Below are 287,740 nucleotides of genomic sequence, written 5' to 3'. Positions count from 1 at the left end.
TAGCCATGGGGATGCTGCAACGGCTGTGTGAAAAACGGTCATAAATCACTTTTATCAGTGACATTGTAACTGCGAACCGATCACAAAATGAACGGTTATTAGTCAAGAACTACCTGTATATGTTTTCTGGCCCCTAAAATTTCCTGAACTCAAGAGCTGTAGCCCCGGATTATGCCGAAGCAGTTTGCATTCTGAATTCTGCACGTGTCCTTCAGCAATCAGCCACATCATCAGCCCTTTTTCTTCTCTCTTCAGCTTCCTGGGCTTATTACAATCTACGTAACGTTAAACCAGGCTCAGAGGACTGGACTGAGCATTCTGAACCAGTTGTTGCTTAATGGTGTGCTCTTTCTGCAGAGTTGCTGTGAAGATGAAACGGAACAAAAGTGAATGGATTGTTAAAGAGGCTTATAGCTCTGCAGCATCCCCTGAGTAGGAGAGGTAGACTTTGTGTGGGATGCAAAAGTGCCACACCTAGATTTCTTGTTAAGCAGACACCAGCATCATTTGCTTTCTGGGGCCAGATAAAGACTTGGGTTTTTTTTTTCTTACTGGCAGAGGCAGGATATCCTAGAAAAGGTAGAGGTAGTCCTCGACTTATTGCCACAGTTGAACCCAACGTTTCCGTTGCTGAGCAAGACAGTTAAATGAATTTTGTCCCATTTTAAGACATTTCTTGCCACAGTTGTCAAGGGCATCTCTGCAATTTTTAAATTAGTAGCACGGTTGTTAAGGGAATCTGGCTTCCCCCATTGACTTCACTTGTCAGAAGGTCGCAAAAGGGGATCACAGGACCCCGGGACACTGCAGCCGTCATAAATACGAGCCAGTTCCTAATTTTGATCACGTGACCGCGGGGATACTGCAATGGCCGTAAATGTGAAAAATGGTCACAAGACACTTTTTTAATGCCACTGTAACTTTGAACAGTCATTAGATGAACTGTTGTAAGTCGAGGACTACCTGTACTTCCCATAACCAAACTCAGAGCAACATCTCAGAAGAAAGATGCTCTGGCTTTGTTGTATGTACAACAAAGAGGATACTCACTTAACATTTCATAGCCTTTCTGTTCAACCTGTTAGCTTTTAGAGTGTTGATGGAAATGGTGCTGCTGACCAATTCTAGAGAATACAATGTACAGGTCCATCAGAATAAAGATGGAAGGGACTTTGGAGGTCTTCTAGTCCAACTCCCTGCAGGAACCTCAAGTTCAAGCAGGAAACCCTATACCAGTGGTTCTCAACCTGTGGGTCGGGACCTCATTTGGGGTCGAACGACCATTTCACGGGGGTCGCCAAACAACGCAGTCCGCCATTTTTCCCCCCCTTTTCCTTATCTGTGCTACTCCCTTTTATTCTATTGGCTTTTGAAAGCCAATAGAATAGACTCTTTTGAATAGAGTCTAATTCTATTGGCTTTCAAAGCCAATAGGAATTGTCCAGGCTGTCTCTGCCCTGCTGAGCCCGCCAAAAGTCCCATTCTGCCAACGGTGTTGCACCAGTTGAGTAGTCCTCGACTTACGACCGGTTGAGTAGTCCTCAACTTACAACCGGTTGGGGGTCGCGGCATTAAAAAGGTTGAGAACCACTGCCCTATACCTATATACCCTATATATTCTTCTCGAAAACCTCCAGTGATGGAGCACCCACAACTTCTGAAGGCAGTTAATTGTCCCAACTGTCAGGAACTTTCTCTTTAGTGCCAGGTTGCTTCTCTCTTTGAGTAGTTTCCATTCATTGTTTCTTCTTCTGCCTTCTGATGCTTTGGAAGATAAGTTGATCCCCTCTTTTTTACAACCATTCGTTTAGTGACCGCTCAAAGTCACCACGACAATGAAAAAAGTGGCTTATGACCGTTTTCACAATTATAACCATTGCAACATCCCCAACGGTAAATAAGACACCCTCATTTCCTTCCAGATATTTGAAACATGTATTTCCGTTTGGATGTAGAACATCCCAAATTAGTTTTTCTCTATGCAGAACATCCTTACTTTAGTGCAGTATACCCAAAGGAGGTGGTATCTAATTCGTTCTGAAAATCAATGACCTAGCTCTGTGTCTTTTCCATTCCTGGCAAATTGGAGATTCTGAGAAATTAAAAACAAATGACTCAGAAAGATGACTGGCTTTTTTTGAGAGACAGGGATTGTGTTAGCATGCTTGCTGGTGAAATTGACTTTTATCCTATAAAAAAAAATTTTCTTTTACAAGATTCCAAGGATCTCCACCAATTAAGCTATCCAGGGTTCTTACATTGTTTATATTTCAGTGGAAAAAGCATCCTACCTTATGCATTGCTCTGAATATTCTTTTAAGATACACACAATTAGCTAGTTTGCCATAAAACTGCTATCACTGCTATGCATAAAGACATGTCATGCCACCCCAACTCAGCTCTGTAATGTTTTTTTTAGCATAAAGAGAATTCTGCTTTTCTTCAGGAAAAAAAGAGAACTGGATTTATGCTGGCTATCTCATGTGACAGCGGTCTTCAAAGGAATTATTGCCATATTGTGATCCTGGGAGAAGTGTGTGAAAATCTCGTGTGTGGCCTTTAACCTATTACTGCATGCAAAGTTCAGGACCAAAGGAAGTTCTTATTTCTATTCTTGTCTGGCTTCAAAAACCAAGAAAGACACATTATGCTCCTTCCAAGCAGATTTTTTTATTGTTCCTCACCTGTAGGCAGACTCTTGCCAAACTAAAGCATGCTAACAACCCCATAAGGCAGACATGTCAAACACAAGGCCTGGGGCCGGATGTGGCCCGCGAAGTGGTTTCATGTGGCCCGTGAAGCCATCCTGGAAACAGTGAGGGAAACGGCCCCCGCTGCCTTGGCCCTGGCCCAGGCCGGCCAGGAGTCAATATAAAATTTTGTAGTGGCCATCTAAGCTGAAACGCATTCCATCTTAGCTCCACAAGGCTGTCTGGAAACAGCGAGGAACCAGCCGCTGCCGTATCGGCCCCGCCCCCTGGGTGCATGCTGGGGAGGTGTCACCCTTTGTGAAGAATGAAGAATTGGACCATGCCTTGGTGCTTGCCCCAGTCCCACCCCCTTCTGCCAAAGACCCTCAGATCTGCCCCACTCCTGCCCAGGCCCCCACAGGCCCTCTTGACGCGAACGATGTAGAGCTGGCCATGCCCACCCAGTAGGCCACACCCACTCCATCCACGCCCACCCAGTAGGTCGCACCCACCTTGGCCACACACCCCCCCCCCAGGGCAACCACAATGCTGATGCGGCCCTCAATGAAATTGAGTTTGACACCCCTGCCATGAGGCATATACAGATAGTCCTCAATTTACAACTGTTTGTTTAGTGACTGTTTGAAGTTACAACGGCTTTGAGAAAAGTGAATTAGGACCATTTTTCATACTTAACAACGATTGCAGCTTCCCCATGGTCACACGATCAAAATTTGACCGCTTGGCAGCTGGGTTCATATTTATATGACGGTTGCAATGTCCTAGGATCACATGATCCCCTTTTACGACCTTCTGACAAGCAAAGTCAATGAGGAAGCCAGATTCACTTAACAACTGTATTACTATCTTAACCAGTGCAATGATTCACTTAACGAATGTGGCAAGGAAAGCATAAAATGGGGCAAAACTCGCATAACAAACAGAAAATTTGGACTCAATCGCAATCGTAAGTCGAGGACTACCTGTACTCTGGGAACTATTAGGGAGAAGCCATCTTCACTCTCTTTCTCTCGCTCAAACTGCATTGTCTCTTGCTCCTCTGCAGTGCATCCTCCTGGCAGTTGGGACCAGATTCCATCACAATTCTCCATTCACCTAGAACTGGGGTAGGCAACCTTGGCTCTTTTATTCCAGCTGGCTCAAGAATTCTGGGAATTGAAGTCCACAAGTCATAAAAGAGCCAAGGTTGCCTACCCCTGACCTAGAATAAGCTTATATTGCCCCATTCTCCAGCAGGATGGCTGTAGAGTCCAATGGATGGGTTCTATGACGGCCTTCCTGCCTGGCAGACTGGGTAAAAACTTCGGCCACACCCCTTCCTCTGTGTGTGACCCCAGTTTTGACTCAGTCTCGAAGCCTGGTAGAAGTGCGAGAAGCAGCTCTCAGGACAAAAGGAATTTATCCCAAAAAAGAGAGAAAGGAATCCCCTCTTCCTTCCATTTGAAAGAAAAGCTCTCTGGCAGCTGATAGGACTTAAAAGGCACAGCCAGGATCGGCGGAGTTGTGAGTGGGGCGTCAGGGCGGCTAGCAGGGGAGGCTTGGAACGGGGCCGGATCGCTCGTCGATATCCGGCCCGCCGAGCAGCTGTTCGGCGCGGGGACCTCCCACCGGGTTGCTCGTCGCCCTCCGATCCGCCAAACAGCTGAGTGGCCGACTCGGCTTGGCCGACGGAACCGAGGCGCCGCTCAGCGCGAAACAGCGGAGCCGCGCGGGAAGCGGCAAACCGCGGCGCCGCTCGGCATCGATCAGCTGAGCGGCGCGAAAAGCAGCCCCGACAAGAGCAGAGCCCTAGCGCTGTTTTCCTTCCCCTCAGAGGAGAGGCGCAGCCCCCTTAAGACCAAAGGAGTCTTTCTTACTGCTGAATTCAAAGATCCGCCATTGCTTAAACCTCGTGGCTTCCCGGGCTACCTTTGGGAAGCGTGGCTTCCTCCCATTCGCCATTTTGAACGAGCGGATCTACCCGCCGTTTCCCTTGGGGGTGGGGCTACCACCCGAACTCCATTTCCCTGCAGACAAAGAAGGGATCCTTTTAGGCAAGGCTCTGGGATTACCTCAAGAAATTGAGGCAAGAGGAAGGAAGAGGGAAAAGGAAGAGAACCGTTCTGATCGTGGTCTGCTGCTACAGCCACAGACTGGGGGAGAGAGAGATACAAACTGCACTTTTGTATGGACTAGGTGAGGAGGTGAGGAGGAATATTTTTCCCTGACTGTTCCTATAGTGACCTTTAGTCACTGCCTTGCAGGATCTTCTGTCCAAAGAATCCTGTCTGTCCGGCCATTGTTTGTATAGGCAGAAGAGGGCACAGCCCCAAGCATCTGCATCTGATCTGCGTACCTCATTCCCCCATTCCAGGCATTGCCTACTCGGGGTGTCTGGCACAATGGCAGACAATGTCTCGTATTCAGTCACACAGGTCCCTCAATTGTCCCCCCCACAGCAGCAACAAAAACGCAGATCTTCTGAATCAGAGGTGGGGGGGAAGAAGAAGGCTAAAACAAAGCACCTTACTCAGAAGGGACAGTCTAAAACGGCTGAGCGAGAGGCTTTGAGGAGACATTTGGCTTTAGAAAGACAAATTAGCAGGGCACAGAGAACCAATGCCAATGGGACAAATCTGGTTTCCCCTGTCCCAGTGGTGGCACCCAGCACAGAACCTACTGCCGAGGAAGTGCTCAAGACTTGGTCTCCTCCTGGGGAAACTGAACAGTTAGATTCCTCCAATCCCTCCTCACCAGATTCTTCACCTGACCACACTCCAGCGCCTCACCCCAGCGACAAAGCGCAGGAGAACATATGGTCGGCACAATTTCAGGCATTCATGCAGGATGCATTCTCCCAGTTCATGGCTTCTAAGGGCAAGTGGCCTTTCACACACCCCGTAAGGGACGAGCTAGGCCACCCCCTACCAACATCTCTGAGACTTCCTCTCAACTTGGAGAGGGTGACTCAGTAGACCTTGACATGTCAGACATGCCCCTCTCGGAGGATGAGGAGACCGCACCTGAGCAGGCGACGAGCTCTGGCCTCTTTAACCCAGCGCTCCTAAAATCACTCCTGATAAAGGCAGTTTCCACGGTCAGTCTAACATCAGTACAGGATGAGAAGCCCTCCACAAGCAGGGAGGCCAACCCTCTATTTGCCAAAAAGGTTCCACAGGATAAGTACATTCCATGTCCGGAGGTCTTTATGACCACGCTGGAGGAACAATGGTCCTCACTTGCAAGCCCACCGGCACCTAATAGCGCGGAAAGAAAGCTCTTCAACCTATCTCCCTCCTTCTCGAACATGTTAGAGGTTCCTACTGTAGATAACCCCTTGATCTCATTATTTTCTACCTCCGCGATTCCAGGAGACATGGCGGAGGTCTTGAAACCTGAGGAGAAGAAATTTGAACACTCCCTCCGGCGTTCCCATATGGCTGCAGCCTGGGCGGCCAGAGCAGCCACTTCATCATCATTCTTCGCGAGGGCCTGTATCATGTGGCTGAGGGAACTGCAAGGCACGGTGCCTCCAGACCAGGTCAGAGTACACCAAACATTGGCCAAGCTCCTCGCGGCCTCTCAATTCGTGTCTGACGCTTCACTGTACGCAACAAAGTATGCGGCAAGATCCATTGTGGCCACAGTGGCCTCGCGTAGGCTACTGTGGCTCAAAAATTGGAAGACAGACCTGAGGTCCAAATGGCGTCTCTCGACGTCCAAATACAGTGGAGAAGCCCTATTTGGGTCCATACTGGACCCACATGTCAGCGAAGGCAGAGACAAGAAAAAAATCCTAGTACATCCATCAAAGAAGTTAGACAGGAGAGGCAGTCAGGATTTCCGGAGACAGGGCTTCCGCCCAAGAAGCCCCTGGGAATGGAGACAGCCCTTTCGATCAGGGCAATCCTGGGACTGGCCCAGAGGCTCACGATCCTTCTACCCGAGACAGGATCGAACCCAGGATCGCCAAAGCCCGGGAGCCAGAGGCCAGTTCCAGTCCAGACGCCCATATAGGGGAGCGGGAGGCAGATCCTTTAAGCGTACCAAGTGACGCCAAACAGGACACTCCCATCGGGGGTCGGTTAGGAAATTTCATCGAGGACTGGGAGCAGACCACCACCGACGCTTGGGTCCTGGAAACGATCAGGCATGGCCTGACCTTAGACTTTTGTTCTCCCCCACCAAGCCGGTTCATCAGATGCCCCATCTCCAGAAAGGTACACAAGACGAGGCTGATAACTTCGGCCATAGCTCACCTCCTGTCAATTCAGGCCATAGAGAGGGTACCAAAGGAAGAGGAGGGAAGAGGATTTTATTCTATCCTCTTCGTTATCCCAAAGACATCAGGAGGGTGGAGAGCAATATTGGACCTGAAGGGCCTGAATTATTTCATCAAGTACAGGAGGTTCAAGATGCACTCCTTGAAATCCATCCTAGCCAGCGTCAGGGAAGACGATCTATTATCCTCAATAGATCTCACAGAGGCGTACCTACACATTCCCATCCATTCCAGCTACTGGAAATTCCTCAGATTCACCTACGCGGGCCGGCATTACCAATACAGGGCCTTACCCTTCGGACTATCCTCAGCACCAAGGGTATTTACCAAGATCCTAACTGTAATAGCGGCCCATCTCAGGTTGATGCCGGTTCGCGTACAGTTTTATCTGGACGACATCTTGATTCAGTCCAGATCTCAGGAACAAGCAAGGGCAGATCTCAAGACCACAATCCGAACCCTACAGGGGCATGGATTCTCGGTCAATTTAAACAAGAGCCACCTCATCCCCTCAAGGAGGCTGCAACACCTAGGAGCGGTGATAGACACGTCACAGTGCAGAGTATACCTTTCCCAGGAGCGACTGATCAGCATATCCAAGCTAATTCACCAAATTCAAAAGATCAGGAGAGTGCCCTTGATACAGCTCTCGAAGCTCCTGGGAAAGATGATATCCTGCATGGGCATCATCCCATGGGCAAGGCTCCACTCGAGGGAGTTGCAGTGGTTCCTCCTACCCTACCAGAGGAGGAACCTCAGCACTTCCAACAGGAGAGTGCTGGTACCAGCACAGGTGATAAGATCACTAAAATGGTGGCTATTCCCCCACGACACTCAAGGGGAGCATATTCAGGGAACCGAACAGGGTCACACTCACGACAGACGCGAGCCTGTTCGGATGGGGAGCGCACCTGGGAACCCAGATAGCACAGGGCCAGTGGGGACAGAAGGACCTGTCACACAGCATCAACTGGCTAGAGCTCCGGGCCATCCACCTGGCCCTTCGTCATTTCTCACACCTAGTAACAAGGAGGCACGTCCTCGTACTAACAGACAACGTAGCAGCCAAGGCACATGTAAACAAGGAGGGAGGAACGCGATCAGTGGAACTAATGAAGGAGGCATTGGCTCTGGCTCGGTGGGCAGAAACCAATGTGAGTTCCATCAGAGCGGAACACATCTCAGGGGAGACAAATACCCAGGCAGACTCCCTGAGCAGAGCCAGGGTGGACCAGTCGGAATGGCGTCTGGATCCGGCTCTGTTCGACGAGATCTCCCGGAGATTCGGACAACCACATCTAGATCTATTTGCCAATCACAAGAACACACAACTCCCCAGGTTCTTTTCCAGATTCCCGTCCCCGGGATCGGAGGGAACGGATGCTCTCAGGTGTCGGTGGCCGGTGCAACTCCTGTACGCCTTTCCACCGCTGCCCTTAATACCGGCGACCATACGCAAGCTGATTCTGGAAGGCGCAGAGATAGTCTGCATTGCCCCTCACTGGCCACGGCGCCCGTGGTTTGCCGACCTCGTAGACCTCTCGATATCACCTCCGTGGAGGATCCCCCCGGACAGGGTAAAACTCAGTCAGGGCAAGCTTGTGCATCCAGAACCCCAGTGGCTACAACTAGCCGCTTGGCATTTGAGCGGCAAAGCTTAACCAAACAATCTTATTCGGCAGGGGTGATATCGATCATACAGGCATCACGAAGAGCGTCCACTAACAGGATTTACGACGCTACATGGAAAGGGTTTTGTAGGTGGTGCGCTTCTCTTCGCCTAGACCCGACCGCAGTATCTATCCCTAATATCCTAGATTACCTATTGGAGGGTCTTAATAAGGGCCTATCAGTCAACACTATCCGCAGACAGATATCGGCCCTCTCAACTGTACTCTCCTGCGACAACTTAACCTCCCTAGCGCAACATCCAGCGGTTAATGCCTTTTTAAAAGGGGCAACTAACACAAAACCCCCCGTCATACACAGGTACCTGTCTTGGAACCTGCCTAAGGTCCTTCTAGCCTTGACATCAGCACCCTTCGAACCTCTTGAATCATGTTCCCTCCATCACCTATCAATGAAGGTAGCTTTCCTTGTGGCAATTACTTCAGCAAGGAGAATCTCAGAACTAGCAGCACTGTCAGTAAGGAAGGATCTGTGTACCTTCTTCAAAGACAGGGTCGTTCTTAGACCAGACCCGGCCTTCATTCCGAAGGTAAATAGCATCTTTCACAGATCTCAGGAACTGACACTTCCTGATTTCTGTCCAAGACCCAAACATAGGCTAGAACACAGGTGGCACAAGCTGGACGTGCGGAGAGCGCTGTGTTTCTACGTGAAACGCACCTCGGCTTTCCGAAAGACTGAAGCATTATTTGTGTCTTTTCAACCATCAACTATGGGAAAGAAGGTGTCTTCTTCCACCATAGGCAGGTGGATCAGAGCCTGCATAGCGCAAGCCTACGTATCGCAGGATTTGACAGCACCCACTCATGTGACTGCCCACTCAACTCGGAGCGCAGCCACATCTGCGGCGTGGCTAATGCAAGCACCGGTAGAAGAGATTTGCAAGGCCGCAACCTGGTCTTCACCTTCGGTTTTCATTCGGCATTACCGTTTAGACTCCCTAGCAGCAGCAGACGCGGCTTTTGGCAGAAGAGTTCTTCAACAAGTCGTATCTGCTCAGAGTTCGGTAGCCTAGACATTCCCTCCCAGGGGGACATGAGGGCTTTGGTATGTCCCATCCATTGGACTCTACAGCCATCCTGCTGGAGAAGGGGCGTTGTCTTACCTGAACGCCTTTTCTCAGCAGGATGATGTAGAGTCCAAGCCCACCCAGGGGTTAGGTCTAGGCAGGGATATAATAAATATATAATAAAGAGCTGCAATGTTAATTCCAACAAAGTTTCTCGCCTAAGTCAAAACTGGGGTCACACCCAGAGGAAGGGGTGTGGCCGAAGTTTTTACCCAGTCTGCCAGGCAGGAAGGCCGTCATAGAACCCATCCATTGGACTCTACATCATCCTGCTGAGAAAAGGCGTTCAGGTAAGACAACGCCCCATTCCTCTAAATTTCCTATTACTTGCATAAAACTAAAAGAACCATTTATTTCAGGCTCATACCAGTAATTGACTAAGAAAAGGAAGTCGTAGATAGAATTTCTGGAAAGATGGCTTACTCATTGCCATCAAACGTCTCCTATAATGGTCAGCAGGAGAATGTTTGACGTGTTCCCGACAGTACATTTCATTTTTCTGAATGATAATATTGATAGAATTAGGTCAAAGATTGTGGTTAGTCCAGTGGGAATTGACTTAAGCTCATTAGCCCTTTTCATTGATTTCACCAAAGAAGTCGACAGGGTTTACTAAATCACTGATAATGAATTTTACAGATGCATCCAATTTTTCACTGTACAGTAGTCCTTAACTCACAACAGTTCATTTAGTGACCGTTCGAAGTTAACACCGGCGCTGAAAAATACTGACCTTTTTCACATTTACAACCATTGCAGCATCCCCATGCTCATGTGATCAGAGTTCAGATCCTTGGCAACCGACTCATACTTATGACGGTCGCAACGTCCCAGGGTCACGTGATCCCCTTTTGCGACCTTCTGGCAAGCAAAGTCAATGGGGGAAGCCAGATTCACTTAACAACCAGGTTACTAACTCAATAACTGCAGGGATTCCCTTAACAACTGTGGCAAGCAGGATCATAAAATGGGGCAAAACTCACTTAACAAATGAAATTTGGGGCTCAGTTGTGGTCATAAGTCGGGGACTTCCTGTACTATCTTTGAGCCATATGTTGAAGAGCGATTTGTGTCTCAGGTTGCTAATGCTATCCTTCCCTAATATGTCTGCTGTTAAACACATTTGTAAAACGTTTTGGGGAAACTTTAAGGCAGTGATGGCGAACTTTTTAGAGACCAAGTGCCCAAACTGCAACCCAAAACCCACTTATGCATCGTCGGGTGCTGGGTGGGTGTGGCCCATTGGGTGGGTGTGGCCCATTGGGTCGGTGTGGCCCATTGGGTGGGCGTGGCTACGGTGGTAACAGCACACTGGGTGGGACTAAAAAATTCAATCAATCAATTCCAACTTTGCAAGATCTTTTTTTCCCCCGGAAGAAGTTGGAATTGACTGATTGATTGAACTTTTTTTTTTTTTTTTGCACATGGCGGCGGAGGCCTAAAGCGAAAAGATTTTATAAAACCCAGCTGAAGGCCTAGGACTGGGACGACGGCATGCATGCCCACAGAGAGGGCTCTGAGTGCCACCTCTGGCACCCGTGCCATAGGTTCGCCACCACTGCTTTAAGGTATCAAATGTTCTTTTGATCAAGTACCTAAGTAAACTCATGCCCCCCCAAATTAATTAATAGTTCTGCTCATACTCTACTAAGCCAAATTAAATTGAAAAAAAAAAGTATTTGTGGTGAAGCAAATATGACCAAGTAGAGGAAGTCCTCAATTTACGACCACAAGTGAGCCCAAAATTTATGTTGCTAAGTGATAAATTTGCCAGGTGAATTTTGCCCCATTTTTTTATCTTTCTTGCCCCAGTTGTTAAGTGGATCACCTAAGTTGTAACATGGTTGTTAAGTGAATCTGGCTTCCCCCTTGACTTTGCTTATCAGTTAAAAAATGTATGTAGGAAGCATACCACAGTAGTAATGGGAGACTTCAACTATCCAGATATCAACTGGGAGACAAGCTCTGCAACCAGAGAGAGATCAAACAGATTCCTAACCAACCTAGCCAACAACTTTGTCACCCAAAAGGTGGAGGAGGGAACTAAGCGTAAAGCCATCCTGGACTTAATTCTGACTCATAGAGAAGAAGTGATAGAGGGAGTTGAAGTTGCCAGAACCTTGGGCGAAAGTGAACACGTCATACTGGAATTTAATATAATGCAAACACTAGCAACAGAAAACAATCCAACCAGTGTCTTGAACTTCAAAAGAGCTGACTTTAAAAATTCAGAGAAAACCTAGGAAAGATCTCATGGATGAAAATCCTAAAGAGGAAAACAACCCAAGAAGTGTGGGAAACTCTGAAAAATGCGATCATAAAAGCCTAAACTAGTACAATACTAGTGAAAAAGAAAAACAAGAAATTCAAGAAGAAACCAGCATGGCTGCACAAAGGTCTCTCTGACAAACTGAAAGACAAAAAAGGACAAATACAAAAAATGGAAAGAGGGACACATAACTAAGGCCGATTATCAGCAGACAGCGAGAACATGCAAAGATCAAGTCAGGAAAGCAAAGACTCAGAACGAACAAGACTTGCAACAGAAATCATAGATAATAAAAAAAGTTTCTTCCAACATATTAACAACAAGAAAAACGTCAAGGATGAGCCGAGGTGGCGCAGCAGTTAGAGTGCAGTACTGCAGGCCACTTTAGCTGACTGTGTTCAGCAGGTCAGCGGTTCAAATCTCACCTGCTCAAGGTTGACTCAGCCTTCCATCCTTCCGGGGTAGGTAAAATGAGGACCCAGATTGTTGGGGGCAATGTAAATATATATATACATTGCTTACTGGTGTACACCGCTTAGAGAGTGCTTGCACTTAAAGCGGTATATAAGTCTCATAAATAAATAAATAAATAAAGATCCTAGAAAAGATAATCAAAAAACAGATCTGTGAACAACTAGAAACAAAGTTATAATCAGTAGCCAGCACGGATTTGTTAAAAACAGATCGTGCCAAACCAATCTTATTTCATTCTTTGACAAAGTGACTAAACTAATAGACCAGCGAAGAAGAGGGGGTCACGTTATTTACCAAAGCACCAGAGGGAAGGACGAGAAACAATGGTTGGAAACTGATCAAAGAGAATCAACCTGGAATTAAGGAGAAAATTCCTGACAGTGAGGACAATTAACCAGTGGAACAGCTTACCTCCAGAAATCGTGGGCGCTCCATCACTGGAGATTTTTAAGAGGCTGGACAGTCACTTGTCTGAGATGGTATAGGTTCTCCTGCTTGAGCAGGGGGGCTGGACTGGAAGACCTCCAAGGTCCCTTCCAGCTCTATTCTATTCTAAGAAGCCTTTACAGTATTAATAAAATTATTCAGCAATTTAGCAAACCTGAGTAGATAGCATTGTTTAGCACTTTGATAAATAGGCTCAGAGAGGGTGATTCTTCTTCCAATGTGACAACCAATGGAGTTTTGATTTTATAGGTAATCTTTGACTTACAAATACAATTTGGCCCAAAATTCCCGTTGCTAAGCAAGACAGTTGTTAAGTGAGCTTTGCCCCATTTTACGGGCTTTCTTGCCACGGTTGTTCAGTGAATCACACCAGTTGTTAGGGTGAATCTAGCTTCCCTGTTGTTTTTGCTTGTCATATCTTCAGATGTGACAGATTTTTGCTGTCATCTCTTAAGGTGTCATTGAATAAACGGCCATTAAGTGAGGAGCATCTATACTTCACACAGGAGGGGGTGCCTCTTTAGCAAGGCTTCTCTTGTTTGGATCAGATGAGAAGACTCATGCTTGGGAAGACAGTCTCTGATATGTGCTACACTATATAGGGGTGTGTGTGTGTGATGTGTGTTGGTTTATAGGTGATAGCCAGCATTTTCATATTTCATATTTACCAATATTCAGAAATGACAGCTCTGCCATCTCTTTCCTTTCTGCTGAGTAAGCTCTGTGGATTCTTTTGACATTCTTTGAGATGTAAATTAAGCACACACAGGTGATGTTAAAAAAAAACCCAGCTGTCTAAAGAATCCACCGCTTTTTATCTTTTATGCCATTATTTTCATTGTCTTTTGATTTTTTGATGTAATTATTTTAATTGTGCAGGAAGACAAACCATTAGTTATGCAGAATTTGGTGGCTTCTCAATACCAGCCTTCCCTGCCTCTTAGAAAACCACATCCTGTACAAAATTCTCCCTCCCACATTCCACACTCTCCAGAAACTTTAAATATTATTTTGGAAGTCATTTTAATCATTCAAGCGCCTTCCTTCCTTCCTTCCTTCCTTCCTTCCTTCCTTCCTTCCTTCCCTTCCCTTCCCTTCCCTTCCCTTCCCTTTCCTTCCCTCCCTCCCTCCCTCTCACACAATGTGATTTTAAGCAACCAACATTGCCTTAAAACAACAATCAAGAAGTATTCCCCCCCCCCAACAAAAATAAAACACAGCTTATCAAGGCCAATCTTCAATCCAATAACCCTAAAGATGGGCTTACATAAGACCCTGGCCCAGGACACAAGGCAAATGGCACATTTTCAAAATGTTACAAAACACCAACAGGGTTGGGGCCTTCACAGTTCAGGTGGGGACAGGCTGCTTCACAGAGCAGGCTTTGTGACAAATGAGGCACATCTCCTCGGTCCTATCTGGTGACATTGTTTAATAAGAGAGACTTGGAACATTCCCGGACCTTAAAGGATGGGTAGAAATAGTCAGAGATTGATGGTACGAGAAATACGGTAGTCCTCAAATTACAACTATTCGTTTAGTGATTGAAGTTACAACAGCACTTGAAAAAAAGTGACTTATAACCATTTTTCACACTTAGGACCATTGCAGCATCCCTTAAGGTCACATGATCAAAATCCAGACGCTTGGCAACTGACTCGTATTTATGACGGTCGCAGTGTCCCGGGGTCATGTGATTTCCGCCTTCTGCGACCTTCTGACGAGCAAAATCAGTGGGCGAGCCAGCTTCACCTAACAACCCATGTTACTAACTTGACAGCTGCAGTGATTCACTTAACAGCTGTGGCAAGCAAGGTCGTAAAATGGGGCTTAACTGACTTAACAACGGTCTGGCTTAGCAATGGAAATTTTGAGCTCAATTGTGATTGTCAGTCGAGGACAGCCTGTATCTTTCTACGAAGTGCTTTATGGGGTGGTAGGTGGCTCTTTTGAGTTGTACCCAGAAGCTGACTGGGAACTGGTGAATTTCTAGTTCCGTCCCTTCATTTAGAGAAAAAAAAAAGGGTGGGTGGGCTGCTCATGGTTTTATTTAACATGTAAACACAGCTCAATCCCTATTTCTCTTCATCCTGGACTAATCATCTGCATTTTTGTCTCGAAAGTCGTGCCTGAGTGTTTGTTTCTTTCTCGTTTCAGATTTTCTATTTTGTACATACATTGATTTGTATATACTGTATATGATGACTTCGGTGGGCAGTGAACGTACTCGGGGCACTCGAGAAAAAACACAGATTCCAGCCACGCAACTGACACAACCCCAGAAACCAGTAGTCCAGGTAGGAATTTGGCAACGTTGACTCCATGTCCTTAGCCTAAAAAAGTTAATGGACAAGCAAGGATGTCATGCTTGTGAAGAGTATAATTACATTTTCTGTAGATTTGAGGTGCGGGTGCCCCAAAACCAGCACCAAAGTTTGAAGACTTATTTTTTGTTGTGTTTTTCAGCGTGCCTATACAGGTAAGTCCTAGACTTACAACAGTTACAGTTCATTTAGTGACTGTTCGAAGTTAAAACAGCACTGGAAAAAATTGTCGTTATGACCATTTTTCACACTTTCAACTGTTGCAGCATCCCCACGGTCACATGATCAAAGTTCACACGCTTGGAAACTCATATTTATGATGGCTGCAATGTCCCAGGGTCACGTGATCCCTTTTTGCAACCTTCTGACAAGCAAAGTCAATGGGGAAGCCAGACTCACTTAACAACTGTGTAACTAACTTAACAACTTAACAACAGATTCACTTAACAACTGTGGCTAGAAGGCAGGACAAGAAGCAATGGATGGAAACTTATCAAGGAGAGAAGCAACCTGGAACTAAGGAGAAACTTCCTGACAGTTAGAACAATTAACCAGTGGAACAACCTGCCTCCAGAAGCGGTGAATGCGCCAACACTGGAAGTTTTTAAGAAGAGACTGGACAGCCATTTGTCCGAAATGGTATGGGGTTTCTTCCCTGAGCCAGGGGGTTGGACTAGATGACCTCCAAGGTCCCTTCCAACTTTATTATTATTATTATAGAAAGGTCATTCAGACTAGAAAGTTCTGACTTTCCAGTTCTGGAAAGAGACTTCGATGGCTCCTAAAGTCTTTGAGAACCAGAGCAGGGTGGAGCCCTCGTGAACAGATCATCACCCGCTTCAAATCTGTGCTCGAGCGTGAATGACGACTCCAATCTCGGCTCGAGTACTTCTGTGGGGATATGACACAGCGGGGAAAGCCACTTCCAAGAGCAATCAGCACAGCATTAGAGCTGTGTAGAAAGGTCAAGGACTGAATGAGAAGGTATTTTTCCTGTAGCTATAACAAGGAATCACACAGTGCTGTTACCTCTGCTTTATTGAGCTTCGCTAGGTTCAGGTAGTCCTTGACTTACGACCAACAATTGAGCCCAAAATTTATGTTGTGAAGGGAAACACTTGTTAGGTGAGTTTTGCCCCATTTTACATCCTTCCTTGCCAGTGTTGTGAAGTGAATCATTGGAGATGTTAAGTTAGTAGTAGTAGTAGTAGTAGTAAAGTTGGAAGAGACATTGGAGGTCATCTAGTCCAACCCCCTGCTCAGGCAGGAAATCTTATACCATTTCATACAAATGTCTGTCCAGTCTCTTCTTGAAAACTTCCACTTTTGGAGCATTCACGCCTTCTGGAGGCAGGTTGTTCCACTGGTTAATTGTTCTAACTGTCAGGAAGTTTCTCCTTAGTTCCAGGTTGCTTCTCTCCTTGATTAGTTTCCATCCTATGCTTCTTATCCTGCCTTCAGGTGCTCTGGAGAATAGCTTGACTCCCTCTTCTTTGGGGCAGTCCCTGAGATACTGGAACACTGCTGTCATGTCCCTCCTCATCCTTCTCTTCATTAAACTAGACGTACCCAATTCCAGCAGCCTTTCCTTATATGTTTTAGCCTCCAGCCCCCTAATCACCTTTGTTGCTCTTCTCTGTACTCTTTCTAGAGTCTCAACATCTTTTACTTAACATGGGTTTTTTTAAATGAATCTGGCTTCCACATTGACTTCGCTAATCAGAAAGTTGCAAAAGAGGATCTCATGACCCTGGGACACTGCAAATGTGAAGTAGTTGCCAAGCGTCCGAATGTTGATCATGTGACCAAGGGGAGGCTGCAACGGTCGTAAGTGTGAAAACAGGTCCTACGTCACTCTTCTCAGTGCTGTTGTAACTTTGAACGGTTCCTAAATGAACTGTGGTAAGTTGAGGACTATACAATCTTTTAATCAGCCTCCTAGCCAAAGTGGGCCTGATTTACTGCCTGACCAGTTGGCTACCATGATGTGTTTGCATCCCAAAGACCAGCTGGGTAAGCAGAAAAAGCCAAGTTACTCCAGAGGAGCGCGCGCGCGCACACACACACACACACACACACACACACACACACACACACACACACGAGAAATATTTGTGATGCACTGTGTGGGGGAGATTTCATCCTGATAACACTTAAATAGGGCCCAGAGAGTGAATTCTACACTCTATGCAGGAAGATGCTGTGGACAGGAACTTGTGAGCATTGGTAAAATACAGATGGTGCTCGACTTACAACAGTTCATTTAGCGACCGTTCAAAGTTACAGCTGTACTGAAAAACGTGAGTTATGACCATTTTTCATGCTTACGACTGTTGCAAGATCCCCATGATCCTGTGATCAAAATTCAGACGGTTGCAGTGTCCTCGGGTCATGTGATCCCTTTTTGCAACCTTTCTGACAAGCAAAGTGAACGGGAAAAGCCAGATTCACTTAACAACCGTGTCACTAAGTTAACCGCTGCATTGATTCCCTTAACAATTGTGGCAGGAAAGGTTGTAAAATGGGGCAAAATTCACTTAAGTGAATTTCACTTAACAAAAATCGGGCTCTGTTGTGGTCGTAAGTCGAGGACTATCTGTACTCTCTCAACTTGTGGCAGTGAGGAAAAGCTATCATGAAACATCGTGGAACCCAGCATCCTGTCCTTCTCTTGCTATTTTAGTTTTTCTGGCAACTGGATGACCTCAAGAGCTGCTTAGCACAGCAAAAATGAGGCCTCCAATTAGAGCAGTAACCGAAATCCGTCTTCAGATGCCACGGAATGGATTGTCCTTCAAATTTCAAGCTTAGAAATGGCTTGTTGTTTTTTCCTAAATGCTCTTCCTCAGTTTGTGCTTTTTTTTCCTGGCGTTTGGGGCTAGTCAAAAAGTAACAAACCAGGACAAAGAAAATTCAGTTTTGTTTACTACCGTTATGTTTGCAAGCTTCTTGTCCACGCCAGAGAATTCTCAGCTATTATCCCCAACTGGCATAACGTGTAGTCTTGCTATAATTTCCTTTTGCTAAATTTCATAAATTAGAGCTTGGGGCATTGAAATGAAAAAAAAAAATTGCAAATATATTGAGTGGTATGGTTTAACTTTGGCCAGAAACTAACTGTGTGGACTCTTAATGGATGCCAGGTGTTTCCTGGTCTAATCAAACTAGTTTACATCCAGGCTAGAGTTCAGGCCATAGTTTTGAATACATTTGTAGTTCTGTTTAGATGGTAAGTGCAAGTCATCAACTGGGGCCTGTATTCATTGGCTAAAGTAGCTCCACTGGGAGGCATAGCCCGTTGGGAAAACCCATTTATTTATTAAATTTTCATGCCACCAATCTCCCTAGACATGACTCGAGGGAGCTTACAACTAAGTATGGTATAGGTCAGTGGTTCTCAACCTTTCTAATGCCGCGACCCCATAATACAGTTCCCCATGTTGTGGTGACCCCCAACCACTTATACATCACCAGGTGCCAGGGGCGTGGCCAAAGAAAAGGGGGAAAAAATGGCGGACTGCGTTGTTTGGCGACCCCCGTGAAATGGTCGTTCGACCCCAAATGGGGTCCCGACCCACAGGTTGAGAACCACTGGTATAGGTACTCCTCGACTTACAAGTTACAATGGCACAGAAAAAAATTAACTACGACCATTTTTCACACTTACGGATCATTCTGGCATCCCCATGGTCACATGATCAAAATTCAGATGCTTGGCAACTGGCATGTATTTATGACAGTTGCAGTGTCCCAGGGTCACGTGATCCCCTTTTGTGATCTTTTGACAAGCAAAATCAATGAGGAAGCCAGATTCGCTTACTTTAACAGTTGCATTGATTCACTTAACAACTGGGGCAAGAAAGGCCATAAAGTGGAGCAAAGCTCACTTAACAACTGTCTTGCTTAGCAACAAAAATCCTGGGCGCAATTGCAGGTGTAAGTCGAGGACTACCTGTAAGTAACAAGATAAAACATTCATGTATTAACATGATAAATAGCATGTATTTGTTTGCCAGGAGACAAACTTAAGAGCGAGGGAAAAGATGATGAAGAACATATTTTTTCTATACTGTCCCAAAAAAGCAATAACTTACAGCCATCCACCATTGTTTATTTTCTAAATAAAAGCTCACAGGATCCAGAGGCATTTGGATAATGATCCTGAAGATTGGATTGTTTTACAGCATAGCAGCTTCCCATTCTTTTTATGATGATTTAAATGGTTTTTTTTTTTTTAACCAGTTGGACCATGAAGCCTAAAAGCCGACCCAGGAGGTTATCTAAGGGCCAGCCATGCTAATCTGAGATTCTACACCTCCAATAACTTCTTATTTTGCTTTCTAATATAATTATAATTGCCTCTGCCTAAAGGAGGGACGATTTAGTGCAGTGTTTCTCAACCTTGACAATTTTAAGGCATGTGGACTTCAACTCCCAGAATTCCACAGCCAGCATTGCTGGCTGTGGAATTCTGGGAGTTGAAGTCCACATGCCTTAAAATTGTCAAGGTTGAGAAACACTGCTTTAGTGTTAAGCCCAGGTCAGGTTACTGTTGTTGTTCAGCCAAGTGTTATTCAATGGACCATCCTTAATGTGATGTGCTTAAAGCCATTATAAGAATCACAGATTCAGACAACCCTCCTCTCCCCCACCCTCTTACAAGCACAAAAGCTCTTAAGGCCTTTTAACTGTGGTTGGGAGTGCTGATTGTGGCTCCTAATCAGGTAACTTTGAAATATATTTCATTTGATAAAATGTTATCAGCTCCTTTTACTGTGCCGAGAACTGTTTTCTGTTGGACTGTTGTTAGGGGTGGTTTATTTTTTAAACACTTGCTTATAAACTGGAGTGGGGTTGCTGGACAGGGAAAAAACACAGAAAAAGTCTTATGCCCTCCCCCCCAGAATTAAAAATAGAAGAGTAAGTTGCAGGAAAGTGAGCAGTGGGGGGAATATAGGTAGTCCTCACATGCTTGTATGGAAAAAACAGCTATGGGTCGTCCTCAACTTACAACAGTTCATTTAGTGACCGTCCAAAGTTATAATGGCACTGAAAAAAGTGACTTATGAAAATTTTTCACAATTAACAACCACTGCAGCATCCCCACGGATATGTGATCAAAAATCAGATGCTTAGCAACTGACTCATCTATATGACAGTTTCAATGGCCTGGGGTCATGTGATCCCATTTTGTGACCTGACAAGCAGTGAGGAAGCCAGATTCACTTAACAACCAAGCTACTAACTCAACAACTGCAATGATTCACTTAACAAGCGTTACAAAAAACTTTAACAAGTTTTGCTTCATAAAATGGGGCAAAAGTCAGCAAGCTCTTCACTTAGCAACATAAACTTTGGGCTCCCTTATGGTCGTAATTCGAGAACTCTGTACAGTATACTAATTTTGAATGCAAATTTGTGTTTTATATTTCATGGATGCTTTTGCATTTTTCAGGCCACAGCAGAGCAGATTCGCCTGGCCCAAATGATATATGATAAGAACGACAGAGACTTTGAGGATAAAGTGAAACAAGTAAGTTTCCACCCCAGCTTTGCGGGAGGGAGGGAGGGGGGAGGGGGGGTGGGAGGGGGAGGGAGGGAGAGAGAGGGGGGGAGGGAGGGAGAGTGAGAGGAAAGAGAGAAGGAGAGGTAAGAGAGAGAAAAAGGGAAAGAAAGGAAAGAGAGAAAAGAGAGAGAGAGAGGAAAGAGAGAGAGGGAGAGAGAGGGAGGGAGGGAGGGAGGGAGGAGATTGCCATGGCACGTAGTTGAGTGGGCTCCAGTCTTGCACAGGTAGTCCTCGACTTACAACACGGTTTGTTTAGAGCAGTGGTTCTCAACCTTTCTAATGCTGCGACCCCATAATACAGTTCCCCATATTGTGGTGACCCCCAACCACTTATATACATCATCGGGTGCCAGGGGCATGGCCAAAGAAAAGGGGGGGGGGAAATGGTGAACAGCCTTGTTTGGTAACCCCCGTGAAATGGTCGTTCGACCCCAAATGGGGTCCCGACCCAAAGGTTGAGAACCACTGGTTTAGAGATTGTTTGAAGTTACAACAGTATTGGAAAAAATGACTAATGGCCGTTTTTTGCACTTAACAACTGCTGTAGCATCCCCGTAGTTATGTGATCAAAATTCAGATACTCAGCAACTGACTCATATTTATGACGGTTGCCGTGTCCCGGGGTCACGTGATCCCTTTTTGCGACTTTCTGACAAACTCAACAGGGGAACCGGATTCATTTAACAGCCATGTTACTAACTTAACAGCTGCAGTGATTCACGTAACAACTGTGAAAAGAAAGATTGTAAAATGGGGCAAAACTCACTTAACAACTGTCTCGCTTAGCGATGGAAATTTTGGGCTCGTTCACGGTCGTGCGTTGAGGATTACCTGTATATTCTAAAGCCATATCCAAGTCCTCTTGCTTCCTAAAATTTAAAAGTAGCTTCTTCTCCCTTCTGATATGTTGCTGTGAAGTTTAGTGAAAGCAGTCCTTGACTTACAACCGTTCATTTAGCAGCAATTTGAGGACACCACAGCACAGCACTGAAAAAAGTTGCAGCATTCCCACATGATCAGACTTCAGGCACTTGGCAACCAGCATGCATTTACCCCAGTTGCAGCATCCTGGGTTCCTCCAATCGCCATCGGCCACCTTCCCAAGAGTCGACGGGAGAAGGTAGATTTGCTTAATAACCTCATGATTCAGCGAACAACTGCAGTGATGTGGCTAGAACCGTTATAAAAAATTGGGTGTGACTCACTTAACAGCGGCCCGGCTTGTTGTTAGTTGCGAAGTCGTGTCCGACCCATCGCGACCCCATGGACAACGTTCCTCCAGATGATACCACTCTAATGGCAGAAAGTGAAGAGGAACTAAAGAGCCTCTTGATGCGGGTGAAGAAGGAGAGTGCAAAAGTTGGCTTGAAACTCAACATTAAGAAAACCAAAATCATGGCATCCGGCCCTCTCAATTCCTGGCAAATAGATGGGGAAGAAATGGAGGTAGTGACAGATTTTATTTCTTCCTGGGCTCCAAGATCACCTCAGATGGGGACTGCAGCCAAGAAATTAAAAGATGCTTGCTCCTGGGGAGGAAAGCTATAGCAAATCTAGACAACATACTAAAAAGCAGAGACATCACCCTGCCAACAAAAGTGCGTATAGTCCAGGCCATGGTTTTCCCAGTTGCAATGTATGGCTGTGAAAGTTGGACCATAAGAAAGGCCTAGCGCCAAAGAATGAGGCCTTTGAACTCTGGTGCTGGAGAAGACTCCTGCGAGTCCCCTGGACTGCAAGGCGATCAAACCGGTCAGTCCTGGAGGAGATCAACCCTGACTGCTCTTTAGAAGGCCAGATCCTGAAGTTGAAACTCAAGTACTTTGGCCACCTAATGAGAAGGAAGGACTCACTGGAGAAGAGCCTAATGCTGGGAAAGATGGAGGGCAAGACAAGAAGGGGACGACAGAGAAGGAGGGGGCTGGATGGAGTCACTGAAGCAGTAGGCATGAGCTTAAATGGACTCCAGAAGAGGGTAGAGGCCCGGCTTAGCAACAGAAATTCTGGCCCTCATTGTTGTCAGAAGCCAAGGACTCGCTGTATCTTTTCAAGAAAAAGTCAGTAGGGGTAGTTTGTGGAAAAGTCAGAGCAAGATACGGGGTTCTCAACTTAGCGGCCAGAATTGAGCCCAACGTTTCCCTTGCTAAGCAAAATGGTGATTGGGAGTTTTGCCCCACTTTATGACCTTTCTTGTCACAGTTGTTAAGCGAATCACTGAAGCTAGTCACACGGTCGTTAAGTGAATCTGGCCTCCCCCATCAACTTTGCTTGTCAGAAGGACACAAAAGGGGAATCACATGACCCGGGGACACGGCGACCGTCATAAGTACGAGCCAGTTTCTAAGCATCCGAATTTTGACCACGGGGGAATGCTGCAATGGTCGTTAAGTCTGACAGGTGGTCATACGCCACTTTTTCCGGTGGTAACTTTGGATGGTCACTAAAAGAATGGTTGTAAGTCGAGGACTACCCATATTAAGTGACACATCCTGTTAAAATTAGGCTCTGTGGGGATCTTTTCTGTTGAGAGGGATTTGATTTTCTCTCACTTGAGATTTGTCTTCCTGGCATCGACTCCCAGAGAGCCAGAGGTTTGCTTTGACCTGCGCAGATGTTTTTATCTCTTTTCCCCATTTCACTCGCGCAAGCACAAAATAGCGATGAGCTCCTGTCTGCGCTCTGCGCATGCAGGAAATATTAATCCCTTCCTTAAAACCTCTCTTGGCTCCGAGCCTCACGCCTTGTGAAGCAAGCAGAGAAATTGAAACATGGCTTGAAGGTGAAATCAATCCCTCCTGGATAGGAAGTTTTTGTGTATGTGTGTTGGGGGGGAGAGGAGGGGGGTTAGAATGAGCAAACTGTATCAATTGAATCCTCAGATTGAATTGATGTAAATAAATAAATAACATTTATATAGTCTTTCAGCCAACTCTGGACGGCTCGTAGTTAGGGTACTGTTTGACCTGGAATTGTACGGATTAGAAAGTCCTTTACGTACCAATGGAAGATAATTTGTAGATCGGGGTTAAACTGTGGGATCCTTGATGCTCTCTGAGCTTGGCTGTTTTCTTGTAGATGTTTCATGACCAAACTAGGTCACATCATGATGATTGATATTACCTACTTTGGTCATGAAACATCTGCAAGAAAACTACCTATTTCAGAGAGTACCAAGGACCCCACGGTCTTTCTCCTTCTCCTTCTCCTCTTCCTCCTTTTCTTTTTCCTTCTCCATATCTCCTCCTCCTCCTCCCCACTCCCCACTCCCACCTAGCACTGACGATGTTGTCTAGTTTGGTAACAAAACATCTGCAAGAAAACTACCAGATTCGGAGAGCACCAGAAACCCTACAGTCTTTTACATTCGAAGTTCAGCCCAGGCCTTTGGCTACATTGTTCTTCAAGAAATTAAAGTAGCATTTGGGGACTAGACCAGGGATAGGCAACCTTGGCTCTTTTATGACTCGTGGACTTCAACTCCCAGAATTCCTGAGCCAGCCACACTGAGGGGAAAGGGAGAGGTTTCCAAGCTGAGCCATACTGGCTCAGGAATTCTGGGAGTTGAAGTCCACGAGTCATAAAAGAGCCAAGGTTGCCTACCCCTGGCCTAGGAGGCTCACCGCTTAGAACAAGAGACCTTATACCAGGGGTAGGCAACCTTGGCTCTTTTCTGACTTGTGGACTTCAACTCCCAGAATTTCTGAGCCAGCCACGCTGAGGGGAAAGGAGAGGTTTCCAAGCTGAGCCAGGCTGGCTCAGGAATTCTGGGAGTTGAAGTCCACGAGTCATAAAAGAGCCAAGGTTGCCTACCCCGGTCTAGACTGGTCTCTCAGAACTTGGAGTGAGATAGATGGAGCCCCTTGGATGTGTTTATTATTTTGGTTTTCTATCCCAGATTGTGCCAACATCTCATCTTGGTTTTGATTTGTAATTTTTTAACATTATTTAGGGATTGAAGTATTGGTTAGAAGCAGGCAGTAGCCAAACTGAATTAAATATATAAATAAATTCGAAAGCTAGTAGCAGTGATTCTGAGCTAATCTGTAATTTACCGTAGACTGTAACCTATCTGAGCAGTTATAATTTTATATCAATTAGATCTCCACATACAGAGGCACATTCATTGACGTATTTTATTTCTGTTTCCTATATAAACTCACCTTTGGGTTATTCCGAGCTGCTTTTTAATCTGTGTTTGTAATATGTGTTTGGGTTTTTATTTTTATTTTTTAGTTGATGGAAGTGACAGGGAAGAATCAGGATGACTGCATCGTAGCTCTGCACGATTGTAATGGTGACGTGAACAGAGCAATCAACCTCTTGCTGGAAGGAAGCTCAGATACAGTAAGTGCTCAGTTTAGAGTTTTTTAGGGGTTTTAAAAAGTTGCCTTTCTAAAAGATTACTTGTGAGGAGGACTTCCTGCTTTTAGTGAGAAATGTGGCTAAAAAAATATTAACCATTTCAGGACAAATCTTGCACAGCTAAGAGCTCAGAAATGTTGAATAATTTAATTTTTTTTCCCATCGCTTTTCTGCAAATATTAAGATTGGTTGTGTTTTCCTGGTCCGGATTTGGTGTGTTTTTTAAACTTTTGCTTATTCTTCAAGAAAGCAAAAATTTAAAACATCGCAATGAACCATTCAGGAAACTGAAACACCCAACTCAACATTGACTTTCTCATCTTTCTGGGTTCTGAAATTTCAGCAGTGTGTAACGCATGCACATTCAAGCATACCTGACCCCAACTAAGGACAAAGAGCTTTGCTTTTTTTTAAAAAAAAAAAGCATATATTTTTACATTACTTAATTATCTGCTCAGTGCCTTCTACTTTGTCCTATTTCTCTCCCCCATGGAACTATGCCATCCGTGTGGCTTTCTCTTCCTCCTCCTGTTTATGGTCTAGTATGCATGAAGTAAGCCAGGACAGGTTTTTTTTTTTCATTGAGATAATGAAAAGTAAAACCCTTGCTCTTGTTCAGTTAAGAACAGCCTCCTTAATGTTCAGTTTGCTTTCTTACTTAAGACAGCCAAGACAACACTGGCAACAGGATAACGGGTCTTTTTCCTTGTTTTCTGGTGTATTTAGAAAATGTATATGACTGCCCAACTATGAGTCTAGGTCGCCTGTAGAAACACAACCCCAAAAAATAAAAAAAAACAATAAATTCTCCCCCTCTCTGGTGACTACAATCAAACAAACCACTTGATGGGCTCCATGTCACGCTGGATTCCTCAGACCCATGGGCAAAACCAAGTCTTGGGGGCCATTTAAAAGAATGTCAAGTTGGGAGACCAATCTTATCTCCACAGGGATTATGTTCCGCAGGATAGGAGCCACCTGTCAGAATCCAATTATATTTCATCTCTAGTTATCAATTATAGAAAACCCCATTTCTGCCTTCTATGGATTCTGTCATACGATGAAGGGAAGGGGGTGAACAAAGGGGCTTTATGGCCCTCATTTCCTTCGGTACACTTCAAAGGAACTGGATGTGTGTATCATCAAAAGGACTAACCATAACAATGGGGCTATTACCTTTCATGTAGTTTTCTCTGAAGTCTCCATCCAGCCGGCAGTAAGGAAAAAGGGGTGGGAGTGTAATGCCTGAGACTGTCGCTGGAAGAAGGGGGTGATTGGGTGGGGCTACTGGGGAACCCCTTAAAACCTTGAATGGGAGAACCTGGACCCCAAGTCCTGTCTAGAACGCCTGCAACCATTTTCTCTTAATAAAGGATGCCTGTTGGAAGAATTATTCCAAGAGTTCTGTCTTCTTAAGATGCAAAGTGGGGTGGGTCCTTACACCACCACAGAGAAGGCCCTTCTTCTTGGTCCCACTAGATGGACCTCCTTAAGGCACCTATAACATTCGCTCCCTCCCCACTCTGGTGGGTTGGGTAGAGATGACTAGGAAGTGAGGGTTCTTCAAATAACAGAGAGGGAGCCACCACGGAGAAGGCCGTTCTTCTTGGTCCCATCAGATGGACCTCCTTGGGAGAGGACACCCATAGCATTCCTCCCAACCCTGGTGGATCAAGAAGATGTGTCTTTATTTCAGATAAGAACCCCCTAGACTAGAATGTTCTCCAGGAATGCGAAAGGCAGCAGTTCCACCTCCTGTCTTGTCCCAAACCTACATCCACCCTGATGGGAGGCTGGAATTTATACCTCTGCATCTTGATTCTCTACTTAGTAGCATTTGGAGAGAATTCTCTTCCTTTGAAGCAGTGGTTCTCAACCTTTTTAATGCCGCAACCCCCAACCGATCGTAAGTTGAGGACTACTCAACTGGTGCAGCACATTGCAGAATGGGACTTTTGGCGGGCTCAGCAGGGCAGAGACAGCCTGGACAATTCCTATTGGCTTTTGAAAGCCAATAGAATTAGACTCTATTCAAGAGAGTCTATTCTATTGGCTTTCAAAAGCCAAGAGAATAAAAGGGAGTAGCACAGCTAAGGAAAAGGGGGAAAAAATGGCGGATTGCGTTGTTTGGCGACTCCCATGAAATGGTCGTTCGACCCCAAATGGGGTCCCGACCCACAGGTTGAGAACCACTGCTTTGAAGGCTTATAAACATCCCAATGTGAGAACATTGTGGGTTTATTAGTGATTACATTGGTTACTGGGGTTTACTGGTTATAAGCTGGAGTCAAAATGGTAGTGCATATGGGGTGGAATTCCTCCTAAATGGACACTTCCTAGAAAAAATTATGGTGGGGTATTTATCTTCCATTGCCTGTTTTGGGGGCTATGATTCATGCCCGTTCTTCAAGCGCCATTGGCTGTTCCTGGAATTTAGAATAGAGTAGAGTAGAGTAGAGAATAAATAGAATAGTAATAGAGCTGGAAGGGACCTTGGAGGTCTTCTAGTCCAGCCCCCTGCTCAAGCAGGAGAACCTATACCGTCTCAGACAGGGAAATGTCTAGTCTCTTCTTTAAAATCTCCAGTGATAGAGCACCCATGATTTCTGGGGGTAAGCTGTTCCACTGGTTAATTGTCCTCACTGTCAGGAAGTTTCTCCTGAATTCCAGGTTGCTTCTCTCCTTGATTAGTTTCCAACCATTGTTTCTCGTCCTTCCCTCTGGTGCTTTGGTGAACAACTTGGCCCCCTCTTCCTTGTGGCAGCCCCTCAGATACTGGAACACTACTATCACGTCTCCCCTATTTCATTTTTTCTTTAGACCAGCCAAACCCAAGTCCCACAGCCGTTTTTCATATGTTTTAGTCTCCAGGCCTTTGATCATCTTAGTTGCTCGTCTCTGATTTTTTTCCAAACTCTCAACATCTTTTTTGTGATATGGTGACCAAAATTGGCTGCAGTATTCCAGGTGTGGTCTTACTAGGGTTTTATAAAGCATTAGTAATACTTTGCATGATCTTGATTCCATGCCTCTATTTATGCAACCCAGGATTGTATCAGCTCTTTTGGCTGTTGCCGCACACTGCTGCCTCATAATCAAGTGATCGTCCACTAGAACTCTAAAGTCCCTCTCACAGTTACTGTTTTTGAGCCATGTCTTGCCCAATCTGTACTTATACCTTTGATTTTTCCTGCCTAAATGTAAGACTGCTTTTTTCCACATTGAAACTCGTTTTGTTGGATAGGGCCCGTTGTTCAAGTTTGTCAAGATCTTTTTGGATCCTGAGTTTGTCTTCTGGGATATTGGCTACTCCTGTCAGTTTGGTGTCATCCGCAGATTTGATGAGTTCCCCTTCAATTCCCTCATCTAAGTCATTGATGAAGATATTGAAGAGTACAGGGCCTAAGACGGAATCTTGTGGTACCCCACTACTTACTTCTCTCCATGTGGATGTAGTGCCTTTGAGGACTACTCGTTGAGTACAGTTTGTCTTGAGTCAGCTTGAGTCAGACAACTCTGCTTCCCTTCCAGGAATATCCAATCACACCTGGCTCAGGGAATGCATTGTGTGCACTGCATTGTGAGTGAACAGTTGGATAAAATGCAATTTAGGATTGCACAAGCAAGTGACCCTTTTTTGTTCCCCATTTATCTAGCTCAGTGGTTCTCAACCTGTGGGTCGGGACCCCATTTGGGGTCGAACGACCATTTCACGGGGGTCACCAAACAAGGCTGTCCGCCATTTTGTTCCCCCTTTTCTTTGACCACACCCCTGGCACCCGGTGATGTATAAGTGGTTGGGGGTCACCACAACATGGGGAACTGTATTATGGGGTCGTGGCGTTAGAAAGGTTGAGAACCACTGATCTAGCTCTTATCTAGCCAGTTGGTACTTTAAGCACTGACAGAGGAGCTATTGCGTGGGCTGGATTATCTTCCTCCTCCTACTGAACATATGAGCACAGGCAGTACCTAACATTTTTGCATGGAAGATCCAAGCGTAAAAAGGTGTACTATCACCCTCCTCTGTGGTCTTACAAAGCAGGAATAAGTGCATTGTCTCCTAGTTTCATGTGTAGTGCAAAAACATGCAAATGTCTTTAGTGTTTTGGCTTATTTTTTTTTAATTTTTTTTTTAACTAAATATGGTATCTTGGAGAGCCTAGCAAGGGTAGAGAGGGTTCTGAATGGCAGGCTGGAGGGGAAAAAAAAAAAGAGTTCCGTTAGGACTAAAGTGTGAAAAGGGGAACACTACTATTTTTAGATTGGGAATGGCCAGTCTAGAGAAAAGAAGAACTAAGGAAGCAGTATTCCAGTATTTGAGGGGCTGCTACAAGGAGGAGGGGGGTCAACCTATTTTCCAAAGCACCAGAAAGCAAGACAAGAAACAATGGATGGAAACTAATCAAGGCGAGAAGCAACCTGGAATTAAGGAGAAACTTCCTAACAGTGAGGACAATTAACCAGTGGAACAGCTTGCCTCCAGACGTTGTGGGTGCTTCATCACTCGAGGTTTTTAAGAAGCCACTTGTCTGAAATGTTATAGGGACTCCAGCTTGAGCTGGGGGTTGGACTAGAAGACCTCCAAGGTCCCTTCCAGTTCTATTCTGAGTATTATTAATTGTAAAGCATTCTTTTAATTGTAAGCCACTCAGAGTCATTGACAGAAATGGGCACTGTAGAAATTAAATGTATGAATCAATGAACGAACGAACAAACAAACCCTTTTCCCAATATCCTGCTTTTGTTCATCCCTCCCTGGGACTAAAAATACTCATAATATTGGAAATAGTTTATCCATCCATCCATTTTCTACAGCCATCCAATTCAACAAAATGACTCTGGGTGGCTTAAAATTCTAAAAACAATTTAAAACATGAAAAGAATAAAAACATCTGCAAAATAAACCAATACAAACAGCAGCACGATTAATCAGCTAATAATAAAGCCAAGTAACGGGGCCCTTCACATGTTCTGAACACCTTGGAAAAAGCTAACAGGGGGAGGATATTCCAGAGAGCAGGGACTATGTCAGAGAAGGCCCACCTTTTGAGTTCCCGCCAATCAGCACTCTTTGGCTGACGGGAACTGTAGCATCCAACCTGTTGGATCTAGTTGGGAAGATTAAAAACTCTTAAAAAAAAAAAGATGATCTTTCAAGCGATCCGGTCTCAAGTCACGTAGGCTCTTGAATTGCACCAGCAACCTGTGCAGCTCACATCGTAGCCTGATGTTTTGAAGATCACCTGCCAGTCAAAAAGATATAAAACAATACAGGTAGCCCTTGACTGGCAGCCCTTCACTTGGTGACCTTTCGATGTTACAACAGCACCGAAAAAAGCGACTTATGTCTGTGTTTCACACTTAACGACTGTCGCAGCGTCCCTGTGGTCACAGGATCAAAATTCAGGCGCTTGACAAATGGCTCGTATTTATGACGGTCGCCGTGTGCCGGGATCGTGTGATCCCATTTTGCGGGCTTCTGGCAAGCAAAGTCAATGGGAAAACCAGATTCTTACTAACTTAACTGCAGCGATTCCCTTAACAGCTGAGGCAAGACAGGTCATAAAACGGGGCAAAACTCACTTCCCAACTATCTCGCCCGGCAACAGAAATGTTAGGCTCGGTTGTGGTCGTAAGCCGATGACTACCTGTAACATGCCTTTGTAAGAACACTGCTCCAGCGTGGTCGATTCCTAGATTCTGTGGGTCTTGGGTGTACCTGGTGCGTGGGAAGGGTCCCCCAATTGTTCCCTGAGAGGGGTCGGAGATTGCGGTTGGGCGATGCTGCTGCTCTGTAAGGCCGTCTTTAAACCCCTTTTGAATTGTTGTTCTGTGTTTTCCCTCTCTGCTTCACTAGACTTCGTGGGAGACGGTAGGAGGCAAGAAGAAAAGCCTTGGGAAAGAGAGCGCTGAAAACAAAGAGAACAGAGAAAAGCGAGGAGACAGAGAAGTCAGCCGTGGATGGGGAACGTCCAGCAGACGAGGAAGAGGCAGCCGCGGGCGAGAGTGTAAGCCCAGACATGTCAAACACAAGGTCCGGGGGCCAGATGCGGCCCGCGAAGTGGTTTCATGTGGCCCACGAAGCCATTCTGGAAACAGTGAGGGAACGGCTGCCTTGGCCCTGGCCCAGGCCGGCCAGGAGCCAATGTACAATTTTGTGGTGGCCATCTATGTTGAAATAAATTCAGTCTAAGCTCCATAAGCCCCCCCCCCCCGCTGCACAGCCTGAGAAGAACAACAAGGCTCCTCCAGTGGACCATGGCTTGGTGCTTGCCCCGGTCCCACCCCCTTCTGCCAGAGACCCTCAGATCTGTCCCACTCCTGCCCAGGCCCCCACAGGCACCCTTGACGCGAACGATGTAGAGCTGGCCACAACCACCCAGTAGGCCACACCCACTCCATCCACGCCCACCCAGTAGGCTGCACCCACCCTGACCACACCCACCCGGCCCCCTGAGGGCAACCGCAGTGTGATGTGGCCCTCAATGAAATTGAGTTTGACACCCCTGGTGTAAACCCAGACTTTGGATTGCTAGGCGCATCTGGGCGTAGTTGCTCGCAGCTTACTAGGAGCACTTTAGGCTTCAGCTGCTTTGTTGTATGTTTGCAGTAGAGGCTGATGGGAAAACACACACATGCACACATACACAACTGTCCTGGGAAGAAGCTTGACCCTGATTGGCTTTTGCTATCCTCGTTTCCTCTCTATCCCAGGGTGAGAACATTGAGGTGATTTGAGACCATGATGAGGAATGTGTGAAAGGCACCCTACAAACTCTTAACTGAGTCCTCCAACACAGGGAGTTTTTAAAAAGAGACTTGTCAGTCACTTGTCTGAAATGGCACAGGGTTTCCTGCCTGAGCAGGAGGGGTTGGATTAGAAGACCTCCAAAATCCCTTCCAACTCTGTTATTGTATTTTCCACTGTGGGGGCCTGAATTGCCTTCATTTCAGTTCTTTGAAGAAGGCTCGGGACACCTTTCAAAACTGTAAGGGCCCTGTAACACTAAGTAAAACAATTCCTGCAATATAAACAAACAAACAAACAAAGCCCCAGAAAACTGTGGGCTTCTTGGTGCTTCTGAGCTTGATTATTTTCTTGCAGACGTTTCATTACCCAACTAGGTAACATCATCAGTGCTGGTGAGTGTGGCGTTTGCGGTTTTTTTTGTTTTTTGTTTTTTTTTGGTCCCAGAACACACCTTCTCCAAGATAAGCAGGGATTAATACTAGACAAATAAGGAAAAAGCAGTACCCTAACTCAGAGGTCCCCAAATCCCGGTCCGCAGCCCAGTGCTGTGTGGCAGCCTGTTCAGAATTTGGCTATGGAAGTGCTGGGCGTGTGCGCAATGCTGCATTTGTGAAAGGAGAACATGTGTGTGAAACTATCCCCTCTTTCCTCCCGCTCTGCTGCCGCCGCCTCTGTCAGTCCGCCTAGCCAGAAAGGTTGGAGACCGCTCCCCTAACTGAGGAACTACCTCCACCAGTACTGGTAGGGCAAGCTATGGAGCAAAGCCCATACTCGGTCTGAACCTATGATGTGATCTAGCTGGGTTATGAAATGTCTGCAAGAAAACCACCAAACTCAGAGAGCACCAAGGACTCCACAGTCCTCCTCCTCCTTCTCCTCCACTGCAAACCCCACTCCTTCCATGCACTGATAACGTTCCCTAGTTGGGTCATGAAATGTCTGTAAGAAAACCAGCAAGCTCAGAGAGCACCAAGGATCCCACAGTCCTCCTCCTCCTTCTCCACCACTCTGCAAACCCCACTCCTTCTATGCACTGATAACATTCCCTAGTTGGGTCATGAAATGTCTGTAAGAAAACCAGCAAGCTCAGAGAGCACCAAGGACTCCACAGTTGTCGTTGTTGTCCTCCTCCTCCTCCTCCTCTCCTCCCCTCCCCTCTCCTCTGCAAACCCCACTCCTTCCATGCATTGATAATGTTGCCTAATTGGGTCATGAACGTCTGCAAGAAAACTACCAAGCTCAGAGAGCATCAAAGACCCCACAGTCCAACCCTGATCTATAAATACTCTCTTCTATCAGAAAACAGAAAACTCCCAGCCCTAAACCATTTAGGTAAATGAAAGCATGAAAATGTGTAACTAGAATCTCAGTGTTTCTCAACCTTGACAATTTTAAGGCATGTGGACTTCAACTCCCAGAATTCCACAGCCAGCAATGCTGAATGTGGAATTCTGGGAGTTGAAGTCCACATGCCTTAAAATTGTCAAGGTTGAGAAACACTGAACTAGATGAATGGAAAGAGACTACAAGTTGCCAGTTGGCGGAAAAACGAACTTGTGCTATTAAACAAGCATTGATTATCACAAGCTTAACCACACTGATCTTAGGACAAAGACAATGGGAACAGTCACCAACTCTTGCGCCCTTGCTCTTTCCCCTCCTGCTATCTTGCTCACGTTTGCGTGCGGTTGAAAATACCTGACTAAACCGCCTAAAAACGAAATGTACGTTCTGAGATTATATTTCTGTATTTCTCTCATATCTAGTTAGAGTCGAAGAAAATGGAGTGGAAACGCCACCTGGCGAGCGGCCTTCCGATCGTGGGAAACGCGGCAAAGGGAGAGGTAAAGTACCGGGCTTTATATGCCTTAACTCAGTGGTTCTCAACCTTTTTAATGCCGCGACCCCCCCCCCAACCGGTTGTAAGTCGAGGACTACTCAACTGGTTGTAAGTCGAGGACTACTCAACTGGTGCAGCACCGTTTGCAGAATGGGACTTTTGGCGGGCTCAGCAGGGCAGAGACAGCCTGGACAATTCCTATTGGCTTTTGAAAATCAATTGAATTAGACTCTATTCAAGAGAGTCTATTCTGTTGGCTTTCAAAAGCCAATAGAACAAAAGGGAGTAGCACAGCTAAGGAAAAGGGGGAAAAAATGGCGGACTGCGTTGTTTGGCGACCCCTGTGAAATGGTCGTTCGACCCCAAATGGGGTCCCGACCCACAAGTTGAGAACTGCTGCCTTAACTACTGGTGTTCCGGGGGGGGGGGTTAAGCCACTTTTATAATTTTTTTTTTTTTAAAAAGAAATCCACCTCAAAAGGAACAGTTTGGGTGGAAAGCTTCCGCAATATATTTTCTGCAACTTCTTGGACGGAAGGTCTCTGGAGGTTTGTCCGCTTGCGTGTCAGGGAATGTATGTTGTGTCTAAGGTATGTTGTGGCCAAGAAGAACATCTTAAAAATAATAAAAGCATTGCCCGACGTGCCTAAAAGTGACTTCAACTGACAGAATTTCCCCTTTCTCAGATAACCACAGAGGAGTGCAGACTAAAACTGTACAGGTAATCCTCAATTTAAAGCCATCATTGAGCCCCCAAATTTCCGTTGCTAAGTGACACATTTGCTAAGTGAGCTTTGCCCCATTTTAAGACCTTTCTTGCCAGAGTTGTTAAGTGAATCACTGCAATTGATAACTTAGTAACACAGTTGTCAACTGACTCTGGCTTCCCCATTGCTTTGTTTGAGAGAAGGTCGCAAAAGGGGATAATACGACCCCAGGACCCTGCAACCGTCATAAATATGAGTCAGATGCTAAGGGTCTGAATTTTGACCATGTGATAGTGGGGATGCTGCAATAGTCCTCAGCATGAAAAAGATCATAAGTTACTTTTTTAAGAGCCGTTGTAACTTCAAACTGTCACAAAACAAACTGTTATAAGTCAAGGACTACCTGTACTTAAACCTCAAATAATGATAATAATAATAATAAAGTTGAAAGGGACCTTGGAGGTCATCTAGTCCAGCCCTCATGCAGGAAACCTTATATCGTTCCAGACAGATGGCTGTCCAATCTCTTAAAAACTTCCAGTGTGGGAGCATTCACCGCTTCTGGAGGCAGATTGTTCCACTGGTTAATTGTTCTAACTGTCAAGAAATTTCTCCTTAGTTCCAGGTTGCTTTCTCTCCTTGATCAGTTTCCATCCATTGCTTCTTGTCCTGCCTTCAGGCACTTTGGAGAATAGCTTCTCCTCTTCTTTGGGGCAGCCCCTGAGATACTAGAAGCCTGCTATCATGTCCCCCCTCGTCCTTCTCTTCATTAAACTAGACCGGGGTAGGCAACCTCAGCTCTTTTATGACTCATGGACTTCAACTCCCAGAATTCCTGAGTATTCCTCAAATATCAGAAAACTACTATCAGGTCCTTCCCTTCATTAAATAAGACATACCCAATTCCAGCAACCATTCCTTATATGTTTTAGCCTCCAGTCCCCTAATCATCTTTGTTGCTCTTCTCTGTACTCTTTCTAGAGCCTCAGCCTCTTTTTTACATCATGGTGACCAAAACTGGATGCAGTATTCCAAGTGTGGCCTTTCTAAGGCCTTGTAAAGTGGTAATAACACTTCACGTGATCTTGATTCTATCCCTCTGTTAATGCAGCCTAGCACTGTGTTGGCTTTCTTGGCAGCTGCAGCACACAGCTGGCTCATATTTAAATGATTGTCCACTAGGACTCCGAAATCCCTCTCACAGTTACCACTATTGAGCAGGGTACTCCCCCTATACTATACCTGTGCATTTGGTTTTTCTTGGACTGTGCAGAAGATTATGGAGGCTTATCAATAAAAGTGCCTGGTAAACTGCCCCTGAATAACCTTTTATTTTCTTCTCCCATAGTGAATGTAAAATAAAATCCTTGGCTTGGCCAGGCATTGAAGCCAGCCTCTGCGGCCCAGGATGTTAATCTCTTGATACTAAAAGCAAAGTCCTTTCATATTTTTAACTTCTAAGCAATGCAGGATTACAATCCGGACTTGCATCACAATACTAATCTACTGGGACAAACTCAGTTTCACGATGCCTTTATTTTCTGCAACGAAGACTTCATCCGAGGAAGAAGCCAGAGGACACACTCTCTGTGCTTTTCCCTGAGTGAGCCACAAAATGCCTGTTTCTCAGCAGAGCAACTGGCCTGGCTGTCCCCTGCCAGCTGCCCGTCAACCCTGGGGTCCAGAAGCACAGCTGGGAATGCCAGTTACGGCAGAGGCCTGGGCTGCTGGACTTGATGTCCTGGCAGAGAACTTGGCAGCCCAAGCAGGCATGTTTGTCAACATTGTCAGCGGAGCTTCTCAATCATGGTTGTCTTAACGGTGCTTTTCAAAAGGAAATTTGGACTTTTTTTTTGTTTTGAAAACGTTTTTCTCCTCATCCAAGAAACTTCTTCGGTTCTGACTGAATGGTGGTGAATGTGAGGTAGATGGAAAATTGCCATTAAGAGAAATGATAAAAGTACTTTTGAATTGTATTTTAATTAACAGAAGTGATGTTTTGAAAGCATTAACTAATACTATAAACTGGCTGAATGTGATGACCTGTGTGCAATTCTATGAAGAAACATTTTTACAAGAAGTGCCAACTGAAAGTCACAAATGGTGTAAGCTATTACACGTGTAGGGGAGTGTGGTTTTCTGCACATTGTATAAACTTCCCTTTTTCCTATGTGTGTTGTCTCAAGATATGAACTTCTCTCTTTTAGTGTGTTAAAGGTAGATAAGAAGTCATCTATTAGGTTAAGCGTGGGCGGCAAGCTGTATAAAAATGACACCCTCAGAGGGTTCAGAATCTGTCGTGTGAATGCTCTGAACCATTGTGCACAAATAAAGCCTGTTTTCTCCAACCCTTCGTGGTCTTGTCTTCTGATGTAAGTATCGTGGTTTTTTCCACAACAAATGGAGGGATTTAGAACAGAAGAATATTTGAAAGCATGGGTCTCCAAATCCCCGGTCCGCGGCCCGCTACCGAGCCTTGAAACATTCGGAACCGGACCGCGGAGAGGGCAGATTGGTTGATACTTACGAGTGTTGCTGTGCCCCAAAGTGATGTGATTGCCTTTTGCAACCTTCTGAGAAGCAAAGTCAGTGGGGAAGCCAGATTCACTTTAACAACCAGGTTACTAACTTGTCAACTGCAGTGATTCACTTAACAACAAAGAGCAAAACCCACTTCCTTCTAGCACTGACGTTGTTACCTAGTTGGGTCACCAAACTAGGCACAAGAAAACAACTCAGCACGGAGAGCACCAAGGAATCCACAGTTCAACCTTCAGCTTAAAATAATCTCTTTTTTTTTATTGGTCTTGTGGCTTTTTTAAACTGACAGGTTTGATCCTGCATTCCCACATCTTGGAAAAACCAGAGTCTCGCAGGATAACAATTCTTCCTCTTGTCTTCCTTATAAATATTAATTCTATCAAATTATCTTAATCCTAAATCTGGTTCTGCTTCCTTGTCCAAGATGCATTTTATTCTTAGAAGGAGGGGGGGGGAAGTGTTTTTTTTTCCCTTTCTTTCCTTGTTTTCCTCTTGAAATTCTGTTTATCCACTTTGCCCTTTGAAACTAAGTTCTTCCTTTTTCTGTAGGATTTGGACGAGCCAGAGGAAGAGGAACTGGGAGATTTTCAGCCCAAGGCATGGGGTAGGTTTTTAATAACAGCTTGTATTTTAACTAAACGTGGACCAAACAATACTGCTTAACCGTATGTGGTTGGAAATTCTGCAGATTTTGTTGAGCAGGGCCTTCTGCCTTCTTTATTCCTCTTAGCAAAGGAACTTGATAAAAGGACAAAAGCAATCTAAATCAGAAATCCGGGAAGTCAGATTATAATTCTTTCTTAGGCATGGAAGCAGCTGGGTGACCTTAGACCAGTGATGGCGAACCTTTTAGAGACCGAATGCCCAAAATGCAACCTGAAACCCAGTTATGTATCGTCAGGTGCCAGGTGGGCGTGGCCCATTGGGTGGGCGTGGCTGCAGTGGTAACGGCAGGCTGGGTGGGACTAAAAAGTTCAATCAATCAATTCCAACTTTGCAAGATTTCCCCCCCCCCAGAAGTTGAAATTGATTGATTGAACCTTTTTTTTTTTTTTTTTTTTTGCACACGGCGGCGGAGGCCTAAAGCAAAAAAGTTTTATAAAACCCAGCTGAAGGCCTAGGACTGGGGTGACGGCGCGCGTGCCCACAGAGAGGGCTCTGCGTGCCATCTGTGGCACGCGTGCCATAGGTTCGCCACCACGGCCTTAGACCATCCATTCCCTCTCAGACCTCTTTGATGAGCTGACTGATTAATAAAACCTCATTGCAATAGCAATAGCACTTAGACTTTATATATTGCTTCACAGTGCTTTACATCCCTCTCTAAGCAGTTTACAGTCAGCACATTGCTCCCAATAATCTGGATCCTCATTTTACCGCCCTTGGAAAGATAGAAGGCTGAGCTGGTCAGGATCGAACTCCTGGCTGTGGGCAGAGTTAGCTTGCAATACTGCATTCTAATCACTGTGCCACCAGGGCTCTTAAATCATGCATTGATAGCTTGTCTATAAGATCTAAGTCAGTGGTTCTCAACCTTTTTAATGCCACGACCCCCGACCGGTCGTAAGTCGAGGACTACTCAACCGGTCGTAAGTCGAGGACTACTCAACTGGTGCAGCACCGTTTGCAGAATGGGACTTTGGCGGGCTCAGCAGGGCAGAGACAGCCTGGACAATTCCTATTGGCTTTTGAAAGCCAATAGAATTAGACTCTATTCAAGAGAGTCTAATTCTATTGGCTTTCAAAAGCCAATAGAATAAAAGGGAGTAGCACAGCTGAGGAAAAGGGGGGGGGGAAAGGCGGACTGCATTGTTTGGCGACCCCCGTGAAATGGTCGTTCGACCCCAAATGGGGTCCCGACCCACAGGTTGAGAACCACTGATCTAAGTGAATACATTTCTGAAACAGTGGTTCTCTTGTGAAGTCCCTGGTGCTCTCTGATCTTGTTTGCTTTCTTGCAGATGTTTCATTACCCAACCAGGTAACATCATCAGTGCTAGAAGGGAATTGGGTTTGGTCTCTGTTTATGTACAAGTGTTGGTAGTAGTGGACTGGGTGGTTCCTTGATTAGGCCGTTGTTTACTGTGGAGTCCTTGGTGTTCTCCGAGCTTGGTGGTTTTCTTGCAGACATTTCATTACCAAACTAAGTAACATCAGTTTTAAAAGGTTTGCTCTGTGTTCTTTTGCTATTTTTGGTTTAGTGATCTTTGATGATTTTGATCTTGTGTTTATTGCCCAGAGCCACAATTGCAAAGTGGGCAGCTTGCTATAATAAGTAAAGTGGCAGTGAATAAGCCACCATATAGAGCCAGTGCTAAGAAGAACAGCAAGAACATTTTGTTAGCAGATCTGCTTGAATGGACACAAATATCCCAGCAACCTTGACATTTAAAGGAATTGTTTTCAGTGCTGACTAATAAATCTTCAATGCCTTGGTAAGGCCACACTTGGAATACTGCATCCAGTTTTGGTCACCACGATGTAAAAAGATGTTGAGACTCTAGAAAGAGTACAGAGAAGAGCAACAAAGATGATTAGGGGACTGGAGGCTAAAACATATAAGGAACGGTTGCTAGAATTGGGTATGTCTAGTTTAACGAAGAGAAGGACAAGGGGGGACATGATAGCAGTATTCCAATATCTCGGGCTGCCATAAAAAAGAGGGAATTAAGCTATTTTCCAAAGCACCTGAAGGCAGGACAAGAAGCAACGGGTGGAAACTAATCAAGGAGAGAAGCAACCTAGAACTAAGGAGAAACTTGCTGACAGTGAGAACAATTAATCAGTGGAACAGCTTGCCTCCATAAGCAGTAAATGCTCCAACACTGGAAATTTTTAAGAAGAGACTGGACAGCCATTTGTCCGAAATAGTGTAGGGTTTCCTGCCCGAGCAGGGGGTTGGACTAGATGACCTCCAAGGTCCCTTCCAACTTTACTACTATTATTATTATAAACCAAAAAGGGATCAAAAAGACCAAAAACAACTCCCCATCAGCAATCAACACCCAGCTGAGCATAGATTAACACCAAAATTAACACCAGCCCAACAAACAAGAAACTGCCCAACAGGCTAACAGTAAACAGCCCAACCAACAAGACCACTCCCACCAGGATTGACAAGGCAATATAAATTGAGAGTAAACCCCTCTCCCTTCTAGCATTGATGATGTTACCTAGTTGGGTAGTAAAAGCAAGAAAACAATTGGGGTCAGAGAGCACCAAGGACCCCACAGTCGTCGTCCTCCCCCTTGCCCCAAACCCCACTCCCTTCTAGTACTGATGATGTTACCTAGTTGGGTAATACAATGTCTGCAAGGAAACATTCTAGCTCAGAGAGCGCCAAAGGCCACTCAGTGTGACCTCTGTGGCCTTTCTAGGTTGGAAGGGAAAATGCTGGGCTAGGCTGACCAGACAATTACTGAAGTCTTGCTTTCTCTTAAGAGTTCTGACTTTCTCCACCTCTCTTGACCTGTAGGACATTTAACCCTGCAGATTACAATGATTCCTCTGCCACCGATGGCTTTGGAGCAAAACAGGAGTCTTGGGAACTGGGAGAAAATGATGCAGCTGATGGAACAGGTGAGGGAACGACCAGGTTGCAAATTACAAGCCTGTCCCAAATTGCCAATAGCAGGTGATAATCAACGTGTGTTTCCTGATACAAAAAAAGATGTGTTTTTCTCTAAGAATAGGTGAAGGTAGGGTGTACATGCTGTCTGTAATCTTACCTGCAAAACAGTTTTCAGTAAAGGAGAATATTTGGGGCTCAGGGTTGAAATGAGGGGTCCTTGCTGCTCTCTGGGCTTGCTTGTTTTCTTACAGATGATTTATGATCAAACTAGGTAACCTCAGATGTTACCTAGTCTGGATCATGAAACATCTGCAAGAAAACAAGCAAGCTCAGAGAGTAGCAAGGACCCCTCAAAACAGTTTTCCATTGGCATTTGTGTATGTGTGTGTGTGTGTGTGTGTGTGAGAGAGAGTGAGAGAGAGAGAGAGAGAGAGAGAGAGATGAGAGAGAGAGAGAATAATGTGCAACTAAGAACTACAAAAGCCTTGGTTTCCTACCTACCACTTATCCTGACCTCTCCCCACAAAGGAGGAAAGTCGTGGCACCCACTTTATAGCAAACTCATCACTTCTTTGATCTTTTCTGTCGAAGCTGCTTGTGAATACTTCTTTTTACTCTGATCTGTGACAAATAATAGATTTGGAAGGGCTTTGGAGGTCTACTAGTCCAACCCAATTCTCAGGCAGGAAACCCTATACCATTTCAGACAAATGGATGCTCTTAAACGCCTCCATTGTTGAAGCACCCACAACTTCCGGAGGCACCCAGGTTGTTCCATTGATCAATTGTTCTCACTGTCGGGAAATTTCTCCTTATTTCTAGGTTGGTTCTGTCTTTGATTAGTTTCCATCCTTTGCTTCTTGTCCTGCCTTCAGGTGCTTTGGAGAATAGCTTGACCCAATCTTCTTTGTGGCCACCTTGGAAGACTAGCTTGTTTGAAATTTTCCACATGCTACCCCAGCTCTCTTACTCATTTTCCAAAATTTCAGTCCTCTGTTAAATTATTTAGTCTAAATTTAGAACCGAAGAGATACTCAGGAATGCAAAACAAATACAGTCTTAACATATTTGCAGGACGGATGCGAAGAGATGTTTTTTACAACAGCTTTACAGTCAAGATTTCCTGGCTTGCAACATTTTTTTTTTTTTTTTTTTAGTTTAAGGGGGCTTGGGGTCTCTTTCCCAGAACAGCCCCCAAGAAGCTCAATGGTACATAAATGTCATTTACATGTAAAGTCCAGGTAAATTTTTTTGTCATTATTTTTGAATTCTCATGAGTGCGGGAAAAATGGTCAGTGGTTTGGAAGCATGGAAGAAGAAAAAAACACCCTTTTGTTTTTGGGAATCCATAGTTCCTATTTCACTTGGATGGGAATGTTCCTCTTTTAGTAATAAAACATTTTAATATCCCAATTTTCCATGCTATATATAAAATCTGCCTAACTAATTTTATTGAAATCTGTTTCTATGTCTTTGCGTGACAATAATCCTCACTGCCTGATATAGTTTGTATGCAGGGCTTTTTTTCTCATAGAATGCCCAGAACGGAGTTCCGGCACCTTTTTGGGATGGAATCTTGTAGGATAGGCAAGGCGGGTGGTATGACATGTGTGAGTTCCAGCACCTTTTTTTTTTTTTTTACAATAAAAGCACTGTTTGTATGTATCATGACTTCCAAGTAATAAAATAAATAAACAAGCTAAAAAACATTTTTGGAAAACCTAGTAAATACACACACACACACACAAACACAAACACAATCAATAGTCACCCGTGAAAGGATTTATAAAAACATTGTGTTTTGATTTTGGCTGAAAAAATCATTTTGACTGCTGCAGACTTTGTCCCAGTAACCCAGAACTAAGGTGTCCTCACTCTTGGCTCTTCTGTTTCTGCCATGGGCTGTTAATTTGGTTAGTTTAAAAATGATTTATTACTATAGCAGGCTGGGAGGGCTGTTTTGAGGTTGGCGGTGTGGGCTAGATAGCAGCTTTTGTAAAGATGGCCTGAAGCAAAGTTTAAGAAGATAACTACTGTATTTTCCGGTGTATAAGGCGACCTGGCGTATAAGACGACCCCCGACTTCGGCGCCGAGTTGCATGTCTAGAAAGTCGTCTTATACGCCGGAAACTACCGTAATTTCCGGCGTATAAGGCGACCCGGCGTATAAGACGACCCCCGACTTCAGCGCCGATTTCAACGCTTTAGAAAGTCGTCTTATACGCCGGAAAGTACGGTAGTTTCTGTCCTGCTTTTATTATATTTTTTTAATAAACAATTCAAGATGGTGAAAGTACCTAATACAGATAGTCCTCAACCTAACAACCACAATTGAGCCCAAAATTTATGTTGCCAAGTGAGAAATTAGTTAAGTGAGTTTTTGCCCCATTTTACGACTTTTCGTACCACGTTTGTTAAGTGAATCACTGCAGTTGTTAAGTTAGTCACATGGTTAAGTGAATCTGGCTTGCCCATTGATTTTGCTTGTAAGAAGGTCACCAAAGGGGATCACATGACCCCAGGACACTGCAACTGTCATAAATAGGAGTCAGCTGTCAATCATCCGAATGTAAATCACATGACCGTGGGGATGCTGCAACGGCCACAAGTGAAAAAAAGGTCCTAAGTCACTCTTTTCAGTGCCGTTGTAACTTCGGTCACTAAACAAACTGTTGTAAGTCGAGGACTATCTGTACGCTTTCCTCCTCTTCTTTTCCTCACAATATCAACCCTGCAAGCTAAATTGGGCTGAGAGAGGGACTGGCCCAAAGTCACCCAACTGGCTTTCATGCCTAAGACAGGACTAGAACTCGCCGTCTCCTGGTGATTGGCCCAAACTCACCAGGCTGGCTTTCCTGCCTAAGGTGGGACTAGAACTCCCGTCCTCCCAGTTTCTAGCCTGATGTCTTAACCACTAGACCAGTGGTTCTCAACCCTTTTAATGCCGCGACCCCCCAACCGGTCGTAAGTCAAGGACTACTCAACTGGTGCAGCACCGTTTGCAGACTGAGACTTTTGGCGGGCTCAGCAGGGCAGAGACAGCCTGGACAATTCCTATTGGCTTTTGAAAGCCAATAGAATTAGACTCTATTCAAGAGAGTCTATTCTATTGGCTTTCAAAAGCCCATCGAATAAAAGGGAGTAGCACAGCTAAGGAAAAGGGGGAAAAAATGGCGGACTGCGTTGTTTGGCGACCCCCGTGAAATGGTCGTTCGACCCCAAATGGGGTCCCGACCCACAGGTTGAGAATCACTGGCCTAGACAATACTCTTCTCTTTTGAATGGTGTGGTTCAATGCATCCTTTTTCTGTTCTTTCATAAGTTTTGTTATTTTTAATAGTTTGATGATTTGCTATAATGAGTACCTGCTGAAGCAGAGCATAAAACTTTTCAAATGACCTGAGAAACAGATGTTCCTTCTTAATCTCAGATTTCCCAGCTACATCTCTGTGGTGGGCAGAACAGGTCTGCAGATAGATCTGGCCTTATTCGGCAGATAAGACTTTGTCCAAAAGCAAAGTTTGGATTTTTGATTTCAGGAGGTCAGAGTCCTTTTTGTCTTCTTTGGGCAATGTCTGATAACTTGCAGTAATATTGATTGGTGGCCCAATAGTTTTAATTCTTTGTTGTTAGTTGCGAAGTCATGTCCAACCCATCACGACCCCATGGACAACGTTCCTTCCTGTCCTCTACCATCTTCTGGTGTCCATTTAAGTTCACGCCTACTGCTTCTATGACTCCATCCAGGCACCTCATTCTCTGTCGTCCCCTTCTTCTCTTGCCCTCCATCTTTCCAGCATTAGGCCCTTCTCCAGTGAGTCCTTCCTTCTCATTAGGTAGCCAGAGTACTTGAGTTTCAGCTTCAGCATCTGGCCTTCTAAAGAACAGTCAGGATTGATCTCCTCTAGGACTGACCGGTTTGATCGCCTTACAATCCAGGGGACTCGCAGGAGTCTTCTCCAGCACCAGAGTTCAAAGGCCTCCATTCTTTGGCGCTCAGCCTTTCTGATGGTCCAACTTTCACAGCCATACGTTGCAACTGGGGAAACCATGGCCTGGACTATGCGCATTTTTGTTGGCAGGGTGATGCCTCTGCATGATTTTAATCTGTCAAATGTAATTACATTTGTAATCCAAAACGTGGAAAATTTAGGGCCCTCAACTGCAACCCCTAACATCCCTAACCATTGTCCATTTTTGGCTGCTTGGGTATTGTAATTTGAACAAGGTTCTGGTTTCCTTAAGAAATGAGCCAGTTTTCTGATCAGCCTTTTTGTTCTACAGGAACATGGAAGAATTCGGTAGAAGAATGGACGGCCGAAGACTGGAACGAAGATGTAAGTCTAGCTTTTGTTAGTTTTGTTCTTAAGCAGTGGCAGTTCTCTTTGAAAAGAGTGTGGCAGAATACATTGCCTGACTTTTAAACACTTTCAACTTCTTGAACGTTATTTGGCTAACTTTAATCCTGGGGTATTGTTCAACTATATTTTTTCCGAAAACTTATGCAGAGGCTAGAGCAGTGGTTCTCAACCTTTTTAATGCCGCGACCCCCCACCGGTCGTAAGTCGAGGACTACTCAACCGGTCGTAAGTCGAGGACTACTCAACTGGTGCCGCACTGTTTGCAGAATGGGACTTTTGGCGGGCTCAGCAGGGCAGAGACAGCCTGGACAATTCCTATTGGCTTTTGAAAGCCAATAGAATTAGACTCTATTCAAGAGAGTCTATTCTATTGGTTTTCAAAAGCCAATAGAATAAAAGGGAATAGCACAGCTAAGGAAAAGGGGGGAAAAATGGCGGACTGCGTTGTTTGGCGACCCTCGTGAAATGGTCATTCGACCCCAAATGGGGTCCCGACCCACAGGTTGAGAATCACTGGGCTAGAGAGATCTCCTACAACTTACGCTCTCACAACTTTCTGAAAATCTGCATTTTTCACATGCTTGTATGGAAAAGACGGCTAGGTCGTCCTCGACTTACAACAGTTCGTTTAGTGACTGTTCAAAGTTACAACAGCACTGAAAAAAGTGGCTTGTGAACATTTTTCACACTTCACAACCGTTGCAAGCATTCCCAGGGTCACGCGATCAAAATTTGGACGCTTGGCAACTGGTTCATATTTATGAAAGAGCATCTCTTCAACACCTTCATCAACGATTTGGATGAGGGGATAGAGGGAGAACTCATCAAATTTGCAGGCGATGCCAAGCTGGCAGGAATAGCCAACACTCCAGAAAATAGGCTTAAGATACAGGAGGATCTGGACAGACTTGAACACTGGGCGCTATCTAACAAAATGAAATTCAGTGGTGAAAAAAGGAAGGTTCTACATTTAGGCAAGAAAAATCAAACACACGGGTACAGTATAGGCCAGTGGTTCTCAACCTGTGGGTCGGGACCCCATTTGGGGTCGAACGACCATTTCACGAGGGTCGCCAAACAAGGCTGTCTGCCATTTTTTCCCCTTTTCTTTGGCCACGCCCCTGGCACCCGGTGATGTATAAGTGGTTGGGGGGTCACCACAACATGGGGAACTGTATTATGGGGTCGCGGCATTAGAAAGGTTGAGAACCACTGGTATAGGTGCTACCTTGTTCAATAGTAGTAACTGTGAGAGGGATCTCGGAGTCCTAGTGGACAGTCACTTAAGTATGAGCCAGCCGTGGGCTGCAACTGCCAAAAAAGCCAACACAGTGCTAGGCTGCATTAACAGAGGGATGGAATCAAGATCACGTGAAGTGTTATTACCACTTTACAATGCCTTGGTAAGGCCACACTTGGAATACTGCATCCAGTTTTGGTCACCGCGATGTAAAAAAGATGTTGAGACTCTAGAAAGAGTGCAGAGAAGAGCCACAAAGATGATCAGGGGACTGGAGGCTAAAACAAATAGAACGGTTGCTGGAATTGGGTATGTCTAGTTTCATGAAGATAAGGACTAGGGGTGACATGATAGCAGTGTTCCAATATTTGAGGGGCTGCCCCAAAGAAGAGGGAGTCAAGCTATTCTCCAAAGCGCCTGAAGGCAGGACAAGAAGCAATGGATACAAAGGAGGTTGTATTGATGTTAAACTTGATTACAGCCGCGAGGCTGTTAGTTGGACAATATTGGAAGAAGGAATCTTTGCCTACATTGCAGGAATGGTTTTTTAAAGTAGCTTATCTGGCAGAAATGGCAAAGATTTCGGCTTTCTTAAAGCAACAAACGCAAGAGAAGTTTTTTGCTATCTGGGACAAATGGATAAAATTTATACAATTTAGATTGGGTATACAAAAATATTATATAGCTTTTTCATAAGTTTTATTTTTATATATCTTATAGATATCTTTTTTATATATATAAATATAAAGTTTTTAATTTAATTTTTATTTTTTTTTTATTATTTCTTAAGCCTATATTCTGCTCTGGGAAGCTCAGGGGGGGGGAAGGGAGGGTTTTTGGGAGGGGTGTGGGGTGGGGGTTTTTTTTTTATATGTATTGTTTAATTTTTTTTTCTTTTGTATATGTTGTTTTTTGTTCTGTATTGTTTTTGTTTTTTTTGTAAAATTTATAAAACTTTTAATAAAAAAAAAAAAAAAAAAAAGAAGCAATGGATGGAAACTGATCAAGGAGAGAAGCAACCTAGAACTAAGGAGAAACTTCCTGACCGTTAGAACAATTAACCAGTGGAACAACCTGCCTCCAGAAGCGGCGAATGCGCCAACACTGGAGGTTTTTAAGAAGAGACTGGACAGCCATTTGTCTGAAATGGTATAGGGTTTCCTGCCTGAGCAGGGGGTTGGACTAGATGACCTCCAAGGTTCTTTCCAACTCTATTGTTGTTGTTATTGTTGTTGCCTATATGGCCACATGATTTACATTCAGATGCTTAGCAACTGACTCATATTTATGACGGCTGCAGCGTCCTGGGGTCCTGTGATCCCCTTTTGCGACAAGCAAAGTTAATGAGGAAGCCAGGTTCACTTAACAACTTGTCACTTAACAACTGCAATGATTCGCTTAACAACGGTGGCAAGAAAAATGGTAAAATGGGCCAAAAGTCACTTAACAACTGTCTAGCTTAGTAACGGAAATTTGTTTGCTCAATTTGTGCTTGTGAGTCTAGGGTTACCTGCACTGTGTTCCTTGTGCAGAAAGTGTCTGAAAGTGCCATGGGTTTGCATTGGTCTAACTGAGAAGCTTCTAATCGCTTCGTCAGATAACCAAAAATAACAAGCAATACATTTAAGGGATGGTTGTTCATGGTTTGTCTTCAGAACTAGCTAGAGCTGAGCTTGCTTCTCAAGAGTGGAACAACTTAACCAGCTGCTGGTTTCAAGGAATTGTCAGTTTGCAGAAAGGAATTCTCGATGTGGTTTTTGTTGTTGTTGTTGTGCCTCATTTAGATTCTGGCCAGCATCTCACAAGCAGATTAAGTTGCTTCTCAGAAATCTTGCAGGCTTCTGTGTAAGCAAAAACCTTTCAGCTGTTGTGTGGATCAAGTGACCTCAATATTGCCACCGTTTTGGACAGCATCCTGTTTACCTTTCTGGACAGGCCAGAGCAGCAGCTCCACCCACAAGCAGAGGACAGTTATAGGCTGGTTTATTTTAGAATGGAGATACTTTTCGTTCTCTCTGGCTTTTGGAGTTGCTTGCAAGGGTTGCATCATGTGTTGACCTACCAATTTATGGGGGCATTTGTGGCCTCTTGAAATAATCATTCTTTAACAGATGCTTGCTGGATTTCGTTAAATGGTCTCCAGTAGGAGGCTAGGAGGGAAGCACAAAACTTCTGTTTGAAAGAGGTTCTGATAGAAAATTGGGTGTGATATGCTGCTGTGACTCAAAGCATTTTTTTTTTTCAAAAGGCAACTGGATGTTGTTCTTTCCTCGGAAGATGTTTCGCTTCTCATCCAAGAAGCTTCTTCAGTTCTGACTGAACAGTGGAGGATGGAAGGATTTGTATTCCTTGCAGTCATCTGGTCATTCGCACTCTCTCTGAGACCTGTTGAGGCCACTTGGAGGTTTATCTGTGCCCTCCAGGTTACTTGAATAGTGCAAATGGATGTGGAATTCAGGCCAATGGGAATTCACTATTCAGGAGGGCACTGATAAACCTCCAAGTGGCTTCAATAACTCTCAGAGAGAGCTCTAACAACCAGATGACTGCGAGGAATATAAATCCTTTCATCCTTCACCATTCAGTCAGAATTGAAGAAGCTTCTTGGATGAGAAGGAAAACATCTTCATGGAAAAACAAAGTCCAGTTGCCTTTTGAAAAAAAAAAAGCACCTTGGGTCAACTTTTGGGTGACTGAGAATCTCCATAGTCATGAAGCTTTGTGAGTTTCTTGTGCGAGCGACTCAGGTGTGAGCGACCCAATTTGTGAAGACCACAGGACGTTCATGCGGTGTCATGTAGTTCCAGACCAGAAACCTACGGTGGAGATTTCTTTCCAAGCATATATATCTGATTGGGTTAGGTCAGTGTTTCTCAACCTTGACAATTTTAAGGCATGTGGACTTCAACTCCCAGAATTCCACAGCCAGCATTGCTGGCTGTGGAATTCTGGGAGTTGAAGTCCACATGCCTTAAAATTGTCAAGGTTGAGAAACACTGGGTTAGGTGGACACCAACTAATCTTCAGTCTAGTATCAGCTTTTTTGAATTAAGATTCTTCTCTAGGAGATTTCGCATAATGCCCTGATTGTGTTCCCCCCCCCAGCTCCCTTAGATCAGTGGTTCTCAACTGTGGGTCGGGACCCCATTTGGGGTCGAACGACCATTTCACGGGGGTCGCCAAACAAGGCTGTCCGCCATTTTTTCCCCTTTTCTTTGGCCACGCCCCTGGCACCCGGTGATGTATAAGTGGTTGGGGGTCACCACAACATGGGGAACTGTATTATGGGGTCGCGGCATTAGAAAGGTTGAGAACCACTGCCTTAGATAGTCAACGTTCGACTTGGTAGGCTGACTTAATGATGCACTAAATGCCTCCTGTGAAACAGGAAACCCTGGATGGGTTTGTCTTTATTTATTTATTAGATTTTTATTTCACCTTGATTATTTTCATAAATAACTCAAAGTAGTGAAACACCCAATACTCTTTCGTCCTCCTATTTTCCACACAACGACAGCCTGCCCCACCCACTCCTGCCGAGTTGGCTTATGCTGAGAGAGAGGGACTGGCCCCCAAAGTCAGCCAGCTACTATTATGCCTAGGGCAGGACAAGAATACACAGACTTCTGGTGATTGGCGCAAAGTCACCCAGCCAGCTATCATTCCCAGGGTGGAACTAGAATTCACTGTCTCCTGATGATTGGCCCAATGTCACCCAGCTGGCTTTCATGCTAAGGCAGGATTAGAACTCCCTCTCTCCTGGTGATTGGCCTAAAGTCACCCAGCCGGCTTTCATGCCCAGGGTGGAACTAGAATTCACTGTCACCTGGTGATTGGTCCAAAGTCACTCAGCCAGCTTTCATGCTAAGGCAGGATTAGAACTCCCTCTCTCCTGGTGATTGGTCTAAAGTCACCCAGCCAGCTTTCATGCCCAGGGTGGAACTAGAATTCACCGTCTCCTGGTGATTGGCCCAAAGTCACTCAGCCAGCTTTCATGCCTAAGGCAGGATTAGAACTCACTGTCTCCTGGTGATTGGCGCAAAGTCACCCCAGAGTGGAACTAGAATTCACTGTCTCCTGGTGATTGGCCCAATGTCACCCAGCTGGCTTTCATGCTAAGGCAGGATTAGAACTCACTGTCTCCTGGTGGTTGGCCCAAAGTCACCCAGCCAGCTTTCATGCCCAGGGTGGAACTAGAATTCACTGTCACCTGGTGATTGGCCTAAAGTCACCCAGCCGGCTTTCATGCTAACACAGGATTAGAACTCAATGTCTCCTAGTGATTGGCCCAAAGTCACCCAGCCAGCTTTCATGCCCAGAGTGGAACTAGAATTCACTGTCTCCTGGTGGTTGGCTCAAAGTCACTCAGCCAGCTTTCATACCTAAGGCAGGATTAGAATTCACTGTCTTCTGGTGATTGGCCTAAAGTCACCCAGCCGGCTATCATGCCCAGGGTGGAACTAGAATTCACTGTCACCTGGTGATTGGCCTAAAGTCACCCAGCCGGCTTTCATGCCTAATTTGGGACTAGAACGCCAGTCTCCTGGTTTCCAGGCCATTCTTCTTAACCACTACATTAAAGTGGCTCTCAGACTTCTCTCTTTGCTTGGAAAAGATCCCAGACTCGGTCCTTGGAATCCTCTCCTTGCTGAAAATATTTCAGCATTCAGCTTCGATGCTGCTGAGTGGCTGCCAAACAAAGCAGGCAGATTGAGATTTATTATGTAGAGCGAAGGTTTCACTTGAGTTAAAGTAGCTTTATACACACAGCTTGCCTGGGATGAGATTAACGTATCTCTATCTGGCAGCTTCTACAATAGGGAGTCCTCAACTTAACAACAGTTCATTTAGTGACCGTTCCGTGTTCGAACACATTGAAAAAAATGGGTTATGACCATTTTTCACACTTAACGACCATTGCAGCATCCCCGTGGTTACGTCATCAAAATTCAGACACTCGGCAGCTGACTTCTTTTTACGACGGTTGCATTGTCCCGGGGTCAGGTGATCCCCTTTTGTGATCTTCTGACAAGCAGAGTCAATGGGGAAGCTGGATTCACTTAACAACTGTGTTACAGTTGTTAAGTAACAGCTGAAGCGATTTGCTTAATAACTGAGGCAAGAAAGGTCATAAAATGGGGCAAAACTCACAACAAATATTCTTACTTAGCAACAGAAATTTTGAGCTCAGTTGTGGTCGTAATGTTGAGGACTACCTATACAGAAAAGGTTCAAATCTTATTCTGGTTTGGGAGATATACATTCATTTGGGAGGGGGGTGTTGGGGGTTGAGGCTTTGATATATTGGAGAGGGCTACCCTCCATCTAATTATGACAAGAAAGCTTTAAATTTTCCAGGAAGAAAAATGAAGCCATTTGATATATTTTCAGATACTTCCCTTCCCCCAAATATTTATGCATTGCTGTTTCTAGTTGTTCCCTCTTTGCTTATATCTATGTAAATTATTGCCTCCAAATGGGATATCATTTTCTCTGCATTTTAGATCCTCTAAGTACCTAGTATTTTTTGTTGCTGTCTCCTGGGGGCAGGGGGGGGGGAATTTATGCGAAATATATTATTCCGCTCTTTTCTCTAATATCCTAGCTTTCAGAAACAAAGGTCTTCACGGCTTCATCGGTTCCAGCTGAGAACCACGTCGCTTCTGGCCAAAGGTATGTATTTTTCTATGTTGTGTCTCTAGTCTAGTGGCTAGTTTGGGATGCCATTTTCTCCGATGGAATTGTTGGCCCTATCCATAAATAGTATGATAATCACTTACAAATATACATGTAGACAGGAAGCAGTGAAACTTGGAAAGTTATGATCCTGGAAGGTATCTGCTGCAGCCTCCTGCTTGCTATAGAGCAGGGGTAGGCAACCTTGGCTCTTTTATGACTCGTGGATTTCAACTCCCAGAATTCCTGAGCCAGCCATGCTGAGGGGAAAGGGAGAGGTTTCCAAGCTGAGCCATGCTGGCTCAGGAATTCTGGGAGTTGAAGTCTACGAGTCATAAAAGAGCCAAGGTTGCCTACCCCGGTATAGAGGTAATCCTCAACTTACAACAGTTCGTTTAGCAACCGTTCAGAATTACAACAATGCTGAAAACAGTGACTTGACCATTTTACACACTTACAACCATTGCAGCATCCCCACGATCAGTTGATTTACATCAGATGCTTGACGGCTGGTTCTTATTTATGACGGTCGCCGTGTCCAGGGGTTGTATGATTCCCCTTTTGCGACCTACTGACAGGCAAAGTCAGTGGGGAAGCCAGATTCACTGAACCATCCGGGTTACTCGCTTATCAACTTCAGTGATTCGCTTAACAAATGTGGTAAGAAAAGTCGTAAAATTTCTCACTCGGCAACGTAAATTCTGAGCTCAGTCGTGGTCGTAAGTCAAGGACTACCTGTATTGTTCATTTGGGGCAGATGACTATCCAGCTTCTCTCTGATGACTCTCAGAGAAGGGGAACATATTGCATAGGTAGTCCTTGACTTACAACTGTTTGTTTAATGACCATCCAAAGTTAAAAATGGCATTGAAAATAGTGACTTCTCACCATTTGTCACGCAACCATTACAGCATCCCCGCGGTCACACGATCAAAATTTGGACGCTCGGCAACTGACTCATATTTATGACGGTTGCAGCGTCCCGGGGGGGTCATGTGATTTCCCCCTTTTGTGACCTTCTGACAAACAAAGTCCATGGGGAAACCAGATTCACTTAATAACCATGTTACATACTTAACAATTGCAGTGATTCACTGAACAGCTGTGGCAAGAAAGGGCGTAAAATGGGGCAAAACTCACTCAACAACCGTCTTGCTTAACAACAGAAATTCTGGGGTCAGTTGTGGTCATAAGTTGAGGACTACCTTTCGTTTATTTTCTTCTCAGATCAGGATGTGTTTCTCGTCAAATTTCATTCTGGTTTTTTTGGCCCAGTATTCATACGTATCTAGTAGATGTTCTCTCTGTGTTCAAAAATGGTTGGCTACTACCTTAAATCTCAATCATCTGCAAATTATATAGTTTTCCTTATAATTACTTCATCCAACTCATGATAAAAGGGTTGGCTTAAGTAGGGCCCAGGACAGAGCGCCTGGCCCTCCAATTCATGCTGCTGTCCAAGCTGATGTGGAGTGATTTATGACTGGCTGTCTAGGTGCAGACTAGGTGCAGTCATTCAGCCAGTGATAAATCCATCCATCCTTCTAGCTGTTAATTTACCATTTTATTAATGAGGCTATCGTGAGACACTTAGTCAAATGTGAGACACTTAGTCAAATGCTCTGCCGAGGTTCAAGGTACACTGTGTTCATGGGTTCCCCCAATCTATTAAGCTAGTAACTCTGTCAAAAAAAAATGGAGATAAAGTCAGTCAGGCTTGACTAATTGTGATATTCTTCTCTGGTGCTCACAAGCAGTGCTTTTTAATAATCTGTTCAAGGACCTTGCTGTTTATAGACCTCAAGCTGACAAGCCTGTCTTTTTTATTTATGCTTTCCTAATTTAAAGATGGGGATGGAATTGCTCTGATTCTTTAGAGTCTGCTTCCATCAGAGTTGCACTTGGAGCTCTGCTCTCTGAAAATGCAACACAAATGCTTCATTTCAAGGCCCCACCTGCACAGAAGTTGATTAAAATGTAGTGGTGTCACTTCAAAGTAGAGAAAAGCAAGGTTTTACACTAAGGCAAGAAAAACCAAATGTACAAGTACAGATTAGCTGAACCTTGGCTCAATATAGCAGTAACTGTGAAAAGGATTTTGGAGTCCTAGTAGACAGTCACTTAAATATGAGCCAACCGTGTGCTGCAGCCGTCAAAAAAGCCAATGCAGTCCTCGGCTGCATTAACAGGCTGCCATAAAGAAGAGGGAATCAAGCTATTTTCCAAAGCACCTGAAGGCAGGACAAGAAGCAACGGGTGGAAACTAATCAAGGAGAGAAGCAACCTAGAACTAAGGAGAAACTTCCTGACAGAACAATTAACCAGTGGAACAACCTGCCTCCAGAAGCAGTAAATGCTCCAACAATGGAAGTTTTTAAGAAGAGACTGGACAGCCAGTTGTCTGAAATGGTGTAGGGTTTCCTGCCTGAGCAGGGGGTTGGACTAGATGACCTCCAAGGTCCCTTCCAACTTTACTACTATTACGATTACTAAGATCACGTGAAGTTCTAGTATCTTTTTATAAGGCCTTGGTAAGACCACACTAGGAATATTGCATCCAGTTTTGGTCACCCCATTATAAAAAAGATGTTGAGCCTCTGGAAAGAGTGCAGAGAAGAGCAACAAAGATGATGAGGGGACTGGAGGCTAAAACATATAAAGAAAGGTTGCTGGAATTGGGTATATCTAGTTTAAAGAAAAGGAGTGGGAGTAACATGATGGCAGTCTTCCAATATCTCAGGGGTTGCCCCAAAGAAGAGGGGTCAGCTTTTTCTCCAAAGCACCTGAAGGCAGGACAAGAAGCAACGGATGAAAACTAATCAAGAAGAGAAGCAACCTGGAACTAAGGAGAAATTTCCTGACAGTTAGAATAATTAATCAGTGGAACAACCTGTACTTTAATTTCTTCTGGCCTCTCCTTTAGGATTCTCCCATCCCCTAATTTTCTTCCTTTTTTATACCTAGCATTGACCTGGTGACGCTGCTCCAGAATCCTGGTGGCCCAAATCAAGACCTGGAGGCCACCTCCTTTGATGCTTCTCAGCAGCAGAACAACTTCAGCCAGGCGCTCATCTTCACCAATTCCCAGCACAATCCTCAAATGGCCTTGGGAACAAGCAATCCAAGCACTGTGAACACTTACTCTGCACAAAGTCTGGTAACGCCCGTCCTTCGGGTTACTCAGAATGCACAGTCAAAGATCTTCCTGCGAATCTGGAAAAAAAAAAAACAAAATTGGACGGCTTTGAACTGCGACGGGGTTGGGGAACTCTAGTTGCTTTTTGGAAAGGATAATTGTGGGGTCCTTGGTGCCCTCTGAGGTTCTTGATGCGCTCCGAGCTGGGTGGTTCTCTTGCAGACGTTTCATTACCAAATGAGGTAACGTCCTCAGTGCGCTTTGGGTGCTGTGTAGCTGATAATAAAAACGTCTGCAAGGACACCATTAAGCTCAGAGAGCACCAAGCGCCCGACGATCCTCCTCCTCGTCGTCCACTCTGCAAACCCCCTCCCTCTTAGCACTGATGATGTTTCCTAGTTCAGGGGACTAGGGAACGTCATATCCCAACTTTTTGGTTCCAGGAACTGGCTGCTTCAGTGGTTTCAGCAGGAAGGGGGGGGGGATGGTTTTGCAGACACAACCTACAGTAGGGGAAAACATTATTTGATCCCCTGCTGATTTTGTACGTTTGTTCGTTGACAAAGAAACGATCAGTCTATGATTTTAATGGTAGGTTTATTTTAACAGTGAGAGAAAGAATAACAACAACAACAAAAAAAATCCAGAAAAATGCATTTCAAAAAAGTTATAAATTGATTTGCATTTTAATGAGTGTAATAAGTATTTGACCCCTTCGCAAAACATGACTTAGTACTTGTTGGCAAAACCCTTGTTGGCAATCACAGAGGTCAGACGTTTCCTGTAGTTGGGCACCAGGTTTGCACACATCTCAGGAGGGATTTTGTCCCATTCCTATTTGCAGATCCTCTCCAAGTCATGAAGGTTTTGAGGCTGACATTTGGCAGCTCAAACTTTCAGATCCCTCCACAGATTTTCTATGGGATTAAGGTCTGGAGACTGGCTAGGCCACTCCAGGATCTTAACGTGCTGCTTCTTGAACCACTTCTTTGTTGCCTTGGTTGTGTGTTTTGGGTCATTGCCATGCTGGAATACCCATCCACGACCCATTTTCAATGCCCTGGATGAGGGAAGGAGGTTCTCACCCAAGATTTGACGGTACATGGCCCCGTCCATTGTCCCTTTGATGCGGTGAAGTTGTCCTGTCCCCTTAGCAGAAAAACACCCCCAAATATAATGTTTCCACCTCCATGTTTGACGGTGGGTGATGGTGTTCTTGGGGTCACAGGCATTCCTCCTCCTCCAAACACGGCGAGTTGAGTTGATGCCAAAGAGCTTGATTTTGGTCTCATCTGACCTCAACACTTTCACCCAGTTCTCCTCTGAATCATTCAGATGTTCATTGGCAAACTTCAGATGGGCCTGTACATGTGCTTTCTTGAGCAGAGGGACCTTGCGGGTGCTGCAGGATTTCAGTCCTTTACAGTGTAGTGTGTTACCAATTGTTTTCTTGGTGACTATGGTCCCAGCTGCCTTGAGATCATCGACAAGATCCTCCCATGTAGTTCTGGGCTGATTCCTCACCATTCTCATGATCATTGAAACTCCACGAGGTGAGATCTTGCATGGAGCCCCAGACTGAGGGAGATTGACAGTTATTTTGTGTTTCTTTCATTTGCGAATAATCGCACCCAACTCTTGTCACCATCTCACCAAACTGCCTGGCGATAGTCTTGTAGCCCATTCCAGCCTTGTGTAAGTCTACAATCTTGTCCCTGACATCCTTGGACAGCTCTTTGGTCTTGGCCAGGGTGGAGAGTTTAGAATCTGATTGGTTGATTGCTTCTGTGGACAAGGTGTCTTTTATATAGGTAACAAGCAGAGATTAGGATCTCAGCTCGGTACCTGTATAAAAGACACCTGGGAGCCAGAAATCTTGCTGATTGATAGGGGATCAAATACTTATTTCACTCATTAAAATGCAAATCAATTTATAACTTTTTTGAAATGCTTTTTTCTGGATTTTTTTTTGTTATTATTCTGTCTCTCGCTGTTAAAATAAACCTACCATTAAAATTATAGACTGATCGTTTCTTTGTCAGTGGACAAATGTACAAAATCAGCAGGGGATCAAATAATCCCCCCCCCACTGTATATTCTGTGCATGAACAAATGAAGTTTCGCATACTTGCCCACTGTTTCAGCGGCCAGGTTTCCAATGGGCTGCGACCCCATAGCAGTCCACGCCCGGAGGTTGGGGATCCTTGCCCTAGTTGCTTAATGAAACATTTGCAAAAAAACAACCATGCTCAGGGAGCACCAAGGACCCCACAGTCCTCCTCCTCCTCTTCCTCTCCAGAAACGCCACTCCCTCGTAGCAGTGATGATGTTACCTAGTTGGGTTGTGAAATGTCTGCAAGAAAACAACCAAGCACAGAGTACTAAGGACTCCATAGTCCTCCTCCTCCTCTTCCTCCTCCTCCTCCTCGAAATCCCACCCTCTTCTAACAATGATGATGTTACCTAGTTGGGTCATGAAATATCTGCAAGAAAACAGCCAAGATCAGAAAGCACTAAGGACCCCATAGTTCAAGCCTGAACTATAAATATTCCTTTCCATCCATAATGGCTAACCTTTGTATCTGTAACCTTCCAGGGAGGCTGTGCTGCAGCACAGCTTACTGACTCCTTCCAGCTGGAAGCTGGAGTGAGCTAGTTAAGGTGATTCTTGTGAGGAGCACAAATCACGCCCTGTGCATAATAATTACTACAAATTTGCCTTGTTGGTGACATAACTAGTAGTTTCAGGCTGGAAGACTTAGATGTGGGTTTCTTTCCAATTACATAACTAACTGCTTTTTGTGGAAATCAACTATTCCTGAGCCTTTTAATCTAGGTTTAATAAATATATTTTTTTATTATTGGTGATATCTAATTCATATCTAATTCATAATATAAAATGCATTAATATAATACTAGAACAGTGGTTCTCAACCTTTCTAATGCCGCGACTCCATAATACAGTTCCCCATGTTGTGGTGACCCCCAACCACTTATACATCATCGGGTGCCAGGGGCGTGGCCAAAGAAAAGGGGGAAAAAATGGCGGTCAGCCTTGTTTGGCGACCCCCGTGAAATGGTCGTTCGACCCCAAATGGGGTCTCGACCCACAGGTTGAGAATCACTGTACTAGAACTAAGGAGAAATTTTCTGACAGAACAATTAGTGGAACGACTTGCCTTCAGAAGGTGTGGGGTGCTCCAACACTGGAAGTTTCTAAGAAGAGATTGGGCAACCAATTTTTTGAAATGGTATAAGGTTCTCCCGCTTGAAGAGGGGGTTGGACTAGAAGACCTCCAAGGTCCCTTCCAACTCTGTTATCCTGCATTCCATATTCTAATTCTATAGTATCTTAATACGGGCAGTGTGGATGTTATTCGGCGTCTGACATTTGCTGCTTTCTTTTTTTTTTTTTTTTTCTAGTCTTCAGTGCTCAGTTCTGGAATCAGAGAACTCAGCTCTTCAAAGTTAGCCAACTCCACTGGTTCTCAGATTTTGGAGCCTCTGAAATCTCCAGGTTTGGGCCAGTTCGCCTCACAGGGTCCTCTCAACACAACCTCTCCAGTGTCCACAACGCCAACCTCATCCTGGGATGTCAAACCTTCGACTTCACAGCCGTCAATCCTCAGCCATTTTGGTAAGCGTTCAGTCTTATCAAAGCAAGTTAATGGAACACCCGTGCCTCCAAATGTTTTTTTTTTTTTAACCGCACATTTTGTTGGAACATAATGTAACGTCGTCTGACGAAGCATTCCTTTGGGGTTTTCAGATCCCACAGTGTATTGTTATGGATTTATAATGGTTAATCTTCAATTCAATTCACATTCTGAGACTGGTAAAAACTTCACAGTTCAAATCCTACCCAAGGACCTAGGAGCTGTTAAGTAACGTCTGAATATTTAGGCAGTTCCAGGTAGGGTGGTTTTTGCAAAGTCTGAATATTCAGGTCTAATAAGTTCAGGATTTCCACGTATCTAGGCAGCCCTTTGGATGTTGGTCCACAGGCTCCTATTATTTATTTATTTATTTATTTATGAGACTTGTATACCACTTTAAGTGCAAGCACACTCTAAGCAGTGTACACCAGTAAGCAATGTGTATATATATATACATTGCCCCCAACAATCTGGGTCCTCATTTTACTACCCCGGAAGGATGGAAGGCTGAGTCAACCTTGAGCCGGTGAGATTTGAACCGCTGACCTGCTGAACACAGTCAGCTAAAGTGGCCTGCAGTACTGCACTCTAAGTGCTGCGCCACCTCGGCTCTTCTTAACTACTGTTGGCACAACCTTTGATTTCTTTCCTCCACAATCGTTCAGCTTCAACTTTCAAATTGTGATATTTCGTTAATTTTTCTAGCTGTTTCTCTTCAATCCGTGCATCACCTGGTAATGAATTGTTGTTGTTGTGATTATTATGATCATTAAATGCATATGTCCCCTATCTCACCATGGGGCTACTGTAGGGCTTTTTCTATTCTACTCTGATTATTATTATTAATTATTATTGAGTTTATATGGCTGCCCAATTCATACATAAGTGACTCCACGTGTCTTACCCCATTTAAAAAAATAAAAGACTGATCATGTAATAAATCCATTAAAAAAACACGCTCCTCTTCATGACCTGTTTTCCTTGTTGCCTTCTGGGAGGAGGCTTCATGGTATCCAAAGCAAAACATCCAGATTCACCTCGTATTTATGATGGTTGCAGTGTCATAAATGTAAAAAGTCACTTTCTTCTGTGCCGTTGAAACTTTGAGTGGCCGCTAAATGAACTGTTGTAATTCAAGGACTACCTGTATATACTGTATCTACCCATACCCATACATAATATACATATAAACACGTTATATATACACACACACAAGCACCCGCACCTTTTGTGATGACCCAGGGCACAGCACAGAGGCAACACAGTCAGCTGGCAGTTCAAGCCACCCCTTTATTGCTCCAAATGTTCCTCAAATGCTCCCATGTTTCGGGCAAGTCCCAGAACAAGTACCCCCCAACACACACAACACACCTTCAATAATTCAGCTTTTGTTCCCGGCAAATGCCCCTCCCCACAGCGTCTCCTTAAGTCTCAGTCCCCAGATGTGCCTTGTGGAGAGGGGCGGGGCGCTCTCCTGTTCCCTCCTCTCCATTCTCCATGCTCTAGGACAGTGGTTCTCAACCTGTGGGTCGGGACCCCATTTGGGGTCGAACGACCATTTCACGGGGGTCGCCAAACAACGCAGTCCGCCATTTTTTTCCCCTTTTCCTTAGCTGTGCTACTCCCTTTTATTCTATTGGCTTTTGAAAGCCAATAGAATAGACTCTCTTGAATAGAGTCTAATTCTATTGGCTTTCAAAAGCCAATAGGAATTGTCCAGGCTGTCTCTGCCCTGCTGAGCCCGCCAAAAGTCCCATTCTGCAAACGGTGCTGCACCAGTTGAGTAGTCCTCGACTTACGACCGGTTGGGGGTTGCGGCATTAAAAAAGTTGAGAACCACTGCTCTAGGATCAGGATGGGGTGGCCTTTGCTCATTGCCTGATCTCTGTCTCTCATGTTCATCCTGCCCCTGTTCCTCCTTGCCTTCAAGCTGTCCCAATCTTGAAAGCCCAGGCCTACCTCAGCCTGCTCCTCCCCATATTCCTCCAAGCCAACGGTGCCTCTCTCGGCTCCAGTTCCAGCTCATCTTCCTCAGCAGATTCAGGCTCCGAAGGTGTCCATCCATACATGTATAAATATATAAACATTAATCACTGTCCATTTTGAACACATAGTGGAAAGAGGAAGCTTTAGGGTTCACGAGGTTGATGCTATGTGGAACAAAACTGTGACTGAATCTGGATGTTCTCCTTCAGGTACCACGAAGCCCCCCCCCCTCCTCCCAGCAGGTAACAAGGAAAACAGGCCGTGAAGAGGATGCGTAGCATCCCAGACAATCCTGTGGACTCTGGTCAAACAGCACTTAACATACCATGTTCCTAGGTGCAGGTGCCATGCACAAGAAGGTTGCTTACTGCCTTTGTTTCCCTAAGGCAGGGGTGGGGAATGGATGGTCACTTTTACGACTTGTGGACTTCAGCTACCAAAACCCTTGAGCCAGCCATGTTTTGCTGAGCCATGCTGGCTCAGGAATGCTGGGAGTTGAAGTCCACACAAGTCATGAAAGGGCCGTCGTCCCCCACCCCTGCTCTTTCAGGTGCTGTTCACGTGAGGGTTGGTGATGGTTTTCCGTGTTTTCCTTTTCTCGCGAACCCTGCCCAGACTTCAAATCCCAGCCTGAGCCGTCGCCGGTCCTAAGTCAGCTGACCCAGCGGCAGCAGCAACCTCCGCCGGCAGCCTCTGCCCCACCACCTGGATTGGAATATTTTGCTCCCCAGAAAGTCCGGGAGCCCTTGCCCGTGGACAGCTGTGCGGCTGGCAGCAAAACCTTGCCCCTCTCCAACGTTTCTCCTGAAAGTCAAGGGGTGCCAGCCCATCCGACGCAGCAGAAGCCGAACAAGCCGCCTAAACGGAGAACGCCCCCCGTTTCAAAAGTGAGTAATTTGCGCAAGCAGTCAAGAGATAGTAATGGAGTTTCTTCTGATAAGCGGTTGAGCTGGACGCAAATGAAGAGAGCCTGTGCCAGGTCCGCCATCTTCAGCACTCGTCACTTCATTGGCATCCTGCCGTAAAATGCAGGCTGATTTGAGGACTGGGCCGTGAGTACGGAATGTGGAATTCCCCCAAAGAGGTGCCAAACCTCAAAAGACGTTCCCAAAAGATGTAATTTGAATGTCATTGGACAATGACAGACCGGTCAAGGGGGAGGGCAGGGAAGAGGGAAAAACACAGGTTTTACACGGAAATATTCAGTTCCAGCTTTGCTTAGGCCAGGGGTGTCAAACTCAATTTCATTGAGGGCCGCATCAGCATTGCGGTTGCCCTCGGGGGGGTGTGGCCTACTGGGTGGGCGTGGATGGAGTGGGTGTGGCCTACTGGGTGGGCATGGCCAGCTTTACATCATTCGCGTCAAGGGTGCCTGTGGGGGCCTGGGCAGGAGTGGGACAGATCTGAGGGTCTCTGGCAGAAGGGGGTGGGACCGGGGCAAGCACCAAGGCATGGTCCATTCCTTCATTCCTCACAAAGAGTGACACCTTCCCAGCATGCACCCAGGAAGCGGAGCTGACGCGGCAGGGGCTGGTTCCTCGCTGTTTCTAGACGACCTTGTGGAGCTAAGACTGAATGTGTTTCAGCATAGATGGCCACCACAAAAATTGTACATTGGCTCCCGGCCGGCCTGAGCCAGGGCAAGGCAGAGGGGGCCGTTCCCTCACTGTTTCCAGGATGGCTTTGTGGGCCACATGAAACCACTTTGCGAGCCGCATCCGGCCCCCGGGCCTTGTGTTTGACATGTCTGACTTAGGTGGTAACCACTTGACCTTTCGTTTCAAAAATGGAGTCGAGGATTTTTCTTTCCTAACTACTCAAGGGGAGACAAGCCTGACTATTTATTTATTTATTTATGAGACTTATATACCGCTTTAAGTGCAAGCACTCTCTAAGCGGCGTGTATATATATATATATACACACACACACACACACACATACACACACACACACACACACACACACACACACACACTGCCCCCAGCAATCTGGGTCCTCATTTTATCTACCCCGGAAGGATGGAAGGCTGAGTCAACCTTGAGCTGGTGAGATTTGAACCGCTGACCTGCTGAACACAGTCAGCTAAAGTGGCCTGCAGTACTGCACTCTAACTGCTGCGCCACCTCGGTTATCTATCCCATTTTACTGGATTATCTGAGTGTCCCTAAGGTTGCCCAAAGGGACAATGATTTAAAGATACCCTGTTCTTTATTAGGGGGGAAAGCTGCTGGTCCATGGACCTGGGGTTGGGGGACCCCTGATTTAGAAGACCCAAGTTGAGGCAGGTCTGACAGATCCTTTCCAAGGACAGATGATAAATGCATTAAACAGAAAATGAGAAACGTTCCTTTTCCCAGCTGGCATTCCTGATTACAATCTGCTATGTGACTTTTTTTCAGATCCCTTCTTCTGCGGTGGAAATGCCTGGGTCGACTGACGTTTCGGGGCTAAACGTGCAATTTGGGGCACTTGAATTTGGGCTGGAACCTGCAGTTTCAGAGTTTGGATCTGCTTCAAGCTATGAAAGCAGCCCGGCACCCAACAATATCCTGTACACCCAGCCTGTAAAGTAAGTGTATTTCTGTCTAAGGATGGGGTGGGGGTGACAAGGAGAGACCAGTGTCCTCATCAGATGAGGTCATTTGAGCAGTGGTGGTGTTAGGATGACCTCTCCTGGGCTCTGACACAGAGCCTATTTGAAACCGGATGATTTGAGAAGCAGAAACGTAAGGCTGAAGCTTCCCTCTTAGTTCCTGGAATGACCTACCTAGGAAGTCAGGATAGCAGGAAGGTTAAGAACCTCAGAAGTTTTGGGGACATCCAGTTCCATTTCCTCTTGGATGATGCTGGCTTCAAGCATGACTTACCCAAGCTGACAGATTGGGAAGAAGAAAGCAGCAGAGGAAAACAGTTTCCTAATACTGATGGTGTTACTTAGTTGGGTAATCAGATGTCTGCCAAGCAGTCAGCATGATCAGCCAGAGGTTTTTAGGAAGCTCATAAAACAGGGGTTGTTGAATGGAAGAAGGCCTCCCTTGTCCCTAATCTCTGCATTGCCCTTAACCTAGATGATGGGTAAACCATCTTGGCTAATAGATCTGGAGTTAACCAATCCTCCTCTGATTCTAATGAGACCTTTTCAGTTCCACAACTTGTAACTCTCCCGAGCCTTGAGAATCCACCAAATAAACATGTTCATTGCAATCCCAGTGGAAAATGTACACGGGAAGAACCATCATAAAAAATACAGGTAGTCCTTGAATTGCGACCACAGTTGACCCCCAAATATTTGTTGTTAAGTGAGCTTTGCCCCATTTTACGACCTTTCTTGCCACTGTTGTTAAGTCAGTCGCATGGTTGCTAAGCAAATCCCCATTGACTTTGCTTGTCAGAAGGTTGCAAAAAAAGAGGATCACGTGACTCTAGGACGCTGTGACCCGTCATAAATGTGAGTCAGTTGTCATGCATCCAAATGTAAATCATGTGACACTGGGGATGCCACAACATTCACAAATGCGAAAAACGGTCAAAAGTTGCTTTTTTCAGTGCTCTTGTAACTTTGAACGGTCATTAAACGAACTGTCGTTAAGTCAAGGACTACCTGTATACCTATTTTCACTTCTGTGTAACTTTGTTTCATGTTCTGAATGTGATGTTGAACATGGCATAGCCACAGAGAAAGAACATGGTTAACAACTAAACGTTTATTTATTAATTAAATTTATATGCCCTCCGGAATCACCTTATCCGTGAAAAGGGCAGGATATAAATTCAATAAATAAATGGCCGAGTTTCCTTGAGATCTTGACTCTGCCTCAGCTCTGGCAGGACTTGAACTTCCTGTAAGGCCGCTTGATCTTTAGGTTGTAGAAATGTTTGTCAATTATTCTTTTTCCCCCTGTTAATGTACAGGTGGTCCTCAGCTTAACGACCACATTTGAGCCCAACATTTCTGTTGCTAAGCGAAATATTTGCTAGGTGAAATTTGCCCCATTTTTACCACCTTTCTTTTCACGGTTGTTAAATGAAATCACTGCAGTTGTCAAACTCAGTCGCACGGTTGTTTTAGCGAATCTGGCTTCCCCATTGACTTTGCATGTCACAAGGTCACAAAAGGGGATCACATGACCCCGGGACACTGCAACCGTCGTAAATACGAGTCAGTTTCCAAGCATCTGAATGTAAATCACGTGGCCGTGGGGATGCTGCAGTGGTTGTAAGTGTGAAAAAGTGGTCCTAAGTCACTTTTTTCGATGCCGCTGTAACTTTGAATGGCCAATAAATGAACTGTTGTAAGTTGAGGACTGCCTGTATTCCCGGCTGGGTGTCCCGCTTAGCATAGCTGGTGAGCTGCCTAGTGAATCCTGAATAAACCTTGACCAAGACAATACATGGCTTTTACTTTTCCAGTGAACCTTTGAATACCTCTTTGCCAATGTCCAATACAGTGCAGGAGTCCGCCTACTCCACCCCTGTCATCACATCCAGCCTGACCTGCTCTGTCCAGAGCACTAGCCTTGTAACGGCCTCCTCCTCCTCCTCTTACGACCCTGCCTCTCCGCATAACAGGATGACATACCAAAGTTCGGTGCCTCCATCAGAACCTGTCTCGGTGGCGGTCATGGTGAGTATAGCAATAGCAGTTAGCAATAGCACTTATGTACCGCTTCACAAGACCAGGATTCACGAGCATGAGCTGGCCATCGTTCACAACTATGGGCACATTTGGCCAGCTGCAACCATATGACCTTGCGGAGGCTACCACCAAGGGCAGCCGACTACTTAAGGAGGCCTGGCTATCTGACGGACACTCGATCAGTCGCCACATAGATCTACTGCCTACTTATCAGGCATTAAGGGAGTGGGAGGAGCAACGTAACAACTTGCGACGAAGGCAACGAGCGCCGGCCATGCAGGATCGGATTGGCTGGCCCATGCGACAAAGAACTACAACTGCCGAAAGGAAGGAATCCCCAGTGCATCCTGTGCAGAGGGGGGGACAGGGCGCAGCCCAAAGGAGGGGTGGCCATAGGACAGGAGGCATCAGGGAACCAACCCACAGCAACAGGCACTCGGACACGAACCAGGCAGACAAAGAGAGCAACCATAAAGGAGGAAATGATCCCTGAGTTTAAGAACACACAGACTGGTGCAGGACAGCTAGAAACAATATGGCCAATTGAGGCGGGCAGACCGGTAACTCGCTCCATGAGCAGAGCGCAAAAACGGCCAAGCTCCCAAAAGGTTTTGTGACTGACAAAGAGTTAGTGGGAGACTAACTAGTATATGTGTGTGTGTGTGTGTGTGTGTGTGTGTATACATACATACATACATATATGCTTCTAATCTCATTAAAACATGAATCCTGGGTAGAGTCATATATATTTATGTTTATATTTATATATGTTTTCTGAGGTTTTCGCAGGTGTTTGTATGTAGGTCTTTAGTTATTCGGGTTTTCTCCTGCGTCAAATTGGAAGTGTCTTGGCGACGTTTCGACGAAGTCTCATTTGTCATCTTCAGGCTGGTGTTTTCGGCTTTGTGCTCCTAGAAGCACGAAGCCGAAAACACCAGGCTGGAGATGACGAATGAGACTTTGTCGAAACGTCGCCAAGACACTTCCAATTTGACGCAGGAGAAAACCCGAATAACTAAAGACTTACGTGTGTGTGTGTGTGTGTGTGTGTGTGTGTGTGTGTGTGTGTGTATTTAGGAGAGAGACATTTGCTGCTACCTAGATTGAACTCTCAGCCTTCTGAGTGGGAGGCGAGGGTCTTCACCACTAGGCCACCATGCCGCTTTTACATATGAATACCATGAGTTTCAAAATAAACCTGCAGAAAAATGATGCATCTTTGGCATCCTTGGCAAATTAACCAATCAAATACTCAGTTCTAAACCACTGAGTGCAGTCTCTTTCCCTTCCTGGCTCATGAGGGTGTGGCAGCCCAGAAGCCCACCCAGGAGAGCTCTGATAATAATAAAAGATGCTGGAGGATGCATTTTCCTTCTAGGATTAATTATCAGCAGCCAAGCAGTCAAAAATGCTCCTGCCCAATAAACAAACAGTTGGGCTGCAGTGAAGGCCCCAATTTAAGTGCTTGATTGATTTGTACCCTCCAAAATAATAATATGTTCAGGCAGAATCTATCCATGCAATCATTTAAAGCAGCGGTTCTCAACCTATGGGTCGTGACCCCATTTGGGGTCGATCAACCATTTCACGGGGGTCGCCAAGCAAGGCTGTCCGCCATTTTTTTCCCCTTTTCCGGCGGATGCCTTACCTCCCTTGGGCTGGGCCAGCTGGTGGCCCAGCCGGTGGTCGGCCTGCTCCGTCTCTGCTGCTTGCCAGCTACACCTCGGCCGGCAGAGGGGGGCGGCACCTCGCATGCGCAGCGCTCCCGGGCAGGCAAAGTCCTCGACTTATCACCGCTTGGGTAGTCCTTGACTTATAACCGGTTTAGTCCTCGACTTATGACCGGTTTAGTCCTTGACTTACGACCAATTGGGGGTCGCGGCATTAAAAAGGTTGAGAACCACTGATTTAGAGTCAATTCTGCCTTAATGGCACTTAATCTATCAAATCTATTTTGATTTATTTTGTTTTTCCACATGCCGAGGAGAAACTTGACAGGCAAGGCAGGAATTTAGGGCTTTTCCCACCGTAATTCTTAGCAGTTGGTATTTAGGTTCTTGACCTTTAATTGTGTAATTAGTTCTCAGATTTGGGGAGAAAGAGCTACGGATAATCCTTTCCTGAATCTAAATTGGCAGCCACCTTCATGCCCACAATTGTTTTCTGTGTTGTTAAGGTATTTTGTTTGTAATGGATCAAATCGGATCTCCCCATCTTGCGCGTCAATCAAGTTTTAAAACTCTGGAGAATAGGAGAAAATCTCCATATTTTATACCCTGGCGATTAATTTTTAATGGTGGTCCTTGAGTTACCACCGTAATGGGGCCTGCCCATTGCAGTCGTAAACTGTTGTCAAGCTGGTTGTCATTTACACTAGTAAATTGTGACAGTTGTCAAGCAGATCCTCAAGTTAATGACCACAGTGGAGCCTCCCAGTACGATCGTAAATTGTGATGGTTGTCAAGAGGGTTGTTAAAGCTTGTTTTGCAATGATGGTTAAGCAAATACTGCAGTCATTAAGTCACTCCATATTCACTAAGGGACGGTTTTGCTAAAAAGACAGAAATAAATGGCTGCTTTCCAGCTCAACCATCATAAAACACCATTACATGATTGTAAGATGTAGGAAATGCCCGGTTGCTGAGCACCTGAAATGTGGTCATGTGACCATGGGGAGGGGGGGGGTCACCCTGACCATCAGAACTTCAAACCCAGGTCATAATTCCCTCCCATCAGTGCATTGTAACATTGAATGGTTGCTAAGTGACCAGTTATAAATCGAGGACCTGTACATTAGCTAAAATGGTAATTAAACTTTTGGAAGGGAATTAACATTGAACATATGAGGATGTATTTGTATTTTTTGCTTTAGTTCTGGGTTAAAAATGCCGCTAATTCCTTTCTTTGACTTTCAGAATGGACACAACGGTGTTCGAATGCAGCCAGCTCTTGACAGTAAGTAGATGAAATCTTAGCTCTCTGCACTTAAAAGTTTTTAATGGCTTCTGCATGTCATCCATCCCTGTGTTTTTTTCCTTGTATTGCCAAACAAGTGGGCTGATTTGCTGCCCAAATCCCTCCCCACTCCTCAATACATTACAGTTCCATGTATCCATTTACTTATTTTTTCCTCAACACCTAGTTGCATTACTTTAAAAATATTAAAAGCTCATTGTGAAGACTGCCTGAAGCTGACTTTTTCAGGGTATGAGATGGAATCCTATAGCAGAAACACATCTTCTTAAAAAAAAAAAAAAAGTTCTTATTGGCAAAAATTATTGGATATATTTCTATTTTTCTTTCCCCACCTGTTTCTGCTGCCCAAACAAAATTCACTCCATGGTCCTGTTGGGGCAGCTTCAGCCCTTCTCTGAATACCATTTCCCAACTTTGCAGCTACTTCGACCGTTCCCACGTCAAAGCTGGAAACCTCTCCTCCATCACTACCCGCCAAAGGTCCTTCGTTGCCGAGCACCACGGCATCCACCTCTTTGCTTCTGCCTTCAGCACCTTCTCACACGGCAGCACTTCCATCAAGTGACTTGGCCAACAACTCCCTCTCTCAGTTAAGCAGGTACGGTAGAAGATTGGGGGTGGGGGGGGAGGTTTTGTGAGCAGTCGTCGGGCTTCAAAAACCTAAGAAATACACGTTGTGATTATTCCTAGCAGATTCCTTTATTGTTCCTCAGCTGTAGACAGAATCTTGCCAAATTAAAGCATCTAGTACATATACCTTGAGAAGTATTAGCGAGAGCCGTCTTCAACCTCTTTCTCTCACATAAACTGCATTGTCTCTTGGTGCTCTGGAATGCAGTCTCTCGTTTCTGGAGATCTGAAGAAAGGGAAGGAAAGGGAAGGGGAAGGAAGGAAGGAAGGAAGGAAGGAAAGAAGGAAGGAAGGAAGGAAGGAAGGAAGGAAGGAAGGAAGGAAGGAGCTCTCAAAAACCAAGAACTACACAGTGTGCTTATTCCTAGAACTACACATTGTGGTTATTGTTCCTCACCTGTAGACAGCATCTTGCCAAACTAAAGCATGCTGCACCCCCCATAAGGCAAATAGTCTGGGAAATTAGGGAAGAGCCATCTTTAGCTTCTTTCTCTCACAAAAATTATCTAAACTGCATTGTCTCTTGCTCCTCCTTCCGAGAATCCAGGCCACATTCCATCACATCATTAGCTATGGAGCAGAGAGTGTCATGAAGATCTTGATAAGTTAGCTTATTTCATTGTTAAGTGTTCCATCCTGCTAAGACTCAGGATGAGGAATGAATCAGAATTGCCTTCTTTTTTGGGCTGGGCTGGCCCTGGTGAGAAGAACAAGGAAGAAGATGATCTTAGCAGCTTCTTCAGCCTAGGGGCACCCAGAATCCCCAGTAACTGGAAGTGCCATTTGGCTAGGGAAATTCTGACAACTAAAGCAGTTGGATGACTTCAGGCCAGTCACTAGGAGACTGTAAGTTCTAGTCCTGCCTTAGACATGAAAGCCAGCTGAGGAACTTTGGGGCCAGTTATCAAGAGACAATGACTTCTATTCCTGTCTTAGCAATAAAAGCCATCTGGATGACTTTGGCCCAATCACCAGAAGACAGTGAGTTCTAGTCCCACCTTAGTCATGAAAGCTGGCTGGGTGACTGGCTCAATCCCTGAGGAGATGGCGAGTTCTAGGCCCGCCTTAGGCGTGAAAGCCAGCTGGGTGACTTTGGGCCAATCCCTGAGGAGATGGTGAGTTCTACTCTCAACTTACGTATGAAGGCCAGCTGAGTGTCTTTGGGCCAATCACCAGGAGGCTGTGAGTTATAGTCCTACATAAGTCATGAAACCTGACTGCATGACTTTGAGCCAGTTATTTGCTCTTGGCTGAATCCACTTTGCAGGATTGTTGTTGTGAGGAAAATAGCTGGTGGAAGACAATATGATCAACACCTTGAGATGATGACGATCATAATAATAATAATAATGTTAAAAATAAAAGGTGGGGTATAAAATAACTTCATTCATTCATTCTTTGGAGGTCTGGGACCAGCAATACTGAACCCATAAATCTTTGGTTTTCTTAATGGTTTCTTCTCAACCTCTTGAATTAACACTCTCTGTAGGATTGTTGACTTTGAGGGAGACCAGAGACTGGAATGTTTTATGAGAGGCTTAGATAAGGATTGACTGAATATAAAATAACTGGTTGTTTTTTGGTTTCTGTTCAGTTCTCTCTCAGATCATCCAAGCAGCCTATCTTCTGCCTCATCACATACGGTGAGTCCTCTTGATAAGTCAAAGGTAGTCGTTGACTTATAACAGTTCCGTTTAGTGACTGTTCAAAATTAGAACGGCACTGAAAAAAGGGACATGACCATTTCTCACGCTTACGACCGTTGCAGCATCCCCATGGTCACATGGTTTACATTCGGATGCATGACAACTGACTCATATTCATGATGGTTGCAGTGTACCGGGGTCATGTGATCCCCTTTTGCAACTTTGTAACATGCAAAGTATTAATACCACTTTACAATGCCTTGGTAAGGCTACACTTGGAATACTGCATCCAGTTTTGGTCACCACGATGTAAAAAAGATGTTGAGACTCTAGAAAGAGTACAGAGAAGAGCAACAAAGATGATTAGGGGACTGGAGGCTAAAATACATAAGGAATGGTTGCTGGAATTGGGTATGTCGGGTTTAATGAAGAGAAGGACGAAGAGGGACATGATAGCAGTGTTCCAATATCTCAGGGGTTGCCACAAAGAAGAGGGAGTCAAGCTATTCTCCAAAGCGCCTGAAGGCAGAACAAGAAGCAACGGATGGAAACTAATCAAGGAGAGAAGCAACCAAGAACTAAGGAGAAACTTCCTGACAGTTAGAACAATTAATCAGTGGAACAACCTGCCTCCAGAAGCGGTGAATGCTCCAACACTGGAAGTTTTTAAGAAGAGACTGGACAGCCATCTGTCTGAAATGGTATAGGGTTTCCTGCCTGTGCAGAGGGTTGGACTAGATGACCTCCAAGGTCCCTTCCAACTTTATTATTATTATTATTATTATTATTATTATTATTATTAAGTCAATGGGGAAGACAGATTCACTTAACAACCGTATGACTAACTTGACAATGGCAATGATTCATTTAACAATTGTGACAAGAAAGATTATAAAATGGGGCAAAATTCACTTAACAAATGTTTCACTTAGCAACAGAAATTTTGGGCTCAATTGTGGGCATAAGCCGAGGACTACCTTTATCCTGTTTAATTTCACAGAAAATGTATGTCTTTGCAGCGTCTTTTAGGCACAGGTATTCAACTTTGACAACTTTTAAGATCTGTGGGCTTCTACCGCCCATGCTGGCTGAGGAATTTTGTCCTAAAGTCCTAAAGTTGCCAAGGTTGGACCCCTCTGCTTTAGGGTAAAGCCTCTTGTTACTAAAACATAGTTCTATTGTGTTATTTTAAAATGTGCAAAAATAGTACTAAAATATTGTCAAGTTTAGGTTAGCACAGCAGCTTAGCATTCCAATGATTTGGGAGAGACTTTGGTCTTATCTCCCATTAGTTTGCTTATAATATCTGCGAAGCTTGAGATATGAACAAGTTAAGAGTAAGTCTTGGAGAGTAGGTAGTCCTCACATGCTTGTATGGAAAAAACAGCTATGGGTCATCCTCAACTTACAATAGTTCATTTAGTGACCGTCCAAAGTTACAACAACACTAAAAAAGTGACTTAGGACTGTTTTTCATACTTAACGACATTTGCAGTATCTCCACTGTGCTGGACCAGTATGTAACCATATTGCCAGAGCATATATTTGAGAACTGTGTTGTTATGTTTAGCATTTAAAGGGTTAAATGCTGTCTTCTTAAGAGATGGCTTATGAGTAATATAGTTTATCAAGTCAGTGGGAGGTTTCAAAGTTTATTGCAGTACTTCCTGGCTTTGTGTATGTAGAAGCCATTGTGAAGACAGACACGAGGTGATGTGTCCCATAAGAGCCATGGGGTATTGTTTTCTCTTTTTTCCTTTTTTTTTTTCTTTTTCCTATTTCTTTTCTTCTTTCTTTCTTTCTTTCTTCTTTTTTTTTCCTTTTTAAGTATTTTTTTTAATGTTTATGTCATATATATTTTATTATTAACTATTTTATAAGTTGTTAAAATTTGTTTAGGTTTCTTAAAATTTTAATTAAGCCTATATTCAGCTCTGGGAAGCTCGGGGGGGGGGAGGATGGAGGGGGTGGTTTGGGAGGGGTTGGGTGAGGGTGGTTTTGGTTTTTTTTTGTTTGTTATTGTTTTTTTTTTGTTATTTGTAAAAACTTTTAAAAATTCTCAATAATAAAAAAAAAAGAGCCATGGGGTGAGTCTGCCATTAATTCTTCCCCCAGAAGAACGGAGAAGGTTATGATATGTTCATCAGAAGAAGTCTTCTTGGCTGTAAGTTATTGTTTGAGATTCCTGGGGAATAAATAATCTGCTTTAATCCTGCTCTTCTCAGACATATAAACTCCAAAGAACGGAATAATTCTCAAATATATGCTCCGGCAATATGGTTACATACTGGTCCAGCACACCCACCGTCACATAAAATTCGGATGCTTGGCAACTGGCATGACGGTTGCAGTGTCCCGGGGTCGTGTGATCCCCTTTTGCGATCTTTTGATGATGTTACCTAGTTGGGTTGTGAAATGTCTGCAAAAAAACAACCAAGCTCAGAGAATATCAAGGATCCCCCCCCCTTGTGTCATTTGTTGATGAAGCTCACAAGCTTCCTTTGCTGCAGTCTCCTTTGTTCCGGTTTTAACCTCATGCCTCTGCTTTTTTTTTTTTTTTTTCCTTTCCAGCACAACAGCGTTGATAATGCCACCGCACTCCAGCCCTCCAACTCTTTTTCGGTTGCCGCAACCATGTCCACCACCTCTTCGGCCACCAGCATGGCCAGCACCACCAACAGCCTCGGCCTGACTGCGACCAGCGTCTCTCTGCCAATTCCCACCAGCCGGGCAGCTCCTTTAGTGTCTTCAGGTTCGCAATCCTAACAGGTTGCATGGATATAACAAGAGAGGATTTGAGCCTGCAGGTCTGCCCATGAGACACCTTGAGCGTTTGGGGGGGGGCGGGGGGGAAAGAATGCCTTTTCTAAAAGACTGGCTTTTTTTAAAAGCATGCTTTGCACAAGGCCTACGAAATAAAAATTGCCTGGCTTTTTAACGTGTGAAAATATTTTGAAATTCCTACATGTAAGGGTTAAGTAGCCACAAGCACCAATGAGAAGCCTAACCTCAGAAACGTGAGAAAGCAGAATGGAATGCATATTATCCCCCCTTCTGTTGGTAGACCAGGGGTAGGCAACCTGGGCTCTTTTATGACTCATGGACTTCAACTCCCAGAATTCTTGAGCCAGCAGGGCTGAGCTTGGAAACCTCTCCCTTTCCCCACAGCATGGCTGGCTCAGGAATTCTGGGAGTTGAAGTCCACGAGTCATAAAAGAGCCCAGGTTGCCTACCCATGTGCTAGACCAGTGGTTCTCAACCTTTTTAATGCCGTGACCCCCACCGGTCGTAAGTCGAGGACTACTCAACCGGTCGTAAGTCGAGGACTACTCAACTGGTGCAGCACCGTTTGCAGAATGGGACTTTTGGCGGGCTCAGCAGGGCAGAGACAGCCTGGACAATTCCTATTGGCTTTGGAAAGCCAATAGAATTAGACTCTATTCAAGAGAGTTTATTCTATTCGCTTTCAAAAGCCAATAGAATAAAAGGGAGTAGCACAGCTAAGGAAAAGGGGGAAAAAATGGCGGACTGTGTTGTTTGGCGACCCCCGTGAAACGGTCGTTCGACCCCAAATGGGGTCCCGACCCACAGGTTGAGAACCGCTGTGCCAGACTATTTCCATTTATTCGAAAAATTAATCATGGAAATAGAGAAGTTATTGGTGATAGAACCTCCGGTACACAATTTCTTTCAGAAGATGTTGCTTCCTGCTTGGATAGGAAGTACTGAATTCAGATTCCGAGATTTGGGATGTTTGTCCCAAAGATTGACGAAAGTTGTCGTTTTGAGGTTTTTCAGCATAAACTCTGTCATCCAAAGCAGAGAAGGTGGTTTGCAAAAAAATTTTTTTACCTTGCATAGGAAGTTCTGGCAGCCTTTTGCAGAAATAATTGCTGTTTTTTTTTTTTTTCACTTTTCACAGGGTGGACTTGCTTTTCAGCAAAATCCTTCTGCCTCTACTTGATTTTGACCGTGCTTAGTTAATACAGTACAGGCAGTCCTTCACTTACAACCATTCGTTTAGTTGACAGTTCAAAGATACAACGGCACCGGAAAAAAATGACTTAGGGCCGTTTTTCATACTTACAACCGTTGCCGCGTCCCCAGGGGCACGTGATCAAAATTCAGGTGCTTGTCAACTGACTCCTATTTACAACGGTTGCAGCGTCCCAGGGGCCACGCGATCCCCTTTGGTGACTTCCTAACAACCAGAGTCAACAGGGAAGCCCGATCTGCTTAACAACCGTGTCACTAATTTAACAACTGCACTGATTCCCTTAACAGCTGTGGCAAGCAAGGTTGTAAAATGGGGCAAAACTCACTTGCTGTCTCACCTAGCGACAGAAAGTTTGGGCTCACCTGTGGTCGTAAGTCGAGGATTCCTTGTATTCTCAACTGTCTAAATTTCAAGGAGGTTTTCTACTTTGGGTTTTCTCTTAAGACACATTTTAATTCTGTTTCAATCCCATTTCAGGTTCCCTCAACACAGCCTCGGTCATGCTTGTTAATGACCTTGGCAGAGCTGGGAAAGGCGGGTGCCTGTCTTTCTCTTCCTTGACTTCTCAGTTGCATTTGATATGAGTGATTATAATACCCTGAGCTGGGACTGGAGATGGCTCTGCATTCAGTCAGTGATGGGGGCGGGGGGGGGGGTGATGGAGAGATTGTTCCCTAGGCTAGTGGTGGTGAACCTATGGCACGCGTGCCAGAGGCGGCACTCAGAGACCTCTCTGGGGGCATGCGCACCGTTGCCCAGCCCCGCCTCCCCCTTTGGCCCCCTCTTCACCAGCAGCCCCCCCCCAGAGGAGAGTTACCCCTGGGTGTGGCCCACGCAGAGCAGCGCAGCCAAGGACATGTCATCCAGGCAATAGACTCCACCCTTGTGCCCCGTCGCATGCAGATGCTGCTGCAGGGCGCAGATGGAATGTGTGGCCACCATGGCGCTGCAGGGCCACCTGGGCAATCTGGGGCGGGCCACGGAGATGGTAGGTGGTCCTGCGGGCAGCCGGGGTGGGAGTAGAGTGGATGGGGTGGGGCTGGGGCAGAGTGGGGGGTGGGGTAGGGTTTGGGCACTCGGTGTCTAAAAGGTTCGCCATCACTGCCCTAGGCTCCTCTGTGGGGTGCTACAGTAGTGACCAAAATTGTGGAAACCTTTTGGGAAAGGTGTATTTTTGAGGTTTGATGGCTAATAACACCACTTTTTTGGGGGGGAGTAGTACCATAAAATTATATATCAATGGAAAGATAATCAAGAATGTAATGCAACAAAGTTTGTTCAATTATCTGTACTGTATTCTATGAAACGTTAGAGCCAAATAACCAGAAAAAGAAACACAACTTGCTTAGGTTGATATCAGGTAGCTTTCCTTCATCTGTTTATAGCCCATGAGCACGAGTGTTTAGAGAGCCAATCAGGTGTCATCTTGTTTTGGCAATGAGTCAATGAGATCACAGTAGGAGTCAGTTATTGATGTCATGTATTGAAGCTGAGAAGAGGACATTTGTCAGTGTGTTATGTGATCGCTATGAAGTTGGTTGGGGGTTTTTTGTGTTCTTTCATTTAGTGAGCTTGTAAAACGTAATAAAATTAAAGCAATGGTGCAAAGAGTTGACTGCCCGCCCAGAAAGCGATGTAAAATAGTGTTATAAAGCGAATAAGGCTACAGTTATAAAGAAATTAGAAGAAAAATGGGTGGAAACTTAAATAAAGGTGGCATTTCTACTGTACACTTTTCCCAAAAGGTTTCCATAATGTTGGCCACTATTGTATAGGGATCTGCTCTCCCCCCCCCCTTCTTATTCAATATGTACGTGAAATCTTTGGCCCAAAAGTGCTTTTTTTCCAAAAGGCAACTGGACTTCCCTGGTTTTTGTTCTTTGAAAACATTTTGCCTCTCATCCAAGAAGCTTCTACAGTTCATCCAAGAACTGAAGAAGCTTCTTGGATGAGAAGTGAAATGTTTTCAAAGAACAAAAACCCAAGAAAGTATAGTTGCCTTTTGGGAAAAAAAAGCACCTTTGAAACAACCATGACCCGGAGGATTGAGAATCATCACAGACATGAAACCATTGGGTGAAGTCATCCACTTATTTGGGGTTCGGTATCTAATTATATATTTTGACCTCCGGGCCAGTTAGGTGAAGCTGTCACGTTTCGGTCCCACTGCTTGGAGACTCTGCTAGTTTTGTAATGGGGGGAACTATCTCCAACTCAAACCTACCAAATGGTTTTGGATGTTTGGGGCAACCAGGACTGGGGACATTCTATCTCTGACCTTGGATGGAATACAGGTAGTCCTCAACTTAACAACCATTCATTTAGTGAACATTCAAAGTTACAACAGCACTGAAAATGTGACTTAGGGCTATTTTTCACACCTAGAACTCTTGCAGCCTCCCTATGGTCACATGATCCAAATTCAGATGCTTGGCAGCGGACTCCTCTTTATGACGGCTGCAGTGTCCCTTTTGGGGACCTTCTGACAAGCAAAGTCAATGGGGGAAGCCAGATTCACTTAACAACCGTGTTACTAACTTAACAGTTGCAGTGGTTGTCTTAACAACTGTGGCAAGAAATAGGGCAAAAGTCACATAACAGCTCTCTCTCACTTAGCAACAGAAGTGTTGGGCTCAATTGTGGTCGTAACTTGAGGACTACCTGTAAGGTTCTTCATTCATGAATGGTGCACAGTGTGGGGTTCTTCCTGGATTTGCAGCTGTTGCCTGAGCAGGTGGCAGCTGTGGCCAAGAAAGACTTTGCACAGCTTTATCTGATGTGCCAGTTGTACTCCTCCCTTAATTGGGAAGTCTTTCTGACAATATATCCCGGTCACCTCAGGGCTTGACTACTATAATGCACTTTATATGGGGTTTGCCCTGGAAAACCACCCAGAAGCTTCAACTGGTTTAGCGTGCAATGAGACAAGAAAGGATGAGAATGCGAATTCTTGCAAGTTCTCTTCCAAGTGTGATTCAAAGAGTTTTATCTATAAATCCTTACAAGGATAGGTTCTTGAGGAACCCTCTATCTGCCCAGCTGCTTTAGAATAACAGTAACAGAGTTGGAAGGGTCTTTGGAGGTCTTCTAGTCCAACCCTTCTCAAGCGGGAGACTCTATACCTTTTCAGACAAATGACTGTCCACTCTCTTCTTAAAAACTTCCAGAGTTGGAGCATTTACAACTTCTGGAGGCAAGTTATTCCACTGATTGTTTTCATTGTCAGGAAATTTCTCTTTAGTTCCAGGTTGCTTCTCTCCTTGATTAGTTTCCATCCGTTGCTTCTTGTCCTGCCTTCTGGTGCTTTGGAGAATAGCTTCACTCCCTCTTCTTTCTGTCAGTCCCTCAGATATTGGAAGACTGCTATCCTGTCACCCCTAGTCCTTCCTTTCATTAAACTAGATATACCCAATTCCTGCAACCATTCTTTATATGTTTTAGCCTCCAGTCCCCAGATCATCTTTGTTACTCTTCTCTGCTGCTATCATGTCAGCCTGCTTCCCAAGTTCCTCCAATTAAACAATGTCCACCTCTTGGAATTAAGGAAGCACATCTTCTCTGTAATAGTGCCTGTCTCCTGGCCTTTAACTAACTTTGAGAGGGATCTTGGAGTCCTAGTGGACAATTAACTTAAATATGAGCCAGCCTGTGCTGCAGCTGCTAAGAAAGCCAATGCAATCCTAGGCTGTATGAACAGAGGGACAGAATCAAGATCACGTGAAGTGTTAATACCACTTTACAAGGCCTTGGTTAAGGCCACACTTGGAATACTACATCCAGTTTTGGTCACCACGATGTAAAAAAGATGTTGAGACTCTAGAACAGTGGTTCTCAACCTGTGGGTCGGGACTCCATTTGGGGTCGAATGACCATTTCACGGGGGTCGCCAAACAACGCAGTCCGCCATTTCCCCCCCCTTTTCCTTAGCTGTGCTACTCCCTTTTATTCTATTGGCTTTTGAAAGCCAATAGAATAGACTTTCTTGAATAGAGTCTAATTCTATTGGCTTTCAAAAGCCAATAGGAATTGTCCAGGCTGTCTCTGCCCCGCTGAGCCTGCCAAAAGTCCCATTCTGCAAATGGTGCTGCACCAGTTGAGTAGTCCTCGATTTACGACCGGTTGAGTAATCCTCGACTTATGACCGGTTGGGGGTCGCGGCATTAAAAAGGTTGAGAACCACTGCTCTAGAAAGAGTACAGAGAAGAGCAACAAAGATGATTAGGGGACTGGAGGCTAAAGCATAGAAGGAACGGCTGCTGGAATTGGGTATGTCTAGTTTAATGAGGAGAAGGATGAAGGGGGACGTGATAGCAGTCTTCCAAAATTTGAGGGGCTGCCACAAAGAAGAGCGAGTCAAGCTATTCTCCAAAGCACCTGAAGGCAGAACAAGAAAAAATGGATGGAAACTAATCAAGGAGAGAAGCAACTTAGAACTAAGGAGTAATTTCCTGACAGTGAGAACAATTAATCGGTTTGAGCAGCCGGCCTGCAGAAGTTGTGGATGTTTCAACACTGGAAGTTTTCAAGAAGAGATCGGACAGCCACTCGTCTGCAATGGTATAGCATGTTCTGCCCGAGCAGGGGGTTGGACTAGAAGACCTCCAAGGTTCCTTCCAACTCTGTTATTCTGTTAAGTAGGAAGGGTGTAGCCTTTTTTTGGGACCAGGTGTGTGTCTGTCACAGCTCTGTTTTGCCAGCTTTGCTGCTCCTTTAATTGCCATTTTGTTCTGTTCTTTTTAATTCTCACGTTCTCTTGTGAGCCATCCAGAGTGTGCACAAATGGAATAAAATAAACAAATTTCACAGTGCATAATCCAATTCCATTATCATTAGTTATAAATTTAGCAACAAAAGCCTCCATAATGGATGGTGGAAGTAATTTTCTATGATGAGGTTGAAAGCAGAGGCAGTCCTCGATTTACAAACATTCATTTGGTTTGAAGTTACAACAGTGCTGAAAAAAGTGACCTATGGCCATTTTTTCACACTTACGACCATTGCAGCATCACCGTGTTCACGTGACCAAAATTCAGATGCTGACTCATACCTAGGGCGGCGGCAGCGTCCTGGGGTCATATAATCCCTTTTTGCAACCATCTGACAATCAAAGTCAATGGGGAAGCCAGATTCACTTAACGACCGTACGATTAACTTATGAACTGCAGTGATCTGCTTAAGAACTCCAGCAAGAAAGGTCGTAAAATGGGACAAAGCTCACTGTCACTGTCTTATTTAGTGATGGAAATTTTGGGCTCAATTGTGGCCATAAGTGGAGGACTACTTGTAGCATGCTTTATGTAATGGTCGAAAAAAGATCTCCCAGCATGTAACCAATGAGATTCCCCCCCAACGGTTGTTTAGTGAAGAATGCAGCTTCTCAGTTGCTCTTACACTGTCAGCGGTGGATCCGAGAAGACTTCTGATCAAAGGAAAGAGCAAAACAGAAGGCAGCAGTGAAGGGAGGATCGAGTCGGACAGGGGTCTGAGAACAAAGTGATCCACTGGTCTCTTCTTCCTTACTTCAACCTCTTCTTCATTGCATCTTTGCCTGCTGTGATCAGACATAACTCTAAGCTTTTTCGAAACCAGGATGTGACAGTTTGATGCCGTCTGCCTCTTCTTCTCCCATCTGCCAAGGGTGTGTTTTTTTTAAAGGTGTTTCTTTTGATTCACAGGCAAAGCGCCCCCCAACCTGCCCCAAGGTGTACCACCCTTGTTACATAACCAGTATTTTGTGGGACCTGGAGGACTTCTGCCTGCCTACCCAGTAAGCCATTTCCTTGTGCCTGCCTCTCTTGCCCGTTACCTCTGAACCACCAGCTATGGAGAGGGCTTTGGGGTGGAGATGGGTCAGCCTGGGCCCTGTCTTTTCCTGACCACTTGATTGTAAAAATCTTAGCACAAATTGGTCTATGGGGCTTGCATAAGAAGCCTCAGTGAGATCCATTCTGAATTTCAGGTACAAGACCCCACGGTCTGCTCTATATGTGAAGGTTACTTTGGCGTGGCTTTTGACGTAGAGTCAGTGTAGAAAAATATATGTGTACCAGGATGATGTTGTAGGATCCAGTTTGAATCGGTCACAGGGACTGAAGATTTATTCTTCCAAGCTTTCAGATTTGTACTGGAGCCCATCGCGGTGGCTGCTGTGGCAAACCAGAAGTCGACCTTGATTGTTTTCTCTTGCAGGCGTTTCATTATCCAACTAAGTAACAGATCAGTGCTAGCAGGGAGTGTGGTTGTTCCCTAACTGGGTAATGAAACGTCTGCAAGCAGACAGACAAGCTCAGAGAGCACCAACCACCATAGTTGAACTAGAACTATTTTCTTCCATCAGTCCTTGATTTGCAACAGGAATATAGAAACACTGGTTTTCCCTAATATAAAGGCTGCAAGAAAATAATGCATATGAAGTTCTTTGCGCACTCAGATTTATAAAAGTGCTAAGTAAGTGTCATGTTATTTCGGCACAAGAAGATGTATTGCTTTGCAATAAAAAATGGAGCGTAGATTTTCTACTTCAAACAATATATATAACAGCACAGGGAGATGTATTTTATGACTTAAAAGCACGGAGATGGAAGACGAGTTGGCAAAGAAAGAAAGCTAGAATAAGACTGAAGAAAATTGGGGTTCTGACTTATCAGTGAGAACTAAAATAGAACATATTCAAATAGATAAGATGTGTATTCTGACTACTAGATTTTATGAGCTGAGATAAAGAAAACGGTCATTTAAAACTTGGAAGTATAAATATTAACAGTTTAATTTGAATATTGATTTGCTTATAAGGTTTAATGTAAAAGTAATTAAGATGTATATAAGCTAAAAATCTATTGATGAATGTAATGAATATGTTTTACCTAGCTGTTATAATAAAAACTATTCGCTTAAATATGAGATAGTAGACATCAAGAGAAAAAGAGAGGAAGTATTAAATGTTGAAATAAGAGAAATTTTGGTTACTAAATTTAAGATATTTGGAAATTAACAGAAAATAAGAATGTTATACTGTATTATTAATTAGTTGATGTAAGATGGTGAGAAACAGAATATATTCCAATAGATAAGACGTGTATTCTGAACATTAGATTTTGTGATGTGTGCTTTTCTTGTCTTTAAACAGATTTATGGTTATGATGATCTTCAGATGCTCCAATCCAGGCTGCCTGTGGTAAGTAACATTTTCCAGTGATGTTTTTCTCGTTTTTACGGAGTCTTAAATGTATATGTACATGCAAAGTGGCATCTAAGATGGAGCATTCCTGTGTCTTTTTAATTGCAAAAACCAGGGTAACTTTCCAGCCTTTGCAGTTCTTATAGTTTTCAATAGAAGCTGCATCTTGACCTTCATGTATCAGTTTTTCCTTCTCACCAAAAGGCTAGATAAAGGAAAGCTGATGTGTCACATGGTGGCATTCTCACAGTTGTTTCAGCCAGGTGCACTTATTGGGGTTCCAGCTTTTGCATAAGAAGAGTTTTTCTGCCTTGTTTATAACAGAATAACAAAGAGTTGGAAGGGGCTTTGGAGGTCTTCTAGTCCAACCTCCTGCTCAGGCAGGAGACCCTATACCATTTCAGACAAAGAGTTGTCCATTCTTGTCTTAGAAACCTCCATTGTTGGAGCACCCACAACTTCTTGAGGCAGGCTGTTCCACTGGTTAATTGTTCTCACTGTTAAGAAGTATCTCCTTAATTCCAGGTTGCTTCTCGCCTTGATTAGTTTTCATCTGTTGCTTCTTGTCCTGCCTTCTTTAGGTACTTTGGAGAATAATTTGACCCCCTCTTCTTTGTGACCCCCCACAAACATTGGAAGCTTGCTATCACACCACCCCTAGTCCTTCTTTTTGTTAAACTAGCCATACCCAAATCTTCCAACCGTTCTTCATATGTTTTAGCCTCCAGGGTTTTTTTTTTTTCCTGCATGGTACCAGGAAGATTCATTGTAGTGTAACAAGGTTATCTCCAGCATTGTATTCCATTGACCTATCAAGGGAGGCTCTTGTGGTTTTTGTGTCTCTGAAGGGTCTCCTGTGTCTGTTCTATGCAATTTTGTATTGGTTTACCATATAATTTATAAGGTAAATGAATAAGCAAAGACAAGCCTGCTCTTTTGTTGAAAGTGAAAAGAACCAGAATTGGAGGGGTGGACCTCAGGAGACCTAACTGACCTCTTAGAAAGGGAGGACAGGGTTGTATTAATAGTCATTAAGTGATAAATCACCTTTGTTAGTACCGTGGCAAGTTTCAAAGAGCCATAAGTCAAGGGCTGCCTGTAAAAGGCGCAAACTGGCACTTTGTTCTTACCCCTACATTTTCCTGGAGGGGGCCGATCCTCAGAACCGGGTTGCAGGTCCCCTTTTTGGGTCAGTCGTAACTTCGAACAATCATTAAGCAACCCGTCGTAGCTAGAGAGCTACCTGGATTGCTGTGCCAAAATAATGTTATTGAGAAACTAAAGAGAGCCAGTTTGGTCTAGTGGTTGAGTCACTAGGCTAGAAAATGGGAGTCAGTGAGTTCTAGTCCTGCCTCAGCTATGAGAGTTAACTGGGTGACTATGGGCCAATCACTAGGAGACAGTGAGTTCCAGTTGTGCCTCAGGCATGAAAGCCGGCTGGGTGACTTTCGGCCAATCACCAGGAGACGGTGAGTTCTAGTCCTGCCTTAGACATGAAAGCCGGCTGAGTGACTTTCGGCCAATCACCAGGAGACAGTGAGTTCTAGTCCCGCTTTAGGTGTGAAAGCCAGCTAGGTATCTTTGGGCCAGTCATTCTCTTTCAGTCCAGCTCACCTCATAGGGTTGTTGTTGGGGGGAGAAATAGGAACAAGATGTTGTGTTGGATTTGTTCGCTGCCTTGAGTTATTTGTAAAAAAAAGTACAGGCAGGATACAGACAAATAAATATAATGCAGGGCCAAACTAAAAAGTAAGCATTGAACCCCATTCTCTGCTCCAAAGGCCATTTTACCAAAGGCAAAGTGAAGAGACAAACTGTTGGAATAAAACCTGCCTGGAGTCCTATTTACAGGTAGTCCTCAACGTACGACCGCAATTGAGCCCAAGATTCATGTTGTTAAGTGAGACATTTGCTAAGTTGAGTTTTGCCCCAGTTTAGGACCTTTCTTACCACAGTTGTTAAGAGACTCATTGCAGTTGTTAAGTGACCAACACAGTTGTTAAGTAAATCAGACTTCCCCATTGACTTTGCTTGTCATAAGGTCCCAAAAGGGGTCACATGACCCCAGGACAATGCAACTGTCATAAATTTGAGACAGTTGTAAAGCATCCGAATGTAAGTCACATGATGCTGCCATGGTCCTAAGCGTGACAAACGATCCTAGGTCACCTTTTTCAGCGCTGTGGTAAGTTCGAACGGTCACAAAATGAACTTTGTAAGGCCAAGGACTAGCTGTTGTTTCTTTTTTTAAAAAAAAACTTTTATTACAAAACATCGCCCCGCAGAATAAATAAATCAAGGTTAGAACATGTTAAAAACTGTTGAAAGTCCAGGGGATGCAGCTTGGTTCAAAATCAAACCTTAACGCTTTTTTTGTGGTTCCACTTTAAAGTCAGTCTAATTTAATCTTTCATGGAAGGCAATATTCAATTCAACATTTGTACCATTTGTAAAAATAATTTAATAAAGGCAGGGCTGAAATAAATAAATACATAAATAAAATAAATAGATTAAAAAATGCGCTTTAGATCTTCATTCTCTCAGTCAGTCTGTCCACATACATGAAATCCACCTGCATTTCATGTCTCGCAAACTCCTGCGTGCACTTATCAAGTCCCTTCTCTTCAAGGAAATTCCCGAAGCTGCGGAAGTATTTCTTCAGTTGCAGCTTGTGCATCCATTCCTCCTTACTTTTTCCCAGTGTGTTTTTTTCTCCGAGGCACCTCTGGACCCTTTCAGCTTGTGCGTACAACTTGTGGAGAAACCTAGAATCACAAAACAGTAGGAGAATATGTCAGGACCCACCTCAACACCTCATCCCAAGAAAGCAGAACTCATGGAAGCAAGCTCTTCCAAAAGGAACTTTTATTAGGAGAAGCTGATGGCAGGCATACTAGACAGGATCCGAGGGATTTCTTTACAGACTGATAATTTAAAGTATCCCCAGGCAAACCCCACCCTATAGTTCATCTGGACGGTTCACACCGGCCAATCCCCAGGTGTTAACTCCATCCTGGGAAAGGGGAGATAACATCGGTCAGGCTCTGGTCGTAGAAGAGATGTTTAAATGGCTCTTCTTGAGCGGAGAAATAAGCCAGGCTCCGGAGGTTGTAATTCTTCCTCCCCCACTTTCCTAGATGACAGGTTAGGGCAGGGGTAGGCAACCTTGGCTCTTTTATGACTGGTGGACTTCAACTCCCAGAATTCCTGAGCCAGCCACACTGAGGGGAAAGGGAGAGGTTTCCAAGCTGAGCCATGCTGGCTCAGGAATTCTGGGAGTTGAAGTCCACGAGTCATAAAAGAGCCAAGATTGCCTACCCCTGGCCTAGGAGGCTCACCGCTTAGAACAGGAGGACTTAGGCCAGGGGTAGGCCACCTTGGCTCTTTTATGACTCGTGGACTTCAACTCCCAGAATTCCTGAGCCAGCCACACTGAAGGGAAAGGGAGAGGTTTCCATGCTGAGCCAGGCTGGCTCTGGAATTCTGGGAGTTGAAGTCCACGAGTCATAGAAGAGCCAAGGTGGCCTACCCCTGGGTTAGGGAAATGAAAGTTCAGAGAGAGAGAGACCCAGTGCAGGAATGCAAAGTGTTACATTGTAGCAATAAAGGAAGCTAAAGCGAAGTGTTGCATTGTAGCGAGAAGGAAAGAAGGCAGGGAAGCAAAGTGCTACATTATAGCGGAAAAAGGAAGCTAAGGCAAAAAACGCGTGTGCTCCGTCCCCCCTCCCCTCTAGAAGTATGGCAGAAGCCAGGGAAAAGAGAGAATGGAGTTGGGAAGCGAGAGAAAGAGAGGCAGGGAAGTATGAATTATGATAGATTCTCAATCCTCCAAGTGACAGTTGTCCCAAAGGTGCTTTTTTTCAAAAAGCAACCGGACTTGGTTTTCCCTTGAAGACATTTCGTTCCTCATCCGAGAAGCTTCTTCAGGGCCGACTCAACTAAAGAAGCTCCAGAACTGAAGTCAGAACTGAAGAAGCTTCTTGGGTAAGAAACGAAACGTCTTCAAGGAAAAACAATGTCCAGTTGTTGCCTTTTGAAAAAGCACCCTTGGGATTTCTTTGAAAACATTATCGCTTCTCATCCAAGAGGCTTCTTCGGTTCTGAAGTGCTGAACTGAAGAAGCTTTTCGGGGAAGAAACGAAACGTTTTCGAAGAAGGAAAAAAAAAAATCCAGGGAAGTCCAGTTGCCTTTTGGAAAAGCACCTTTGGGAGCGACCTTATAAGGATGTTGTTGGGAGGGGGTGGGAGAATAATTGGAAAAATGAAGTCTTCTGTCTACTGCCTTGAGCTCCTGGAGAAAAGCAGGACAGAATTTAACAGTACATTAAATTGGAATCCTTTCCGGAGCTTTTGGATGGCTACAACTTTCCCTACCTATTTTTTTTAATTTAGTAATGGTAATTATTAATTATTGATAAATTATTTATTAAAAATGTTCAGTTGCCTTGGGACAAAACAGTAGGGTTTGAGAGACAAAAAATATAATTACTCTTCCCTCAACCACTTTGTCTCACTACCTGGATCCCACTATACTACAGGTAGTTCTCGACTTAACGATCACAACTGAGCCCAAAATTTACGTAGCTGAGTGAAACATTTGTTAAATGAGTTTTGCCCCATTTGGCGACCTTTCTGGCCACATTTGTGAAGTAAGTCACTGTTATAAGTCAAGGACTACTACTACTACTACTACTACTACTACTACTACTACTACTACTACTCATAATTATTATTATCGATCATCGCACAGTCAGCCAGATGTTCAGACTGGATTTGGCATTTTGTCTACCTATCGAGTCCTTACCCAGGACCTGGGATAGGCAGATGTGGATGTTTGATGGTATTACAGGATATCGTCGCAGGATGGAAGCAGTTCCTAATAAGGCCGCCTTTTGCAATTGACTAATAGCGAATTTGTCAATGCCAATGGTGTTCAAGTGGTGCTCCAGTTGTTTTGGGATTGCACCCAAGGAGCCTATTACTATTGGTACTACCCTTGCTTGCTTTTGCCACAGTCTTTCTATTTCTATTTGTAGGTCTTTGTATTTTGTTATCTTCTCCAGTTCTTTCTCTTCTATTCTGCTATCTCCAGGCACTGCCACGTCCACTATCCAGACTTTTTTGTCTTTCTTATCGACAATTGTTAAGTCTGGGGTGTTATGTTGCAGGTGCTTGTCTGTTTGAATTCTGAAGTCCCAGAGCAGTTTAATTTTATCATTTTCTATGACTTTCTCTATTTTATGATCCCACCAGTTTTTGCTTACAGGCAAATGATATTTTTTGCAGATCTTCCAATGCACCATTGTTGCTACTTTGTCATGCCGCTGCTTGTAATCAGTTTGTGCAATCTTCTTGCAACAGCTTACCAAGTGGTCCACTGTTTCTTCAGCTTCTTTGCATAGGCGGCACTTACTGTCTGTTGCTGTCTTCTCAATTTTGACTTTGTATGCATTTGTCCTTAAGGCTTGGTCTTGTGCAGCCAGAATTAGTCCCTCGGTCTCTTTCTTCAATTTTCCTGCTCTTAGCCATTGCCAGGTTTTATTATTATCTGCTTTCCCAGCTATTTTTTTCATGTATTGGCCATGTAGTGCTTTGTCTTCCCATGCCTCTATTCTGTCTTCATTTGGTCTTTCTTGTAGGCCAGTTTGGTCTCTCCAGTAGTTAGTAAGCCTTCCTGATATACTAATTTCAGTGCATCTTCATCATTGTTCTTCAGATATTCTTCCAAAGCCATTTTTTCTTCTTCAACCATCTGATGTACTTGTAGCATTCCACGCCCACCTATTTGCCTTGGTAGATAAAGTCTATCAATGTCACTGCATGGATGTAGGGCATGATTCATTGTCATTATTTTTCTGGTCTGCCTATCCATTGCTTTTAGTTCTGCTTGAGTCCAGTCCACTATTCCAGCTGTGTACCTAATGACTGGGATTGCCCAGGTGTTGATTGCCTTTATGGTATTTCCTCCATTGAGTTTGGATTTTAAGATCTTCTTCACTCTCTTGATGTATTCACCTCTAATCTTTTTCTTGACTTCAGTGTGCTTGATGTTGTCAGTATTTGTAGTACTGACAAGTATTTGTAGTACTGACTATTTGTAGTACTCTTCCTCATCCAGACTCTTAATGTTATTTTCGTGGGGCATCTTGATTCCTTCAGTTTTCATTATTTTTCCTTGTTTGATAGTAAGTGTGGCACATTTGTCCAAGCCAAACTCCATTACAATATCTTGGCTATATATACGGACAGTGTTGAGCAGCGATTCTATTTCAGATGATGTTTTTCCATACAGCTTCAGATCATCCATATAAAGGAGGTGGGATAGTCTGGCAGATGTTTTTGATGTTTGATAGCCATGTCCTGAGTTATTCAGTATTGTTGACAGAGGAAACAGTGCAATAACAAATAGTAATGGTGATAATGAATCTCCTTGAAATATTCCTCTCTTGATATTAACCTCTCCCAGCCTCTCACCATTGATCTGCAACTGTGTCTTCCATTGTGCCATCGATCTTTGCACAAATTTTCTGATGTTTCTACTGACTCCTGTTATTTCTAGGCACTTTATTATCCAATCATGTGGCAGAGAGTCAAATGCCTTTTTGTAGTCAATCCATGCCACATTCAGGTTGGTCTTCCTTCTCTTGCAGTTTTCCAAGATCATTTTGTCTATTAGGAGTTGATCTTTTGTTCCTCTGCTATTGGGGCGGTTTCCTTTCTGCTCAGGTGGAAAGAGATTGTTTTCAACTAGATGCTGTTGCACTGCATCAGCTACTACACCAGTTAGTAATTTGAAAGTTGTTGGTAAGCAGGTAATTGGCCTGTAGTTACCTGGTGTTGCCCCTTTTGCTGGATTTTTCATTATTAGGTAGGTTTTCCCAGTTGTTAGCCACTTTTCAATTTCTCCTCCTTGTAGTATATTGTTGAACTGCTTGGCAATGAGTGGGTGTATAACAGTTAGATGTTTCAACCAAAACCCATGCAGTTCATCTTCACCTGGTGCTGACCAATTTTTGATTTTCTTTGCTCTTTTTTCTACCATTTTTGTTGTTATTACTAGTTCTTTCATTTCAACTTCTGTTTTATTTGCATCCACCTCTTTTAACCAAGCCGCATCCTTGTTGTATTTCTTTGGGTTATCCCATATCTGCTTCCAGAACTGCACTGTTTCTTCCTTGTCAGGTACTGACTGATTCCTTGCAGTTTCTCCATTGATGGATTGGTAGAAACGTTTCTGATTGGATTGAAATTGGAGGTTCTGCCTATAGTTTGCAATTCGAGCTTCATATCTACTGATTTTCCTGGCTATAGCTGTTATTTGTTGCTTTATTATTTCCAGTGCTTCCTTGATCTTCCTTGTTTCTAAGTGGTATTTCTTGATTAGGTATTCTTTGGTCTTCTTGTTCTTCAGCTTCTTTTCTTTCATCTGTTCTAGCTTGCTTGCATGTGATCTTAACTTGCTGATCTTATTTTCTAGTCTAACCTTCCATTTTTCTGGTGCACTGTTTGTTTGTTTTTCTTCTTTGTTGATTTTGCATCCCAGGTATTCTGTTATAACTGCAGCTGTGCTGTACATTAGTTGGTTTGTTTCTTGCAGTGAATTGGTGCTTATACTTGATATTGCATATTTGCATCTTTTAATGCTTGTGCTAGCTGTTTCTTTGGAACAAGCTTCAATGCAGGTAGCCTTATTCTGTTGTTTTTGTGCTGTTCTAGATGCTCAGTTATTCTTTGTTTCAATTCTTTTATTTCTTTAGTTAGAGGGTTTTGTTCTTCCTGAGGTAGAGGTGCCTGGTTTCCAAATGAGAACAGTTGTATATCTCTGCTAGATTCCTTCACTGCCAACTCCCCCTGGTTTGCCTCTACATTCTGAATTACTTCTGGTAAGGCTTTGATTTCTTTGCCCTGGGTAAACCTTTGCAGTTCGTCCAATTCTGTTTCTGTGAATACTTTATTTCGTGTTATAAATCGGCGTTGATCTGCTAGTCTCTGTTCTGTTATTTCTGATTCTGGATGTTGTTCTTTCCAGAACTGGTGCATTCGTTTTAGATATCCTCTTCTTGTTGGACTTGATCTGTAGTAACAGATCATTATTTCTTTGTTTTCCATCACTGTGTATCTGCGACGGGTAAACACCTTTTCTTCCAGTAGTTCTGCAGCTGCTGGCCCTGGTTGCTCAGCCAACAGTCCTGAGTCCTGTAACCCATTTTTCACCAGATATCCAGGAACTCCAATATCTAGCGCGGACCTTGTTAACCCGGGCGACGTCCGAGCCGGTATGGCATTCTGAATTTACGTCTCACCATATTTTTTATGGGAGAGACACTCTTTGTCTGACTCCTCTGATGAGACCTGTCCAGTATGGTTGAACCTCTGGCATAGCTCTCATCTTCCTCAGAGTACACAAGCCCCACAACCACGTCAAGGTAGTGCCTCACTGGGGGATTATTATTATTATTATTATTATTATTACTACTATTAGACAAGCAGCTGCAACATAATACCCCGGACTTAACAATTGTCGATAAAAAAGACAAAAAATCTGGATAGTGGATGTGGCAGTGCCTGGAGACAGCAGAATAGATGAGAAAGAACTGGAGAAGATAACACAATACAAAGACCTACAAATAGAAATAGAAAGACTGTGGCAAAGGCAAGCAAGGGTAGTACCAATAGTAATAGGTGCCTTGGGTGCAATCCCAAAACAACTGGAGCACCACTTGAACACCATTGGCATTGACAAATTCACCATTAGTCAATTGCAAAAGGCGGCCTTACTAGGAACTGCTTCCATCCTGCGACGATATCTGTAATACCATCAAACATCCACATCTGCCTATCTCAGTCCTTGGTAAGGACTCGATAGGTAGACAAAACGCCAAATCCAGTCTGAACATCTGGCTGACTGTGCGATGATCAATAATAATAATAATAATAATAAAAAAGTTGGAAGGGACCTTGGAGGTCATCTAGTCCAACCCCCTGCTCAGGCAGGAAACCCTATACCATTTCACACAAATGACTGTCCAGTCTCTCCTTAAAAACTTCCAGTGTTGGAGCATTCACCACTTCTGGAGGCAGGTTGTTCCATGGGTTAATTGTTCTCACTGTCAGGAAGTTTATCCTTAGTTCTAGGTTGCTTCTCTCCTTGATCAGTTTTCTCCTGTTGCTTCTTGTCCTGCCTTCTGTTGCTTTGGAGAATAGCTTGACTCCCTCTTCTTTATGGCAGCCCCTGAGATATTGGAACACTGCTACTATGTCCCCCCTCCTCCTTCTCTTCATTAAACTAGACCAGTGTTTCCCAAACTTGACAATTTTAAGGCATGAGGACTTCAACTCTCAGAATTCCATAGCCAGCGTTGCTGGCTGTGGAATTCTGGGAGTTGAAGTCCACATGCCTTAAAATTGTCAAGTTTGGGAAACACTGAACTAGACATACCCAATTCCAGCAGCCGTTCCTTATATCTTATATCCTTATATCAGTGGAACAGCTTGCCTCCAGAAGCAGTAAATGCTCCAACACTGGAAGTTTTTAAGAAGAGACTGGACAGCCATTTGTCCGAAATGGTGTAGGGTTTCCTGCCCGAGCAGGGGGTTGGACTAGATGACCTCCAAGGTCCCTTCCAACTTTACTACTATTACTATTACTATCTTTTAGCCTCCAGTCCCCTAATCATCTTTGTTGCTCTTCTCTGCACCTCCCTTTACCGAGATGCACATCTGGAGAAGAAAAAAAACTGACTTACCTTTTTCGCAACGTGGCCTTCCATGCAACCCACAGATGGTCGTCCCTGAGGAGAAGCAAGAAGCCATGAAGTATGTCCAGGACGGCTTTGGTGGCAGCCCGTGGCTGTCGTATTTCGAGGATTTTTATCGGAAAGCTGAACGCCGGCATCTTCCGTAGACACTCCGGGGGAAGCTTCCCCTCCATTCCTTCCAGCAGCTCCACAGCCTGCCGGTTAAATCTTTGCTGTTGCAGTTTCAGAAGGTTGCAGTTTAATCCTGAGGCTGGAAGAGACAGCAGGAGCACCAGGCAGAGCAGCTCCATGGGCTTCGTTGTCGTTTTGGCTGACATGGAAGGATCCGAAGCGCTTACAGCTCTGGGGTCTGTGAATGTCCCCCTCTGTGGCCCAACAGCACTGAAGCGACCAGCTCTGCCGTCCTCCTTTATGCATTGTGTAGCCCATGTTGCTCTTCATCATTTCTCTCCCGAATTCCCCTGATTTCGGTTTCAGTTTTCAGTTTCTACTTTCATGGAGTTTTCACCTCTGGTGTAACTTTTGGTGGGGTTGGTAGGGCTCATATCAGGGGTGTCAAACTGGCGGCCCGCTGGCTGGACGCATCACAGGGAAGCCGCGGCGCCCACCCCGTTGCCGGCAATGGCGAAACAGTCCCGATACGTCACACGATGTCACATGACGTGTCGAGTTTGACATGTCCGGCTTAGATGCTTGTAGCAGAGTTCAGGCCTCCTTTTCTCTCTTCCAGCTCAGAAAATGATATTTCCTAACCCCCCTCTTTCCACCCCAAATACCCCCAATAGCTATCCTAGCCTGGATGTTTCATTGCCTGCAAGTGCTGCACTCGAGTCTTGCAAACGGCGGAAGCACACGTAGGGGCAGTTCTTGACTTCCGTGGCCAAGCCAAGAATTGTGCCCCATTTTATGAGCTCTTTTGTCACAGTTGTTAAGCGAATCACTGCAGTTATTGATTAATTAATGAATCTGGCTTCCCCCACTGACTTTGCTTGTTGGAAGCCGGCTAGGAAGGTAACAGAGGGTGAACCCATCACCCATGACCTTGGGAGACGGCAACCGTCAGAGAAGAGCAACCAAGGTGATTAGGGAACTGGAGGCTCAAACATATAAGGAACGGTTACTGGAACTGGGTACGTCTAGTTTAATGAAGAGAAGGGTGAGGGGGGACATGATAGCAGCCTTCCAGTATCTCACGGGCTGCCACAAAGAAGAGAGAGTCGAGCTATTCTCCAAGGTACCTGAAGGCAGAACAAGAAACAACGGATGGAAACTGATCAGGGAGAGAAGCAACCTAGAACTAAGGAGAAACTTCCTGACAGGTTGGATCGCCTTGCAGTCCAGGGGACTCACAGGGGTCTTCTGCAGCACCATAGTTCAAAGGCCTCCATTCTTTGGCGCTCAGCCTTTCTTATGGTCCAACTTTCACAGCCATACATTGCGACTGGGGAAACCATGGTCTTGACTATACATACTTTGGTTGGCAGGGTGATGAGCAAGCGTCTTTTAATTGAGGCACCATCTTGCTCCAGTGCAATTTAATCTCCCCCTCCCACTTGCTCTGGCACAAGAGACCTTTTCCAGACCTCAATAAAATTGTTTAAAAAAAAAAGAAAAAGAAAGAAATTAAGCCTAGCAGATAACAAGAAGCCTTGGCAATGGCTAAAACAGGAAAATTGAAGATACTTTTAACGGCACCAAACAACTCCTGTCTATCCCATATCCTTGGAAAGGACTCAAGTGCCAATTCCAGTCTATAAACATCTGGCTGATCGTGCAACCAAGCAAATAATAAATACCACCAGAGGAAAAAACAAGCAAAATTGCCTAATCTGCAGCTTGACTTTATAGATTGATCATTTACTTTCAGTAAAAGTTGACCTCTTGCGATAACTAATATCACATAGAAGTATTAACATATGGTATGAGTATAGGGGCAGGGGTAGTCAACCTTGGCTCTTTTATGACTCGTGGACTTCAACTCCCAGAATTCCTGAGCCAGCTGTGCTGAGGAGAAAGGGAGAGGTTTCCATGCTGAGCCAGGCTGGCTCAGGAATTCTGGGAGTTGAAATCCACGAGTCATAAAAGAGCCAAGGTTGCCTACCCCTGTCCTAAGTCCTCCTGTTCTAAGTCATAAGTCTAAGTCCTGTTCAAAGCGGCGAGCCTCCTAGACCAGGGGTAGACAACCTTGACTCTTTTATGACTCGTGGACTTCAACTCCCAGAATTCCTGAGCCAGCTATGCTGAGGAGAAATGGAGAGGCTTCCATGCTGAAGCAGGCTGGCTCAGGGATTCTGGGAGTTGAAGTCCATGAGCCATAAAAGAGCCAAGGTTGCCTACCCCTGGTATAGGGTTTCCTACCTGAGCAGGGAGTTGGACTAGAAGACCTCCAAGGTCCCTTTTAACTCTGTTATTCTATTAACACTGGACTTCCTTGATTCGTTTCCAATACGCTTCCTTTTATTCCCCCTCGGTTCAATGCTTCCTTTTTAAAATAAATTGTGAACGTTGCCAAGCGAGTCATTGTTTATTAAGTACTTGGCAGCATTAAATCCTGGGCATTTCTATCTGCTCAGTCCTGGAGCCTTTTTTTTTTTCTTTTTTCTTTTTCTATTTTGGAAATTCCAACCTTGGAATTAAGAGTCGAGCTGAGAGACTGAAAACAAAACAGACCCGAAACTGAAAGCGGTAGGGGTGGGGAAAAAAAAGACTCTTCCAAATATGGACAAGGAAGTAGTGACTCAATCTCCTTCAGATATTTTCATACAGTAACAACTGAATGTGATGTAGGGAAGATTTGTGCAAAATCATGCCTGATTCTTAACTTGGCTACTCTTTCTAAGAACCTGAAAACAAAGCAGGAGAAGAAGTTGGCATGCCAAGGACGAATTTGAAATATACCCTGGAACCACAAACACCATCCGTGATTCTCTGAAATATTACTGAAGTACAGCTTAGCCCTGACTTGAACTGCTTCCTATATCCAAAACTGTAATTTGAGCCCATTCTTTAGGTTGCCCCCACTCAAAACTGGTTGGACTCCAGATGTTTTTCATATAACATAGTCTAGGCCACAGTGTTTCTCAACCTTGACAATTTTAAGGCATGTGGACTTCAACTCCCAGAATTCCACAGCCAGCATTGCTGGCTGTGGAATTCTGGGAGTTGAAGTCCACATGCCTTAAAATTGTCAAGGTTGAGAACACTGGACTAGGGATAGGCAACCTCGGCTCTTTTATGACTCATGGACTTCAGCTATGCCGACTCAGGAATTCTGGGAGTTGAAGTCCACGAGTCATAAAAGAGCCAAGGTTGCCTACCCCTGACGTAGACTATACTAAGAAAATCGGTACTAACAAACAATATAAATATACCAGCAATCCTCGACTGAACGATTACAATTGAGCCCAAATTCACATCTGTTAAGTGAGTTTCACCCCATTGAATGACCTTTCTGGCCACAGTTGTTAAGTGAATCACTGCAGGTGTTAAATTAGTGTTGTTGTTGTTAATTGCGAAGTCGTGTCCGACCCATCGCGACCCCATGGACAACGCTCCTCCAGGTCTTCCTGTCCTCCACCATCTTCTGGAGTCCATTTAAGTTCACACCTACTGCTTCAGTGACTCCATCCAGCCATCTCATTCTCTGTCGTCCCCTTCTTCTATTGCCCTCCATCTTTCCCAGCATTAGGCCCTTCTCCAGTGAGTCCTTCCTTCTCATTAGGTGGCCAAATTAGTAACATGGTTATAAAGTGAATCAGGCCTCCCCATTGACTTTGCTTGTCAGAAGATCACAAAAGGGGATCACGTAATGCGGGACACTGTAACCGTCATAAATAAGAGTCAGTTCTCCCAAGCATCTGAATTTTGATCACATGTCCACGGAGCTGCTGAAATGGTCGTAAGTGTGAAAACTGGTCATAAGTCACTTTTTTCGGTGCCATTGTAACTTCGGTCACTAAATGATAATGTTGTAAGTCGAGGACTGCTTATACTGCAAAACTTTAAAGGCATTGAATTCTCAAAGGCCCCATGAAACAGTTCAAGTTTCAGTCAGTTCGGTACAATCCTGGGTGATCAAGGTCCACCTCTAGTGAAGACGGTTCCGTAAAATATTTAAAATAACCAAAAACATTCTCCCACCTCATAAAAAAAATGGGGAACCCCTAGCAATTTCCCCTCGAAGATCACCTCAACTTGGTTGCCTTGGTGTCATTGTTGTTTATAGATATTTATTTCATGGCACACGGTGATATTCTTCATTTTTGATCCAATCAGCGTAGAAGTCCTAGAACCAACTTAACAACTAAGGAGAAATTTCCTGACAATTAATCAATCAGTAGAACAGCTTGGCTCCAGAAGCTGCGGGTGCTCCAACACTGGAGGTCCTCAAGAATAGACTGGACAGCCACTTGTCTGGAATGGTATAGGGTCTCCTGCTCAAGCAGTGGGTTAGACTAGAAGACCTCCAAGGTCCCTTCCAACTGTGTAATTCTGTATTCTGTTCTGGACCAGAAGTAACAGGTGGAAGATCATTAGAGTTCCAAATTGAAACGTCCTTCAGAAGCTGTGGGTGCTCCAACAGTGGAGGTTTTTAAGAAAAGATTGGGCAACCTTTTGTCTGGAATGTTTTAGGAGCTCCTGCTCAAGCAGGGGGTTAGACTAGAAGACCTCCAAGGTCCCTTCCAACTCTGTTATTCTGTTATTTTTCCTATTTCTCTGCTATAAGAGCTTCTGGAGCTGCAGGAGGCTCCAGCTTAAAAAAATGGGCTTGGTTTCCTCATATTCCAGCCTCACCCGAGTGAACTCACAATCCATTGTAAATCTTTTTCTTTTTTAAAAGAAATCAAGATAGATTTTAACAAGATAAGTATGGTGATTTTAAAATTTTGCTGTTCAGTATAAGTTGATTCACAGCAAAAAAAAATCTTCCTTAAATTTGCCTTGATGCTTCTTGCATTTAAGTCTGTCAGAACTTTGAACAGTTGCTAAGTGACCGGTCGTAAGTCAAAGACTACCTGTAGTCTAGGACAAGGCTAGGCAACCTTGACTCTTTTATGACTCATGGATTTCAACTCCCAGAATTCCTGAGCCAGCCATGCTGAGGGAAAAGGGAGAGGTTTCCAAGCTGGCTCAGGAATTCTGGGAGTTGAAGTCCACGAGTCATAAAAGAGCCAAGGTTGCCTACCCATGGGCTAGGCTGTAATCTGGTTTTAGAAATACAGGTAATGCTCAACTTAACAACCATTCTCCTTAGTGACCGTTCGAAGTTACGACAGTACTGAAAAATGTGACTGACAACCGTTGCAGCATCTCCATGGCCACATGAACAGAATTCGGGCACTTGGCTCTTGGCTTATATTTATGACGGTTGCGCTGTCCCAGGGTCATGTGATCAGCATTTGTAACCTTCCCACTGGCTTCCGACAAACAAAAGCAATGGGGGAAGCCACGTTTGCCTAATGACCATACAATTCATTTAACAATTGCAGTGATTTGTTTAACTGCCGGCAAAAAGGTCATAAAATTAACGTAACTCACTTAAAATGTGGACCCAGATTGTTGGGGTGTATAGACTGTAAACTGCTTAGAGGGGGCTGTAAAAGGCCCTATGAAGTGGTATATAAGTGTTATTGCGGTAGGTAGGTAGGTTGATAGATGATTGATTGATAGATAGATAGATAGATAGATAGATAGATAGATAGATAGATAGATAGATAGATAGATAGATAGATAGATAGATAGCCATGGAGACACAGTGGTTAGAATGCAGTATTGCAGGCTAATTCTTCCGACTGCCAGGAGTTCGATCTTGACGGGGCTCAAGGTTGACTCAGCCTCCCATCCTTCCGAGGTCGGTAAAATGAGGACCCAGATTGTTGGGGACAAGAGGCTGACTCTGTAAACCGCTCAGAGAAGACTGTAAAGCGGTACATAAGTGCTGTTGCTGTTGCCTTGCTTAACAACAGAAACTTTGGACTCGGTTGTAGTCATAACTTGAGGACTACCTGTACATTATTCTCTTGCTTTTCCTGTTTGTAGGATTACTATGGAATCACATTCCCTGCTCCTGCGAACCTGACCAGCAGAGACGGAGCCCTTGCTAACAACCCTTACTCAGGTGAGGCAATGTACAGGTATGGCTGTGGACCTCCGTTGTCCATGCCAGGCTGTCTGTTGCTTGACTATTGCATTGCGATGGCTACCTTGGTGGAAGTCCATTCCTTTCTGTGCCTTTTCCATCAACCCCAAGAAGACCAAAAACTTCAGAGTCATATTGATGTCATCTCCAGGGCACTTGCTCCCTTGGAGAGAAACCTCATCCTCACCGACACTGTTACTGTAAAAGTGGAAGGATGTCCAGATCAGGGTGTGAATTAGGAACAAATTGGGATGCTATTTCGTATTCTCTTCACTCACTCAGGGAACGAATGGCGTGTATCTCCTTGTACATTACATCTCACCTGTAATCCATGTGCCTTGACCAGCATATTTCTAGAAAACACAAGGTTTTCCATCATCTGGACTACCTTAACTCCTCTTGTGGTTTTGTTCTACACACACTTTCTGTTGAACCTTCCAGAGTGCAGAGCAGAGGTGTCCAACCTTAGTGGACTTGTGGACTTCAACTCCCAGCACAGTTGGCTGGGGAATTCTGGGAACTAAAGTCCACAGGTCTTAAAAGTGGCTAAGTTTGGAGACCCCTGTTCTAAATGCTTACAGATGTGATAGATAACACAAAGCACAGAACTGTGAAAAAGCGGTTCGCTGTACTGGTGGAAGACTTGAAACAGCATGGCGGGCTGGCGAAATCTGGGAGTTGAAGTCCGCAAGTCTTAAAATTGCCAAGATTGCACACCCCTGGTATAGAGCCTCAGCAGGGTAGGCAGGAACCAACATTGGGCAACTGAAATAGATGGGGACTAGTTTCTTTGGACAGTCCCAAGTATTACAGGCAGGACCAACCAGCCACCAGAAGGCACCTGGTGGGTCCAATAATGAAAACAGTAGAGCAGTGGTTCTCAACCTTTTTAATGCCGGGACCCCCAACCGATCATAAGTCGAGGACTACTCAACTGGTCATAAGTCGAGGACTACTCAACTGGTGCAGCACCGTTTGCAGAATGGGACTTTTGGCGGGCTCAGCAGGGCAGAGACAGCATGGACAATTCCTATTGGCTTTTGAAAGCCAATAGAATTAGACTCTATTCAAGAGAGTCTATTCTATTGGCTTTCAAAAGCCAATAGAATAAAAGGGAGTAGCACAGCTAAGGAAAAGGGGGAAAAAATGGCGGACTGCGTTGTTTGGCGACCCCCGTGAAATGGTTGTTCGACCCCAAATGGGGTCCCGACCCACAGGTTGAGAACCACTGCAGTAGAGTTTAATTGTCCTTTTAAACAAGATTGTGTCTCACAAATCAACCTGTTCAATCATCCCAAAGAGGAATCGCCTGACCCACTTTTTTTGTTACTTCCTTCTTCCCATCTAGGTGATATCACAAAATTTGGCCGTGGAGATTCAGCTTCACCCGCGCCCGTAACCACCCTTGCCCAGGCTCAGCAGAACCAGACGCAAGCCCACCACACAGCTCAACAGCCCTTCCTCAACACGTTGCCACCTGGGTACAGCTACACTGGCTTGCCATATTACGCCGGGGTGCCAGGAGTTCCCAGTGCTTTCCAGTATGGCCCAACCATGTTTGTAAGTTCTCAGGTTCCCAACTGCTGTTGGGCATCGGCTGGGATTCTCCCATAACTGTTGCATCTTTGATGTGCTCTGAGCTTGGTTGTTTCCTTGCAGATGTTTCATCACAGCACTAGGGAACATCATCAGAGTTAGAAGGGAGTGGGTTTGCAGAGAGGAGGAGGAGGAGGAGGAGGAGAACTGTGGGGTCCTTGGTGCTCTCTGAGCTTGGTTGTTGTCTGGCAGAAGTTTCATGACCCAGCTAGGTAACATCCTCAGTGATGGAAAGGAGTGGGGTTTGTGAACTGGGAGAATAAGGGGGAGGAGGTGAAGGAGGAAGAGGAGGCTGTAGGGTCCTGGGTGCTTTCTGAATTTGATTGTTTTCTTGCAGATGTTTCATTACCCAGCTAGGGAACATCATCAGTGCTAGAAGGGAGTGGGGTTTGCAGGGAGGAGGAGGAGGAGGAGGAGGAGGAGGAGGAGGAGGAGGAGGAGGAGGAGGAGGAAAAGGACTGTGGGGTTCTTGGTATTCTCTGAGCTTGGTTGTTTTTCTTGCAGATGTTTCATTACCCAACTAGGGAACATCATCAGTGCTAGAAGGGAGCGGGGTTTGCAGGGAGGAGGAGGAGGAGAAAAAGGACTGTGGGGTTCTTGGTATTCTTTGAGCTTGGCTGTTTTTCTTGCAGATGTTTCATGACCCAACTGGAGAACATCATCAGAGTTAGAAGGGAGTGGGTTTGCAGAGAGGAAGAGGAGGAGGCTGTAGGGTCCTGGGTGCTGTCGTGACAGCTGAGTCTGGGGAATCTGAGGAGGAGGTGGAGGAGGCATTTGGAGGGCCATCAGGGTCAGAGGGAGGCTCTGATGAATTACAAGACTCATGGTTTGATGAAGAGCCTGGCCATCCAGTCGTGTTACGGATGAAGCTCAGCTGTGTGGGGAGAATGAGTCAGACTTGGAGGGTTCACACCTGATGGACATGATCGATGCTCGCAGTTAACGAGAGCAGATCAGCAGCAGTCAATACGACAACTCCAGGGGAGGAGGAGAAGGCACTGAGAGGCAACGCCTTGGGACTGCTGTATAAAAAGGGAAGGTGTGGGTGGTGCTGGTTGCTGAAGGCAACCGTTGCAAAATACTTCATTGGATCATGTTCTGTTAGTATTGCCGGTGACTACTTTTCCGTTTTGCATCGTGTTTCGTGTGGACAATTTCCTCCATTTGGATTGAGTTTTGCTGCTTTTGTTTCTGGACTATTTGGCAGGTTTGTTACCCATATTAAAAAGGGTTTGTTTTCTTTTGAGTCTCCAGCCTATTTTCTCAACAGGGGTTTTGTCCTTGTGCCTTTAACAAGGACGGCCATAGGTTGGGATAGAACAGGTGCTTTCTGAATTTGATTGTTTTCTTGCAGGTGTTTCATGACCCAGCTAGGGAACATCATCAGTGCTAGAAGGGAGCGGGGTTTGCAGGGAGAAGGAGGAGGAAAAGAAGAGGAGGGGGGCTGTGGGGTTCTTGATATTCTCTGAGCTTGGTTGTTTTTCTTGCAGATGTTTCATGACCCAACTGGAGAGCATCATCAGAGCTAGGAGAGAGTGGGTTTGCAGAGTGGAAGGGAGGGGGAGGAGGGGGACTGTGGGGTTCTTGGGATTGTCTAAGCCTGGTTGTTTTTCTTGCAGGCATTTTATTATCAAACAAGGGAGCCATGCCACTCCTAGCACTGATGATATTACCTAGTCGTGTCACGAAATGCCTGCAAGGCAACGACCAAGCCTGAGATAAATGTCACTTTACATTTCATTAACTGAATAACCGCAGTGGTTCACTTAACAACTGTGGCAAGGAAGGTCGTAAAATGGGGCAAAAGCGACTTGGCAACTGTCTTGCTTAGCAACGGAAATGTTGAGCTGAATTGTATTGTAAGTCGAGGACTGCTTGTACTCGATGGGCCATTTTTGTGGAGTCTCCCATCACCAGCTTCTTCGCTGTGTATCTTGCGAGAGGAGCTCCCAGTGACAACACACAAATACACAGATATACACACATGATTGTGTTTTTCAAACGTTGATCCAAAGGTGCTGTCTGTCTTTCCCAAAATGCAACTGGATTTTCTTAGGGTTTTTTTCCTTGCAAATATTAATACTTCTCATCCAAGGAGTTTCTTCATTTCCTTTGAAGAACTGAAGAAGCTTCTCGGATGAGAAACAGAAACATTTTCAAAGGGAAAAGAAAACCCAAGAAAGTCCAGTTGCCTTTTGGAGAGAAAAAAGCACCTTTGGGGCAACCAGGAGAATTTCCATAGACATATCTCAAATGCTGACCTTTCTCCCGTTACCTTCTCCAGCATGATGAATGTAGAATCCACCGGATGGGTTATTTCAGCCTTCCTGCCCAGATAGACTAGGTCAGAACTTTGGCCACGCCTCCTTCAGGGTGTGTCTTCCCAGTTTTGACTTAGTCTCGTGCTCAGCAAGGCACAGATATTTTGGCTCCTTAACTAGGCTAAGTTATTTGTATTTATTTTACACTATTTCAATTTAATTAGGTTAATTAAATGCTAACCTTTCTCCCTTTACCTTCCTCAGGTCCCTCCAGCCTCAGCCAAGCAGCACAGCGTGGCCTTGAACGCCGCCTCTACGCCCTTCCAGCAGGCCGGCAGCTATGGCCAGCACGGTTATGGAGCAGGTGAGGACTCTGCCAGGCGGTGGCAGGTACCCCGCGGGCGGGGGCATGTCTCCGTATTTGGGCAGGGCTGAAAGACCATTGCAAACCCAAAGGTGCTTTTTCAGGAGGCAAGTGGACTTTCTTGTTTTACTCTGAAGACGTTCCCCTTCTCGTCCAAGAAGCTTCTTCAGCTCTGACTGGATGGTGGGGAACGGAAGGATTGATACTCCTTGCAGACAGCTGGTCATTTGTGCTCTTTTAGAGAGGCGTTGAGGCCACTTGGAGGTTTTACCTCTCTCCTCAAGGACACCCGCGCGGTGCAAATGGGCCGGGAGCCTTCTTGGTTGGCTGCAGGATGTTTTCTGCCCTGGGTCCCTTCACTGTTGAAGACAGTGGTTTCTGGAAATCCATTCAGACTCCCACAGATTACAGGAACCATTTGCGCTTCGGTTTGAGACTCATCCCCAACAGCCTGTGCCTGTCTTCCACAGGGGAGGGACCCAGGGCAGAAAGCATCCTGTAGCCAAGAAGGCTCCACACCCCTTTGCACCACTCAAGTGACCTTGCAGTTGACGGTAAAAAACTAGGGTCCAGCTGATTTACTCTCTTTAGTGTAAATCAGGGGTGTCAAACTCAATTTCATTCAGGGCCACATCAGCATTGCGGTTGCCCTCAGGGGGCCGGGTGGGTGTGGCCAGGGTGGGTGCGGCCTACTGGGTGGGTGTGGATGGAGTGGGTGTGGCCTGCTAGGTGGGCATGGCCAGCTCTACATCGTTCGCCTCAGGGGTGCCTGTGGGGGCCTGGGCAGAAGTGGGACAAATCTGAGGGTCTCTGGCAGAAGGGGGTGGGACCAGGGCAAGCGCCAAGGCATGGTCTACTGGAGGAGCCTCACCGTTCCTCTCAGGCCCCGGCGGGGGGGAGCTGGATGGTGGTGCGGGTTGCCCGGAGCCCTGGGTAGCAGAGGTCGAATGCCCAGCCTGGCTCTTGAGCACCCACGGCACCAAGCCTAGCCCCACTTCCTCAAGGCTGCTGCTCAAGGTTCTCCTGGTTCCTCGCTGTTTCTAGACAGCCTTGTGGAGCTAAGACTGAATGCGTTTCAGCATAAACGGCCACCACAAAATTGTACATTGGCTCCCGGCTGGCCAGGGCCAAGGCAGCAGGGGCCGTTCCCTCACTGTTTCCAGGATGGCTTCGCGGGCCACATGAAACCACTTTGCGGGCCACATCTGTCCCCCAGGCCTTGTGTTTGACATGTCTAGTGTAAATACTCATTTGAGATCCCCACGCGTGCCTTTAGTGTCGAACTACCTAGATTTGCTTATGCCCTTTTTGTGATTTTTCAGTTAGTTGGCATTCGTTTCCTTTCTTCCATGCTTACTTTTCGAGATGGGTATAAAGATAATAATAATAATAGCTATGATCATTCATACCCAAGGAATGCTAATTTTGGACACTCCTACCCTTTCTGGCAGCTCTGCTTAGTGCATAATTGCGATTGGGACAGCGGCCATGAAAATAGTCTCTCTCCTTCCTCCCCTCAGGTTACGATGACCTCACCCAGGGGACGGCGGCTGGAGACTACAGCAAAGGGCCCTACGCTGCCGCCTCCCAAGCACAAAACAAGTCATCTGGCAGTGGAGCAGGGAAAGGTAATTGGGGCCTCTCTTTTTCTAACAGAGGAGAAGATTCGTAGCTCAGGGTTGGACTGTGGGGTCCTTGGCGCTCTCTGAACTTGGCGGTTTTCTTGCAGACGTTTTATGCCCCGACTAGGTAACTTCATCAGTGCTAGAAGGGAGGGGGGTTTATGGAGGAGGAGGAGGAGGAGGAGGAGGAGGAGGAGGAGGAGGAGGAGAACCGTGGGGTCCTTGGTGCTCTCTGAGCTTGGTGGTTTCCATGCAGACGTTTCATGTCCCGACTAGGTAACTTCATCAGTGCTAGAAGGGAGGGGGGTTTGTGGAGTGGAGGAAGCGAGGAGGAGGACAACCGTGGGGTCCTTGGTGCTCTCATGTCCCGACTAGGTAACCTCATGAGTGCTAGAAGGGAGGGGGGGTTTGTGGAGTGGAGGAAGCGAGGAGGAGGAGGAAGAGGAGGAGGACAACCGTGGGGTCCTTGGTGCTCTCTGAGCTTGGTGGTTTCCATGCAGACGTTTCATGTCCCGATTAGGTAACCTCATGAGTGCTAGAAGGGAGGGGGGTTTGTGGAGTGGAGGAAGCGAGGAGGAGGAGGAGGAGGAGGAGGAGGAGGAGGAGGAGGAGGAGGAGGACAACCGTGGGGTCCTTGGTGCTCTCTGAGCTTGGCAGATTTCATGCAGACATTTCATGTCCCGACTAGGGAAGCTCATCAGTGCTAGAAGGAACAAGGTTTTGCATGGAGAGGGAGGAGGACTATGGGGGTCCTTAGTACTCTCTGAACTTGCCTGTTTTTTTCAAAACATTTCATGACCTAAACTAGGTAACTGTCAACGCTGCTAACGTTGGATGTTTTTGCTTTGACAAAATAGGAAGAGGCAGCCACTCTCTGCATAATCTGTCTGGTACTTTTAGAGTTAAAATTAGATGATGCCGGGAGGGAAGGAGAAAGAATGTGTGTGGGGATTAGTTAAGATAAGAAACAGCATGCTATAGAACAGAAGGGAAACTTTGCCCTTCAAACTGATTGGAGAACAGTGATTTAGGACTGCTAATTGGAGGAGGGAATTGTGCTTGAATATTATGTGCTCAGGGGAGGGGAATTCAGATCTTGGCATCCCCCATGTTCGTGGGGAAGGGGGCTGTACTAATAAAGAGACTTTAAGGTAAACAATGCCTCGAAGTTCTTTGAAGTATTCCCCTAATCAGTATTCCCCTAATTGGAACCATGACATCAACCTCATCAGTGGTAGAAGGGAGAGGGGCTTGTCCTTTGTTTATACATAAGTGGCTTGCCCTGCCAGCGTTCTCACTACCCAATCAAGGAACTTCCAACTCAGATAAGCAATAAACCAGCAAAGAACAACCCAGTCAAGGAAACCAGCAAGACCATTCCCACCAACGCCAACAAGGCAGGCCATTGGTAGATAAAACAGAGAGCAACACCCCCTCTTCCTTTCCAGCACTCAGGATGCTATCTGGTTGGCTCTGAGATTTGACAGCCCCTGTCCTGATGGTGTTCTAGAGGGCATTGGGGACTCAGCTGTTCTCCCTGGCTTTCAACTGACTGCCTTGGGCATCTTTTTTCATATCATATTCTGAGAGTTATTTTGCTTTTGTGCTGTGGTGTGGGACCTAAGTCAAATAAAATATAATAGATAATAAAATAAACAGCAGGTACTGCAAATACAGACTTCTACAGATATGGAGAGAATGGCCATAATTTAAGAACTGGGATTCAGCCCCATTGTAGTTGGTTTGGTTCATTGGTTCGTTCGTTCATTCATTCATTCATTCATTCATTCATTCACTTTCTATAGATTTTAGTGCTCTGTGGACAAAAAAAGGCAGGGTAACAATTGCAGGAATAATGCATTTAAAATTCCAGTTTGTTCTCTTTGGAAGAAAAAGAGTACAGTTTGTTTTCTTAAGGCATAAAGGGAGCATCAAGTCTGCTGCCCTCCGTGACTCATGTGGCTCTTCTCCCAGAAGGGAAGCAGCGCTTGGAGCATGTCAGAACACTTAAGGTCCTAAGAACACGGCTGCTCATCCTTCTTTGAAGTGGTGCAGTTGTAGGAAGTGTTCTTGCCCACTGGCCGTTTGTGTAGCTGACACAACTCTCTCTCTCTCTCTCTCTGTCTCTCACACTTTGTCCCCAGGTGTTTCTGTGACCTCAAGTAACACAGGTGTGCCTGACATCAGTGGCTCTGTCTACAACAAAGGCCAGGTGAGTTCAGCACCGTTGGGTCCGGATGGATTTCGTGTTCGGGGATGGTCCCAAGGAGACTGTGGCCCAAAACATCAAGATGGCAGCTACAGAGCCACATGGCTGAAGCTCCACCTGCATTTTATTTGCATCCTTGCAGTCATCATCTTCATGTTTTGGACCACACCCTGTCCTGGTGGCATTTTAACACCTCATCTCACTCTCTTAAAGGGTTTGTAAGCCAAGAACCAGGTGGTGATCTGTCCTGCCCTGCCCTGGAAATGTAGAATCCTTTATTGCTTGTTAAATTCCACCACAAACAGCCCTACAACACCCAATAAAGCTCCACCCCAATTTTAAACAGAAAATATAGTAAAGAAATATGGTACTTAATTTTGCATATAACAACGGCGGCAAGAATAGCATACACACGGTGCTGGAAAAATGAGAATATACCATCAGAGGAAGAAGTGATAAGAAAAATCCTGGACTGTGCTGAGATGGACAAATTAACAAAAGAGATAAAAGAAAAGGAAGACACAGAGTACTATATAACATGGAATAAGTGGTATGATTGGCTGGAGACTAGAAATAATAGAGGAGAATAAATATGGAAAGGTCAAAAGTGAAAATATGTGTATAATAATGTATAATAATAATAATATGAATTATTCTTAGTAAGAAGTAGAACATGAAGGAAGAAAAATGTAAATAAGAAACAACGGGGCAATAAGGACAAATATTCTAAAGAAGAATAAGGGGGGGGAAATGTAAATAATAGAAGATTACCGTTATGTAATCGCTGTTAAAAAGGGGGGGAGGAGTATATACTGTGTGTGTATGTGTGTTATGTTTTGTTTTGCTTTGTTGGTTCAAAAATAAAATTAAAAAAAAAAGGCTCCACCCCACACTCCACCCCTGAAGGCAGCCACCCACAGTCTCACAAACTAAAGCTAGTAAGCAACAGACCAATTTGCAAAGGCAGAGTCCAAAGATAAGGGGCAAGCTCATGGGGCAAGGTCTGGGTTCAAGGTCCAAAGGGCAAGGCAAGTCCATGAGGCCAAGACAATCCACAGGGCAAGGCGCAAGGCACAGGCAGAAAGCCAAGTCAAGGCTGAGTTTCTCCAAGGCTGGGGGAATGTGAGCCAAAACAATGACACCTACATCCCCTAAACTCCGCTGAAGATGCTACCTAGCTTGATAACGAAACGTTCGGAAACCGACCCACAAGCTCGATGTCAACGCTGCAAATATTGTCTATTCTTGCTTTTGACAATATGCAGAATTGTCTGGTAATTATGGGGTTAATACAGAGCAGAAGGGGGGTTGGGGGTAAAGCCCGGGAAAGAAAGAGGAAGAAAACTTTTGACCTTCACACTAATTGGATAATGTGAGGCTAATTTAGGGAGGGAACATGCTGATAATTTAACCGCTCAGAGGAAGAGAACTTAGATCCTAGCATCCCTCCGTTGTGCCTGTGCCGACATTTTGCAACAATAAAAGACTTTTAGGAAAACAAATGCCTGGAAGTTCTTTGAAGCGTTTCATTAGCCGGAACCACAACACTCGGAGAACAAACCTCCACCCTCATCCTCCATCCGAGCGACAGATATTCACCACTATTGCAAGGAAACAATTGTTCCTGACAGAGACAAACTCCCCCCCCCCCTTCTCCTTAAGTCAACCCACGCCAGGTCTTCCTTGTCCAGGTGGCCTCCTCTCCAGTAGCCTTGCAGACCTCCTTTGAACTTGCTCTACTCTCCGTGCCCTCAGATCACGTGGGGGAGGCAGCTGTTCCTCATCAGGGGGGGGGAATCTGCTGCTTCTCAGAACCACTGCCTGCCTGCAGTTGATCCTCCCCCATGTCAGCGAGGATAAGCAGCACTCCATCCAGTGGACCACTTCCCCCAATGCCTGAGGGGCCTGGGGCAGCATCGTCCTCAGCCCCCCCGCCTCTACAAATAGGGCAAGGGAGACGGGCCAACCCTGTTGGATGGTCTCAGTTCCAACAACTCCTCCTTCTCCTCCTCCTCCTCAGAACCGGGCTCCGATGGGGCCATGAGTAGCCCTTCTCTCCAGCCTGCAGGAATTAATACTCCACTGCTTCTGTAACATCAGTTTTCTTAAATGCAGATAGTCCTCGACTTACAACTGTAATTGAGCTCAAAATTCCTGTTGCTAAGCGACACTGCCAAGTTTTGCTTCGTTTTATGACCTTTACAACAGTTGTTAAGTGGAATCAGGGCGGTTATTAAATACGTAAGTCAAGTCTGGCTTCCCCACTGACTTTGCTTGCCAGGAGGTGATCAAAGGGGATCACATGATCCTGGGACACAGCAACCGTCATAAATCTGGGCCAGTTGGCAAGCATCTGAATTCTGATCCCGTGACCACGGGAAGGCTGCAACAGTCATAAAGGTGTAAAACGGCCATAAGTCGCTTTTTTTCAGTGCAGTTACAACTTCCAAGGTCACTAAACGAGCAGTTATAAGTTGAGGACTAGCTCAACTTACGTGTAAATATAAATTGTATGTCTAAATATTCATATAAATACCCAGCAAGCGGCAGGGATCACAAAGCCTTGAAATTAGTCAATCAGGTAAAACTGTAACCAACATCCTAGTTGGGCTTTTTTTTTCACCCAGCCCAAACTGAAAACAAAGTCAGCATCGGGGACCTTCTTGGGTGGGTGTCCTTGGGATTAAAATCGTCCCGCTCTTCATCCCCTGTCTGGCCTTCAGATGGACAGAGGACTACCTTGACTCCACCCCAGTTGCATGAACCTCTGGCTTTTTAAAAGGCGCGTGATTCCATTTTCACTCCCGTTCCTTCTTCTTTTTCCAGATTTTTGACAAGCAGGGATTCCACGCCGGGACCCCGCCCCCGTTCAACTTGCCCTCCGCCCTCGGTTCCACGGGGCCTCTGAACCCAGGGACCGCTCCTGGCTATGCTCCGGCGCCCTTCCTCCATATCTTGCCTGCGCACCAACAACCACATTCCCAGGTGCTGCACCATCATCTTCAACAGGACGGGCAGGTGAGTGGCTGGATCCCTCTTGGTTGCCTGTAGACGGAGAGTTTTCTAACCCTGGTTTTCTTTCTGGTCCAATGGGTGATTTCAACATAGGAAGAGAAAGGGATCGAATTACAGGATTTGAGACCGGTGTCTGCTGCCACCTCTAGCTTGCTTGTGTTTTCGTTGCTCTGTGGGACAGACTGCCATGAACTGTGGGGAAGGGGGATGAAGGGGGGAGTGCTTGGGGAAGCGAAAGTAAGTTCTGTATCTCCTTGAGAGGCTGCCTCAAGGTTCCCCCAACTGGAAGGACAACTTGCCTGAACCTGATTGGCTACATGGAGTGGGCGATGAGAGACAGCTAAGGGAGGGAAGAGTGGTCACGCGATTCTCAGTTCTGGCTTTGCATGACTGCAATACACTTGACTAGTTGTGGCAGGCCTGACAGGGAGTAAGAACCGCCATTTTGGAAAACTCAGAAAACTTCCACGTTGTGTTGAGGAGGAAATTAAACCTAGGGTTATTCTAGTCTTCACCCTTTGCTCAGGACAGGAAACCATGGTAGGCCATCTAAAGATCTTGCTGGTTCTTCTCTCAGTTTTCTGCACCCATCAGCTCTCCATATTCATAACAGAGAGGAAGACCTGTGAAGCCTCTTCCTCCAAATCTGGTGGCTCTGCTTAGAGCAGTGGTTCTCAACCTTTTTAATGCCACGACCCCAACCGGTCGTAAGTCAAGGACTACTCAACTGGTGCAGCACCATTTGCAGAATGGGACTTTTGGCGGGCTCAGCAGGGCAGAGACAGCCTGGACAATTCCTATTGGCTTTTGAAAGCCAATAGAATTAGACTCTATTCAAGAGAGTCTATTCTATTGGCTTTCAAAAGCCAATAGAATAAAAGGGAGTAGCACAGCTAAGGAAAAGGGGGAAAAAAATGGCGGACTGTGTTGTTTGGCGACCTCCGTGAAATGGTCGTTCGACCCCAAATGGGGTCCCAACACACAGGTTGAGAACCATTGGGACAAGTTTCAGGATGTACCCACACTGCCATAATGCTCCAACACTGGAAGTTTTTAAGAAGAGATTGGACAACCATTTGTCTGAAATGGTATAGGGTTTCCTGCCTGAGCAGGGGGTTGGACTAGATGACCTCCGAGGTCCCTTCCAAGTCTGTTGTTCTGTTCTGTTCCATTCTGCTCCGCCCTATCCCATCCCATCCTATCCTAATTCTTCTCCATTAAGGGCATAGGATGACGCTCCACATGAATTGAAAATGCACCCTACAAGGTATCCATGCAGATGCTTTACCATCCAGGCCATGGTTGTCCCAAAGATTCTTTTTCCAAAAGGCAACTGGAATTTCTTGGGGTTTGATGTGAAAATGCTGCAGAACTGAAGAAGCTTCTTCAGAATGATACGAATTGGACGGAACTAATCCCCTGATCAAGCAGGAGATCCTATACCATTCCAGACAAGTGGTTGTCCAATCTCCTCTTAAAAGTGTCAAATGATGGAGCACCCACTTCTTAAGGCAGTGATGGCAAACCTTTTGGAGACTGAGTGCCCAAAAACCACCCTGCCCCGTTCCCCGCTCTACCCCACCGCCTCCATGGCCCGCCACAGGAGATCACCCAGGCAGCCCTGCAGTGCGATGGCCACGCCCTCCACCCGCACCCCACAGCATCATTGTGCGCGTGACGGAGCGTGAGGGTGGAGTCTTGTCCCCACTGCCATGTTCTTGGCTGTGTTGCTCTGTGCGGGCCACGCCCAGGGGCAACTCTCCTCTGAGGGGGTTGCTGGTGAGGAGGGGGCCACGGGAAGGCGGGGCTAGAGCGATGGCGCACGTGCCCACAGAGAGGGTGAATGCTGTCTCTGGCAAGCGTGCCATAGGTTCGCCAGCACTGTCTTAAGGCAAGGTTTTCCATTGGTTGATTGTTCTCACTGTCAGGAAATTTCTCCTTAGTTCTAGGTTGGTTCCATCCATTGTTTCTTGTCCTGCCTTCAGGTGCTTTGGAGAATAGGTTGACCCCCTTCTTCTTTGTGGCAGCCCTCAGATATTGTTCCACTGGTTAATTGTTCTAACTGTCAGGAAGTTTCTCCTTAGTTCTAGGTTGCTTCTCTCTTTGGTTAGTTTCCATCCGTTGCTTCTTGTCCTGCCTTCAGGTGCTTTGGAGAATAGCTTGACTCCCTCTTCTTTGGGGCAGCCCCTGAGATAGTGGAACACTCCTATCATGTCCCTCCTAATCTTTTTCATTAAACTTGACATACTCAATTCCTACAACTGTTCTTCATATATTTTTGCCTCGTCCCCTAATCATCCTTGTTGCTCTTCTCTGCACTCTTTCTAGAGTCTTAACATCGTTTTTATATTGTGATGACCAACGTTGGATGCAATATTCCACGTGCGGTCTTATCCAGGTATCAACAAAATGGTAATATCAACTTCTCGTCATCAAACAAAAGAAAAAAAAAAAGTGCGAGCAATTATCTTTTGGAAAAAGCACCTTTCAGACCTCCTTACAAAGTACCTAACTAACCTGCTGTAATCAACTTGGGGAATCATAGGAAAGAGGAAGACATTGTAAGAGAGAGAGAGCATCAGACCAGGGGCAGTTGAGGAACACATGGACCCAACAAATTTTATATAACTGTGAGAGGGATCTTGGAGTCCTAGTGGACAATCACTTAGATATGAGCCAGCCGTGTGCTGCAGCTGCCAAAAAAGCCAACATAGTGCTAGGCTGCATTAACAGAGGGATAGAATCAAGATCACGCGAAGGGTTAATACCACTTTACAATGCCTTGGTAAGGCCACACTTGGAATACTGCATCCAGTTTTGGTCACCGCGATGTAAAAAAGAGGCTGAGATTCTAGAAAGAGTACAGAGAAGAGCAACAAAGATGATTAGGGGACTGGAGACTAAAGCATATAAGGAATGGCTGCTGGAATTGGGTATGTCTAGTTTAAAGAAGAGAAGGACGAGGGGGGACACAATAGCAGCATTCCAGTATCTCAGGGGCTGCCACAAAGAAGAGGGAGTCAAGCTATTTTCCAAGGCGCCTAAGAAGCAACTGATGGAAACTAACTGAGAGAAGCAACCTAGAACTAAGGAGAAACTTCCTGACCGTTAGAACAATTAACCCATGGAACAACCTGCCTCCAGAAGCGGTGAATGCTCCAACACTGGAAGTTTTTTTTTAAAAAAATATTTGATTTATAAAACACCCAGAGGACATGAGTGCCCCCTTATATAAATAAAACCTTTCCCTCCGTTTCTCTGAAGGGTGGATCTGTCCAGCGCAACCAGCCAACCGTCCTGCAGCAGAAGTCTCAGGCTACGAAAAACACCTACGGGACATCTCCGTACTGGACGAACTAAGCTCTGGCGCAGAAGAAAGGAAGGGAGACAGTCTGGGTTAACTCAGGCTCCCACCCTCCACCGGAGGCCGTGGACGGTGGAGGGAAGAGACGCCCTGGGAGAGCTCAGCTCAGACACCCCGTGGGAAGAATTGGCAACCACTCCCCTTCTTTGTGATGCTTCCTGATTTGCTGTTTTATGTAAAATATTTATGTATGTATTTGTAAATGTAGTAGAGCCTAACGGGGGTTCCTGCATGTTTCCGATGACTTGTTTTTATTTTCTCCCTGATGGGGGGGACTAAGCAGATCAGCTCCCCGTCAGGCCCTCTGGCAGCTTCTCTCTCTCTCTTTGTATAGTTTGGAGGATTTTAGTGATTGTCCAAAGGACAAGAGTGTGCCACTTTTTAAAATATATACATAACACATATATCTCTTGGACCCTGGAAGCCTTTTCTGACTTTAAAAATAATACTTTGCTCAGGCAAGCAGTCAGAGAGAGACTCAAGAAGGACGGAGTTCTTTCCTGTTCCTTGTTTTTTTTTTAATAATAATAATGTTGGCTTTTTCCGAAGGGCCCCGGTTCCTTTGGCCCCATTCCTGCCTGCCAGACGGAAGGTTGAAGTCGTGGGCGGGCAGCCTACTTACAGATTGCAACGTTGCACTTTTCTCGGGACAGTTCAGAAATAAGCTTAAGGGTTATTTGTCTCCCTTCACTCCCATCTTCCAGTTTTGTTTTCGGTAGCCAGAGCTTGGACTGTCAGCTTCTCCCCAAATGGTGTCTGCCGATTCTGAGTTCCCTTTCCTTGACCTGGGCAGCCTCCTGCCTTCCATGGCCACGTTCTTCCTCCCGCTTGAGAGGGGCCCTAAGACTGAAGGGTGTGGATGGCAGAAAACTCCCTCTTGCCGTAATGAAGGTTTCAGAAATTTCATTTATTTTTTAGCCCAGACCCGCCTCTAATAAAGTTCTAAGCATATCAACAGTGTTTGCGGTCTCCGTTTTCCAACTGGCTTTGGTGGGTGGTTTGGTAACTGACCTCGCTTAAGACCATCCAACTCAGCATCAGCTCTCAGGAGCCCCATATGCCACTGCCAAAGGTGGAAGCCAACTTTTTTTTCCCCCTTTTTGGGTAGAAGTGAGTATACGGAGAACAGAAGCATTCTACTTCGTTGACCCAATAAAGTAGGCAGAAGAGAGAGGTCTCTTTGGTGGGTCTCCGAAGGTTCATGGTGGCATCTTGCTCATCTTGGGTGGATGGAGTTAGGGAAGGAGTTAATGCACAGGGATTGTTTCCTTGGGAAGACAGATTTATCAGTTTTCCACTGATATAGGGAACTTTCAGTGCTTCCAGACAAGAAGGTCTAGCACCAAGTGCCTCCAGAAATGGTAGAAGATAATTTCTCTGGATTATTGGCAATTCAAGAAACAACAACTACTACTACTACTACTACTACTATTGTCATGTTGGGAGTGCCACACTTCCGTGTCGAAAGGATTTCAATGGTGACATCACCGTTGCCTGGAGGGCTCCCAGTTGGGGTCTCCTTTCATGCCCCCATTAATTTGCGCACCAAAGTGGTACCCATTTATCTACTCGCAGTTGTCTGCTTTCAAATTGCTGGGTTGGCAGGAGCTGGAGCAAGTGACGGGAGCTCACTCCCGTCCCATGGCAGCAACCAGGTTTTGCACGTGAGCCTGCCAATTGTCAGCCCAACGTCTTAACCTCATGAGCCGCCGCACCCTTCCATTTAAGCAGCAGCAGATCAGTTCTGGGACTTGGCCTGGGGTGGGAAGCTTCTGGTGATCCGAAAGTCATGAGGCTTTTCAAGTAATGGACTGCAACAACAGACAGAGGGAACTAACCTACAATGGCCGATGAATCCTCTGGACTATTACTGTCTCAGAAACCACTAGGGTTTCTGAGAAAATGGAGAGTTATCAGATTGATTCTGGAGGGGATCAGCTTCCTTCTCATACCCTTAGGCAACCTATGCAGCATCCTGAATTTCCTTCCACCGTCATCCAGTGTCCTCTTTGCTTTCCTTGCCAGGAGCCACTAACGTGGCAAATGTTTATCTTGATGCCAAGCTATATAATGTCATAAACTCAAAAGAGCACCAGAACGTAACTGCTTCACTCGTTCCCTTTTTGCCATTTTTGGCTATTGCTTTGTTTGACTTGGCTAGTGTAGTGGGACTGGCCCAAAGGCTTTGCGGGAGCCTGACTGGAGGGAGAAAAGGGCAAGGCTCGAGCAGCTGCAGCCGGTTTGGGCACAGGCGTGGACCGTGGAGAAGCAAAGGGGAAGGAGAAAGGGATGGAGTGGTTGTTGCCGGGGAGAGACCAGGTGAAGCAAAAGAGTTTGGGGTTTTATGCCTTCCCTTTCTTTGAAATGGAGGGATAGGGAGAGAGAGCGAGTGGAGTTTTACTGCTTTCTTCCACAGAGGGGATATTCCGAACAAAGGGAAGAGTGAGAGTGAGAAAAGGGAAAGTTTGCTGGGGTTTTAAACTTAGGTTTTAACTAGAAGGGAAAGGGGAGGGGGAATTTGGGATAGAGAGGCCTGGAGGGACGAGTGCCGACAGAAGAGGAGACGCTAGTTGCTACTGCTTCGGAGACCAGCGGCCATCTGAACTTTGGTTATTATCACTTGTGCAAGCTGAAGACATTGTGGGGAGTTGCCCTCGTGGGGCGAGTTGTTGCCGTGGGGTGCTGACTATCTTCGCTATGCTTCCTGCTGCTGCCTGGAACCGAAGGGTTTCCCCTCCCCTCTTTGCTTTCCAAGCGACTGTTGCAAGTCATCGATTACTGTCCCCTCCGACTGCCGGGAGGCTGATAAACACTGTCGCACACTGACTGCCATGGCTAAGAGGCAGCCATCGTCGTTCCTGCAAACTCTGCTGATGGCGAGAACCGTGAGCTCCTGCTAAAAGGGACATTCCACCAATGCCTTGAGAGCGCAGCTGTCAGGTGCAATAGAAGGGAGGGGACTAGGAGGGCCTGGACTCTGGTGGCCCCTGAGGGGATAACACTACACATGGGGGCTCATCCGGAATTCCCTGCCTGGCCCCTCCGTATTTAGTAAGGGGGCTGTTGGTCTCACATGGAGATATGAGCCGGGTCAACAAAATGGACCCCATCACGGTTATTAGGTGGTGCGAAGAGCAGAATAATGAAATAAGGACGAGCGTAGTAATTGGGAGTTCCTGGTGATGTTTGGTCAGAAGAGCGAATTTTACAGATATTGAGGGTCCTTATTCCGGATCAGAGGGTGTACGTGATAGACACGAGGGTGGATCGGGATTCCCCCCCTCCACCCATTTTTATGCATTGCTGGAATGGAAGAAGAGTATTCCAGAGTGCTTTCAGGTTGAGAATCTGCAATTGACAGAAGAGAATCCTCAATTGACAGAAGATATTAGAGCAAGGGTGATTCTTCCGATTGTGTGGGGTGCACCCTCAACTAAACTATTAGGCCAGGAGAAACGTGCTTCCTTACCCGCAGGGACAACAGAAGCAGAGTTTACTCAGGCTGGGGGAAGCCTGGCTTCCATCCAAATCCTGATGGGGGGGCTATTGCATAGGGGCTGGATATAGGAAATTATGTACTTTCTCCGGGATGCAACTGGTGCAGACGGGGAGAAGGAGCAGGTGCCTCCGGGGGTGGAGAGCTGCGGGAGGATGGCGGCCGCGATATTGCGAGTCTAAAGTACAGAGGCCAAGGCGGGTGATACATCTGGTGAAGAGATTAACATACGATGCTCCGGGTCACAGCATAGGGAGAGTGATGCCCTCTGCGAGATGGTTGACTCACCCCTGGACAATATAGATGCTCAGTAGAAAACCTGCTATTCTTTGGGGGACCAAACTTTTTAGGTGTAGCGGGGCTGGCCAAAAGGCTTTGCGGGAGCCTGAGGGGTAACGCTACACTAGCAACGATTGGGATCGGCTGCTGTGGTCCAGCTTAAATTTCGTTTCAACTACAGTAGTTTTCAACTAGCCATGCAAGGAAAAATACTGACTTTGAGCCTAATGGCTAGAAGCTGTGAAACCCACAATATCGGTCAAAAAGCTAGCAGGGGCCTTCAGTGATAATCGTTCCAATTTAAAACTGCAAACCCTTTTTAATCTGATGGTTATCTTAGGAATGACGATCCTGTGTCTTGGCTGCCATTTTCACTGAGTAGGTTAACAATAAGAGTTGGAGGGGACCTTGGAGATCTTCTAGCCCAACCCCCTGCTCAGGCAGGAAACCCTATACCATTTCAGACAAATGGCTGTCCGATCTTTTCTTAAAAACCTAAGAGTTGGAGCACCAACAACTTCTGGAGGCAGGTTGTTCCACTGATTGATCTCACGGTCAGGAAATTAATTAGTTCCAGGTTGCTTCTCCCCTTGATTAGTTTCCATTCGTTGCTTCTTGTCCTGCCTTCAGGTGCTTTGGAGAATAGGGTGACCCCCCCATCTTCTTTGTGGCAGCCCCTCAAATATTGGAAGACTTCCAATAGATCCATGATGGCACAGTGGTTAGAATGCGGTATTGCAGGCTAACCCTGCTCACTGTCAGGAGTTCGATCCTGACCGGCTCAAGGTTGACTCATCCTTCCAAGGTCGATAAAATTAGGACTCATATTGTTGGGGGAACAGGTTGATTCTGTAAACTGCTTAGAGGGGGGCTGCAAAGCACTCTGAAGAGGTATTTTAAGTGCCATTTGGTATATCATCCCTAGTCCTTCGTTAAACTAGACATACCCAATTCCAGCAATCCTTCTTTTATGTTTTAGCCTCCAGTCCTGTAGTCATCTTTGTTGCTCTTCTTTGCACTCTTTCTAAAGTCTTTCTAGAGCAGTGGTTCTCAACCTTCCTAATGCCGCAACCCCATAATACAGTTCCCCATGTTGTGGTGACCCCCAACCACTTATACATCACCGGGTGCCAGGGGCGTGGCCAAAGAAAAGGGGGAAAAAATGACGGACAGCCTTGTTTGGCGACCCCCGTGAAATGGTCGTTTGACCCCAAATGGGGTCCCGACCCACAGGTTGAGAACCACTGTTCTAGAGCAGGAGTGTTAAACTGCTGGCCTGCCGGCCAGGCGCATCACACACAAGCTGCGCCCACCCCATTGCCAATGGCAAAACTGTCCCGATATGTTGCGTGCCATCACATGACGTCGCGAGTTTGACATATCTGTTCTGGAGTGTTTTTTCTTCTGATGTTACCCTCCCTTCCCATCTGACCCATCGCTTGAATATTCTGGCCTGTGACTCTACTGCAAAGAAACTGAGGTAAATAAAAAGTAACCTGGAAGCCATGGATCCATTTTGCTACCATGGCCAAATAAAATAAGCAGACATGATTAAAAGTGGCCCCGCAAGTAACATTATCCAGCCAAGCTTGGCTGCTCGCAGAAAAACTAAACTATGATGGAGACCAGGAAATTCAGGACTAAATGCCATTGGAAAGTTTGGAAAAAAAAAATCTCCCTGAAGAATTCCCCCCCCCCCCCGATTTGAAAACTGATTAATTTGTAAATTAAACCAGAAACCCAACATGGGTGCGTCCTACATTTGGGTGCTGAACTCAAGGAGGGCGTCTTTGGTGCCTAAAAGATATTTGCTTTTAATTCTATTCATAGAATGTTTTAACTTATTTGCTTAAAATACCCCATGTTTTGCATTCTCATAGTACAATAAACCTCCTACCAATCGAACATGCTGGACTTGCAGGATACCGAGATGGAAGTAAGTCCTTGACTTACAACCATATGCTTGATGATCATTCTAAATTACAACTACAATTAAGGCCAACATTCCTGTTGCTAAGCGAGACAGCTATTAAATAAGTCCCCCCCCCCGTCTTTCTTGCTACAGTTAAGTGAATCATTACAGCGTTGTCACACGGTTAAGTGACTCTTGGCTTCCCCATTGACTTGGCTTGTTGGGTTGCAAAAGGGGGAGTCACATGACCATCATAAGTATGAGCCAGTTGGCCAAGTGTCTGAATTTTGATCACGTGACCATGGAGTTGCTGTTAACAGTCATAAGTGTGAAAAACAAGTCATAAGCCACTTTTGTCAGTGCCGTTGTAACTTTGAATGATTGTTAAACGAATGGTTGTTAAGTCGAGGACTACCTCCAAGTAGTGCCCACAAACCTTTTGCAACCAGCTTAATAAAGCACGCAGGGCCAAGGATCTTCCTTTGCAACTCAGGATGTAGGTTCCAACCAGCAGCCTTCAGACTCGGGCTAATTGCTCTTTGGTCGGCAATATTTCCATGCAGGTAAGACTAAAGGAGGACGCTGCAGAGCGAATGGCTTGAAAAAGTTTGAGATTGACCCACTCACGGCTAAGAGTCAGCAATTATTATTTTCCTGGGGAGAGCCCTTAAAAAGCACAAAAGCTGGTTAAAAGGCTGATGAAACACAACAGACATTCAAAGTTGTGAGGGTGTGTGTGTGTGCAGGAAGAGAATCAATCAAGCCTTTTGCATGTGCGTGCACGTGTATGTTTGTATACAGATAATGATATAGGTAGACAGATGACAGATAAACATAGATGATATACACAGATATAGATGATATATAGATGATATAGACCAGTGGTTCTCAACCTGTGGGTCAGGACCCATTTGGGGTCGAATGACCATTTCACGGGGGTCGCCAAACAACGCAGTCCGCCATTTCCCCCCCCCCTTTTCCTTAGCTGTGCTATTCCCTTTTATTCTATTGGCTTTTGAAAGCCAATAGAATAGACTCTCTTGAATAGAGTCTAATTCTATTGGCTTTCAAAAGCCAATAGGAATTGTCCAGGCTGTCTCTGCCCTGCTGAGCCCGCCAAAAGTCCCATTCTGCAAACGGTGCTGCACCAGTTGAGTAGTCCTCGACTTACGACCGGTTGAGTAGTCCTCGACTTACGACCGGTTGGGAGTCGCAGCATTAAAAAGGTTGAGAACCACTGATATAGACACAGGCAGATCACATAGACAAATATAGATGATAGATCACAGATTAGAGATGACAGATAGATGATATATATAGACGATAGATCGATAGATAGACAGATAGAGACAATAAACAGAGATGATAGAGACAGAGTTTTGGACTACAAAACTGATTTTTTTGATCTCAGGAATCGGACAGAATCAGAGCCAATTTCCTTGAAGAACGTTAAAACGTCCACGGGCAAACTGCCCTGCAAGCAAAGCCTGCATGAATCCACAAACAGCTCCTCCGTTTGTGCAGTTTGTGGTGGTTCCCATGCAACCAAGGTATTTGCAATGCAGACCCCCGAGAACTGAGGGAACCCAGTAGGCGTATCGGTAACAGGAGCCTTGCACAGCTGGAGATAGCAACGTCTTGAGAACCTTTACAGCCCGTCAGCAAACCAAACGTGGCTTTTGAACATGCAACCAGCAAGAAGAGCGATAACTGTATTCCACATTTTATTAGTAGACAGGTGTGCAGAAAAACCAAAACTAAATTACCAAAAGGAGAGACAACACAAAAGAGAGGAGGAAAAAACAAAAAAAACAAAACCGGCATTTGTTAACCTGGTCTAAGGGTGTTGAACCAACCAAAGGGGTAGAAGAGAACGAAAGAAGAAATACCTAGAATTTCAGCGCTGAAAAATTTACCCAGAGAATTCTAGTGTGCTCCTTGCTGGTTTCAGAACAGGTTAGGAACTGCATCTGATTTTATTTCACGTTCTTTTTCAAATCAGAAAAATGTAAACGCAGACAAAAGGCAGAAGAGGAGAGAGAGAAAGAGAGAGAACCAGGCTACTGATGGCTCAAGTAAACATTTGTCCTCAATCTCTTGAAGCTGCATTTCAGTCGGTTTGGATCCTGAACGGGAAATTAGCAAGTTGCTAAGCCAGAGAGGCTGCTGGATGGGAGGAGAAACAGCCCTGGCTGGCTGGCTGGCGGGATGGGGTTCCCCTTCCCTGCCCCCCTAAAAACGTAGGCCAAGGGAAGGACAAATAATGCATCTCGCACACCACCAAGCTTCAGCATACAAGTCACTGGAGGGAATACAGTGAACACGGTCAAAATACAAGGAAAGACAGCTGAAAGACGCAGCATCTTCATTGCAAGCCCAGCCAAGGACACCAATGCAGAACCCAGCACGGACAGAGACCCCCCCCTCCCTCCTCCTGGAGAACCCCATTCAAGGACTGACATTTGGGGGATGCCTGTTGCAACAGCTCCCATTCTCCACTCGTGCACTTTTCAGAGTAAACAAGAGTTTTTAGGAGTTCCTCTCGCAGGAGGGAATGGAAAATAAAACAAAGATTGTCCAAAGCTGGGCTCTTTGCAACCGAACGTTACGCATTTTGATTGTTCTGTCCACCATCGTCGCTTCTTCTCATTCGTTTCTTTTTTCTTCTTTTCCAAATTGGGCGGCCGTCCCGAACAACCCTCCTCATCCAACAGGGGGAGCCCCCCAGAGTTCCCCCTCTTTTCCACCAGGGGGCCGGAAGCAAAATTGAAGGGCTCAAGTTGCTCAAGGTCACAAGCATCTCTGGTTCTGAAGCTCCATCCAACCTCAAGAAGACCCCAAAATTGAAGCTCTGGGTTGAAGAAGGCCCTTCCCAGCTAATATCCTGAGAGACCCCCCCCCCCCAAGGGCCAGGCTCAGAAATCGGGTGGAAGAAATGTAAAGCTGGCGTTTGAAGGAGAAATGCACAATTCCTTGATGGGTGTCTTGTCCCATCTTACCATTTCCTGCCTTTGATGGATGGGAAAGGGGTGGGTGGGTGTCTAGCACGGGGGCACCCTGCAAAAAGTCCGCTAGCCTTCGCCGATTTCCCTCGAGACGGTCACTGTTGAAATGATTTTGAACATCTTGCCCTCATCCTCAAAAGCATTGAAGTCTTGGGGAACCTTTCCATCCAGGCAATTGATTGATGGACCTGCCAAGGGAGCTGCCGCTCCTACAGCATCAGGTCCAGCGCCCAGAAAGAAATACAAGCGACACCCCCCCCCGAAGACTGCCTGCCGGTCCCCCCTTTCTAAACCCCGATGTGCTGGCTGAGGAATTCTGGGAGTTGAAGCCCACAAGTCTTAAAACGTTACCCAGCGTGGAGAGCCCTGGTCTAAGACATGCTTTTGGGCAACTGCCCTCTACCTATCCAGCCCCAAGGATGCTCGCTTCTTCCACAGAAAGCCGCTGGATCTCCCGAAGGGAAGCCACGTTCCAGATCTCGTTCTGACCTCGTCTTTAACGACGCTGCTCACTCTCTGCCATCTGGGGGGGGGGGAGAGATTCAGCCGCTCCCTTGATGCATCCTTTGCAACTCGGGACAGGAAACGGTGCAGTGTTTCAAAGTGTTTATTGGAAGATTCATATCACAAGACAACTGCCCCCCCCCCATCCCCGCTCTCCCCCACCCGGACAGTTCCCCCCCACTGCCTCTCGATCTGCCCGTGGAGCTTTCCGCCCTCCCTGCCGGGCTGCTAATCCCACTCGCCCATCATCCTGACGGGAAATTGAAATAAGGGGGGGGGGCGTTTTCAACCACCAGTTCCAAAACACAGAAGCTTTGCGCCCTCCGCTCGCCGCCTTGGGGAAAGAGGGAAATCTAACAAAAAAAGGAGAAAAAAAAAACCAAAAACAACCAGCAGCAGAACCACCACGAGGCTAAACAAGTGCGCATAGAAGGAGCAGCAAAGAAGCCTCCGGAAGGAAGGAAGCGGGGGGGGGGGGACTCTACACAGCTCGCGGGGAGCATTTTCCCCCCTTCTCCACGGTCTCTGCCGGGCGTTAAAATACATCCAAACCTCTTGATGAAAGATTGGGTTTAATTCGAGAACCTAAACAACAGAGCAAGCCTGTTTTGCTGTGCTGTGAACTCTCCGGAAGAGGGGAAGGGAGGGGGAGCAGGGGGAGGGTACTGTCTTTAAAAAAAAATGGGGGGGGAGAGGGGAGGGAATCAAAAACACAGTGATGGGACGGGAGAGGAGGTGCGATCCAAGATCATCCACCAAGATCATCCACCGCAGGTCTTTCTCGCTAGGGAGGCCAAAGAACAAGGAAGTTTGGGGGGGGGAGGAACCAAATCGAGACTCCGTACGAGAAGAGAAAGCAGGAAACGCACGTTTTGCATGGGGTCTTCTTCCTCCCCCCCTGCCCCCCCTTGTAGGTATATATCTCTTTTTCTTCTTCTTCTTCTTTTTTGCTGAACGGTCATTGGATTTACTGCTGTGCCCTCCCCCCCCTCTGGCAAAACCGGCGGGGCAGTACAATACGGGGTGGTGTTTGGGGGGGGTGTGTGTGGGGTGGAAGGGAGGGCCAGAGGGGACAGGTCACGACTCCTCGTTGCCGGAATCATCGTCGTCGTAACAATCGGCGTCTTCCTCCTCCTCCTCCTCGTCCTCGTCGTCAATGTCGTCGTCGTACAGGTCGTCATAAAGCAAGTCGGAGCTGCTGTCGTTGGAAGGCACTTTAGTTTTGATGCAGTACTCGGCCAGCGTGGTGGGCACCTTCACACCGTCCTTCTCCGCTTCCGCCTTGGTGGCCTGCACTTGTTTCCTGCAAGGGAGGGGGGCAAGGGGAAGTTAGGGGAGGTCAGCCTCCTCACCCGCCCACACCCCCCCCGATGCCCATCCCCTCCGCCTTTGACATGCTGTACCCAAATCTCCCTTGCAAGCCATCACTCCATCTTGGGTCCCAGCAAATGAGCAACAGCCACAGTGCTTAGACTTATATGCTGCTTTTTAGGGCCTTTAACAGCCCCTCTCTAAGCGGTTGACAGAGTCAGCATCTTGCCCCCAGCAATCTAGATCCTCATTTTACCGACTTTGCAAGGATAGAAGGCGGAGTCAACCCTGAGCTGCTCAGAATCGAACTGCTGGCAGTCGGCAGAATTAAAATACTGCATTCTAACCTCGGTGCCACCAGGACACACTCTCTCTCTCATCTTTCTTTCTTTCTATCTATCTATCTATCTATCTATCTATCTATCTATCTATCTATCTATCTATCTATCTATCTATCTATCTATCTATCTATCTATCTACCTACCTACCTACCTACCTACATCTATCTATCTACCCTATTTACCCTATCTACCTAACTACCATCTACCTACCTACCTACCTATGATCTATCATCTATCATTACTCTCTCTCTCTCTAATCATTTATCTATCTATAACAATAGTAATAGCACTTAGGCTTATATACCATTTCACAGTGATTTACAGCCCTCTCTAAGCGGTTCAGAGTCCGCATCTGGCCCCCAACAGTCTGGGTCCTCCTTTTACCAACCTTGGAAGGTTAGAAGTCTGAGTCAACTCCCTAAGCTGGTCAGGATCGAACTCCTGGCAGTTGGCAGAATCCTCCAAGCCATGCTTTGGTCCAACTGACCAAATGCTGAAGGGAGCTGGACCTTAGTGGCTGTGCCTGGCAGCCTATAGTGCCCCATTGCCTCTGAGCTTGTTGGTTTTCCTGCAGACGTTTCATGACCCAAAGTAAGTAACATCAACGGTAGAAGCCCCCCGCCCTTCTAGCACTGGTGATGTTAGCCACTTGGGTCACGAAACGTCTGCAAGGAAACCACTAAGCTCAGAGAGCACCCAAGGACCCGTCAGATCAAAAGGGCTCCCCTTCTCCACCAGCTGCTGCCTTCTTGGGCTTACCGGATGATTTCCGCATATTCTTTGTCTTTCCCTTTGCTGTCTCTCCATTTCCTGAACATAACGGAGGCGTCCACATTTGCCGGAGAGAATGTGTTGGGCTCATTAAGCAAGGAGATTACACTCAGCAGGATAGTCCTGGAGGAAGCGAGAGGAGCAGAAGCTGAAGTCAGAGCCCACATAGCAGAAGAACAGAGTTGGAAGGGACCTTGAAGGCCATCTAGTCCAACCCCCTGCTCGAGCAGGAGATTCTATACCATTCTAGACAAATGGTTGTCCAATCCCTTCTTAAAAACCTCCAGTGATGGAGAACCCACAACTTCTGAAGGCAAACCGTTGCACTGGTTAATTGTTCTCTCTGTCAGGAAATTTCTCCTTAGTTCCAGGTTGCTTCTCTCCTTGATTAGTTTCCATCCGTTGCTTCTTGTCCCGCCTTCAGGTGCTTTGGAGAATAGCTTGACTCCCTCTTCTTTGGGGCAGCCCCTGAGATATTGGAATACTGCTATCATGTCCCCCCTTGTCCTTCTCTTCATTAAACTAGACGTAACCAATTCCACCAACCGTTCCTTATATGTTTTAGCCTCCAGTCCCCTAATCATCTTGGTTGCTCTTCTCTGTACTCTTTCTAGAGTCTGAGCAACTTTTTTACATCGTGGTGACCAAAACTGGATGCCGTATTCCAAGTGTGGCCTTACCAAGGCATTGTAAAGTGGTATTAACACTTGACGTGATCTTGATTCTATCCCTCTGCTAATGCAGCCCAGCATTGTGTTGGCCTTTTTGGCAGCTGCAGCACACGGCTGGCTCATATTTAAGGGATTGTCCAGTGGGACTCCGAGGTCCCTCTCACAGTTACTACTATTGAGCAAGGTACCCCCTATACTATACCTGTACATTTGGTTTTTCTTGCCTAAACGCAGAACCTTAATTTTCCTCACCACTAAACTGCATTTTGTTGGATAAGAGGGGCATTTGTCCTCCATCCAAGACTGTGCAGTTGCATTTTCGGCTTGGGGGGGGGGAGCAGGGCCCCCATTTTTTCTTGGTTTTCCTAGATCTGTCCTGAAGGTAGAAGTCCTGGGAAGATGGGCATTTATCTTGCTAGCCAAGCTGTCTTCTGGTGGGAAGAATCCTTGAAAAGGGTCATATTGGGGGGGGGCTTCATTATTCTCCCCCTCAGTTTATTATTTTTCTTAATAGTCCTCAACTTATAACAATTCATTTAGTGACCGAAGTTACACCGACACTGAAAAAAGTGACTTATGACCATTTTTCACGCTTACGGCCGTGGCAGCGTCCCTGTGGTCATGTGATCAAAACTCAGATGCTTGGCAACTGATTCATATTTATGACGGTTTCAATGTCCTGGGGTCATGTGATCCCTTTTTGAAACCTTTTAACAAACTCAACAGAGGAACCAGATTCATTTAATAACCTGGTTACTAACTTATCAAACACAGCGATTCACTGAGCAGCTATGGCAAGCAAGGTCATAAAGCGGGGCAAAGCTCCCTTAACAAAATGTTTCACTTATCAACAGAAATTTTGGGCTCAACTGTGGTGGCGGGGTGAGGATTACCTGCCATTCAGCCTGCTGAAATACGCTTTTTTTCCAAGGGGAAAAATTACGTCCAAATGGAATCTTAACTGTCAATTTTGCAAAATGGCGTTTCACGGTTGAAGTTTTTAGAATCCTATCCAGAAGGGCCGCAGCGCTCAGGCTGTTGTGCAGCGTGCCAACCCAGTTTAGCCGAGAACGGCAAAATGAATTAGTTGTAATGCTTTGCAGCTTTTTCTCTCTTTTTCAGCAAATACCCTCTATCTTACCTCAGTGAGCCTGGCGTCTCTGAGGCGGCAGGGCCAAGGTCAGCGATGGCGAACCTTTCAGAGACCGAGTGCCGAAAAACCGCCCCGCTCCCCGCCCGCAGGGCCACCCACCACCTCCATGGCCCGTCGCAGATTGCCCAAGCGGCCCTGCAGCACCGTGGCAGCCACGCCCTCTGCCCACACCCCGTAGCATCATTTGTGCGCGACGGGGCGCAAAGGCGGAGTCTTGTCCCCGCTGCCTGGCTGCCATGTCCTTGGCTACGCTGCTCCATCCGGACTGCACCTGGGGGCGACTCTCCTCCGGGGGGGGGGGGCTGCTGGTGAGGAGGGGCCACGGGGGGAGGTGGGGCTGGTGTGATGGTGCATGTGTGCCCACAGAGAGGGCTCTGAATGCCGCCTCTGGCACGCGTGCTCTAGGTTCCCCACCCCTGGCCAAGGTGAACTTCAATGGTGATTTGGATTAATTTTTTTGAATGGCAGGTTAGGGGCTGTAAACACGGGGGTGAGGTGGAGGGGGGGCCTCCCTGGACCCTAGAAGTAGTTCTCGCCTTACAACAGTTCATCCAGGGACCGTCCCAAGTTACAACGGCACTGGGAAAAAGCGACGTAGGACCATTTTCTACACTTACAACCCTCGCAAGCATCCCCACGGTCGTGTGATCCAACTTTGGGTGCTTGGCAACCGACTCACGTTTATGACGGTTGCAGTGTCCCGGGGTGGTGTGATCCCCTTTTGCGACCGTCTGACCAGCAAAGTCAATGAGGTAAGTTAGATTCGCTTAACGACCGCGTGACTATCTGTTTAACGTGTGCGGTGATTCACTTAATAACCGTGGCAAGACGGGTTGTACACTGGGGCAAAATTCACTGAACGACCATCTCCCTTAGCAAATTGTGGGCTCCATTGTGGTCGTAAGTCGAGGACTACCTGTACTCTTGGTTGCGTAGGAAGAAATCCTCCATCTCGGAGGGCCTTACCTGACATTCTGGGTTGGGTTCCACCGTTCCGATGGCAATTCTCCACTTTGAGGATCATCTACAGGTGGGTGAAGAATTGAAATACATACATCCCCATTCTACGAAAGGAAAAATGAGTGGGGTGGGGGGGTATGAAGAGAGACAACTAAGTTAAACTATGCAGCAAACAGACCGCTCATAAACATCCACCCCCAGCTCTGCCTATTTCCTAAAGATCAAGTGTAAACTTCTTTCACTTCAAGCAAGGCACACAGATTGCTATACAATCAGATAAGACAGTGGTTCTCAACCTGTGGGTTGGGACCCCATTTGGGGTCGAACAACCATTTCATGGGGGTCGCCAAACAAGGCTGTCCGCCATTTTCTCCCCTTTTCTTTGGCCACGCCCCTGGCACCCGGTGATGTATAAGTGGTTGGGGGTCATCACAACATGGGGAACTGTATTATGGGGTCGCGGCATTAGAAAGGTTGAGAACCACTGAGATAAGATAAGATAACCTTTATTGTCATTTTTTTTACTGTGGGCACAGTGGCACACATCAAAAACTAAATTTAGTTGCCCGCTCTCAAAGTGAAACACATACATGACACAACACCTAAACATACTATGTACAACATATATATATAGACCCACATCCCTACATATACGTAGCAAATAAATATTAAATACTGTCCATCTTGAATATATAACGGAAGGAGGAAACTCACACACACACACACTCACACACACACATACACACACACAAACTCAGTAGCTAAGAGCTGTAAATCCCAACACATCTGGGGCTTACAGTACCTTACAGAACTCAAATGTGGCTTTTCAGTCGCAGTGAGAATGGAGCTGGATGGGACCTTGGAGGTCTTCTAGTCCAACAACTTGTGGAGGCAAGTCACTCTACTGGTTAATTGTCCTCATAGTTAGGAAGTTTCTCCTTAATTCCAGGTTGTTCTCTTTGTAGCTCTATCCTCTATGGAGGCTTCTCTACCTTTACGTAACACTTATTCTCTTTCTTCGGCCCCAGCGTTATTAACACACTAACCCTAGGTTTAATTTACTTCATTTACGCCAATTAATTCCACCAGGGGGAGCCAGAGCTCTCACTGAGAAGCCCCAGCTGCCAGCCCTGACTTAGAACTGGATCTCCTCCACAAGCAGATTCCCCCAGATCCAAGGTAAACATCTCCCACTTCCTTTGGCCAACAGATTAGAAAGAGAGCCCTCTGCTATTATCCATGGGGGAGAAGCCGCTGGCTCGCTGGCTGGCAGTCTGGATTCTGGGTTTTGCTTTGAAGTTTGCCAGCCTGCAGCAGAATTTAAAGGATATACCTCCGATTCTGCAGAACCAATCCCATTTTAACTCTCAACACCTGATCCCAGGGATCTATTCTTTCTTTCTTTCTTTCTTTCTTTCTTTCTTTCTTTCTTTCTTTCTTTCTTTCTTTCTTTCTTTCTTTCCTTCTTTCTTCCTTCCTTCCTTCCTTCCTTCCTTCTTCTTTCTCTCCCTCCCTCCCTTCCTTCCTTTCCTCCCTCCCTCCCTCCCTCCCTCTCTGTCTTTCTTTCTTTTGGTGCTAAAGCTATAGGAGAGTTTCAAAAAAGGACGGAGGCTCTTCTCCAAAGCATCAGAAGGCAGGACAAGAAACAATGGAGGGAAACTAATCAAGGAGAGAAGCAACCTGGAATTAAGGAGAAACTTCCTGACAGGGAGGACAAGTAATCAGTGGAAAAGCTTCTCTCCAGAGGTTGTGGGTGCTCCAACACTGGAGTTTTTAAGAAGAGCCTGGACAACCACCTCTGAGATGGTATAGGTTCTCCTGCTTGAGCAGGGGGTTGGACTAGAAGACCTCCAAGGTCCCTTCCAGATTCTATTCTATTCTATTCTAGCCTATCCTATCCTATTCTTATTCTATTCTATTCTATTCTATTCTATTCTATTCTATTCTATTCTATTCTATTCTATTCCATTCCATTTTTTCTTTTCTATTCCATTCCATTCCAATTTCTATTCCATTGCATTCCATATTCTATTCTATTCCATTCCATATTCCATATTCTATTCTATTCCATTCCATATTCTATTCCATATTCTATTCTATTCCATTCCAATTTCTATTCCATTCCATTCCATATTCTATTCTATTCTATTCCATTCCATATTCTATTCTGTTCTTTTCCATTCCAATTTCTGTTCTATTCCATTCCATATTCTATTCCATTCCATATTCTATTCTATTCTATTCCATTCCAATTTCCATTCCATTCCATTCCATTCCATATTCTATTCTATTCCATTCCATATTCTATTCTATTCCATTTCATATTCTGTTCTATTCTATTCCATTCCAATTTCTATTCCATTCCATTCCATATTCCATTCCATTCCATTCATTCCATTCCATTCCACTCCACTCTATTCCATATTCTATTCTATTCTATTCTATTCTATTCTATTCTATTCTATTCTATTCTATTCTATTCTATTCTATTCTATTCTATTCCATTCCACTCCATTCCACTCCACTCCACTCCACTCCATTCTATTCGTTCCTGTTCCTCCTATTCCTGGGCCACAGCTCCATATCCCCCTGCTAGGATGAGAGTTTTCTGCTAAGAAGAAGATCGCAGAAGCTGCTCCTTGGGCTGCAAAAGGCCCTTTCTGGATTTCTCCTTTCCACACTTCTGAAGGAAGGCTGTGGAAATCCAGAGAGAGCCCTGCCAAAAGAGACTCCATTCTCACTTGCTCTCCACTCATCCCCTTTTCAGGGAAGAAGGAGAGGAGCCAAGAGCTGGGAGTCGCAAAGGGACAAACCTGCCCTGGAGTTCCAGCTTTGCAAAGAACGTTGGTGCTGCAAGGTTTTTTTTTTAAATGGCACCCACGCCAGGTGCTCAGTCAACCTACCTCATAAATGTTCGGATGCCACATTTTGGTCAGAAATCTGAAGGTAGGTGGTGAATATGGGTAATCCATAGGAAATTTAATATGAGCCTGAAAGAGAGGAACAGGGAGCATTTATTAAGCGGAAATAGAAGAGATTATCTGTAGCTCAAGGTTGGATTGTGGGGGTGCTTGGTGCTCTCTGAGCTAGGCTGTTTCCTTGCAGACGTTTCAGGACCCGACTAGGTAACATCATCCATGCTAGAAGGGAGTGGAGTTTGTGGGGAGGAGGAAAAGGAGGAGGAGGACTGTGGGGTCCTGGGTGCTCTCTGAGCTTGGCTGTTTTCTTGCAGACGTTTCATGACCCAACTAGGTAATATCATCAGTGCTAGAAGGGAGTGGAGTTTATGGGGAGTAGTAGTAGTAGTAGTAGTAGTAGTAGTAGTGTGGGGTCCTTGGTGCTCTGAGCTGGGCTGTTTTCTTGCAGACGTTTCACGACCCGACTGGATAACATCATCCATGCTAGAAGGGAATGGGGCTTGCGGAGAGGAGGAAGACATGGGATCCTTGTGACTTGGTTTTCTTGTAGACATTTCATTATCCAACTAGATAACATATGTGGTAGAAGGGAGTGAGGTTTGTGGAGAGGAAGAGGAGGAGGATTGTGGGGTCCCTGGTGCTTCCTAAACTTGGTTGTTTCGTTGCAGATGTTTTACGGCCCTATTAGGTAACATCAACACTAAGATTAATACCACGCTATCAATCAAGCAGTAAACAATATCCCAATCAAGCAACTACCAACTCAGACAAACAAGCTAACGGTCAACAACAGCCTAATCAAGGCACCACCAAGAAGGAAGCAACACTCCCAACAACAGTGACAGGGCAAACCACTAGTATATAAACAGAGAGCAAACCCCACACTCCCTTCTAGCCCTGATATTGTTACCTAGTTGGGTCATGAAACGTCTGCAAGAAAGCAACCAAGCTCAGAGGAGGCACACCAAAGACTCCATTTATTAAACACCACTCTACAACTGAACAGATGGGTTTGCCTTTTCCGGCTTCGGAGTCAACACCAGGCTACGTTTCCACAATATACTTGACCTGCTCAGGAATTCAACCTTTTCTCTGGGTTTGCACAATCCACCGACTTGTGTAAATCAAACAGCCTGGATGCCCACGAGAGCTAAGCCACAGAAGTCTCTCTGAAGCCCCCTTACATTGTGTAAACGCAACTGTTGGTTTTGAACAAAAGGATTCAGCAGAGAATTTTAGCGACCTTTCATGGGCTCCTAAAAATCAGTAGAAAAATACTTTTTGGGAAAAGAATACAACACTTGTTAGCTTCAGGGATCCTCAACCTTGGCGACCTTAAAGACTTGCGGACTTCAACTCCCAGCTTGGTAGATCAGGGGTCCTCAACCGTGGCAACTTTAAGACTTGGGACTTCAACTCCCAGAATTCCTCCGCCAGCAAAGCTGGCGGAGGAATTCTGGGAGTTGAAGTCCCCAAGTCTTAAAGTCACCGAAGTTGAGGACTCCTGTTGTAGATCACCCTGGAGGGGTCAAGACAGATATGGGTGGAAAAGATGGATTACAAATTTGTTGAACTTCAGGCCTGAACGGGTAGCGTATAAATATTTTAAGCAAGCAAACAGCTGAACTTGATCAAAAGATTGGACATCTGGTGAGATGGAACATGCATGAAAATACTGTATTTATTCCGAAGGAAGACACGTTTTTCCATTCCCCTAATCGACTACAGTTATTCAAGTTGAGCAACTGACTTACGACCACAACTGAGTCCGGAATTTGTCGCGGAGTGAGAAATTTGTCAAGGGAGTTTGGCCCCGCTTTACGACTTTTCTCGCCGCGCCTGTTAAACGAATCGCTGCAGTTGTTAAATGAGTCACAACGGTTGTGGAGTGAATCCGGCTTCCCCGTTGACTTTGCTTGTCCGAAGGACGCAAAAAAAGGGGATCGCCAGATCGTGTCATAAATACCGTATATGCCGGCGTATTAGGCGACCCGGCGTATAAGACGACCCCCGAGTTCGACGCCGGGTCGCAAGACGATCGACGCCGAGTCGCATATAAGACGACTTTCTAGGCATGCGACTCGGCGTCGATCATCTTATACGCCGGAAATGACGTCATTTCCGGCGTATAAGATGACTTTCTAGGCATGCGACTCGGTGTCGATCATCTTATACGCCGGAAATGACGTCATTTCCGGCGTATAAAATGATCGACACTGAGTCGCATGCCTAGAACGTCATCTTATACGCCGGAAATAATAAATAAATAAATAAACGTTATGACTCGGCGTATAAGACGACCCCCGAGTTCGGAGGCTGTTTCATCGCTCTCAAAAGTCGTCTTATACGCCGGAATATACGGTATGTGTCGGTTGCCAAGCCTGTGAATTTTGTGGCGACGGTCGTATGTGTGAAAAACGGTCATAAGTCCGGTGTTGGTCATTACCTTTAAAGCCCTATATGGCTCAGGGCCAGGCTATTTGCGAGACCGCCTACTACCTCATAGTTCCCTACGTCCGGTTAGATCCCACAGGCTGGGCCTCCTTCGGGCCCCGTCGGCCAAGCAGTGCCATTTGGCGGGGCCGCGGAGGAGGGCCTTCTCTGTGATGGTGCCCACGCTTTGGAACCAGCTCCCCCCAGAGATTAGGACCGCTCCCACCCTGTTGGTCTTCCGTAAGCTACTTAAGACCTGGCTTTTCCGGCAGGCCTGGGGTTTATAAAACCTGACCCCTGGATGACTGTCTTTGCATTGTTTGTTTTGTTATGTTTTATATGTTTTTTATTGTTAGCCGCCCAGAGTCCTTCGAGAGTGGGGCGGCTTATAAATTTTAAAAATAAAATAAATAAATAAGTCACTTTTTTTTCAAGTGCCGTGGTAGCTTCAGTCACTAAACGAACGGTTGTAATTCGAGGACCACCTGTAGTAAATATCTTGATTTTAATCATGGAGAGAAGTCATTAGGGGCTCCGGACCGAGTTCAGCAACATGCTGACCTCACATGGAAGGCACAGAAACCCCGGGCACCGTCCCCGACAGTGTTCTGCGAGAAATCTGGTTGCAAGGCCTCTTGGGAAAGATGCTCTTGCCATCAAAAGGAAATTTATTTATTTATTTATGAGACTTATATACCGCTTTAAGTGCAAGCACTCTCTAAGCGGTGTAGACCAGTAAGCAATGTATATATATATATTTACATTGCCCCCAACAATCTAGGTCCTCATTTTACCTACCCCGGAAGGATGGAAGGCTGAGTCAACCTTGAGCCGGTGAGATTTGAACCGCTGACCTGCTGAACACAGTCAGCTAAAGTGGCCTTACTGTGTTTCTTCCCCCCCCCCAAAAAATAAGACCCAGCTGGAAAACAAGCCCTAGCACGATTTTTTTCAGGATGCTCGTAATGGAAGCCCCGCTCCAAAAATAAGCTCCCAGTTAAGATCGTCAGCCAGACGGATGCATTTAGTACCGTATTTTTCTGAAATTAAGACCTAACCGGAAAGTAAGCCCTAATGTGTCTTTTGGAGCAAAAATTAATATAGATAAGATAACCTTTATTGTCGTTTTTTTTACTGTGGGCACAACGGCACACATCAAAAATGAAATTTAGTTGCCCAGTCTCAAAGTGAAACACATACATGACACACACCTAAACATACTATGTACAACATATGAATAAACCCGCACCCCTACCTATACATAACAAATAAATATTAATCACTGTTCATCTTGAATATATAAAGGAAGGAGGAAGCTTGAGAGTTCACAAGGTTAATGCTGTATGGAATGAAACTGTGGCTGAATCTGGATGTTCTGCTATGGATACCACGAAGCCCCTCCTCCCAGAAGGTAACAAGGAGAACAGGTCGTGAAGAGGATGTGTAGTGTCCCAGATAATCTTGCGGGCCCTGCTCAAGCAGCGCTTCTGTGTTATGTCCTGGATGGGAGGGAGGGAACTGCCAATGATCTTTTCAGCCGTCCTCACCACTCTCTGCACCACTTTTCTGTCTGAAGCAGCGATGCTTCCAAACCAGACTGTGATGCCGTATGACAGGATGCTCTCGATCGTCCCCCTGTAGAAAGTGGTCAGGACAGGGGAAGGAAGATGTGCTTTTCTCATGCGGCGCAGAAAATGCAGGTGCTGCTGTGCCCGCTTCACCAGTGTCTCGCTGTTGAGTGACCAAGCCAGCCTACTCATTAGCTGCACACCGAAGAATTTGATGCTGGTAACCATCTCCACAGGTGAATCATTAATGCACAGAGAAGTGTGGCTGTGCCTGCCTTTTCTGAAATCGACAATGATCTCTTTGGTTTTTCCGGTATTTAAAACTAGGCTTAGTTCCCTACACCAGTCCACCAACCCTTCAACCTCCTTGCGGTAAGCTTCCACCTTGCCATCCTGAATAAGGCCCACTCCTGTTGTGTCATCTGCAAACTTCATAATATGGTTTTATTTTCAGGGAAACACGGTATGTCGCTGTTCTCTAGCTCAGAGGTCCCAACCTTTTGGGCACCAGGGACCGGTTCCGTGGAGAGAGGTTTTTCCGCGGACCGGAGGGTGTGTGGTTTTGTGTGCTGCTGGAATCCTGCGGATGAGGCTTTGCTTGTTTGTGCGGATAGGTTGCTGGCATGCCTCGGCCCGGTACTAGTTCACGGACCGGGTTTGGGGACTCCTGCTCTAGCTGAAATCCCAAATGATGACGTTTGGCCTCTGGCGAGGCAGATAACAACATGTGGCCCCCAGAAGACAGCAGATCTTTCTCAAGGTCAAGAAATATGCATAAATATATATTATATAAATTCCCTTCTCGCCCTTATTGTGGGTGGTCTGTATCTTCCTTGGGAGTTTGAGGGTGCAGGTCGCCCTCGAATCACGGCCACAACGGAGCCCCAAATTGCTAAGTGAGACATTTGTTAAGTCAATGTCGTCCCATTTTACAACCTGTCTTGCCACCGTTGTTAAGCGAATCACTGCATTTGATAAGTTGGCGACGCGGGGGTTGAGCGTGTCTGGCTTCCCCACTGACTTTGCTGGTCGGAAGGTCGCAAAAGGGGCTCACCTGACCCCGGGACACTGCAACCGTCGTAAATGCGAGTCGGTTCCCAAGCATCTTAATTTTGATCATGTGACCGCAATGGTCGTAAGTGTGAAAAAATGGTCATAAGTCGCTTTTTTTAGGGCCGTTGTAACTTTGAATGGTCCCTAAACAATCTGTTAAGTTGGGGACTACTTGATTGGCGGGCACCTGTGTCTGCCTCTCTTGATCCAGAAATCCCACAGGATCTTGGCTTGCTGATTCTCCAGAACCCATTTGTAGGGTCTCCCATCTATATACTTAAGACAATTGGCTTGAAACTCAACATTAAGAAAACCAAGATCATGGCATCCAGCCCTCTCAATTCCTGGCAAATAGATGGGGAAGAAATGGAGGTAGTGACAGATTTTATTTTCCTGGGCTCCAAGATGACCGCAGATGGGGACTGCAACCAAGAAATTAGAAGATGCTTGCTCCTGGGAAGGAAAGCTATAGAAAATCTAGAGAGCATACTAAAAAGCAGAGACATCACCCTGCCAACAAAAGTGCGTATAGTCAAGGCCATGGTTTTCCCACTTGCAATGTATGGCTGTGAAAGTTGGAGCATAAGAAAGGCTGAGCGCAAAAGAATGGAGGCCTTTGAACTCTGGTGCTGGAGAAGACTCCTGCAAGTCCCCTGGACTGCAAGGCGATCAAACCGGTCGGTCCTAGAGGAGATCAACCCTGACTGCTCTTTAGAAGGCCAGATCCTGAAGTTGAAACTCAAGTCCTTTGGCCACCTAATGAGAAGGAAGGACTCACTGGAGAAGAACCTAATGCTGGAAAAGATGGAGGGCAAGAGAAAAAGGGGACGACAGAGAAGGAGGTGGCTGGATGGAGTCACTGAAGCAGGAGGCGTGAGCTTAAATGGACTCCAGAAGATGGTAGAGGACAGGAAGGCCTGGAGGAACATTGTCCATGGGGTCGCGATGGGTCGGACATGACTTTGCAACTAACAACACACAAACACACACACACATCCCCCCCTTTATCCAGTACTTGCAACACTTAAACCAGACTACGTTCAAAGGCTTTGACAGAGAGCTGTGACATGTCTAATCCCCCTGAATTCACAGCTAATCATCCTCTGCTGTTTCAACTGGCATAAAATCCATCCATTTGGGATTTTCCTTCTATTCATTAGGGGGAAATTCCCCATTAATGAGAAAAGGATATTCCTCAATTGCTTCCATGGCAACCGCTCAAAGCTGAGCTTTTTTTTTTTTTTCTGCTTCAGTTCCAAGAAATGCACCAGGAATTTTCTCAAGCACAGAAGCCTCTTTCTTCCAGCTTAAAAAAACACAAGGGGTCCTCGGCTAACAAGCCAGTTCATTTAGTGACGGCTCAAAGCTACAACGGCACTGGGAAAAAAAGTCGCTTGTGGCCGTTTTTCACACTTACGACCGATGGTCATGGGATCAAAATTCAGACCCTTGGCGAACAATTTATATTTATGACGAGTGCAGTGTCCTGGGGTTATAGGGTCCCTTCTTTTTTTTTTTAAACAAGTTTTATTGTTTTTTTCATTTTACAGACAAGTGCTTAAGAAACAACGTGGTGGCAGGGCAATCAATTGTCCACACAACAGTCATACTCATAAAGTTCAGATTAAATCATTAAAAAACCCCTCTCTTTTCCCTCTAATAACATATTATATTCAAATTGATGTATTTCAATACAACTAGATCGATCATAACAATCCTCATTAACCTTTCATCTAAATAGATCCACAAATCCAGATCCTGTATGAAGCTTACTATTCCAATTACTATATTGCACATTTCTAATCTAAGTACATAGTCAACACTTTGGGAGTCTCCCCTTTACCTTTTTCCTTAACATATTCAATAAACATTTATTGATATCATTTCTTCTTTTTCCTTATTCCTCTTCCATTACAATGTGACTATCAGATCTTAATATATATAAAGAAAAATATATTAGTTCATATCAGAAAAGAAAAAGAACAAAGAACAAAAAACAAAAACAAAACAGAAGAAAGAAAAAAAACCTTTCTATTTCTATTATACTTTATAATCTAACCATCAATCTTAGGGTCCCTTCTTGTGAACGTTTGACAAGCAAAGTCCATGGGGAAGCCAGATGTGCTGAACATCTGTGGCAAGTAAACTGGTAAAATGAGGCAAAATTTCACTTAACAAACTTTTAACTTAGCAACGTAACTTTTGGGCTCAAATGTGGTGGTCGTTAATTTGAGGACCGCCTAGACTTGGATCGATACAAGGATTGAACCCAACGGACCGAAACCAAGTTTTTCAAAAGAAAAAAGGTCCAACTTTTCTAAATGGTTGGAAGGAAGCCACCACGCTGCCCCTCAGACACGTTGCCCGACACCGCACAATGAATATGAGGGACACTGCAAAATTAAGATTACATTCTAAAGCAGGTTTTGCTACAGTCCCAGCATACAGTTAAATGATGTTTAATTTAAATATCAACGCAAAATTAAAGCTGGGAAAATTCATGAGGTTATTGATGGTCCAAAAGATGGAATGTTAAAATAAATAAGACATCTAAAATTATTGATCAATGTAAGAAAGCTATTAAGTAGCTGATGGATAGAATGAGAAGCATACTAATTTAAACAAGAGACAGCATAAAGTTAAATGACTTGATGAAAAAAGGCCAGGACCATAGACAGAATCCATTCCTGGTTAAAAAAAATCAAAACAAAAATAAATCCACCCTTTACTTTTGGAGAAGGTTTTTTGTCAAAATCCTATTGAGAACAAGCTCAAGTCATTCCTTAAAGAATAGCATTTTTTATATTCAGCCAATTCACGTTTGACACCATAGAGAGGAACTACGATCCACTCGCACGGAGCCCTTTTACTGTATTTCTATACAGCATAACAGAGTTGGAAGGGATCTTGGAGGTCTTCTAGTCCAACCCCTTGCTCAGGCAGGAAACCCTTATACCATTTCAGCCAAATGGCTGTCTAATCTCTTCTTAAAATCCTCCAGTGTTGGAGCACCCACAACTTCTGGAGGAGGCAAGGTGTTCCACTGATTAATTGTTCTAAGTGTTCTACACATCTTCAGATACAATTCCACTCACTATTAGAAAGCTTAGATGGAAGGGGAGTCTTTATCAGGGACCCACAAATTACATTTCAGTAGGGTAAGAGCGCCCCAAAGAGCAGGTGGCCACACAGACCACCTCCAACACTGAAAGTTTTTAAGAAGAAACTGGACAGCCATTTGTCCGAAATGGTATAGAGTTACCTGCCTGAGCAAGGGGTTGGACTTGATGACCTCCAAGGTCCCTTCCAACTTTATAAATAAATAAAAAAGACCTCCTGCTTGAGCAGGGGGCTGGACTAGAAGACCTCCAAGGTCCCTTCCAGCTCTGTTCTTAATTGAATTGAAGTGTCTTCATAATTAACCACTGGAGTAGTGGTTCTCAACTTGTGGGTTGGGACCCCATTTGGGGTCGAACGACCATTTCACGGGGGTCGCCAAACAACGCAGTCCGCCATTTTTTCCCCCTTTTCCTTAGCTGTGCTATTCCCTTTCTTGAATAGAGCCTAATTCTATTGGCTTTCAAAAGCCAATAGGAATTGTCCAGGCTGTCTCTGCCCTGCTGAGCCCGCCAAAAGTCCCATTCTGCAAACGGTGCTGCACCAGTTGAGTAGTCCTCGACTTACGACCGGTTGAACAGTCCTCGGCTTACGACCGGTTGGGGGGTCACGGCATTAAAAAGGTTGAGAACCACTGCACTGGAGGGTCCTCTGCAACTCCTGGCATGCTTAAGAGGGGTCACTGGTGATCGGAGAGATTGACTTGAGGTTCTGTGGTTCAACCTACAACTTTTCGCTTAGCGACCAATTGCAACGGCAATGAAAAAAATCAACTTAGGACCGTTTGTACACTTACGATCTTTGCAGCATCCCTGTGGTCACTGTACCTTCAGATTATGTACAGTGTCCCCCGATTCAGACATTAAGGAGAAGTGGGAGTTTCTCTGTATGGCGTGAAATCTCCCAGAATTCCCCAGCCAGCCACACTGACTCCTGCAACATCACTGTTCCCCATTACTTCCAGCACCAATTGAAAATGGAGTGTCTGTAGCGTATCAGAGGCACGCAGGGTTAAAAATCTTGATAACAGCCACCACTGACTTCCTATAGTTGTTAAATAGCATCAGAGATAAAGTGTGTTCCTGCTACAAGACAGATTAACAGTCACCAATACAAATTTACGAGACCATCCCATTAAAAAAAATTGGTCTCCCTACAACAGTGTCTCCAACTCATAGGAACTGTTCAGGAGAATAGCATTTTACTGTTTTATGATTGTTTTATACTTGGTTTTACTGTGAAATGGATAGCCATATAAATCTTTGAAAAAAGAAAGAAAGAAAGAAGAAAAAAGAAAGAAGGAAGGAAAGAAAGAAAGAGGAAGAAGGAAGAAAGGAGGAAGGAAGAAAAAAGAAAGGAAGAAAGAAGAAAAAAGGAGAAAGAAAAAACAAAGAAAAAAGGAAGAAAAAAGGAAGGAAGAAAGAAACGAAGGAGGAAGGAAGAAAGAAAAAAGAAAGGAAGAAGGAAAAAGGAAGGAGAAAGAAAAAACAAAGAAAGAAGAAAAAAGGAAGGAAGGAAGCAAGAAAAAAAAAGAAGAAAATGGTATCAAAAGTCACAGAGAAATCAAACAGGATCAACTCATAAAGATCATACATGAAGATACCTAAGATTCTCTCCTAAAACCAAAACCCAGACAAGAAAATTGTCAAAATAATCAGCACCCACCACAAATGCCAGCAATTGCAAAGATATCAACAGACATCTTTCTTATATTTACAGTTAAGGGAACTGGGTATGTCTAACCTAGCGAAGAGAAGGATTAGGCGCAGTGTTTCTCAACCTTGACAATTTTAAGGCATGTGGACTTCAACTCCCAGAATTCCACAGCCAGCAATGCTGGCTGTGGAATTCTGGGAGTTGAAGTCCACATGCCTTAAAATTGTCAAGGTTGAGAAACACTGGATTAGGGTGACATGCGAGCTGACTTCCAGTACTTAAGGGGCTGCCACAAAGAAGGGGGGGGGTCATCCTATTCTCCAAGGCACCTGAAGGCAGGACAAGACGCAACAGATGGAAACTAACCAAGGAGAGAAGCAACCTAGAACTGAGGAGAAACTTCCTAACAGTGAGAACAATTAACCAGCGGAACAACTTGCCTCCAGAAGTTGTGGGTGCTCCATCACTGGAGTTTTTAAAGAAGAAATTGGGCAATGATTTGTCCAGGATGGGATGACAATTTAGTTTCAACTTGGTCAACTTATTTTCCAAAGCCTCAAAAGGCAAGACTAGAAACAATGGATGGAAACTAATCAAGGACAGAAGCAACCTAAGGAGAAACTTCCTAACAGTGAGGACAATTAACCAGTGGAACGACTTGCCTTCAGAAGCTGTGGGTGCTTCCATCACTGGAGACTTTCAAGAAGAGACCTGGCAGCCACTTGTCTGAAATGGTATAGACCAGGGATAGGCAACCTTGGCTCTTTTATGACTCGTGGACTTCAACTCCCAGAATTCCTGAGCCAGCCATGCTGAGGGGAAAGAGAGAGGTTTCCAAGCTGAGCCATGCTGGCTCAGGAATTCTGGGAGTTGAAGTCCACGAGTCATAAAAGAGCCAAGGTTGCCTACCCCTGGTCTAGACTGTTCTCTCAGAACTTGGAGTGAGAGAGATGGAGCCCCTTGGATGTGTTCATTATTTTGGTTTTCTATCCCAGACTGTGCCAACATCTCATCTTGGTTTTGATTTGTAATTTTTTAACATTATTTAGGGATTGAAGTATTGGTTAGAAGCAGGCAGTAGCCAAACTGAATTAAATATATAAATAAATTCTAAGTCCTGTTCAAAGCGGCGAGCCTCCTAGACCAGGGGTAGGCAACCTTGACTCTTTTATGACTTGTGGACTTCAACTCCCAGAATTCCTGAGCCTGCTATGCTGAGGAGAAATGGAGAGGTTTCCATGCTGAAGCAGGCTGGCTCAGGGATTCTGGGAGTTGAAGTCCATGAGCCATAAAAGAGCCAAGATTGCCTACCCCTGGTATAGGGTTTCCTGCCTGAGCAGGGGGTTGGACTAGAAGACCTCCCAGGTCCCTTCCACCTCTATGATTCCTCAGATTTCAAGAACTAAGAAAATCCCATAGAATTAAGGACTCCTCCTTTTTCACTGAGGAAGGGCTAATTTGCAAGTTCCCCATCAGACAGAGGCCTCGTACCAGTCATGGTCCCTCTTTTGCCCGTGCAGGCCCTGTATTGTCCCCATTCTGTTGGGCTGGCTAAGAGCAGGACAAACAGGAAGTCTCAGCAGAAACTCTAGAATTGCTTCCCTGCCTGCTGAAATGGGGCAGGCCGATCACAGATCGCAAACCTCTGAAATCCGGTGCAAGACACATGCGTGTTTGCCTCTCCGGGAAGGTGGGAAGTCAAAGAGGACCAACTGGGGATCTGGGAATACCTTGACAGCTCACCTGGCTTTTTTCCTCGGAGTAAGACAGGGGACTTTGGCTCCAGGTTTACGAGGTGCTCCAAACATGCCTGGAACCAAAATAAAGGCAAGTCTTCCTCTAAAGCAGGGATCTCCAACCTTGGCCCCTTTAAGACACGTGGGCTTCAATTCCCAGAATTCCCCAGCCAGCTATGGAACCAAAACAAACGCTGTGCTACGCTGAGCAATTCTGGGAGTCAAATTCCACAAGTCTTAAAGGGGCCAAGGTTGGAGACCCCGGCTTTAGAGGAAGGCCCGCATTGGTTTGGATTCCATGGCTGGCTGGGGAATTCTGGGAGTTGAAGTCCACACCTCTTAAAGGTTGGACAGCCCGGCTCTAAAGCTTGAAACGCCCCTGGCCTGCAGCTCCAGGGCTGGATGAAAGGGTTGGCTTCCGGAGGCTATTGGAGCATTGCACTAGGAATGTCTTGTAAAAGCAGAGCCCCTGCCAAATTTGTCGGAGTGTTAGTTGAGTTGGCTAGGAACACAAACACAAGGCACGAACAGGCTTCAAGACGCAATCTCCGCCCAGTTAATTCCCTTCCAGAACAAACCCGACTGCCCTATTTGGACGGTTTCTGAAGAGCAAGCGAGAAAGCCCGCTGGGCTCCTTCGTCCGTTTCAAAGCACTTCGGAGATCCACTCCTCTTTGGAGAACGGTGCCAAATTTACTCAGATTAGAGAGGGAGAGAGCGAAAGAGAACTACAGGCAGTCCTCAACTTACAACCAAAATTGATCCCCTGTTGCTAAGCAAGACAAAAAAAAAATAGAGAGAAGGGTGGGAGGGGAGGGAAAGAGAGAGAGGGGGAGAGGGAGGGAGGGAGAGAAAGAGAGAGAAAAATATGGCGGTCCTCAACTTACAACCAAAATTTAGCCCCCATTGCTAAGCATGGCGGTCGTTAAGTGAGTTTTCCCCCATTTTACGACCTTTCTTGCCACACAGTTAAGTGAATCACTGCAGTCGTGAAGTAGGAAATGTGGCTGTTAAGTGAATCTCTGCAGTTGTTAAATTAGAAACACGGCCATTAAGTGGAATCTGGTTTCCCCATTGACTTTCCTTCGCAGAAGGGGAATTGCCCAGGACCCTGTAACCGTCGTAAATAGAAGACAGGAAAGGGCGACCGTCAGAAAAACATGCCGGTTGCCAGGCATCTGAGTTTTGATTACGTGACCACAGGGAGGCTGCACCGGTCATAGGTGTGAAAAACGGTCCCACATCACTCTTTTCAGGGCCCTTGTAACTTTGAACCAGGGGTAGGCAACCTTGGCTCTTTTATGACTCGTGGACTTCAACTCCCAGAATTCCTGAGGCAGCCATGCTGAGGGGAAAGGGAGAGGTTTCCAAGCTGAGCCAGGCTGGCTCAGGAATTCTGGGGGTTGAAGTCCACAAGTCATAAAGCGGCCTAGGCCTAGTCCACGGGTAGGCAGCCTTGGCTCTTTTATGACTCGTGGACTTCAACTCCCAGAATTCCTGAGCCAGCCATGCTGAGGTGAAAGGGAGAGGTTTCCAAGCTGAGCCAGGCTGGCTCAGGAATTCTGGGAGTTGAAGTCCACCAGTCATAAAAGAGCCAAGGTTGCCTACCCCTGGTATAAGGTCTCCTGTTCTAAATGGTGAGCCTCCTAGGCCAGGGGTAGGCAACCTTGGCTCTGTTATGACTCGTGGACTTCAACTCCCAGAATTCAAAATGGACAGCCATTTGTCCGAAAGGGTGTAGGGTTTCCTGCCTGAGCAGGGGGTTGGACTAGATGCCCTCCAAGGTCCCTTCCAACTTTATTATTATTATTAAGATGCTTAAACTGGTGATCAAACAAAGGCAACATACTTAACCACACACTAAGCCACGCAAGGACGCCTTTCTACAAAAGTAACCTGGTTAGAACGTTAGGCAGCTGCTGTTTGTTAGATCTTTGCCTGCTCTGGTGTGCTATCTGAACACACCGTGTGGCAGACTGTGAAACTATGGAGCACAGCACCGCAACTCGGCGCAGCTTCACAAACAGCTGAGGCAAACTCATAAAGCATCTGTGGCTTGCCGCCATGACAACTGCAGCAGCGTCAGGGAAGAGACTGACAGACCAGCATTCAACCTGGATAAGACAGGCCTTGGGTCTTCTGGGTCACCTCAGATAACCTTCTGCTGCTAATATATATATATCAATCAAAGCAGGGATCACCGTTCTTGAAACAAACCAAACGCCAGAATTGACTCCTTGGGGAAGAAACGCAAAAATCCTTTTCCAACCGTAAATCAGCAATAAATAATCCAATCAGAAGCTGGAATCAGACTAAGGTACAGCCTCCCACCGGAAGTTAGGACTGCAGGAAGAACAATTGCAACCAGCCTGCCTTCCACAGAAAACCTGCAGATAACGCTGGTCCAAAGGAGGGCTGAGATACAGGTGGTCCTCGACTTACAACAATTCATTTAGTGACCGTTCAGTTACGACGACACTGAAACAAATGAATTATGACCATTTTTCACACAACTGTTGCGGCATCCCCATGGTCACGTGATCAAAATTCAGATGTCTTGGCAACCGACTCACGTTTATGACGGTCGCAATGTGGTCACGTGATCCCCTTTTGCGACTTTCTGACAAGCAAAGTTAAAGGGGGAAGCCAGCTGCACTTAAGAACCGTGTTGTTAATTTAAAAATTACAGTGATTCAGTGAATTAGGTGTTTAGCAGAGTGATGGCACGGGGAAAAACTGTGGCAAGAAGTCATAAAACGGGGGGCGGGGGCAAAGCTCACTTAACAAAATGTCTCACTTAGCAGCAGAAATGTTGGGCTCAATTGCGGTCATAAGTCAAGGACTGCCTGTATCTGCAGACCCCTCATATCCTGGACATGAACCGTTTCAACTTCCCTCTCAGGATGCTGCTACAGGGCACTGCATGCCAAAACAACTAGTCACAGGGACGGTTCTCTCCCCGTGCCATCACTCTGCTAAACACCTAATTCTCGCAATGCTGTCTTACGTCTAAGCATATTTACCCCTGTTGTATGGCTGTAAATATTACCATTATTGTTATTATCTTCTTTACTGCCCCCTCTTATTGATATTATGATGATGAAGAAGAAGAATATTCTGTTGCTTTGCATGTACACTAAGAGCTTCTGCACCGAAGACAAATTCCTTCTGAGTCTAATCAGGCAAATAAAGTATTCAATTCATTCATTCATTTATTCATTCATTCCAGAATAGAACAGAGGTCTTCTAATCCAACCCTCTGCTCAAGCAAGAAACCCTATAACATTTCAAAAAAGTGGCTGTGCAATCTCTTCTTAAAAATGTCCAGTGATGGAGCACCTATAACTTCTGGTGGCAAGCTGTTCCACTGATTAATTGTTCCCACTGTCAGGAAGTTTCTCCTTAATTCTAGGTTGGTTCTCTCTCTGATTAGTTTCCATCCATTTTTTTCTTGACTTGCCTTCTGGTGCTTTGGAAAATAATTTGACCCCTCCTCTTCTTTGTGGCAGCCCCTCAAATACTGGAATTCTGCCATCACGCCAGCCCTAGTCCTTCTTTTCTCTAGACTGGCCATTCCCAATTCCTGCAACCGTTCTGCAAGATAATATAACCTGGTATTGTCATTTTTTAATGTGAACGCACGGCACACATTAAAAATGAAATTCTGATCCCCACTCTCAAAAGTGTGTGTGTCATCATCATCATCAATGATCCACCACCGCCGGATGAAGGTCTCTCGTGCTTATTTCCAATCCCATTCTTTTGCCAATTGGGCCAGTCATACTTGTTGATGTCGTTGATCCGTCTTGCTTCAGGTCTCTTTCGTGGACAATTTTGATCGAGTGGGATCCGTTCTAGGACTGCCTTGGTCCACCTGTCCTCGGTTCTCCTTGCTATATGACCAGCCCGTTTCCATTTCAATTCTTTTGACTGTCTTGATGGCAGTTCGTTCTCTAATCCACATGTAGACCCTTTCTATCTTCTCTTGTAATGCTGAGCATCCCATGGCTCTTTGTGCCACACTTAGCTTTTGTATTGATTGTGAAGTTACTGCTATATACGTATCTCATACATACATGCATATATCCCTGTCCATTTGAATACGTGGCAGAAAGGGAAAAAGAATCAAGTGAAGTGTTACACTTGGAATACTGCATCCAGTTTTGGTCACCATGATGTAAAAAAGATGTTGAGACTCCAGAAAGAGTACAGAGAAGAGCAATAAAGATGATTAGGGGACTGGAGGCAAAAGCATATAAGGAAAGGCTGCTTGAATTGGGTATGTCTAGTTTAACAAAGAGAAGGACGAGGGGGGACATGATAGCAGTGTTCCAATATCTCAGGGGCTGCCACAAAGAAAAGAGGAAGTCAAGCTGTTCTCCAAAGCACCTGAGGGCAGGACAAGAAGCAATGGATGGAAACTAATCAAGGAGAGAAGCAACCTAGATCTGAGGAGAAACTTCCTAACAATGAGAACAATTAACCAGCGGAACGACTTGCCTCCAGAAGTTGTGGGAGCTCCATCACTGGAGTTTTTAAAGAAGAAATTGGGCAATGATTTGTCCAGGATGGGATGACAATTTAGTTGCTGCGACTGTCATAAATACATACAAATGAATCATCGAAAGTCAAGGACCATATAAAGTGAGAAAAATATTTGTCCACTGTTAACACAAGAGTGCCTGAAGACAGGATAAGAAGCAACGAATGGAAACTGACCAAGGAGAGAAGCAACCTAGAACTAAGGAGAAACTTCCTGACAGTGAGAACAATTAACCAGTGGAACAACCTGCCTCCAGAAGCGGTGAATGCTCCAACACTGGAAGTTTTTAAGAAGAGACTGGACAGCCATTTGTCTGAAACGGTATAGTGTCCTGCCTCGGCAGGGGGTTGGACTTGATGACCTCCAAGGTCTCTTCCAACTTTATTACTATTATTATGACTATTATTATTATGTCAATTCAATTCGGTGCCAAGTAGTTCAGTGCCCCTCACCAATGTGGCACTTTCAAAGGGACCTGGCTAAAGAGCCCTCAAAGCAATCGGCTGGCGGAGTCACCTGGCATGGACTCGCTTTCGTCCGGAACGGGCGAGACGTGAGCAAGCTGAGCTTGTTCCTCCCTTGGCAACGGAGAACCTGCCTGTTCTGAAGCTTTCTCCCTGCAGGCTTCGCTTTGTTAAAACCGGTTGCCAGTTGGCCCGCAGCGCTTGGAGAGGGGAGGGGAGGGGGTGGTTAGCAAGAGGCAAGCCTCCCTAGCCTGGCTGAAAGTGCTAAGTTGAGGGGGGGGGAGCGGTTGGGGGGGGCTGCTTTGATGGGCGACCCACCTGCCCGACCCACCCGCCTGGAGCTGAGCCAGCCAACGCACTGCAGTCTTCAGAAAATGGGCTTCAATCCATGCTCAGCCTGGAGGCCTGTCAGATTTTCATGGTTTGGAGCATCATCAAGGCAGAAGGGGGGGGGCGGCTCCCTGGGAGTGGGATGGCCCCATCCATCTTGGCAGCCTCAGCCCTCCCTCCCCTCCTCCCAGGCAGCTCCCCCCCCTCCCTTCTGCCTTGATGATGCTCCAAGCCAGGACAATTTGGGAGCCGAAGTCCACAAGTCTTAAAGCGGCTGGCCCGTGTTTGGAGAGCCCTGGGGTCAAAGAGCACAGGGAAGTGAGGAAGGGGACCACCTGGAACTTGCCCTCTTCTCACACCTGGAGCCTCAGATGGAACTGAAGAAGAAACACATACCTTCTGCTCTTAACCCAGTTGAGAGGTAGGAACAAGCCAGAGGACGCTGGCAAAGGCAGCCCCTATTTTTAGGAGAGAGGACGCTCAAATTTAGCCAGCTACCACCCCGTCAAAACCTAAAACAACCAAGTGCTTCTGCCAGCCTTGTGGCTTATGTGAAGTCTGCCCCACTGCCCTGTTTATGCCATGCGTCTGCTGGCTTGCAGTGGGAGAGGTGCTAAACTTACAAGAAGCTTGCAGACCTACCCAGTCCAGAATCCGGTGCCACACTGATGCCAACTGGATTCCTTTGGAAAAGTATTCAGGTCTGGATTGGAAAGCCAGATTTAACTCCCCAGTCACACACACACCAGCAGTCAATATTTAAAGCTAAAAGTAGTTCAGGAGACAGTAAATAACCACCTGTGTTCCTAGCCACTGGTGGTAGCCTGATCCTCCGTGAATCTGTCCAGCCCTGCTTTTTAAACATCCAAACTGGGCGCCATTCTCACAAGTGCTGGCAGCTCATTCCCATCGCTTCCTCATGTGCCAGGGGCAAAAGCATTGCCTTCTCTGCCTTCGGTTTCAAGGGGTGACCTTGAGTTCTAACACTGTGAAGAAGGAAAAAACAAACAAACCTTTACCCTCCATCCACATTAAGGCCAGGCATGGATTTAACTACCTCTTTTATCTGCTCTCTTTTTTATGCCTTGCAAAGAAGAGGGGCTCAAATTCTTCTCCAAAGCACCTGAGGGCAGAACAAGAAGCAAACGGACAGAAACTAATCAAAGAGATAAACCGGTAAAACTAAGGAGACATTTAATAAGAGCCGAGGTGGCGCAGCAGTTAGAGTGCAGCACCGCAGGCCACTTTAGCTGACTGTGTTCAGCAGGTCAGCGATTCAAATCTCACCGGCTCAAGGTTGACTCAGCCTTCCATCCTTCCGGGGTAGGTAAAATGAGGACCCAGATTGCTGGGGGCAATGTAAATATATATATACATTGCTTACTGGTGTACACCGCTTAGAGCAGTGGTTCTCAACCTTTCTAATGCCGCGACCCCATAATACAGTTCCCCATGTTGTGGTGACCCCCAACCTCTTATATATCATCGGGTGCCAGGGACATGGCCAAAGAAAAGGGGAAAAAATGGCGGACAGCCTTGATTGGCGACCCCCGTGTAATGGTCGTTCGACCCCAAATGGGGTCCCGACCCACAGGTTGAGAACTACTGGCTTAGAGAATGTGCTTGCACTTAAAGTGGTATATAAGTCTCACAAATAAATAAATAAATTTCCCGGCAGTGAGAACCAGTGGAATGACTTGCCTTCAGAAGCTGCGGGTGGCTCCATCACTGATGGTTTTTAAGAAGAGACTGGAGAACCGTTTGTTCGGAATGGTACAGGGTCTCCTGCTTGAGCAGGGGGGTGGACTAGAAGACCTCCAAGATCCCTTCCAACTCTTGTTATTCTGTTCTGTTATTTTCTGAATTCTTCTTGGTGCCCCATTTACAAGCCCCAACTGCAGGGAAATCTGCTCCAGCTGTCTAATCATCTTGGTGGTCCTTTTTGCATTGTTCTCCAATCTTGCAGCATCCCAAATCAACAGGTTTTCAAGAAAAGACTGGACATCATTTGTACAGGATGGTTATATAGGATCTCCTGCCTAGGGTAGGGGTTGGACTAGAAGACATCCAAGGTCCCTCCCAGCCCTGTGATTCTACGATTCCCAAGGTGCAGGCACCGGAATTGCATTAAACCCCAAGCGCGGTCTTTCCCTATACTGGTATAAGGACATTTATTATGCTGCTTTGATCCCCTCTTCAATGATACCTAGCAGGGAGTATTCATTAATTAATTAAATGAACTTATTAACTGCCCATCTGATCATAGGGTGACACTGGCCAGGTTAGGATATTAAAAAAAGCTAAAACTATGTAAATAAAATACTAGAAAAATATAAATGTACAAAATACAATAGCTAAAAGATGGGGAGGAGTGGATGGAGGAGGAGGAGATCTGATATTAATCTATCAATCGCCCTCAACGTGAAACCCCTTCCTTCCAGGGCTGCGCCCTGGATTTAGTATCATCCGTTGATCCACTGTGATCAAAAGCCCTTTCTTGACTAATCAGATCCCACTAACCTCTGACTGTGTGCGCCCACACGCCTCAGTGCAGGTGGCCCTTGACTTACGACCAGAACTGAGGCCAAAATTTCTGTCACTAAGCAAAGACAGTGGCTAAGTGAGTTTTGTCCCATTTTACGACCTTTCTTGCTATAGTTCGTAAGCAAATCACTGCAGTTCTCGAGTTAGTCACATGGTCTTTAAGTGAATCTGGGCTTCCCCGTTGACTTTGCTTATCAGGTCGCAAAAGGAGGATCACGTGACTCCCGGGTGCGGCAACCGTCATAAGTACATGCCAGTGGCCAAGTGCCTGAATTTTGATCACGTAACCCTGGGGATGCTGTAATGGTTGTTAAGTGTGAAAAATAGCCACATGACACTTTTTTCAGTGCCATTATAACTTTGAATGGTCGCTAAATGAAATGTTGCAAGTCGAGGACTACCGTGTTTCCCCCAAAATAAGACCGGATCTTTTTTTTTTTGGCCTCCAAAAGAGGCACCAGGTCTAATTTTCAGGGTAGGCCTTACCTCACCTCCAGCACCAACAGCCCCACCCAGGCAGTCCACTTCTTCAGGGGCCGAAGTTCTGTAGCTGTATTCAGGCCTGCATTTTGTAATCAGGCCTTTCCAGAAGGCCTAAGCAGCCAAGTACCGAGCTATGGATTCAATCCATAGCTTGGTGCTCAGCTGCTGAGGTCTGGCAGAACCGAGCTACGCATTGAATCCATAGATTGGTTCTTGGCTGCACAGGCCTTGCGGAAAGCCCTATGACTGAGAAAAGCAGGCCTGGCTGCAGAAGAGGCCTCCGAAGAAGAAGCTAGGGCTTATTGTTGGTGTAGGCCAGGGGTAGGCAACCTTGGCTCTTTTATGATTCGTGGACTTCAACTCCCAGAATTTCTGAGCCAGCCAAGGGGGAGGTTTCCAAGCTGAGCCATGCTGGCTCAGGAATTCTGGGAGTTGAAGTCCACGAGTCATAAAAGAGCCAAGGTTGCCTATCCCTGGTGTAGGTCTTACTTTCGGGGAAACACGGTACCTGTATTGCTTTTTGCTCATGAGACACACTGGTGTAAACTGTCAAAACTCCGTATGGCTTTTGACTTCACTCTGCCAGGTCTGTGGGGTTCCTTGGTGCTCTCTGAGCTTGGTTGTTTCCTTGCAGATCTTTCACTACCCAACTAGTACACTGAGGATGTCACTTAGTTTGGTAATGAAACGTTTGTGGGAAAACCACCAAGGTCAGAGAACACCAAGGATCCCCACAGTTCAACCCTGAGCTACAAAGATTCTCTTCTGTTGGCATTCTTTTGATTTTTCAAAATGGAAAGCCACGTGGCGTGTATTTGCTTCAAATAAACAAGCTGAATTTTACGGAAGGGTCTTTTCCCCATTCTTCTATCATACACTCCCCCCCCCCAGGAAGTTTATCAGAAGGAATGCTCTTTAGATATGAATATATCCCAGAAGAAGTTAACAGACCCAAGGCAAGGAAAGCAGTGGAATGGCCAAGCCCAGGTGAAGGTTCTCAGCTTTTTGTGTTAAATCACCTTCAGCATCCTATGAATGGAAAGAAATGTATCGCAAGCTATTTTTTTCTCTGTTATGTCATGCAGGTTATTTTAATCTGACAGGCACTAGTCTTGATATAGGAAGTCGATAAAGGTTGATTGTTGACATCAATAATGCATGATTAAGAGCGTATTAAAATGGGGATCTAAAAGTCTTGGAAGAATGAAAGGTTCTCGCAGATTGCAAAGGGATACAGAAATGGAAAGGGGGGGGGAGGAATTCCCAAGAAGCTATCCTTAGATGAGACCACCCTGAGTGTCACAAAGCCTTCAAGTTGATTGCCTGACTGGTTGGAACTGGCCATAGTGGGAGCCTTTCCACCCCACCCCACCCCCCATGGCTGCAGTGTTTTGTCTTGTCTGCCCACTTGCATTATTTAAGGGTTTAGCTCACAAAAGCCTTCAGGAAATTAAAAATAGCTTAGCCGAGCGGTCGTCCCCACCCTCCTGCTCCTGATCAATTGAACATCAACCTCCAGCTCACTGACAATTTGTTATTTGGGGGACTAGGCCAGCCACCCCCTCCTCCTCTCCCTCTTCCTCCTTCCCTCTCTTCCTCTCCTCTCCTCCTCCCTCTTTCTCTTCCTTTTTCTTCTCCTCCTTCCCATTCCTCCTCCTCTTCCTCCTTCTCCCTCTCCTTCTCCGTTCATCCTCCATCTGCACCAGCTCAGATGCCCCGACTTCCCGCTGCTGCTTCCTTCCACCCCTGGATAGTCACATGGACTGTTCAAAACACACAGCAGTCTTTCTCCTCCTCCTCCTCCTCCTCCTTCTCACAGCAAAGGGAATTATTTATAGCTTGGGAAGTGTAAATGGAGGCTCTGCTGTAATGTTACACAACTGCCTTTGCCAACCGCCATCATCCACCCGGCTGTAAAAGGCCAGGTTCCTTTCCCAAAAAATCCAGAGCATCCTACTTAACAACCAGAAGAAAATTGAGGGTTTAGCTTTCTGGAGCTGCAATGCACCTGCTCCGGAGAGATGGAGCTGGCCCCCTTTCCCTCTATTTTAGAGGCGTTTCACACAAACCAGAGTTACATGTCTTAAAAGGGAAGATGCAAAGTCAAAGGGGAGAAGGGACCCCTCTTCTAACTAGCCCCTCCACAGCTCCCCATGTTTGTTTTTATTTATATTGAGAGTGCATTAGGGGAGAGAGGATGGCAGCGTCTGGGATTTATCTGTATCCCGCCTTTATTTTTACAAATAACGCGTGTCGGAGAACATATGCAATCTATCTTCCTCTTCCTATTTTCGCCACGACAATCCTGCGAGGTGGACTGGCCAGAGAGAGAGAGAGAGAGAGGCAGAGAGAGACTGGCCCAAAATCACCCAGTTTGTTTTCGTGCCTAACTCAAGACTAGAACTCAGTCTCTTAGTGATTGGCTCAAAGTCATTCGGCTGCCTTCATGGCTAAGGTGGGACTAGAACTCACAGTCTCTTAGTGATTGGCCCAAAGTCATTCGGCTGCCTTCATGGCTAAGGTGGAACTAGAACTCACAGTCTCTTAGTGATTGGCCCAAAGTCATTCGGCTGCCTTCATGGCTAAGGTGGGACTAGAACTCACAGTCTCTTAGTGATTGGCTCAAAGTCATTCGGCTGCCTTCATGGCTAAGGTGGGACTAGAACTCACAGTCTCTTAGTGATTGGCCCAAAGTCATTCGGCCAGCCTTCATGGCTAAGGCGGGACTAGAACTCACAATCTCTTAGTGATTGGCCCAAAGTCATTCGGCCAGCCTTCATGGTTAAGGCAGGACTAGAACTCACAGTCTCTTAGTGATTGGCCCAAAATCCTTCAGCCAGCCCTCATGGCTAAGGCGGGACTAGAACTCACAGTCTCTTAGTGATTGGCCCAAAGTCATTCGGCCAGCCCTCATGGTTAAGGCGGAACTAGAATTCATCATCTCCCAGTTTGTAGCCTGATGCCTTAGCCACTAGATCAAGTTGTCTCTAAAATGACTATAGAAATGTAATATGGGAAGGTTTTAGCATTCAAAAGTAACAGAGGATGGTTTGAGATGGGCTACAGAGTTGGTAGTCCTCGCCTTATGACCAGCTGCCTTAATAACAGACAATCGGAAGGGACTTCGGAGGTCTTCTAGTCCAACCCCCTGCTCAAGCAGGAGACTTTATACCATTCCAGACAAATAGCTGTCCAGCCTCTTCTTAAAAATCTCCGGTGAGAGTGATAGTTCCAAGATACGATGCACCCACAAAAGTGCTCCTCATGACCAAACTTCCAAAGCCCCCCCTCCAGGGTCACACGAATGCTGTTGACGACGTTTTTGTAAGAACCCAATATTTACTTCTGGTTTCTAGCAAAAACTGCCTCCTAGTGTACATTAGATTTATTTAACAAAGGCCAGAAAGATGCTCGTAAAATTGGGTGCAGTCATGTGGTGATAACTAACAGTCATAATATGTGACCAAACCTGCAGGTTTAATAAGAATTGTTAAGTCGAGGACTACCTGTAAAAGAGAAGACTTTAAAGCAGAGGTGTCCAACCTTGGCAACTTTTAAGATTTGTGGATGTCAACTCCCAGAATTCCCTGGCCAGCATGTTGATGTGCAGTGCCCTAGGGTCACGTGACCCCCTTTTGTTCTTTCCTGACAAGCGAAGTCAAGGGGGGGGGGGAATCCAGATTTATTTAATAACCATGTCACTAACTTAACAACTGCAGTCATTCAGCTAACAACTGTGGCAAGAGAAGTCGTAAAATGAGGCAAAATGCACCTCACAACTGTCCCTTTTCTACCTGTAAAAGGAAATCAGCCAAAATCTTGGCATCTTGCATGGAAAGCGTTCCCAAAACCTGGATTCCCACATCTTCTTGCAAACCACTCTCTATGGCTGCGAGAATCCGTCTTATTCCAGTTCTAAGAGGTTTTCTCTCACGCAACCTAACTCAATGGCAGGTAGTCCTCCACTTACGACCCCAGCTGAGCCCAACATTTCTGCTGTTAAGTGATGCATTGGCTAAGGAAGTTTAGCCTTGTTTTACGACTTTTCTTGCCACAGTTGAATCCCTGCAGTTGTTAAGTTAGCAACATGGTTGTTAAGTGAATTGGTCATAAATATGAGTCAGTTTGCCAAACAACTGACTTTTGATCACGTGACCATGGAGATGCTGCAACGGTCGTTAAGTGTGAAAAACGGTCGCCAGTCACTTTTTTTCAGTGCTGTTGTAACTTCAAACGGTTACTACATGAGTCACTAAGTCAAGGACTACCTGTACTTATTCCATATCCTGGGATCGCAGTTTCCAAATCACAGATAAATAACTGAAGAACCAAGTTGGGAGGAACCTTGGAGGTCTTCTAGTCCAACCCCACTACAGAGAAATGGTTGTTTTTAAAACTCTCCAGTGTTGGAGCACCTACAGCTTCTGAAAGCAAGTCATTCCACTGGTCAATTGTTCTCACTGTCAGGAAATTTCTCCTTAGTTCTAGTTCTCTCCTTGATTAATTTCCATCCTTTGCTTATGAAGTAAATGGGCTAAATTTCAGGTAAGCCAAAAAATAAAGAAAACATTAACCCATGTTAACACTAAGCCAGTTTTGCAGGCTGCCTTAATATCTAGATCAGGGGTAAGTAAGCAACCTTGGCTCTTTTATGACTCGTGGACTTCAACTCCCAGAATTCCTGAGCCAGCATGGGGAAAACTTTGGCTCCATCATGACTCGTGGACTTCAACTCCCAGAATTCCTGAGCCAGCATGGCTCAGCTTGGAAACCTCTCCCTTTCCCCTCAGCATGGCTGGCTCAGGAATTCTGGGAGTTGAAGTCCACAAGTCATAAAAGAGCCAAGGCTGCCTACCCGTGGACTAGGCCTACCAGTTTCTGATAATCTACTCCTGTCAGGTTTAATAGACTAGGCCAGAGTATGCAACCTTGGCTCTTTGATGACTGGTGGACTTCAACTCTCAGAATTCCTGAGCCGGCATGGCTCAGCTTGGAAACCTCTCCCTTTCCCCTCAGCATGGCTGGCTCAGGAATTCTGGGAGTTGAAGTCCACGAGTCACAAAAGAGCCAAGGTTGCCTACCCCTGACCTAGATGATTAAGGGAGCCAATTAAATACACTGAGTGAAATCAACCAGATCTACAGGATTTATGAGAATATACATGCAAGATCATGTCGCTTTGGTACAACTGAGGCTGGGCCTCTGCTTAGTGCATGAACAGCAAAGAAGTCAATTTCCACTGTCTACACTACCTATTATCTCTGCTTCCCATGTCCAGATTCCAGTCTGTGTTAATCCAGGTTTATTTTTTTGACGGCAGAGTGAAAAATCTATGCAAAGTTCTATGTTGACTGTGGCTTTTTTTTTTTTCATGGATGAAACTTCTCCTGAACTGAATCTATGAATTTCTGCCTTCCATTTAAAAGTTCATCTTTATAGATTTAGAGAATAACAGAGTTGGAAGGGACCTTGGAGGTCTTCTAGTCAACCCTTGTTTAAAGCAGGAGACACTAAACCATTTTGGACAACAAGGCTGTCCACGCTCTTCTTAAAAACCTCCACTGAGGGAGCACCCAAGACTTCTAAATCTTAAAGAGAGTTAAGTCACAATTAATTATATTGGTTTCAACTTCTTCAACCGTGATGAAGAACAGCAGCTTATCTGTATTCAGACGTTTCATGACCCAGCCTGGTAACATCAGTGCTAAAAGGAAGTGTGGTTTCTATCTATTTATACACTATCAGGTCTAATGGAAATGTTCCTGGTAACCAAATCAAGGAACTACCAGCTCAGACAAACAAACTAGCGAACAAGCTAATAATAAACAACAGCCTAATCAAGGAACCACAAGAACATTCCCAACAATACTGCCAGGACTCACTCCTTTCTAACACTGATATTATCTAGTTGGGCAATGAAATCTGCAAGAAAAGAAGCAAGCTCAGAGAGCATCAAGTACCCTACAGTTGTCATCCTCCTCCTCCTTTTCCTTCTCCTCTCCACAAACCCCACTCCCTTCTAGCACTGATGATGTTACCTAGTTGGGTCATAAAATGTCTGCAAAAAAACAATCAATATCAGAGAGCATCAAGGACCCCACAGTCGTCATCCTCCTCCTCTTCACAAACCCCTCTCCCTTCTAGCACTGATGTTACTTAGGTGGACCATAAAATGTCTCCAAAAAACCCAACCAGGCTCAGACAGCACCAAGGACCCCCATAGTTCAAAACTAAGCTACGTATAATTTCTTCTGTAGGCATCTTTGTTCACTTTCTGAATCGGGGCTAACTTGATGCCTTCTAGCACAGCAGCTTACAATGAAAGTTACTGGCAAGGGCCAATAATTTATTGTCTCTGTTTGCCTGATCATTAATAGACCAGGGGTGTCAAAACTCAATTTCATTGAGGGCCGCATCAGCATTGCGGTTGCCCTGGGGGGGGGCTACTGGGTGGGCATGGCTAGCTCTACATCGTTCGTGCCCCACTGCCTGCCGAAACCCCTCCCCCGGAGCCCATCAAGCCGGATATGTGAAGTAGGCCAGGGCCATTTGCTGGCCATTTCCAGGCGATGGTGCATTCCTTCATTCCTCACAAAGGGTGACCCCTCCCCAGCATGCACCCAAGGGGCAGGGCGGACATGGCAGGGGCTGGTTCCTCGCTGTTTCCAGACGGCCTTGTGGAGCTAAGACTGAATGCGTTTCAGCATAGATGGCCACCACAAAATTGTACATTGGCTCCCGGCCGGCCTGGGCCAGGGCCAAGGCAGCGTTCCCTCACTGTTTCCAGGATGGCTTTGCGGGCCACATAAAACCACTTTGCAGGCCGCATCCGGCCCCCGGGCCTTGTGTTTGACATGTCTGAACTAGACCATGGGTATAGTCAATTAGCCTATTTTCTGGGTTTGCACAGCAGAGTGAATTATAAGCTAACCACATATGCTCAAACATGGCTGGCTAATTTGTAGCTTTTCACAATTTCTAAGGGTTCAAACAAGCTTTTCAAGCAAGCAATTTCCCAGCTTTCCAAGCAAGGAAAGGGCCTTGCGTTGCTTGCTTGCATAAACCCCAGAAGAATTTCTTCAGCTTGGTTATCAGTTGACCAGCAAGGGTGTTTACCTTAGTTAAGTGTCATCTCACTGGCCTAGAATGTTGTTTTTCTGCTACTCCTATCAGATCCAAAACAGCTTTTGAGGCAGAAACTGAAGCTGCATTGAACAACGCAAAGAAACCGAAGTCTCCAAAAAGAAAAAAAAAATAATCAACAAGGGAAGGGGAGCAAAGTCTCCTTCTGTGGGTAAAATGTTAGTCTAGCAGCCAACAGAGGAGCGTGTCCTTGAGGGGTGTGTGTTATCTTGGCACCCCAGGCATGGATTCTGGCACTGGCTTTCTTAAGCTGCTCTGCCTCTGCTCTGCATTTCAAGAATTGCTTATTCCAGAATTTCTCCTTTGCGGGCACAGGAGGGAAGAAGGGAGAGGGAGGAAGAAGCAGGTTTATGTATGGCTTGCAATCAGGGTAAGCATAATTTGCAGCAATCAACAGAACCAGGACTCAGCCTTTATCTTCTTTAACAGGATACTAAAAGGGAGGGAAGGCAATGAAGAGAAAGAGAGAGGAAGAGGGAAAGGGGAAGAAAGCAAGGAAGAGAGAAAAAGAGGGAGGAAGGGAGAGAGAGAGAGAGAGAGAGAAAGAAAGAAAGAAGAAAGGAAGGAGGAAGGGAGGGAGGGAGGGAGGGAAGGAAAGAAAGAAAGAAAGAAAGAAAGAAAGAAAGAAAGAAAGAAAGAAAGAAAGAAAGAAAGAAAGAAAGAAAGCAATTTCTACAAATTCCAATTAGGCTCATTTAAAAAATAAAAATAACCAAGCAAGGCCTTTATTCTGCAATTATACCATGGTGTCGGAAAGTCAGGTGGAACTATATAAATATCACTTAAACACAACTTCCTTCTACAAATGGGAATAAACACTTCCTACACGTGCAATTATTTACAGATTCAAAATCTGTATATTAAAAAAAATCGCATGTGTTAATAGACTAAAACAAAGGAAGAACTCGTACAATATAACAGGGACAAACCTTTGGATTCCCTGCTACTCAGTACAGGGCAGGGGTAGGCAGCCTTGGCTCTTTTATGACTCGTGGATTTCAACTCCCAGAATTCCTGAGCCAGCCACGTTGAGGGGAAAGGGAGAGGTTTCCATGCTGAGCCCTGCTGGCTCAGGAATTCTGGGAGTTGAAGTCCACGAGTCATAAAAGAGCCAAGTTGCCTACCCCTGGTACAGGGGGATTAAAAGCTCTGGGAGGAATAACAGTCTTGAAATAAACAAACATACATCCAGCCAGCCCGCCCATACAAGTAGTCCTCGACTTACAGCCGTTCATTTAATGACTATTTGAAGTTACAGCGTCATTGAAAAAAAGTGACATGACCATTTTCCACGCTTATGACCATCCCCATGGTCACATGATTTACGTGATGCTGGACACAGGTTCCTACATAAGACAGTCGCAGTGTCCTGGGGTCACGCAATCCCCTTTTGCGAACGTCTGACCCACAAAAGTAAGTTTGCTTAACAACCACGTTACTAATTGAACTGCAGTGATTCACTTAACCCAGTGGTTCTCAACCTGTGGGTCGGGACCCCATTTGGGATCGAACGACCATTTCACGGGGGTCGCCAAACAACGCAGTCCACCATTCCCCCCCCCCCCTTTTTCTTAGCTGTGCTACTCCCTTTTATTCTACTGGCTTTTGAAAGCCAATAGAATAGACTCTCTTTTTTTTTCTTGTAAAAAGTTTTTATTTTCAATTTTTCATTACATTCATAAAAAGTATTTCAGATAAAGAATAAAATAAATTTATACACACAACTTTCGGTATTGCTCACCCATTTCCCCCCAAACCGCATCCACCCTCTAACCACTTCTCTCACTTCCCTCTTTCTCCCTCTTCTTCCTCACTCTCCCCCTCTCCTCCTTCTCCTCAACCTTCCTACTTACTTCTCCCCTTCCTCCTATCTTCTCACTCCGGCTGCAGTCCAGGGGAAATGCCCGAGCAATTCTTCTCTCCAAATTGAAACATCAATATTATATACCAGTGTTTCCCAAACTTGACAATTTTAAGGCATGTGGACTTCAACTCCCAGAATTTCCACAGCCAGCAGCCAGCATTGCTGGCTGTGGAATTCTGGGAGTTGAAGTCCACATGCCTTAAAATTGTCAAGTTTGGGAAACACTGTTATATACAATAAAGCTATTTCTACTTATCTGACCTATTTAACCTCCAACCCATCCTCCCCCCACCCCCCTCCCCTCCCCCCCAACTTCCCAGAGCCAACCCTGTACTTGGCTCCAGAACAGACTCTCTTGAATAGAGTCTAATTCTATTGGCTTTCAAAAGCCAATAGGAATTGTCCAGGCTGTCTCTGCCCTACTGAGCCCGCCAAAAGTCCCATTCTGCAAACGGTGCTGCACCAGTTGAGTAGTCCTCGACTTAGGACCGGTTGGGGGTCGCGGCATTAAAAAGGTTGAGAACCACTGACTTAACCACTGTGGCCAGAAAAGTTAGGTAAAAAGGGCAACTCATTTAACGAATGTCTCATTTAGCAACAGAAACCTTTTAAAGCGTTCGTATTGGTCAACCGGTTCCTATTTATGACGGTTGCAGTGTCCTGGGATCACGTGATTCTCTTTTGCGATGTTCTGACCAACAAAGTCAACGGGGAAGCCAGCTTCAATTAACAGCTGTGTTACTAACTCACTTAACAAATATGGCCAGAAAAATCATAAACATGGGGCAAAACTCACTTAACATCTGTCTTGCTTAGCAATGGAAATTTGGGGTTCGGTTATGGTTGTAATTTGAGGGCTACTTGAAGTCCACACCACAATCACCTCCATCCACAAAGGGAGTTTTGAGAGTCTGTTGTGCAATTCCCTCCACAGCCGGTCCAAATATCTGGTGCCCTTTCAAAACTATGTCAACCTATTTTTTCCGGCTGTCATCCAAATCTTCTCTAATACGCTCTTTACTAACTGCTGATTTCACTGTTATTTTTAATTTGGGGTTTTCGCTTTGCAATGGTGCTTAATTGTTGTGAGTGGCTCACTCAGCCAGCCAGTTAAAGGGAGAGCTGGTTTTTCAATTCGGTGGCTGGAAAGAAACATTCCTCAAAGCGAGGCATTTATAAGCCAGCAGTCGCCAACGACACAACCAAATTGTTTGCAGTTTTCTTACGTGTTGAATATTAAAATATTAAAAGGCTAACTTGACTTTACTTCTATATAAAACTGCAGGATTGTAGCCCGTACGTATGGAAAACTACAGATTTTAGAAAGCTTTTATCAATCATGTGGCCGTGGGGATGCTACAACGGTCATAAGTGTGAAAAACAGTCATAAGCCACTCTTTTCAGTGCTGTTGTAACTTCCAACAGTCACTAAATGAAGTGTTGTAAGTTAGGACTACCTGCATTTAGTAGACTTTAGAAACAGCCAATAAATGTTCATTCAAGCGACAGCCCCGTTTAAAGAACTCGTATCCATTACATGGGGGGGGGGGAAATGTCTGGCTAGCCAGTCAAGGTTTTGTTGCGCATCACAGTATTTATCTAAATTAGCCAATTCCACTAATGACAGGAAATGAGGCAAATGACATATGTGCAGATTTAACTAACTGTCTCCGTGATGCTCTATTAAACAGAGGCTTTACTGTGAAGCCACAGCATGGTTTATCAAGGGATCTTTGGTGGCCCAAGACAGGAGTTGCCCTTACAAGTTTGCACTGCAAAAAATGTAGTAAAAATGGGCACAGTCAGGAGGGGATCCGCTTAACGGCTGTCATGACTTAGAGCCATAATTCTGGCTTCTATGACAGTCATAAGTTGAGGACTGTCAGTACAAATCAAGCATTGACCTGATTAGATGTTTTCCGAGACCTTTTTTTTGTTACTGCTATAATTCTGGCATTCATGGTTTGGTGGTTCAACCTGGGTCACCCATTTGGACGGCTGGTGTGTGCACGTAAGGCAAGGTGGGTGCAAAAACTTATTTTATTGTGTATCGCCCAAAGTCCCCTCTGCTACGTGGTTCTTAACTGTGATTGATAAATAAGTAATTAAAAATAAAGTCTGGTTTGACGACGCGGTCGCAAAGGACATTTGGAAGGCGAGCTGCGTCTTCCACATCCGATTTCTCTTCGCTGGCGCATCCTGGAAAGGTTTGAAAGTCACCCTGTAGGAAAAGGACTTCCTATTTGCCAGAAAAATAAAGGAAAGAGGCTAAGCAACTCCATCAGCAGGTATAGAGATTTTGGTAAAAGCGCCAACTGAAAATAGGAATGTGCAGCTTAAGAGCTTGCATGAAGCCTCACCAGTTCCCCCTTCAGCATCTCTCGAGATGGTGCTATAAAATCCAACTTTACTATTAAAAGGGAAGGGGAAATTCCTAGGCCCAGATGACCCATGGGCCACAGCTATCCCCCCCAAATATTTATAAAAAGACTGCACTTTCCTGTGGTAGAAAACTAGACAACAATGGAAGGGTTGACTGCTTCCAAATACAGGTACTCCTTAACTTATAACCACTCATTTAGTGACCGTTTGAAGTTACAACGGTACTGAAAAAAGTTGGCTTATGACCGTTTTTCACACTTACAACCTGTTGCTGCATCTCCATGGTCAAGTGTTCAAAATGTGGATGCTTGGCAACTGGCATGTACTTATGAGTTTGTGGAAAACAAAAATATTGGCTACTGTTCTTTTATGCAAGGTTTAGGCCCAGGTGAACTAAATCAGACTTCATGGACAAAGTATTGAACCAAGAATTGTTTTGTGTTGCTGTCTCTTTCCATTGGGTTTTTTCCACGACAAGTTTGTCCTGGAGTCACGTGATCCCCTTTTGCCATCTTCTGCCAAGCAAAGTCAATGGGGAAGCCAAATTCACTGAACAGCTGTGTGACTAACTTAACAATGGCAAGGATTTACTTAACAACTGCGGCAAGGAAGGTCATAAAATGAAGCAGACTCACTTCACTACTGAGTTGCTTAGCCACAGAAATTGTAGCCGTAAATCAAGGACCACCTGCATTCATCGTCTCAAAGCAGGACAACAGAAACTGCCACCAAGCAAAGTAGAAATTAAAGTACTTTGAGATCATTATGATTATTATTTTTTTTAGCAGAGCTGATGAAGAAAGAAGGGAAAAATAGATTCTCTAGGCACTCACACTCTACTCTCCCTTTTCAAGATCTTTTACTGGAAAACTACAAATGGTTTTCCTTCATCATGAAGATTAGAAGCTCTTTCTTCTTTAAAAAACAGGGCTGGCTGATTGCTGGCTTGATTTCCACGGTGGAAATGCAACTGCAAAGATTCAGAGGAGATCCTGTAACTCAGGGGTGTCCAACCTTGGCCCCTTTAAGACTTGTGGACTTCAACTCCCAGAAGTCCCCAGCCAGCGTGAGAGTTGAAGTCCACAAGTCTTAAAGGGGCCAAGATTGGACAATCCTGCTATAACCCCATTTCCATCCCTCGTTTTATCTTCAAAGCAGACAAGGCAGCATTACAGTTGCTTCGGGCACCAACCAGCAGGATCAACTAAGTCAGCACAATGGAAACAAGATTTCTGACACACCAGAAGACTTTCACATAGACGTATTTGTTGTAATTGCATTTTTAAAGAGAAGCTCTCCTCGTGGGAATATAAAAAGCATCGCTTCTGTTAAAATTAGGATTTCAGTTCCAGACTGAGACTCTCCAGGCCACGCACGAAACAAAGCGACAGCGCATGCGGGCATGTCTAGAAACACATAATTAAATTGTCAGTCTGCCTCTTGAAGTCCTTTCCTTCTTTCAGGATCTTAAAATGCCAGAGGTTTTGGGATACAGGCAGTCCTCGACTTACGAACACAGTTGAGCCCTAAATTTCTTTTGCTAAGGGACACACATCTGCTAAATGAATTTTGCCCCACTTTACGGACTTTCTTGCCACAGCTGTTAAATGAAGTCCTGTGGCTATTAAGTGGGTCACACGGCTGTAAAGTGAATCTGGCTTTCCCCCCATTGGCTTGGCTGGTAATAAAGTGGCGAAATAGGATCACGTGACTCATAAGTACAGGTCAGTTGCCAAGAGGCTGAATTTGATCACGTGACCACGGGGATGCTGCAATGGCCGTAAAGTGTGAAAACCGGTCATAAGTCACTCTTCAGTGCCATTCTGAACTCTGAATGGTCACTAAACAAATGGCTGTAAGTTTAGGACTACCTGCTTTTGGATTCCACCAAGCTCTACATCAAAGCAAGCTGAAGAGTTCTAATGAGCACACTACCCTTTAAAATCATTTGAAATCGTATAAAATAGAAAATCACATAAATCAGCCTTCTCTTTCGTTCCAGGAGGCTACTTTGCAAGAACCCATTTTCCACTCTGCGCATTCTGTATTCACTGCAGTGTTTACCCTAACCCTGAAACTGAGTCACTATCAGCCCGGTAATAATGCCCTGATATACACAAGGTTGCAACCAGGAGCAAACCAAACAAGGGTGTAGCATGAGGGTTTGGGGTGGATACATAACAACAATTCCTATGGAAGCTTGATTGGCTGCCAGTTTGCTTTCAAATGCTGGTGGTTAAAAAGTCCTGTAGGACTCCAGATCTGGGTATGTGATGGAATCCACTTTTGGGAAGTTTGGCTTGAAAGTGAAATGGCCAGAATTGTTTATGATTACATCGGTTATATGTTTTACTCTATAAACCATTACTGTGGTTTACTCTAGTCCTGGGGTAGGCAACCTTGGCTCTTTTATGACTCGTGGATTTCAACTCCCAGAATTCCTGAGCCAGCCATGCTGAGGGGAAAGGGAGAGATTTCCAAGCTGAGCCATGCTGGCTCAGGAATTCTGGGAGTTGAAGTCCACGAATCATAAAAGAGCCAAAGTTGCCTACCCCTGGACTAGTTGATAGAGTTGTTGTATTTCATGCTTTTATCTGTAATGAAGAAAGCATTATTTGTTTGTTTGTTTCTATTTATCCTGTTTCTATTTTTACAAATAACTCAAGGCAGCGGACATATTTCATCCCTTTCCTCTTCCTATTTCCCCACAACAACAACCTTGTGGATTGGCTGAGAGACAAAGTCCCCCAGCTGGCTTTCATGCCTAAGCCGGAACTAGAACTCACTGTCTCCTGGTGATTGGCTCAGAGTCACCCAGCCGACTTTCATGCTCAAGGCGGGACTAGAACTCACTGTCTCCTGGTGATTGGCTCAGAGTCACCCAGCCGACTTTCATGCTCAAGGCGGGACTAGAACTCACTGTCTCCTGGGGATTGGCTCAAAGTCACCCAGCTGACATGCATGCCCATTGCGGAACTATAACTCACTGTCTTCTGGTGATTGGCTCAAAGTCACCCAGCCGACTTTCATGCCGACTTTCATTTCACTAATACATATTTCTTTCCTAATCCTTTATTCTTTCCTCTAGCCATCGATAAAATAAGTCCCAAGTTTGGTAATATTCTGTTTCTTCTTTTTCTTTCAGTCTCATAGTCAATCTGTCCCATCACTGCACATTCTAGTATTTTTTTTGATTATTTCTTCATCACAATTCTTTAAGAAATTACCGGCAGAAATGCTGATGAAAGCTGCCTATTCGTATTATTAGGGATTTTAGGAAGGAAATGTACAAAGGTCAACTCACAGCTGATTGGGCAACAGTTTGAATAAAATGCCACAGGTCAGCAAATGTGTCTGAAATATTTCACAACAGGCAGCCACAGAATTGTGTGTCAACAGTGACTGAGGAAAGCAGAAGCTTGCATTTGTTCAGCTAACAAAACACTTTGCATAAAGATTCTGAATTCTACGCTGCTACTGAGGCATCTTTCTCTTTACAAAAATAAGGAACTCTATGGGTCATCCTTGGCTTACAACCATTCTTTTAGTGACTGAAGTTACAAGGCACTGAAAAAAGTGACTTACAACCAGATCTTGCACTTATTAAAAAGATGGAAAAAGATGGGAAAAGTGCAGAGAAGAGCAGCTAGGATGACTAAAGGTCTGGAGATTAAAACATATGACGAACGATTGCAGGAATTGGGTATGTCTAATTTAATGAAAAGGAGGATTAGGGGTGACATGATAGCAGTCTTCCCGTATCTGAGGGGCTGCCACAAAGAAGAGGGGGTCAACCTATTCTCCAAAACACCAGAGGCAAGATGAGAAACAATGGATGGAAACTAATCAGGGAAAGAAGTAACCTAGAACTCAGGAATTTCCCAATAGTGAGGAGTATTAACCAAGGGAACAGCTTGCCACCAGAAATTGTGGGTGCTCCATCACTAGAGGTTTTAAAGAAGAGATTGGACAGTCATTTGTCTGAAATGGCATAGGGTCTCCTGCTTGAGCAGGGGGTTGGACTAGAAGACCTCCAAGGTCCCTTCCAACTCTATTCTGATTATGACTGTCATAGCATCCCTACAATCACAGGATCAAAATTTGGGCACCTGGTGACTGGCATGTATTTAGGATAATTGCAGCATTCTGCGGTCATGTGATCACCATTGGCAACCTTCCCAGCTAGCTTCTGACATGCAAAATCAATGGGGGAAGCTGGATCCACTCAACCACTGCATGATTCACTTAACAACCACAAGGATTCATTTAAAAAACGTTGGCACAAATGTGATAAAAGGGTGCAAAATGCACTCAACAGCTGCCTTGCTTAGCAATGGAAATTTTGGTCCCCATTGTGGTTATAAGTTGAGGACTATCTGTAATGTCTTTCGGATACAATTGCTTCATAGAGATCAGGAGATAGATGGGTGTGAATTAAGTCATATTAAGCTCTGGTTCCCCCATGTGAACAAAACAGAATAATTTATGGTGTGACGTGCAGAGATTGCACGACAATCTTGGCAACACAATTCCACTTGTTGCTGTCTTGTAACTAAGTTAACAACCTCGCAGGATTCACAAATGCTTAGGGGCTTCCAATACATTTGCACCCCCAGTGTGAGCATAACACATTCCTGTACACCTGCTAAATCAGAGGTCTTCAAACTTGGCCCTTTTATGACCTGCGGACTTCAACTCCCAGAATTCCTCAGCCAGGCACGTTGGCTAAGGAATTCTGGGAGTTGAAGTCCACAAGTCATAAAAGGGCCAAGTTTGAAGACCCCTGTGCTAATAATGTTCAGCACTGCCCGAAAAGCCCATTTTTAATTCGGTTCATTATTCTGAAAAACACAGACTAGAAAAATGCTAACGATCTTGCATAGGCAGTCCTCCATTTACAATGGTAACGGAGCCCGTGTCCTGATGGTTGTAAGTCAAAGCACCCATGTGAATAATCAGATTATGTGACCATTTTCTGGCGGTTGCTAAGTGGACCCATTGTCTGCAATTACAGGTAGTCCTCGGCTTACAACAGCTTAGTGACTGTTTGAAGTTACCACGGCACTGAAAAATATGACTTACGACTGATTTTCACACTTACGACCACTGCAGCGTCCCCAGGGTCACGTGATCAAATTCAGAGGCTCATATTTATGACGGTCACAATGGCCCGGGGTCACGTGATCCTCCTTTTGCGACCTTCGACAAGCAAAGCGAACGGGGAAGCCAGGTTCACTTCACAAGCTTGTTACTAGTTTAACAACTGCAGCGATTCACTTAACAACTATGGCCAGAAAGGTCGTACAATGGGGTAAAATTCACTTACCGAATGTTTCACTTAGTGACAAAAATGTTGGGCTTAATTGTGGTCGTATGTCAAGGACCAACTGTAGTGTTTGGGGTTTTTTTTGCTGGAAACTGGAAGTAAATACCAGTTTATGCCAAAAAAAAAAAAAAAACATCATAAATTGCAGTTATGTCACTGCGGGACGCTGCAAATGGTTGTGTGAGTTATTGAGTGCCCCAAAAGTGATCACATGACCGCTGGAGAGGCAAAGTTGTCAGAACTTTGGAACCAGGACATAAGTATCTTTCGAGCTTCATCGTAACTTTGAACTTTTGGGTCATCCCAAAGTTGCTTTTTCAGGAAGGAACTGGACTTTCGTGTTTTTCTTTGAAGATGTTTCGCTTCTCATCCAAGCATCTTCTTCAGCTCTGACCGGATGGTGGGGAATGGAAGGATTTATACTCCTTGCAGACAGCTGGTCCTTTGCCTCAAGGCGATCCAACCGGTCAGTCCTAGAGGAGATCAACCCTGACTGCTCTTTAGAAGGCCAGATCCTGAAGTTGAAACTCAAGTCCTTTGGCCACCTAATGAGAAGGAAGGACTCACTGGAGAAGAGCCTGATGCTGGGAAAGATGGAGGGCAAGAGAAGAAGGGGACGACAGAGAAGGAGGTGGCTGGACGGAGTCACTGAAGCAGGAGGCATGAGCTTCAATGGACTCCAGAAGGCCTGGAAGAATGTTGTCCATGGGGTCGCGATCGGTTGGACACGACTTCGCAACTAACAACAACAGAGAGTCGTTGAAGCCATCCTGCAGCCGAGAAGTCTCCACACCCATTTGCATCGCTCAGGTGACTCTGAGGACACAGATAAATCTCCAAGTGGCCTCAACGACTCTCTAAAAGAAGGCAAATGACCAGCTGTCTGAAAGGAGTATAAATCCTTCCATTCCCCACCATCCACTCAGAGCTGAGGAAGCTTCTTGGATGAGAAGCGAAATGTCTTCAAAGAAAAAACAAGAAAGTCCGGTTGCCTCCTGAAAAAAGCACCTTTGGGACAACCGTGATCTGGATGGCTGAGAATTTCCATAGATATTAAGTGATCGGTCGTAAGTCAAGGACTTACTACATTTTTACAATTGTGTGCTGGTTTTACTAACTCTCTATTTCTCAGCCCAAAGGGCCAAGATTTCTGGACTTTGATTATTAGGGCAAGGGTGCTCCGTATCTTGGAGTTAAACTAAAGCTCACCGTGTTAAGTACAATAAGGGCTTGTGCACAGAAGCGTTCACACTTGTGCATGAAAAAAAGACACAACAACCCTTCTCTTGCCCAGGCGGGTCCCAGGTGTCTTCTGCAGCTTGGAAGGAATCAAACTCTAGCTTAGGAGAGTGTCCAACCATGGCAACTTCAGATTTGTGCCCTGCAATTCCCAGGATTCTCCAGCCAGAATTCTGGGAGTTGACGTCCACAAGTTTTAAAGTTGTGGACTTAAAATTTAAAATATGAATTCAAAGCCAGTAGAAGGTGGAAGACGGAAAGCAAACTCAGAAAGCATCCAACGTCTCCAATCCAGCTATTCCAAAATGCACATTTTAGGAACAAAAAGGAGAGTTCTGTTTGGAAGGAGAGGCGCGTTACATCTCTAGGATTCTACCTTAATCTTTTCCTCACCCACTTTCGCTGATCTGGGCGCTCTCTACCTGCTCGAGTCTTTTCCGCAATGCAGGAGGACCACCTAATAACAGAGTTGGAAGGGACCTTGGAGGTCTTCTAGTCCAACCCCCTGCTCAGGCATGAAATCCTATACCAGTGTTTCTCAACCTTGACAATTTTAAGGCATGTGGACTTCAGCTCCCAGAATTCCACATGCCTTAAAATTGTCAAGGTTGAGAAACACTGTCCTATACCATTTCAGACAAATGGCTGTCTAATCTCTTCTTAAAGACTTCCAGTGTTGGAGCATTCACCGCTTCTGGTGGCAGGTTGTTCCACTGGTTAATTGTTCTAACTGTCAGGAAGTTTCTCCTTAGTTCTAGGTTGCTTCTCTCCTTGATCAGTTTCCATCCATTGCTTCTTGTTCTGCCTTCAGGCGCTTTGGAGAATAGCTTGACTCCCTCTTCTTTGGGGCAGCCCCTGAGATAGTGGAACACTGCTATCATGTCCGCCCTCATCCTTCTCTTCATTAAACTAGACATACCCAATTCCAGCAACTATTCCTTATATGCAACTATTCCTTATATGTTTTAGCCTCCAGTCCCATAATCACCTTTGTTGCTCTTCTTTGTATATTTTCTAGAATCGCCTGTAGCAGCTAGGACCTTTTTCAAAGACTCTTCTGCAGCAATCCAAAACTGTAGCTTGCTGGACTCTGGCATTTTTCCTGCCCAGCACGGCAGGCATTCCCAGAAGCTTCTAGCGAAGAAATGGCCTCTCTGGGTCTTCTTCTTTTGCCAGCGCTGATCAAAGCGATGCCAAAGCCATTTCTGCTAGCAAGGCCTCGTTGGCGGCAGCTTCCACGCTAAGAGGCTTCCCTTCCCTTGCATCTCCATAGCTGCAGCTGATGGGCATCAGGCCTCCCTTTGCTGCCTGGGCTATAAAAAGAGCTCTTTGCAGAGTTCGCAGCCGGGTCCAATGCTGCTGGGGGAAGATGCTGCAGCTGCCAATTTGCTCTTGCCTGCAAAGGGGGGGTGCAGCTAGAGGGAGGACTCAGAGGGAGCACTTATAAATAGCCATTTCTTAAGGGTCCTCCCAGGGAGGGAGGGAGGCAGGCAACATAGTCTGGTTATGTGGCTGAAAAATTAGTGATGGAGGCTGGAGAGGGGTGGGGTGGGGTGAGCAACAACAAAGCAAATAATGTCTACAGGGGAGAAGGTAGCACTCTCATTGCAAATGAGATTTAGCTGCTAGGGGAAAGGCAGGGTAGACTGGAAGGAGAAGGAATGAAAAAATATTCATGTGAGGAAGAGGAGGAGGAGGACAAGAGGGAGGAGGAGGAAGGGAGAGGGAGGAGAGGGGAGGAAAAGAGGAGGAGGAGGGGAGAGGGAGGAAGAGAGGAGGAAGAAGAGGAATAGGGGAAGAGAAGGAAGACAAGAGGGAGGAGGAGGAAGGGAGAGGGAGAGGAAGAAAGGAAGGGACAGGGAGGAGAGGGGGAAGGAGGAAGAGAGGAGGAAGGGAGAGGGAGGAGATGGGGAGGAAGAGAGGAGGGGACAGGGAGGAGAAGGGGAAGGAGGAAGAGAGGAGGAGGAGGAGGAGAGGGGGAAGGGGGAAGAAGGAAAAGAGGAGGAGGAAGAGGAATAGGGGGAGTAGGAAGAGGACAAGAGGGAGAAGGAGAGGGAGGAGAGGGGGAAGGAGAAGGAGGAGGAGACAGGGAGGAGAGGGGGAAGGAGGAAGAGAGGAGGAGGAGGAGACAGGGAGGAGAGGGAGAAGAGGGGGAAGGAGAAGGAGGAGGAGACAGGGAGGAGAGGGGGAAGGGGGAAGAAGGAAAAGAGGAGGAAGAGGAAAAGGGGGAGTAGGAAGAGGACAAGAGGGAGAAGGAGAGGGAGGAGAGGGGGAAGGAGGAGGAGACAGGGAGGAGAGGGGGAAGGAAGAGGATTGTTTTAGGTACCCTAGGCAGGAACTGGAATCAGGAAGGTTAATCCACTCCTTAAAAATGGCTGGCGATTATGAGAGTCATGGTCCCAACCAATGTAAGGATACTGGGCTAAAGGAAGGCTGGCACACGGCATTTCCTGCAATGAACTCTAACTTAATCCACCACAACTTTATTACTTTAACAGGAAGGGCTTCAGTCACCATATTAACAGCTGGCAGATTTATTTTTTTTTTCCCCACACCGTGCGAAGCTGAGCAATACTGAACAAAGCAGAATACAAAGGGACCATCACACAAAGTCATGCATAAAATTCTTCAGAATGCACGCGGGGGTGGGGTGGGGTGTGGTGGGAAGCATCGTCTTCAGAGACAGGCCAGCTCCACACAGCTTACAAAGCAAGGTAGACCAAAATGGGACACAAATGTTAAAAAAAAAAAAAAAAAAAAAAAAAAAAAAAAAAAAAAAAAAAAAAACCTGGTCAATATTCTTGGTTCTTGTCTGGGCATGGAAAAACCTTTTCAAATCTCTTTGCCACGGATCTATTCTGCAGTCTGAGAAGCTATTTCTTTTATACACCTGAATTTAATAGGGAGGCAGGGCTGCTGAGATAGGACAATAGAGCCAGGAATTCTGGGAGTTGAAGTCCACAGGGCGTAAAGGGATCTGGAATTCTGGGAGTTGAAGTCCATAGGGTGTAAAGGACTCAGGAATTCTGGGAATTGAAGTCCACAGGGTATAAAGAGCTCAGGAATTCTGGGAGTTGAAATCCACAGGATGTAAAGGGCTCAGGAATTGCGGGAGTTGAAGTCCACAAGTTATAAAGGGGCCAAAGTTGTCCACCCCTGCTGAACCAGGAAGTCATCAACCCTCAAGGCCATTTTGTGCTATTATGGCTAGGCCAGCCCTGTGCGGTCCTGAGTATCTGGTTGGTAAAAGGGAGGACTCCTTGCTTGCTAGGCACAATTGTCATGGCAACTAATGAAAAACTCAAGATTCCTCCAAATTATCATTTTGCAGGAAAAGAAGTCTGGGCTGGCTACAAACAACTGGTTGCTTCACATATTTATTAAGCCTTCAATAAACTCAGCAACTCTTTGCTCTTCAGCAGCCCCCTGCCTTGGCCCTCACTGTGCAAATGATGGGGTGTTGTACAAATTGCACACAGCAGAAATTGCACACGGCAGCGGTGTGTGTTTGTCTGTTTGTCTGTCCGTCAGATCAGCCGCCAGTTGCCAAGGGAAACTCAACACAAGGAAGAGAGGTATGAGCCAAACAGGGCAATGTTCTAGAGACACGGTGGGTCTCAAAAAGAAGGGAGAGACACTCGTTTACAACATGGGAAGTCCTCGACTTACACCCATTCGTTTAGCGACCGTGTTATGAAGTTGCAACGGCACTGAAAAAGGTCACACTTGCGACCGTTGCAGCATCCTCGGGGTCACGTGATCACAATCCAGACGCTTGGCAACAGGACCGGAGGGGGCCTGGGTTCGAGTGCTACCTGCACCCCACGGATGGGACTTTGCTCGTTTGCACGGACCAGTTGCTGGCCTGCTGTGGCCCGGTGCCGGTCCACTGCCCAGGGGTTGGGGACCCCTGATCTACTGGGGTTAAAAAACTCGAGCAAGAATGAGATTCTGCCAATTTGCTTCTTTCATTCGGAATTGATCACAGACCACAAAAGTGTTAAGTGACAAGTGTTTGGTTTCACAACAATGAGACAGGACACTGACCTGCCAAAAGCCCAATGGCTCTGCATAAAAGAGCATGACACTGCTCAGGCTAACAACACCACAATTATTTAACTCCCGTAAATTGGCTGTCACACACCAAACAGCAAATGCGATGTAGCAGTTAAGGTACTGGATGAGCCAAACTGAAGACCACTACAGAAGCCCCCCTGGCTGACTCCGACCCAGTTGTTCAGTCAGGGGTCCCCAACCCCGGGTCCGTGGATCGGTACCGGGTCACGGCATGCCAGCAACCAGTCCGCACAAACAAGCAAAACCCCATCTGTGAGATGCAGGCAGCACACAAAACCACACACTCTCCGGTCCGTGGAAAAACTCTCTCCAGGGAACCGGTCCCTGGTGCCCAAAAGGTTGGGGACCTCTTGCGTTCAGCTACATATGCTTTCTTGAGCTCTTGAAGGAATGGCACAAAGCAAACCCAATACAGCTAATCCTCCAACTTAACAACAGTTTTGTTTAGTGACCTCTCAAAGTTACCACGGCACTAAAAAAAAGGGACTCCTTGACCATTTTTCACACTTACGGCCTTGGAAGCATCCCCATCGTTCACAGGATTTACATTCAGGTGCGTAACAACTGACTCACATTTATGACGGTCGCAGTGTCCCCGAGTCATGTGATCCTCCTTTTGGGATCTTCTGACCAGCCAAGTCAAGGGGGAAGCTAGATTCCCTTAGCAATTATTGTTATTAATTTAAGAACTGCAGGGATTCGCTTAATACAGTGGTTCTCATCCTTTCTAATGCCGCGACCCCATAATACAGTTCCCCATGTTGTGGTGACCCCCAACCACTTATACATCACCGGGTGCCAGGGGCGTGGCCAAAGAAAAAGGGGAAAAAATGGCGGACAGCCTTGTTTGGCGACCCCCGTGAAATGGTCGTTCGACCCCAAATGGGGTCCCGACCCACAGGTTGAGAACCACTGGCTTAATAAATGGGGGGGAGAGAAAAGTCGTAAAATGGGGCAAAATTCATGCAACAAATTTCTCACTCAACAACATAAATCTGGGGCGGGCTCAGTTGTGGTCGTAAAGTGAGGACCACTTGCAAATAATAAAAGAGAAACCAAGAAAGCCACTGCACTGGTATCACTAAAATCCATTCTCTTCTGGCACGGAATTCTGGGAGTTGAAGTTCACAAGTTTAGGCAAGTTTGGAGACCCTGCTCTAAAACAGCAATCGTGATCCCGTTCTAGCAGATTCCAACAAAAACACAACTTAGCCGGCAGAATTAAGTCATCATGCCTTCGGTGTGAGCCCCAACAAACTGATCCCTTTCTAACCAAGGCTTCACATGAGGTCAGCATTTTTTATTCTTATTTGGGGCACGCTACAAAAGAAGACACCCCCCCCCCTAGGAATCGACTGCCAAAAGTACATCAGCTTTAGCTGTGCAGTGAAGAATGCAGAGCTAAAGGCTAAATACACACCCAATTGGACTGGCGGGAATGAGGGGGGGGGGATTAAGGGGTCTTAGTAAGACTCCACCTGCCTTGAAAACCATTATCCACACTACAGGCAGTCCTCAGACTTACACCCACAACTGAGCCCCAAAATTTCTGTTGCTAAGTGAAATATTGGCTGTGAGTTTTGCTCCAGTTTACGTCTTTTCTTGGCATAGTTGTTAAGTGAATCACCGCAGTTGTCAAGTTAGTAACACAGCTGCTAAGTGAATCTGGCTTCCCCACTGACTTTTCTGGTCAGAAGGTCGCAAAAGGGGATCACGTGACCCCGGGACACTGCAACCGTCATAAGTATGAGTCAGTTGCCAAGCCCCTGAATTTTGATCACGTGGCCACGGGGATGATGCAAAGGTCATAAGTGTGGAAAAACAGCGCTAAGTTGCTTTTTTTCAATGCTGTTGTAACTTCTGTCACTAAAGGAACGATCGTTAATGCCTGTACTGCTCAAATTTTTCCATTTCCAAAATCTATAAATGTTTCCATCAAGAAGAATCTACCAGACAAACTCAGGCCGTTCCCCGCTTAGACGAGATTTCACTTTGTCAAAGAATGAAATAAAACGGGCTTGGCACGATCTGTTTTTAACAAACCTGTGCTCGGCTGCTAGTTATAACTTTGTTTGTTTCTAGATGATCACAGATCTGTTTTTTGATGATCTTTTCCAGTATCTTCCCAGATATTGATGTTAGGCCGATGGCTCTGTTGTTGTATCCTGTAATTAAGGAGAAATTTCCTAACAGTTTAAGAACAATGAATCAGTGGGACGACTAGCCTTCAGGAGTTGTGGGTGCTCCAACAACAAAAGAGATTGGACAGCCACTTGTCTGAAATAGTGTAGGGCAGTGGTTCTCAACCTGTGGGTTGGGACCCCATTTGGGGTCGAACGACCATTTCACGGGGGTCGCCAAACAACGCAGTCCGCCATTTTTTCTCCCTTTTCCTTAGCTGTGCTACTCCCTTTTATTCGATTGGCTTTTGAAAGCCAATAGAATAGACTCTCTTGAATAGAGTCTGATTCTATTGGCTTTCAAAAGCCAATAGGAATTGTCCAGGCTGTCTCTGCCCTGCTGAACCCGCCAAAAGCCCCATTCTGCAAACGGTGCTGCACCAGTTGAGTAGTCCTCGACTTACGACCGGTTGAGTAGTCCTCGACTTACGACCGGTTGGGGGTCGCGGCATTAAAAAGGCTGAGAACCACTGGTGTAGGGTCTCCTGCTTGAGCAGTGGGTTGGACTAGGAGACCTCCAAGGTCCCTTCCAGCTATCCTGATTAAGAATTACGACTGGGGCAAAAAAAAGTATGAGAATGTGAATAGACACTTTCCCCTTATCTATCCAGCTTTCTCTCCAAGGCAGAAAGAGATGAAGCTGCCTGCTGGGACAGAAAGACGCTCAGCCCTCTTGCTTGACCCGCCTTGGGTCAGCATCAGGGGATTGCTGCCATATGTACAACACACACACACACACACACACAGAGCCACCCCTACGCACGCTTGACCCAAGTCCAGGTTCCCAGCAGCCCTGATTCTCCTAATATGGCAAAGACGGTGCCAGATGTTTGGGAAATCATGTCAGGAGTTTTATAGTATATAAGCTCTGCAACATTTTTGGAGAGGCAGCCCGAATCTTTCAAAACAGCGAGACAACATCTGGATAAAAACCTTCGCAGACTACGTTGTGGACCCTCAAAAGGCTGCAGAATCTGTGTTTTTGGGTATGGAAAGACCGCTTGGTTCCATTTAGGGAGCTGTCGCTTTCAGACAAAACGAGCTGCAAGTAACGGCCTCCTTTTCCAACAGTTATTCTTTGGGAATTCTCAGTCCAACCTCTATTGCAGTGTTTCTCAACCTTGACAATTTTAAGGCATGTGGACTTCCACTCCCAGAATTCCACAGCCAGCAATGCTGGCTGTGGAATTCTGGGAGTGGAAGTCCACATGCCTTAAAATTGTCAAGGTTGAGAAACACTGCTCTACTGAGATTCTGCTTTGTCCACAATAACTTTAGACTCATGGTCGTGCTTCAGATACTAGGCATTCCCTGTAATAGCACTTGATTTTATTTTTATTTTTTAAAAAAACAGAATAGCAGAGTTGGAAGAGGTCTTTCTGACCCCCTGCTCAAGCAGGAGACCCCATGCCGTTCTGGACCTTGTACTGTTCTGGACAAATGGCTGTCCAGTCTCTTCGTGAAATCCACCAGTGTTGGAGCACCTGCAACTTCTAGAGGCAATTTGTTCCACTGATTAATTGTTCTCATTAACAGGAAATTTCTACTTATTTCTAGGTTGGTCCTCTCTCCTTGATTAGTTTCCATCCATTGCTTCCTATTCTGCCTTCAGGTCCTTTGGAGAGCAGATTGACACCTCCTCCCCTACTTTGTGGCAGCCCCTCAAATATTGGAAGACAGCTATCACGTCAAGCCTAGATTAGCAGATTGTAAAGATTGCAACACAAAAGAGTCTTGCAGTACGGCATCCCTTAGGAATCCAGCTTGACTCAACACCAACTACACACACAAACACAAACAGAGGGTTGCTGAGGTTTTTCCCCTCTAGTTTTTCTCATTTTCAAGCCAATCAACCAGAATAACAGAGTTGGATGGGACCTTGGAGGTCTTCTAATCCAGTGGTTCTCAACCTGTGGGTCGGGACCCCATTTGGGGTCAAACGACCATTTCATGGGGGTCGCCAAACAACGCAGTCCGCCATTTTTTTCCCTAGCTGTCCTACTCCCTCTTATTGGTGGCCACACCCACTTGGGGGTCACCACAACATGGGGAACTGTTTTATGGGGTCACGGCATTAGAAAGGTTGAGAACCACTGTTCTAGTCCAATCGCCCCTGCTGAAGCAGGAGACCCTATGCCATTTCAGCCAAATGGCTGTCCAGTCTCTTCTGGAAAAAAATGCCACAACTTCTGGAGGTAAGCCATTCCACCGATTAATTAGCAGAATAACAGAGTTGGAAGGGACCATGGAGGTCTTCTAGTCCAACCCTTGCTCAGGCAGGAAAGACTCTCTACCATGCGAGACAAATGGCTGCCCAGTCTCTTCTTAAAAGCCTCCAGTGAGGGAGCACCCATAACTTCTGAAGGCAAGCTGTTCCACTAGTTCAGTAGTTCTCAACCTGTGGGTCGGGACCCCATTTGGGGTTGAATGACCATTTCACGGGGGTCACCAAACCATGCTGTCCGCTGTTTTTTTCCCTTTTCCCTAGCTGTCCCACTCCCTCTTATTGGTGGCCACACCCACTTGGGGGTCACCACAACATGGGGAACTGTATTATGGGGTCACGGCATTAGAAAGGTTGAGAATCACTGCACTAGTTAATTGTCCTCACTGCTAGGAAGTTTCTCCTTAATTCCAGGTTGCTTCTCTCCTTGATTAGTTTCCACCCATTGTTTCATGTCCTGCCTTCTGGTGCTTTGGAAAATAAGTTGACCCCCCCCCCCTTCTTTGTGGCAGCCCCTCAAATACTGGAACACTGCTATCACTTCACCCCAATCCTTCTTTTGTCTAGACTGGCCATACTCCATTCCTGCAACCGTTCTTCAGTGTTCATAACCGATCTTCAATCTTCAAATATTGGAGGACTGTTATCGTGTCTGTGTGATGCTTTGAAAATATTTTTCCTTTGCTGACCAGCAACGGTCCAGGGCATTCATCCATCCCATGCCGATCGCCCACCTCCCTAGTCGGTTATCGTTGGCCGCGGAGCCTTTCACCCCCACTGGAGCCTGGAGTTTGTGGAAGGAGGGCATGCACAGCTTAGACAAAGAACACATGCTTAGCGGGGAGAAGATTCCAGATTTAATCAGCATCATTTGCAATTAAAATAGAGCTGCGGGGACACAGGAGTTGTTTTTTTTTACCCAGGGTCTTTTGAATGCTGCTGTTGTTACCGGGCCCGTCATTTGGAGCAACAGGAACTAATGGCCTGACAAGGTGTATAAGGGTAAAGGATTATAGATAATCAAATCAATGATTTGAATTGCTGATCACCTGGAAAGAGATCGGAGTCGGAGTTGCTCTGCCACGGCTATGAAACACTCAGAGAGGAGACAGGCTGGGCTGCCAGAGAGAATCCCAAGAAGCTAATTAGATAATGGAGAGCTCTCCGGGGACCAGGAGAAGGAGCGAGAATCTATTGAGTACAGGGTTGTGAAGATAAAAGCTCTCTTATCCAAGACCAAGGACCAGAGAAACTAACTGCAGGCAAAGCAAAGAGGATCACGGGAAGCGATACTAACGGCTTTATACTGCATTGGCGAGGCCACATTTCAATCAGAATAGAGCTGGAAGGGACTTTGGAGGTCTTCTAGCTCAACCCCCTGCTCAAGCAGGAGACCCTGTACCAATTTCAGGCAAGTGGCTGTCCAGTCTCTTCTTAGAAACCTCCAGTGATGGAGCACCCACAACTTCTGGAGGCAAGCCCTTCCATTGGTTAATTGTTCTCACTGCTAGGAAGTTTCTCCTTAGTTCCAGGTTGCTTCTCTCCTTGATTAGTTTTCATCCACTGTTTATTGCCCTGCCTTCTGGTGCTTTGGAAAATAAGTTGACCCCCTCTTCTTTAAGGCAGCCCCTCAAACACTGGAATGCTGCTATCATGTCTCCCCTAGTCCTTTTTGAAATACTGCATCCAGTTCTGGTCACCAGGATACAACACGAGATGCTGAGATCTTACAAAGGGGGCAGAGAAGAACGATTAAGATAATCAGGGGCCTGTATGATGAGTGGTTTTGGGAACTGTGTACGTTTAACCTGAAGAAGAGAAGGCTTGGGGTGACATGATAGCAATGTTCCAATATCTCAGGGGTTGCCACAAAGAAGGGGGGGGGTCAAGCTATTCTCCAATGCACCTGAAGGCAGGACAAGAAGCAATGGATGGAAATTAATCAAGGAGAGAAGCAACCTGGAACTAAGGAGAAATTTCCTCACAGTGAGAATGATTAAGCAATGGAACAGCTTTGCCTCCCAGAGTTGTGGATGCTCCATCAGTAGAGGTTTACAAGAAAAGATTGGACAATTCGTCTGGGATGGGATGAGGATTCCTGGGCAATGGGTTGGACTAGAAGACCTCCAAGGTCTCTTCCAGCCTCATGATTCTATCTCTCGATATTGCTTTTACTAGATTCATCATCTTAGTTATCGAAATCACACCTGGATCCTTTTGCTCTACATCCAGGGAGAGGAGGGCTTGGTAAATTTAGCAGAAGCACTGCAAGAGTAGGGAAGAGACTACACAAATGTAGAGAGAAGCATTAAACAGAAGCAGGCCAAGACCCCAACCTAACTGGAAAAGGCATAGAATCAAAACCATGTGAGGTATTAGTACCGCTTTATGAAGCCTTAGTGAGGCCATATCTGGAATACTGCATCCTGTTTCAGTCACATTACAAAAAAGAGGTTGAGACTCTGGAAAAAGTGCACAGAAGAGCAACTAAAGTGATTAAAGGACTGCAGACTAAAACAAATGAAGAACGGTTGCAGGCCAGTCTAGAGAAAAAAAAGGACTGGGGGGGGGGAAACATGATATCAGTCGTCCAGTATTTGAGGAGCTGCCACAAAGAACAAGGGGGTCAACTTATTCTCCAAAGCAAAAGGGGGCAGGACAAGAAACAATGGTTGGAAACTGATCAAAGAGAGAAGCAACCTGGAATTAAGGAGAAACTTCCCAATAGTGAGAGCCATTAACCAGTGGAACAGCTTGCCTCCAGAAGTGGTGGGTGCTTTTTTAGACAACTGAAGTGATATAGAGTCCCCTGCTTGAGCAGCGGGTTGGACTAGAACAGTGGTTCTCAACCTTTCTAATGCCGCGACCCCATAATACAGTTCCCCATGTTGTGATGACCCCCAACCACTTATACATCACCGGGTGCCAGGGGCGTGGCCAAAGAAAAGGGGAAAAAAATGGCGGACAGCCTTGTTTGGTGACCCCCGTGAAATGGTCATTCGACCCCAAATGGGGTCCCGACCCACAGGTTGAGAACCACTGGACTAGAAGACCTCCAAGGTCCCTTCCAGCTCTATTCTGACTGATTGAAAAAGATACTGGTTGGCAAAGCACTAAAGAGATTCTGATTTCTTCCACCAGCTGGCAAGGATTTCCTCCGGCACTCAGGCAAAGTTTGGGAGGACAGCCATGTGTAGTGACTTTCATCTAGTGCAGTGGTTCTCAACCTGTGGGTCGGGACCCCATTTGGGGTCGAACGACCATTTCATGGGGCTCGCCAAACAAGGCTGTCCGCCATTTTTTCCCCCTTTCCTTTGGTCACGTCCCTGGCACCCAGTGATGTATAAGTGGTTGGGGGTCACCACAACATGGGGAACTGTATTATGGGGTCGCGGCATTAGAAAGGTTGAGAACCACTGGTCTAGTGTGCTCAGGGCCAGAGCAAATGAGCTTCCATGACAGCTTCTTGGCAACTGATCTCCGGAACAAAGTCCCTTCTGCTGGTGCTGCAAATCCCACTCTATGGTTCACTGATTACTGCAGAATAAATAAGCATGATATTCTTCAGGACGGACGGGGTCCTAAATAACAGAATAAGAGAGTTGGAAGGGACCTTGGAGGTCTTCTAGTCCAACCCCCTGCTCAAGCAGGAAATCCTATATAATTTCAGACAAAAGGTTGTCCAATCTCTTTGGGAAAGAGATTTGGGGAAGGAAGTCCTAGGACAGAAGCCCCCAATCTTTTGGGCACCAGGGACCGGTTTGGTGGAGAAAGGTTTTTCCATGGACCAGAGAGTGCGCGGTTTTGTGTGCTGCCTGCCTCTCACACATGGGACTTTGTTTGTTTGTGCGGACCGGTTGCTGGCGTGCTACTGCCCGGTACTCGCCCACGGACTGGGGGTTGGGGACCCCTGTCCTAGGACAGTGGTGGCGAACGTATGGCACGGGTGCCAGAGGCGGCACTCGGACCCCTCTCTGTGGGCGCACACACCGTCTCCCCAGCCCCGCCTCCTCCCACAGCCCCCTCCTCACCAGCAGCCCCCTTGGAGGAGAGTTGCCCCTGGGCGAAGCCCACACAAAGCAGCGCAGCCAAGGACATGGTAGCCAGGCAGCGGGGACAAGACTCTGCCCTTGTGCCCCGTTGCGTGCAGATGATGCTGCGGGACATGGATGGAGGGCATGGCCGCCATGGTGCTGCTGGGCTGCCTGGGTGATCTGTGGCGGGCCGTGGAGGTGGTGGGTGGCCCAGTGGGCAGGGTGGAGCAGGGACAGGGGTGGTTTTTGGGTACTCGGTTTCTAAAAGGTTCACCATCACTGTCCTAGGAGATTTAAATGAGAAGCTTGGAGTTGAGTAAGTCTATCTTAGAGAAGAGAAGAGAAGAGAAGAGAAGAGAAGAGAAGAGAAGAGAAGAGAAGAGAAGAGAAGAGAAGAGAAGAGAAGAACTAGTCTTTCCATTTTTTCCTGGCTGGGAAACAGCAGAAGTCTCCAAGCTTGTGGACTTCAACTACCAGAATTCTTGGGTATCCAGGTGTCAAATCCATTTAAAACAGACCTCCTCAGTTTTAACTACCAGTAATCCTCGACTTACAACAGTTCATTTGAGGACCATTCAAAGTTACAACGGCACTGAAAAAAGGGACTTATGACCATTTCTCATACTTATGACCATTGCAGCATCCCTGTGGTCACATGATTTACATTCAGACGCTTGGCAACTGGTTCATATTTACGACGGCTGCTGTGTCCCAGGGTCATGTAACAGGCAAAGTCAATGGGGAAGCCAGATTCACTTAACGACCGAGTTACTAACTTAACGCCGGCACCAATTCACTTCACAACTGGGGCGAGAGAGATCATAAAAATGGAGAGAACTCAACTATCTCGCTTAGCAACAAGAAACCTGGGGCTCAATTGTAGTCATAAGTCGAGGACTACCTGTGTCAACGTTAGAAGGCCACAACCATCCTTGATTTCTACTTTGCATGGACACGTCGAAATTGTTCGTTGCGTAATGTCATCCTAACCTTTTATTTTGAGACTTTGCTTTCCCAGCAAGTTAATAGAAAACAAAGTGACAGTAAAAACCTGCTAAGACCCAAAACAAGCTACGCTGAGAGCCTACGAGCATTCCTTGTGCCAAAGAATAGCCGTGTCGCCCCGTGTTAATCTTTGGAAATGCTGTAGGTGGTAGTGGCCATCCACAGATCTATTTGGGAAAAGGCACGTAATCCCTACAGCCTCTGAGCTTCTCTTTTTTCCTTCAAGGTTGCCAAAGAAGAGACAGTGCCCTTAAGATGAGCCACAGTTAACTCTATGGCGAACTCTAAATTCTTTCATCGGCTTCTTTCCAGTAGCCCATTCCTAAGGTGGCTGAATTTGATCATCTAGGTCAGTGATGGCGAACCTTTTAGAGACCGAGTGCCCAAACTGCAACCCAAAACCCACTTATGTATCATCAGGTGCTGGGTGGGCGTAGCCCATTGGGTGGGCGTGGCTGCAACAGACTGGGTGGGCCTAAAAAGTTCAATCAATCAATTCCAACTTTGCGAGATCTTTTTTCCCCCCGCGAGACATTGAAATTCTTTTTTATTTTTTTTTGCACATGGCAACGGAGGCCTAAAGCGAAAAGGTTTTATAAAACCCAGCTGAAGGCCTAGGACTGGGGCGACGGCGCGCGTGCTCACAGAGAGGGCTCTGCGTGCCACCTGTGGCACGCGTGCCATACGTTCGCCACCACGGATCTAAGTTAAGCTTGGCTCAAAAATTGATTAGAATAAGAACAGGGGGCGTACAAAACACAGAGACTTTACTGCTACCCAGTTTATGGTTGAAAATGGCACCCCAAATGTCACTGCAGGTAGTCCTCGACTTATAATCATTTCTTGAGCGGCCATTTGAAGTTACAACAGTACCGAAAAAGCGTCTGGTGACCATGTTTCACACTTACGACCACTGCAGCATCCCCCATGGTCGCATGACCAAACTTGAGACACTTGGCAACTGGTTCATACTTGTGATGGTCACAGTGTCCCGGGGTCACGTGATCCCCTTTTGCGACCTTCTGACAAGCAAGGTCAACCCGGCAGCCAGCTTCACTTAAGAACCCTGTCACTAATGAGCAGGGGTTGGACTCGATGACCTCCAAGGTCCCTTCCAACTTTATTATTATTATTATTAGCAGCTACAGTGATTCACTTAGCAACTATGGCAAGAATGGTTGTAAAATTGAGGCAAAACTCACTGAACAACTATCCCACGAAACAACAGAAATTTTAGGGTCTCTTGTGGTTTATAAATCGAAAACTGCCTGGATTGTCTGCTTGTTTTTGTTGCAGACCTTTCTAAGTAACATCCTCAGTGCTAGTAAGGAGTGCTGTTTGCTGTCAGTTTATATCCTGGTGTCTTAGGGATTCTTTGATTGGGCTGTTTACTGATGGCCCTTTGGCAGTTTCTTGATTGGGGTATTGTTTACTTGATTGCTGGTCTGAAGCCCGATAAAACTGGTTTTATCGGGCGCTCACATTCTATTGCCCCAGGATAAAAAAAGCAGTATACAGTAGGCCATTTTTTCCTACAGGTCTGGGACACAGATCAGGCTGATGGATACATTTCCTGAAACGCTGTAAAAATAATCCTCTTAAATCATAGCATTAGTGTCAGTGTACATGTCTCTCATCTTCAAAAAGCTACCGAACCTAATGCGTCTGAGCTATTGATTCCAGAATGGCCACTTCCCCCCCCCCTCTGTTGATTATGAAACCCAAAAACTTGACCGTGGCAGCGAAAGGCAACCCGTGAAGAAAAAAAAAAGTTTTCCTCTGTTAAAAAAATAATTCATACGGGAGAATAATGGAGAAATGTTCAAAAACGGGTCAGAAAAATCTTCAAAGGATGCAGGGATCCTCAGAGGCCACGAGGGCCTTCTAAGTTTTGGAACCGCACGTGTGAAAAGCCAGAAAGATGCGACCAGATTTCCTGCTGCATATTTTTTTCTAGGAAAGATCCTGTGCTCCATTTGGCTTTAACTGCTCGCTCTTTATCAAAGTAACAGATTTACTGTATATGTTCTTTATGCTGGTTCATTGCATGGCTCCATTTCGTGGGCTTTACCCATCAATAAAGGAGAATATTTGTAGCTCAAGTTTGAAATGAGAAACCCCTTGGTGCTCTCTGAGCTTGGTGTTTTTCTTGCAGATGTTTCATTATCCAACTAAATAACATCATAAGTGCTAGAAAAGAGTGGGATCTGTAGTGAGGAGGAGGACGACGGCCCTGGGGTCCTTGAAGCTCTCTGAGCTTGGTGGTTTTCTTGCAGACCCTAACTAGGTAACATCACCCAGCTTTTAAAAACCTTCCAGAAAATTTCAGTTAAGTCCCTAATTTCCTAGGCAGCTACAATTACTGTGTGAATTAGTGCACTCAGCATTTTATTTGCATCAGGTCCAATAGTTGCAGTGATGGTCTCCAGAGTACATTTCCTTTTTATTTTTATTTTTAGAAGGACTGAAGAAAATCACCCCCTATGGTTCTGAGCACAGAGTTAAATGGAATTTTGTTGCCCAGGTAGAAGCAACAACTTTCTGGAGACCAGGTGCTCTGGAAAAATCACCATGGTCATTCCCCACCCTGTCCTGCATGCATTCAGCTGCCTGTCGTTGAAAGATACCTGCCTTGGTGGACCTGGGTTTCACCCAGCTGAACAATTACGTTCCTAATCTGCCTCCCCATAATATGGCAGTAGATGATCTGGAGTAGGCATTTCAATCCTGTTTGCTTTCTACCAATACGCGAAATTTCATATTCAGGACACGATGCTGACTTTTTAAAAAGCTGTTTTTCATGTTTATGGGTTCTCTCTCCAAGGGGTTCAGGCCAGCATGCCTCGTCTTATGTTTACAACCATTTTAGGATAACTACTGCTCCCCTGTGGGTTGAAAAACGTCCCGCTGGCATCTCCACAGGAGATGTGCGAGAGAGGTTTATGGTTTCATGGAATTTCTTGGACACTGACTGCTGTGACGTTGAGCGAAAAAGTCATAGGCTGCAAATATACTGCAGCCTACCTTTTGAGTTTGTTTAGCCCTATCCTCTGAAACCCTGATTCTCAGTTCCCCTGTCTGCTCATTTCACCCACACCCTAGTGTGGCGTGGCCATGACAATCCTAGTTTATTATCTTCTGGCGTTACTTTTAAGTGCTTTGAATAAGGAGAAACACCGATGTCAGCTTGTAAAACTCACATTAAATCAGCCAGTTGTAGTCCTATAGCCAGTGACAAATCAATTCTGCGATTCACGATAGGGCTCTAATATTAAACCCAGCCCAAGTTTTTACAGTATAGCTATCAGCCAGTACTTAGCTACACTGAAAATGAAGCAAGTATAATTGAGTAACAAGAAAACGACACCTTATAACTTATGAGTTCAGTCTCAAACGTATTTACTTAAGATAGCAGTTAGAGGGAGGATATTGCAAGATATATTTTAATAACTGTTTGAGGTCCCTGTGCTTTCAGAACAGCCACTGGCCTCCCATGAAGGGCTTCAAATGGAGTGTCCAGTCTTGGCAACTTTAAGCCTTGTGGACTTCAACTCCCAGGCTTCCCCATGCTGGCTGGGGAATTCTGGGAGTTGACGTCCACAAGTCCTGCTTTAAAATATATTCATAAAGCAGGCAAAATCCAACCAACTATTCATCAAAACCATCCCCACAAAGGACCACTATAACCTTGCATATGACAATACACACATATGTATAAAATACTTAAAAATAATCTTCAACTAGTAAGGGTATTTTTCACTTAATGGGGTATCAAGGTATTTTGCCAGAATTTGCAAAGCACATTCTAAAAGTTCATTTATTTACAATTTCACTGCAAATACTGCATTCAACACCTTCCCTCTCCAAATGAAATCAGTGCATGGCAAAATTATTTTGCCTCCACACTTTTAAAACCCTAGGATTTAAAAAAAAAAGCATTCATTTTCCTAACATTTTACATTGAAAGTTAACCCACCTGCCTAAAATGCAGGCAGTGCACCGCCAGATAAGCTGCCCAGATTGACAAATGTTAAAAGCAAGACCACCTAAACATCTGGAGATTAAAAAAAAAAATGGGGTGACCCTCATAAAAATAGGGGCAGGGCTCTGATCACACGGTCACTGCTTTTTAACTTTCTTTTTTTTCCCAGTTTCCTCCTACCAGTTGCTCTTGATTTGGAAGGTCTTTCCATTCAAAAGAATTAAAACCAGAGGCGGGGAACTATGGCCCCGTTGATGACTTGTGGACTTCAACTCCCAGAATTCCTGAGCCAGCCAGGAATTTTGGGAGTTGAAGTCCACAAGTCAAAGGGCCATAGTTCACAACCCTTGAATTAAATCATTCACATATGCTCCTAAAACATGAGGCATTCAGTCCCTCCTCCAATGCAAATTCAGATTAGAAATGTCCATTATTATTTATTGGACACACAAATTAGGTGAGTGTTCCGTGAAGGATCCTTTTCAAGATCCAAAATGCTCCAGGCAAGCACAAAGAGAAATATCTGTCCATTTTTGGTTCCTAAAGCAAGCTACTTCTTTACATGAGAAGGGTGCATTCTGCATTCCCAGTGCCCGTCCTCCCAACAGCATTCTGATTTTTACATATTTATTTTTTATTACATTTATATGCGGCTCATCTCACGTATAAAATGTGAAATAATACGTGAGATAAACTTTCTCTCACACATATAAAGCGATTCTGGGCAGCCTTACAAGTAATTTGGATTTGGATCCTATCTAGATAATCCTCCAGTTTGGGTTCCTTTCAACCAAAGGCAGGGAGGATTCCATCCTTTTGTCTCCCCGGGGCTGGAGGTGGAGGGGAAGAGAACTGGAGCTGGTTTTATTTTTATTTATTAAATTTATATGCCACCTATATAACACTGCTAGAACAGCCCTGGGAGGATTGCACAGTGGATAAAAAGGTTTAAAAAAAAAATAATACAGAAGATTAAATTAAGAATTTGGTTCTCTTTCCATGCAAAATACCAGCCAGCCAGAAATGCAGGGGGAGAAAAGCAAAGCAAAGGCCCTGAAAAGCAGGAAGGGGGGGGGCTCTGAAGGGCTGGGCTCCAACCCTCCCCAGTTGCCCGGTTTTCCCCAGGTGGCCTCAGGAGAAGGGGGGAAATTGGGGGGGGAGCTAAGAGGACCAGACACAGCCCCTCCCCTCTCATTAAAATGCATGGGTTGGGGGGGGGGAAGAGAAGGGAGTCTCTGAGGAACAAAGCAAGAAGAAAAGGCGCCCCTGAATGCAGGAAGACCCTCATTAAAGTGAGGGGCCAAAGCAGGGAAACAGTCATGAAATGTGGGGTGCAAAAAGAGGGGAGACCCACATAAAAAGCAGGGTACAGAAGCGGAGCAGGCCGCATGAAAACCAGGGTGCCAAAGTGAGGAGACCCCCCCAAGAAAAGCAGGGCGCAAAAAAGCAGGGAGACCCTCATGAAAAGCAAGGAAGCCTTTATTAAAACAAGATGTCAAAGCAGGGAGACTACTATGAAAACTGGGGTGCAAAACCAGGGGGGGCCCTCATGAAAAGAGGGAAGACCCGCTGAAAAAGCGGGATGCTAAGCAGGCAATCCCTCATCAAAAACGGGGAGCCAAAGTGGGGAGACCGCCATGAAAAATGGGGTGCCAAACCAGAGTGTCCCTCATGAAGAGGGGAGACCCTCATTAAAAATGGGCTGCAAAGTGGGGAAGGCCCTTCATGAAAAACAGGGTGCCAAAGTGGGGTGACCACCATGAAAAGTGGGGTGCCTCCCGCACGAAAAGCGGGGGGGGCCCTCATTAGAAAAAAGGGTGCAAACCCAGAGAGGCCCTCATGAAAAAAATTGAGGAGACCTTCATCTAAAGCCGGGTGCCAAAGCGGGGAGACCGCCATGAAAAGTGAGGAGCAAAACTAGGGAGACCCTCCTTAAAAAGTGGGATGTCAAACGTGAAAAGCAGGCTGCAAACCCAGGAAGGCACTCTTGGAAAGAGGGGAGACTCTCCTTGAAAAGGGGGCTCAAACCTAGGGAGACCCCCAAAGGGGGGCACACACCCAGAAAAACGGGCAGACCCTCATGAAAAAGAGGGGTGCCAAAGCGGGGAGACTGCCATGAAAAGTGGGGTGGAAAGGCAGGGAGACCTCACTTAAAAAGCCACAGCAGGGGGACCATGTAAAGTGGGGTGCCAAACTAGGGAGACCAAAGCAGGGAGACTCTCATGAAAAGTGGGGTGCCAGAGACACCCTCCCTTACGAAAAGCGGGAGGGGGGAGGTGTCTCATTAGACAGCGGGGTGCAAACCTGGGGAGACTGTCATGAAAAATGGGGAGACCCTCATGAAAAAGCAGGGTGCAAAGCCCATGGGGGGTTGTGCAGAGAAGCCGCTTCAAGTCACGCAGCTCCCCCCCCCCGTAAGGAGCCTCTGGGGGGGCGGACCCCCTTCCGGGGAGAGTCTTTCCCCTCACAAACTTGTGAAAAACAGGAAGACCCCCATGAAAAGTGGGGTGCCAAGCCAGAAAGACCCTCCCTCACGAAAAGCGGGGGGGGACGCTCATGAGAAAGTGGGGTGCCAAGCCCTCGTCTGAGGGGGCGGCATCCAGAGAACCCCCTCCCCGGCAGGGAGCCCCCTCCCCAGAGTGGGGAGGAGTCCTCCCGCCCGGGGGTGCCCCTCCAAGGAGGGCGTCTCTCCCCTCCCCCAACCGCCCCCCTCCCGTGCCAGGCCCGCGCGCGTGCCCCCCCCCGGTGGGGGCGGGGCCGGCCTGGGGGGCGGAGCCTCTCACCTTGAAGTAGCCGCCCTCGTAGAGCGTGTTGGGCGGCCCGAAGATGGCCACCTCCCAGTTGTACAGGTCGGACTCGTCGACCAGAGTGATGCGGAAGCCCTCCACCGGCTCCTCCTGCAGCCCCTTCAGCTCCAGCATCAGCGCCTTCTGTGAGCTGCTCACCTGCTGCTGCGCCATGGCGGAGGACGAGGCGGCGGGGGACGGCGAGGCGGGCGCCGCTCAGGACGGGACGGGACGGGCCGCGGCGGGCCAGGCCGGGCTAGGCCGCCCGGCCCGCCCGCCGCCGCCGCCGCGATCCTCCTGCTCCGTGCGGGGCGGCCCTGGGCGAGCCCACCGGCGCCGCGGGGCCCGAGAAGGGGCGGGGAGGGGGAAAGGCAACGAGCGCGGCCTGCGCCACCGAGCGAGGCAGTCGCGCACCCCGGGCCCGCTTTGCTTCCCACCGGCGGCGCCCTCAACGCCGCCGCCGCCGCCGCCGCCGCCGCTTCCTTTTGTGACGGCGACGCCGCTCGCGCGCAGACGTGAGCGCGCACGCTCCGCCCGGTAGGCTCCACCCTCCCGCGGCCGCCGCCGCCGCCGCTTCCGCCTCCCTGGCAGGCGGCGCAGGCCGGCCGGCCGCCTCTCCGCGCACGCGCACGCAGAGGAGGCTTTGGCCACGCTCTCGGTTACGTCAGAGGCGGCCTTGGCAACGCCCCCGGTTACGTGAGAGGCGGCTTTATTGGGCCGATTGCCAGCGCTTCTGATTGGCTGGGCTGAACCGCCCATCACGCTCGCTCGCTCTCTCTCAAGCGCTCTCTCGTCCAATGTTTAGTCTAATCCTGCCTTTTCGCGTAATATCATTGGCTGGCTCCATGGTACACGCCCTAAGGGAAGGAAGCGTTCGGCCATTGGTCACAGTTGTTAAAAGTACTCAGCCTTCTTCAGGGATGGGCTGGTTTCCGTCTGTGTTTTCTTGTGTGGTGGGAAGGCGTTTAAGCGTCTCTTAAATGGACGGAACCATTAAGCCATTGAAAGGGGGGGCGGTTTGTCTGAAATGGTGCGTTTTCAAGAAAAAAAGGGTCATTTTGGGGTGCTAATTGGTTTGTTGGGCGTTATTTTCAAAATCTTTTGCAGTAATGAAGGCGGGAAATTGCCCTAAAAGATGCAATAAAACGTAGGCAATGGATCAATGATATAATTGTCACAATATATAATTGTACATGTAAAGGTAGACAAGCGCTCGTATAGATAAGTCACACAACTGCCATAGAACATGGTTTATGTTCTGGTTTATGCAATAATGTGAAGCAGCCCCCTTGGATCACATTAATGCATTGGGCCAAATCATGTGTAAACCACAATTAGGCTAAGCTTTGATGTAACCACATATAAGCCATGGTTAAACCACCATAAACCAAGTTGAGGCCTGGTTATGGCTCAGTGGGTTTTCTTGACCAGTACAGTATAACCCAGTCTTTTTCAACCTTGGCAACTTTAAGATATGTGGACTGCAACGCCCAGAATTCTGTGCTGACTGGGGAATTATGGGAGTTAAAAGTCCACATAAAGTTGCCAAGATTGAAAAAAAAACACAGCTATACCTCCATGGCAAGCCTTGGCAGAATGAACCAAACGAGGGAAACTGTTTTTTATGAAGGTTGTAAAGATATGAAAACTGATAGTCAAATAAGAAAATCCCCCAATTAATTTTTAAAAAATAGAAAACTGCTTGTTTGCAAAAACCGGGAAAATTTTGCAATGCTCTCATTGGGGAATGGGACCCCAAAACAGCATAAAGCAGACAGAATGTGACTCTCACCCCTATTTTAATTGTGACACAAATTCACAGGTAGTCCTCATTTAATCTTTTGAAGTTATGAAGGAACCCCCAGTATGTACTTATGACCCGGGTCCAGAGTTCTGACGGTTGACATTCCCTTCCATGTCACACGATTGTGTTGGTAATCAGTTTTACGACCTGTTGCAGCATTCCGTCATCATATGACTGCAATTTATGACTTTTTAAGACTTTGGTCTTTTTCAAGTGGTTCCCACCAAAAAAGCACCCATAGGGATACATTGACTTGCTTTGCGACCACAGGGTTCATTTTTTGACTGCGGCACTTCCTTAACAACTGTCACATACACATAAAAAAACCGGTTATAAAATCAGGTCAGTCGGGTGGAGGCCTCGACTTACACCCAGCATGAATTTGAACCAGAATTTTGGGCTCCATGAGCGTTGTAATTAGTTGTAAGTTGAGGATGAAGAGATCAGCCACCCACTTCTAGTTTTCTGCTGATGAGCTTGACTTGGAAAAAGCTTTACAAATATTTTAATTAATTCAGAATTTGTTTCTACACATACACGCAAAGTTCAAAGTGAACTTTAAAAAAAACTTTTAACCAATTTTGGCAATTTGTTTCCCTTTTTTTTTGTTTTGAGGGGGAGGGATTACCTTTAAAACAGGACATTTCTATTATGATTTTTTTTGCGGATTTGTTCCAGAATCAAAATCAAGGTTTATCTTTAGTTAAAACCTTAACTTCTGAGTTTGTTAAATTTCTTAATCTGAACAGATTTCTAGCAGTATGGATAAAATTTATCACAGTTTTTCATTTATTCTATAATTTATACAGTATGGATTAGGGTTCTCAATCTTTATATTTGTTTATATCTTAATAAAGACATACAGGCTTTTAAAAACAGTGCAATTTACTCTTATTTACAATCAGATAATAAAATGCTGGAAAACTTTAATTTTTAGGTGAAATGTAAATTCCCTGTTTGTGTATATATGTAATAAAATGTGATGATAAAGTTGGATTTCCTGAGAATACCTAAAATTTCCTAGGCAAATTTCCTTTGGGACACTGATCTTAAATTCAAATTTATCTTACTTCAAGTAATTATAGTAATTTGGTGCACATTGAGTAAGAGACTTTGGTTGACATATCAGGTTCTCTGGTCATGGAAATATGCTTGGTGTTGGTTTAGGTTAGTGGATTATCTAATAAACTATAGCTAAACAAATTATGGCTTCTTATACTGTGGTTTATCCAATAAACTATAGCTAAAAGAACTATATCTTCTGATAATTGTGGTTTCTCCAGTAAACTACAGCTAAGCAATCTATAGCTTTCTGTAATTGTGGCTTATCTAATAAATTACAGCTAAGCAAACCATAGCTTCCCGTAATTGTGGTTTATCCAATAAACAATAGCTAAACAAACTGGCTTTCTGTAATTGTGGTTTATCCAATAAACTACAGTTAAACAAACTATGGTTTCTTGTAATTAAGGAATTGGTCAAAGAGGCCTACGAATGGGGACAGGAGGTTCCGGCACTTGTGGGATAGTGTCAAAAAAAGTCAAGTGTTTTTTTTTTTTTTTTCCAATACTGTGATAAAGCCCTGGGTGTGAAAAAGACTGGGGTTGCGATTGTGGGACACCTGCAAACAATTCTGCTTCTTAAAGCAAAATCAGGACTGAGCTGAGCAGGCCAAGGGTGACATCTGCTGGTTATCAGAGAAACTGGTATTTAGTAGGAAGACCACCAAGGAAAGAAAGAAAATGAAGCTCTACAATTTATTTATTTTTATTTCATATTTCTTATTCAGCCAGTCAAGGTTCCTGCCTAAAGTGGAACTAGAACTCACTGACTCCTGGTAATTGTCCCAAAGAGCAAAGCCCTTGCCCTTTTATGACTTGTGGACTTCAACTCCCAGAATTCCTCAGCCAGGATAGGGCTAAAGTTAGGGGTAGGGTAGGATTAGGGATAGGGTAAGAATAGGAGTAGGGGTGGGGATAGGCATAGATATAGGAGTAGAGTTTGGGTAGGTGTAGAGTTAGGGGTAGGGGTAAAGATAGGTGTAGGGATAGGCATAGGTATAGGGGTAGGGTTGAAGTATAATAACCTGAAAACTCATTATAATGTGGGAAACACACCCTTTAGTTAGGATCATGCCAAGAATAGATGATTAGAACCGCATAAAGCCTAACAAATAAATAAATCCATGATTCCAATTTTCTGCCTTTTCAAAGCATTTTATGCAAACTTTAGAATTATCCCATAACTACCTCCCACCAGAACATAGGACATGTAATATCAGATTTAGAGGGGACCTTGAAAGTTTCCTAGTCCGCTAGTTTGAAGACCCCTGCCCTATATGCCATTTCAATCCAGTCTCTTCTTAGAAACCTCCAGGATTGCAACCTTCACATTTGTTTTCCGTGGGTTTTGCATGCACTGATGTAAGACGCATCAAAGCCCGATACTCGGAAACGGTCATCCCTCTTCCAAAAATGCCCAGGTTGTCCTTGAGTTACGACCAGAACCGACCCCAAGATTTCTATTGCTAAGTGAAACATTTAAGTGAGTTTTGCCCCATTTTGCGACCTTTCCTGCCGCAGTTGTTAAATGAATCACTGCAGTTGTTAAGTTAGTCACACTGTTGTTAAGCAAAGCTGGCTTCCCCATTGACTTTGCTTGTGGGAAGGTCACAAAAGGGGATCACATGACCCCTCGGACACTGCAGCCGTCATAAATCTGAGTCAGTTGCCAAGTATCTGAATTTTGATCCCGTGAGCGTGGGGAATGCTGCAACGGTCGTAAGCGTGAAAAACGGTCACAAGTCGCTTTTTTCATGGCTGTTACAACTTTGAATGGTCACTAAATCAAGGGCCAGTTGAGGATTACCTCTAAACAAGAGAAGTTGTGAAACGGAACCCGGAAGTCACATCTCCAGAGAGAAAGAGAGTGAGGTTGAACCTCTCTTCATTTTCCTACTTCTAGACTTCTACCAGCGATAACTCAAAAGGTCGTTTCGGCAAACTTCCTGCGCTCTCCACCAAACGGTAAGATGGGCGGGGCTACACGACGCTAACCTATCGGAGGCCGAGAGTGATGGGCTTGTACACCGGAAGTCGGAAGAACCTCTATGTGTGGCTCTGTTGGCTCCACGTGATTTTGCCAAACGCCACCCGCATGGCTGTGGGAGCCGGTCGGCGGAAGGTGGGTTTGCGACCGAGCGGAGTGGGGTAGGGAAAAAGATCGGGGGGACGCAATACCGTGGGGCTCTCGGGGAGTTTCGCCTGTCTCCTCACCGGACCACAACTCCCATCATCCACGAAGGGATGTCAAGGGCGATGGGAATTGTAGTCCGGGTCCTGTTTCAAGGTTTGGGCGGTGTGTGCGCGCGTGTGTGAGACACACGCACACGGAGGCAGTCACATCCTGGCCCATCTTGGTCGTAGCTTGATCTGTTTGAACTGTAGGGTTGGACTAGAAGACCTCGAGCGTCCCTTCCAACTCTTGTTATTCTTTTATTTATTGATGCATCTCGGCATCCCATCCTTTCGGGTGTGGCTGCTTTTTTTAGGGGGGGGGACAGAAGCTTCCTCCCCATCACTACCCCTAATATATTTCCTGCAAAATATAATTGATTTAGGCTGCGTCCCGCTTCTTTCAGCAGCTCAGGCCACGCAGGAACGCAGTAGTTTCAATCAAAATAATGCTGGAAGGGACCTTGGAGATCTTCTAGTCCAGCCCCCTGCTCGAGCACTCGTGGAGTAGCTGGTGGGCCCAAAGCCACTGTGAGGTCTCATGGCTGCAGATGGACCGGGACTTGCCTCTCCTGTCCCGCAGTCTTGTTTCAGGATGCTTCATTGTTTCCTGCAAATCTGGGATTCCTGGCGGTCTCATTCAAGTGAGAACCAAGGATGGATCTTATTTAAGTTTAATCTTTTAGAACAGAACAGGGGGACCTTGGAGGTCATTTAGTTCAGCCTCCTGTTCTTAATCCTTTAACTATTCTTTACTTGTTTCTACAATATGTCAGCTACCCAGAGTCGTCCTGTATGAGATGGGCGACACAGAAATTTAATAAATAAATTAACCGGGGGGGGGGGCTGAAATCGGACAAAATATCGTAGTAGTTAAAGAATGCTACAAAAAGAGTGGGCAGTTACAGGTAGACCTTGACTTACGATTTCAATTGAGCCTTAAAATTTCTGTTGCTAAGCGAGACAGTTAAGTGAGTTTTGCCTCATTATGTGACCTTACTTGCCACAGTTAAGTGAATCACTTCGGTTATTAAGTGAATCTGGCTTCCCCGTTGACTTTGCTTGTCAGAAGATCACAAAAGAGGGGAAATCACATGACCCCGGGACGCTGCAACCATCATAAATATGAGCCAGTTGCCAAGCGTCTGAATTTTGGTTACGTGACCCATGGGGAGGCTGCAACAGTTGTAAGTGAAAATCAGCCGTAAGCCCCTTTTTTCATTGCTGTTGTAACTGCGAATGGACACTAAATGAAAAGCTGTAAGTCATGGACTACCTGTATAACTATTGTGAGCAGGGTACTATTTAATCAGAATACAGCTGGAAGGGATCTTAAAGGTCTTCTAGTCCAACCCTCTACTCAAGCAGGAGATCCTATACCCTTTCAGATAGGTGGTTGTTCAGTTTTTTCCTAAAAACGCCAGTGATGGAGCACCCACAACTTCTAAAAGGAAGACATTCCACTGATTAACATAATAACAGAGTTGGAAGGGACCTTGGAGGTCTTCTAGTCCAACCCTCCTGCTCAAGCAGGAGAGTCTAGTCAGACAAGTGGAGGTTCAATCTCTTCTTGAAGACCTCCAGTGACAGAGCACCCACAGCTTCTGAAAGTGAGCTGTGCCACTAGTTCAGTGGTGGCAAACCTATGGCACGTGTGCCAGAGGTGGCACTCAGAGCCATCTCTGTTGGCACGCGCGCCACTGCTGCCAGCAGCAGGTCCATCAGGCCACCTCCGCCACCCGGAGCAGGAGCACCGCCCAGCACAAAGGAGGCGAAGCGTCCAATTAGCAAGCTCAAGTAGAGGTGGTAGAGTAGAGGTCACCAACCTTTCGAATGGCGGAATGGAAAAAAAGGGAGGGAGAAGTATTTTACATGCATGCATGTGCACATGGGGCTGTGAACATCGACACACTGCAAATGGGGCGGGGATAGTGCCTGCATGATACTCACTAGCTCTGCCCCGTTCTTATGTGGTGCAGCACCTTGTATCTGCACCCTGCGGTGCGGTGGCTGCCATTTTTGCATCTTGCAGTATGGTGGCCCATTTTTGTGCCCCCGATTTTTACATGCCAGAGGAGCCTCCCCTGATGGCACCACAATGCTGATGCGGCCCTGGCACTTTGCAATAAATAAGTGGGTTTTGGGTTGCGGTTTGGGCACTCAGTCTCTAAAAGGTTCACCATCACTGCATTAGTTAATTGTCCTCACTGTTAGGAAGTTTCTTCTTAATTCCAGGTTGCTTCTCTCCTTGATCAGTTTCCATCCATTGTTTCTTTGTCTTGCCTTCTGGTGCTTTGGAGAATGTTGACAGTCTCTCAAATATTGGAAAACTGCTATTATGTCACCCCTGGTCCTCCTTTTCTCTAGATATCCTTTCTCAAAGATGTGTTGCAGGGGTCCACAACCCCTGGGCCCCTGACCGGTACCGGTCCACAGCCTGTTAGAAACCGGGCTGAGCAAGCAAAGTTTCATGCATGCATTCTCTCTCCCACCCACCCCCACCCCCGGTTTGCGGAAGACAATTTTTCTTGGTGTTAGAAAGGTTAGGGACTGCTGATATATCGCCATACAAATCTTATAAAGAAAAGTTTAAAAAGCTCATGAAGGAAGAGAAACAATAAATACAGCTCACATCCTCATGGAGAAGGAGGATAAATAAATAAAGTTCAAAAAACCTCACAAAAAAGGAGAATGGATAAGTAAGCAAAGCTTAAAACCTCATGAAGGAGGGGAATAAATAAACACAGTTTAAAAGCTTGTGAAGGAAGTATTGGTTGACCTGTTCTTGAATTTCAAAGTGTCACTGTGAAATTTAAAGCCGGCAACGAAAATATCTTGAGTTTCCAGATCCTGTGTTGTTCCACAGAGTTTGCTGTTCTCTTTGGGTTCACACATCACATTAAACCATCATGGGCTCTACTTAGTTTGGGCATCCTGGGCTGGCTGAACCCATCTATTGTGATCTCTAAAGCATTGCTTATATCCTAGAGCAGTGTTCCTCAACAACTTTTGAGAGATGTGGACTTCAACTCCCAGAATTCCCAAGCCAGCATGGCTGACTGGGAAATTTTGGGAGTTGAAGTCCACACCTCTTATAGTTGGCAAGGTTGAAAAACGCTAAACCAAGAGGGAAAATAAGATCCAGAACAAATGAGAAATGGGTTTTTGCCTCTTTTGTGACCACTGTGGGAAAACAGACCACTTAGCACAGGGTTGGGGAAGTATGGCCTTTTTATGACCTGGGGACTTCAACTCCCAGAATTCCTGAGCCAGCATGGCTGTTCTAGAATCAGTAGCCTTATTTAGGTGAGTAATTCCCTCCTCCTCCTCCCTCCCTCCCTCCCTCTTCCCTCCTCCCTCTTCCTCCTCCTCTTCTTCTTTTCTCCTCCTCCCTCCCTCCTCCCTCCTTCTTCTACCTGCAGATGTCTGAAAGTGATGAGGGAAGTAAAGGTCCGGAGAAGGAAGGGAACCAAAATGGCATCCATAAGAGAGAGAAGCCGAGGGGCAAGAAACGGGCTTCCTCCTCTGAAGGCCTCTTGCAGCCGGTGAAGTTGGGCAAAAGCGAGCTCTACAAGGTGCCCACCAACGAAGAACTGAGCCACCTCAAGGAGACGGAGAACCTGTTCCATTCCAACCTTCTGCGCCTGCAGGTCAGTTTGGGTTGGGAGATTGGGAGGAGGAGTCAAGCGGGGGCCTAGCTTGGAATCCTTCTGGAGCCACAAACTTCCTCACCACAGTCGTGTATTGCCTCTACAAATACGCTACCTTGGAATTCGTAAATAGAATAGTCTCTTACTTGCTCGTTGAGATGGTCACGGTGAAGGGCATTTTTAACATTCTTGCTGTACGCTAAAATAAATAAATAAAATAACCCCCCCCCCCCAAATTTCTGTGGCTAGGCAAGACAGTTGTGAAGTGAGTTTTGTCCCGTTTTACGACCTTTCTTGCCACAGTTGTTAAGTGAATCCCTGCAGTCGTTAAGTTAGTAATGCGGTTGTTAAGTGAATCTGGCTACCCCGTTGACTTTGCTTGTCAGAAAGTGGCAAAAGGGGATCACATGACTCCGGGACACTGCAACAGTCATAAGTACATGCCAGTTGCCGCAACAGTCGTAAGTACATGCCAGTTGCCAAGTGTCTGAATTCTGATCCCATGACCACGGTTGTAAGTGTGCAAAACGGTCCTAAGTCACTTTTTTCAGTGCTGTTGTAACTTCGAATGGTTACTAAATGAACTAAGTCGTAAGTCGAGGACTACCTGTATAGCTGCAGGACAATAATGTTGCTTACCATCTTAATATCTAATTTATGAGTAACTCTGATTCCTTGCTCCTAGCAGCTTGGTGGTTGAAGCAAACTTGGCTGGGGGAAATGAAAGGGCGATTCCTATTAGCAAAGGAAGATCCTGAATACTTTAGCCTTCCTGCTTATGACCCACCTCTGTTCCATTTTTTCCCCTTCTGCAGATCGAGGAACTGTTGAAAGAGGTGACCCTCAAGGAGAAGAAGAAGCAGAGGATCGATGCCTTCCTTCACGAAATCAGCGCCATGCTCAGGAACGTCCCTGAGCTTCCGGCGAGAGACGTATGCTTCAAATCTGCACTGTTGATAACATCTTGAGATATGTCTGTGAAGATTCTCAACCATCCAGGACAAGGATCTTCAAACTTGGCCACTTTAAGACTTGTGGACTTCAACTCCCAGAATTCTTCAGCCAGCCAGGGCTGGCTGAGGAATTCTGGGAGTTGGAAGTCCACAAGTCTTAACGTGGCCAAGTTTGAAGACCCCTGATCCAGGACATGGTTATCCCAAAGGTGTTTTTTTTTTCCCTCCAAAAGGCAACGGGACTTTCTTAATTTTTTCCTTGGGAACATTTCACTTCTCATCCAAGAAGCTTTTTCAGTTCCAAGTCCTTCAGTCAGAACTGAAGAAGCGTCTTGGATAAGAAGCAAAACATTTTCAAGGAAAAAAAAACCCAAGAAAATCCCAGTTGCCTTTTGGAAAAAGAACCTTTGGGACATCCTGAGACATATTTCCTAGGAAGCCACTGTACTCAGTGGGTCTTCCTTTCTAGGAAGTGAGTTTAACCTTGTGGCTCTTATTAGCCCTTGCTCTTGTTTCTTGAGATCCAGATTTGGGATCCCTTGGGGTTGCTTGCCTACACAGCCAAGGGATTCCCAGGAGGAACACTGAAATATGAAGTTCCAATTTATCAGGAAGGTAGTGGGTTAGGGGAGGCTGTCATGCTTGCTGTGGAGATGTTGAGACCCAAGAAAGAGGGCAGAGAAGAGCAGTAAAGATGATTAGGAGTCTGGAGACTAAAACATATGACAAACGTCTAAGGCAGGGGTAGGCAGCCTTGGCTCTTTTATGACTCGTAGACTTCAACTCCCAGAATTCCTGAGCCAGCATGGCTCAGCTTGGAAACCTCGTCCCTTTCCCCTCAGCGTGGCTGGCTCAGGAATTCTGGGAGTTGAAGTCCACGAGTCATAAAAGAGCCAAGTCTGCCTACCCGTGGACTAGGCCTACCAGTTTAGATAATCTACTCCTGTCAGGCTTAATAGCTTAATAGACTAGGCCAGGGGTAGGCAACCTTGGCTCTTTTATGACTCGTGGACTTCAACTCCCAGAATTCCTGAGCCAGCATGGCTCAGCTTGGAAACCTTTCCCTTTCCCCTCAGCATGGCTAGCTCAGGAATTCTGGGAGTTAGTCCACGAGTCATAAAAGAGCCAAGGTTGCCTACCGCTGGTCTAAGGGAATTAGGTATGTTTGGCCTAACAAAGAGAAGGATTAGGGAGGACACGATAACTGTTTTCTAGTACTTGAGGGGCTGCCACAAAGAAGAGAGGGGGATCAACCTGCTCTCCAAAGCACCAGAAGGCAAGACAAGAAGCAGTGGGTGGAAACTAATCAAGGAGAGAAGCATCCTGGAATTAAGGAGAAACTTCCCACCAGTGAGAGCCATTAACCAGTGGAACAGCTGGCCTCCAGAAGTTCTGGGTGCTCCATCACTGGAGGTTTTCAGGTCAAGGCTGGACAAGGAAGGGATGACAACTCCTGCCTTGGGCAGGAGGTTGGATTAGAAGACCTCTAAGATCTCTTCTACTCCTATGATTCTATGGTTCCTCAGATTTCAAGAACAAAGGAAATCCCATACAATTAAGGACCAGATGGTGCTCATTTTTCACTGAAGAGGGACTAGTTTGCGAAGCCAAACACTAGACCAATGGTGGCGAACCTATGGCGCGCGTGCCAGAGGTGGCACTCAGAGCCCTCTCTGTGGGCATGCACACCATGCCCCAGAGATGGCAACCGTCCCTCTTCAACCAGCTGCCTGCTAACTTGCCAAGGTCCCACGTGGCCGGATGCATCCTAGCACGGCTGGTTTCCCTCCCCCCGTCCCATCCCTTCTGGCCTCACATGCTCTCCTTTTCCCAGGCATGATGCACTGCACCGCCTTCTCAGCTGTTGGCCCGCCGTCCAGCTCAGAGGCGGCTTCTCTGAACTCCTGGTGATGGGCTGCGGAGCCCCAGAGTGCACCGGTCGAGGGACTGGCCAGCTGTGGCTGCTGACGGACACTGTTGGCCCCCATGCGCTCGCTGGCCTCTGTGTGCAGAGATCGATGGTGTCAGGCAGCAGCCGCCCCGGCCCGAGTCACCTTGCACTGCGACAACGGCACCCCCGTCCTGCCTCGCCTTACCTCGTCTCACCCCGCAGAACGAGCCTCCTGCCCACTGCCCCACCTGCCAGAAACCCCCTGGATCTCCCCCAACTCTGCCCGGCCCCCACAGGCGTCCCTCCCCACGAGCAATATTGAAGTGACCATGCCTACCTTGGCCACACCCACCCAGTCTGCCATGACCACCACAGCCACGCCCACCCAATGGGCCATGGCCACCTGGCACCCGGCGATAAATAAGTGGGTTTTGGGTTGCAGTTTGGGCACTCGGTCTCTAAAAGGTTCGCCATCACTGCACCAGAGGTTTTCAAGAAAAGGGTGGCATGAGGTCTCCTGCTTTGGGCAGAAGGTTAGACTAGATGATCTCCAAGATCCCTTCCAATCTATCATTAGGACAGAATAGGGGTCAGATGTAAGGGGGGTCGCTTTTCGAGTGGATTTGGCAAGTAACACTAATAATATAATAATAATAGTAATAATAACAATAATAATAGTAAAGTTGGAAGGGACGTTGGAGGTCATCTAGTCCAGCCCCCTGCTCAGGCAGGAAACCCTACACCATTTCAGACAAATGGCTGTCCAGTCTCTTCTTAAAAACTTCCAGTGTTGGAGCATTCACTGCTTCTGGAGGCAGGTTGTTCCACTGGTTAATTGTTCTAACTGTCAGGAAGTTTCTCCTTAGTTCTAGGTTGCTTCTCTCCTTGATTAGTTTCCATCCGTTGCTTCTTGTCCTGCCTTCAGGTGCTTTGGAAAATAGCTTGATTCCCTCTTCTTTATGGCAGCCCCTGAGATATTGGAATACTGCTATCATGTCCCCCCTTGTCCTTTTCTTCGTTAAACTAGACATATCCAATTCCAGCAACCATTCCTTATATGTTTTAGCCTCCAGTCCCCTAATCATCTTTGTTGCTCTTCTCTGTACTCTTTCTAGAGCCTCAGCATCTTTTTTACATCGTGGCGAGCAAAACTGGATGCAGTATTCTACGCGTGGCCTTACCAAGGCGTTGTAGAGTGGCATTAATACTAGATTAGTGGCTTCCTCAGCTTTTGTTCAAGGTCCTCAGAAATAGGATAGCATAATGGAGATTGATTTGGTGTTATGTGTTAAAGATGCTTGTGCACCCTTAAGAACATTTTTTTTGTAATATTTTATTGGTTTTCCAATTTTACATTTGAATATTTAAAAAGCAATGTGGTGGCGGGGTTAATCAATAATTCAATAACAAAATCTTTAGTACAAATCTTGGGTTACATCATCAAATATTTCTTCTCTTTTCCCCTTAACATTTACTATGTCATGTTCAAGCTAGTACATTTCTAGTTGTATCAACTCAATGAAAACATCATTATTACATTTATCGATACATTTTTTTAGCTTATCCATATCTTAATTAGTCTTTATAAAACATTCCATATCCTGTTATTAATTTTTACCTAATTTTTAATTTCTCATCAATATTCCAATTAACCTTTAATATCCATTATTTTCAAGCTTTGGGTAACCAAACTTTCCCTTATCTCATTTCATAATATCCAAAAAACACATTTTACCTATTTAAATATAATCTTCTTCTATTTTCTAAAACTCCCACCATAATAAATCATCTACTTAATAATAGGATATCCCCTTAGATAGATCAAAGACATTATATATATTGCCTGAGTTAATCAATAAATCAAACATTCCTGATAATTTTCATTTCCCTTTTAAGTCTAATTTTTCAATATTAAACAAATCAAATTCTTATTTTCCACTAATTTCCGACTGTTTTGAATCCAATAACCAAAATTCCCCTTATCTCAACATCTCCTTTTAACCCTCTAATTCAGGGTTTTTCAACCTTTTCACCCATTGTGCCACTTTTAGGATATTTTATTTATTTATTTATTTATTTATTTATTTATTTATTTATTTATTTATTTATTTATTTATGAGACTTATATACCGCTTTAAGTGCAAGCACTCTCTAAGCGGTGTACACCAGTAAGCAATGTATATATATATTTACATTGCCCCCAACAATCTGGGTCCTCATTTCACCTACCCCGGAAGGATGGAAGGCTGAGTCAACCTTGAGCCGGTGAGATTTGAACCGCTGACCTGCTGAACACAGTCAGCTAAAGTGGCCTGCAGTACTGCACCCTAACTGCTGCGCCACCTCGGCTCTTATATGGCAACATCCGAGTACCACCAGTCGCCTAGCAAGGTGTCAAAAACTTGATGACCCAAAAAAAAGAGGAAAAAAGTGATATAGTACAAGTAGTCCTCGACTTACAACAATTTGCTTAGTGACTGTTTGAAATTACAGTGGCACTGAAAAAAGTGCCCCCCAAGCCACAGCTGAGCAAGACACCTGCCTGCCCACCCGGCCGCGCTCTTCCTTCTGTCCGAGGTTTTCATTGTTGTGAGCATTTCTGTTGAGGATTGGAAGCAGGGGTGGGGGGTGTTTGGTTTTTATCCCCCTCCCATCTGCTGGGTGGTTGCAAAAGGTTTTGGTCACTTCACATGACCCTGGGACACTGTGACTATCATAAATATGAATCAGTTGCCAAGCATCTGAATGTAAATCACAAGACCCTGGAGATGCTGCAACATTCCAGCTGATCGGCGCTTCTTCTGGGCTCAGCGGAAGCGCCAGGATCAGCGCCGAGCTCCAGCTGATTGGTGCTTCTTCAGGGCTCAGCAGAAGCACCAGGATCAGCGCCGAGCTCCAGCTGGAGCCTGGCACTGATCCTGGCGTTTCCGTTGAGCCCTAACAGCCCTGCAGCTCCAGCCATCTCTCGCTCAGGCTTGTGCGATGCTGCCACTAGTTCAGCTCATTTCCCTCCCCCGCTACCACTTTTCTAGGATGGTCACGTACCACCTGCCAGGTGCCAATGTACCACAGGTGGTACCCGTGCCACTGATTGAAAAGCCCTGCTGTAATTGACAATATAAAATCCCCTCTTAGAAGAACATTTTGTACTAATTTGGACAGGTGAGGGTGCAGGACACGCCACACTCTTCCTAGGTCTGGTACAGTTGGGGTGAGGGGTCTCCAATCTCATTGCGATAATATATTGAATTTTGAATGCCTGAATAGAAATACAGCTTCCTTTGACTTAGCATGGACCTTCCTATTGTGGGATCAAAAGGAGGATCCCCAAACCAGCACAAGCAGTCCTCAACTTACAGCAGTTCATATTTAGTGACCGTTTGAAGCTGCAATGAAAGAAGTGACCTATGACTGTTTTTCACGCTTAATGACCATTGCAGCCTCCCTGCCAAATTCTGATGCTTGCAACTGATTCCTGTTTATGACGGTTGCAGTGTCCCGGGGTCGTGTGATCCCCTGTAGTGAGTTTCTGACAAACAAAGTCAATGGGGAGGTCTGATTCATTTAACGACCGTGTTCCTAGCTTAACCAGTGCAGGGATTTAACTCGGCAAAAACAGATAGTAAAACGGAGCAAAACTCAACCACTGTCTTGCTTAGCAGCAGAAATTTGGGGCTCAGTTGTGGTCGTAAGTTGAGGACTGCTTGTATTTTCTGAGTTTCTGGGGTTCTTTGGTTTGGGCCCCCTGAACCTCAGCCTGATTCGGGGATCAAAGGGTGAATTTATTTATTTATTTATTTATTTATGAGACTTATATACCGCTTTAAGTGCAAGCACTCTCTAAGCGGTGTACACCAGTAGGCAATGTATATATATATATATATTTACATTGCCCCCAACAATCTGGGTCCTCATTTTACCTACCCCGGAAGGATGGAAGGCTGAGTCAACCTTGAGCCGGTGAGATTTGAACCACTGACCTGCTGAACACAGTCAGCTAAAGTGGCCTGCAGTACTGCACTCTAACTGCTGCGCCACCTTCTTTTCTTTCAGATCACTGACCAGTCGTGGCTCCCCAAGGGAGTGAAGGTCCCTATCCTGCAGGTTCCTTTCAAGGTGAAGGGCAAGTTCCATTTTCTGCCCCCAGCAGAGGTAAAGGTGGTGGGAAGTTACCTGCTGGGCACCTGTATCAAGCCGGAGGTGAATGTGGACGTTGCAGTGACCATGCCCAAGGTGAGCGGGCCCGGGCAGAAATGGAGGCTCCCTTTTAATTTACTTTATTTTACGAACATAACTCCTTCCTCCTCCTATTTTCCCCATCACAACAACCCTGTGAGGTGGGTTAGGTTGAGAGAGAAAGAGGGAGAGAGAGAGAGAGAGAGAGAGAGAGAGAGAGAGAGAGAGAGAGAGAGACTGGCCCAAAGTTATCCAGCCCCGCCTTCATGTCTAAATTGGGACTAGAACTCACCATCTCTTGATGATTGGCCCAAAGTCACCCAGCTGCCTTTGGTGCCTAAGAGAGTGCTAGAACTCACCATCTCCTGGTGATTGGCCCAAAGTCAACCAGCTGCCTTTGATGCCAAGCTGGGACTAGAACTCACCATCTCCTGATGATTGGCCCAAAGTCAACCAGCTGCCTTTGATGCCTAAGAGAGTGCTAGAACTCACCATCTCCTGGTGATCGGCCCATAGTCACCCAGCTTCCTTTGATGCCTAAGACAGTGCTAGAACTCACCATCTTCTGGTGATTGGCCCAAAGTCACCCAGCTGCCTTTGATGCCAAGTTGGGACTAGAACTCACCATCTCCTGGTGATTGGCCCAAAGTCACCCAGCTGCCTTTGATGCCTAAGACAGTGCTAGAACTCACCATCTCCTGGTGATTGGCCCAAAATCACCCAGCTGCCTTTGATGCCAAGCTGGGACTAGAACTCACCAACTCCTGCTTATTGGCCCAAAGTCACCCAGCTGCCTTTGATGCCTAAGACAGTGCTAGAACTCACTATCTGCTGGTGATTGGCCCAAAGTCACCCAGCTTCCTTTGATGCCCAGCTGGGACTAGAATTCACCGTCTCCTGGTGATTGGCCCTGAGTCACTCAACTGCCTTTGATGCCAAGGTGTATACTAGAACTCTCTTGCTTTTCAGTTTGGTGCCTTCTCCCCTAGACCAAACTGATAATAAAAGGACAGTAACACTGGGAGAACACTTAGGACATAAAGAGCTGTTTCAGGCTCATTGGTCTTTTATTTTCCTTGCTATGCTCCTAAGTCTTCCCAAGATCCAGCAATGAAACACTCCAGCGCGTTCACACACCTCCTGAAGTTGGTTGTGGCTGTGCTGTGCTCTTCTTGTGAGCCCTTGTTTGGAAAGATCAGCATACCGGCTGGAGAATTCTGGGAATTTAGCTCCATGGGTCTTAAAAGTGGCTGAGGTCGAGAAATATCGATAGAACTGATACACATAATTAAAATGTATAATTCAAGCAAGATGTTTCATAAAACACATACCAGGACGAATTATTTCAGCGGGCAAAACATTGAAACAGTGGAACTTAGCCAGCTGAATTAATTCATTAATTCAAACAGCTTGCTTAGTGACTGTTCAGTTAACAACATCATTGGGAAAAAAGGGACTTAGGGCCGTTGCAGCATCCCCGTGGTCATGTGATCAAAATTTGGCTGCTTGGCAACCGGTTCCTATTTATGACGGTCGCAGCATCCCGGGCAACAAGCTGTGGCAACAAAGGTCGTAAAGTGGGGCAAAATTCACTTAACCAATGTCTCACTTAGGAACAGGAAGGCTGGTCTCGGATCGAGGTCGTAAGCCGAGGACTAGCTATAGTTTTGGGAGAATGAAAATGGCAAGAACGGCGGCATTGAAGGGGTCTCAGGAATGTTGTTGCAGAGTTGGGGGGGGCTACCAGTGAAAAGTTAGACACCCCCCCCCCCCAGAGCCACCTCTGCCTTCAAGCAAAAGCCCCTGATGCCTGCTGATTCTCTGGGGAGAGAGACTCCCTTCTCTTTGAGCAACCTTTGGTGGTGATGGAATGCGTTCCTGACAGGGAGGACGATCAACGAGTGGGACAGCTTGCCCCCAGAAATCGTGGTCGCTCGATCGCTGGAGGTTTTTAAGAAGAGACTAAAGCTAGACATTCACCTGCCTGAGATGGTATAGGTTCTCCTGCTTGAGCAGGGGGCTGGACTAGAAGACCTCCAAGGTCCCTTCCAGCTCTATTCTGTTCGATTCCTATTCGATTCCTGTTCCTATTCCATTCCTGTTTCTATTCTGTTCTATTCTATTCTCTATTCCATTCCATTCTGTATTCTATTCCATCCCATTCTCTATTCTATTCTATTCTATTCTATTCCATTCCATTCCATTCTCTATTCTATTCTATTCTATTCCATTTCATTCCATTCCATTCCATTCTCTATTCCATTCCATTCTCTGTTCTATTCCATTCTCTATTCCATTCCATTTCCATTCCATATTCTGTTCTGTTCTATTCTGTTCTGTTCTTCCATTCCATTCCATACCATTCTCTATTCCATTCCATATTCCATTCCCTTCCATTCCATTCTATTCTATTCTACTATTCTATTCTTCCATTCCATTCTCTATTCTATTGCATTCCATATTCCATTCCATATTCTGTTCTGTTCTGTTCCATTCCATTCCATTCTCTATTCTATTCCATTCTCTATTCTATTCTATTCCATTTCATTCTATATTCCAGTGATGGCGAACCCTTTTAGAGACCAAGTGCCCAAAGTGCAACCCAAAACCCACTTATGTATTGTCGGGTGCTGGGTGGGCGTGGCCCATTGGGTGAGTGTAGCCCGTTGGGTGGGCATGGCTGCGATGGTAATGGCAGACTGGGTGGGTTCAATCAATCAATTCCAACTTTGCGAGATTTTTTTTCCCGGCTAGAAGTTAAAATTGATTGATTTAACCTTTTTTTTTTTCTTTGCACATGGTGACGGAGGCCTAAAGAAAAAAGTTTTATAAAACCCAACTGAAGGCCTGGGGCAACAGCGCGCGTGCTCACAGAGAGGGCTCTGCGTGCCACCTGTGGCACGCGTGCCATAGGTTCTCCACCACAGCTATATTCCATTCCATATTCTATTCTATTCTATTCTATTCTATTCTATTCTATTCTATTCTATTCTATTCTATTCTATTCTATTCTATTCTATTCTATTCTATTAATACAAGCTGCATCCATCAAGGGCATATTTTAATCCATTTATTTAATGTATATGACACCCATCTCCCTTTTCAAAGCAGCTCTGGGTGGCTTAACAGTACAGGTGGTCCTCAATTTACGACCGCAATGGAGCCCAAATTTTTGGTTGCCAAGCGAGACATTTTGTCCTGCAAATTCTGTTCCCTTTTACGACCTTTCTTGCCACAGTGAATCCCTGCAGCTGCTAAGTGAGGAACAGGGTTGTTCGGTGAATCTGGCTTCCCCATTTGACTCTGCTTGTCGGAAGGTCGCAAAAAGAGGATCACATGATCCCGGGACGCTGCGACCGTCATAAATGTGAGTCAGTTGCCAAGCGTCTGAATCTGGATCACGTGACCACGGCATGCCACGGTGGTCGTTAAGTGTGAAAAATGCTTCTTTTCTCAGTGCCGTTGTCACTTCGAATGGTCACTAAATGAGCTGTTGTAAGTCGAGGACTACCCGAACCGTAACGTGGTTTTTGTCTTAGGAAGTTTTCCAAGAGAAGGACAACCTCAACCAGCGCTACCACCGCAAGAGGGCCCTCTACCTGGCCCACCTGGCCCAGCACCTGGCCGAGAGGAACCACTTTGGGAGTGTGGCCTTTGCCTACGCGAACGGCAATCATTTGAAGCCCCTTCTGCTCCTCCAGCCACAAGGTAAGGGGGTGGTGGGTGTGCATGTGTGGGTGTGTGGGGAGGGCAAAGCATTTTGCGCACTTGTTGCTAAAACTGAGGAAGCGAAAGAGCTGTTGAGCGGAGGAATCAGGCAGCTCTCCTGGTAGATTTAGAGGAGACGTTTGCTGTCCTCTTCTTCCAGGACTTGTTTGGACTTCCTTCCCTTCCCTTCCCTTTCCTTCCTTCCTTCCTTCCTTCCTTCCTTCCTTCCTTCCTTCCTTCCTTCCTTCCTTCCTTCCTTCCTTCCTTCCTTCTTCCTTTCCTTTCCCTTCCCTTCCCTTCTGACTCTCTCTTCTTTCTTGTCTCCTTCTTTCCCTCCTTCCCTCCTTCCTTTTCCTTCTTCCTTCCTGCTCTCCTTCCCTCCTTTCCTTCCCCCCTCCCTCCCTTCCCCTCTGACTCTCTCCCTTCCCTCTGACTCCCTCCCTTCCCTCCTTCCCTCCCCTCCTTTCCCTTCTTCCTTCCTCTCCTTCCCTCCTTTCCTTCCCCCCTCCCTCCCTTCCCCTCTGACTCTCTCTTCTTTCTTGTCTCCTTCCTTCCCTCCCCTCCTTTCCCTTCTCCCTTCCTGACTCCTTCGTTCCTTTCTTCCCTTCTGACTCTCTCTTCCTTCTTGTCTCCTTCTTTCCCTCCCCCTCCTTGCCTCCCCTCCTTTCCCTTCTCCCTTCCTGTCCCATTCCCTTTTGACTCTCTCTTCCTTCTTGTCTCCTTCCTTCCCTCCTTCCCTCCTTCCTTTCCCTTCTTCCTTCCTGCTCTCCTTCCCTCCTTTCCTTCCCCCCTCCCTCCCTTCCCCTCTGACTCTCTCCCTTCCCTCTGACTCCCTCCCTTCCCTCCCCTCCTTTCCCTTCTCCCTTCCTGACTCCTTCGTTCGTTTCTTCCCTCCTTCCCTTTCTCCCTTTCTTCCCCTCCCTTCCGACTCTTCCTTCTTGTCTCCTTCCTTCCGACCCATCCATCCATCCATCCATCCATCCATCCATCCATATCAACCTGGCCCCCATCCAAGTGCCAACCAGGGCGCATCCTGCTTAACGTCTGAGACTTCCCAACAGTAGGATTGATTCCCATCATTTGGGGCTTTTAAAAGCTTATTTTCAGATAAAGCCAAACAGCCAGGATTCTGATTTTGTCTCTCTCTGTGTGTGTTTGTGTGTAACAAGTATATTTTGAACAACATCCACATTGCTAATTCTCCTGTTTTATTCTCTTCTCTTTCCTCCCCATCTGTCTCCCGGGTTGTGGCAGGGAAGGATGCAAAGATGGTAACAGTTCACCTCCATGCCTGCCCAGCCCCTGGAGTTTTCAGGCCCATCCGTTTGCACCCCTGCAAAAACAACATCCGTACTGCTTGGTTCACGGAGAAGGACTCACCTGTGACAGGTAAACTTGGTGGCGTTTCTCAGCCTGGACAATTTTAAGATGGGTGGACTTCAGCTCCCAGAATTCTGCCTGGGGAATTCTGGGAATTGAAGTCCACCCATCTTAAAGTTGCCATAGTTGAAGAACAGTGAATTAAGGGGTTAGACTGGCTTTAAAGCAATGTAAGAGTCTTCAGTTCATCTAAAAGTAGGATATTGAATTGAAACATCGGAATACCTGCCCACATATGATTGCAGATAATAATAATGACGGTGGTGGTGGTGGTGGTGGAAGGGACCTTGGAGGTCATCTAGTCCAACCCCCTGCTCAGGCAGGAAACCCTATACCATTTCAGACAAATGGCTGTCCAGTCTCTTCTTAAAAACTCCCAGTGTTGCAGCATTCACCACTTCCGGAGGCAGGTTGTTCCACTGGTTAATTGTTCTCACTATCAGGAGATGTGCTTCCTACATACCTTAGTTAGCTGACTAGCAAAAAGTTCATCTATTTCCTCTGTTTGGTTGGGTGGCCTATATATACACACCTATGGCAATGTCATTTTTCCCCCCTTTTATATTGACCCAAATGCATTCAAGACAGTTTTCATCATTGTTGTGCTCTATTTCTGTAGAAAGGTAGTTATTTCTTATATACAGAGCAACTCCACCTCCTCTTTTATTTGGTCTGTTCCTTTTAAATAATTTAAATCCCTCTAGCTGTGTGTTCCATTTGTGGGTTTCATCCCACCGTGTTTCTGTTATGGCAACAATATCCTATTTGCCCTCATTTACCTGAATTTCTAGTTCACCCTGCTTGCTGTTCATACTCTGTGCATTGGTGTATAGACATTTGAGTCCTTTATGATTGACCCTGTGTTTACTTTCTACATAACCTGTGTGGTGCCTGAGTTCCCCTATTGTCTTACCACCTGTTTGGTTAGTGCACTTTGTGTGGCACTCGCTATTAAAAGCTTGATTTTGCTTGACAGCAAGATTGATAAACTTGTCCACACACACATCTGGACATCTTGGAATACTGCATACCGCGCTGTAAAAAAGATGTTGAGACTCTAGAAAGAGTACAGAGAAGAGCAACAAAGATGATTAGGGGACTGGAGGCTAAAGCATATAAGGAACGGTTGCTGGAATTGGGTATGTCTAGTTTAACGAAGAGAAGGACAAGGGGGGACATTATCCAAAGTACCTGAAGGCAGGACAAGAAACAACAGATGGAAACTAACCAAAGAGAGAGGCAACCTAGAACTAAGGAGAAACTTCCTGACCATTAGAACAATTAACCAATGGAACAACCTGCCTCCAGAAGCGTTGAATGCTCCAACACTGGAGGTTTTTAAGAAGAGACTGGACAGCCATTTGTCCGAAATGGTATAGAGTTTCCTACCTGAGCAGGGGGTTGGGCTAGATGACCTCCAAGTTCCCTTCCAACTTCACTACTACTACTATTATTATTATTATTATTATTATTATTATCATCATCATCATCTATGTTACACGCACTGATAACCCTATAATTTTTAGATTGCCTTTAGATTGCCATAATCCTTGACTCATGACCACAATAGAGCCCAAACATTCCGTTGCTAAGCAAGAGATTGAGTTTTTCCTCATTTTACGATTTTTCTTGCCACAGTTGTTAATAATACGGTCGTTAAGTGAATCTGCCTTTCCCCCACTGACTTTGCTGGGTCAGAAGGTCACAAAAAGGGGGAATCACGTGACCCCGGGACACTGCGACCGTCATAAATATGAACCAGTTGCCAAGCGGCCGAATTTTGACCCCGGAGATGCTGCAACGGTCATAAGGGTGAAAAACGATCATAAGTCACTTCTCAGTGCTGGTGTAACTTCGAACGGTCACTAAATGAACGGTTGTAAGTTGAGGACTCCCCTGTATCTCATCTTGCATTTGTTTTGCGTGCTGTTGCTGCTGACTTCCTCCACCGAGGCAGGAAGTTGGTCTGAAGCCTTCTTTCTCCTCCTTGTCCTTGTGAGATGGTCACCGGCATGCCATCCCTCTTTGCTTCTTTCCAGGAGTAGCTGAACCCCCCACACCCCATTACAACAACTCCATTTTGTGGGACCTGGTGATGGAGACCAACCTGCTCTACCTCTCCGAGGCCGCCAGCGCCTTCCGAGGTTTCCAAGATGGGATGGCCCTCCTCAAAGTTTGGCTCCGCCAGCGAGAGCTCTATCAGGTAATCCGGCTGACTCGGTCAACCCACAGAAGTCTGGAGGTTTCTTCCAACACGAAGTCTTGTCTGGGACGCTACACGTCCTCTTCACAACCTGTTTTCCTTGTTAGCTGCTGAGAGGAGAGAGGGGGGGGTTCGTGGTATCTGAAGCAGAACATCTAGATCAGTGGTTCTCAACATTTTTAATGCCGCGACCCCCAACCAGTCGTAAGTCGAGGACTACTCAACCGGTCGTAAGTCAAGGACTACTCAACTGGTGCAGCACCGTTTGCAGAATGGGACTTTTGGCGGGCTCAGCAGGGCAGAGACAGCCTGGACAATTCCTATTGATTTTTGAAAGCCAATAGAATTAGACTCTATTCAAGAGAGTCTATTCTATTGGCTTTCAAAAGCCAATAGAATAAAAGGGAGTAGCACAGCTAAGGAAAAGGGGGGAAAAAATGGCGGACTGCGTTGTTTGGTGACCCCCGTGAAATGGTCATTCGACCCCAAATGGGGTCCCGACTCACAGGTTGAAAACCACTGATCTAGATTCAGTCACAGTTTTGTTCCATGCAGCATCAACCTTGTGAACCAGTTCAGGTCACCACACTACAAAAACAGATGTTGAGACCTTGGGAAAAGTTCAGAGAAGAGCAACTAAGGTGATCCAAGGCCTGGGGACTAAAACATATGAAGAACGGCTGCAGGAGGAAGGAGAAAGGAAAGATGGAGGGAGGGGGCAGGAAGAGGAGGAGGAGGACTGTGTGGTCCTTGGTGCTCTTGGAGCTGGGTTATTTTCTTGCAGACGTTTCATGACCCAACTAGGTAACATCATCAGTGCTAGAAAGGAGCGGGATTTGCTCTCTGTTTATAGAGAAGTGATTTGACCTGTCTCCACTCCCTCCAAGCACTGATGATGTGTCCTAGTTGGGTAATGAAATGCCTGCAGCCAAACATCAGGGACCCCACTAATAACAACAACAACAATAATAAAGTTGGAAGGGACCTTGGAGGTCATCTAGTCCAACACCCTGCTCAGGCAGGAAACCCTTTACCGTTTCAGACAAATGGCTGTCCAGTCTCTTCTTAAAAACTTCTAGTGTTGGAGCATTCACTGCTTCTGGAGGCAGGTTGTTCCACTGGTTAATTGTTCTAACTGTCAGGAAGTTTCTCCTCAGTTCTAGGTTGCTTCTCTCCTTGATGAGTTTCCATCCGTTGCTTCTCGTCCTGCCTTCAGGCGCCTTGGAGAATAGCTTGACTCCCTCTTCTTTGAGGCAGCCCCTGAGATATTGGAACACTGCTATCATGTCCCCCCTCCTCCTTCTCTTCATTAAACTAGACATACCCAATTCCAGCAACCGTTCCTTATAAGTTTTAGCCTCCAGTCTCCTAATCATCTTTGTTGCTCTTCTCTTTACTCTTTCTAGAGTCTCAACATCTTTTTTACATTGTGGTGACCGAAACTGGATGCAGTATTCCAAGTGTGGCCTTACCAAGGCCTTGTAAAGTGGTATTAACACTTCACCTGATCTTGATTCTATCCCTCTGTTAATGCAGCCCAACACTGTGTTGGCTTTTTTGGCAGCTACTCTGGATGAGGAATTGTAGACAGGGAAGATGTGATCTGCATGTCAAAAGTTGAGATCAGTTTGTGTTCTTTGCAAACAAGTTGTACTATACACAAGCATTAGGTCCCAGTTCTTTCTATGCATTTTTGGCCGGGGAGGGGAAGGTGTGCGTTTGTGTTGACTTTTCACTTTCTTTCAGGGTCTGGGATGTTTCAACGGCTTCATTGCATCCATGCTGGTGGGACACCTCTTGGCCACTCACAAGATCAGCAAAATGATGAGTGGGTACCAGGTGCTGCGCAACGCTCTCCATTTCTTAGGTGAGTTGCCAGAAACGTTGTGATGTTCAGCCGGGAGGCTGTTCAGACCAAACCGGTGCCTGACGCTAAATGGGAAACTCTGGATTCTTTGGGTCTGATCTGCAGCTGTTCAGACGTGGGGCCAAATCTCAGATGGAGTCAGCAAGGCGGGAGGAATGAGTGTTCTTTTTTTAATATTGTTTTCCCTCTGGGAAGGAGTATGCAATTTTCTCTGAAATGCTAAGATTCTCCATGTAAGAAGGTGCAGCAGGAAAATAGCTAAATGTAAGAATAAAGAAGCTACATGGGACTCTAGAGAAACAAATCCTTTGGCAGATATAATGTAGTTCAGAGGAGTGTGACTAGCTGTGGTCCTTCCTTCCTTCCCTCCTTCCCTCCCTTCCTCCCTTCTGACTTTCCTATCCTTCCTTCCTTTCATCTTTTCTCTCCTACCTGTCCCTTCCTTCCTTTCTTCCTCCCTCCCTCCCTTCTGTCTTTCCTTTTCCTTCCTCCCTCCTTCCCTCCCTTTCTTCTAACTTTCCTCTTTCCTTCCTTTCATCTTTCCCCTCCTACCTGTCCCTCCCTCCCTCCCTTCCTGTCCCTTTTGTCTTTCCTTCCTTCCCCTCCTTCCCTCCCTTCCTTCCTTCTGACTTTCCTATCCTTCCTTTCATCTTTCCCCTTCTACCTATCTCTTCCTCCCTCCCTCCTTCCCTTCTGTCTTTCCTTTTCTTTCCTTCCTCCCTTCCTCCCTTCCTTTCCCCTTCCCTCCCTTTCTTCCTTCTGACTTTCCTATCCTTCCTTTCATCTTTCCCCTCTTACCTGTTTCTTCCTCCCTCCCTCCTTTCCTTCTGTCTTTTCTTTCCTTCCTTCCTCCCTTCCTTTCTTTCCCCCCTCCCTCCCTCCTTCCCTCCCTCCCTTCCTTCTGACTTTCCTATCCTTCCTTCTTTTCATTTTTCCCCTCCTACCTGTCCCTCCCTCCCTTTCTTTCCTTTTCCTTCCTTCCTCCCTTCCTGTCCCTTCTGTCTTTCCTTCCTTCCCCTCCTTCCTTCCTTCCTTTCCACCCTCCCTTTCTTCTGACTTCCCTATCCTTCCTTCCTTTCATCTTTCCCCTCCTACCTGTCCCTTCCTCCCTCCCTCCTTCCCTTCTGTCTTTCCTTTTCTTTCCTTTCTTCTTTCCTTTCCCCCTCCCTCCCTCCTTCCCTCCCTCCCTTCCTTCTGACTTTCCTATCCTTCCTTCCTTTCATTTTTCCCCTCCTACCTGTCCCTCCCTCCCTCCCTTCCGTCTTTCCTTCCTTCCCCCCCTTCCTTTCTCCCTCCCTCCCTCCCTCCCTCCCTCCCTTTCACTCTCTCTTTTTTATATCTATCCTTGCTTTAAAAAGTAAATGTACTTTTAAATATACTTTTAAAAGCCATGGTGGTCCTTCCAGTTTGCAGCTGGAAATGGCTATAGATTATCATACGCTCCATCCAAGAAAAACATCACAGTTAAGCAGCCCTTAAACTCTGCATTTCAAAGCCAGCCTGATGATTGGACCCACTTTATGCACTTCACCTTCCAATTATTACCGGGATCCCAATAAGCTTGGGAGTAAAGAGATCCTTCAAGATGTACATTCTTCCACCAAAGTTAATTCCCATCATCCCCATGATGTATGGAACTTGTGGCCCAGTGGTTTGTTCATTACAGGTAGTTCTCAACTTACAACAGTTCATTTAGCGGCTGCTCAAAGTTACAGTGATACTTTAAAAAATGATTTGCGACCGTTTTTCACACTTGTGACCATTGTAGCATCTCCAGGATCACGTGATTAAAATTCAGACACTTGGCAACTGACCTGTACTTATGATGGTTGCAGTGTCCTGGAGTCACGTGATCCCCTTTTGCGACCTTCTGACACGCAAAGTCAATGGGGAAGCCGGATCCACTTAACAGCCGTAGTGATTCACTTAACAACTGTGGCAAGAAAGGTCGTAAAATGGGGCAAAGCTCAATAACTGTCTCAGCAACAGACATTTTGGCCTCAGTTGATGGACGTAAGTCGAGGACTACCTGCATAAGGATATAAGATGGGGACTCCTGTCCAAATCGATTAATCTCTTTTTAATTCTTCCTTCCCAGCTACTACAGATCTCACTACGTCTGGAATCAGCCTGTCAAAAGACACAGAGCCCAGTCTGGTAATAGAGAGACCTTTGAAGTATTTACTGCTGGATTAAGATGGAAAAATCACATTTTAAGCTTATTATTCCATCGGATGAGAATCTCCCTTTTGAATAGGGAGCACGTTAGCATTAAAGTTGAGGCTTGGTTCAGTCTGTGTGCTAATGCTATTGTAAGTTAATGTGGGGCAACCCGTGGCATTGTAGTTAAAGTATGTTACGGAAGTGGAGAAATTCAACTTTTTCTATAATCTTGGAAGCATCTGGAATGACCTGGGCCAGGAAGACTCTGTTGGGCCTGGCTGTTGTTGGCTGAAATTGGAAACATTATTATAGACTTTGCCTTGAATTCAGAGACTGAATCTTAATCATGGCATCAGTGGAATTCATAACGGAGATATGAAGTGGAGGGCAGTCCTTTGTGCCAGCCTTTGTTTTGCTGTGAGCATGAGATGCAGTTCTCCTGAATGACGGCTTTGTTGCTTGGAAGCTGCTGCTCGTATTTTAACGAAGACCGTCTGTGCAGTCTTGAAGTTCTTAATTTTCTTTTAGCCTTCCCTGACTGACTTCCACCAAGCGTTTCAAGTGGTGTTTGTGGACTCTTCTGGATTGGTGAACCTGTGTGCAGATATGACTGCCAACACTTACAAGCAGGTAAATATGGAAGGGGGAGGTTATGCATGGAGTAGGTTACCAGGAGGTACTGTGTTTCCCCTAAAGTAAGGCCTACGCCACGGGTAGGCAGCCTTGGCTCTTTTATGACTCGTGGACTTCAACTCCCAGAATTCCTCAGCCAGCATGGATAAACTTGGAAACCTCTCCCTTTCCTCTCAGTGTGTCTGGCTCAGGAATTCTGGGAGTTGAAGTCCACGAGTCATAAAAGAGCCAAGATTGACTCTCTCTTCTTTGTGGCAGGCCCTCAAATACTGGAAGGCTGCTATCCTGTCACCCCTCATCCTTCTCTTCGTTAGACTAGACCAGGAGTAGGCAACCTTGGCTCTTTTATGACTCGTGGACTTCAACTCCCAGAATTCCTGAGCCAGCATGGCTCAGCTTGGAAACCTCTCCCTTTCCCCTCAGCATGGCTGGCTCAGGAATTCTGGAAGTTGAAGTCCACGAGTCATAAAAGAGCCAAGGTTGCCTACCCCTGGCCTACACCAATAATAAGCCCTAGCTTGATTTTTGAGGGTGGGCCTAATATAAGCCCTATCCCAAAAACAAGCCCTAATTTTGGGGCAAGGCACACACCTAAAAATCAAGCAGGGGTGGGGTGCAGACAGCTACCCCACCCGCCACACACCCATTTACCTTGTAGCCAGGCCTTGCTGGCCCACTTCTTCTGCAGCGTCTTCTGCAGCCAGGCCTGCATTTCGCAGTCCACTTTAGCTGAGGACCGAGCTATGGATTCAAGCCATAGCTCGGTTCTGCAAGAGAACTGCAGCTGAGGACTGAGATGTTGAATCCATTTCGCCTGACTGTGAAATGCAGGCCCGAATGCAGCTGCAGAACTTCGTCCCCAGAAAAAGTGGACTGGCTGGGTGGGGCTGTCGTTGCCAGAGGTGAGGTAAGGCCTACCCCGGAAATAAGACCTGGTGCCTCTTTTGGGGGCCCCAAAAATATATATAAATAAGACCTGGTCTTATTTTCAGGCAAACACGGTAGTAACTGCTAAGTGGAGAGTTTGAAAGACTCCACAATCCATCCTGAGGTTGGATCCCATTACAGAACTAGATTGGTCTACAACATTGCCCTCGACTTACGACTGCAACTTAGCCCAACGTTTGCTAAAAGTGAGACGTTTGTAAAGTGAGTTTTGCCCCATTTCATGGCCTTTCTTGCCACAGTTGTTAAGTTAGTCACACTGTTGTGAAGTGAACCTGGCTTCCATGCTGACTCTTTGCTTGTCCGAAGGTCACAAAAAGAGAAGATGTGGACCCCCCCCCCCAGGCTGCTGCGACCATCATAAATATGAGTCAGTTGCTGGGTGTCTGAATTTTGATCACATGACCAAACATGCTGCCACGGTTGTAAGTGTGAAAAACGATCACGTCACTTTTTTTTAGTGCCCTTGTAATTTTGAATGGTCACTAAATGAATGGTTGTAAGTTAAGGACTACCTGTACAATTTCATAAGGGATTGTTAATTGCTGCTGAGCTAGTCTGGTCCAAAGTGATGGCTGCAAAGATGCCTTCAGAGAAGAAAAAATGCTCTGCCTTCAGCCAAGAAGCCTGTGTACAGACAGTCTTCGACTTACTACACTTCACTTAGTGACCGTTCGGAGTTACAATGGCACTGAAAAATGTGAGTTAGAACATTGCAGCATCCCCGTGGTCACGTGATCAAAATTCAGATGCTCGACCACCGACTCCTATTTATGACCGTTGCAGTGTCACAGAATTGCTGCAGTAATTCCCTTAATACTGGGACAAGAAAAGCCATAAGATGGGGCAAAATTGCATTTAATAAACATCTGACTTAGCAACAAAAATGTTGGGCTCAGTTATGGTCGTACGTCTTGGACTCCCCCATACTCACTAACACATAGGTGGTTTTTGTTCTTCTTTAGGTCCAGTTTGAAGCTAGGCAGTCGATGGAGGTTCTGGATGACAAAACAGTGGATGGGTTTCAGTTGCTTTTTATGACCCCCAAGCCTCTGATCCGGACCTTTGATCATGTCTTTCAGTAGGTGGCTCGCAAAAGAATGGCTGGCACGGTGGGACGGGTTGTTTTCCATGGTTATCAAGGCAGGCAGGCGTGGGGCAAAAAAAAAAAAAAAGGATATTATCTTTCCTCCCACCATTTAAAACAAACAAACCAAAGTTTCTAGTCCATGCTGTTGGAGAGAAGTGTTTGGAGGGCTTGCAAGGTTTGAAAGGCGGGGGAAAGAAAGCATAGAGATTGAATGATAGATAGATAGATAGATAGATAGATAGATAGATAGATAGATAGATAGTAGGTAGGAAGGAAGATAAAGATGGAAGAATATATATATGTATATACAGAGAGAGAGAGATAGGAAGATAGATAGATAGATAGATAGATAGATAGATAGATAGATAGATAGATAGATAGTAGGAAGATAAGACAGAGATGGATATACAGAAAGGTAAAGAGATAGATAATAGGTAGGTAGATAGGTAGATACAGATAGATAGATAGATAGATAGATAGATAGATAGATAGATAGATAGATAGATAGAAGAGATAGATAGTAGGAGAGATGGATGGATATATAGAAAGATGAAAGGTAGGTAGGTAGGTAGATAAGATAGATAGATAATGGATGGATGGATGGATGAAAGGTAGGAATATAGAAATGGAAGGATATATATATTGATTAAAGACATATATACTGCTCTTTTATGACTCGTGGACTTCAACTCCCAGAAGATAGAAGAAGGGGAGAAGCAAGTAGGAAGGTTGAGGAGAAGGAGGAGAGGGGGAGAGTGAGGAAGAGGAAGAAGAGGCAAGTTGGTTAGAGGGTGGATGCGGTTTGGGGGGAAATGGGTGAGCAATATCGAAAGTTGTGTGTATCAATTTGTTTTATTTTTTATCTGAAGTATTTTTATGAATGTAATGTATTGTAAAATTGAAAATAATTTTTTTTACAAAAAAAAGACATATATACAGAGGGGGGGAGGGGGGAAGATAGATAGATAGATAGATAGATAGATAGATAGATAGATAGATAGATAGATAGGTAAGATACAGATGGATGGATATATAGAAAGGTAGATAGGTAAAGATAGATAATAGATAGATGATAGATAGATAGATAGATAGATAGATAGATAGATAGATAGATAGATAGATAGATGAAAGGCAGGCAGATAGATAGGAAGATAGATAGAGATAGACAAACAAACAGGTAGGAGAGATCAATAATAGAGAAAGTGAAAAAAATGGGCTATTTTTTCTGGTGATAAAAAGGTCACGCTCCTTGGGGATTCTAGGAGTTGAAGCCTAAGACTTCTCGAAGACTGCAGGTCTACAGACCCAGATCTAGACAGATCTATAGATCTATGTTTTGCTTAACACAGATTTTTAATTTGCTTCCTTGTGAGCCCTCTCGCCCTCCAAGCTGCTCCTCTATTTGTTCTGTGAGAAGCTTCCTGCGTGTCGCTCATGGCTCTCCTCCTGTCCTTCAGCCTCCGTCACGTCTCCAAACTCCAGACGGCTTGCAAGCAGATGCAGCTGCTCAACGCGTTGATGGACCGGGGTGGGAGTTACGTGGCTGCCGTCCTCCCATTCTTCCTCAGCCTCCTGGAGCGCGGACTGGCCCGCCGGCTGGTTCTCCTGGCTCATCAATTGCCTCAGAGCCATCCGGTAACTTCAGCAAAAACTTATTTTCCCGGCCTGCTGAAAGAACCCAGAGCTTAGGATTGTGTGGTCCTTTTAATTGTCACTTAATCCGTGGCCCTTCACACATTGGCCGTCTATCAGTGCCAAACTGTCACAAGATCACACATGCAGGTAGCCCTCGACTTAACGACCGTTCATTTTAGTGACCATTTGAAATTGCAGCGGCACTGAAAAAGTGACCTGGGACCGGCCGGTTTTCACATTTACGACCCGCGACATCACGTGATCAAAATTCAGACGCTTGGCAAGTGACTCGTATTTATGACGGTTGCATTGCCCCGGGGTCATGTGACAAAGACAATGGGGAAGCCAGATTCACTTAGCGACAAAGCTCCTGGCTTCTAAGGATTCAGAATATTATATTGAACTTTACTTTGCAAGTTATGGAATGGAATAGGACTACAATGGACTGGACTGGAATAGGGTAGGATAGGGATAAGAATAGAATAATAGAATAGAATAGGAATAGAATGGACTGGAATAGGGTAGGGTAGGAATAAAAATGGAATGGAATTAGGCTAGGAATAGGAATAGAATAGAATAGAGAATGGGAATAGAATACAACAGAGTAGAAATAGAATAGAATAGGAATAGAATGAATTGGAATAGGGTAGGCTAGGAATAAGAATGGAATTAGACTAGGAATAGGATTAGAATAGATAGAATAGAATAGGAGAACGAGAATGGAATAGAATAGACTAGGAATAGAATACAATAGAATAGAAATAGAATAGGAATAGAATAGAATAGGAATAGAATGAACTAGAATAGGAATAGGGTAGGGTAGGAATAAGAATGGAATGGAATTAGACTACAATAGAATAGGAATAGGATAGAATAGAATAGAATAGGAATAGAATGAATAGGAATAGGGTAGTGAAGGAATAAAAATGGAGTGGAATTAGACCAGACCAGAATAGAATAGAATAGAATATGGAGGAATAGAATAGAATATGGAGGAATAGAATAGAATAGAATATAGAATGAACAAGAATAGAATAGAATAGAATATAGAATGAACAAGAATAGAATAGAATATAGAATGAACAAGAATAGAATAGAATAGAATAGAGTATAGAATGAACAAGAATAGAATAGAATAGAATATAGAATGAACAAGAATAGAATAGAATATAGAATGAACAAGAATAGAATAGAATATAGAATGAACAAGAATAGAATAGAATAGAATATAGAATGAACAAGAATAGAATAGAATAGAATATAGAATGAACAAGAATAGAATAGAATAGAATAGAATATAGAATGAACAAGAATAGAATAGAATATAGAATGAACAAGAATAGAATAGAATAGAATATAGAATGAACAAGAATAGAATAGAAAATAAATAGAATAGAATAGAATAGAATAACAGAGTTGGAAGGGAGCTTGGAGATCTTCTAGTCCAACCCCCTGCTCAGGCAGGAAACACTATACCATTTCAGACAAATTGTCATCCTCGCCATATCCCCAGTCTGAAGGTGACAGTGCAATCCTCAAAAGCTCCTATTTGAGGCCCACTTGGTAGGTGCTTCTTGTTTTTTCCTAGCTGTCTTCGCTAATTTTTCTCTTGCTGTATTATTTTGTTCCAGTGGCCGATCCATGTGGATCCCCCAAAGCACAAAGACGTCGGTTCCTTATCCTTCGGACTGTTGCTAAATCTTGACTTCGCAACCAGTGTTTTGGAGCGAGGACCTGAAGGCCATAAAGAGGAGGTGAGAACCAGGTTAGGCTGCTGATTACTATCTCTTCTCTGTGGGTCAAAAATCTTCAGCCAGTGCTAGATCTGACAATAATAATATTGATGATGATGATGATGGATGGATGGAAACTAACCAAGGAGAGAAGCAACCTAGAACTAAGGAGAAATTTCCTGACAGTTAGAACAATTAACCAGTGGAACAACCTGCCTCCAGAAGTTGTGAATGCTCCAACACAGGAGGTTTTTAAGAAGAGACTGTCCTGAATGATATAGGGCAGGGGTAGGCAACTTTGGCTCTTTTATGACTTGTGGACTTCAATACCCAGAATTCCTGAGCCAGCCATGCTGACTCAGGAATTCTGGGAGTTGAAGTCCACAAGTCATAAAAAAGCCAAGGCTGCCTACCCCTGGTATAAGGTCTCCTGGTTGAGCAAAGGGTTGAACTAGATGACCTCCAAGGTCCCTTGCAACCCTGTTATTCTATTAATTAATCAATGCAATGGCTTACCTCCAGAGATTGTGGATGGTCCATCACTGGAGGTTTTTCGGAAGACACTGGACAGCCATTTGTCTGAAATGGTATAGGTCAGGGGTAGGCAACATTGGCTCTTTTATGACTCGTGGACTTCAACTCCCAGAATTCCTGAGCCAGCATGGCTCAGCTTGGAAACTCCTTTTCCTCTCAGCATGGCTGGCTCAGGAATCCTGGGAGTTGAAGTCCATGAGTCATAAAAGAGCCAAGGTTGCCTACCCCTGGGATAGGGTCTCCTGTTCTAAGCGGTGAGCCTCCTAGGCCATGGGTAGGCAACCTTGGTTCTTTTATGCCTTGTGGACTTCAACTCCCAGAATTCCTGAGCCAGCATGACTCAGCTTGAAAAATTCTCCCTTTTCCCTCAGCGTGGCTGGCTCAGGAATTCTGGGAATTGAAGTCCACGAGTCATAAAAGAGCCAAGGTTGCCTATCCCTGGTATAGGGTCTCCTGCTTGAGTAAGGAGTTGGATTAGAAGACCTCCAATGTCCCTTCCAACTCTGTTATTCTGTTATAGACCCAATGGAATCTCTAATTGTTAAAATACTTGAATTGCCTCGTAGTTGTTGAAGGATAACACACCAAATGGGGGAGGAATATACCTCTCTTATGTCTGTTCCTGTAGGCCGTGGAGTTTCGGCAATTCTGGGGAGAGAAGTCAGAGCTGAGGCGTTTCCAAGATGGCGTCATCTGCGAGGCCGTTTTGTGGAACGCTGCAAACCTGTGCCAGAAACGTCTTATTCCAGAGCAAATCATACGTCATATCTTGAAACTGTGAGTCGACTCTGATAACACTTCCATGTAGGAGAACGTGAGGATGGAACAGAAGACTTATTTTCTCAGAAACCTCTTGACCTCTCACTTTTAATTTCAGACACTTGGAAATTAATAGGACCCTAACCGGATAATGCAGAGTCCTGTCAGATAATCTTTTTTTACAGAAACAGAGGCTTGAAGTAGAATGCAGGCTGTATGTTAAGAGCTTTTTTTTTTTTACTAGAGAATATTTGTAGCTCTTGGTTGAATAGTGAGATTTTGGGTGCTCTCTGAACTAGGTTGCATCCTTGCAGACGTTTCATGACCCAACTAGGCAACATCATCAGCACTAGAAGAGAGTGGGTTTTGCTCACTGTTTAGACAGATACAACTGGTTTGGTGAGAGGGGAATATTTGTAGCTCCAGGTTGGACTGTGGAGTCCTTGGTGCTCTCTGAGCTTGGATGTTTCTTTGCAGATGTTTCGTGACCCAACTAGGTAACATCATCAGTTAGCATGCAAGAAGGAAGTGGGGTGTTTGGACAGGAGGAGGAGGATTGTGGGACCTTAGTGCTCTGTGAGCTTGATTGTTTTCCTGCAGACGTTTCATTACCCAACTAGGTGACATCATCAGTGCTAGAAGGGAGAGAGGTGTGTGGAGAGGAAGAGGAGGATGGAGGAGGAGAAGGAGGAGAGCTGGGGGATTCTTGGTGCTCTCTGAGCTTGATTGTTTTCCTGCAGACATTTCATTACCCAACTAGGTGACATCATCAGTGCTAGAAGGGAGAGAGCTGTGGAGGAGGAGGGGGAGGAGAATTGTGGGGTCCTTGGTGTGCTCTTAGTTGGTGGTTTTCTTGCAAACATTTCAAGACCCGTCCAGGTTACATCATCAGTGCAAGAAGGGAGAGATGTTGCTTGCCATTTATATACTAATAGCTTACCCTGTCAGTGTTGGTGGAAGTGTTCTTTGTGCTGCCTTGATGAGACTGTTGTTTACTGCTTGATTGTTGTCTAATATTAATCTAGAGCAGTGGTTCTCAACCTTTCTAATGCCGCGGCCCCATAATACAGTTCCCCATGTTGTGGTGACCCCCAACCACTTATACATCACCGGGTGCCAGGGGCGTGGCCAAAGAAAAGGGGGGAAAATGGTGGACAGCCTTGTTTGGCGACCCCCGTGAAATGGTCGTTCGACCCCAAATGGGGTCCCGACCCACAGGTTGAGAACCACTGATCTAGAGAGAGAGACCAATAAAAATATTTGTAGCTCAGGGTTGAATTGTGAGGTTCTTGGTGCTTTCTGAGTTTTGCTTGCAGGTGTTTCATTACCCAACTAGGCAATGTCATCAAGAAAGACCAAGCATCCTACAGAAAATTCCAGCAGAGGTTCACTATATTCACCCATTGTACTAAACCAGGGGTAGGCAACCTTGGCTCTTTTATGACTCGTAGACTTCAACTCCCAGAATTCCTGAGCCAGCCATGCTGAGGGGAAAGAGAGAGGCTTCCAAGCTGAGCCATGCTGGCTCAGGAATTCCGGGAGTTGAAGTCCACGAGTCAGAAAAGAGCCAAGGTTGCCTACCTCTGGCCTGGGCCTAAGCTGCTTTATGACTCGTGGACTTCAACTCCCAGAATTCCTGAGCCAGCATGGCTCAGCTTGGAAGCCTCTCACTTTCCCCTCAGCATGGCTGGCTCAGGAATTCTGGGAGTTGAAGTCCACGAGTCATAAAAGAGCCAAGGTTGCCTACCCCTGTACCAAACCATGGCTAGTTTTCACCACTGTGTGTTGAAGATGCCACAGTGATCATCGTGCACAGCTGTAAATGTTGGTTTGCAAGCCATCTCGGCTGGTTTTAGATGTTGCACCAAGCTGGCATCAAGCCAACCTTTGTATCTTTGTTTAGGGGGATGCCTGAATGCAACCCTAACTTTTGGCAATTTCAGAGGATCTTCCGGAGGCAAGAAGAATGCAAACTGACTTTGAAGAAGAAATATTTCTAATGCTGCTTGGTCGTCTTTGTTTTCTTTTCTGTGCAGGCACCTGGCTGTTCCAGAGACTTCCATCTCTTACACAGGGGCTTTGCTGGAGCCCTTACTTAAAGTGGAGCATGAGGTGAGGTCCTATTCCATCTTTTTCCTTGTCTTCTTTGCCATCCCTGAATGTCTCTTGAGATATTTGCCCAAGGAGATTCTCTTCTCCTTTTCCCACTGGGGATGGTTTGGGAAATAAAATAACTCCGCAACATAACTCTCTAAACCAGGGGTCTTCAAACTTGGCCCTTTTATGACTTGTGGACTTGAACTGTGCCTGGCTGAGGAATTCTGGGAGTTGAAGTCCACAAGTCATAAAAGGGCCAAGTTTGAAGACCCCTCCCCTAGACCACAGGTCGGCAACCTGCGGCTCCGGAGCCGCATGCGGCTCTTTGAGCCTTCCCCTGTGGCTCCCAGCCTCCTCTGCCTTTTCAGAGAGAGACAGAGACAGAGAGAGGCAATTGCGCTTCCCTGCTTCCCTGTTTCTCTCTCTCTCTCTCTATCTGTGTGTGTGTGTGTGTGTGTGTTTTGTGTGTGTGTGTGTGTGAGCGTGTGTGTGTATGTGTAAAAGAGAGTGCACTCACATTGTTCTCTGAGGAGCTGAAAAGCTTTCTGGGCGGAGCTCCTCCCTTTGCTGCGTCTCTGCAGGAAGCAGGAAGGGCAGGAGAGAGCTAGCTAGCCCAGCTAGGCTGACTCAGGAATTCTGGGAGTTGAAGTCCATGAGTCATAAAAGAGACGAGGTTGCTTATCCCTGAGATTGTTGGAGAACAACTTGAAGCTTCCCAGGTGAGCAGCAGATGGGGGGGGGGAGAAAGAGAGAGAGAGAGAGAGAGAGAGAGAGGGAGGGGGAGAGAGAGAGGAAAGAGAGAGAAAGAAAGAGAGTGGGGGAAGAGGAATGGCAGACCAAGGGCAGAGAGGGAGGGAGGGAGAGAGACAGAGAGAGAGAGACCCTTTTGACATCTAAAATGAAGATAACACTGCATATATCCTTTTTTTACCTGTGTGTGTATGTAATTTTATTCTCTTAAAGCATTCTCTCGGTGATCATTGTTTTAATAGTATGGATATTCCCAAGAGTCATATTTTTACTTTTATTTTTAATGTGTGTGTGTGTGTGTGTGTGTATATACACACACATACACAAACACTCTCTCTCTCTCTCTCTCTCTCTCTCTCACACACACACACACACACACACACACCTATAATAAAGATAAAAAAGGATATATGCAGTGTTATCTTCATTTTAGATATCAAAAGGGTTTTGCGGCTCCCGGTGTTTTGTTTTTGGTGGGAAACGGGTCCAAGTGGCTCTTTGAGTGTTTTGGGTTGCCTACCCCTGCCCTAGACCATTTCAGTCCAGTCTCTTCTTAAAAACCTGCAGGATAATCTCCTTCGGCTGCGATGAAGGCTTTGCCAAATCGATGGTTTGGGAACATAATGCTGGAAAGGACCTTGGAGGTCATCAAGTCCAACCCGCTGCTCAGGCAGGAAGCCCTGTACCATTTCAGACAAATAATTCTTCAATCTCTTCTTAAAAACTTCCAGTGATGGAGGACCCATAACTTCTTCTTTTTTATATATAAATATTTTATTAGATTTTATTCAGAGAGAGAAAGGATAGGGTCGGTACCGGTGTGGGAAGGGGTGGAAGGAGGGGATTCAGGATAGGGTAAGGGTAGGTATAGTAATGGGGTAACCCCCAACAATAATTCCATGCTTTAACAAGCAAACTACCATCCGGGTATAAATATCGAATAAACATAGTTTATATCAGTGGTTCTTAGCCTTTTTGAATGAATGGCCCCCTTGAGCCAATGAGGAAGTTGTCATCGCCCCCCTCCCCTAACATAACCTCTCAATCACAACATAGGAAATAATTCCTCAATTTATGCAAACACTTTTTTTGTTTTCTTTAAAACTGTCATCAGGACATATCGATGCAAATAATGTATTTCCAGTCTTTTCCCCATATCTCCCATATTCTGGCCAATGGCGCGCCACTGTATGGGTAGAGGCTGCTGCGCAACGCGCATGAAGATAAGCGATGCGTCTTCACATATGTACGGCGTTCTGTACTGAAGCTAGCTGGAGGAACCTTTGAAAACACAATTCAATCCACTAATAGCGAGCGATCTGATGTTTTGGTACGACAGATAGACAGCGATTCACTGCACGAAAAAATCTCAAAGGAGTCCCCAAAACTTCTCGCTCCATCACCCCCATATCGCCCCCTTTTCGTTCCATCGCCCCCTTGAAAAATGAAATCGCCCCCTGGGGGGCAATATGAGCCGAGGTAGCGCAGCAGTTAGAGTGCAGTACTGCAGGCCACTTTAGCTGACTGTGTTCAGCAGGTCAACAGTTTAAATCTCACCGGCTCAAGGTCGACTCAGCCTTCCATCCTTCCGGGGTAGGTAAAATGAGGACCCAGATTGTTGGGGGCAATGTAAATATATAGATGTACATTGCTTACTGGTGTACACCGCTTAGAGAGTGCTTGCACTTAAAGTGCTATATAAGTCTCATAAATAATAATAATAATAATAATATTGCCCAGGTTAAGAACCACTGGTTTATATAATGCTAAACAGTTATAATAAATGAAGTTAACTATAATCATATAACTAAAGATTAATAAGTAGGTACAGTTCCTCTAAATAACCATAATTAATAAAATGACGACTAATTCTTAATTATCACCACTAGCACCCATAACGTCTGATGGCAAGGCGTTCCACTGGTTAATTGTTCTCACTGCCAGGAAGTTTCTCCTTTAATTCTCGCTTAGGTCTGGCCGATATGTCTCCTTCTTGGACTAAATCAGAATAACAGAGTGGAAAGGGACCTTGGAGGTCTTCTAGTCCAACCTGCTGCTCAAACAGGAGACCCTATATCAGGAGTCTTCAAACTTGGCCCTTTTATGACTTGTGGACTTCAACTCTCAGAATTCAACTCCCAGGCACGCTGGCTGAGGAATTCTGGAAATTGAAGTCCACAAGTCATAAAAGGGCCAAGTTTGAAGATCCCTGCTCTAAATCAAGAGGGAAACACCCCACCCCTGCCCGGTAGGCAAGGTGCATTTCAACTGTCCCTCCAAAAACTCTCCTTGAAACTCTCCTTTCTTCATCTTTGGGGGGACCCCAAGGTGTCCTTTCGATGACGTGGTCCAAGAAAGCCAGAATGACAGAATTTGAGTGCTGAAGCTCCTATGGGTCCCCGGTGCTCTTTGACTTTGTTGTTTCCTTGCAGACGTTTCATGACCAAAGTAGGTAACATAATCAGTGCTAGAAAAGAGTGAGGTTTTTGGAGTGATGGAGGAGGAGGAGGAGGAGGACGACGACTGTGGTATCTTAGTTGCTCTCTGAGCTTGTGGTTTTCTTGCACAATTTTCCTTACCCAAATAGGTAACATCACCAGTGCTGTAAAGGAGGGGGGGTTTGCTCTGTTTATATTCAAGCGGATTGCTGTGTGTTAGAGGGAGGGTTATTTTCTTTCTGTTGTTTACAAGGGCAAGCTACTTGTATAGAATCACAAAGAAAAACCCCACTCCCTTCTAGCACTGAAGATGTTACCTATCTGGGTAATTAAATGTCTGCATCTGGGTAATTAAATGTCTGCAAGAAAAGAGCCAAACTCAGGAGTACCAAGGATCCTTCCTCCCCTCTCTTCCCCTCCTCCCCCTCCTCCTCCTCTCTGCAAATTGCCCTCCCTTCTAGCACTGATGGTGTTACCTGGCTGGGTAATTAAATGTCTGCACGAAAAAAGCCAAACTCAGGGTATAAAGCAGTGGTGGCGAACCTATGGCACGCGTGCCAGAGGGGGGCACTCAGAGCCCTCTCTGTGGGCACGCACGCCTCACTCTTTGGCTACGTTTTCGCAGGAAAAAGCCATTTCTCCAGCCCCTTCCTAGCCAAAACAAGCCTCCGGAGTGAGCGCGCTGTTTTCAACTTTGAATTAATATCAAATCTGACCCCAGAAACAGACTAAGAGATGACCCGAGTGCTGCATGTGTTGCTCTCAAACTTACAAAGTATAAGCCAAGGTTAGACAAATTATCAGCAGGCATACAACAGCAAAAATCACATTAATCGTTCAAAAGCATGCCGAATGCAAACTTTGACCTTTCAGTAAAAAGTTGTTTGTATCATGGAAAGCTTTGTTGTTGTGTTTTTCCTTTAAGACAAAAGATGTTAATGTATGAGTTGTTTTTTCTAAACTAAAGCCTCAGCATTCAGATTAAATTGCCATGTTGGCACTTTGCGATAAATAAGTGGGTTTTGGGTTGCAGTTTGGGCACTCGGTCTCTAACAGGTTCGCCATCACTGGTATAAAGTATCCTTCAGTCGTCATCCTCCTCTTACTCCTCCCTCCCAAGCCTCCCTCCTCTCTAGCACTAATGATGTTACCCAGCTGGGTCACAAAACATCTACAAAAAGACCACCAAGCTCAGCCAGCCCCAAGATGCCTGCTTATTTTTATTATTTACTAAACTTACATTTTTGTGCATCATTGTAATTTAGCACTTAAAAAGAGGCTCATCCACTTTTTAACCCCACCCACCAAAAACACCCTCTTTTCTTTTGCTGGTCCATTTCCTCCTGATTTTGAGAAAAACAGGATTGAAGCCTTGACCAAATGGCTTTGTGCTAATTAATCCTCCTTGGCTGACTTGAGCTCTTTGGGATGTCCGCAGATTGCAGGGACCGGCGAGGAAGACCTGGTGAACCTGATCCGTTCCTATGACGATTTGAGCCGCAAGCTTTGGCACCTGAAGGGGCTGCCCTTGACGGTGACGGCGGTGCAAGGAGCCCACCCCGCCCTTCGATACACAGAGGTGAGTTAATGGAACACTGCATCCAGTTTTGTCACCACGCTGTAAAAAAGATGTTGAGACTCTAGAAAGAGTGCAGAGAAGAGCAACAAAGATGATCAGGGGACTGGAGGCTAAAACATATAAGGAAAGGCTGCTGGAATTGGGTAGGTCTAGTTTAATGAAGAGAAGGATGAGGGGGGACATGATAGCAGTGTTCCAATATCTCAGGGGCTGCCACAAAGAAGAGGGAGTCAAGCTATTCTCCAAAGCGCCAGAAGGCAGGACAAGAAGCAACGGGTGGAAACTAATCAAGGAGAGAAGCAACCTAGAACTAAGGAGAAGCGTCCTGACACTTAAAACAATTAACCAGTGGACAACCTGCCTCCAGAAACAGTGAATGCTCCAACACTGGAAGATTTCAAGAAGAGACTGGACAGCCATTTGTCTGAAATGGTATAGGGTTTCCTGCCTGAGCAGGGGGTTGGACTAGATGACCTCCAAGATCCCTTCCAACTTTTATTATTATTAAGTGCCATGAACAGAAGGTGCTGGGAGGGGTGGCGACCTATGTAAGATGCCTTTGGAGGTACAGGTAGTCCTTGACTTACAACCACAGTGGAACCCAAAACGTCTGTCGCGAACAGGGACACTTGTTAGGTGAATTTGGCTCCATTTTACGACTTTTCTTGCCACAGTTGTTAAGCGAACCTCTGCCGTTGTTAAGTGAGGAACACAGTTATTAAGTGAACCTTGGCTTCTCTGTTGACTTTGTTTGCCAAAAGGTGGCAAAACCCCGGGATATATCGGTCGTAAGTACAAGCCAGTTGCCAAGCATCCAAATTTTGATCACGTGACCCCCGGGGAGGCTGCAATAGTCGTAAGTGTGAAAAATGGCCGCGAGTCCCTTTTTTCAGGGCCGTTGTAACTTCAAGCGGTCACTTAATGAACTGTGGTAAGCCAAGGGCTACCTATGTTGGGAGGAGGCCGGAAGGAAGAGTTCTCAGGAACTTTGGCATCAGGCTGACGCCGTCGAACAGCTATTATCATCTCCAGGTTGAAGTTCTCAAGCTGGTCGGCTGTCCTACCTAGATCAGGTTGGATGTCACAGTTTCTGGGGTGACTATCGTGTTTCCCCGAAAATAAGACCCAACCAGAAAATAAGCCCTAGCGCAGGGGTAGGCAGCCTCAGCTCTTTTATGACTCCTGGACTTCAACTCCCAGAATTCCTGAGCCAGCATAGCTCAGCTTGAAAACCTCTCCCTTTTCCCTCAGCATGGCTGGCTCAGGAATTCTGGGAGTTGAAGTCCACGAATGTTAAAAGAGCCAAGGCTGCCTACCTGTGGACTAGGCCTACCAGTTTCTGATAATCTACTCCTGTCAGGCTTAATAGACTAGGCCAGGGGTCGGCAACCTTGGCTCTTTTATGACTCGTGGACTTCAACTCCCAGAATTCCTGAGCCAGCATGACTCAGCTTGGAAACCTCTTCCTTTCCTCTCAGCATGGCTGGCTCAGGAATTCTGGGAGTTGACGTCCACGAGTCATAAAAGAGCCAAAGTTGTCTACCCCTGCCCTAGCATAATTTTTTAATGGGTGGAGCTGCACTGTACAGCTCAGGGCCCTGCAGCCAGGCCACCCATGCCCCGCCACCTGCCTCGCCTCATCTCGTAGTCGCTGCATGGCTGCCTACCACATTGCAGCTGCAAGCAACCAGACGGTGGAAGGGAGTGGGCTGCTGGTCACACAGGCTCCTGCTGGTCAGGGCTGCTGCTGTTGGTGTTGCTGCTGCCGCGAGGCGGAGCGTGGGTGGCTTGGGGGGCTATAAGGTGCGTGGGGGCGTGGGGCAGCTCCACCCTCCTGCCAGCTGCCTCGCCTCACCTCACGACGGTGGCATCGGCGTTCTGCGCGGCCATCTGCTTTCTGTGTCCCACACCCTCTGCTTTCTCGCAGCCACAACAGGGCAGGAGGCCACGTAGCACACTGGTGCCATTGCCACAAGGTGAGGCGAGGGGGGTCCTGCCTTCAGGCACTTTGGAGAATAGCTTGACTCCCTCTTCTTTGGGGCAGCCCCTGAGATATTGGAACACTGCTATCATGTCCCCCCTTCTCTTCATTAAACTAGACATACCCAATTCCTGCAACCGTTCTTCATATGTTTTAGCCTCCAGTCCCCTGATCATCTTTGTTGCTCTTCTCTGCACTCTTTCCAGAGTCTCAACATCCTTTTTATATCGTGCTGACCAAAACTGGCTGCGGTATTTCAAGGTTGACCTTACCAAGGCCTTGTAAAGTGGTATTAACACGTCACGTGATCTTGATTCTATCCCTCTGCTAATGCAGCCTAGCACCGTGCTGGCTTTTTTGGCAGCTGCAGCACCCTGAAGAAGGCTTAGGAGAGACAGGATGACATCTTCCCCCAAGCCCTTCATTCTTCTGTTTGGCATATTATTTTTTTTCTGATTCTCTCCTAGACTTTTCCTCCGGTCCCTATGAAACCAGACTATACATCCCATGTCAAGATCAAAAAGCGAGCATCCTTTCTCCCCGTGGCGAAAAAACCGTGTCCTGCTTACGTGGCCCCAATAAAAGGCAAGGGTTTATCATTGGGATGGGTTGCAAGAAAATCTGAGTCTTTCTTGGGTTGAGTTCCAGTAAGTGTTGAAAATGGATGACTTTTGGTTTTGAAGATCCTGGAAGCAAAAGAGGTGATTGGAGGGGGGACCATGTTGACTTGGGGATCAGAGGTTCTGAAAGACCAGACCTGTTTCCTTTCATCCTAGAATGTAAAGCGCGGGTTAATAATCCTGTGTTACAGGAACATGGATTCAAGTTGAATGTTAGAAAAATTTATCTAAAGATAAGGTTGATTTGACATTCAGCAACTGTAATCTGGAGAGGTAAAATTATCTAGAGATTAAGAATGGCTTGACCTTCAACACCTATTATCTGGAGAGATCATGGTAGCTGGGTGGATTAATTTGAATTGCTGTGATTTGGGTTCCTGTGTTGAACAGAGAGTTGAACTTTGAGGCCTTTTCTATCTCTGCAGGTTTGATAAGAGGCCAGCTAGCTCAGCTTTTCCATCACTTAGTTACCCTTTTTGAGTAGACATTATTCCTTGGTGTCTTTCTAAATTGTTATGTTAATGTTGAAAAATAGAATAGAGTAGGGCAGAGTAGAATGGAATTAATACAATATGACACAATATGAGAAAATTTAGAATAGAATAGAAAAAAATAGAATAGAATATAGAAAATGTAGGGTACAATAGAACATAATACAATACAATATAATATAATACAATAGGAGAAAATTTAGAATAGAATGAAAAAATAAAATAAATATAAAAAATTTAGAGTAGAATAGAATAGAATATGGAATAGAATGGAATGGAATGAAATAGAATAGAATAGAATAGAAAAAAATAGAATAGAATAGAATATAGAAAATTTAGAGTAGAATACAACAGAACATAATATAATAGAATACAATAGAATACAATAGAAAATTTAGAACAGAATAGAAAAAAATAGAATAGAATAGAATATAGAAAATTTAGAGTAGAATAGAATAGAATATGGAATAGAATGGAATGGAATGAAATAAAATAGAATAGAATAGAAAAAAAATAGAATAGAATATAGAAAATTTAGAGTAGAATAGAATAGAATATGGAATAGAATGGAATGGAATGAAATAGAATAGAATGAAAAAAATAGAATAGAATATAAAAAATTTAGAGTAGAATAGAATATGGAATAGAATGGAATGGAATGAAATAAAATAGAATAGAATAGAATAGAAAAAAATAGAATAGAATATAGAATATTTAGAGTAGAATAGAACATAATACAGTAGAATACAATAGAAAAAAATAGAATAGAAAATTTAGAATAGAATAGAAAAAAATAGAATAGAATATAAAATATTTAGAGTAGAATAGAATAGAATATGGAATAGAATGGAATGGAATGAAATAAAATAGAATAGAATAGAAAAAAAATAGAATAGAATATAGAAAATTTAGAGTAGAATAGAATAGAATATGGAATAGAATGGAATGGAATGAAATAGAATAGAATGAAAAAAATAGAATAGAATATAAAAAATTTAGAGTAGAATAGAATATGGAATAGAATGGAATGGAATGAAATAAAATAGAATAGAATAGAATAGAAAAAAATAGAATAGAATATAGAATATTTAGAGTAGAATAGAACATAATACAGTAGAATACAATAGAAAAAAATAGAATAGAAAATTTAGAATAGAATAGAAAAAAATAGAATAGAATATAGAAAATTTAGAGTAGAATACAACAGAACATAATATAATACAATACAATAGAATACAATAGAAAATTTAGAATAGAATAGAAAAAAATAGAATATAGAAAATTTAGAATAGAATACAACAGAACATAATATAATACAATACAATAGAATACAATAGAAAATTTAGAATAGAATAGAAAAAAAAATAGAATATAGAAAATTTAGAGTAGAATAGAATATGAGTGGAATGGAATAAATAGAAAAAAATAGAATAGAATATAGAAAATTTAGAGTAGAATTGAATTGAACTGAATTTTTTTTTGACCGTGTGACTGAACAAACAAGGAATTTGTCTGCGGTGCAGAAGCTCACAATGTACATATAAACAGCAAGCAATAGATCATAAAATGTCTCCCCCCCTCCCCGATTTTTTATTTAAAAAAACAAAAGTTAAAATTCAAAAACTCCAAAACTTTTTAACACAAAGAAACAAACAAACAGAAAAAACCACCCCACAAAACAAACACATTGAAGCTACTTCACTTTTTCTCGGATGAGAAGTCTAACGTTTTCAAAAAAAAAAAAAAAACCTCAAGAAAGTCCAGTTGCCTTTTGGAAAAAAAAGCACCTTGGGGACAACCGTGGCCTGGAGGATCGAGAATCTCCATAGGCAACGTGTTTTATGACCGTCCGTCATGAGTTTACATCTAGGATGGCCAGGCTCCATTACAGTCATAACTTGAGAATTGCCTGTACATTCACGGAGGAGAAGGCTATTAAAAGCTGCCGGTCTCAAGAGCCCTATCTAAACCCTGGTAGCGGAGATGGTCTCCCATCTGCTCCTATTCCCGGAGGTGCTGGCTTTTGGGAGACGGCGGCCCAGCTGTCCACCACGTAGAGGAGAATGTGGGGTCCTGGGTTTGATGGTTCAGCAGGGTTGGTAGATGTTCCCCCTGTGGCTCTTGGATTGATCTCTCTTGGTGGTGTTCCTTCCCTCCTTCCAGTGATTTGCCAGATGGAGGGAAGCGGTCAGTGGCCGCGGAACAAGGAGGCCATTCAGCGCATCAAAGCGGCTTTCCAGTTGCAACTAGCTGAAGTCCTGAATGAGCAGCACCATCTACTCTGCCGGCCATCCGCCACCTACACTGATATATATAAGGTAATAGTCCTGGAGCGCCTTCCTTCCCTTCCCTTCCCTTCTCCCTTCTCTTCCCTTCTTCCCTCTTTTCTTTCCTTCCTTCCCTCCTTCCTTTGTTCCTCCCTTCTCTCCTTCCACCATTCCCTTCCCTCTTTTTCCTTCCTCCCTTCCCTCTCTCTACATTCTTTCCTCCTTCCCACTCTCCCTTTCCTCTCTTCCTTCCTTCCTCCCTTCCCTCTCTTTACCTTCCTTCCTTTCTCCCTCCCTTCTCTTTCCTCTTTCCTTCCTCTCCCCTTCCCTCTTTTTCCTTCCTCCCTTCCCTCTCTTTACCTTCCTCCCTCCCACCCCCCTTCCCTTCCCTCTTTTTACCTTCCTTCTTTTCTCCCTTGCCTTCTTCCCTCTTTCCTTCCTTCCCTTCCCTCTTTTTTCTTCCTCCCTTCTCTCTCTTTATGTTCCTTCCTCCCTCCCTGCCACGCTCCCTTCCCTCTCTTTTTCTTCCTCCCTTCCCTCTCTTTACCTTCCTTTCTTCCTCCTTTCTCTTTGTTTCTTCCCTCTTTTCTTTCCTTCCTTCCTCCCTTCTCTTCCCTCTTTTTCCTTCCTCCCTTCCCTCTCTTTACCTTCCTCCCTCCCACCCTTCCCTTCCCTCTTTTTTCTTCCTCCCTTCCCCCTCTTTCCTTTCCTTTCTTTCTCCCTCCCTTCTTTCTCTTCCCTTCTTCCCTCTTTTCTTTCCTTCCTTCCTTCCTCCCACCTTCCCTTCTGTCTTTTCTTTCCCTTCCCTCTTTCCCCTCTGTCCTCCCTCCCTTCTTTCCTCTTTTCTTCCTTCCTCCCACCCTCCCTTCCCTCTCTTTTCCTTCCTCCCTTCCTCCTTTCCCTTCCCTCTCTTTCCCTTCCTTCCTTTCTCCCTCCCTTCTCTTCCCTCTTTTCCTTCCTTCCTCCCCCCCTCCTTCCCTTCCTTCTATCCATCTCTTTCCAGCCTTGGAGAAAATATAGGTAGTCCTCAACTTACCACCATCCATTTAGTGACCATTCGTAGTCCCAGTGGCACAGAAAGAAAGGACGTACGACTAGTTTTTGCCCTTTATGCCCATTGAGGCCTCCCTCGCGGTCACGTGATCATCCTTCAGCCGCTTGGCAACTGGCTCATATTTACAATGGTCGCAGTATCCCATGGGGGGGTGTCACGTGATCCTCTTTTGCGACCTTCTGGCGAGCAAAGCCAATGGGGAAGCCGGATTCACTTAACAACCATGTGACTCACTTAACAACGGCAGTGATTCATTTAGCACTTAGGGCCAGAAGGGTCGTTAAAATGGGGCCAAACTCACTTATCAATACTCTTGCTTAGCAACGGAAATTTGGGGGCTCAGTTGTCATCGTACGTCGAGGACTACCTAGAAATGGGTATTCCAGGCTGGGTTGGATAAGCCGGGAAGGAACGTGAGTTAGACCTGGTTGTAATTTCCATTTTTGGTCTTCCTGTAGAATGGCTACGTCTTCCGCCTGCGAGTGGTCTACCATCGAGAGCCCCAGGTCCTGAAGGAGGTGGTCACTCCGGAGGGGATGCTGAAGTACCAGGAGAGTCCAGAGTCTCAGCAGCTGGAACTTGAGACGTTGCATCTGCCCTTCTTGACTAGCTCGCTCCACGGGTACGAGAGAAGAGCCAGCTCTGGGTTGGGCCTGGGCCCAGTCCTCTGGTGCTCTTTTTAGGGGGATAAATGGGGGAAGAAGGAGGTATTTGGTGCTCTTTCAGCTTGGTGGTTTTCTTGTAGACGTTTCATTACCCAACTAGGGAACATCATCAGTGCTAGTTGGGTCATGAAACGTCTGCAAGAAAACCACCAAGCTCAGAGAGTACCATAGGCCCCACAGTCGTCCTCCTCCTCCTCCTCCTCCTCCTCCTTCTCCTCCTCCTCCTCCTCCTCCTCCCACCAAACCCCACTCCCTTTAGCCGAGATAATTCTATCTAGCTGGGTCATGAAACGTCTGCAAGAAAACCACCAAGCTCGGAGAGTACCATAGGCCCCACAGTCCTCCTCCTCCTCCTCCTCCTCCCCCCCCCTGCTGCTGCTGCTGCTGCTGCCAAACCCCTCCTTTTAGCCTAGATCGGGTAGGCAACCCTGGCTCTTTTATGACTGATGGACTTCAACTCCCAGAATTCCTGAGCCAGCAAGACTCAGCTTGGAAACCTCTCCCTTTCCCCTCAGTATGGCTGGCTCAGGAATTCTGGGAGTTGAAGTCCACGAGTCATAAAAGAGCCAAGGCTGCCTACCCGTGGACTAGGCCTACCAGTTTCTGATCATCTACTCCTGTCAGGCTTAATAGACTAGGCCAGAGGTAGGCCACCTTGGCTCTTTTATGATTCGTGGACTTCAACTCCCAGAATTCCTGAGCCAGCATGGCTCAGCTTGAAAACCTCTCCCTTTCCCCTCAGCATGGCTGGCTCAGGAATTCTGGGAGTTGAAGTCCACGAATCATAAAAGAGCCAAGGCTGCCTACCCGTGGACTAGGCCTACCAGTTTCTGATCATCTACTCCTGTCAGGCTTAATAGACTAGGCCAGAGGTAGGCCACCTTGGCTCTTTTATGACTCGTGGACTTCAACTCCCAGAATTCCTGAGCCAGCAAGACTCAGCTTGGAAACTCTCCCTTTCCCCTCAGCATGGCTGGCTCAGGAATTCTGAATTCCTCCGCCATTCAGTCAGAACCGAAGAAGCTTCTTGGATGAGAAGCGAAACCTCTTCAAGCAAAGGCAAGAAAGACCAAGTGCCTCTCAGGGGAAAAAAAAAAAGCCCCTTTGGGATAATCAGGACCTGGATGACTAAGAACCTCCATAGACAATGAGCCCAGGGAACATTTTTGCCATTTTAGATATACAGGTGGTCCTCGACTTACGACCACAGTGGAGCCCATAATTTACAGCTAAACTAGCAATGCACCTGTATCTGCCCGATAACAGGAAATCCTGAATAGACCGGCTTGTTCTGCACAGCTGGGTGGAATTATTTACATACAGTTATTTACGTACTTAAATAAAATAAATCGCATAAGCTGCCTTTGAGCCACGAAGGGTTCATCCAGCCTTTGAACGGCCACTAAGTAATACTAGACCATGGGTAGGCAACCTTGGCTCTTTTATGACTTGTGGACTTCAACTCCCAGAATTCCTGAGCCAGCCATGCTGAGGGGAAAGGGAGAGTTTCCAAGCTGAGCCATGCTGGCTCAGGAATTCTGGGAGTTGAAGTCCACGAGTCATAAAAGAGCCAAGCTTGCCTACCCGTGGCCTAGTCTATTAAGCCTGACAGGAGTACATTATCAGAAACTGGTAGGCCTAGTCCATGGGTAGGCAGCCTTGGCTCTTTTATGACTAGTGGACTTCAACTCCCAGAATTCCTGAGCCAGCCATGCTGAGGGGAAAGGGAGAGTTTCCAAGCTGAGCCATGCTGGCTCAGGAATTCTGGGAGTTGAAGTCCACCAGTCATAAAAGAGCCACGGTTGCCTACTCTTGTACTAGACGGAAGAACTTAACTGGATAAGCGAAACATTTCAAACCAACAAGAAAAGAAGTTGCCATGATTCAACTTCCAGGATATTAGTGAAGATGAAACACATATTCCACAATTACCAGAGGACCCCTTTTTATTATGCAAGTATTTTTTTAAAAAATGCTAGGAATATGGTAGACAGATTCTGTGTACTATAAGAGCAGGAGATAGTCACCTCCTGAGGGAATGACAGCTATTAGGGACAGAAGACATATTTTGTCCTCATCAGAGGAGGAGATAGTAGCACATTACTTTCTCTCTTGGAAGGGAGTGGCTTGGCAATTTCAGTTATTAAAAAAACTCAAATCTCCTCTTACGTTAGTTATCCGCATAGCCCAGGGGTAGGCAACCCAAAACACTCAAAGAGCCACTTGGACCCGTTTCCCACCAAAAACAAAACACCGGGAGCCGCAAAACACTTTTGATATCTTAAATCAAGATAACACTGCATATATCCTTTTTTAACCTTTATTATAGGTGTGTGTGTGTGTTTGTGTTTGTGTGTATGTATACACACACACACACAATAAAAGTAAAAATATGACTCTTGGGAATATCCATACTATTAAAACAATGCTCACCAAGAGAATGCTTTAATGCTTTAAGAGAATAAAATTACATGCACACACAGGTAAAAAAAGGATATATGCAGTGTTATCTTCATTTTAGATGTCAAAAGGGTCTCTCTCTGTGTCTCTCTCCCTCCCTCCCTCTCTATCTGCCCTTGGTCTGCCACTCCTCTTCCCCCACTCTCTTTCTTTCTCTCTCTCTCTTTCTCCCCCCCCTCCTATCTGCTGCTCACCTGGCAAGCTTCAAGCTGTTGTCCAACAAGCTCAGGGGTAAGCAACCTCGTCTCTTTTATGACTCCTGGACTTCAACTCCCAGAATTCCTGAGTCAGCCTAGCTGGGCTAGCTAGCTCTCTCCTGCCCTTCCTGCTTCCTGCTTCCTGCAGAGACGCAGCAAAGGGAGGAGCTCCGCCCAGTAAGCTTTTCAGCTCCTCGTAGAACACTGTGAGTGCACTCTCTTTTTTACACACACACACACAGAGAGAGAGAGAGAGAGAGAGAGAGAGAAGCAGGGAAGCGCAATTGCCTCTCTCTGTCTCTGTCTCTCTCTTCAAAGGCAGAGGAAGCTGGGAGCCACAGGGGAAGGCTCAAAGAGCCGCATGCGGCTCCGGAGCCGCAGGTTGCCGACCTGTGGCATAGCCCAATCTTGAATTCGGTGATGGGGGGGGATTGTTTGTTTGCTTGTTTTTGCTCAGATTGCAATGTGCTATGAGGATGGGGACTGTTGCATGTGTTCAGGTACACTTCGTTTTGTTGGAATTTTTACTGATTCATAGACAGAAGGAAGGAAATTGCGTCAAGGCAACCATCCAAATGTAAAATTCCATTTATCAGTGTGGCAGTGATTAATGAACTGAATGTTGTAAGTCGAGGATTATCTGGAATTCATTCTGAAACACCTCGTCGTTTCTAGCAAGAGCAAAGCCCCTCCCAGCAAGAACTTGTGGGAATTTCCGTTCCTCTTGATCCTGCTCTTAACATCCTTTATTTTCCTCCCCGCAGCCTCCAGCAACAATATCCGGCTTTTAGCGGCAGCTGCCGTCTCGCCAAGCGATGGATCAGCGCCCAGATGCTGAGCGACAGCCTTGCGGAGGAGGCTGTGGATTTATTAGCGGCCTTCCTTTTCCTCTCTCCAGCTCCGTTCACGGCACCCAGGTGAGCAGCCAATGTGACATGTGCCGCTTCGGCTGATGAGTTTTCTTTGATTATATCTCACAGGTGGGGAACCGTGGCCCCCTTGATGACTTCTGGACTCCAACTCCCAGAATTCCTTTCTTCCGTACCTATTTTTATTTATTGGTTTAGGACAGAGGTCCCCAACCCCAGGTCTGTAGACCGGCACCGGTCTGTAGCATACTAGCAAACGGACTGTGCAAACAAGTGAAGCCCCATCCACTGGATGCGGGCACCACATGAAACCATGTGCCCTCTGGTCTGTGGAAAATCTTTCTCCACAGAATCAGTCCCTGGTAGTAATAATGATGATGATGATGATGATGATGATGGAAGGGACCTTGGAGGTCATCTAGTCCAACCCCCTGCTCAGGCAGGGAACCCTACACCATTCCGGACAAATGGCTGTCCAATCTCTTCTTAAAAACTTCCAGTGTTGGAGCATTCACCGCTTCTGGAGGCAGGTTGTTCCACTGGTTAATTGTTCTGACTGTCAGGAAGTTTCTCCTTAGTTCTAGGTTGCTTCTCTCTTTGGTTAGTTTCCACCCATTGCTTCTTGTTCTGCCTTCAGGCGCTTTGGAGAATAGCTTGACTCCCTCTTCTTTGGGGCAGCCCCTTTGCAACTGCTGTTGGGTAAACCTTTCCACCAAGGGCAAGATTGACATTGCAGGAAGGCCTCGACTTACAACAGTTCATTTAATGACTGTTCAAAATTACAAAGGCACTGAGGAAAAAAGGGACTTACGACCATTTTTCACACTTAGAATCTTTGTAGCAGCCCCAGGATTACGGGATCAACATTCAGATGCTTGGCAACTGACTCGTACTTATGACTGTTGCTGTGTCCCAAGGTCCTGTGATCACCTTTTGCAAGCTTTTCACAAGCAAAATCAAGGGGGAAGCCAGACTCACTTAACAACCGTGTCACTAACTGATCAACTGCAGTGACCCACTTAAGTACTGTGGTGAGAAAGGTCGTAAAATGGGGCAAAACCCGTTTCGCAAATGTCTCGCTTAACGACAGAAATTTGGGGCTCAATTGTCGTATGTCGAGGACTCACTGAGTCCACGAGTCCCTTTTGCACTTTTCCATATTGGCCAATGCAATTAATGACTGTAGTAAGAAAAGTGTGTTAATTACCGTATAGTAGCCGAAAATTCTTTGGAAACAAGTAGCCCCCTTTTCTCCTAAGAAATTTAATTATAGGTAGTCCTCGACTTACAACCTACAATGGAGCCCAACATTTCTGTGGCAAGCGAGACATTGGTTGTGAATTTAGCCCCGTTTTACGACCTCTCTTGCCACCGTTGCAAAGTGAATCATTGCTGTTGCTAAATTAGCAGCACGGCTGTTAAGTGAATCTGGCTTCCCCATTGACTTTGCTTGTCAGAAAGTCACAAAAGGGGATCACAGGACCCCGGGACACCCCAACCGTCATAAGTACCTGCCAGTTGCCAAGCATCTGAATTTTGATCCCAAGGATCCTAAATGTGAAAGACGGTTAAAAGTCACTTTTTTCAGTGCCGTGGCAACTTCAAACCGTCTCTAAACAAACTGATGTAATTCGAGCTACTTTGTGTGGCTAAAATTCCTTAGGAAATTGGTGACACCTTTTTCTGCTAACAAATTTTATTGAAAGACGCAGCCTCAGCAGCTTAAGCCTTTTAATAACCTTTGTTAGCGTGACAAGGGGCTGCTAAACCCCCCCCCCCTTTTTTTTTTTGCAAGGAGCGACTGCAGTTTCATGATACTTAACTAGGAAATAAGTATGGTGGAACCCCACTCCCCTTAAACCTCTGAGTAAATCCGTTTTCTCTTGGGATTTGTGTGTTTGCTTTTCTACTTACAGCCCAAAGCTTTTGTGCTTTTTCTTTGTTGCTAGTGGCTTTGTTCAGCCTGGTGTTGAGACAAATACCTCTCACCTGCTTGTAATTGTTTTTCCTCCTCACCAGCTCTCCCCAAGTGGGCTTCCTTCGGTTCCTTCACCTGCTCGCTTCCTTTGATTGGAAGAACAGCCCACTTTTGGTGAACCTCAACGGTGACCTCAAAGGTGAGCAGGGGAGAGGTATAATTTCCATTCCTGTTTTGGTAGATCAATGGTTCAGCGGCGGTGGAAAAATCTTTCCCCAAGATGTGTCTCCAAAGACACAAAAGACGGAAAGCTGCGTTGCAAACGCACGGATGAATCATTTCTGCCTTCTTAACACCTTGTTGTAAAGGATTTTGTCAACTGATCTGGGCTGCGGGGCAGGTGATGGTAATGCGATTAATACGGCAGCTGAAAGACCATCCTGATCCTTTTGTTTCCAACATAATGAATTTACTAAGGTAACACAGCCATTGTTGAATATAAGTTTAGGCTTGCTGGATTTTTGTTTTGTTTTGTTTTGTTTCATTTCCAACGATGGTCAGCCCAGCGTTCCTGGATTTTTCCAGGCAGGTTGGGTGATGGCCTGGAGCAGACGGATCTTCCAACTTCTCTAGGTTGCAGTGCTGTTATTAGTCCTTGACTTACGACCACAATTGAGCCCCAGGTTTTCTGTTTTTAAGTGAGACATTTCCTAAGTGAGTTTTGCCCCATTTTAAGACCTTTCTTGCCACAGTTATTAAGTGAATCACTGCAGTTGTTCATTTAGTAACACGGTTTTTAAGTGAATCTGACTTTACTTGTCAGAAGGCCGCCAAAGAGATCACGTGACCTCAGGACACTGCAACCGTCATAAATACGAGTCAGTTGCCAAGCCTCTGAATTTTTTTTTTAATTAAAAAAGTTTTTATTTTCCATTTATTCATACAAAATACAATTAAATTCCTAACCATTGGTACCGCCTGCCCATTCCCCCAGGCTGCGTCCACCCTCTCTAATCCTTCTCCACTTCCCTCCTCTTTCTCTCCTCCCCTCCTACTATCTTCCCCCCCCCTTCTCCTCTAACCATTCTACTTCCTCCCTACTCCTTCCTCCCCTCTCATCCCTCTCACACACATGAACGCAGCATAGGGGAAATGCCCAAGCGTTTACCATGTCTATATTATCATTACCCACCCACTCACCCACCCACCCACCCTCAACCCTCCCCCCCCTCGCTTCCCAGAGCAGAATACAGGGTTATTATTAAGAAAGTTAACAATAATAAAAGAAAAAAAGAAAATAAAAGAGAAAAAAAACATCATACTTAACCTTCAACTCCCCTTAAATTAAGTCATATAAACAAATCTCTACAACAGTTACTATAAAATTTACTCATAAAATAAATGAATCTTTATAGTCCCATATTTTTTCTGAATATAATCTATCCATCTTCTCCATACAATAATATATCTTTCTTGTGTATGATCCTTCAAATAAGCAGACAAGCCTCTGAATTTTGATCACGTGACCACGGGGATGCTGCAACGGTCAGGGGTCAAAAACGGTCATAAGTCACCTTTTTCAGTGCCGTTGTAACTTTGAACAGTCATTACATGAACTGCTGTAAGTCGAGGAATTCCTGGATCTTAGTAGCTAGAAAGAGCAGACTGGGTTTTGACTAGGGCAGGGGTAGGCAACCTTGGCTCTTTTATGACTCATGGACTTCAACTCCCAGAATTCCTGAGCCAGCGTGGCTCAGCTTGGAAACCTCTCCCTTTCCCCTCAGCATGGCTGGCTGAGGAATTCTGGGAGTTGAAGTCCACGAGTCATAAAAGAACCAAGGTTGCCTACCCCTTGCCTAGGGCTTCTTCAGAGTAATGGCTTGATAATGTTTCATCGAGTTGTCGTTGAGTCTTAGTGATCACATTTGTAGATGTTCTCCAGGAAAACTGGTCATAGTTTCGGAAGTTATGGGTGCTCCATCACTGATCCAACCTGGAATTAAGGAGAAACTTCCTGACAGGGAGAACAATTAAGCAGTGGGATGACTTGCCTCCAGAAGTTGTGGGTGCTCCATCATTGGAGGCTTTTAAGAAGAAACGGGGCAACCATTTCACCTGCATGGTATAGGGCAGGGGTAGGCAACCTTGGCTCTTTTATGACTGGTGGACTTCAACTCCCAGAATTCCTGAGCCAGCATGCCTCAGCTTGGAAACCTCTCTCTTTTCCCTCAGCATGGCTGGCTCAGGAATTCTGGGAGTTGAAGTCCACGAGTCATAAAAGAGCCAAGGTTACCTACCCCTGGTATAAGGTCTCCAGTTTGAGCGGGTGGTTGGACTAGAAGACGGCATTGTCTAGCAAGAGAGGCCTCAGTCATAAGTCGAGGACTCCCTGTATTTGCTGCTGAAGGTTGGGTGTTTTGACTAAATGGTTTTGGAGGCCTGGGGAGAAAGACGGCAGGTGAGGTGGAGCTGATGACTTCTTTACCACACTTGTCAAACAAACATCCTGACAGACCACACCTGAGCAGGCGCCTGGATATTTCTGCACACACTTGTTTACCTGACCAGGGTGTAACCTGAAGAGGTTGCAAAAGGATGGGGTTCTCTCTACCCCCCCCCCATATTTCCCACTCCCTGCTCACCTCTCTCTGAGGTCAGGCGAGGCATTGTGCATTTTCAGTCATGTATAGGCAGTCCTCGACTCATCAGCATTTGTTTAGTGACCCTTCAATGTTACAAAGGCACCGAAGAAAGTGACTTATGATCGGTTCTTGGACTTATGACCATTGCAGCATTCCCTTGGTCACATGATCAAAATTTGGGCACTTGGCAATAAGTGTGTGTTTGACTAGAATTGCAGCTTCCCAGGGTCATGTGATCGCCATTTGCATCTATCATGTATCTATCTATTTATCTGTCTGTCTATTATCTATTTATCATCTAGCTTGCTATCCATCCATCCATCCAGCTATCTGTCTGTCTATCTGTCTGCTTGTCTGTCTGTCTATCTTCCAGCTTGCTATCCATCCATCTGTCATCTACCTATCTATCTATCTATTTATCTATCTATCTCTAGCTTGCTATCTATCTATCTATCTATCTATCTATCTTCTATCTATTATCTAGCTTGCTATCCATCCATCCATCCATCCATCCATTTATCTATCTATCATCTATTTATCATCTAGCTTCCTATCCAGCCAGCCAGCTATCTATCCTCTATTTATCTATCTATTCATCCATCCACCCATCCATCCATTCATCCAACTTTTTAACCTCCTTCACAGAAGAGTTATGAATGGTGTACAATTTAATCAATACAATAAAACTTTCAAAAATGAATAATTTTAAGATTAAAAGTTAGGAATGTAACAGAACCTTCCCGGCTGGTCCCAATTGTGGTCGTAAGACGAGGACCACCTGCACTTGCAGCTTTTTAGAAATTGACCTCCATCCTTGACTGAATTTTCTCGCAGCATCTCAAAAAAAGTGGCAACCAGATTATTTTTCTGGTAGCATCTTCCAGTGGGAAGAATGCACAAAATCTGGATCCTTCAGATGTACTTTGAAGAGGATGTAAATTCCATAAGGGCTCCTGAAAATCTAGGAAAGCCGTAATTGTTACAGTTTAGGACTTAGAAGTTTTGCAAAATGCATGTATCAAAATTTTAGTGGCACAATATTGAAGCACGCCCAATGTCACAAAACAGATGCATGTTGTCCTCAGCTTACAATGGCAATTGAGCCCCAAATTTATGTTGTTAAGTGAGTCATTTGTGAATTGAACTTTGCCCCATTTTACGACCTTTTTTGCCACAGTTGTTAAGTGAATCACCACAGTAAAATTAGTAATATAGCTCTTAAATGAATCTGGCTCCTCCATTGACTTTGTTGTCATAAGGTTGCAAAAGGGGATCGCGTGATCTGGGACACTGCAACCGTCATAAATATGAGTCAGTTGCCCAGCATCTGAATTTTGATCACGTGACCATAGGGATGCCACAACGGACGTAAGTGTGAAAAACGGTCATACGTCACCTTTTTCAGTGCAGTTGTAACTTTGAACAATCACTAAATGAACTGTTGATAAGTCGAGGACCTGTATATGATGGTTAAGGTTAAAACAACTAGAAGCAGAGATAGATAGAAGTAAAATAATTAAAGAATCGTCTGTTTAATGAGCCGAGGTGGCGCAGCACTTAGAGTGCAGTACTGCAGGCCACTTTAGCTGACTGTGTTCAGCAGGTCAGCGGTTCAAATCTCACCGGCTCAAGGTTGACTCAGCCTTCCATCCTTCCGGGGTAGGTAAAATGAGGACCCAGATTGTTGGGGGCAATGTAAATATATATATACGTTGCTCACTGGTGTACACCGCTTAGAGAGTGCTTGCACTTAAAGCGGTATATAAGTCTCATAAATAAATAAATAAATAATAGGTGCCAAGAAGAGAATAATAAAGATCCACAGTCCTTGTCGTCTTCCTCCTCCTCCTCCTCCTCCTCCTCCTCTCAGCAACCTTTTTAGCACTGATGATGTTACCTAGATGATTAATGAAATGTCTGCAAGTAAACCATGAAGCTCAGAGAACACCAAGGACCCCACAGTTTCCTCCTCCTCTCCTCCTCCTCCTTCTCCTCCTCCTCCTCCTCCTCAAACCTCACTTCTTTATAACACTGAAGATGTTCCCTAGTTGGGTCATGAAATGTCTGCTAGGAAACAACCAAGTACAGAGAGCAATAAGGATCCACAGTTCTCCTCTCCCCAAACCTCACTCCCTTCTAGCCCTGGTGATGTTCCCTAGTTGGGTCAAGAAACGTCTGCAAGAAAATAACCAAGCTCAGAGAGCACCAAAGATCCCACAGTCGTCCTCCTCCTCTTCCTCCTCCTCCTCTTCCTCCTCCTCCCCCACTCCCTTTTAGCACTGAGGATGCTACCTAGTTAGGTTAGGAAACATCTGCAAGAAGTGTATTTTGTTTTTAAAATAAATGTCATGAAATTATAATGTAATATACAAAGGTAAAGTAAAAACAGTCGGGAAATGGGAAAGGATAAGAAAGGAAGAAAAATACAAGATAAAGGTGGAAAGGTAAAAATGGATAAAAAAAACATAGATAAACTTGAGTGCAGTAAAATACAGAATAAAATTACAACCTCCACTTTTTTTCCATTCACATACTTAGTCACTGCTAGCCATTTCTCTAGCAACAACCTACAGGTGGTCCTTGACGTACAACCCTTTGTTTAGTAACCGTTCAAAGTTACAACCGCGCTGAAAGAAAGTGACTTAATGTTTTTCGGACTTACAACCGTTGCACCCTCCCCGTGGTCAGGGGATCAAAATTCAGACGCTTGGCAACTGACTCACATTTATGACGGTCGCAGTGTCCCAGGGATGATCTCTTTTTGTGACCTTCAGACCAGCAAAGTCCAGGGGGAAGTCAGATTTATTTTACAACCATGCTACTAACTTAAACAACTGCAGTGATTTACTTAACAACCGTAGCAAGGAAGATCGTCAGCTGGGACAAAATTCAGTCAACAACTGTCTAGCTTAGCGACGGAAGTTTCGGTCTCAATTGTGGTCGTAAGCCGAGGACTACACCTGTAGTCAAATCAATGAAACCAAGAGTCAGAAGTTATTTTTATTGTTGTTGTGTTTCTGGAGAAGACCAGAAGCTGTTTGCAGATCGAAACAAAACCGGCTCTGTTCTTTTCTCTTAATTAAAAGCAGTCCATTTCTGACAGGGCCGTCCCATCTTTGGCTAAGAGTGTTTGCCCCACTTCCTTTTAAAGGGCAGGGGCACGTTTCCAACTTGAAATCCTGTTTGGCCACTTGCTTCGCAGAACAGAGATAATAAATTCTGGCAGAGAAATTAGCTTGAAAATTAACTGGGTTAGATTTTTGAAAGAACAGCCTCGCATTGGTTGTCGAACTCAAAACCGCTTCCTTTGCACGGTCCACCTGTAAAAAGCGGAATTCATCTTGAAAGAGAGAAGGTTAATGGTCTAGAACAGGGGTAGGCAAGGAAGAGGTTTCCAAGCTGAGCCATGCTGGCTCAGGAATTCTGGGAGTTGAAGTTCACGAGTCATAAAAGAGCCAAGGTTGACTACCCCTGGCCTAGGAGGCTCACCGCTTAGAGCAGGAGACCTTATACCATGGGAAGGCAACCTTGGCTCTTTTATGCCTCGTGGACTTCAACTCCCAGAATTCCTGGGCCAGCATGGCTCAGCTTGGAAACCTCTCCCTTTCCACTCAGCATGGCTGGCTGAGGAATTCTGGGAGTTGAAGTCCACAAGTCATAAAAGAGCCAAGGCTGCCTACCCGTGGACTAGGCCTACCAGTTTCTGATAATCTCCTGTCAGGCTGTCAGGTTGCCTACTCCTGGTCTAGTCTAATGAAGAGAAGGACGAGGGGTGACACGATAGCAGCCTTCCAGTATCTGAGGCCCTGCCACAAAGAAGAGAGAGTCAACCTTGGCTCTTTGATGACTCGTGGACTTCAGCTCCCAGAATTCCTGAGCCAGCATGGCTCAGCTTGGAAACCTCTCCCTTTTCCCTCAGGATGGCTGGCTGAGGAATTCTGGGAGTTGAAGTCCACGAGTCATAAAAGAGCCAAGGTTGACTACCCCTGGTCTAGAACAAGAAGCCCAGGCTGGCCCCATCATCACAGCAGGAGAGTTTTTGACCAACCGATCCTCAAAAGTTGGGTCAGTTTGAGGAGATCCACACGGGGCTGCCCTTGAAGACTGTTCAGGGGCTTAGCTGGTGCAAAATACAGTAACAAAAAAAGGAGAATGTTTGCAGCTCAGGGTTGAAATGAGGGCTCCTTGGTGCTCTCTGGACGTGGCAGTTTTCTTGCTGACGTTTCATGATCCAACTAGGTAACATCATCAATGCTAGAAGGAAGTGAATGTTTGGAGAGGAGGAAGAGGAGGAGGAGGAGGAGGAGGAAGACTGTGGGGTGTTTGGTATTCTCTGAGCTTGGTCGTTTTTTGTTTGTTTTTTGATTTGCAGACCAGGGGGTTTCCTCTGTTTATATTCAAATGGCTTGTTCTGTGTTAGAGGGAGTGTTATTTTCTTTCTGTTGTTTACAAGGACAAATTAGGTATATAAACAGGGAGGAAAAACCCCACTCCCTCCTAGCACTGAAGATGTTACCTATTTGGGTAATTAAATGTCTGCAAGAAAAAAGCCAAACTCAGAGTATCAAGGATCCTTCAGTTCTCCTCCTCCCCCTCCCCCTCCCCCTCCTCCTCCTCCTCCTCCTCCTCCTTCCTCCCTCCTAGCACTGAAGATGTTACCTATTTGGGTAATTAAATGTCTGCAAGAAAAGAGCCAAACTCAGAGTATCAAGGATCCTTCAGTCCTCCTCCTCCCCCTCCTCCTCCTCCCTTCTAGGACTGATGAGGTTACCTGGCTGTGTAATGAAATATCTGGAAGGAAACAACCCAATTCAGAGAGCCCCAAAGACCCCACCGTTCAACCCTGAACTAGAGATATTCTCCTCTGTAGATGTAAATAAGTATCCGTGACAAAAACACCCCACTTTTTGTGCCTGTTACAAAACATCGCTCCGATAGTGATTCTGCCTTCTTAGCATTATTTCTCAGGACTCAAAATGAGTCAAGAGGCTCAACCAGGAAGCATGATTAAGATTTCAGTGATGCTCAGCTAAATGCGATAATCCGTTTTGGAACTTGAGGCACTCAAAGTTAGCAAAAGCTGCCCTCCTAGTCTGATGTATGAAAATCTGCATTGTGTGTGTGTCTACCTGAGGGATACATCAAAGCCAGATCCAGGCTAAGTCAGCTTGGTTCTTAACATAATGCAGGCCCTTTGATTAAGTCACCCCATTAAGTCTTTGCTTCCCCGAAATGCAAAATTTGTTCCAGAAGAACCGGCTTTCTTTCCATCCCTTTTCTTTAGAGGGGGATTTTCCCCTCCCAACATATTTTCCTCCTCCTTCTGTTGTTGTTGTTTTTTAAATTAGCAAAGTATATTGCAAGACACAGACAAGGCAGCAGTAAAACCTAGCACAGTGAAAACGTAAGGTAGTCCTCTTTTAACAACTGCCTCATTTAGCAACTATTCACGTTTAATTTTTTTAATATAGATTTTATTAGTTTTTATAGGGGTTAGGGATAAGGTGGGGTTGGGGTTGGGGTTTTCCAAATAACATTTTCAAACAGCATAATGTCTGGGTACACGTATTTAACTAACATTAATAGACATAGTTAATTATCATAAACATTATGTTAATTAAACACTCAATAGCCTTCTTCTTGCTAATATATATTCAAAATTACAAATTGCATTCCTTTCTCTCTGACTCGTCTTTCTAGCCATTGATAGAAATTATCCCATGTTCTAAAGCAGTGTTTCCCAAACTTGACAATTTTAAGGTGTGTGGACTTCAACTCCCAGAATTCCACAGCCAGCAATGCTGGCTGTGGAATTCTGGGAGTTGAAGTCCTCATGCCTTAAAATTGTCAAGTTTGGGAAACACTGTTCTAAAGTACACTGAGTCTTCTTTCTTTTTTATCTTTACAGTCAATCTATCCATTTCTGCACACTCTAGCATTTTCTTTTTTTAAATTTTTTTATTAAGTAAACATTTAAAAAGAGGTTGAAGTCACAGTGTGACTTTTCTGGTTGTTATTTTGCCATACATACTATATTATATATCATATGTCTCCCTATTAATTGATCTTTTATACCCTTTACATATTGCATTTTATACTGTGTATACATTTACATACATATTTACGTCTATTTATAACATAACTTCCATTTCCATTCTTATCTCGTATTCTAATCTCTATCTTACGCTCACTTTGAGGTTGGAAATCTACACTTTCTGTCTTCTAGACGAGCTTTCTCTGTTCTGACTTTTTCTCCTCGAGGCTAACCAATAGTACATCTTATCCCAAACTTCGTAATACTGTTTCATCCTTGTCTTTAATTTATTAATAATAATAATGATAAAGTTGGAAGGGACCTTGGAGGTCATCTAGTCCAACCCCCTGCTCAGGCAGGAAACCCTATACCATTTCGGACAAATGGCTGTCCAGTTTCTTCCTAAGAACTTCCAGTGTTGGCGCATTTCTAAGGATAATCTATCCATCTCTGCACATATCAAAAAAAATTAATTAGTTCCAGGGCTTTTTTTTCTCATAGAACGCCCAGAACGGAGTTACGGCACCTTTTTTGGATGGAACCTTGTAAGATAGGGGAGGCGGGTTGTATGACATGCGTGAGTTCCGGCACTTTTTTTTTTTTTTAGAAAAAAAGCACTGATTAGTTCACTCTCCACCGGGGGAATTTCTGTTTTTCCAGTTCTGGGCATACACCAACCTTGCTTCTGTTATGATATGCAACACTAAATATGTCTCTCCTTTGTTAAACTTTCCATCTGTCATTCCCAGTAAAAACAATTCTGGTCTAGAATCTATCTTCAGTCCCAATATTTCCTCCCACCAAGTCTTTATTAGCCACCAAAATTCTTTGGCTTTGGAACAAGTCCACCACATATGATAATAAGTGCACTCTAGCATTTTGTTAATTAGTACTTCTTCAGCTAGTAAATTTTCATTTTTACAATGTTGGGCAAATACAAGTCTTGCTGCGGTTAATATGTGTAGTATTAGATATCTGCAATCTTTCTCATAATTAGCTCCTGTTATTCCTAACAAAAATAATTCTGAGGATGGGTGGGTGGGTAAATGGGTGGGTAAGGATAATATAGATATAGTAGTTTATGAGAGAGGTGCTGCTTGGGCATTTCTCCTATGCTGCGTTCCTGTGTTTGAGAGGGATGAGAGGGGAAGAAGGTGCAGGGAGGAAGTAGGATGGTAAGAGGAGAAGGGGAGGGGAAGAGAGTTGGAGGGGAGGAGAGAAAGAGGAGGGAAGTAGGGAAGGTATTAGAGAGGGTGGACGCAGCCTGGGGGGAATGGAAGCGGCACCAATGGTTATGAATTTGTCTTATCTTGTAAATTGTATTAGGTTGAATAAATGGAAAATAAAAACTTTTTATTAAAAAATAATTCTGAGCAACTATTCACGTTTATGACGAGAAAAGAAAAACAGTTTTGCAACCAGTCCTCATATTTATGACTTTCACGGGTCTGTAAAGCCAAGGAGAGCTGAAGTAAGATCGTAAACACAGTTGTGGTTTCACTTAAGGACTGTTTTGCTTAACAACCAAGTTGCAGGTCCCAATTGGCCTGCGTTACAAAAATTGAAAGTCCGTTTGGAGTAGTGGTTCAGGCGCTTCCGGGAGTGGTGAGAAAGTGGGAGACGCTGAATTCTAAACCTGCCTTAAGCACAAAGCCAGCCAGTTTGTCTCTGCCCTAGGATGGAGGCATTGGCAAACCCCGTTCTGAGAAACACTGCTAAGCAAACTGCAGGAGGAAGTCGCCGAGAGCCGAAACTGATTGGAAGACACAGATTTTAAAAATTTCAAAAATTTAAAATAAATTAAAATGGGATAGGAACGACGAGAAGAGTCCATACAATAGGCGTATAAAATTAATCTGGTCTTTAATCTTTCTATTACATCTGGACTGCATAGATAGATGTTCCTATCCATGTATTTTTATAACATAAAGGCTTTTCCATAGTTGCAGGATTTGCAACGGTTGTAAGGAAGATTACGAAACTGCAGACTGAGAAATAATGTTAATATTAGAGGGGATGCAATGAACTGATATGGATTGCGATAATTTTATGTATTTGTTTGTATCCGGCCTTTTTTTATTTTTATAAATAACTCAAGGTGACAAACACACCAAATACACCTTCGTCCTCCTATTTTCTCCACAACAACAACCCTGCGGGGTGGGTTAGCCTGCGAGAGAGACCCAAAATCACCCAGCCAGCTGTCATGCCTAAGGCAAAATTAGAATTCACAGTCTCCTGGTGATTGGCCCAAAGTCACCCAGCCGGATTTAGGGCCTAAGGCGGGACTAAAACTCAACATCTCCTGGTGATTGGCTCAAAGACACCCAACTGACTTTCATGCCTAAAGTAGGATTACAACTCACCGTCTCCTGGTGATTGGCCCAAAGTCACCCAGCCAGCTTTAGGGCCTAAGGCGGGACTAGAACTCACAGTCTCCTGGTGATTGGCCCAAAGTCACCCAGCCAGCTTTCATGCCTAAGGCGGGACTACAACTTACAGTCTCCTGGTGGTTACCCAAAGTGATCCAGCTGACTTTCATGCCTATAGTGGGACTAGAATTCACAGTCTCCTGGTGACTGGCTCACCCAGCTGGCTTTCATGCCTAGGGTGGGTCTATAACTCACAGTCTCCTGGTTTCTATCCTGATGCTTTAATCACTAGACCAAACTGGCTGGCTGTTTGAATTTTGCTAAAGTCTACCATTGCAAATAAGTGTTTCAGTACAAAGGCATTTGAGGAATGGACAACTGTCTTCTGACAGGGTGACTTTTTGATTTTATAACCAGAGGCAGATTATGTAGCAATCAGGAACCACTTTATGGAAGCCCGGCCTCAACTCCCGGCCATGTTCATTGCTACCCCGAAAGACCAACAATTGTCACTGTGGACCAGAGAGAAGCCATCACCTCAGGTATGTCGAGCTGAGGCCACCTTACCTGGGCAGTGTCTTCCCTTCTCTGCTTCTCGTTGTGAATCAGACCAGCTGTTGGAAGCCTCTGTTGGCAGTGATGAATGAAAGGTTGGGTTTAAAGACCTGTCTTTCATGTCACCAAAGTCATTTTGGGCAAGTGGTCTCTTGTCCTCACTTGGTTGCCAGAGAACTGAAGTGACATCTCATTGCCTGCTCAGCTTTGTGCGGTCCTTGGTGCTCTCTGAGCTTGGTGGTTTTCTTAGAGACCGTTCATTACCCAACTAGGTAACAACATCAGTGCTAGATGGGAGAGGAGGAGGAGGAGCATGGACTCAGATGATCTCTGAGCTTAGTGGTTTTCTTGCAGATGTTTCATGACCCAACTAGGTGACACCATGAATGCTAGAAGGGAATGGGGTTTGATGAGAAGGAGGAGGAGAAGGAGGACAACGAGCTTGGAGGTTTTCCTGTGGACGTTTCATTACCAAACTACATAACCTCATCAGGGCTCGAAGGGAGTGGGGTTTGCTCTCTGTTTATGTAGTGGTAGCTTGGCCTGTCAGTGTTGGTGGGACTTCTTAGTAGTTCCTTAATTGGGCTATTATTTATTGAGTTGGTAATCAACCAAAAATAGCCAGCAAACCTCGCTCCTTTTTTAGCGTTGATGATGTTTCCTAGCTGGGTTATGAAATGTCTGCAAGAAAGCATCCAAACTCAGAGAGCACCACGGGCCCTTCATTTCAACTCTGAGTTACAAATACTCTCTTTTGTTGCCACTCAGCTTTCAACTCAGTGTTGAAAACGCTGAGCTGAGAGATAAGATAAATACAGAGAGTCCTCGGATTATGACGGTAATTGGGACTGAAATTTCCACCGCTCAGCGATGTGTTTGCAAAACTCGTGTCCCGTAACCACATTGATTAGTGATGGCAAGCGCACCGCACAGTAAGCATAGAGTCAAGTGATGCTTAAACTTAGGACCGCAGTGACTTAACGCTGGGATGAATTATCGTCGTAAGTCGAAGACCACGTGTGCAACAAAGAGTACAGATAGTTCTCGACTTACAAACATTTGTTTTGTGACCATTCAAAGTTACAACATCGTAGAAAAAAGGGACGGATGACCGTTTTTCAGACTTACACCCGTTGCAGCATCCCCGTGGTCACATGATCAAAATTCGAGACAGCTTGGAAACTGGCATGTACTTACGACGGTTGTAGTATCCCAAGGTCATATGATCACCTTTTGCAAACTTTGGACAAGCAAAGTCAAGGGGGAAACAAGTTCCACCTAAGAACCACGCTACTAACAACTATAGTGACTCACTTAACAACCAGGGCAGGCGAGGTTGTAAAACGGGACAAAACCCCCTTAACAAAGGTCTCGCTTAGCATCAGAAATGTTGGGCTCCATTGTCAGAAGGCCACAAAGGGGGATCACATGACCCCGGATCACTGCAACCGTCCTATATATAGAGCCAGTTGCCAAGGATCTGAATTTGTATCACGCGACCACGGGGATGCTGCAGTGGTCATTAAATGTGAAACATAGTCGTAAGTCACTGTAATTTTGAACGGTCACTAAACCAGTGGTTGGAAATTGAGGACTGCCTGCCCTCGCCTTGCCTGGTTGACCTCTCCTTCCTCTTCCCTTCTTCAGATCCTCCAGCGCCTGCTTGTGCTGGCCCAAGAGTCCCTTCAGGTGTTGGACAAGCAACTTATGGATCCGCTCGGGACCCAGGACCTGAAGGTGAGTTCCTCAAGAGGGCCCAAGATCCTTTTCACCGGAGGTGGACCTCCCCGGTATGACCAGGCCCTACTTTGAAGTCCACTGTTATCACTCAAGCTGGGGGAAATTGGGATGGGCCAACTCACCACGGGACAATTTAACAATTCAATTTATTGATTTAAAATGAATTTTTAAAAAATCGTTTTAATTTTTGTCATTCACGTTTCATTCTGTCCCTCCTTTTTCATCCTTCCTTTAATGGTTCTGTTCCACCATTTCTTTGATATTAGTGTAACTCTTTTCCCCCGGCGAATTGACCATGGTGAGTTGTTTTGTGGTGAGTTGGCTGTGCCAAGTTGTCCATGGCAAGTTGGCTGCGGTGAGTTGTCTTGTGGTGAGTTGTCTGTGGCAAATTGTCCGTGGTGAGTTGTCTTGTGATGGGTTGTCTGTGGCAAGTTGTCCGTGGTGAGTTGGCTATGACAAGTTGTCCTTGGTGAGTTGTGGCAAGTTGTCCGTGGTGAGTTGTCTTGTGGTGAGTTGTCCATTGTGAGTTGTCTGTGGCGAGTTGTCCATGGTGAGTTGTCCGTGGTGAGTTGTCTGTGGCGAGTTGTTTGTGGTGAGTTGTCTGGCAAGTTGTCCATGGTGAGTTGTCCATAGCAAGTTGGCTGCAGTGAGTTGTCTTTTGGTGAGTTGTCCATGGTGAGTTGGTGGTGGTGAGTTGTCTTGTGGTGAGTTGTCCATGGTGAGTTGTCTGTGGCAAGTTGTCTGTGGTGAGTTGTCTGTGGTGAGTTGTCTGGCAAGTTGTCCACGGAGAGTTGTCTTGTAGTGAGTTATCCGTGGCAAGTTGTCCGTGGAGAGTTTTCCTGTGGCAAGTTGACTGTGGTGAGTTGGCCATGTGAGTTGTCTAGCAGTGAATTGTGTGTGGCAAGTTGTCCGTGGAGAGTTGTCCTGTGGTGAGTAGTCCGTGGCAAATAGCCATAGCTGCAGGGAAATATTTCAGAAGATGGACTCAAGATTCAGAAGGTTTTCGACAGACTCAAGCATTGGGCACTATTGAATGAAATGCAGACCTAATTGGTGAGAAGAGTGGGATTTTACACTGAGGCAAGGAAGGCCAAATGCAGAGGTAGAACATAGGAGGTACCTGGCTCAATAGTAGTAACTGTGAGAAGGTTTTAGGTATCCTAGTAGTGGACCCCCGCTTAACTACGAGCCAGCCGTGCGCTGCAGCTGCCAAAAAAAACCTACTGTTCCAAGTTACAACACTGAAAAAGTGACTTTTTATGACCATTTTTCACCCAATCATTGCAGCATCCCCATGGTCATGTGATCAACTTGGCAACTGATTCGTATTTATGACGGTCGCACTGTCCCGGGTTCATTTGATTCCCTTTTGCGGCCTTCTGACAAAATCAGTGGGGAAAGCTGGATTCGCTTAGTGACCACATGCTTTGCTTAACAACTGCAATGACTCACTTCACACCTGTGGCAAGAAAGGTCGTAAAACGGGGCAAAACTCACTTAACCGTCCCGCTTAGCAACAGAAATTTTGGGTTTAGTTGTGGTCGTCAGTTGAGGACCGCCTGTACTGCAATCAACTCAACGTGTTTTTCTTGACGACATTAGGGGTGAAGATTTATAAGGATCCTTTTTATTTGGGAGAAATTCTTTTGCGTATTTCTTTATAAGGTAGGCTGTCTTTGGTCTTAGTGGCACCTGTTGTTGGTGTGTGTGTGTGTGTGTGTGTGTGTGTGTAAATATTCCCCAAAGAGATGGGATGGAACACAAAAAGCAAACACAGCAATGGCAGACTAGATTTGCTTTGGTTTGATTTAAAGTTAATTAAAATCAGATTGCAGTGATCCCAATGTGTATTTTTATTTCCACTGACATACTAAACAGTAAGCTTGATGGCGCTCTTCTTGAAACTTCAGACTTTCCATCCTTGCTACACAAACAGGCCAGTGATATTAAACATAATCTCTGCCTGCCGTCTCAGTTAAATGGGCTGTTTTTCATGGCTTAATTAAATTTAGAAGCTGTTGTGTTTCTTTCCAGCTGTTGTAACATATACGTCTATTTCAGATGCTGGCATAAAGATTCTTGAGGTTAGTAACAGCTCAAAGAGATATTTATTGTTGCAAATGTGAGGAAGAAAAGAGGAAAATTTAGGTTGTTATGAACCTCTTAGAACTGTGCGGTCCTTGGTGCTCTCTGAGCTTGGGTGTTTCCTTGCAGACGTTTCATGACCCAGCTAGGTAACATCATCAGTGCTAGAAGGGAGTGGGGTTTATAGAGTGGAAGAGAAAGAAGAGGACGATAACTGTGGGGTCCTTGATGCTCTCTGAGCTTGGTGGTTTTCTTGTAGACGTTTCATGACCCAACTAGGTAACCTCATCATCAGTGCTAGAAGGGAGTGGGGTTTGCAGAGAGGAGGAAGTTGTGCATGTTTCATTCCCAACTAGATAACATCATGGTTGAGAGAGAGTGACTGCCCGAAGTCCCCTATCCAGCTTGTGTGCCTAAGGTGGGACTAGAACTTACTGTCTCCTGGTCATTGGTCCAGAGTCTCCCAAGTGATTTTCAATGTCACACAGAACTAGAACTCGTATTCATCTGATGATATTCAAAGTCATCCAACTGGTCTTCATGCCTAAGGCAGAACTAGTAGTAGTAGTAGTAGTAGTAGTAATAGTAATAATAATAATAATAATGATGATGATGATGATGATGATGATGATGTTGAAAGGGACCTTGGAGGTCATCTAGTCCAACCCCCTGCTCAGGCAGGAAACCCTATACCTTTTCAGACAAATGGCTGTCCAGTCTCTTCTTAAAAACTTCCAGTGTTGGAGCATTCACCACTTCTGGAGGCAGGTTGTTCCACTGGTTGATTGTTCTAACTGTCAGGAAATTTCTCGTTAGTTCTAGGTTGCTTCTCTCCTTGGTTAGTTTCCACCCATTGCTTCTTGTGCTGCCTTCAGGTGCTTTGGAGAATAGCTTGACTCCCTCTTCTTTGGGACGGCCCCTGAGATATTGGAACACTGCTATTATGTCCCCTCTCGTCCTTCTCTTCATTAAACTAGAGATACCCAATTCCAGCAACTGTTCCTTATATGTTTTAGCCTCCAGTCCCCTATTCATCTTTGTTGCTCTTCTCTGAACTCTTTCTAGAGTCATCTGATTTGATCAAAGTTGCCCAATTGGCTTTCAAGACTAATGTAGGACTAGAACTCACCATCTCCTGGTGATTGGCCCAAGGTTATCCAGCTGTCTTTCGTTTTAACACGGAACTAGATCTCACCGTTGCCTGGTGGTGTTCAGAGTCACCCAACTGGTTATCATGCTTAAGGTGGGAGTAGAATGCACGGTCGCCTGCTGACTGGATCAAAGTTGCCCGGTTGGCTTCCAGGACTAAGGCAGGATTACAACTCAGCATATCTTGCCATAAGAACTAGACCAGGGGTAGGCAACCTCGGCTCTTTTATGACTCATGGACCTCAACTCCCAGAATCCCTGAGTCAGCTATGCTGCTATCTGAGCTATGCTGACTCAGGAATTCTGGGAGTTGAGGTCCATGAGTCATAAAAGAGCCGAGGTTGCCTACCCCTGAACTAGACCAAAAGGGCCCTAGTAACAATATATATAACTTTGGGCCAAGCAGCAGAGGATGATGAGTTCTGGTCCTGCGTTAGTCATGTGAGCCGATTGGTCAGCTTTGATCCAATCAGCATGTGACTGAATTCTAGGTCTGCCGTCGGCATGAAAATCAGTTGGATGTCTCTGAACATTGCCAGGCAACTGTGAGTACTAGTTCCATGTTACAATGAAAGGCAGCTGGGTGACTTTGGGCCAATTACCAGGAGATGGTGAGTTCTAATCCCACCTAGGAATGCAAGCTGGATGAGTGACTTTGGGCCAGTCACTCTCTCTCAACCATGAAGTTACCTACTTGGGAATGAAATAACTGCAAGAAAACAACGTCCTTCTCTCTGCAAACCCCACCTCCTTCTAGCACTGATGAAGTTATCTATCTGGGTCATGAAACAAGCTCCGACAGCACCAAGGAGCCCATAGTCGTCGCCCTCCTCCCCCTCCTCTTCCTCCTCCTCATCACCCCTTCTAGTATTGATGATGTTACTTACCTGGGTCATGAAACAACCAAGCTCCGACAGCACCAAGGAGCCCACAGTCCTCCTCCTTCTCCTCCTCCTCCTCATCATCATTATCATCCCTTCTAGCACTGATGATCTTACCTATCTGGATCATGAAACAACCAAGCTCAGAGAGCACCAAGGAGCCCACAGTCCTCCTCCTCCTTCTCCCCCTCACCTATCTATCTGTCTGTCTGTCTATCTATCTATCTATCTATCTATCTATCTATCTATCTATCCATCCATCCATCCATCCATCCATCCATCATATATCTATCCATCCATCCATCATTATCCATCCATCCATCCATCCATCATCTATCCATCCATCTATCATCTATTCATCCATCCATCTATCTATTGTATCTATCTATCTATCTATCTATCTATCTATCTATCTATCTATCTATCTATCTATCTATCTATCTCTATCATCTATCTATCTATCCATCTATCCATCTATCCATTCATCCATCATCTAGCTATCCATCCATCCATCTATCTATCCATCCATCCATCCATTATCTGTCTGTCTGTCTATCTATCTATCTATCTATCTATCTATCTATCTATCTATCTATCTATCTATCTATCTATTTATCTTTGTGGCTGCCTAGGAAAAATTGGTGGAGATTCACCCGCTGCAGATACCGTGGAGAAAAACATTGAGGAATTCTCAACAAATCACAGCTCCAGTGTAGTCCCAATGTCTGACTGGAATGCAGAAGATAGAGAATGGATAAAGTTGGAGTCTTAAGGAGATTTAAATTGAATAAACACAGCAGACAGATTAATAGACTTTAATGAAGGTTCTTGGTTTACGGCCAGCTTTGCTTCAGGTACAGAAAGGAAGACAAGATCTAAAAAGTGACGCAAACCAAACAACAGGGCTGTGCAATACTTAAGCTCAGATTCGCAGCGCAGACAGGTGTGTGCAGGTGCAAATCTAGCAGCGCTTGCATCGCTTCAAAGCAGCCCCCTCTTTTCCTGGGGTTTCACGGCAGCTTTTGAGGACAGCCACATTATCCTGGGAAAAGAGGTGGCTGCTTTAAAGAGCGCTTTATTCAGTCTTCGTTCCAGAATATATTTTTCCAGGGCATAACTCTACAAGTAGTCCTTGATTTACAACCACAATTGGACCATAGTTTATGTTGCTAAGTGAGAAATGTGCTAAGTGAACTTTGCCCCCTTTTATGACTTTTCTTGCCACATTTGTTAAGCGAAACCCTGCAGTTATTTAATTAATTACACGGGTTATTAAGAGAATCTGGCTTCCCCCGTGGATTTTGCTGGTCAGAAGGTCGCAGAAGGTGACCCCATGACCACAGGACAATGCGACCGTCATAGATGTGAATCAGTTGCCAAGCATCCGAATGTAAATCACACAGACCATGGGGATGCTGCAACCGTCATGACGGTGAAAAAAAGGTCAGGTCACTTTCTTCAGTGTTGTTGTAGCTTCAAACAGTCACTAAGTGAACTGTTGTAAGTCAAGGACTACCTGTAATCTTTTTCTGAAATGTATTTTGCAGATATACCCAAGGCTGATCCCCAGGATTATTATAATAATAATTATTTTTTGCAAATATAAACAGTGCTAATTGCCAGAATCTGTCTCTATTTAGCTATTGAATTTTCAGACAAAAACATTACTTTTCATTAATAAAAACGAAACTCTTTCGCTGATCCCATAGAACTGGGATTTATATACAAAAAGACGAACCAATGGAATGGAATGGAAAATATAGAATAGAATAGAATAGAATAGATTAGAATAGAATAGAATAGAATAGAATAGAATAGAAACTATAGAATAGAATAGAATAGAATAGAATAGAATAGAATAGAAACTATGGAATAGAATAGAGTAGAGTAGAATAGAATAGGAACTATGGAATAGAATAGAATAGAATAGAATAGAAACTATGAAATGGAATAAAATAGAAAATATGGAATAGAATAGAATAGAATAGAATAGAATAGAATAGAATAGAATAGAAGCTATGGAATGGAATAAAATAGAAAATATGGAATAGAATAGAATACAATAGAATAGAATAGAATAGAAACTATGGAATGGAATAAAATAGAAAATATGGAATAGACTAGACTAGACTAGAATAGAATGGAATAAAATAGAAACTATGGAATAGAATAGAATAGAATAGAATAGGAACTATGGAATGGAATAAAATAGAAAATATGGAATAGAATAGAATAGAATAGAAACTATGGAATGGAATAAAATAGAAAATATGGAATAGAATAGAATAGAATAGAATAGAAACTATGGAATGGAATAAAATAGAAAATATGGAATAGACTAGACTAGACTAGACTAGAATAGAATGGAATAAAATAGAAACTATGGAATAGAATAGACTAGACTAGAATAGAATGGAATAAAATAGAAAATATGGAATAGAATAGAACAGAAAATATGGGAATAGAATAGAATAGAATAGAATAGAATAGAATAGAATAGAATAGAATAGAATAGAATAGAATAATAGAGTTGGAAGGGACCTTGGAGGTCTTCTAGTCCAACCCTGTGCTCAGGGAGGAAACCCTATATGTAATTTCACTTGAATCTCCAGCTCCCTATCCAAACAAGAAATGAAAACATAGTGGAAGCTGGGGTGAGCTCAGAAATAACAGAACACAACCCTTTAATATTTTTTTTTTTGTTCCAGCGCATAGTTCTACAGGTATAGTCCTCGCCTTACGGCCACAACTGAGCCCCACATTTCCATTGCTAAGCAAGACCATTGTTAAATGAATTCCCCTCCATTTTACGACCTTTCTTGCCACAGCTGTTAAGTCAATCACTGCAGTTGTTCAGTTAACAGCACCGTCATTAAGTGAATCTGGCTTCCCCCCTTTGACTCTGCTGGTCCGGAGGTCGCAAAGGGGGGATTACGTGACCCCTGGGACACTGCGACCGTCATAAATACGAGACAGATGCCAAGCATCTGAATTTTGATTCTCCGGGACCCATGGGGATGCTGCGACGGTTGTAACTGAAAAACGGTTGTAAGTCACATTTTTCCAGTGCCGTTGTAACTTTTGAAGGGTCATTAAACGAAATGTTATAAGTCGAGGTCTAACCTGCATTGACTTTGCTCAGTGCACGAAACTCTTTTCTGCTAGTCGGGATTCAGCAATCAATCAATCAATCAATCAATAAGAGTTTGTGATTTTTTTAAGAGCCAGGCCTAATTTTATTTATTATAATGATGATGATGATAAAAGTTGGAAGGGACCTAGGAGGTCATCTACTCCAACCCCCTGCTCAGGCAGGAAACCCTATACCATTTCGGACAAATGGCTGTCCAGTCTCTTCTTAAAAACTTCCAGTGTTGGAGCATTCACAGCTTCTGGAGGCAGGTTGTTCCACTGGTTAATTGTTCTAACTGTCAGGAAGTTTCTCCTTAGTTCTAGGTTGCTTCTCTCCTTGGTTAGTTTCCATTTGTTGCTTCTTGTCTTGTCTTCAGGAACTTTGGAGAATAGCTTGACTCCCTCTTCTTTGTGGCAGCCCCTGAGATATTGGAACGCTGCTATCATGTCCCCCCTCGTCCTTCTCTTCGTTAAACTAGACATACCCAATTCCAGCAACCGTTCCTCATATGTTTTAGCCTCCAGTCCCCTAATCCTCTTTGTTGCTCTTCTCTGTACTCTTTCTAGAGTCTCAACATCTTTTTTACATTGTGGTGACCAAAACTGGATGTAGGATTCCATGTGTGGCCTTACCAAGGCCTTGTAAAGTGGTATTAACACTTTGTGTCATCTTGATTCTATCCCTCTGTCAATGCAGCCTAGCACTGTGTTGGTGTTTTTGGCAGCTGCTGGACAGAGCTGGCTCATATTTTAAGTGATTGTCCACTAGGACTCCGAGGTCCCTCTCACAGTTGCTACCATTGAGCAAGGTACCCCCTATACTATACCTGTACATTTGGTTTTTCTTGCCTAAATGTAGAACCTTACTTTTTTCACCAATGAATTTTATTTTGTTAGATAGCGCCCAGTGTTCAAGTCTGTCCAGATCCTCCTGTATCCTAAGCCTGTCTTCTGGAGTGTTGGCTAATCCTGCCAGCTTGGTGTCGTGTCGGCAAATTTGATGAGTTCCCCCTCTATCCCCTCATCCTAATTTAAAATCGGATTAAGACCGACAGCTGCTTCCTCTCTTTGTTCTGCGTCATTGTCTTGGAGGAAATCTGTTGAATGGTTCTTTTTTTCCAGATCTCTTTGAGGCTGAATTGGGAGCCCGGAGAAAATGACGCAGCAGGTTGCTTGGGGCAGAGAGAGTGATGTATAAACTGACTGAATGCCGGGGTGTGACTCAGCCCTTGTGTGCAGATGTGGTTTGTGGTCGTATTAGGAGCTGACTTTTTTTTATTTTATTTTCCTTTCCCAGGAAAATTGCTTAATGGTAACTGGGAGGGATAGTTTTTTTTTCCCCCTTTCCTGCCAGACGTCGATGAAAGCAAAATTAATACTAAAAAAGTGTAAGGACCCACCCCACTTTGCATCTTAAGAAGACAGAACTCTTGGAATAATTCTTCCAACAGGAATCCTTTATTAAGAGAAGTGGTTGCAGGCATGCTAGACAGGACTTGGGGTTCAAGCTCTCCCATTCAAGGTTTTAAGGGGTTCCCCAGTAGTCCCACCCAATCAAACCCCCTTCCAGTGATAGTTTCAAGTATCACAATTCCACCCCTTTTCTTCTTTCTTCCGTCTGGATGGAGACTTCAGATAACTACATGAAAGGCAATTACCCTTCTTTGATATGCTAACGCTTAGAGGTCACAATAAACACACATTCATCATTCAGCCCTTTGAAGTGTACTGAAGGAAGTGAGGGCCATAAAGCCCCTTTGCTCTCCCCCTTCTCTCCCTCTTATGGCAGAATCCAGAGAAGGCAGAATTGGGAGTTTCTATATTTGATAATTAAAGATGAAATATAATTGGATTCTGACAAAAAGCTTGCGGGTAGGAGGAAATAGCCATCCCCGTCAGAAGGGGAACGTGGCTGGTTTGGTACTGATCTCAAGTTTATGAGTCCTGGGTGCTCTCTGAGCTTGGGTGGTTTTTTTGCAGACCTTTCATTACCCAACTAGGGAGGATCATCAGTGCTAGAAGTGAGTTGGATTTGTGGAGGAAGAGGAGGACAACTGTGGGGTCCTTGGTGCTCTCTGAGTTGGTGGTTTTCTTGCAGATGTTTCATTGCCCAGCTAGGTAATGTCAGCAGTGCTGGAAGAGAGTGGGGTTTACTCTCTGCGTATATAAAAATGGCTTACCCTATCAGTGTTGGTGGGAATGCTCTTGGTGGGTTCCTTGATTTGATCTAGTATTAATCTTGATAGATAGATGATCGATTGATAGATAAATGGATAGATGATAGAGAGAGATGATAGATAAATGATAGGCATATTGGTGGTTCCTTGATTGGGGTATTAAATACTGCCTGATGGTTGGTCTAGTATTAAGATAGATAGACATACAGATAGAGACAGTCAGACAGATAAAAAGACAGGCAGATAGACAGACATCAATTGTAGAGAATCTTTGTAGCTCAGGGATGAACTGTGGGGTCCTTGGTGCTCTTTGAGCTTGGGTGGTTTTTTTTGCAGACCTTTCATTACCCAACTAGGGAGGATCATCAGTGTTAGAAGTGAGTTGGGTTTATGAAGAGGAGGAGGAAGAGGAGGACAACTGTGGGGTCCTTGGTGCTCTCTGAGTTGGTAGTTTTCTTGCAGATGTTTCATTATCCAACTAGGGAACGTCATCAGTGCTGGAATGTTTAGGATTAGAGTGGGCAATCCCCACTCCTTCCTAGCACTGATGGCCTTTTCTAGATGGGTCATGAAACATCTGCAAGAAAACAACCCAGCCCAAGGAGAGAAGCAACCCAGAATTAAGGAGAAATTTCCTGGTAATGAGAACAATCAACCAGTGCAATAGCTTGCCTTCTGTGGTTGTAGGTGCTTCATCACTGGAGATGAAGAGGAGACTGGACAGCCACTTGTCTGGAATGGTCTAGGCAGGTCTCCTGCTTGAGCAGGGGGCTGGACTAGAAGACCTCCAGGGTCCCTTCCGCCTCTGTTATTCCGTTTAAAGAGATTGGACAGCCATTTGACGGGTTGTATAGGGCAGGGGTAGGGAATCTTGGCTCTCTTATGATTTGTGGACTTCAATACCCAGAATTCCTGAACCAGTCATGCTGACCCAGGAATTCTGGGAGTTGAAGTCCACAAGTCATAAAAGAGCCAAGGTTCCCTATCCCTGGTATAGGTTCTCCTTCCTTAAGAAGGCCTCCAAGACCCCTATGATTCTATGCCAGGGGTCTTCAAACTTGGCCCTTTGATGACTTGTGGACTTCAACTCCCAGAATTCCTCAGCCAGAGTGTCTGGCTGAGGAATTCTGGGAGTTGAAGTCCACAAGTCATCAAAGGGCCAAGTTTGAAGACCCCTGTTCTACGCTGATCACTTTTTAATGGTGACCCTCAGCTTTTACAACCCTGCCCTGTAGGACTTTTCCCCACTTCCGAAAGAGAGATTGTGTTTGTCAGTAGCTGTCAGAAAGTGATTTCAGCACCGGGGTAATGTATGCTTACTTAAGGCCTAGCGTTTCAGATCAGCTCCTTTTGATAATGTCTTGCAAATCTTTAATCGTATTGTTATGAAAGGCTGATGCATGACGTTGTTTTCTTTCGGTTGTGTTTTTATGGGGTGTTCCTCTGAAATCCATCAATGGCAAGAGTGAATTTGGCACAACAAAAGGGGCGAGCAGAGGCTAAAGTCTTACGATCTGGAACTTTTGGAAATAATGGGTGATTTGTTATCAATTCAGTTCAATTTTATTGATGGCCGAAAGAGCCAAATGCAATTTATAAATGTAATCAGAACCTGACCTTGGATAAAACACTTTAACATGTGACATACTTAATAACTACAGATACCCCTCGACTTAAAACTATTCGTTTAGTGCCTGTTCAAAGTTACAACTTTGAAAAAAAAATGTAAAAACCCAAAAAAAGAGAGAAAAGGTGACTTACAACCACTGCAGCATCCCCGTGGTTACATGATCAAAATTTAGACACTTGGCAACTGACATGTACTTATGACGGTTGCAGCATCCTGGGGTCCTGTGATCACCTTTTGTAACCTTCCCAGCTGGCTTTCAGCAAGCAAAGTCAATGAGGGAGTCTGGACTCACTTAACGACTAAAGGATTCACTTAAGAACCACATTGATTCACTTAACAATGGTGGGGAAAAGGTCTTAAAATCCACACAGCTTACTTTAAAACCACCCTGGTGAGCAACAGAAATGTTGATTTCAAATGCGGTTGTAAATTGAGGACAATCTATATCACAGAGTAGACTTAAAATCCCAACTCATTGACTCCTTACTAGAAGTTTTTTTTAATAGCTATAGTTAAATATCTGGCTATAGTTAAGTAAATATATTTAACCATAGCCATAGTTAAATATCTTATTCTGGCATGGTTTATATGAACTAGATTGTTCATATAAAGGTGAATATTTATATCTCAGAGTTCAAATGAGGAGTCCTTGGTGCTCTCGGAGCTTGGTTGTTTTCTTGCAGACATTTCATTACCCAACTAGGGAACATCATCAGTGCTAGAAGGGAGTGGGGTTGTGAAGAGGAGGACTGTGGAGTCCTTGGTGCTGTGAGCTTGATTGTTTTCTTGCAGATGTTTTATTACCAAACTAGGGAATGCCATCAATGCTAGAAGGGAGTGGGGTTGTGAAGAGGAGAACTGGAGGGTCCTTGGTGCTATAAACTTGATTGTTTTCTTGCAGTTGTTTCATTACCCAACTAGGGAATGCCATCAGTGCTAGAAAGGGTTGTGAAGAGGAGGAGGAGAACTATGGGCTGGCTCCTCAGTGCTGTCGGAGTACGGTTGCTTTCTTGCAGACGTTTCATGACCCAATTAGGTAACATCATCAGTGTTAGTAGCGAGTGGGGTTTGCTCTCAGTTTACCTTCCCGTGCCTTGCTCTGTCAGTGTCTTGGAAGTTCTTTGGTTGGGCTGTTTACTGTTAGCTTCTTTGGCAGTTCCTTGATTATAGTATCTTTTTATTCCCTTTTTGGTTTTTAGATTGTCTGTCTTGCGTAGTGTGTAGAAGTTGTTTATGTCTATGTGTCTGTTGATGGCCTGTTTGTCAGAGTGCCAGGCTTCTAGCTATTCTCTAGCCTTTTTGGATTTGGCTTGGTCTAGGATGGCCACTTAGAAAACACCCCCTCTCCCAGCAAGACCTAGAGAAGCACAGATTAACACCAAGATTAATCATCAGGCCAGCAATCAAGAAGTAAACAATACCCCAGCGGGCAGGGGGTTGGTCTAGAACAGGGGTCGGCAACCAGCCACTTGGACCTGTTTCCCACAGAAAAGAAAACACTGGGATGTGCTGGAGGAGGGGGCTTGATTGAAAAGTTTAATTAAAAAGAAATAGAGGCTGCTGTACATGAGTTCTCTTGCGCACGCTCTCTCTTTCTCTCTCTATCTCTCTCTCTCTTCTCTCTCTCCCTCCATCTCTCTCTCTCTCCCTTCCTCCCTCCCTCTCTTTCTCTTCCTCCCCCCTTCTCCCCCCCTCTCTCTGATCTTCTGCTCACCTGGCCAGCTGGCCTGACGCTATTCTCCGACAAGCTGACACTTTCTTATTGGGCTGGCTCTCTCCTGCCCTTGGTCTGCCAGTCCTCTTCCCCCACTCAGTGTGAGTGAGTGAGTGAGTGAGTGTGTGTATGAGAGAGAGAGAGAGAGAGAGAGAGAGAGAGAGAGAGAGAGAGAGAGAGAGAGAGAGAGAGAGAGAAATGCTGCTTTCTGCTGCTTCCTGTGGAGATGCAGCAAAGGCAGGAGCCCCGCCCAATAAGCTTGTCAGCTTGTCGGAGAACAGGCCACTCTCTTTTTTACAGAGAGAGGGAGAGAGAGAGAGAGAGAGAGAGAGAGAGAGAGAGAAGGGAAGCACAAGTGCCTGTCTCTGTCTCTCTCTCTCTGCAAATGGCGGAGGAGGACTGGGAACTGCAGGAGAAGGCTCAAAGAGCCACATGCGGCTCTGGTGAGAAGATCTCTGAAGTCTCTCCCAGCCTTGTCATTCCATGTTCTGCTGACCATAAAACCACGGCTTGTCTCTTGCAGATGGTCTTCCGGCCTCCACTGGATCTTTATGATGTCCTCATCCACCTGAACCCCAAGCAGATCCCCAGGTACCTGGAGGCCGTCGACCGGCCCACCTGGTCCTTCTATCGGGGGATGTTGAAGAGGAACAACAGCACAAAAACCATCTCTTTCCCAGTGGTGGATTTTGACCCCGTCCAGTGCTATCTGCAGGAGCTCCGAGTAAGTATCTGGCTTGATGAGCAGCTGGCCGCTCACCTTGAGAAGTTCAGCTGCAATCCTAACTCCGTGCAGGCAGTCCTCGACTTACGATGACAGTGGAGTCCAGAATCTCCCTTGCTAAGCAAAACACAGTTGTTAAGTGATTTCCCCCCCCCCCATTTTACGACTTTTCTTGCCGCAGTTGTTAAGCGAATCACCACAGTTGTTAAGTTGGTCACACAGTTGTTAAGTGAATCTGGCTTCCGCCATTGACTTTGCTTGTCCGAAGGTCACAAAAGGGGGTCACGTGACCCCGGGACGCTGCGACCATCGTAAGTATGAATCAGCTGCCAAGTGAATTTTGATCACATGACCACAGGGGGATGCTGCAACGGTTATAAGTGTGAAAAATGATCGTAAGTCCCTTTTTTTCAATGCTGTTGTAACTTTGAACAGTCACTAAACAAACTGTTGTAAACTGAGGACTATCTGTGTAAATCCCTCCATCCTCCACTATTCAGTCAGAACTGAAGAAGCCTCTTGGATGAGAAGCGAAAGCTCTTCAGGCAAAAGCAAGAAAGTCCAGGTGCCTTTCGGGGGGGGGGGGGGGAAAGCCCCTTTGGGATAACCAGGACCTGGATGACTGAGAACATCCATAGACAATTAGCCCAGGGAACATTTTTGCCATTTTAGATATACAGGTGGTCCTCGACTTAAAACCACAGTGGAACCCAGAATTCATGTTGCTAACTGAGAGATTTGTTACGTGGGTTTTGCCCCATTTTACGACCTTTCTTGCCATAACTGTTAAGTGACTCACTGCAGTTGTTAAATTAGTAAACTTCCTGACAGTGAGGATAATTAACCAGTGGAACAACTTGCTTCCAGAAATTGTGGGTGCTCCCTCACTGGAGATTTTTAAGAAAAGGCTAGACAGTCACTTGTCTGGGATGGTATAGGTTCTCCTGCTTGAGCAGGGGGCTGGACTAGAAGACCTCCAAGGTCCCTTCCAGCTCTATTCTATTCCATTCCATTCCATTCCATTCTATTCTATATCCTATTGCTTATTCTATTGTATTCTATTCTATTCTATTCTGTATCCTATTGCTTATTCTATTCTATTCTACATCCTATTGCTTATTCTATTCCTATTCTATTCTGTTCTGTTCTATTCTATTCTATTCTATTCTACTCTACTCTACTCTACTCTACTCTACTCTACTCTACTCTATTCCCTATTGCTTATTCTACTCTACTCTACTCTACTCTACTCTACTCTACTCTACTCTACTCTACTCTATTCTACTCTACTCTACTCTACTCTACTCTACTCTATTCTATATCTTATTGCTTATTCTACTCTACTCTATTCTATTCTGTTGTATTCTATTCTGTTCTTTCTAATTTCCATTTCCTATTCTATTCTATTCTATTCTATTCTATTCTATTCTATTCTATTCTATTCTATTCTATTCTATTCTATTCTATTCTAGTAACACGGTCGTTAAGTGAATCCGGCTTTCCCCCTTGACTTTGCTTGTCAGAAGATCGCAAAAGGAGATCACGTGATCCCCGGGACACAGCAACCGTCCTAAATATGAACCAGTTGCCAAGCGTCTGAATGTAAATCACGTGGCTGTGGGGATGCTGCAACGGTCGTAAGAGAGAAAAAGGGTCATAAGTCACTTTTTTCAGTGCTGTTGTTAACTTTGAACGGTCACTAAATGAACTGTTGTAAGCCGAGGACTACCCGTACCTCAGGATGAACGTGATCCTCGGTCTTCAACAAAGCCACAGCAAGGGTGTGTTCTCCCCCCCCCCCCTCTCCCAGCCTTTTTGCAGTCTTGTGAAGTGACCGACATTGTCCTAAATCGGGTTTATTTCTCTGGATCTAGTCAGATGATGTTTTCTTAATCACCCTATTAATGCCACAGGGTGATTCAGAGGCTATGGAAGCAATGTAGTGCAGAAGGCTTTCAGAAATGGGGCAAGCGATTCACGAGGAATTCTCTGATCCTGAGAGGGAAACAGATCAGGATAGAACCTGTTTTATCCTGTTCTTGCACAGATGTCCATCTTTTGTAAGAGAGACACCACAACCTTTTTTGCATGTCACTGGATTGTCTGGTTGGGCCTTGATCAATCCCTTATTCCTGGTTTTGTGGTGACAGCGTCTCTGACGCAATTGTGTGCGGTCTGGATTGAGCAACCTACAGCTCACCCATAGTTTTGACACCAAAGGATCTTTCTCCCTATGTTGGCAGTCTCTATAAACACACAGATGATTATTTTTTTTTAATACAAATTGTTTTTGATGGGACACTAGAAGATTGAGACACACTCAAGTTAATGTGTGACACATTTATGTGTCACAATATTTTTATTTATTTATATTCTGGCTTGGAGATTTTTAAGGATAACTCCAGGCAGCGGACATACCTAATACTCTTTCCTCCTCCTATTTTACCCACAACCACAATCCTGCAAGGTGGGTTGGGCTGAGAGAGGGGGACAGGCCCAAAGTCCCCCAGCCAATTTGAATGACTAAGGTAGGGCCAGAACTCACCGTTCTCTTGATGATTTGGCCCAAAGTCAACAAGCCAACTTTCAGGGCTAAGGTGGGGTCAGAACTCACCGTCTCCTGGTGATTGGCCCAAAGTCACCCATCTGGCTTTCATGCCTAAGCGTGAAACTAGAACTCACCGTCTCCTGGTAATTAGCCAAAAGTCACCCAGCTGGCTTTCATGCCTAAGTGTGAAACTAGAACTCACCGTCTCCTGGTGATTGGCCCAAAGTCACCCAGCTGGCTTTCATGCCTAAGCGTGAAACTAGAACTCACCGTCTCCTGGTGATTGGCCCAAAGTCACCCAGCTGGCTTTCATGCCTAAGTGTGAAACTAGAACTCACCGTCTCCTGGTAATTGGCCCAAAGTCACCCAGCTGGCTTTCATGCCTAAGCGTAAAACTAGAACTCACTGTCTCCTGGTTTGTAGCTTGGCACCTTCACCACTAGAGCAAACTGGCAACTGGCTCTCAGCCATTAATCATCTCATTCTCTCAATTAGCAGGATTATGTCATACACCTGCTAGTTGATGGAATACTACCGTATTTATAAGATGACTTCCAAGGTGCAATCTCGAGATTAGGGTACCCATCATTTAGGTGGCTGTGGGTAAGCGTGAAAGTAGAAACGGTTCGATGGGTGAGGGCTGCATATTAACCTTCCGACGACTGAAGGAATCGGAGAAAAAAATAGGCAATATTCTAATCTAAATCAATATGATCCTGGGGGGGGGGTGATTATTAGCTGACTGAATGGAGCAAAGGAACAGAGGACACTTCAGGAAAAGTGATTGAGTTATTTGGAGATCTAAGAATTGAATGAGAATGCAGTTTGGAGATCACCCATTTTGTGATGGTCAGGAAAATTAAGGATGGTGGAGGAGAAATATTTATTACTATGGGTTAAGGCAGTGGCTCTCAACCTTTTTAATGCCGCGGCCCCCAACCGGTTGTAAGTCGAGGACTAAACCGGTCATAAGTTGAGGACTTTCCCTGCCCGGGAGCGCCGCACATGCGTGGTGCTGCCCCCTGCGCCAGCCGAGGCATAACTGGTATGCAGCAGAGACGGATCAGGCCGAGCACCGGCTGGGCCACCAGCTGGCCCAGCCCAAGGGAGGTAAGGCACCCGCTGGAAAAGGGGAAAAAAATGGCGGACAGCCTTGTTTGGCGACCACCATGAAATGGTCGATCGACCCCAAATGGGGTCGCGACCCATAGGTTGAGAACCGCTGGGTTAAGGCATTGGGCTAGAAAGCAGGAGACAATGAGTTCTAGTCCTTCCTTAGCCAGGAAAACCACCCAGGTGACTTTGGGCCAATCAATGGGAGATCGCGAATTCTAGTCCTGCCTTAGGCATGGACGCCAGCTGGGTGATTTTGGGCCAATCACTCTCTCTCTCAGCCCATCCCACCTCACTGTGTTCTTATTGTGGGGAAAATAGGAGGAGGAGGGTGTGTTGGATATGTTTGCCGCCTTATTTATAAAAATAATAAAGGTGGGATGGATGGATGGATGGATGGATGGATGGATGGATGGATGGATGGATGGATGGATGGATAAAAAAATAAGTAGGATCCAATTTGGTTCGGTCACCGGGATGAGAGGTTTTGTCTTCTGAGCTTTCAGATTTGTGCTGGAGCCCATCCTTGGGGAGCTTCTCTGTGTGCTCTGGGCTGTTATTTATAAATCAATCAGTCAGCTGGAGATTTTCTTTCCTGATACGTTTGCTGCCTTATTTTTAAAAATAATAAAGATGGGATGGATGAAAGAAAGATAGATGGATAGACAGATAGACAGACAAACAGACAGGTGGACGGAGGGATGGATGGACGGACGGACGGACGGACAGAGATAGATAAATAAATAGGTGGACAGATGGATAGACGGACAGACAAACAGACAGATAGTTAGATAGGTGGATGGACAGACAGATAGATAGATAGATAGATAGATAGATAGATAGATAGATAGATAGATAGATAGATAGATAGATAGATAGATAGGTGGATGGACAGACAGATAGATAGATAGGTGGACAGGCGGACGGACGGATAGACAGATAGGTGGATAGATAAATAGGTGGACAGACGGATGGACGGCAGACATAGATAGGTGGATGGACAGACAGACGGGTGGATGGATGGATGGAGAGAGAGAGGTGAGTGGATGGATAGATAGATAGATAGATAGATAGATAGATAGATAGATAGATAGATAGATAGATAGATAGATGGACAGGCGGGTGGACGGGTGGATGGATGGACGGAGAGAGAGAGGGAGAGAGAGATGGACAGACAGACAGATAGATAGACAGATAGGTGGATGGACAGACAGACGGATGGACGGCCGGATAGACAGACAGATAGATAGGTGGACGGATAGACAGACAGACAGATAGATAGATAAGGGATTTTCTTTCCTGATCAGAAACTCTCAAAAATTGAGATCTAGGTTATTAGAAACCCTTTCAGTTCATTGCGCCAAAAAAATCCTCTTGAACGGTTAATCCCAAAATGGGGTTATTTCAGCAGCCGGATCAAGCCTGTTTTGTCAGTGGGCTTTGATCTTGCCCTCCAGTGGCGTTGGCTAGGTGCGAACGCCCCTTTTGCCAGGATTTGGGGAACTTATTTTCTTTTTTTAAGCCTTTTAAAAAGAATTAATAAAGGACCCCACCCAGATTGAATGGGTGTGCCTTGACAGGACTCTGCCTCGGGCGTGCCCCACGACTTGCGAAACATACGTCAAATCTTGTAGGAAAAGTTCAAAAAAGATTCTAAAAATGAGAAGCCTGTAAGAAGGAGGTCTACGCAAGGCACTCGTCCCCATTGGAGCCCAAAATCTCCATTGTTAAGCAAGACAGTCGTTAAGTGAATTCTGCCCCATTTTGCAATCACCGTCGTTAAGCGAATAACTGCACTTCTTGAGTGAGGAACACGGTTGTTAAGCGACCCTGGCTTCCCCATCGACTTTGCTCATCAGAGGGTTACAAAAGGGGACCCCGGGACACTGCGACCGTCATAAATACGAGTCAATTGCCAAATGTCTGAATTTTGATCACGTGGCCCTGGGTGCTGCAACGGTCGTAAATGTGAAAAACTGTCATAAGTCACTTGTTTTAGTGCCATTGAAAGTTTGAACGGTCACTAAACGAACGGTTGTAAGTCGAGGATTACCTGTACAGGGTATGGTCATTACAAATCAAGATGGCCGCTGTGGCTGATTTTTATTTTTTTTTATGTGTGCCACACTGTGGCTCTGGGAAATAACCAAGATCAGGGGTAGGCCACCTTGGCTCTTTTATGACTCGTGGACTTCAATTCCCAGAATTCCTGAGCCAGCCATGCTGAGGGGAAAGAGAGGTTTCCAAGCTGAGCCAGGGGTGGCTCAGGAATTCTGGGAGTTGAAGTCCACGAGTCATAAAAGAGCCAAGGTTGCCTACCCCTGACCAAGAGCAAATCCAATTTAGCTTAAAAAGAAAGAGGAAGAAATCAAAAAGGGATTAGTAAGATTCTTGCTTCAGCTTGTTACTTAAAAGGCTCTTAACCCCGACTTAGGGCTTTCTTCTGAGCGCACAAAAGCAAGTCTCCCTTAGGCTGAAATTAGTGCCTTGTGAGTAGAGAGATCAGCTTCCCAGCTGAGCCAAGAGCCTGTAGGTTTCATGGTGGTCTCCCATTCATACTCTAATCCAGTGTTCCAGACAGGCGGACATCAAGACCCAGAAACACCAAGATAGAAAACAACAGCCCCATCATGTCAAGGGCAAACTACTGTAGGTAAACAGAAAGCCAACTCTCCGCCTTTCTGGCACTGATAATGTTACCTAGTTGGGTCATGAAATGTCCAAAAAAAAAAAAAAAACCCTACCAAGCTCAGAGAGCACTAAGGACCCCTCAGTCCTCTCCTCTTCCTCCTCCTCCCCTTCACCCTCCTCCTTTATAGCACTGATGACATTACCTAGTTGGGTCATGAAATGTCTGCAAGAAAACCATCAAGCTGAGAGAGCACTAAGGAGTCCACAGTTCAACCCTGAGTACAGATATTCTTCTAACTCTGTCTCTGTCTGTCTGTCTGTCTGTCTGTCTGTCTATTTATTTATCCATCTCTCTCTGTCCATCCATCCCATCTACCCACCCACCCACCTGTCTGTATCTATCTATCTATCTATCTGTCTGTCTATTTATTTATCCATCATCTCTCTCTGTGTGTCCATCCATCCATCCCGCCCGCCCGCCCACCCACCTACCTACCTACCTACCTACCTACCTACCTACCTACCTATCTATCTATCTATCTATCTATCTATCTATCTATCGTCTGTCTCTGTCTATCATTATTTATCTACCCACCTGATAATCTAGCTAGCTATCGTCTCTTTCTATACCTCCCTCCCCTCCCTACATACGTACATACCTCAGCCTAATTAAGGAACTACCAAGAACATTTCCACCATCACTGGTAGAGCCAACCCCACTTCCTTCTAGCACTGATGATGTTCCCTAGCTGGGTCATAAAACTACTGCAGCGAAGAAACAGCCAAACTCACGAGAGTACCAAGGACCCGTAAGTGTGAAAGGTTTTAGACCAGTGGTTCTCAACCTTCCTAATGCCGCGACCCTTTAATACAGTTCCTCATGTTGTGGTGACCCCCAACCATAAAATTATTTTCGTTGCTACTTCATAATTGTCAGTTTGCTACTGTTATGAATCATAATGTAAATATCTGATATGCAGGATGTATTTTCATTGTTACAAATTGAACATAATTAAAGCATAGTGATTAATCACAAAAACAATATGTAATTATATATTGTGAAATATTTATTTCTAATTACAAATAAATGAAATTTTGTCTGGAAGCATGGGTGCCGAATCACACCTTCAGCTGTTCCACCTATGGCTCTGAAGGGAAACCTGACCTTTTCTCCCCTTGCCCTACAACACACACACATACACAAACACATTTTCCAGGGCCATGTGATCGCCTTTTGCAACCTTCTGACTAGCAAAGTTAGTGGGGAAATCAGATTCACTTAAGAACCATATTACAAATTTAATCTCTCTCTCCCTCTTTCTTTCTCCCTCTCTCCCTTTTTCTCTCTCTCTCTCCCTTTCTCTCTCTCTCTCTCTCTTTCCCTTACTCTCCCCCCTCTTTCTCTCTCTCTCTCTCCCTCTCTCTCCCTCTTTCTCTTTCTCCCTCTTTCTTTCTCCCTCTCTTTCTCTCCCTCTCTTCCTCCCTCCCTCCCTCTCTGTCCGATCGGGGATCGATTTGGAGGTGCGGAACTTTTGACCAGTTCCTACCCTCTGTTGTGGAGGTTATTGACTGGGTACGAGCAGTCTGGGAAGCTTGGGCGGCCCAGCCAGCCTACAAAGGTTGGAGGAGAACTTGGGACGGAAGTCCACGAAAGCCCCGAGCTTCTCTAGCTGCCAAATAAAGCAAGGGTGAGCAGGCCGGCCGGTTGGCTGGTACGAGCAAGCGAGTGGGCGGCCCACCCATCTCTTAAGTGCGCTGGCTTCCCCTGGATGAGCGGCGGCTCTCACCTGCCGCTTTCTTCAGTCGGCGACAATAAAAGTGGGGGCGGGGGGGGGTTGGTCCCTCTCCCCCAGTGCCATTAAAAGGCAGAATCGTTGCTGGGGGAGCAAAAAGTGTGAGGCTGGCTCGCCAAGTTCAGTGAGAAGGAGGCTCCCTTGCTTGCTCCGCATAGCCCCGCCGCCCTCTCGGCCCAGCACGAGTTGAAGCGGCGAAGTGAAGTAGTGGGCGTCACTACCGCAGGGGAAGGAGCCAGAGGAGGCGGGTGCCGACGGGGCCCTGGATCAGCTGGAGGGCGTCGCAGTTACTCCCGGAAGCCTGCGGGAGCGGTGAGCTACCGAGGGCCGCTCAGGCAGAGAGACTTGAAGGCTGCGATGGGACGGGAGCCCCCCCCAATATCCCGCCTTTGGATTGGCACGACTGGGAGTGTTTCGGGGCAGAGTCGCCCCACCTGCCCTCCAGCGGTCGGCGAGAAGCTCCCGCCCCAATGTAGTCCGGACAACGGGGAGGGGGCTTGGCAACCCCTATGAAAGGGTCGTTCGACCCCCCAAAGGGTCGTGACCCACAGGTTGAGAACCGCTGTTTTAGAACAAAGCCTCCATCTAGGAGTTAAAAGAGACACCTTCAATGTAAGGTAGACTTCACTTGTCCTGTTGCAAGCTCGGGGTCACCCTCTCCGTGTGTCTGCGTGAAAAGTCAAGATGGCAGTTGCAACCTTGCGATCGTGAAGGTTGATTGAACTTGGAGATGTGGGCAGTTTCCTTTAATGAAAACCTTTCTTATTGCAGGAAGCCTTTAGTGACTTTGCCCTGTTCTTCTATGACAAATATGGAGGAGATGTTATTGGGGTCCTCTGGAAGCCTTCGGCCTTTGAACCGCAGCCCTTCAAGGTGAGCCCCCAACTCTTGACCCAAAGGTGCTTTTTCAAGAGGCAACTAGACTTCCTTGTTTTATCTTTGAAGATGTTTCGCTTTTCATCCAAGAAGCTTCTTCAGCTCTGACTGGATGATGGGGAATGGCAGGATTTATACTCCTTGCAGACAGCTGGTCATTTGCGCTCTTTTAGAGAGTCGTTGATGCCACTTGGAGGTTTGTCTGCGTCCTCACGGTCACCTGAGTAGTGCAAGTGTGTGTGGAGCCTTGGAACTCCTGAAAGGACTGTGTTGTAGACTGGAGTGAGATGATGTCATTGTTCTATCCCAGCCTATAGCCGCCCTTGTTAAAGGCACAAGGACCAAATCCCTGTTGATAAAATAGGCTGGAGACTTAAAACAAAACAAACCCCTTTTAATATGGGTGACAAACCTGCCCAATAGTCCAAAACATAAACAGCAAAACTCAATCCAAATGAAGGAAATAATCTACAGGAAACACGATGCAAACAGAAGAGTAGTCACAGGCAAGACGAACAGACCAGGATCCCAAGAAGTACTTTGCAAACAGTTGCCTTCAGCAACCAGCACCGCCCACACCTCGTCTTTTTATATAGCAGTCCCAAGGCGTGGCCTCTCAGTGCCTTCTCCTTTTACCCTGGAGTTGCCGTATTGACTGCTGCTGATTTACTCTTGCTAATTGACGACGTGTGTGAGCATCAATTAGCATGTCCATCAGATGTGAGTCCTCCGAGTCTGACTCATTCTCCTCATAGCTGAGCTTCATCAGGAACACGACTGGAGGGCCCAGGCTCTGCATCAAACCGTGAGTCCTGTAATTCATCAGAGCCTCCCTCTGCCCCTGATGGCCCTTCAAACGCCTCCTCCACCTCCTCAGACTTAGCTGTTGGGAGCACAGGCTGGCACAGAATCACAACAGTCATATTCTTCCCCCTCTGTTGAGAGAGGGTTGTTCAATTTTGAGATAGATGGCCTCTTTGACCCCTCTTTCAAACCAGCTGTCCTCTCTGTCCAAAATGTGGACTTTGCTGTTTTCGAAAGAGCGGCCTTTGTCTTTCAAATGCAGATGGACTGCTGAATCTTGTTCTGATGGGTTTGTTCTCCTATGTTGTGCCATGCGTTTGTGAGGTGGTTGTTTTGTTTCCCCAATGTACAGATCTGCACGTGTCTCACTGTATTGTACTGCATATACCACATTGTTCAGTTTGTGTCTGGGTGTTTGTCTTTGGGGTGGACAAGCCTCTGCCTCAGTGTATTAAAAGTGTGCACGTATGTTGTGTTAGCTGAAGATGACCCTGAAGAAGATTATTCAGGTGACCTTGAGGACACGTAAACCTCCAAGTGGCCTCAACGACTCTCTGAAAGAATGCAAATGACCAGCTGTCTTCAAGGAATATAAATTCCACATTTTAGACAGAGAGGATTGCTGGTTTGAAAGGGGGGTCAAAGAGGCCATCTAGGTCAAAACTGAACAGCCCTCTCTCAACAGAGGGGGGAGGGATATGAGACCACCCATCTCCTGTTTACAACACAGTCCTTTCAGCAGTTCCGAGAAGGCTCCACAGCCATTTGCATCACTCAGGTGACCCTGAGGACACAGATAAACCTCCAAGTGGGCTCAACGACTCCCTAAAAGAAGGCAAATGACCAGCTGTCTTCAAGGAATATAAATCCTTCCATTCCCTACCATCCAGTCAGAGCTGAAGAAGATTCTTGGATGAGAAGCGAAACATCTTCAAAGAAAAAAAAAAGAAAGTTCAGTTGCCTTATTGAAAAGCACTTTTGGGATAGCACTGATGATGTTACCTAGTTGGGTCATGAAATGTCTGTAAGGAAACAACCAAGCTCAAAGAGCACCAAGGACCCCATAGTCCTCCTCCTCCTCTTCCTCCTCCTTCCTGCCAACCCCACTCCCTTCTAGCACTGATGATGCTACCTAGTTGGGTCATGAAATGTCTGCAAGGAAACCACCAAGCTCAGAGAGCACCAGCGGCTGCAGGATTCCAATGTGTAAGTTTTTGTTGAAGTATATTTGCTTTGTTTTATCACAAAAGGTAAAATACAAAATAGAAAAACAAACATACAACCAGCACTAGCAACAACAAAAAGGGGAAAAAATGGTGTACAAAAAAAGAGAGAAAAAGATGATCCAAATAGCAAATAGCAAAGAAAATTTAACATTTAATATATAGCAGTGGTTCTCAACCTTTTTAATGCCGCGACCCCCCACTGGTCATAAGTCGAGGACTACTCAACCGGTCGTAAGTCGAGGACTACTCAACTGGTGTAGCACGTTTGCAGAATGGGACTTTTGACGGGCTCATCAGGGCAGAGACAGCCTGGACTATTCCTATTGGCTTTTGAACGCCAATAGAATTAGACTCTATTCAAGAGAGTCTATTCTATTGGCTTTCAAAAGCCAATAGAATAAAAGGGAGTAGCACAACTAAGGAAAAGGGGGGGAAAATGGCAGACTGTATTGTTTGGCGACCCCCGTGAAATGGTCGTTCGACCCCAAGTGGGGTCCCGACCCACAGGTGGAGAACCACTGGTATATAGAATCCATCCCAGCTGGATGCTTTAAAAAAAAGAAAAAAGCAGTAAATTCTCGTCCCCTTTTTACAAATATATAGGTTCCAATGTATAGTTGGAGCCCTATTTGGCAGCCACCATTTTAACCTGCTTCTTTTCATTCCACTAGGTGTCAAACATTAACGGGAGGATGATGTCCAGATTAAGTTCTCAGCCAATGGTGGTTCCAAACGTGGAAGCCATTTTGGAAGACTTCCAGATCTTGGGGAAAGGCCTGGTCAAAAGGGTGGAAGCTCGGACAGAGAAATGGTCCATCTGAAACCATCTGGGCTCCTCCATGGATTTGGAACTGTTGAGGCTGTGTTCTTCTCCCCCATAACTTTTTTTCTTCAAGATTTTTTTTTCTTGGATTTTTTTTAAAAAGTTTTATTGATTTTCTCGTTTTTCATTTAAATATTTTAAAAGCAACGTGGCAGCTGAGTGAATCGATAATTCAATAACATACAGATAACTTTAGTACCCGTCTCAAGCTATTACATTAAATATTTCCTCCCTTTCCCCCTTAGTGTTTCCTGTCTCGTGTTTAAACTAATAACAATTCTTATTATATCAATTGAATAAAAATAACTTTCTTACATTTATCAATAATTTTTAGCTTATACACATCCTAGTTCTTTTAACAGTCAATCTTTATATAGGCTATCAATGTCCTAATTTGTTTTTCCCAATTTTTAGTTTCCCATTACTATTTACATTTAACATTTAATATTTATAATTTCCAAGTTTTAAATAACCACAGCTCCCTTCATCCCAATTCATCACAAAACCTAATGTTCAGGATGCACATCTTATCTATCTGAATATATTCTATTTCTCACCATCTTACATCAGCTAATTAATAATACAGTACCACATTCTTATTTTCTATTAATTTCCAAATGTCTTAAGTTTAGTAACCAATATTTCTCTTATTTCAACATTAGATACTGAAATCAAACACTCCTTCCATCCTGTTTGCCTCCAGTCAGTTCAGAGGAGCCTGACTCCTCCAATAAAGGACTTTATTAAAAAATAATAATAAATTTCTCCTCCGGTTAAAGAAAATACTAGAAAATTACTCTTCGTTCATGGAGTAGAACTCAAATCAAGCCGTCGCTCCTTTTTTCTCCCTTCCTGGAAGAAAAAATAAGATTATAATAGAGGAGTTAAATGGAGATTGGATTTAAGAAGCAAGGCCTGGGTGAAATCTGGTGAGGGCTGAGGTCACGAGGTCATCCGGAACACGGATCCCCAACCTTTTTGGCCCAAGAGATTGATTTTGTAGAAGACAATTTTTTCATGGACTGGGCCAGTAAGAGGAGGGGAGTGTCACCTAGATCCCACGCATGTGCAGTTTTGCTCGCCTGTCGCTCACTTCCAGGTGTGTAAACCGGTTTGTAACAGGCCATGGACCAGGAGTTGGGGACCTCTGATCCAGAACAGGGCCTGATTTTGACAGCCACTCTAGGAAGCTACACTTGATGAACCCACTTCTCATTCTCATGTTGAATAATCGCCCAAGTTTATTATCTGGCTATAAGAAAACTGCTGTTGGTCACTCCCTTGACTTTATTATTTCCTTCTCAAAAAATAATCACCCTAAAGAATGGATAGAAGTTAAAAGGCCTCTGATAACCCCCCCCCCACTCCTATATCTGCATATCTGTGCCAGAAAAACATGTTAAAACCAGCACATAACGTAAACCACCCGCTACACGTGTACACACCAAAAACCAATTCCCCTATAAAACGAAGTCCCTGCACCTTTTTTTCTGTATAGTCTACCCTCAAGATGAGAGCTTTTGTTCTTGAAAATAAAATCTTTTTTGCAGTATGTCTCGATATCATTTCATTTTCTTTGATTGGATCTTGCTCCACCCGGGTTTGTGGGAACCCAGAATGATTGAGAACCCCCAAATTATTATTCTAACATGGAAGAAGATACAGGCTGCGGTGGTGGAAGTGTGGGTCCTCCATTGCTGGAGGTTTTCAAAAATAGACTGGACAACCCATTTGACCGAGATGTCATCAGTCATCCAGGTCACGGTTGTCCCAAAAGTGCTTTTTCAAAAGGCAACTGGACTTTGTTTTTCCTTGAAAATGTTTCACTACCCATCCAAGAAGCTTCTTCAGCTCTGACTGAATCCATGATCCTTCCATCCTTCGCCATTTGGTTAGAGCTGAAGAAGCTTCTTGGATGAGAAGTGAAACGTCTTCAAAGAAAAAGCAAAGTCTTGTTGCCTTTTGCAAAAGCACTTTTGGGACATTGGATCTGGATGGTATAAGATCTCCTGCCTTAACAGGATTGGACTAGAAGATCTCTGAGGTTCCTTCCAGCCCTGGGATTCTGTGTTCTATGGCCTTCCTCTATGCAGGAAAACCAAGCCATTGCTACAAGAACAGAACAAGAATAGAATAGAATAGAACTGGAGACTAAAACATATAAGGAAAGGTTGCTGGAATTGGGTACGTCTAGTTTAATGAAGAGAAGGATGGGGGGGGGGACATGATAGCAGCTTTCCAGTATCTCAGGGGCTGCCACAAAGAAGAGGAAGTCAAGCTATTTTCCAAAGCGTCTAAAGGCAGGACATGGAAACTAAGCAAAGAGAGAAGCAACCTAGAACTAAGGAGAAACTTCCTGACTGAGAACAATTAATCAGTGGAACAGCCTGCCACCAGAAGCGGTGAATGCTCCAACACTGGAAGTTTTTAAGAAGAGACTGGACAGTCATTTGTCCGAAATGGTGTAGGGTTTCCTGCCTGAGCAGGGGGTTGGATTAGATGACCTCCAAGGTCCCTTCCAACTTTACTATTATTATGAATAGAATAGAACAGAACAGAATAGAGTAGAATAGAAATTTTGGAAAGGACCTTGGAGGTCATCTAGTCCAACCCCGCTGCTCAGGCAGGAAACAATACCATTTCAGACAAATGGTTGTCCAATCTCTTCTTAATACCTTCCAGTGTTGGAGCATTCACAATTTCTGGAAGCAGGTTGTTCCACTGATTAATTGTTCTAACTCTCAGGAAGTTTCTCCTTAGTTCTAGGTTGCTTCTCTCCTTGATTAGTTTCCATCCGTTGCTTCTTGTCCTGCCTTCAGGCGCTTTGGAGAATAGCTTGACTCCTTTGTGGCAGCCCCTGAGATATTGGAAGACATGTCCCCCCTCATCCTTCTGGTTCATTAAACTAGACATATCCAAGTCCAGCAACCGTTCCTTATATGTTTTAGGCTCCAGTCTCCTGATCATCTTTGTTGCTCTTCTCTGCACTCTTTCTAGAGTCCCAACATTTTTTTTACATCGTGGTGACCAAAACTGGATGTAGTGTTCCAAGTGTGGCCTTACCAAGGCCTTGTAAAGTGGCATTAACTCTTCACGTGATCTTGATTCTCTCCCTCTGTTAATGCAGCCTAATACTGTGTTGGCCTTTTTGGCAACTGCAACACACAGCTGGCTCCTATTTAAGTGATTGTCCACTAGGACTTCGAGGTCCCTCTCACAGTTACTACTACTGAGCCAGAGCCTATACTGTACCTGTGCAATTGGGTTTTTTTGCCTAAACGTAGAACCCTACTTACCCAAGAGATGGGTAATGTTGACGACACTGCTAAATTGCAACACCTAGAGTGCCTTAAGTGTTTGAGGTTGTTTTGAGGCTGGCAGAAATTCTCCTTTAGCAACATCCGGAAGACAGTGAATTTAACTTGACAAGATTCCAGCAATGTTGACATGTTCAGCTGCAGCCTAACCCTTTAAAGCAGCGGTTCTCAATCTGTGGGTCGCGACCCCTTTGGGGGTCGAATGACCCTTTCACAGGGGTCGCCAAGACACCCCCCCCCCGTTGTCCGGACTACACTGGGGCAGGAGTTTCTCGCCGACCACTAGAGGGCAGGTGGGGCGACTCTGCCCCAAAGCGCTCCCAGTCGCGCCAATCCAAAGGCGGGATGTGGGGGGGGGGCTCCCATCCTGTCGCAGCCCTGAAGTCTCTGCCTGAGCGCCCCTCGGTAGCTCACTGCTCCCGCAGGCTTCCGGGGGTGACCGTGACGCCCTCCAACTGATCCAGGACCCCGTCGGCGCCCGCCTCCTCTGGCTCCTTCCCCCGCAGCAGCGACGCCCACTTCGCCTCGTCGCTTCCCCTTGCGCTGGGCCAAGAGAGCGGTGGGGCTGTGCGGAGCAAGCGAGGGAGCCTCCTTCTCTCCTAGCTTGGCGAGCCAGCCTCACCCTTTTCGCTCCCCCGGCAACGATTCAGCTGTCAATGCTGCAAATATTGTATATTCTTGCTTTTGACAATATGTAGAATTGTCTGGTAATTATGGGGTTAATGCAGAGCAGAAGGGGGGTTGGGGGTAAAGCCCGGGAAAGGAAGAGGAAGAGAACTTAGATCCTAGCGTCCCTCCGTTGTGCCTGTGCCGACATTTTGTAAGAATAAAAGACTTTTAGGAAAATAAATGCCTGGAAATTCTTTGGAATGTTTCATTATTTATTTATTTATTTATGAGACTTATATACCGCTTTAAATGCAAGCACTCTCTAAGCGGTGTACACCAGTAAGCAATGTATATATATATTTACATTGCCCCCAACAATCTGGGTCCTCATTTTACCTACCCCGGAAGGATGGAAGGCTGAGTCAACCTTGAGCCGGTGAGATTTGAACCGCTGACCTGCTGAACACAGTCAGCTAAAGTGGCCTGTAGTACTGCACCCTAACTGCTGCACCACAACATCATGCTAGGATCTAAGTTCTCTTTCTCTTTCTTTCCCGGGCTTTACCCCCAACCCCCCTTCTGCTCTGTATTAACCCCATAATTACCAGGCAATTCTACATATTGTCAAAAGCAAGAATATACAATATTTGCAGTGTTGACATCTGCCTTTTAATGGCACTGGGGGAGAGGAACCAACCCCCGCCCCCACCTTTATTGCCGCCGACTGAAGAAAGCGGCAGATGAGAGCCGCTGCTCGTCCAGGGGAAGCCGGCGCACTTAAGAGACGGGTGGGCCACCCGCTCGCACCAGCCAGCCGGCCGGCCGGCCAACCTGCTTGCCCTTGCTTTACTTGGCAGCTAGAGAGGCTTGGGGCTTTGGTGGACTTCCGTCCCAGGTTCTCCTCCAACCTTTGTAGGCTGGCTGGGCCGCCCAAGCCTCCCAGACTGCTCGTAACCAATCAATAACCTCCACAACAGAGGGTAGGAACCGGTCAAAAGTTCCACACCTCCAAATCGATCCCTGATCCGACAGAGAGGGAGGGAGGGAGGGAGGAAGAGAAAGAGAGAGGGAGAAAGAGAAAGAGGGGGAGAGAGAGAGAGAGAGGAAGGGAAAAAGAGGGGGGAGAGAAAGGGAAAGAGAGAAAGAGAGGAGAGAGAACTAGAGGGAGAGAGAAAGGGAGAGAAAGAGGGAGAGAGAAAGAAAGAGGGAGAGAGAGATTAAATTCGTAACATGGTTCTTAAGTGAATCTGGTTTCCCCACTAACTTTGCTAGTCAGAAGGTTGCAAAAGGCGATCACATGACCCTGGAAAAATGTGTTTGTGTATGTGTGTGTGTGTTGTAGGGCAAGGGGAGAAGAGAAAAGGTCAGGTCTCCCTTCAGAGCCATAGGTGGAACAGCTGAAGGTATGATTCGGCACCCATGCTTCAAGACAAAATTTCATTTATTTGTAATTAGAAATAAATATTTCACAATATATAATTACCTATTGTTTATGTGATTAATCACTATGCTTTAATTATGTTCAATTTGTAACAATGAAAATACATCCTGCATATCAGATATTTCCATTAGGATTCATAACAGTAGCAAAATTACACTTATGAAGTAGCAACGAAAATAATTTTATGGTTGGGGGTCACCACAACATGAGGAACTGTATTAAAGGGTCGCGGCATTAGGAAGGTTGAGAACCACTGCTTTAAAGGAAGAGTTCCATCCAGCTGTTTGTTTAGTGCTGATATGCACAGATAAAGCTAGAACCCTGTTCTACTGAGGGGGGAGAATCAGCCATAGTTGCTGTCCCACCTTTGACCAGTGCAAGAGAGAAAATTCAATATAGTCATATAGTCCTCGATTTATGACTGGTTGCTTAGTAACCAGTGAAGATTATGATGGAACTCTGGGGGGTTTACTTATGACCAGTTGAGAAGTTCTAATGGCGCCCCCCCGGGATTACGTGACCACATTTCGGTCGCCTGGAAACCAGCCAGCATTTATGGCCATTTGCAATGTCTTGCAGTTCCTTGACCATGTTTTATGATGGTTTTGCTGAAAGCCCACATTTCCAGGTTTTGACAAAATGGGCCCACAGCGAACCTGTTAAGGAAATACCTCTGAAACAGTGATCCAAGGGGTCAGTGGTTGTCCAGGAATAAATAAGATACCCATGTTGAGCCTGAGCTCAACATCACAATCTTCCAGGTGTGTTTGTTGGAGAAGTCTCTGTAGCCAGCTCTCAAACTGCAACCCTGGAGACCAATGTTTCTCAACCTCAGCAACTTCAAGATGGGTGGACTTCAAATCCCAGAATTCCTCAGACAGCTTCAACCCTGGATGTTGAAGTCCATACAGTTTAGATCAGGGGTAGACAACCTTGGCTCTTTTATGACTCGTGGACTTCAACTCCCAGAATTCCTGAGCCAGCATGGCTCAGCTTGGAAACCTCTCCTTTCCCCCTCAGCATGGCTGGCTCAGGAATTCTGGGAGTTGAAGTCCACGAGTCATAAAAGAGCCAAGGTTGCCTACCCTGGTTTTAGATTCTAGGAGCCCTGAAGGCACCAAAACTCCTCTGGGATTGCAATCCACACACCACAGGATTGGTCCTGACAGCTTTAATTCTGGATGTTGAAGTCCACCACAGTTAAATACACCACAACTCTGGGATTTAAGTACACACAGTTGGCAGTGTCCACCAGGTTCAATTCTGGGAATTGAAGTCCACACAGCTAAGCTGAGAAACGTTGTAGAATCATTCTGACATTCATGGAGACTGTATGCTATTCATCCCGGCCATCGCTTTTTGGCCCTCAGACCATTCAGGTACACTCCTTCCAGAATCTTCCACGCTTTACATAATCCTCACCCCTCCCTTGTCTCGCTACCCACACCACACCAGGGCCTGCCCTGTTGATTCCAACATGATTGCACAATCGCAATTACCACAATCACCAGGAAGGTAGGGTTGTGAGATAATGAGCATTTGCGTGAACAGCTCTACAGTATTGGAGGGCCAAGGTGAGTCAGAGGAAGTTAGTCAAGATGTGAGGAGATGGTGGAGTCAAAGAAATGCCGCAAGAGGCCATTTTGGCTGGAGACTGAGATGGAGAACAAATCTGGACCTAGGACGCATCTTCGGTGCCAGTTAGAATGGTTCTTTGGTTCAAGTCATCATAAATCCATCTAGGGATGTCTTCCCAAGATGGTTTGGTTGAGAGATTGGAAAATCTGAAACCAGGAAGATTGGTTGAATCTGACTTTAACTTCTTGAGGTTACATTTGCCTAAATGTTTATTGGGCTAATTGTAATAATTGATTACTTTCCTACCCATTCTGAGCTTGCGTGACAATACACATTATAAGCATTAATGTATGCAATTCTCTAGACCCGTATTTCTCAATTCGAAAACTTCAAGATGGTTGGACTTCAAAATCCCAGAGGAAGCTGGGACCCCCTTTGTTCTTCTTTCCTCTTGAGAGGAGATCATCTGCTTGGCTGAGTTACACAGAATGCAGATAGAGTAACAAGAGTTGGGAGGGACTTGGAGGTTTCTAGTCCAGCCCTCTGTCAAAAGGAGACGCACACACCAGTCCAGTTTCTTTAAAACCCTCCAGGTTGGAGCACCCACAATTCTGAAGGCAAACTTCTATTCCAATGGTAATTGTTCTCAATGTCAGGAAGTTTCTCCTTAGTCTAGGTGTTCTCTCCTGATTAGTTACCATCCATTGCTTCTTGGCTTGCCCTCAGGTGCAATTGGAGAAAGCTCGACCATTTCTGTTGTGACACCTGTTCAAAAAGTGGAAGACAAGCTATCACAAATTTATTTATTTAATTTATGAGACTATATACCGCTTTAAGTGCAAGCACTCTCTAAGCGGTGCTATACACCAGTAAGAAACTAATA

The 287,740-nt window shown here is 45.4% G+C and overlaps 3 protein-coding genes across 6 annotated transcripts in view; 2 read left to right on the top strand and 1 right to left on the bottom strand.

Moving 5' to 3' along the window:
- Positions 1 to 112,988, top strand: part of UBAP2 (ubiquitin associated protein 2) — a 130,947-nt gene extending 17,959 nt beyond the window's left edge. For 2 of the 3 annotated variants that reach the window (XM_039349540.1, XM_039349541.1), the window contains exons 2-28: positions 15,078 to 15,217; positions 20,700 to 20,777; positions 25,044 to 25,154; positions 31,033 to 31,183; positions 33,693 to 33,770; positions 37,564 to 37,618; positions 40,490 to 40,593; positions 44,870 to 44,922; positions 51,792 to 51,859; positions 54,827 to 55,019; positions 58,422 to 58,635; positions 61,256 to 61,527; positions 63,041 to 63,210; positions 65,052 to 65,265; positions 68,193 to 68,232; positions 68,674 to 68,851; positions 70,478 to 70,526; positions 73,101 to 73,281; positions 80,202 to 80,293; positions 81,653 to 81,700; positions 97,501 to 97,579; positions 98,949 to 99,160; positions 101,722 to 101,821; positions 103,342 to 103,449; positions 105,588 to 105,655; positions 108,479 to 108,670; positions 111,932 to 112,988. In XM_039349540.1, coding sequence (XP_039205474.1) covers positions 15,119 to 15,217; positions 20,700 to 20,777; positions 25,044 to 25,154; positions 31,033 to 31,183; positions 33,693 to 33,770; positions 37,564 to 37,618; positions 40,490 to 40,593; positions 44,870 to 44,922; positions 51,792 to 51,859; positions 54,827 to 55,019; positions 58,422 to 58,635; positions 61,256 to 61,527; positions 63,041 to 63,210; positions 65,052 to 65,265; positions 68,193 to 68,232; positions 68,674 to 68,851; positions 70,478 to 70,526; positions 73,101 to 73,281; positions 80,202 to 80,293; positions 81,653 to 81,700; positions 97,501 to 97,579; positions 98,949 to 99,160; positions 101,722 to 101,821; positions 103,342 to 103,449; positions 105,588 to 105,655; positions 108,479 to 108,670; positions 111,932 to 112,027 — 3,303 coding nt within the window. In that variant the 5' untranslated portion in view covers positions 15,078 to 15,118 and the 3' untranslated portion in view covers positions 112,028 to 112,988. Of the gene's footprint in view, positions 1 to 53; positions 442 to 15,077; positions 15,218 to 20,699; positions 20,778 to 25,043; positions 25,155 to 31,032; positions 31,184 to 33,692; positions 33,771 to 37,563; positions 37,619 to 40,489; positions 40,594 to 44,869; positions 44,923 to 51,791; positions 51,860 to 54,826; positions 55,020 to 58,421; positions 58,636 to 61,255; positions 61,528 to 63,040; positions 63,211 to 65,051; positions 65,266 to 68,192; positions 68,233 to 68,673; positions 68,852 to 70,477; positions 70,527 to 73,100; positions 73,282 to 80,201; positions 80,294 to 81,652; positions 81,701 to 97,500; positions 97,580 to 98,948; positions 99,161 to 101,721; positions 101,822 to 103,341; positions 103,450 to 105,587; positions 105,656 to 108,478; positions 108,671 to 111,931 lie in introns of those variants that run through there. The other variant, XM_039349542.1, reaches the window with a different exon arrangement.
- An 8,608-nt stretch (positions 112,989 to 121,596) lies between these two features.
- On the bottom strand, positions 121,597 to 188,132 carry UBE2R2 (ubiquitin conjugating enzyme E2 R2). Its single transcript, XM_039349539.1, has 5 exons — positions 187,518 to 188,132; positions 129,338 to 129,424; positions 126,441 to 126,538; positions 123,639 to 123,773; positions 121,597 to 122,530 (listed from the first exon to the last, which is right to left on the bottom strand). The coding sequence occupies exons 1-5, from the start codon at positions 187,692 to 187,694 to the stop codon at positions 122,305 to 122,307; spliced, it is 723 nt and encodes a 240-aa protein (XP_039205473.1). The 5' UTR covers positions 187,695 to 188,132; the 3' UTR covers positions 121,597 to 122,304.
- A 4,247-nt stretch (positions 188,133 to 192,379) lies between these two features.
- NOL6 (nucleolar protein 6) lies at positions 192,380 to 281,466 on the top strand. 2 transcript variants are annotated; one of them, XM_039349537.1, is made up of 26 exons: positions 192,380 to 192,507; positions 195,980 to 196,207; positions 197,023 to 197,139; positions 203,105 to 203,284; positions 206,767 to 206,935; positions 208,190 to 208,324; positions 210,355 to 210,518; positions 212,265 to 212,385; positions 214,484 to 214,542; positions 215,077 to 215,178; positions 217,092 to 217,207; positions 218,674 to 218,851; positions 220,483 to 220,605; positions 221,747 to 221,895; positions 223,914 to 223,989; positions 228,601 to 228,741; positions 231,190 to 231,307; positions 233,997 to 234,151; positions 235,613 to 235,776; positions 239,241 to 239,393; positions 241,365 to 241,462; positions 252,729 to 252,853; positions 254,514 to 254,603; positions 267,898 to 268,098; positions 276,955 to 277,056; positions 279,761 to 281,466. In XM_039349537.1, the coding sequence occupies exons 1-26, from the start codon at positions 192,400 to 192,402 to the stop codon at positions 279,908 to 279,910; spliced, it is 3,522 nt and encodes a 1,173-aa protein (XP_039205471.1). In that variant the 5' UTR covers positions 192,380 to 192,399; the 3' UTR covers positions 279,911 to 281,466. The 2 variants fall into 2 exon arrangements, with proteins under 2 accessions (XP_039205471.1, XP_039205472.1); XM_039349538.1 differs by lacking the exons at positions 241,365 to 241,462; positions 276,955 to 277,056; positions 279,761 to 281,466 and having other exon boundaries at positions 267,898 to 268,071.
- The last annotated feature ends 6,274 nt before the right edge of the window (positions 281,467 to 287,740 follow it).

The sequence above is a fragment of the Crotalus tigris genome, unplaced genomic scaffold (assembly GCF_016545835.1).
Source record: "Crotalus tigris isolate CLP2741 ecotype Arizona unplaced genomic scaffold, ASM1654583v1 scf7180000018292.409768, whole genome shotgun sequence".
NCBI lineage: Eukaryota > Metazoa > Chordata > Lepidosauria > Squamata > Viperidae > Crotalus > Crotalus tigris.
The sequence above is the reverse complement of the archived record's forward strand: the minus strand, read 5'-3'. Positions and strand labels throughout refer to the sequence as shown.

Bases quoted from the DNA above. Each gene is read 5' to 3' on its own strand.
- UBE2R2 (XM_039349539.1), bottom strand. From the start codon at position 187,694: ATGGCGCAGCAGCAGGTGAGCAGCTCACAGAAGGCGCTGATGCTGGAG. The intron at 129,425-187,517 runs GTGAGAGGCTCC...CCTCTCTTTCAG, and splicing joins ACGAGGGCGGCTACTTCAAG to GCTCATATTAAATTTCCTAT. The intron at 122,531-123,638 runs GTAAGCCCAAGA...CCTCCCTTGCAG, and splicing joins GAATATGCGGAAATCATCCG to GAAACAAGTGCAGGCCACCA.
- NOL6 (XM_039349537.1), top strand. From the start codon at position 192,400: ATGGGCTTGTACACCGGAAGTCGGAAGAACCTCTATGTGTGGCTCTGT. The intron at 210,519-212,264 runs GTAATCCGGCTG...ACTTTCTTTCAG, and splicing joins GCCAGCGAGAGCTCTATCAG to GGTCTGGGATGTTTCAACGG. The intron at 228,742-231,189 runs GTGAGTTAATGG...ATTCTCTCCTAG, and splicing joins CCGCCCTTCGATACACAGAG to ACTTTTCCTCCGGTCCCTAT.